This window comes from Oryctolagus cuniculus, chromosome 15 (assembly GCF_964237555.1).
Source record: "Oryctolagus cuniculus chromosome 15, mOryCun1.1, whole genome shotgun sequence".
NCBI lineage: Eukaryota > Metazoa > Chordata > Mammalia > Lagomorpha > Leporidae > Oryctolagus > Oryctolagus cuniculus.
Window position 1 is genome coordinate 15896229 of NC_091446.1, and position 283470 is coordinate 16179698.

The 283470-nt window shown below is 49.5% G+C and overlaps 4 protein-coding genes, 2 long non-coding RNA genes and 1 pseudogene across 28 annotated transcripts; 3 read left to right on the top strand and 4 right to left on the bottom strand.

Moving 5' to 3' along the window:
• Positions 1-681: 681 nt before the first annotated feature.
• AFAP1L2 (actin filament associated protein 1 like 2) lies at positions 682-114325 on the top strand. Of its 9 annotated transcripts, XM_008270545.4 has the most exons (21): positions 698-839; positions 8100-8153; positions 70174-70302; positions 76385-76459; positions 77692-77786; positions 85848-85938; positions 88099-88182; positions 91002-91207; positions 92410-92589; positions 95865-95954; positions 97401-97488; positions 98268-98372; positions 99686-99897; positions 101614-101759; positions 108805-108916; positions 109511-109759; positions 109838-110009; positions 110216-110371; positions 111940-112133; positions 112245-112367; positions 113140-114325. In XM_008270545.4, the coding sequence occupies exons 1-21, from the start codon at positions 824-826 to the stop codon at positions 113164-113166; spliced, it is 2604 nt and encodes an 867-aa protein (XP_008268767.3). In that variant the 5' UTR covers positions 698-823; the 3' UTR covers positions 113167-114325. The 9 variants fall into 9 exon arrangements, 8 of the variants coding, with proteins under 8 accessions (XP_051679616.2, XP_069913285.1, XP_069913284.1 ...); XM_051823656.2 differs by lacking the exon at positions 8100-8153 and having other exon boundaries at positions 682-839; XR_011382248.1 differs by lacking the exon at positions 88099-88182 and having other exon boundaries at positions 693-839; positions 110094-110371.
• LOC103351430 (uncharacterized) lies at positions 10515-13856 on the bottom strand. 2 transcript variants are annotated; one of them, XR_001795169.3, is made up of 3 exons: positions 13581-13856; positions 12094-12171; positions 10515-10870 (listed from the first exon to the last, which is right to left on the bottom strand). It is a non-coding gene; the product is annotated as an uncharacterized lncRNA (long non-coding RNA). The 2 variants fall into 2 exon arrangements; XR_011382249.1 differs by having other exon boundaries at positions 10515-10767; positions 13581-13805.
• LOC138845297 (transformer-2 protein homolog beta pseudogene) lies at positions 59654-60447 on the top strand (annotated as a pseudogene).
• Positions 114326-115248: 923 nt separating the features above from the next.
• VWA2 (von Willebrand factor A domain containing 2) lies at positions 115249-168884 on the bottom strand. 6 transcript variants are annotated; one of them, XM_051823659.2, is made up of 14 exons: positions 168842-168884; positions 158371-158432; positions 152963-153037; positions 151299-151432; positions 143225-143334; positions 133343-133537; positions 129733-129866; positions 129007-129139; positions 126728-126783; positions 124853-124960; positions 122180-122752; positions 119837-120388; positions 119129-119254; positions 115249-118041 (listed from the first exon to the last, which is right to left on the bottom strand). In XM_051823659.2, exons 2-14 carry the CDS (start codon positions 158420-158422, stop codon positions 117956-117958), a joined length of 2334 nt encoding a protein of 777 aa, XP_051679619.2. In that variant the 5' UTR covers positions 158423-158432; positions 168842-168884; the 3' UTR covers positions 115249-117955. The 6 variants fall into 6 exon arrangements, with proteins under 6 accessions (XP_051679619.2, XP_051679620.2, XP_008268765.3 ...); XM_051823660.2 differs by lacking the exon at positions 168842-168884 and adding an exon at positions 168586-168725 and having other exon boundaries at positions 151299-151390; XM_008270543.4 differs by lacking the exon at positions 168842-168884 and adding an exon at positions 168586-168725.
• A 5651-nt stretch (positions 168885-174535) lies between these two features.
• On the bottom strand, positions 174536-223072 carry TDRD1 (tudor domain containing 1). Of its 7 annotated transcripts, none has more exons than XM_051823647.2 (26): positions 222916-223072; positions 214728-215040; positions 212030-212079; positions 207292-207436; positions 203297-203402; positions 202223-202286; positions 201337-201441; positions 200941-201123; positions 200453-200596; positions 199815-199986; positions 198505-198591; positions 194163-194330; positions 193934-194041; positions 192953-193123; positions 191571-191813; positions 191073-191210; positions 187618-187728; positions 186354-186524; positions 184513-184788; positions 183887-184006; positions 183001-183117; positions 179393-179560; positions 178384-178611; positions 177759-177805; positions 177589-177676; positions 174536-175574 (listed from the first exon to the last, which is right to left on the bottom strand). In XM_051823647.2, exons 2-26 carry the CDS (start codon positions 214984-214986, stop codon positions 175528-175530), a joined length of 3516 nt encoding a protein of 1171 aa, XP_051679607.2. In that variant the 5' UTR covers positions 214987-215040; positions 222916-223072; the 3' UTR covers positions 174536-175527. The 7 variants fall into 7 exon arrangements, with proteins under 7 accessions (XP_051679607.2, XP_051679609.2, XP_051679608.2 ...); XM_051823649.2 differs by having other exon boundaries at positions 177584-177676; XM_051823648.2 differs by lacking the exon at positions 222916-223072 and adding an exon at positions 222724-222786.
• A 3652-nt stretch (positions 223073-226724) lies between these two features.
• Positions 226725-227170, bottom strand: LOC138845299 (uncharacterized). The gene is made up of 2 exons (XR_011382252.1): positions 227033-227170; positions 226725-226947 (listed from the first exon to the last, which is right to left on the bottom strand). It is a non-coding gene; the product is annotated as an uncharacterized lncRNA (long non-coding RNA).
• An 8-nt stretch (positions 227171-227178) lies between these two features.
• Positions 227179-276842, top strand: CCDC186 (coiled-coil domain containing 186). Of its 3 annotated transcripts, none has more exons than XM_008270533.4 (16): positions 227179-227385; positions 238027-238722; positions 243652-243778; positions 249867-249995; positions 255464-255676; positions 256552-256671; positions 259235-259339; positions 259996-260094; positions 260237-260323; positions 261402-261544; positions 264829-265084; positions 266306-266495; positions 267675-267755; positions 269515-269725; positions 271050-271269; positions 273052-276842. In XM_008270533.4, the coding sequence occupies exons 1-16, from the start codon at positions 227264-227266 to the stop codon at positions 273133-273135; spliced, it is 2883 nt and encodes a 960-aa protein (XP_008268755.2). In that variant the 5' UTR covers positions 227179-227263; the 3' UTR covers positions 273136-276842. The 3 variants fall into 3 exon arrangements, with proteins under 3 accessions (XP_008268755.2, XP_008268756.2, XP_069913289.1); XM_008270534.4 differs by lacking the exon at positions 227179-227385 and adding an exon at positions 227482-227785; XM_070057188.1 differs by lacking the exon at positions 227179-227385 and adding an exon at positions 237267-237412.
• The last annotated feature ends 6628 nt before the right edge of the window (positions 276843-283470 follow it).

Consider the following 283470-nt stretch of genomic DNA (forward strand, 5'->3'; position numbering starts at 1 on the left):
GTGGACTCAAGAGCCTGAGGCAGGCTCCGCTTGCCCACAGCTGCCGCGGCTCACAGGTGGCCAGGTGCTGGGAGCCCGTGCTCTGTCCTTGTGGAGGTGGTCCAGTCCTGCTCAGCCAGAGCCTGGAGCCCCCCACCCCCCACCCCGAGGAACCCTGGAGAGGCTGAAGGCAGCAAGCAGATGTTCTCACGCACCCGAATGTGTGTGCGAAGCTGCAGGAGTGATCCAGAACCCAAATGGCCGCAGGGTGAGTGAGGTCCGGTTGCTCCCACCTCTCCCCTCCTGGAGCCGCTGACGAAGGCCAAAGGCAAATGCGCCCGCCCTGGCTCAAGCAGGAGGCGCTCTAAGCCTGCCTGTCCCCATCTCCCAGCCCACAGCTCAGTCTCCTCCTCCGGGCAATGGGTTTGCAACTCCTGCAGTCCGCACAACAGATCTCGGATGCCGACCAGAGCTCGCTCCTTCCGGAGCCTCCCGCGGGGTTGGGGAGGTCCCGGTCTCGTTCTCTCCCGCCGCCCCCGAAGCCCGGACTTGAAGGAAGTGCGGGCAGCCGCGGGGCGGGGAGCCAGGCCCCGGGGGCTGACGGATGCGAGCGCCCACGGTCCGCCCCCGCCGGCTGCGGAGTTCCCCGGCGCGGGCGGGAGCGGGGGCGGCGCGCGCGCGCTGGCCAGGGCCCGGCCAAAGGCCCGGGGCGCGACGGCCGCTCCAGGAGGTCCGGCCGTGAGCGTGACCTCACGGGGAGGGGCCAGCGCGGCGGCCGGGCGGGGAGCCGAGTGCTGAGAGCGCAGCGCCGGAGCCGAGCCGCGAGAGCGCACCCGTGGCCCCCATGGAGCGGTACAAAGGTGAGGGCGCGGGGTTCCCGCGGCGCGCACCCACTCCCCTCCCGTTCAGCGCTGCGCGGGGAAGGAGGGCTGGGGCTGGTCCCGCGGGGAGTCAGGTGAGCAGAGCCGGCTTCCCCCGCTCGGAACCTGGGCCGAAGAGGGGGCGGCAGCGGCGGCGCCGCGGGCTGGGCGGGTGGGCTCTGGCTAGGGGCGCCCGCAGCTCCAGCCCTGTGGTCTTCCTGGGTTTAGAGGGCGGGGGTCTCAGAAAGGGGCGCGGCGGTGCGTCTCACCTGTAGGAGGAGAGAAGGGTGCGCGCGCCTCTCACCCCGGTGTCCCGCAGTCCCGGCGCCCCGAAAAGGCCCCCAAGTAAAGATTGGAACCACGCCACGGCGCCGGGGGCAGAAGGAGCGAGCTGTTGGGGGCTTTAGCCCACGCGTCCGTCGAGGTAGGGGCCCTACCTGCAGACCCCATGAAAGAGCCGGTTCGGGGCGAAGCGCCGGGGCAGCGGGGTGAGCGCGCAGCCCCGCTCCCAATCAGATCGGCCTCCCCCGCCTGGATCCTGCAGGTCGGGTAGCCACTTCTCTCCGAGCCGGTCTCTGCTCCCCGACCCGCTCGCACAGTGGGTTGGGGGGACTGACGGCCGGACGGGGCGTCCGGCAGGTGGAGCGCCCGGAGGCGGCCGGGCCCCGGGGCTTAGCCCAGTGCGCAGCTGGGCGAGCTTTGGGTTTGGCCCGGGGAAGGTGGGCGGGCCGGCCCTGGTGCGCAGCTATAGCGCCCGTGCTCGGAGCCCGCGGCCGGAGCTTGGAGGGCTTGGGCTGCAGTTCTGTTGAACGAGGCGCCCGGGGGGAGCAGCCCCTCGGGCGGGACGCGGCGGGCGCCCCCCGCCCCTCGTTCCTTTTGGAGAAGCCTCCTGCGCTCTCTGGTGCTGGGCGGGTCTCGCCAAACCTGCGAGAGGAAACGCTGCTTCTATATTTGTTTTCCCTGGGGAGGGAGTAATCAGGGAGCCGGCTCCGATTCCCAGGGAATCTCACTCCTGATAGTTTATTTCTGAAACCGACAGAGAGGGGCCTTAGGGGAGCGGCCTTAGCTCCCGGTAGCGGTCGTGTCTTCGGACTGTGCCATTGCTTTTTCTCATCTGGGTTAGCGGGTCCCGGCGAGGGCGAAGGACCTAAATCCCACCCCGCGCCGCCCATCCCCAGGAGGGGCTTTTGCGCAGGGCACGGCAGCTGGGGGTCGCGTGGTGGGCACCCTCCTCGAGCCTCTCGCGTTTCTAACAGGGTAGGTTTTCGGCTTTGGTCTCAGATTCTGCGGGGGTCGTGTGACTTCTGTGCCTCAGTGGCCGGATTCGCCCCAACGCAGCCTCCAACACTGGAGGAGGCCACACCCTGTCCTTGCCCAGCGGCAGCGCGACGTGGCTCCCCCCTCCACCCGGGACTCGTCCTTAGGGAGGGTCCCTGGGGGGCAGTGCAGGCCTCGGGTTGCCGCCCGGCTGGAAGTATTGGCCCCTAAGGGCGCCGGTGAGCTCCCTGGTTCGCGAAGCTGCGACTTTCTCGGACCAGCCCGTTGGTCTTTTTGCATTAGCGCGCGCGGTAACGTTTGGGGTCTTTTGCAGTGCCCAGTTGCTGTGGTTTCTGTGACTGGCCTTGACCTGATAAAATCTTCCTAGTTTATCTAACTCTTTTGGGGAGCTTAAAATCCTCCCACCCTGGGAGTTGAACATTGGTCAGGGGCTTTTTGCAGCTGAGGGAGATTTGGTGGCCAGTTCCAGGTGTGTGTTTTTGGTAGTGCAGGGATCTGCCCGGTCATTTTGCAGTAATTCCGACCCGGGGAGTGATCAGTGGATAAACCTGAGAGCCGCCTGCTTTGCAGAAGCTACCCCAGCGCCTCTTCGAGTGTTTGAGGCAGAAAGTCTTTATTTCCAGTCTCACTGCCGTCTCGCAAGTAATATTTTTTATTGCGCCTTTCACTAAGGCATGCAGGGATTTTCCCCTGTAAGGGGTGGAGAATTCTCCTTTCTCTTGAGAAGCCAGTGAGATGAGTTGTGCTTTGATCACCCATTGAATGGAAAAGTTGATCTGTGCAAGATGGAGCTTGCCGGGCCTAATCTCTGATTACTCAGGCGGCTTGACTGGGAGCAGGGACCTCTCCTTCCCGAACCGGCGCAGCCGGGCCAGTATCGGTGGTCTCTGCTCGCTTGTCAGAGAATGGGGGTTGTTTTTGTGTTTTTTTCTTTTTGATGGAAGTTATAGAATGACTAAGTCCAGTGGTTGAAACAGAGGTGAATGGAAAAGCGAGGTTTGCCTGAGCTCTCGGAACAGAGGGAGATGGTAAGGAAAAGTTCTTACATGTGTGTTACTCTTAATGTTCGGACAATAAATTCCCCATTCTGTGTTTCTAAATTTCCAATTTCGAGTGGTCCCTCCCCCAGACAGGTATGTACCTCATCGCTGGGCACATGCACAGTGAACCAGATCTCGGGGTGTTTTCTCCAGTTTATAAATTGTAGAAGGCACTTGATGTAGGAGAAATTGTTCCTCCATTCCCATTCCCCAGCCTGCTTGTTGCTTACTGTACATCCTCCAAACAGCATCAGCTTTATGCTCTGGGCCGGTTTTCCTTTGTCTTTTTTTTTTTTTTTTAAAGCTTTATTGGGGGCTGGCGCTGTGGCATAGTGAGCAAAGCTGCCGCCTGCAATGCCGACATCCCGTACGCATGCCGGTTCGAGTCCCGGCTGCTCCACTTCCAATCCAGCTCTCTGCTATGGCCTGGGAAAGCAGTAGAGGATGGCCCAAGTCATGGGAGACCTGAAAGAAGCTCCTGGCTCCTGGCTTCAGATCGGCCCAGCTCTGGCCATTGCAGCCATTGGAGAGTGAACCAGAATATGGAAGACCTCTCTCTCCCTCTGTCTCTGCCTGTCTGTAACTCTACCTTTCAAATAAATAAATATCACATAAATAAAAATTTATTTAAAATTTATTTAAAATATTTATTTATTTATTTGAAAGGCAGAGTTAAAGAGACAGATATCTTCCATCTGCCAGTTCACTCCCCAAGTGGCCCCAACAACCAGGGCTGGGTCAGGCTGAAGCCAGGAGCAAGGAGCTTCCTCTGGATCTCCCATGTGGCTGCAGAGGCCCAAGCACTTGGGCCATCCTCCTCTGCTTTCCCAGGTACATTAAAAAGGAGCTGGATCAGAAGTAGAGCAGCCAGGTCTCAAACCAGGGCCCATATGGGATGCTGGCACTGCAGGTGGCTGCTTAACCTGCTATGCCATAGTGCTGGCCCCTTCTCTGCCTTGTAGTAAAGGGAGTTATGGAGCTAAAGGGTGATAGATTAGTACTCTGTCTAATGCAGACAAACGTCCAGACCTCCCTCCCAGTCCCTTCCAGCCACTCTCTAGGTAGCCATGGCTTTCCCAAGTCAAAGCAAGGGGTGTGGGAGAATGCGGCCCTCCTTCCCAGAGCAAAGGAGCGTTTGTGAAAGTAGAAAACAGGGGAAGTTGCTGTGTGTTGTGTGTGCCTATCTGTGTTCTGTAAGCAGTAAGACCCTTCTGAATGTCCCGGATGTGGTGCCAAGTCCTCCAGAGAGCCTTTCAAAGATTCCCATCCTTGGGTGTTTACATGTTTCTGACTCTTCTGAGAGCACCCTTGGTTCACTGTGTCTGTGCCCATTGGCTGAACTCTCCCCATGGGGTTAAGAATCCTGGTTTCTGCTGCTGCTCTCCCAGCTGTTAAGTGGGTCCAGGGCCAGATGTGACTGACCTACTCTCTGTGGATCACACTTGGAACACCCATGCCAGAGCTTCCTGAAGTTGCGTCACGCTTGGTTCCAGGCAGGCCTGGTTGAGTTACAGAGACTTGGCTTTGGGTCCAGGCATTAGTTGCGAGTAGACTCCTTCTTCTATGTCTTCTTGTTCTGACCACCTGATTCCACCCCTCAGGAGATGGAGGCGAGGTGCGAAATGCCAAGCCGGTCAAAGCTTTGCCAGTTTGCCTGGGAATCCCGAGATCTGTGATCAGGGAAGGTCCAAAAACGAAGAACAAACGGGAAGAGACAAGCAGATTGGGATCAGGCTCCAGCTGCACCCGCTGTCTTCCCATGTCTAGGAGCTCAGCTTTTTGCTCTGGGCAAGCTCTGCCTGAGACGGTGGAGCTTAACCATAGGTGCACGTGGGAGCGCCTAGCGAGCTTTAACAACTACAGACGGAAAGGCCCCAGTCAGGATGTTCCGATTGGTTGTTGCGGGTGCAGCTCGGACAACGCATTTTTTAAAGGTCTCTCAGTGATTCAGGTGCAGCCTGAGACCCATCTTCCCTTTGAACAATGCAATGCGAATATGGAAAACAAGTACAGTAGCCTCCTGGTATCCACAGGGGATTGGTTCCAGGATGCCCTAAGGATACCAAACTCTACCACTGGAGCTAGATTCCCTTATGTAAAATGACATGATATTTGCATAAAACCTACATACTCAACATTTAAAAAAAAAAATTTTAGGCGGGCTCAATAGGCTAATCCTCCGCCTGTGGCGCCGGCACACCGGGTTCTAGTCCTGGTCGGGGCACCGGATTCTGTCCCGGTTGCCCCTCTTCAGGCCAGCTCTCTGCTGTGGCCAGGGAGTGCAGTGGAGGATGGCCCAAGTGCTTGGGCCCTGCACCCCATGGGAGACCAGGATAAGCACCTGGCTCCTGCCATCGGATCAGCGTGGTATGCCGGCCGCGGCGCGCCAGCCGCGGCGGCCATTGGAGGGTGAACCAACGGCAAAGGAAGACCTTTCTCTCTGTCTCTCTCACTGTCCACTCTGCCTGTCAAAAAAAAAATTTTTTTTTATTTACTTGAGAGGTAGAATTAGAGAGACAGAGAGAGGTCTTCCATCCACTGGTTCACTCCCCAAATGGTTGCAATGGCTGGGAGCTGAGCTGATCCGGAGCCAGGAGCTTCCTCCAGGTCTCCTACATGGGTGCAGGGGCCCAAGGACTTGGGCCATCTTCCACTGCTTTCCCAGGCCAGAGCAGAGAGCTGATCTAGAAGAGGAGCAGCCAGCAGTCGAACCAGTATCCATATGGGATGCCAGTGCCTCAGGTGGAGGCTAAGCCCACTACGCCAAAGTGCCATTCTCTCCACCTGTTTACATTAAATCATCTCTGGATTAACTTGTAATACCTAATATGATGTCAGTGTTATACAAATAGTTGTTATACTGTATTGCTTAGGGCATAATGACGAGAAAAAAAGTCTATACATGTCCAGTACCAATTCACCTGCAGCAGGGTAGCCCTCGCTATGCAGGACACACCAGCACTCATGTCACCTGTATTTCCCCAGATGTTTTTGCCATGGGTTGGGGTTATTTGCATGTGAAGATTTAGACCCTGGTGGCAGGAAGGGTCCACTGTAATTGCATCCACACCTTCCCCACAAGCGTGGTGTGAAACAGGCACCCCTCCACGCTCACCTGGAGCCCCGGCACTGCATCCGCCATGCCCGCAGAAACCCAAGGTCACTCCGTGGCGGCCGCTGCAGCCTTTCACAGGCTGTGGGAACGCGGCTTTGACACATCTCTGAGGTTTGCTCACTGCGCGTGACCCGGAGGCCTCCTGACTTTGAAGCTCTTTGCGTGGGAGCCCCTGGGCTGAGGCAGAAGGATGGAGAGGTCACTGGGGTGCTGAGGGCGTGGGGAGTTCTGCCCAGGGCTTTCCCCTGTTCTGAAGGAGGGGTGCTCTGGGACCTAGGCGGGTGCCGGCACAATTAAAGGGCCAGGAAGCTTCAAAGCTTAGCAAGCGGTGCCAGTGTTCTTCCACATCCCTTTCATGACGGGAAACGTTTCTTTAAAGACTGTCTTTTGGAGAAGGGTGACTCCCCAGGCTGGGGCAGGATGGCCAAGGGGAGCAGCCGTGGTGCGGGGAGGAACGTGGCCGTGCGGGACCCTGGAGCCCCCTGTGTTCCGCATCCTCGGGCAAGTTGCCGTGGCTCCCAGGCCTCAGTTTCCCCACCTAGCGTACAACGACCCATGTTCGGCCTCTGCTTTCCCAAGGCGTCTCCAGTGCTGGTTGCTGTGTGGTCACTGAGGAATCTCGGGAGGGCGGACGTGTCCTGGGAAGGAGAATGCAGTGCGCGAGGGGGTGGGGTGGGTCAGCCAGCAAAGGTCACTTTAGGATCGTGCTTCTTATAAATAAAACCGATTTCCTGTTGAGAGCTGGAGACGCACAGACTGACTGGGAAGGCCATGGGCTGTGTGACGGATTCCTGTCTCCAGGGCTCTTGTGTGTCTGGGCCTCCAGAGATCATTGAACCCCAAGTCGCTCTCCAGAGCGCAGAGGCTTGTTCGTTCCCCTTTGACAGACAGGTCCACTGAGGCCTGCAGAGGGTAAGCACCAGTTCAGACACTCAGTGAGGAAGGTGGAATGCCTGTCCTGATAACATCAAGGATTTATTTTGCAAGAAGTGATGGACTGATTCCTTATCAGTGTAAACAGGCCTGGGAAGAGGTTAGCTGCTCACTAAACTCCCCACACTCCTCAGGACGTAGCCCAAGTGTCACTTCTTCCAGGAGGTCTTCCCTGACTCCACCTGAGTACAGCCTCCTGAATGCCTGGCATGTTGTAGGAACTCAACGAATGTTTGCTGAATTCATATCATGTTGTCTATAGTTATCCCTTGGTAAGGGGGAGCGTGTCCCAGCAACTCCCCCAGAGATGCCAAGATCTGTGGGTGCTCAAGTACCCTCTCTACAGTGTCCTAGTATTTGCTTATAACCTAAACACAAGCTCCCGTGTGCTTTAAATCATCCCTAGATTCCTTATCGCATCTAACACAACACAAATGCTGTGTCAACAGTTGTTGGTGGAAAAATAGCAGCCAAGTCTGCACATGCTCATTACAGATGTTACTTTGGATTTGGCATCTGTAGTTGGTTGGCTTAAGGATGTGGGACCCGCAGCCACAGAGGCCCCTGAACTGACATATGTGCACTTCTGTTTCATCGTGAGGCTGAACTCCTTCAGGACAGGGGCTTAGTCTCCCCTCCGTGTGTCCACCCCGCAGCCGCCAGCACACTGGCAGGCACCTAGTAGGCGTCTGGGGTGGGCCTGGGGGAATGAGTGAAGGAGTGAATTCCCAGCACCGAGGGCACACATTTTCCCACGCTCTGACTTCAAGAGCAGATCCGGTTCAGCAGGGCAACGGAGTGAAATCTCAAAGCCACATTCCAGACGTGGAGATGCAAGCCTGCTGTGGCCGCCCTTGGCTGCGCCAACTTGAGCCTTCTCTCTGTCTGTTCCAGCCCAGGGGTGCTGCTGTCTGGTGGTGCAGAGAAGGATCCTGCAGGTCTCTGCCTGTGAGTATGAGCCTGCCTGCGCCGTCTGCAGCAGCCCACCTGGCGCCAGGCTCCCGAGGGCACAGACCTGGCTCTGCCCATGCTGGGATGGCATGGAGCTGGGCGCCAGCCTGGGCACTCAGGGGCTCAGGCTTCTAATCTGGCTTTTGCCACTAACGTGCTGTGTGCCCTTGGGCAAGTTGCTGAACCTTTCTGGGCCGTGCTTCCTCCTCTGTACAAGTGAGGATAACGTTCACTAATCTACCTCGCAGGCTGCTTGGCGGAGTAGCTTGTGAGAGCTGCTGGGACTTATTTGAGAAGGGCAGTGTTGAATGAACTTGGGGGAGCAGAAACGCCAGAACTTCTGTGCTGTGATTGCCCTACTGGTGGTGGGGGTCTTCACCATGGTGCCCAGGAAGCGCTCCGAGTTGAGGCTGCCCTGCCAGTTCCAGGCTTCCTTGCTTCACAGAGCACCCACGTAGCCTCTCTCTGGCAGCCAAAGAGACAAGCCAGGGACTGCCCGGTCTTCAGCCTGGGGTGGAGCCACATCCCGGTCCTGCCTGACTTCTCTGGGGTGGCTCAGTTAGATGCCGTGGCAGAGACCCTGACATTCTAACGTTAGCTTCCAGCTCTTGACTAATTTTCTGTCATTTGGCTCTCACCTTCTCCCTAGTTCATGTAGAAACAAACTAACCAAAAACTGCATGGGGGATGGTGGGTGAAGAAAACGCATAGAAACACAGGGGGAGCCAGCAGTGCCCCCCCCCCCCCATGCACCTGTACCTGACTGCAGCAAACTCAGAATGAGGCCAGGCACGTGGGTGGACCCCTCTCTCTGTAGGAGGAGAGGGGAGGGGCGCCCATGCTAACAGAAGCCTTGCTCTGCTGTTTGCTAAACAGGCCCCGACTTCTCTGCCCACTTCCGTGAGCCCCTCCCAAGGGCTTGCGAGGCAGCTGCAGGCCTGGTGAGCTCAGCCCCAGCAGACTGCAAATCAGCTCTCTGGTCCTGATTAGCAGAGAAAGGAGAGTTGGTGGCAGGCTCAGGGGGAGCCACCTGCTGGGCACCAGGAAGGAATCTGTGCAGGGGAGTGTGCAGTCTGACCCTCGGAGGCAGCTTTCCCAGGCCGCGTGACCAGCCCTCCTGGCTTGCTTGGGACTCTCCTGGTTTTAGTACTGACAGCCCTGGTTCCCAGGAAATCCTCTAATCCTGGATAAACGGAGACAGTGGGTCACCCTGTTCCAAGCTTTCTGAAATACCTCTAAATCAAGAATTTGTTTTTCCCATAGCAAGGATGAGCTAGAGCCAACCATTTCATCTCTTTGACAAGAAAGAGAAAAATCCAACTCTTGAAAACTAGCAGATCGTAACTAACCACCAGTGATACTCACCAGCATGCCAAGTGAGAGAAGCCAGACTCTGAAGCCTACACACTGTATGGTTCCATTTATAGGACTTTCTGGAAAAGGCAGAATTATGTGTAGGGAAAGGAAATAGTTCAGCACTTGCCAGGGCCAGAGGAAAAGACAGGGTCACAGAGGGGCAGGAGGGAGACACGTGGAATGGTAGAAATGTTTGCTATCTTTATTGCTGTGCTGGTTGTACATCTACAGCTATTTGTCAAAATCCAGAACTGTGTAGTTCACAGGGAGGCGTTTTCCCGTGTGTGATGTAGCCCTCGATAAAGCTGACTTTTGAAAACACCCTAGCAGATTGTGGTGCTGTAGGCTAAGGCAGAGGACCAGTCAAACGCAGGGTTGGGCATCGCAGCTGTCAGTAGAAACAGTCCTGGTGTGGGCGTGCCCACGAGGTGCTGGAGGTACAGGAGCGGGTGGAGGATAATGGTACAAGACAGAAAGATCGAGGCCTCCTGCCTGATGAGGCTTTTCTCCAAAGACAAAATCGGTGCCATGGCGGAAGCCCTTGCGCCATGAGAGCAGAGGAAAAACCAACAGCAGATCAGGCCTGGAGGGCCATGGAATGTCGGCGCATTCGTTCTGCGTTTCCACCCTGGGAAACTGCTGCTATCCACACATGGATCTAATGTTTTGACCCTGGCAGCCTATCTGCAAGGCTTTTTAACTTTTTTTTAATTGCCAATAAAGTTATTGCCTTGGAATAGAGGACCCAAGTCTGCACTGTAATTGTCTCTTGGTTGACTTTTTAGGTTTGGCAGCCCTGCCTGTCTCTGCTCGCTGGGATTGATTTTGAAGGAGAAAAACTGTGATTTCGGAAAATCACGCACCTAGTGCTGTGTGATGTAAGGGGTCAGTCCTCCTGTTTCCAGGCTGGGGGGAGCACCAGCCCTCACTGCTCCTGGCCAGGAGACAGGAGGTAGAATCCTCCACGAATAAAGTAGTCACTCTTCTCATCGTTATGGAGGCTTTTTTTCTTTTAAAGATTTATTTTTATTTGAAAGACAGTTACACACAGAAGGAGAGGCAGAGAGAGAGGGAGAAAGAGAGAGAGAGAGAGAGGTCCTCCATCCGCTGGTTCACTTCCCAATCAGCCGCAACAGCCAGAGCTGTACCGAACTGAAGCCAGGAGCCAAGAGCCCCCTCTGGGTCTTCTCACACAGGTGCAGGGACCCGAGGACTTGGGCCATCCGCCACTGCTTTCCCAGGCCACAGCAGAGAGCTGGATCAGAAGTGGAACAGCCGGGACTTGAACTGGTGCCCATATGGGAAGCCGGCGCCGCAGGCTGGGGCTTTAACCTGCTGCACCACAGCACTGGCCCCAACTTTTTTTTTTTTTTTTTTTAAGATTTATTTTATTTATTTGAAGGGCAGAGTTAGGGAGAGGGAGAGAGAGAGAAAAAGAGAGAGAAATTGATCTTCCATCCACTGGTTTACTCCTGAAGTGGCCACAGTAGCTGGGGCTGGGCCAGGCTGAAGCCAGGAGCCTTGGCCCCCATCTGGGTCTCCCACATGGGTGGCAGGGGCCCAGGCACTTGAGCCATTCTCAGTGCATCCCCAAGTGCATCAGTAGGGAGCTGAATCAGAAGTGGCGCAGCTGAGACTTGAAGCAATGCTCACGTGGATGCTGGTGTCTTAGCCCACTATCCACAATGCCAGCCCCCTGATGGAGTCTTAAGAGCTTAGAGGTCTCCCCCCACTTTTTTTTTCAGTAAAAAGGAAGAGAGAAATAGACAATCAGAGCTGACATCCATTGATTGGTTTGCTCTCCAAATGACCCCGATGGTCCAGAGTTGGAACCAGGGACTCAGTGTAGGTCTCCCACATGGGTGGCAGGAAACAAATTACTTTAGCCGTCCCTGTTGCTTCCCAAGGTCCGCACTAGCAGGGAGCTAGAATTGGGAGGTGGAACTGGGGATTGAACCCAGGGACTCTGGGATGGGCCCAGGGCATTCTAATAAGCATCATAAATGCTAGGCCAAATGCTGGCTCTGGTTTCCACTTAAAAAACACTCAAAGTCCACGTTGACTCAGCCAGTTCTTCAGGTCTGGTGCGGGGCCCTGGGAAACTGGGTCTGTGTCTTTGTACCTTCACCGAGTACAGGGGAGTAGAAGGCTGTGAACTTCTGTACAGGAAGTCCAATGGCCCCGGTCAGGCTCATAGGAGAGCCTCACACCTGCGGCTCCTCTTGGTCACAAGCGTGTCCAAGCCACAGGAGCAGTTCTCCTCGACTTTTTCTGGGTGTCCAGGAAGAATTACAGAGTAATACGTGGTACAGGCCTTACTATGATTGCCTTGACTTTGTTGGGTAGGTGGGGGTGGGGACAGAAGAGAATTTCTGTGTGTGTTGGAAGTGAGCGACACTTCTTAGGGCAGGGTCAGGCCTGGCTTGTGGCTCGTCCTCCCAAGAAGGGCCAAGTTTGGGCCAGCCCCAGGGTGCATTTCTACATTTCTAGTTTGAATGCAAGTACAGGAGAGCCGCTTCATGTGAAGGAGAAGCTAGCAGTTTGTGGGCAAGGGGATCCCAGACACTTCCTCCTTCCTTACCTGTGCTGCACACTGCTGCCACCACTTCCCAGGGCTCCGCTGGCATCCTTGTGGGTTTGGGGCACCATCTCAGCCTTCCTGTTAGACCAACAAGCGGGAATTCTGCCATTTCCTTCCACCCTCTCTCCCCTCTCCTCCTCTCCCCCCAGTTTTTACACAACAGCATTTATTCATGTTAACTGTGTTCAGGTCCCCAGATGGGAGGAGAAAAAAGATTGTGTTGAATGAGCTTATTGTTTGGAGGTTTCACTGCCTTCTTTGATTTCATACCCACAGTCCTAGAACATATTGAGCTGATTTACTAAAATTCAGATGTGGTCCTGCTGGATGGAGCCCTGTAGGGCGCTCGCTGTCCCTGGAGTGGACAGTGGAGGCTGGGACCTATTTGGGTGGCAGGTTTGCTTAGGGCAGCTCATCTGCACGCTTCCCCGGGACAAATGCTTTCAGTTACAATCCCAGGCTCGTGAGCTTGAGGTGGTCATCACCCTATTGCCTTTTGCATTGTCAGGCCTTTTGTGGTGTCCGCATCTAGCACATTGTTTGCAGAAATAAAGATGGACACCCCCTTAAAGTACTGGAGTTGACAGGAGCCCCCTGTGGCTTCTTCTTGGCCATTTCTTGCCCTCACAGGAGGCAATTAAGGATGGAGAAGCAGCTGTAGGGCAGAAGTAGGAAGTACCCAACCACCTCACATCAACAACTGAGATGCTGAACGCAGTGTGGCTGGACTGCGACAGCCATGGCGGAGTTGGGTTGGAGATGGGGTCTGCACTGTGGGTATTCCTGGAGTTGTGGCTCAGGATCACGGCGTGTTTGGTAGTCGAGTGCCGCGGTCTCTATGGCTGTGACCTGGTTGCCATGACAGCTGCAGGTGTCTGGGGTCTTTGGGGACTCTCACGATAGAGCCATGGCAGGTGGTTGAGCTGGGCGAAGGTCTGTCTCATTGGCGTCACTGGAAGCTTGTGTCAGGTTCGAGTCCTTAACACCAAGATGCCTAAAAGTTGGCCTTGGGCCCCAGCAGGTAGGGGTGACAAAGGATTGCCTGTGCAGGTGTGAGTGGAGTGATTCAGGACACCTCCGGGAATGCACGGGCAGCACTCTCCTTCTCGTCTCCCCCGTCTTCTCCCGGCTCTTCCTCCCCTCCTCCCTCCCTCCTGTTCTTTAGTTCCCTCATTCTCCCCTCTTGACTTTCTCCCCTCTTTCTTTCCTGCCAGTTCCACTGGCTCAGGAGTGGGTCCAGTGGAGCCCAGAACGGAGATTCCCATCGAGAACCCGAGGCCAGAAAGACCCAGAGAAGCAAAAGCCCCGCCCCTTTCGCCAGCTCTCTGGTGGTCTCAGGGCCTCGTTTCCAGGAGCGATGGCTGGAAAGCCAGGCTTCCCTTGGCGGGGGGAGGGGGCTGGGGACCTCCGAGTCACCACGGAACCAGGACTCGTTCTGAGCATCTCGCCGTCTCCTAGAAGAGGGGCCCCAGTGCAGCATTGCTCACGTGACATCTGCAGCTTCAGTCGGACCTGTGCTGTGTCATCGCTGCGCACGACTTCCTGTAGTGAGCGCCTCCGTCCCCACACTTCAGGGCCGGAGCCACTTGGTCACCCTGGGAGCTTGGCAGCCGCCACCTGGCGCAGTGCCCATCAGTGTCACAGTGACGTGGGTGCCCGCGCAAGGGAGCTCTTACCCTCTCTCCCTGGGTCCTTAAATAGCGTTGTGCCCTGCTGACCATGGCGGGCTAGAAGCTCCTCCCAGTGCCATCCCAAGGGTGTCCAGGGTGGGTCCGTGCCGTGCAGGGCAGCATGAGAACAGTGCCAGTGTTTGGTTAAAAGATCCAAATACGAAGATTCAATGTTGACTCAATTTTTCCCATTGACCTCTCAGCAGGCAAGCGCCTGTCTCCCAGCGTGTGTTGCCAGTTTGGGCTGCACAGCTGTAAATACTTCTGGCTGGGCATTATGGGACCCAGGTGTCACCCCTGGCCGCCACGCACTGCCTGCCTCTAGAGTGGAGAGGCCGTTTTGTTGTCAGGCTGCTGCTTTTGAGATCAGTTCCTTCTGAAGTGTGACTCCTTCCCTGTCCCCAGCCACCAGGTCTTGCCCTCCTGGGAACTCTGCTAGATAGATCTCCCAGCTCCTGTTTTTTTTTTGTTTTTTTTTTTGTTTGTTTTTTTTTTCTTTCCCTGACCCGGAGGTGAGGGTGGGGATCCTCAAGTGCTCTCCAGGGTGCAGGGAGATGCTGGAATGTCCTCTTGTGGTTGATAAGGATGGACCATAAGCCACACCCTCTGTGGGATACCCTGGGGCTCACTACTCAGGGTGAGGAGGTGGGCCTGGGTCACTTGCAGCCTCGTGTCCGCCACAGCTGGGCTGCTGCCACCAGCCATGGCAGCATGCAAGTGGGAGTCTGAAGTAGGAACTTTCAAGAGAGTGTGGGTGGCTGGGGACACTTAATGGCCTCTCTGTCCCTAGAGATAGAGTTGGGAGTCAGAGCAGAAGTGGCCCAAGGGATTGGGTTGGAAAACGCCTTTGGCTAGATTGCAGCCCTAAGCATTTAGAGAAGTGTCAGATAAGACTTGTCCTACAACAGGATTTGTTTTCCTGCCTAGGGAAGGTTGAGGCAGCTCTAAGGAGAGGAGGTGGGAGCGCTCCGAGACGGAGTTGTGTTGCAGGGAGTCCTCCATAGCCTTCCTCCATGCCTTCCTTCTTGGCTGCCATGAGTCATGGCACGTGGACTTCTTCTGTGGTTGGGGAAAAAAAAAAAAAAAGAGAGAAATAAGAGTGGTCCCATAGCATGGAGCAAAATGTTCTCTACAAAAGGCTTTTTAAAAACTTACCACTTTTGGCCGGCGCCGTGGCTCAATAGGCTAATCCTCTGCATTGCGGCGCCAGCACAGCGGGTTCTAGTCCTGGTTGGAGTGCTGGATTCTGTCCCGGTTGCCCCTCTTCCAGGCCAGCTCTCTGCTGTGGCCAGGGAGTGCAGTGGAGGATGGCCCAAGTGCTTGGGCCGCGGGAGCACCTGGCTCCTGGCTTCAGATCAGCGCAGTGCGCCAGCCGCAGCGCACCAGCCGTGGTGGCCATTGGAGGGTGAACTAACGGCAAAAAGGAAGACCTTTCTCTCTGTCTCTCTCTCTCTGTCTACTCTGCCTGTCAAAAAACAAAAAAAACAAAAAAAAAACAAAAAAACCTTACCATTTTTGGGGCCGGCACTGTGGCACAGCAGGTTAATGCCCTGGCCTGAAGTATCGGCATCCCATATGGGCACTGGTTTGTGTCCCGGCTGCTCCTCTTCTGATCCAGCTCTCTGCTATGGCCTGGGAAAGCAGTAGAAGTTGGCCCAAGTCCTTGGGCCCCTGCACCCTCGTGGGAGACTTGGAAGAAGCTCCTGGCTCCTAGCTTTGGATCGGCGCAGCTCCGGCCATTGCAGCCATCTGGGGAGTGAACCAGCAGATGGAAGACCTCTCTCTCTGTCTCTACCTGTCTCTGTAACTCTGTCTTTCAAATAAATAAATATTTAAAAAAACTTACCAAAATTGAGGATGAAGATGGTTTAGACTCAGGAGGAAAGAGCTGGCTGGCAGAGATCTTGGTGGGCTCTTGGGTAAGATTCTGCCACGTCACTGATGACTTCATTCATGCATTTCCAACACAAGCATACTTGGCAATTGGGTAATCTTGGGATTGAGAAGCAAGGCCAAGAAGGGGAAGTCTTCATTTCATTCAGGACAACCCAGACTTGTCAGTGGATGGCTCTTACCCACCTGGATAGTTTAACTTGATTGCACATAAACTCTTTTTGTTCTAGGATTTTCTGAGTTTCTCTGAGATTTTAACACATTGTTACTGTAGCTAAAATGAGCCCAACTTTGCAAAGTCTCTGAACCAGGCCCCTTCCTCGAGTGCAGGTGGTGTCCAGGGCAATTTGCCAGTGGCTGTGGGGAGGAGGAGGTGTGCTGTCCACTTGTACTGCCCGGGAGAAAAATCCAATCTTCTTTGGTACCTGGCCCCCTGATATTTGTCCAGCCTCTTTGGCCATACCTTGGTTCACTCTATGCCCAGGCCATTCTGGACTCCTTAGAGTTCTCTAGCTTGGGCTTTTGCATATGCTAGTCCAATGGCCCAGCCAACTTAATTGTCACCCAGTATTTTTTTTTTTTTTTTTTTTTTTTTTTTTGACAGGCAGAGTGGACAGTGAGAGAGAGAGAGACAGAGAGAAAGGTCTTCCTTTGCCGTTGGTTCACCCTCCAATGGCCGCCGCGGCCAGCGCGATGCGACCGGCGCACCGCGCTGATCCGATGGCAGGAGCCAGGAGCCAGGTGCTTTTCCTGGTCTCCCATGGGGTGCAGGGCCCAAGCACCTGGGCCATCCTCCACTGCACTCCCGGGCCACAGCAGAGGGCTGGCCTGGAAGAGGGGCAACCGGGACAGAATCCGGCGCCCCGACCGGGACTAGAACCCGGTGTGCCGGCGCCGCAGGCGGAGGATTAGCCTAGTGAGCCGCGGCGCCGGCCTGTCACCCAGTCTTAAAACCTTGACCTTGACTACCTTGAGGGTCTTAACCTTCATTGTACAACTCATAAGCCTTGTTGGCCATGGTCATTGTGTTGATGTTATAGCTGATGGAAGGCCTGGATTTCCAGTGGGAGACAAACCCATGAAAGGTTAAAGACATTTTTCCTGTGTCCACAATGCCTCACCCCATGTGTGATATATCATGAGTACTCAAGGAACAGGAATTGAATAATTGAGAAGTGGATGCTGCCTTCAGGTTTTCTTTGGGTTGGATTATTTCAATTGAGGCTCTGCTCACCCTGGACAGTTAATACAGCAGAAAGGAGGGAGGGATTTACAACATTTTAAAACATTCAAGATGTAAACATTTAGATATACCAAGAACTCCTGCAAATCAACCAGGAAAAGACAGAAATCTCAATCGAAAAGATCTTGCATGAAGGGCGTGAGCACCATGTTACAGGTGAGAAACTAACAAGCTTCCAAAAACAGGCCTGGACCCCTTCCCTGGAGACCAGCAAGAACCCCAGTAGACTGGCAAGAACCAGAAGCCTGCACGATGCCAAGTCTTTGCAGGGATGTTGGGGTCAGCAGCCCTCGTGCATTGCTGTGGGGTGCAGGCAGTCTGCAGAGCAGTCAGGATTTTCTCAGTTGTGTTGAATATGCACGTACCCCGTCGTCTAGCAGTTCCCAAAGAAATGTCTGCAAAGGCCCATGGGGCAAGGTCAAGAATGACCTCTGCAACATTGTGTGTCATGGAGAGTGGAAGCAGTCTAGGTATCGCGGGGAGAGGGGACAGGTGAGTAGCCAGCTGCATACCGCAGAGCCTTCGGCAGCAGTAGAAGCAATGGGTTGGGTGTCCGTCCCTCAGCGGAGATGGACCCAAGACATAGTGCTGGCTGAAAGGTCAGAAGCAGGTAGGCCGTTTGGCAACAGCATTTATATCCATCAGAAATTCATAAAATGGTATACATGAAGCAGAATACCTGTAATGGAAGAAGTCTGTGTTAGAGATGTCATTGCTGTTGGGGGAGGAGAGGGGGTGTGGGGAGGAAGGGAAATTGTGAGAGTTAGCTTATAGTCTATGGTTGATGGTTGAGCTCCCAAGTAGTTCTGGCTTGAAGTAGAACTTGCAACTGCAGGAGCTGACTCCGTGTGCTTGGAAAGATGGAGAGGGGGGCCGGTGCTGCGGCTCACTAGGCTAATCCTCCGCCTGTGGCGCCAGCACCCTGGGTTCTAGTCCCAGTCGGGGCGCCAGATTCTGTCCCGGTTGCTCCTCTTCCAGGCCAGCTCTCTGCTGTGGCCCAGGAGGGCAGTGGAGGATGGCCCAAGTGCTTGGGCCCTGCACCCGCATGGGAGACCAGGAGAAGCACCTGGGTCCTGGCTTCGGATCTGCAGGGTGCGCCGGCCTCAACACACTGGCCACAGTGGCCATTGTGGGGTGAACCAATGGAAAAGGAAGACCTCTCTCTATGTCTCTCTCTCACTGTCTACTCTGCCTGTCAAAAAAAGAAAAAAAAAAAAAAAGGAGAGGAAACTACTTATCCCTCCCCCATGAAGGAGTCAGCGAGGAGGTCCCTTTCCTTCTTGTTAATTGCTGGGTTGTCTGCAGCCCTTACTCCATGACTGTGTGATAATGGACTCCCGGACATTAGACCCCACTGTTTACAGTCGACTGTCAGAGCTGCAGAGCAGTTAGCAGTCAGCTGTCACTGTGGGCAGTGAGGGGGCATGTTGTCCCCCCTCAGTGAGCCTGGGCTGCTCAGCCTGGCTTTTCACAGTTGTGTATTTTTCAGCTGCCTCCAGCCACTCTGAATGCCTGGGCTCTTAGTCATTTTGGGTCCACATTGCTAAGTATAGGTCATGGCCAAGGGCCAAACTCCCACTGTTTGTCAGATTGAGCAGAATGCCATGGGGTTGGATTTTTCCAGTACCTGACTGGACACAAGATTGCTAGACTGTAACTCGGGGCCCACTGTGAACTAGGGGTCCATTTTTGCTCCTCTCCATGAGGGAGATTGGGATAGTCAAAATCACACATTCAGGGACAAGCATTGTGGCACAGCAGGTTGGCCCTGTGCCTCAGGCACCAGCATCCCATGGAGGGATCAGTGCAGGACCTGGCTGCTTCACTTCTGATCCAGCTCCCTGCTGGTGCACCTGGGAAAGCAGTGGAGGATGGCCCAGGTGCTTGGGTCCCTGTGCCCATATGGGAGTCCTAGAAGGGGCTCCTGGCTCCTGGCTTTGACCTGACCCAGCTCCAGACATGGTGGCCATTTGAGGGAGTGGGCCAGCAGATGGAATCTCTCTCTCTCTAGGGGTATGTGTCTGTCTGTCTCTCTATCCCTGTCTCTCTAACTCTGCCTGTCAGGCAAGCAAAAAATCTTTAAAAAAAATTCATGCATCCAAACAAGATAAGCACCCTTCTCCTCCCCACCCCCCATCCTCACCTAGGTCCAAATGATTTGGACAGAATTGGGCCCTGATCTTGGTTCTGTCATCTCTGTTTTGACTTAATATCTGTTTTCCTCTATTTTTAAAGACTTCTAAAGATGTTAAAGTACATGTGAACTAGGATGACCAGTGCCTCCTTTTGCTTTGCCCAACGTGGCGGTGGGGGTGGGGGTGGCAGTGGGGGTGGGGTCTCTGCCTGCTGCAGGAGGCAGGACCTGATACTGCCTGGGTCTTGGAGATGGACAGAAGACCTAAGCCAGCTGGGGTGGGGGTGGGGGGCAGCAAATCCAGCTTATTTAAAGCTAAGAACTAGAGCCAGGGTTTTCAGAAGATGGAAACAATGCTGAGCTTGGCTCTGCGGGTCTGTTTTTCCCGTTGGTCTTCCCCGGGCACTGGATGTCTGCTGGTGTCTCTGCCTTTGAGCTGTCCTCACTGGCCTGTCCAGTTGCTGACAGTGCGCACTTTCTGCCCCACGTCTCTGGGCCCACATTGCCGCCTCCCAAGCCCCTGGGGGTGTTGATGTCTCAAGTGATGAGACACCAACGAGCTCCACTTCTATTTTCTCAAGTTCCAGTGTTGGCCCCAGGATCGTTTCCAGTTCAAAGAATTTGTGATTTTGTAATAAACTCACTGATGTCCTTAAATAGCCGCTCTTGTGGGAGGATTTCCAAGTCTTCACATAATACACATTTTTAAATTTTCACTCTGGGCCAAGCATGGTCTGGCTGCTGAGGTACAGCTGGGCACAGTGTTCATGGGGTCCCTGCCCTAATGGCATTTGTATTTTAGGAGAGGAAAGCAGACCCTAAATAAGCAAGCAGTCCTAAAATAGGATAATTTCAGGTGGTAACAAGAAACATGAAGAAAGGAAGACAGGAAGTGTGATGGTGGTGGTGGTGGTGGTGGGGTGTATGTGTGTGTGTGTGTGTGTGTTGGGGGGTTGTTGAGTAACAGTCACAGGTGGCCTGTGGAGTCACGGCTGAGTTGAGACCTAGATGAAGAGGACGAGCCTGCCACGTGGGAACCGGGGTTGTGAGTTCCAGGCAGAGGGAGCAGCAAGCACAAAGGCTGTGAGGCCATCATGAGTTAGCTGGTGTGGTTTGTGTTGGTGGGGGCAGGGAAGGGCTAGCCCAAGAGAGGCCTGTGGGGGGAGAGGGCCCATGCTGGGGGACCTGGGTCCTATCCTGAGAGCACTTCACATGCGCTGAGAGTTGGTTTCCAAGCCACCAGCCAGGTGGGCCCTGCCTATTCCAAACACGTCACTGTCCACCATGCAGGGACTACCTTGGATTCAAAAGAGTATCTACCTGCAGACTTCCCCGTAGAGGTCAAGGTGCCATACACCTGTGGTTTTGCCCTTACTTTACTGAAGGGGCAGGAGGGCATGAGAAGCCCTATAGGAAGGCCCCAAGCCATCAGTGGCAGTGATGGGGGTTGCCTGAGATACCCAATGGCAGTCCTACACCCTCCCCACAGGCGGAGCTGAGGAAGGAGAGCAGGTGTGTGGCTTTGAAGTGCCCAGTGACCCCCATTTAAGAGGCACTGAGGGGCAGGAGTTTACTCGAGCAGTGCAGATGCTGGTTCCTACAGCAGCGTCCCACAGTCGTGCCTGGATTTGATGGTCTGTTTTGGCTCCTGACTCCAGCCTCCTGGTCATGGGGACCTTGGGAGGCAGCATCGATGGCTCAGTTCCTGCCACCCGGGTGGGGCTGGGGCTGTTGCAGGCACTGGGGGAGCGAAACCGTGTGTCTGTCTCTGTCCCTCTGTCACCTCTCTGATACGTAAAAACATTAAAAGGAAAAGAGGCGTTGCCTGCTTCTCTGCTTCCTCCCTGCCCCCTCCCCTCCACACGCTGTTCAGACGGTCTGAGGTCCGAGCGCTCGGGTGGGGAGTTGACAGGGTTCAGAAGTCGCGGGGTTTGGCTTCACGCGGTCCTGGCTCAGTCGAGTGTGGATGTTTGCCACCTCAGGCATCAGCTTATTCTTTCCAGGCCTCGGTTTCTTCCTCTGAAGGTGTCTGATCCCTTCTTCCTTGGCGATTTGTCAGGATCGGGTAAAATCTTACACTTGAGAGCCTGGCCACGGTTCAGCACACAGCGCTAGCTGCTCCTGGTGGGTGGAGTGAAACATGACATGTGGCTGAATTTGCTGTGGATCGGCCATGTTTGTTCCTGACGCCTACAACCTTTGCTCTCAGCAGTGTGGCCGCTGGGCTGCCTGCCAGCAGCGGGGAGCTGTTTGATTAAGGAAAGGTGCTTCTGGTTTGGGCACCCAGATGTTAGTCCTCATTATCACCTGGGCATCCCCTGCCGCCCCCCTCGTCCCCCCCCTCCCTCCGGTCTATAGTAATCACCAGCCCCTGTTGCACTGATCTTGTTGCAGATCAGAATCAAACCAGGCATAAGAGTGTGTTGAACACCATAAAGCACTGAGGACATCTGAAGGTGACTATCGGACTAGAAATTGCAGTTCCCAGCTAAGGGGATTCCGCGGTGCCGCCATCGCCATTGCCAGGTTGCTCCTCACTACTTCTCAGCCCTGCAGTGTGTACGGCTTCCGGTCATGGAGATGCAGACGTGGGTGGAATTGTGTTTGGGCCTGGCTGATGAGATGAACAGTTAGATACAGGGTCACAGGAGACCAGAAGGGATCCCATGAGGCCCGTGCAGTACACTTAGCTCCCTGAACAACAGAGCCTTCCCGGCCCGGGTGCCCGTCTGCAGTGCGAGTGTACCCTCATTTTGCAGGGCATGGAGGAGGGGAGCCCTGGCGGTCTCAGGACGGTGCTCCTGTGGCCTGGGCACCGTTTGCAACTTAGAAGGACCAAGCACTGTCTCTTGGTCACTCCCTGGCTGCGGCTTCATTGGTGGCCATGGAGTCCCAATGGGCCTGACGAACCCCTGGGCCTCCTGGCTACTGGGGTAGGGCAGGTGCCGTGCTGGCCGCTGCCCGGAGCACAGACTTCTCACTCCTCCCCACTTCGAGCACCATTTCTGCCAAGGAAGACCTGCCCTGTCATCCCAGACCCTTCATCATTCCTGCTCTGCTGCTGCGCTAACATCAAGATCAGTGATTAAAAGTAGTAAATGCTAGTACCTTTTAGCTTTTATTTACACGTGTGTTCCATTACGTCCCTTCACAGGTATCCCAGCCGGCTAGTCAGAAGTGCTAGGATGGCCATTTCCTCTGGCTGATGGAGGGCCTGAGGCTTTAACCTCCCTGCCAGGACCACAAGTTGGGATGTGAGGCTCCATGTCAGCTCCTGTCTGACAGTGACCGTGAACATCAGTGTCCTTTGCTGGGCCTTTTGGTCCCCAGGGGCTGCTACTCCTCAACTACCGAACTCCCACTCTCCACCAGGAACCTGCCTGGGGTGGTTGGATCCCTGGGCGGACCCAATAGAAAGGCGTTTTAGACTCTCTCTGCGTTCTTGGCCTGGCTTCACTCAGGGAGAAGTCTCCTGGAATGCAGGGACTTGTTCCCCTGAGCTCGGCTGAGCTAAGAATGTTAATAAAAGGCTTCCCAAGGCTTTCCTATCAGACACTTTCATCTTATTCCAGGCTGGCAGGATCACAGCTGGGCGCGGGGCGGGAGGCAGGGCTCCAGGCTTGACTGTGATCATCTGTACTCCAAGGACAGAGGAAATGGAGGCCATCCATGACGACCAGCAGCCGTGCAGGCACAAGCTCAGCCCAGCAGGACCGACCCCAGCTCCGGCTGATGCAAGAGCAGATTTGCCGCCTGGTCCAGCTTGGTAGAGCGGGGCCTGAGCTCCACTTCCACAGGGCTTCAAACCTGGCCTGCAGACCCCTTTGGATCGGAACTTAAATGGGGTGTCAAGTGCACCAGCTGCTGTCCAGGCACGTAAGTGTACCCCGTGCACACGGGGAGGGAGAATCCCTCAGCCCGGCCCACAGCAGAGAGCCCCGGCCTGATGCAGTGGATTTGCCTCTAATCTCATCACCCAGCCGCCACACGATTCCACCTGCATCTGGGTCTCTGTGCCCAGAAGCTGCACACGCCGCAGGGGTAAGCAGAGGTGAGGAGCAACTTGGCAACAACTAGGGCGGCTCATCTACTTCCCTTAGCCGGGAATTCATATTTTCAGTCCAGTAGTCACCCTGAGGTTTGCTCAGGGCTCTATGGTCTTCCTCGCCTCGCCTCGCCTCGCCTCGCCTCGCCTCGCCTCGCCTCGCCTCGCCTCGCCTCCCCTCCCCTCCCCTCCCCTCCCCTCCCCTCCCCTCTTTCCTTCTTTCTTTCTTTTCTTTTTTTTCTTTGATTTATTTTCTTATTTACTTAATTATTTATTTAAAAGCCAGAGAGTTACAGAGGCAGAGAGAGAGAGAGAGGTCTTCCATTTGCTGGTTCACTCCCCAAATGGCTGCAATGGCTGGAGCTAGGCCAATCTGAAGCCAGGAGCCTGGAGCTTCTTCCAGGCCTCCCACACAGGTACAGGAGTCCAAGGACTTGGGCCTTCTTCTAGTGCTTTCCCAGGCCATAGCAGAGAGCTGGATCGGAAGAGGAGCAGCTGGGACTCAAACTGGTGCCCATATGGGATGCCGGCACTGCACGTGGTGACTTTACCCCCTGCGCCACAGGCTGGCCCCGGCTTCATGGTATTCAAATGCTTTTATGCGTAGTTTCACTCTTGGGGGTCTCTGGCTTATGGGCATCCTCCTTCCCTTCTGTCCCCAGCTGGTCCAGCCAGGCTTTGCTCATGCTGTTCCTTAGGAACACCTTCAGGTACCCCCTCCTCCTGGAAGCCTTCCTTGACCACATCTGTTCCCAAGCCCTCGCACTCCACATGGGACCTTGCCATCACTTCGCCGTGCAGGCTGATGTGGGTCTGTGGTCCTGGTGTCCCTGTCTTGTCCCCATGGCTAGTTGTGTTCAGCACATAGAGGGTCATTCAGTTTGATCTTGATACTTCCCAGGAGTTTCTGTTGTGTTTTCCATCTGCCCCCTTTCAACCAGGCCTGGAGCCTTGAGAGTCCCTACCGAGCATGTGGGCCCAGCATGAGTCATGGCTCCTGGCCATATGGGCACAGCTTGCAGCTGCTGGTGGAGTAGGCCATGACCCAGGTACCTGTGTCCCCGTGGGCCTGGACATCGGGGGTTAAGGGGTGCTGGCTTGCCCCCAGAGTGCCTTACGTGCTATAAGATTGGTGGGATAATCACAGGGGAAGGTGAGCGTTTTCCTGTTCCTTGTCCTCTGAAAGAAAAGATAAGTGAGGGTGCTGTCGCTTGAGAACTCCGTCTCACCGTGGGCTCCATTCAGCCACACGCCATTGGAGCCCAACAGCTGTGTCTCCCTTGCTGGCAACTGTTCCGGGTGATGAATGTCCTCCAGCCCTGCTCACAGCCAGCCCTCTCAATGGAGGCCTTGGACAAGTGTGGGGGAACAATGGCCCCTCTCAGAGAGCCCTCAGCACACGCTCCCAATGAAGTTGGTTCATCACTGGGAGCGGGGTCGGCCCCCAAGACAAGATGCCATTGATTGGGCAGGGAAGGCCTGAGCAGCCGTGGAGAGCGTGGCTGAAGACAGGCGCAGAAGAAAGGGTGGGATTCATGGCACTGAGGGGGGCGCGGAAGGATCTGCATGAGGGAGCTGCCTCCCAGATACGCTCTGCAGGAAGAGGCCCTGGAGTGCGATGCCTCATCCTCCACACAGATCTGCCAGACCCTCTGCAGTCATGGTCGGGTCACAGGGTATTGGAGCATGTAGCATTCTAGGGCAGAGCTTGTGGCCACGCCCACTGACCTTGAATAAACCGGAGCACTGGGGCCGAGAGAGACGCAGGCATAGGCCAGCACGGGAACACAGGGCCCCTTCTCCCGGCCTCAGTCAGTCTCCTTCTTTCTCCCCATAAGCAGACGGGAGGTGGGGGTGACCGCTGCAAAGAGGAGAGGGTGCGCTGGGGATTATTTGGTGGCGCCCGTGAGGGCTTTGACCTTGGAGCTTGGCTGCAGCCTCCAGCCTGGGTGTCCAGAGACCCACCCCCACCCAGGTCCCGCCCCCTCCTAGGTTGTGTCTCCTCCATCTTTCCAGAGTAAAGATAAAAGGCCAGATTTCCAAGGTGGTTGAGCCAAACGGGGCACGCTTTGTTTTTCTTTTTGGTCTTTTTCTCCAGATGGAGTTATTTTAAATAATTACAGGTGCACATTTCAGATGGCTATTTCGGTCGGTAAGGAGTTCAGTGGAGAAATTTCATATCTGCATATTTATGGCAAAATCATACATGTTTATGAGATACACGTATGGAGCGGAAACTTGTAACCTGGAATGTGCGAAGCCCTCATTCCACCCTCAGAGGTCCTCTGCTGGGGACGTGTTCTGTAAGTTTCCCTCCTCCCTTTGACAATCCCGGCCACTCCTCCCTCCCTGTCTTCCTTCTCATCTTCCTCTCCTCCCTTCTCCTTTCTCCCCCCTCCTCCCCTTCCTCTCCCCCTTCTCTTCCCCTCCTGTCCCCTTCTGCTTCTTTCCAACCCTCAGGATACGAAGTTTTGAAAAGCAAAAGACTACAATAAAAAGCCAGCCCAGGCCCGGCTCATTCCCCTGCCCTCTCTGAGGGCATCACTGCCTGCCAGCAGCCGCGTCTGGGTGCTTCTTCCCCTCTGGGACAGAATGGCAGGTGTCACTGCTGACCTTACCAGGGCCACAGTGCATCCTGGAGCTCGTGCCTGGAGACGACACAGTGTGAATCGTCACTGGGCATTTCAGTTTTCCCCAACCCTTTGCTGTAGCAAATAATACCTCCATGAATTTTCTTGCATCTAAGTCATTGCAGACACATGAAGGGTCTCGGTAGCATCAAATCTCAGAGCGGCATTGCTGGGTCAGGGAGGTGCGGGCCTACTGCCTGCACAGGTATTGCCAGCTTGCTCTCCTGAGAAGTTGTGTCCTTTTCAAATCTCATCAGCAACAGGCCGGAGGGTCTGTCTCATTAAACCTCCATCCACACAAGTTACTTCCAGACTTTCTTGTCTGCCCCTCAGAATGGACAGAGGTATCTCTTTCTGATTGAATGTGCATTGATTTATTCTGAGTGAGGCTGAACATCTTGTAATATGTTTAGGAGTCTCTCTCTCTCTCTCTCTCTCTCTCTCTCTGGATACTCTGGATACTCTGTTTGTAGGCATTATTCATTGTTCTATAGGATTGTTGGTATTCTTTAAAAATTCATTTTGAAAGGCAGAGCAACAGAGAGGTTGAGAGAGAGATTTGTCTTTCATCTGCTGGTTCATTCTCCAAATGCCTGTAACAGCCAAGCCTGGGGCAGGCCGTATCTCCATCAGCGTTTCTCATGTGGGCGGCAGGAACCCAAGTACGTGAGCCGTCACATGCTGCCTCCGGATGCACATTAACAGGAAGCTGGATGGGAAGCAGAGGTGGGACTTGACCCGGGCATCCAGTGTGGGATGTAGGCTTCCCAGTCAGCGGCTTAGCCTGCTGCGCCGTAGTGCCCACCCTGGATTGTTGGTCTTTTGAAATTAATTTTATAGAAATTTTTATGTGTTAAGGAAAGAAGCCATTTGGATCTGAGACGCAAGGATTTCCCCCAGTTTCTTGTCCTTTGACTTGCCTTTTTGTTTACTTTTCTAAAGTAGAAACTTTTTTTCTGCTTTTTTTCCCGTAGTCAGATTTATCTCCTTTTATCATCTCAATATTTGCTTATATCTAGAAAGTTTTTCCCTAAACTTACCTTAAAAATCTTCTCTGTTTAGTTTTTCAAAATACCTTTATTGAGATATCATTGATATATCATAAGATGCAGCTATAAAGTGTACAGGTCAGTGGTTCATGGTGTGTTCACAGATAAGTAGAACCATTACCACAGCCAATTTAGAACATTTTGCTCATCTCTGAGACAAAACCAGAATTCCACACTTTACCGCAATCACCTCTCCTCCCCTCTCTCCTTGCCCCCAGCCCTAAGCAACCCCCAACCCTAAACAATCTACTTTCTGTTTCTGTAGCCTTCCCTGGTCTGGGCGGTCCTATGAATGGAAGTCATGTGACTGAGTTGTGAAAGTTGGCATAATGTTTTCAAGGTTCAGTCCAAGTCAAAATGTGTTTCAGTGCTTCCTTCACTTTTTAAAGAAGATTGATTTATTTGAAAGAGAGAGGTCTTCCATCCACTGGTTCACTCCCCACATGACTACAATGGCTAGGGCTGGGCCAGGCCGAAACCAGGACATAGGAGCTTCTTCCAGGTCTCCCACTTGCATAGCAGGGGCCCAAACACTTGGGCCATCCTCCACTGCTTCCCCCCAGCAATCAACAGGGAGCTGGGTCGGAAGTGGAGCAGCTGGGACGGGAACCGGCGCTCATATGGGATGCTGGTGTCGCGGGTGACAGCTTTACCTGCTATGCCACAGCGCTGGCCCTGGTACTTCATTAATTTTTATGGCTAAATAATATTCCTTTGGCTGGATATGCATCGATATTGTTTATCTGTTCATCCACTGGTAGAAATTAGGATTCTCTCTACTTTTTGGCTGTTATTAATGATGCTGCTCTAACCATTCTTGAGTAATTACTTGTGTGGACCTGAGTTTTTATTTCTCTTGAGTATATCTTTATCTGTACCCTCGCATACATTTGAGTGGAACTGCTGGGTCATGTGGTAGCTATGTTTAATCATGTGAAGAACTGTTAGACCATTTCCCCAAAATGACTGTACCATTTTATCTTCCTTTAGCTGTTCTTTTATAAATTTCATGTTTTATATTTTAAATTTTCGAGCCACCTGAAATTGCTAATAAGGTATGACATAAGGGCCTAGATTCGTATTTTTTCCCGATGGCTGCCCCGTTGTACCAATGCTTTGATTATCTGTCTCCTGAATACCTTTACCATACACTAAATCAGTGTTTATAATACTGGAGTCTATTCTGTAGTCTTCTCCATTGATCCTCCTGTCCATCTGTGTGCCACTGAAGATCTGCTTAATTCCTGTAGCTTTGTGACACGCTCAGACACTCTTACATTCAAGCACTTACTAGCTCTTTATATATCACGCCAGGTTAGGGATTGGGCAAATCAAACACAGCCTTGTTCCAGCCACCTGCAAGCGTGAAGTACGTAAGAACTACTGCTGTTTGCACGCCTGTAACAACTGCACCACATGAATTCAAGTCCTCGCGAGTCTCCGTGGATGGAGGGGATTTCTCATTCCTGGTGTGCACATGAGGGAATCTAGAGACAGAAAGCACTCGAGTGCCCCAGAAGTCACCTGTTAGCTGCTCTTGGTGCTTTGTCAATGGAAGGGATGTCCGGGGCCGCGTGGTGGGAAACTGCATTCTGTTTCCTCGCTGGAGCTGGAGTCAGCCCCTCGGGGTAGAGTGGCTGGGGTGAGTGAGTCTTGGGAGGAAGGCCCGCACCTTGCGCTGAAGCCTCTTTGACATAAATGCGGTCAACACTCAGCCCTAGATTGCTGCAGAGAATCTTGGCTAATGGGGCAGTGGAGATTAACTCTGGCTGCATTCTCTCCCCAGACCGTATGACTCACGAGCCCTGGCAGCCATGCAGTTTTGTTTTCCTTTTTTCCCCCCTTGCAAAGGGATAGCAGAAGTATTTGCCACATAAAATATACAAAGCCCCATAAAGTCCCAACCAGTGAAATCATCATCCCTTCCCAGGCAGATCCAGTCTTTGACCTTGGCTGGGTTCCACTCCCCGGGGAGCTGTGAGACAAGCGAACTGGTCTCTTCAAAGCAGAGGCCTACTGAACGTTCGCTTCTCCAGTCTTCCTCAGACACTTGGGGAGAGGGGGCTGTGGGATTAGGGGAGCACCCTGTCACTGTCCCGGAAGCATTTGCTTCTTGCAGTGTGTAGGGTAAACTCATGCAGAACAGGAAATGTTAAAAGGATTTTGCCTGGAAATAGCAATAAAAATGCATCCCAATATTTCTGAACCTCCTCTAAAGAAGAAAAATATCTGTCTGTGCCTCCCTCTCTGTAGCATTCCCCAATACCGTTTCTTTTGTGTTACAAATTTTCTAGGTTTGACTCTTCCACTCTATGGTGAATGACTTGGTCTTTGTTATTATTTTCGATCATAGGAAAGTAGGATGTTTAGGCCAGGTCTGTGTGAGCTGGTTCGGAAGATCTCAGTTTTGCGGACTGTGTCGCAGGTGTCACCTTTGCAGAGGAGTTGGTATGGAGTAACTCTCCATCTGGTGTGCGGCCAGGGACAGGTGCTTCCTCGTGATTGGCAGGTCTGGGACTCACTGGCCCTGACTCCCTTCAGTGATGAACACTGATGCTAGGGCTCCTGCAGGCCTGGACCCAAGCTTCTCCCTCATGGGTCTTCTCTGGGGACCTCTTAGACCGTGCTGGGAAGTTGGACATGGGCACCATTGCTTCTCCCCCTCCCGGGCCTTAGCTTTGGTCTTTTAGGGAGCAATTTATTTAAATTTTTAGGCACCTTCTTCATTGTAGAGGTCTCTGACAATAGAGAAGATGGTACCTTTGCAGGAGATAGAAACCAACATTGGTTCATGCAGAGGGATCATTTCTCATGTAGAAATTGTAGTCCATTGTATAAGAAGGTATTCATTGACATTCTCAATCTCCAGTCTCTCGCCTCTGGGGATATAATGAAGACAGTGGCAACATTTTAAAACATTTGTTAACAGAAAGCTTGTCCTGGAAAGGACTCTAATTTTTTTATGTGATCACCTTTTGGGATTCCATCCTGCCGCTAGGATGTTGACTGGAAAAGGTTACTAGAATAATCGGTATAAGCTGCATAGTATCGAAAGTCTCGATCAATCTCCCGTGTCAATACAAAGCTAATGCTCATTTTAGAAACCTGCTTAGCACTGCAGCAGAAGAGAGTTGTAAGCATCTCAGGTACAGAAGAGTGCATCAGGCTGGTTGCGAGCAGAGCCTCCCACGCGCTCATGTACCTTGCAGAGCGCCTGGTGGTCTGTCCCTTCCTTCCAGAGGCCCTTTGCCTCAACTCTGGTTTGGACTCAGGCAGTCTCCTCTGCTTTAGCAGCTTCCTGGCAAATAGAGACACAGCCCATGATGGGTGTGGCGCTTGCGAAGATCAGGAAAACCATGATTCAGCTTCTTGGGAAGCGCAGAGAAATGTTGCAGACAACACATTTGAAATCCCTACAAAATCCCTCGGATGTCCTGAGGACTCCGTGGCCCTTTGAAACGGGGCCACCGGTGTGCTGCTGTCTCCGTAAGCCTCCCCTTTCTCTCTTCTTCACCAGCACTTGGTTCGTAGTTGTCTTGCTGACTTGAAGTTAAAACCTTGGAGGATAGAAATGCCTCTTGCTCATTTTTATTTTTATTTTTTGAAGATTATGAGAGCTCAATAAAGAATTGTTGTAGGACAAGTGTTTGGCTTGGTCATGGGAGTGTCCATGTCCCATATGGAGTGTCTTGGTTTGATGCCTGCTTTTGGCTCCTACCTTGGGAGGTAGCAGGTGATGGCTGAAGTAGTTGGGGCCCTACCATGATGTGAGAGACTTGGATTGGGTTCCAGGCTCCTGGCTTTGGTTACTTGACCACTGTGGGCATTTGCAGAGTGAATCAGTAGATAGGACCTCTGTGTCTCATAAATAGATATCTATTTTTACAAGTAATTGAATAAAATTTTCATCACAGAATGGATAGCCAGGAAACAGCCTATAGCATTAACAGCTACTTTGCCAATAGCTTGGTCCTGTAAGCAGTGCTGACCCCTGATAGATTAGTTCCGCTCCCTTGCTTAAATATATAAGGCACGTGGCACAGTGTCTCTGGTACAGCACATGGTCAGTCACCCCACTGCGCCATGGTGGACACAATGATGACTTCATTCCAGGAAGCAGACCGCTGTTCTGGTTGGACTTCACCCGGAGTGATGTGGGTTACGTGCCTCGTGTCACGTTTGCTCCTTACCTTGGGACTGAAGAGTTCTAAGGGAGGAATGTCTGCTGGGCTTTTCCGATAACCTGGTACAATACTCCTTGTGCTAATCTTGGGCAGTAACGCTGTGTGCTGGGTGCGATGATGTTTGTAGCCTCTCACGTTTGGCCCATCAGAGAGGCATGCTTTCACTTGGGGAATCTGGGAGTAGGAAGAAGAAGAAGGTGAGGGAGGGGAGAAGTGTGAATTAGCAAACTGTGGACAAAAGGCAATGTTTTCTGTGTGTGTTACAGCCTTGACTTGTGATGTTTGCAAGCACCATGTTGAGTGCCCCTCACCTTCCTTGCGCTGGCTTAGGCAGGTGAGGGGTGTGTCCAGCCCAGTCCCATGGGAGCTCCCGGGCCGTTTCACTCCCATCCCTGCTAGCTCATGGCTCTGTGGGTGGTGTCTTCTAGGGAGGCCCGGGAGCTCCCATGGTTTCTCCGTCTCTCGCTGCTCCTGCTTGGGTGGTCTGTCATTCTTCCCATGCCTCTCTGTTCTGAAGTTTTCAGTATTTCTATCCCTTGCACGGTGTCAAAGTTGCTGTGTGTGTGTTTAATTGAGTGTCGACAGTTCTGGATATAACAAATTCAGCAGTAGGGCTTTTGGGGGTTGAATCTGCAGTGTCGTCTCAGCCCCTGAGATCATTTTCAAAATACTGCCCTTTGTGGTTTTGAGTTAGGTAACTGCTGCGATCCTTTTCCAAGGGGACCAATGATAGGAGAGCTTCCTCAGTTATAAGAGGAGGGACTCATTACTCTGCTCGGGTTTTAAAAAATGTACACCACTAGAATCTTCTAAACAGAAACTAACTTACTGCAGGTCAATTTTATTTTCTGATTATTTATTTGAAAGAGTTAGAGGGAGAGGCAGAAGGAGAGGGGGAGAGACAGAAAGGGGGGGGGGTCTTCCTTCCACTGCTTTATTCCATAACGGCCAGGGCTGGGCCAGGCTGAAACCTGGAGCCAGGCGCTTCATCCGGGTCTCCCATGTGGCTGCAGGGGCCCAAGGACTCGGGCCATCTTCTGCTGCTCTCCCAGGCGCATTAGCAGGGAGCTGGATCAGAAGTGGAGCAACCAAGACTTGAACCAGCACCCGTGTAGGATGCCAGTACTGCAGGTGGTGGCTTTAACCCACTAGGCTATAGTGCTAGTCCCACAGTTAAATTTTCATGCTTCCTTGTACTGTACCTGGCACTCCTACCCCCATCAGATTCAGACACAGGTCTGGTTCATTGTGGATGCCCCGTAGACCTTGGTTTATTTCAGCAAAGACAGTGAAGAACAAACATGATCCTCCCCCGGGAAGGTCTCATGGTCTCTCCAAAGTGTTCAGTACTGTGTGGTTCCCTTAAGGGGGTGACTTTTTGTGGGGGTGAGGGAAACTCTACAACAGCCACGTGGTACTTTGTTGTTCCAAATCCAATTTAAAGTTTTTGTATTCACTCCTAGTGAGACTCTTGGGGTCTGAAATCTGAAATTTGAAAATCAAAGTCACCTTCCTTTTTGTCTTAGGGCAGGAGTTAGCAGACTCCCACCCCTAGGCCAGTGGCCTTCGGACCGAGGATGGTGTGTGCGAATAAACATCTGTAACCAATTTGATGACAGGAAACCCTAAATTTGAACACCAATTAGATAAAATGTTATTCCCTGCTCAAAAATAAAAGAGCTCCGTCCTCATTAGTGGACCTGGATTACAAAGCATTGTATTCCGTTAGTTAAGATTATGTTTTGAATTTTCTCAAACTTTGTGGACGTTGCCTTCTCTCTTGTTGGAGTGATCCCTACACAGTACCCTTCATTTTGTCTGTTAGCCCACTCTCAAATAGGGGCTGGCAAACTTCTCTGGGAAAAGTGGGTAGAAAATATTTTAAGATTTGCAGCCACGCGGGCTGTGGAGCAGTGACCCTGACTCTGGCGCTGCAGTGTGCAAGCAGCCATAGATGTTATGCAAACAAATGTGTGTGGCTGTGTTCCAGTAAAACTTTATTTAGGGACAGACATTTGAATGTCATAGCATTTTCATGGAACAGGGAAGATTCTTGATTTTCTTTTGACCATCTAAAAATGCAGAAGCCATTCATATGCCTCAAAGACTATACAAATAGTGGGCTCAGGATGGCCAGTGGGCTCGAGTTGGATGACTGCTGTTTTAGATCGCGACTCTCAGAGGCTCTGAGCCTGGAGTACCCTGCAGGCACTGGGCTGGGGACGGACTCTCTTCTTGCCGACAGCCGTGTTTCCATTCCTTGGCTCTGAGGGACTGAAATCCACCTCTCCCCACCCCATTACCCCTTCTCATCCCACAAGCTTCACTCTGTAAAATCTGTCTAGGAAAGCATTTCTTCAGGATGCAACATCCGCCCTGGGCCCCTTCCAGCTCCTGCTTGGAAGCGCTTTCCAAGGATGGAGGAGCTGAAACAGCTGCATTATTTTTTTTTTCTAGAATGATCCAGCTGTGGGGTGATTTCAGGACTCTGGCAGCTCCCGTGTAAATGCTGAGCAGCTAAAGACGGGGAACAGATCTGGAGGGCGTGTGGCTCCCGCTAGCCAGCGAGACTGGCCTGCACAGAGCCGCGGCTTGCAGCATCTGCAGCTGGGAGGAGGGAGCCTCACAGAGGGGCGTTGGAGACCCCCGAGGTCTCTGTCATCCTCAGCCGGGTGTCCGTCCGTGCGGAGCCTCCAGGGAAGGAGGCCCATCTGCAGCTCCCTAGCCGAGGCCCCTGTCCTGCTCACCCAGGCCTGTCGCCCCTGGCATCATGGGTCTCTGCCAGAGGGTGAGCCTGCTGTGCTGTTTGTCTCATGCAGAAAGTTTCCAGAAACACTTTTTTCCCTCTCGGCTTGAATGACCGAGTTTCAGAAAAATCCAGTGACAATGGGCAGGCATTTCAAATCAGTAACGTTAGCTGGGATGTTTGGGCTCGCGTTGCCTGGGAGATGTGAGGGGTGAGCATCTTAAGCTCTATGAAGCAAACCATAAAACATCCTCCCTGGCCTCGAATGTGGAGAGGGAGTGAGAGAGGATGGGGTGGGGAGAGCTCCAATCAGACTCTTCCATCTCCTGTGCCCTGGACCTTATTGATTTGACTGTCACGGAAGGGGAAGAGTATCTTGCTGCCTAGAGGTGGGAGGTGGTGATGTGGGCGGGTGAGCCTGGTACAGAAGCCTGCAGACTTCCGGGGTAGGAGTGGGGGGGGGGCATGTTTGTAAGGGAGTAGAGCAGAGCTCGGGGGGGGGGGGGTTTGGACTTCATCTTTTCTGTGCCAGTGTCATCATCTAAGGACAGCCAGGGGTCAAGGGAATTTGAAATGCTAGGATTGAACCTTTTAAAAAGGGGCTAGCATTGTGGCACAGTGGGCTAAGCCCTCATCCGCTGTGCTTGTGTCCCATATGGGTGCTGGTTGGTAGTCAAGTCCCGGTCAAGTCCCGGCCGCTGTACCTCCAATCCAGCTCCCTGCTAACGTGCCTAGGAAAGCAGCAGAAGATGGTCCAAATCCTCGGGCCCCTGTCCCGTGTGGCAGACCCAGATGGAATTCCAGGATCCTGGTTGCTGTCTGGTCCAGCCCCAGCCATTGCTGCCACTTGGGGAGTGAACCAGCGGATGGAAGATCTCTCTATCTCTCCTTCTTTCTGTAACTCTGCCTTTCAAATAAATAAATAAGTCTTTTAAAAAAAAGTTTTAAAAAGGGGGGAAGGAAGGGATTTTATTTCTTCAGAAATGTATTTTCTGTAATATGATCTTTGCAAAATAGCTTTGTAGTATTTTATAAACAAAAAGATATAGATTAAAACATGCATTGCATCCATACAATGAGATACCACGTAGCTATAAGGGACAGTGCAAGTGAAAAGGCCAAGATACAGAGAGCTGTAGATAGTGTGAGCTTGCTTGTATAAAAGAACTTTATTTTTCTACAAATGTTTTATAACAAGAATAGTATGCATAGGAAGTTCCAGGAGGAACACGTACTCCATTGATTGTCGTTGCCAGGAGGGGGGCTGATGCTAGGGTCTTCTAACATGGGTGGAAACGTTTCATTGCCTACATTTGTGCCGTGGCTGTTGCATACAGTTTTCACCATGTGCGTACATTGCATTTCTCCAGTTAAAGCTTCAATGAATAAAAACAGACGAAAATACACAGAAGTCACTGAGAAGGTATTTGGCATCATGAAAGCTTCCGGAGCTGGCCACCCTTGGCCTGTTCTGGACATTGAGATATGGAAAATAAAGCAAAAGAAAATACTGAGTTATTTCACTTGTGGCAACCCCTGCCCCTCCCACCCCACCCATCTCTGGGCAGCTTCCCTTATCTGAGCCATAAATTCTGGAACAAACAATGGCGAGTCAGCTGCAGGCTGGGCTTGGTGTTGACAGAGGGAAAATCTGGGAACCCATTGCAATTAATGGCATTCGAAGCTCCTGGGTTAGGAGGGAGAGCTCCCAAGACGGTGCCAGGACCTGCTCAAGTGACTGGTCAGGGACTAAGGGGCAGGACTTCTGGTCATTCAAGGGTTAAACTCTGCACCCGTCCACGAACAGTTCTTACAGCATTGGTCTTCAAGCTCAGGGAAAACTTCAATTTGGGACAAATTAGTCAGGAACTGCGCTGTTTCATCCAAGTTCAGGGAAAGAAATCTTGGTTGTTGCCGTCTCTCCAGGACATGACTGCGGAGTGGTTAGTGGAGTGGTTCTGTGGGCAGAGCCATTCCATCTTATCTTATCTTTTTTTTTTTTAAACAGACATTTCTTTTATTTATTTATTTTTATTTTAAAGTCAGAGTTACACAGAGAGAGGAGAGGCAGAGAGAGAGAGAGAGAGAGAGGTCTTCCATCTGATGGGTCACTTCCCAATTGGCCACAACGGCTCGAGCTGTGCCAATCCAAAGCCAGAGCCAGGAGCTTCTTCTGGGTCTCCCACGTGGGTGCAGGGGCCCAAGGACTTGGGCCATCTTCTACTGCTTTCCCAGGCCATAGCAGAGAGCTGGATGGGAAGTGGAGCAGCCGGGTCTTGAACCAGCGCCCTTATGGGATGCCGGCACTTCAGGCCAGGGCATTAACCTGCTGTGCCACAGCACCGGCCCCCTTATCTTTCTTTTCTTGATGAAACAGTAGGTCTCACCCATGTTCCCATACACTTGTAGTCCTAACAAATTCCCTAGGCTTGTGAGCTGTAAAAGGGCCCTCAAACTTCCCTCTGCTCTTGTACTGTTGGAAAGAAAAAAAAAAAATTAGGTGAGCATAGTGAATTTCGTGTGGCCCAAGTCCTGACCTTGATAAATCACCTTTTTACGGCTTTGCCTTTCCAAACTTCTTTCTTCCCCAATCAGCTTTTACCACGCTCCATACCGGAAGTCCTTTTTCTCCCTGGCTCACCTGTTTCCAGGTGAACTCAGTTTCTCTGTCCAGGATGGCAGCCAAATCCCTGCCCATGTTTGTCTCATTCCCTTGTCAGCGTAAGTCCTCCTGGCCAGGTGGACACCCAGGCTGAGACAACTTTTCAGCATTATGCTGGCTGCTCTCTCTAGTAGTCAATGGGAGAGATGAAGAGGACACGGTTTTGGCTTGATCCCCCCCACCAGTGGCTGTGCAGTGATGGGACGTCCTGTCCGTGGGTCCTGCAGGAGGCACAGCGGACTTGCCCGTCCCAGTGAGGCACCCTGGCGTTCCTGCAGTGCCTCAATGTGTTTCACGGTTGTGGGGAACATTGACATAGCGCAGTATCACCTTGCAGCTGCCCAAGGTCCTAATAATCGGAGGAGGCTTTGCGGAGGAAGCAGGACTTGCACTGAGCTTGGAGAGATGGTCGGGTTTACGCGGAAGGCAGAGTGGGTTCCCAATGGGGAGAAACAGTGGGAGCGAAATTTAGACGTTGGGAGAGAACCGTGCCATGGGTGCTTTCAGCAAACACAGGTCACCTTGGTGGTAAGGTTCACAAGAAAACCGCATGTCTCCTCCCTCGATGTCACTCCTAGTAGATGTTAAAATAAAAGCAAGTCTCAGGCCAATATCTGTTGGCAAGCTGGCCCCAGAAGGCTTAGGATTGGCGGGGCCTGGTGTTCTGCCCCACAGACGCCTCTGTTCAGGCAGGTGCAAGGAAACCCCCGTGGCGTCTTGGCTGCCCTGGGGCAACAGAATCTTCCACTACAGTGCCCACTGACTGCTCCTCGTCCAGGGCTCTGGGTGTGACTGTGAATGGGCAGGTTCTCAGCCCCGTTTGTGGGAGGGTTGAGCCTCCAGGGCAGGATTTCTAGCCAGCCTGCCTGCCCTAAACACCGCTCATTTCAGCAAGGGAATGTTTTTAGCATCCACAAAAACAGCCAGAGCCTTGTAGTAGCTGCTTCTGGTGGGAACTTCTGATTGGAGTTTTCCAGCTGATTGGCAGCGTCCATAGTGTGTGTGATCTGATTAGGATACTGTAATTATGAACACCCTGCCCGCAGGGTGTGGATTTAAACGGACATACATGCGCATTCTGAGTGCGCTGTTCACGGTGGAGTCGGAAAGTGACTTATAGGTGGTATTTGCAGGTTTTGGAGCGTAGAGGAGATTTCAGAGGAGAACCTCGCTGATTTTCCGCTAGTGGTGACGAGAGGAAGGGTCAGGGAGGGGTGATCGGCCGGCCCTGCTGGGAGGTGGCAAGGAGGACAGGGGACCTCCACTCTCGGGGTGGCTCTCTGCCCACTCCCACCCTCTGCACCCTACGTCTGGGCAGGAGGAGCCGCAGACCACAAGAATTCTGTTCAGGCATGTGCGTTTTCTTGTGTATGAGCCCCGGTTTCATATGAATAGAAACAGGGGGTGACACTGTGGTGCCGTGGGCCAAGCTGCTGCTTACGTTGCTGGTATCCATCCCAACGTGCCGTTCTGAATCCTGGATGCTCCACTTAGAATCCAGCTCCCTGCTAACGCTCCTGGGGAGGCAGCAGGTGATGGCTCAAGTACTTGGGCCCCTGCCACCCATTTGGGAAACCAGGATGGTGTTCCTGGCCCAGCCCTGGCATTTGTGGCCATTTGCAGAGTGAACAGATGGAAGAGCGCTCACTCTCTGTCTCTTCCTCTCTCTGCTCTTGCTTTTTTTTTTTTCCCAGATAAATAAATGTATCTTTTTAAAAAGGCACAAATTAATGTAAATAGGTTTTGCTTGCTAGAGATATGTTGAAGTATTTGTGTATGTATTATAGTACTAATACATGGAATATTTACATGGACTTGTTACAGAAAGGATGTGAGAAGTCACAGAGATGAAATCTAAGGGCAGAATGTCCAGAACTCAGGGAGCCTGGTAATGAGTTTCCTTTATATTTCCTATGTGGCGTGTGTGAAAACTTTCATAATAAAATTTTAAAATCAGAAATGATTTTTTCACAGCCAGCCATGAAGACCACCCCGTGGTCTCATAGTTCGGTTTCCCTGAAAGATGGGCTTTTTATTTATTTATTTTAAATTCCTGCTCTACTGGGTCATTTCACAGTTTCTGGAGGGGCCAGCCATTTCATAGGTTCCTTCAGCGTGGCTGCAGTCCCGCCCACCCCCCAAGCTTGATTGAGTAATAATTGATAAATAAAAACTATACGTTTAAGGCACTCGGCGTGATTTGATCCATGTATGTAGTAGGTAGTGATTGTCACAGTTCAGCTAATGAACACAGCCGTCCCTCGCACAGTTGCCATTTGTGCGTACTGTGAACACTTAGGATCCCTGTCTCTGCGCATGTCAGGTCTGCTACAGTAACCACAGTCGCCGTGCCGGATATCGGCTCGCTGGAACTTGCCCATCCTATAACAGAGTTTGGTTGACCATCTCCCCCATTCTGAGGCGTTGGCAACACCATCCTACTCTTTGCTTCCGTGAGTTCAGCTTCCCGAGATCACGCATACAAATGAGGTCCTCCAGTACTGATCTTTCTGTGCCTGGCGTGTTTGCCTGAGCGTACCGTCCTGCAGGAGTTCACCTATGCTGTTGGAAGCAGCGGGATTTCCTGCTTCCAGGCTGAATAGTATTCCATTATGTGTGTGTGCCGCGGTGTCTTCTTCTCGTCATCCACCTTATGTGGTCCTCTTATCTCCCCCGCCAAGCAGGACAGTGTCTCACCGACCCACTCCCGACGGCGTTTGTGGAATCCTGTGGGCCGTGACTCCTGCTCCTTATCTCTGCTCCATGTCTGCGCAGGCTGGATGTGACCATGTCAGTGCAGTTCGTGGTTCCAGAATGCCTTGCTGCAGCCTGGCCCGCGGGGGTGGGAGAATAAGTAAACTTTCTGTCTGTGTTAAATCTGTGTGCCTTCCCCTAGCCATCAGCTGCTGCTGTCGATGCTGCCAAAACATTATCCCACAGTGAGAAAAGGGTGGGGAGCAGCCCGTCTCCCACCCCCTCTGCCCGGCTCTGCCTCCTGGCCTGGGAGCCTGGGAAGCATTTAGAATAATCTGAAATAAACTTGTAAGCTCGGCAGAACCTGCATTCCTCTCTCACTGGCAGTTAACGGTGATTTACTGGGGGGCTGCTTCCCAGCCTGGCCTCTGTCCCCCTGTTATCAGCTGCTTCGCAGCCCAGGCTCCTTATTGGTCAGTTTCTTGTTGCTCTGCAAATAACCCTGTTGACATTGAGCTCTTGCCCACAGCCACATCCTGTCTGTTTAGCAGTGTATAGTGTTGGGCAGCCCATGTTGCGGGAGGGGAGCCTATGCAGTGACGGCAGCCCCCAGAGATGGATGGACCAAACCACTGTGTAATTTCCACCCCTGGCATTTTGGGGATATGATGTGCCCCCAGACTTGCTCTCTGTAGCGGGTTTGCAGAGGGCGTGAGGTTGGACTGCAGCAAGTCCAAGTCCCCGTGTGTCCATTGCTGTAGCTGCTGGCGCTGTGCTGCCCTGGCACAGACAGGCCATGTCCAGGAGGTGACTGGTCTGCTCGCCTCTGGTCAAGAAAGCTCCTGCTACACAGAGGAGGTGGGAAGTCACCCAAAGAACTGTTTTTCCTTCTGGCTCAGCCAGTCAGTGATGTGTGGGCTGTTGCCTCCCTCACATGTGGGGCCTTGTGCATGGGCGTGGTGGGGCCCAGACCTCTTAGCTGACCAGCTCGGCCCTGATGCTTGGTGTTCAAAGGAGAAAACAGTGCAGGAGCGGTGATCTGTCAGATGTGGGGGGTTTCTCTTAGGGCCTCGTGTCAGGGAAAAGCTGGCCACTCCTGCAGAACGGGTTGGCTGCTTTTTATCAGGCATGTGTAATTGCTTCTCTCCTCTCCTGTCCCTTCCTCCTTGGACTGCCTTGAAAGGTGGAACTCAAGTTCCTATTGATGGCACCTTTAGCTGAGATGCGGGCTGTATGCTCTTTCCCCTGTTAGCTTGGGTTTTGATTTTCAGGGCTCTTTTCGGAAGTGAACAGGGCACAATGCAATGGCCTGCCCAAAGCCTTTCCCTTGCACGGGCCGTGTTTGTCCTAGGGTCTTGAGGACGCCTGCACGGCCCTCGCTGCTGAGGTCAGCTGTGAGTGGCATCCTGACACGTTCCCTAGCAGGCCTGCTTCACCTGTGTATTTCCCAAGTGTCCAAGTCTCTTTCCCTCTTTTTTTTTTTTTTTTTTTTTGACAGAGTGGACAGTGAGAGAGAGAGACAGAGAGAAAGGTCTTCCTTTGCCGTTGGTTCACCCTCCAATGGCCGCCGCGGCCGGCGCGCTGCGGCCGGCGCACCGCGCTGATCCGATGGCAGGAGCCAGGAGCCAGGTGCTTTTCCTGGTCTCCCATGGGGTGCAGGGCCCAAGCACCTGGGCCATCCTCCACTGCACTCCCTGGCCACAGCAGAGGGCTGGCCTGGAAGAGGGGCAACCGGGACAGAATCCGGCGCCCCGACCGGGACTAGAACCCGGTGTGCCGGCGCCGCTAGGCGGAGGATTAGCCTAGTGAGCCGCGGCGCCGGCCGTCTTTCCCTCTTGTTAGGAGGCACCATCTCGTTGCTGGGAATGAACGCATGTGGGCGGCCCTTCCCTGTCTGTGCACTTAGCGTCCCTCCTAGGAACACACGCGCTCTGTCATCGACCTCAGCTACAAAGACAGAATTAGTGACACAGGACGGGCATCTGGAACATCAAGGATGGTCCGAGAAAGGCTGCTCCTTAGTCCAGCTGTGGCAACTGGCTTTGGATGGACTTGGGCTGGCCTTGGTGAAGATACTGAGCCGAGGAGGGGCGCCGGTTCACTGGAGCTGGTTTTCCGGATAGGGTGACGATTATGTTTCTCAGATGGAACCACAGATGTTATCTGTTTCTGTATGAGTTCTCTATGAGGATCTAAAAGTTCATATCAAAAGTGTAGTAATGCTTTTTAAAATGACTTGGCACACCCTCTGGCACGTCTGGACAGCTGCTTGTCCGTCAGACAGCTGAGTTTGGTGTCTCACTTGCACGTACTATCAGGTCAGTGCTCAGGGGTCGCCAAGATAACAATACTGGCTGCACGCCCCGGAGGGGCCACAAGGGCACTCCTGGGCTTTCCAGGTTGGATGTCGGCTTGGGATGGTGGAAGACAATCCTAGGCGCTTGTGCACAGTTATTTGTCTAACACTGTTTTGTTTCAGAGAGGCAAGCAGAGCTTGGAGAACTTAGCAGCTTTCTTTGCCAAAGCGTTGATGATGACTTAATAAGTACGTACACTGAGAAAGGGGGAGGGGTTCCTCCCTACTGAAAGCCCTCCGCGTTGAAGTCCTGGTGTTGGCCGTAGTGGTGAAATCCCCCTCGCTAGGGTTTCTGGACCGTCTTTAGGCTAACTAGACAAACGCAAGGCACGGCTTCTGTCAGAGTTGTGAACTTGAATTTGTGGCTGGGCTGGAGCAGAGATGGGCATCAGAATGCTGGTCTCCCTCCATGTCCTCACCACAGCACAGCCAAGTGTGACACAGTTCTGCTTTCTCAGCACTCCTCTGCTCACAGCCATCCTGCCTTCCCATCACCAGCTCGCCGGCTCCTCCTGGGGAGCAAGGTGCGCACTCCTCCACCTGCCTGGCCGCCATCGTTAGGGTCCTGCTGGCTGCTGGCCGCCTGTGCTGCAGCCACTCTGCCCTGCTGGCAGCCCCCGGAGCTTTCCTCTGGCCATTTCACCACCTCCGTGGGCACTGTCTTGGCCCCATCTCCACTTGCCCAAATCCTCCAAATCCCATGAACTGTTTTGCCTTCTCTGCTTACCCCAGGCCTCTGTCGCTTTCCTTTCGCTCCCCCACAGGATAGTAGCCATGTAGGTGAACTTGAGTTGTGTGACAGTGAGCTGGACGAGTTTTGTTCTGCCTTCCGGGTTATGAACTCTTGGATGGCAGGATGCAACTTAGCCTCTGGATAATGCCTGCGTCCGTGTAGTCACTCATTCATTCAACAAACTTGTGTTGAGCAGCTGCTGGGTGCCATCTACCAAACCCAGCCCTGTGAATAAGTGGTGCTCAGGACAGCAGCTGGTGGGCTGGGGGCTCAGGGGCTGGGAGAGGAGAGGCAGACTTTTAGCAAGCCCTGAGTGCTCAGATGTGGTGGTGGTGGAGTCAGGGGGGTCCTGGAAACACAGCAGAGTGGTGCAGCCCCTGGGTGCCTGTGACTTCCCACCTGTCTTGGGCCAAGGGCTCCGTAAGCATGTCTCCGGTCTCTGGTTCTCAGTGTTGTCTGAATCAATTGAGGAGTCTCCTAGAGGCTTGGATTTCCCTCCCCGCACCTCTTCCCGGAGAGATTCGGACTTATTTGATCGGGGGCATGGATATTAAAGCAAAATGCATGGCCTAAGGAGGAGCAAGTGGAATCCGAGGGGTTCCCCTGCCTGCTCCTGTGCAGCCAGCCTGGGAAGCAGCTCAGCCCCTTGTAGCTCAGCTGCAGGGCCATGCTCAGTGCTGGGGCCGCAGTGAGCGGGCTCAGGAAGGGGGCTGCCTTGTCTGGACTCCATGTGCCCTGACATGGGTTGAATTGCATCCCCTCAAAAGGTACTCGAGGCTTAACCCCAGGAATGTGACTTCTTTGGAAAGAGGGTCTCTGTGGATGTGACCACATTAAGATGAGGTCATATGGGGTTAGGCCCTTCCACAATGACTGCTGTCCTTACAGGAGGAGGGAGATCTGGACACAGAAATGCCCAGAGCGAACACCACGCAGCGACGGAGGCAGAGGCTACAGGGACGCACCTGGGAATCCAGGTGTGTGCAGGTTTACCGGCAACCCCAGGAGCTGGAGGAGGCCAGGCAGGATTCTTCCCCAAGTCTTCAGAGGGCCGTGGTTGGTGGCGTTTTAGATTTCAGTCTCTGTTGTTCGAAGCCACGCAACCTGTGGTCCTTTGTGACGGCAACCCCAGGGGCCTCCCCTGACCTGACAGCAGCAGGAGCCCCAGGGCAAGCCCTCGGCAGCTGTCACAGCTGTGGCGCTGACGGAGCAGTAGCGCTGGAGAATGTCAGCCTGGGACAGGGGACTCAAAGAACCACATGGAAGCGACAGCTTGGCTCTCATCCCTTATCCTTTAGCTAGGCCACGGCTTCAGCTGCTGCTCAAAGATTCCTCCGTTACCAAGTCAGCGGCACAGCCAGAGGGTCTGTGTGGGACTCTGGCTCAAGTCCTGTTCCTGCACCACATGAGCTGTGGGCTGTGGGCAAGGCCGTTTCTCTTCCAGAGACCTCAGTCGCCCCATCTGTGAAATGGGAACAGTGCAGCATTTCATGAAGGGTTGTTGTCAGGAGTAAATTAAACAACATGATTAGGATGCCTGGGTATAGCAGACTGCTACCCGGCAGCACTGTCCCTTTCATGGTATGAGCAGAACAGGCCGACGGCTGGGGACAAAAGCCAAGCAGAGCCATCAGGGAAGGCCTCTGGGATGTGTGGTGAGCACTGGGTACCAGGAAAAGGACTGGACTTTGAGTTTAGCTCTGCCACTTCCTACCTCTGTAACCTTAGGGAAATCGCTTCCTTCAGTGCCTTCAGCTTTAAGTTGGATCAGAAAATTTGTCTTATGAGACGCTGTAGGAGTAATTAAAATTGAACCAAATCGCACAAGGGCCTAGCCTAGACCCCGTGCCCCCAGTGAATGTTGGTTGGAGCCATGATAGGAGTCAGAACTGGGGAGAAGGCTGGGGCTGGCGGAGACCTGGTGGGCTGAGCCCGTAGGTGGTGCAGTGGCCTGCTGATCCGACTGCAGGCCGTCCAGGGGCTGCCTGTGGAACGTGGGGCGAGCGCTGCAGGCTGCAGGCGGGCTGGGAGGCTGCTGAGTCCAAGCACCTTCCGCGAGACCCACTTGGAATTCCTGAGTCTGCATCCGGTCCAAGAGCTGCCGCTCCCTGGTGCCCCGATTCCCCAGTTTGCTGCATATGTGTCCAGAACGTGTTCCTGCGAGACAGCTCGCAGTGTGCGAGAGCTCAAGTGAGGGGCGGAGCCTGCCCGAGGGTGCCCGGTCCTCCCTGCTGGACTCTACACAGCTGTGCCGTGCACCTGTCGGGCTCCCACAAGGCAGCCCTGAGCCTATCCCACGGTCAGCTTTTCATGAAACTGGTTCACGGTTATCTGTCAGAAAAACGGAGGGCCTTGTTTCACCAGCATGATGGCTTCCCATTCAGAAATGTTTGTTCGGCTGATTTAAAACGAATCTGCTTTTTATAATCCAGTGGAAAGTCAGGCTTTTTCCAAGCAGGTTGAACTTTTGAGCTGGTGCCGTGCAGGGCCTTGGTTCTCTTCCTAAAGCTCTGTCGAGTGTTCTGCTCTGGCTTCCTGCGTTGAGGGGGCTGTGCCTTGGCTGGGGCCGCCATAAGGAATCACAACAGCGGGCTGGGGATGTGAAACAACAGCCGTTCATTCTCACAGTTCTGGAGGCCAGAAGTTCAAAGTCAAGGTGTCAGTAGGGCCATGCTCCCTCCGAGGACCCTAGGGGAGGGGTCTGCCTGTCCCTTCCAGCTGTGGAGGGCACCCAGTTTTCCTTCACTGTGGCAACCTCACTCCAGTCTCTGCCTGTGTCTTCACATGACCCCATGCTCTTGGTCTCAATGCTCTCTCCCCTTTCTCTTAAAAAAGACTCCAACTCACTGGGTTTAGAGCCCTCCCTATTTCCATGATACCCTCTGTCTCTATTCCCTCCACCCCCCCCCCCCCAGATTTATTTCTTTATTTGAAATGGAGAGGGAGAGAGAAGGAGAGAGAGAATCTTCTGTCCTTTGGTTCACTCCCCAAATTGCCACAATAGCCAGGCCTGGGTTAGGCTGGGAGCAAGAACCAGGAGCCAAGAACTCCACCCAGGTCTCCCATGTGAGTGGCAGGAGTCCAAGCACTTAGGCCATCTCCTGCTGCCTTCCCAGTATATTAGCAGGAAGCTGGATCAGGAGCAGAGCAGCCGGAACTGGAACCAGCACCCTGCATTGGGATGCCGGCATTGCAAGCTGTGGCTTAGCCTGCTGGGCCACAACGTTGGCCCCTATTTCTAGGATAACCTGACTTTGAGATTCTCACTCTAATTATATCTGTAAGACTTAGCCCCCAGGAAGCTCATATTGACAGCCACCAGGGATCAGAACTTGGATATATCATTTTGGGGGATACCAGTCAACCCACTAAGTGGCTTGGAAAAAAATACCACTTATCAAATAGGTTGCGTTTCTGTGTTAGCTCAGTGAACCCTCCCACTGGCCCTGTGAAGATTCGATTTCTCCCCACTTTGTTGGGCAGGGGGAACACTGGGCTCCAAGAAGTTATAAAACTTGCTTAAGTTCCCCTCGCTGGTTTGTGCAGCCACTGAATTTGTTCCAGCACTTTCTGCTACACAGGGCTATCCCTTCATTGTAAGAAAGTAACAATTTAATAGCTTTCATAGTAAAATACCTGTGAAAAGTGAAATATACCAGTCTAGGTTTTTCTGCCCCCTTACACATACAGGTTCATAGAAAAATACTGGTTGTGGGTCGGCGCCACGGCTCACTTGGCTAATCCTCCGCCTTGCGGCGCCGGCACACCAGGTTCTAGTCCTGGTCGGGGCGCCGGGTTCTGTCCTGGTTGCCCCTCTTCCAGTCCAGCTCTCTGCTGTGGCCCGGGAGTGCAGTGGAGGATGGCCCAAGCCCTTGTGCCCTGCACCCCGTGGGAGACCAGGATAAGCACCTGGCTCCTGCCATCGGATCAGCGCGGTGCGCTGGCTGTGGCGCCGCGGCAGCCATTGGAGGGTGAACCAACGGCAAAAGGAAGACCTTTCTCTCTGTCTCTCTCTCTCACTGTCCACTCTGCCTGTCAAAAAAAAAAAAAAAAAAAAAAAAGAAAAGAAAAAAGAAAAAGAAAAAAACTGGTTGTGAAGAATACCAGGAATTTTGTGTTGTTGATCCACATGGCACAGAAAAGCTAGCAGAGAACTTCTAGCGAGACATGTTGATGTAGACATACTGCACCTGCTTTATTTGATGACTGGATCTCGGGCTAATGCACGCCAGTCGCTCCAGGATACATGGTGACACCATGAATGCCCGAAGAACTGAAGCCGTGAGAAACACCGAGACGTGATTGGCTTGTGACGGCCTGCCATCATAGGCTGTGACCCCTCTCGCTCTCCACAACGGGCAGCCAAGCTTTGCAGCCTCGCTGTCTCAGACGGGTGTGTGGCCCTTGAGTGAATACTGACCCTAGAGCTTCTGGTTGAGATTGGCAGAGTTCCTCCAGGGTAGGAGCCTATAGCAAAAGCCAGGTGCCTGGAGTTTGGGGACAATCTAGAGATATTCTGGACTAATCCCAGCGATGGGACCCAGTTGCCGCCTTCCCAGAAAGAAGCCTGCCACGCCGTATTCTGTTCCTGTTCATTTCTTGATGTTTGGTCCTGTGATTTCAGTACAGTGGAAGAGATTTGTACAAGTGGGGGCAATCATTGACTCATGCAGGCATTGCCTTGGAAAAAGGAATGCAGTGTCCAAAGTTCTGAAGCCATCTGATCCTCAACACCCAATAGACTTTTCAGATTATTCCAGAAAGCAATGTTTGTTGAATACATTGGGCAGAGGAAGGCACCCAGGACATTTTAGGTTTAAGGAGAACAGTGGTAAATGTTTAAATTTCCAAAGACTTCAGTTTTTTCTTGCCTTTTTCTATTGAGTTTTAACTTGGGCAGGACAGCTGCCTGGTTTGCAAAAGCTCTCTGTGTTAGAGTTCTCCAGTGAAACAGAACCAATGAGATTGTCTGTTTGTCCATGGAAAGATTTATCGTAAGGAACTGGCTCGTGCAACCAGGTATGCTGAGAATCTCAGATCTGTAGTGAGCAAGGAGAGGGGGCAGTGCAGTTCCAGTGTGAGTCCCAAAGCCCGAGAACTGGCAGAGCTGATGGTTTCTGCTTTGGTGCCAAAGCCTGCAAGTTCAAGACCCAGGAAGAGCTGGTTTCCCAGTTCAAGTCTGCAGGCAGGAAAGACCTCTGTCCCAGCGCAGGCAGTCAGGCAGGACGGGTTCCCTCTTGCTCGGTCTCTGTGTTCTGTTCAGGTCTCTGCTGATTGGATGAGGCCCCATCACGTTAGGGAGGGCCATGTGCTTTGCTCAGGCTGCTGAGTCCGGTGCTGACGTCACCCAGAATCATCCCCACAGACACACCCAGAATGTCGTCCGACCAAAATCCAGGGTGCCCCATGGCTCAGCCACGTTGATGCACAAAATTAACCCTCACTCTCTGGCAAGTGTTCCTTTTTTACTGTGCTTACGTGAGATGGCAGTGAAGGTCTACTTGGTGGACGCAAGATCGGAGAGGCCAAGGCAGAAATCCCAAAAAGGAGCTCATGCAATGGGGTGTTTGCTGCATCCTCTGGGTTTCCAGCGGCCTCCTGCCCTCCTGTCCTGACCACGTCCGTCAGTGAAAGCAAAGGAGGGGAGCTCTGTCAGCAGGGTACAGGGGCTGCCAGTAGATGGCTTGTCTGAGAACTCTTCCTGGGAGCCAGAGGAAGGTTCTGATCCAAAGCTCCCTTGTCAGTCAGCCTGTACCTTCCCGTTAACAGATGCGGCTCCCCGGGCACCCAACTCTGCTGAGCCTCCTGGCTGTGCCTGCTGCACGGTGCACGTAACGTTGATTCATTTCCAGATGGTTGGAGCGCACAGCACCCGGGGTATTGGTCTGTGAGTGCTCGGGGGCCCCTTTCCTGTCACTTTTCATTTCCCAGTTGCTGTGTTGAGGGGTCCAAGCCATGTTTACACATGGGGCTCACAAGCTATATTTGAATGGTGATTTTTTTTTATTAGTTAACTTTATTGGAAGTCATTTAGTCTTTTTTTCCTTTTTTTGACACGCAGAGTGGACAGTGAGAGAGACAGAGAAAGGTCTTCCTTTGCCGTTGGTTCACCCTCCAATGGCCGCTGCAGCCGGCGCGCTGCAGCCGGCGCACCATGCTGATCCGAAGCCAGGAGCCAGGTGCTTCTCCTGGTCTCCCATGGGGTGCAGGGCCCAAGCACTTGGGCCATCCTCCACTGCCTTCCCAGGCCACAGTAGAGAGCTGGCCTGGAAGAGGGGCAACCGGGACAGAATCCGGCGCCCCGACCGGGACTAGAAGCCAGTGTGCTGGCGCCGCAGGTGGAGGATTAGCCTATTGAGCTGCGGCGCCGGCTGTCTTTTAGTTTTTTTAAAACCAGAATTAATCTTAAACCCCTTAATGACTTGATATGTGTTAGAATCAGGCCACCCGTGCTTAACAAATATTATACTAGCAAAATAATTGCTGTGCAGGATTTGCTAGAAAATCTATCCAGTGTTTGATGCAGCGTCACACACCAGGAGCCTTCGTAACAGTGGTCCCAGGCCTGTTGTAATGTATTTCCTGAGTCTTTGACCATTTTCTTTTACTGTTCTCAGAGGATATGATTTGGTCACTGGGAACTGGTAGTAACAAGTACCGTTGAAATGGACCAGTAAGATTCTCTTGTATTTATATGCAAATCTCAGCAAACACTCTTCCCTTAGATCTGCCTTCTCTCCTGGCTCTATTTTCAAATGACTACATGTATTTTTTAAGTTTTACTACTCTTACATGAAAGGAGAAATTATATGGGTGGCAGCTGGGGTGGTGGGGGAAGCTTGACAGAGGTATTTGAATTCAGATCTGGATTTACTGGCTCTGTGACTTAAACGAGTTAGTTAACCTCTCTGAGTCAGTTTCATCATCTCAGGGGTGATTACACAAACTGTAGGTTTGCTGGAAGAGCTTGGTGGATAACCTTTGTCAGTGGCTTGGCTGGCTTTATTATTAATAAAAGCAACTTCCCTTTTTGGGTTGTATTCTTTCTCTCTGGTTTACTGTTAATAGCATTTCGTATTATTTGACTATAATAATATTTCTATAGAAAAATCATCCATCATACACTTTATTGATCCTTGTTGCTGAATTTAGATTGTGGCCTTTTTGCTTTCGCTTTTGCCAAATTGCATTCAGAAAATGGAAGGCCAAAAAGGCTCCCCCGTTACCCTAGGTTTTTTGAAACTTAGCTTCCTTTCTAAATGGGCAGCTCCTCAACAGAGTTTGAGGTTCAGAGCTAGGACTGTTCTGGGGCTGCTGAGCCCTCAGTCCTGATGCTTGTCCTGTAGAAATCTGGGTTGAGGTTTGAGACAGACACAATTTTAGCATTTAAGGACTTGAAAGCACTTAGAAAGTAGCTATTGTTGAGAGAAACTTAACACTGTGCAAATAGCCCACATGAGAGAATGGAAACTAACTGAGGGTGACCGAGGAGCTGATTGAAGACTGATTCTGAGATATCCCTGGCTGTGAGAGGGTCCCCAGGTGAGTAGCACCTTATTCAAGGGTAAGAAATAAAGGAAATGCTGCCGCCGTATAGGCACACAGAATCACAACATTCATTCTTAGGGTGTCAAGGAACACGTACATGCACATTAGAAGTAGGCAAATAGGGAATCGCCTGTTTGCACTGCTTAGCCCGTCCCCCGGCAGAGAATAGGTGCTCTGTGCATCTTTCTATAAACTACTGGGTGTGCAGTTGCCACCTGAGATACACCTGCTGAAACCATGTGGAGCACTTACTATGGGCTGTGATGAGACTGGGGCAGGGACTTCAGGCACATCTTGGGGTGCTGCTGAGGCCTGGTTTCAAGGTCAAGGGGACACTAGTTTAGGGAGGGTGTAGGGGTGTGGGGTGTTATCGTGGAGGACGTGCTTAGGCCAGACACAAAGCGACTAAAGACAACTTCAGGGCGCTCGAAGTTGGAGGCCACAAAGTTGGAGAAATTGGAGCAGGGGAAGGAGTGAGACGGGGAGATAAGGAGCTGAGGAGTCGCCTTGAGATTGGCCAGAGAGGGAAAGGGAGATCTGAATGAGGAGCCAAATGCAAGCTTGAAATGTTCCCGAGGAATGAAACCCACTGGAGGAGGCCGAAGTCAGGCATCAGCAGTTGCTTTTGACAAATTTTGGCTGCAACATTAAACAAAAACAGCGACCTAGCTGAAAACTCAGTGATACCTTTATGTTGTTTATAGAACAGGGCTTCGAGGCTGAACTTGGGCTATTTCTGTGATGAATAGCTGGCTCTTGTCCATGTCCACAGAGCGACTGCACGAGTAACCCAATCTTTTTCATGTGGGTCGCGCAGTTTCCCTGGGGAGGGAGCTGTCCCTTTCCAGCGCCTTCTCACCTTGGCAAATGATGGCGGTGCTTTTGAGAGGCCTACGTATTGTTGTCCTCGGAGGGATGATGTTTGTCATGCTTTCAGAGTGCTCCACGGCTGTGATAGGGGTTTTAGACGAAGGCTGTCCAGTAGAAATAGAATGGAGAACACATAGGAATTTTAAGTCACATTTAAAGTTTTTTAAACTTTGCGAAACAGGTGAGAGTAATTTTTAAAGGATGTCTTTGCTTAACTCAGTACATCCGAGATACCATCGCTTCAACATGTAACCAGATTAACAAATGGTTTATTTTACCTTCCTTTTAATCTTTTTGGCAATGAGGCTTCAAAATCCCATCTTTACCCTGCCCCACAGTACTTTGTAGTTCATTATAGCCACGTCGCCCATCTCCAGGCTCCCCGTGTGGTGAGTGTACAAAGTATCGGACAGTTCCATCATAGACAGTGGTTGGTCACCAGCTAGCACCACTGAGGCCAGGTTCACTGGAGGAGGGCCCTGTGGGGCTCCCCTGCTCACAGCCTGTGAATTTCTTGGGCCTTGTGGCTTTGCATTAACCCATTAAAAGCCGCGGTGGATTCACTGTCTTCCACAGAACTTTTTAAAAAGTGGGGAAATTAAAAGTCAAGTTTGAGGGGCCAGCGCTGTGGCGCAGTGGGTTAAAGCCCCAGTCTGCAGTGCCAGCATCCCAAATGGGCTCTGGTTTGAGTCTAGGATGCTCCTCTTCTGATCCAGCTCTCTGCTATGGCCTGGGATAGCAGTAGAAGATGGTCCATCACCTTGGGCCCTTGCACCCACATGGAGGCCTGGAGGAAGCTCCTGGCTCCTGGCTTTGGATCAGCTCAGCTCTGGCCATTGCAGTCATTTGGGGAGCGAACCAGCGGAATGGAAGACTTCTCTCTTTCTTTCTCTGTCACTCTTTCAAATAAATAAAATAGTTCTTTAAAAAAAAAAGTCAAGTTTGACCCAGAAGAAGGAAAAAGATCCCAGGACTCCCCCATAGGTCCACAGTCCCATCTCAATTCCCATATCCCCAAACTTGGAGAGCCGGAAGTTTCCTTATGACGTTGGCACAAACTGCTTTGGAAACAAAACCTGCCCTGAAATGATGTAAGGTGATTTCTAATCTGTTTGTCCTGCTTAGTGTAAATATTTGTGTATTTTCCTGTAGAAATATCAGTGCATTGTATTCCTGGATGTTTGCCAAGACACTTGCTGGGGCAATGTGCACCATGTTATTTTCTTTTTTTTAAAATATATTTATTTATTTGAAAGTCAGAGTTACAGAGAGGCAGAGGCAGAGAGAGAGAGGGAGAGAGGGAGGTCTTCCATCTGCTGGTTCACTCCCCAGATGACTGCAATGACCGGAGCTGCACCGATCCAAAGCCAGGAGCCAGGTGCTTTTTCTGGATCTCTTATGTGGGTGCAGGTGCCCAAGCACTCGGACCATCTTCTACTGCTTTCCCAAGCCGTAGCAGAGAGCTGGATCGGAAGTGGAGCAGCCAGGACTCGAACTGGTGCCCATGTGGGATGCCAGCACTGCAGGCGGCAGTTTCACCCACTACACCACAGTGTTGGCCTCGACCACGTTGCTTTTCTAAACCTGAACTATGCTGAATTTCAAACACTGATGGTCTTTGGGTTTCTAAAAAGGATCATGAACCTATAGTTCTATTTTTCAAACTTTAATTGTGACTGTGGTAAGAAATATATTTTACATTGTAGAGCAGGACACACACACACACACACACACACACGTGAAAGAGCTAATTCCCTTACTAGATGCTATGTATTCTGGTACTGTGTACTACATTTTTTTTTTTTGACAGGCAGAGTTAGACAGAGAGAGACAGATAGAAAGGTCTTCCTTTTTCCATTGGTTCACCCACCAAATAGCTGCCACAGCCGGCGCGCTGCACCGATCCGAAGCCAGGAGCCAGGTGCTTCCTCCTGGTCTCCCATGTGGGTGCGGGGCCCAAGCACTTGGGACATCCTCCACTGCCTTTCCCAGGCCACAGCAGAGAGCTGGACTGGAAGAGGAGCAACTGGGACAGAATCTGGTGCCCTGACTGGGACTAGAACCCAGGGTGCCAGCGCCGCAGGTGGAGGATTAGCCTAGTGAGCCGCAGCACCGGCCTGTGTACTACATTTTTAAAACAGACATTATTTTTTAGAGAAGTTTTAGGTTCATGGCAAAATTGAGAAGAGATTATATTTTGGACATGTCCCACTGAAGTGTCGTGCCCAGAGTTTGCACAGCACTGCTGAGGGTCCTGTGCTGGGACCAGGGAGTGTCGCAGGCACATGAGTAGTGATCAGAGGAAAGAGGCAGTAGCCTTCTGGTTTGGAGCACCCACCGCTGGGCCTGTGTCTCTGCTCTCCTGTGACAGCTGCGGCCTTGGAAACCATGCAGCGCATCAGAGATAGTTACCTGGCCCTGTAGACCTGTGTCTGTGCTTTTTAAAGGGAGCGGGAAATGGCAATTATTAGGCCATTTTGAAAACTTGGGGTTTGCCCTCTGAAGGGGGTGGTTTTCATGGCGCCGCCGTTTGGTCAGCTTGCACTTGTATATTGACAAGCGACAAGGACATTTCAGTGATTAGTAGCTAGCAGCCAGCCTGTATGAGAAGTGGAACTTACTGGTTCATGTAGTTGTCAAGTTCAAAGTGAACCTCAGGCGTGCTGGGTCTGGGAACCCTCACTGTGTGGTCAGATCTCTCCCTGCGGCTGTCAGCTTTGCTGTCTTCTCAGAGCGGAGGGGGGCTCTCCTGTAGCGCCCAGTGCACACCCTATGGCTTGCAATCTAGTGGGAAGGAAGAGCTGTTTTTCCCCAAGGACCAACTGGCAAATCGCAGAGAGCATCCTCAGGCCTGAAGGATGGCCAGGCCTCAGTTACGTCCATTTCCCATGGCTAACGTGAGGTCAGGCGATGGAACCATAGGGAGTAGCTCCTCTTATCACCCAAAGAGGGGAACAAATGCTAAGTAGACTAATTCTGACTCCTTCAAGCCTGCTGGGGAGACTGTTGCAAGTTGTTGGGGTTCCTATCAAGGGACTCGATGCAGGCTGTCTGCCTGGTTACCCGTGCTTGTGGGGCAGTGTCTACACCAGACTGCCTGCATCATTAAAAACTGCTTCTTCATGTGGGCTCTGCTGCTCCTCCACACTTCCCAGGGGCAAGGAACATTTTATGCAAACCTTGTCCGGTGCGCTCCTGTGACCCGACAGTCACACTCTGTCTGTTCCATCAGCTGGTTCACCCTCTGAGTGCTGGCCCATGGCACTGTGGGGGCTCAAGTGTGGAGGTTTTGGGATGTGATCTTGCCACAGCTGTTGTACTCCAGGAGCCAAGAGTTGGACTTGCCACTTCCACTGTTTCTTTGTCCCAGCCCCATGCATAGTGACAGTGAACCTGACTGTCTCACCCTCCCTGGAGGAGAGAAGAGCATCTGTCAGTCTCCCCTTTCCTGGGATGCTGTCCTCCGCTTCTCCCTTTGGGCCTTCCCCTTCTCTGTCTGTGCCTTATTCCCAAAGCTGGCGGGAGCTTGAGTTTTGTCCTCACTCTCGTCTGCCCACCTGTGCTCTGCCCCCTATTCCAGGCCTTGATGACATCATATCCCAGGCTCCTGATGGTCTTTCTTCCTGGATCTTTCCCCACAGTTTGCTTTCTTTGGAGTATTTTTGAATTCTACTCTCTGTACAGTCTACTTAGTAAGCAAATCTTTACCAATGTCAAGCAGATTCAGATTAATGGGAAAGAAAACCTGTAGGCATGGGACCAGAAAGACTTGTTGGTTTTCAGCTCTGATGTTCGCTGTGTGACCCTGGTGGAACCGTGGGACTTCCTTTGCTTTCAAATCTGGGGAGGATCGTGCCTGGCTCACTTGATGAACTAGAATTGTATATGCAGACTGCCTGGCCCAGACTCCAAGGATAGAACAGTGGCCATGGTAATTCATTCTCAGTTTGCAAACAAGGAAACCTGCTGAATGTTGCTTACAGAAAACGCTGTGGCCATGCTGACTGTGTAGTGTAGGAGAATAGCTCGTTTAGGCATGCCTGAACCCCAGTGCTGAAATGATGCCATCGGGAATCTGCAGGCTCTGCTCCTGGGACAGTCTAACAGCTCGGGAGCCATGCAGAAGGAGATCCCAGTTCCAGAGAGAGTCCTAAGGCTGGTGCTTGTTGGCTTGGCCCTGGTCAGGGGGTCCGTCCCCAAGCCAGTCACTATGACTGGGGAAATGACATGCTCTAATTGGCTAAGTCCAAGGTCATGTGACTGCCCAAGGAATCTGGGAAAGTGGTGTCCTGGTTGCATCTAAGTTACCAATATTGATAGTGGAGAAAGGAGTTGTCCCAAAGGAAATCGGCTGCAAATAAGGGTGACTGGGTGCTGGGACACGGGAGACACAAGTGCCCACTGCACATGCTCAAGGGTGGTGCTTCTGTAGCAACATTGTTAATAGTGCAGTGCTCTTTTTCTTTTTTAAATATTTATTTATTTGAAAGGCAGAATGAAAGAGAAAGAGATCTTCCATCCTGGTTCACTCCCCAAATGTCTACAACAGCTAGATCTGGGCCCGGCTGAAACTAGGAGCCTGGAACTCCATCTGGGTCCCCCATGTGGCTGCCAGGGACCCAAGTGCTTGAGCCATCATTTGCTTCTGCTACTTTCCAGGGTGCATTAGCAGGTAGTTGGATCAGAAGTGGAGTAACCAGGACTCGAACTGGGCACTCTGATATGGGAAGGGGGCGTCTCAAGTGACTGCTCTACCCACTGCACCACAGTGCCCACCACAGTGTTATGCTCCTTGTCCAAAGGACCACTGCCAGTGGTGGCTGTCGAGGTGGTCAAGGCAAGCAGGTGGACAGAAGGATGGAGAAGCAGAAGGACCTGCTAGCTACTTGCAGAGAGAGAAGGAGAGGTGGAGTAGGGGGAGATCTTCTGTCCACTGAATCACTCCCCAGATAGGGTTGGGCCAGGCCAAAATCAGGAGCCAGGAACTTCTTCCAGGTTTCCCACATGAGTGTAGGGGCCCAAGCACTCGGGCCCCACCCTCTGCTACTTTGCCAGGTGCATTAGCAGGGAGCTGGATTGGAAGTGGAGCAGTTGGGTCTTGAACCAGCACCCACATGGGATGCTGCTGTCACAGGTGGAGCCTTCTGCTATGCCACAGTGCTGGCCCCTCTGGTGTTGATTTTAACTGCTGACCCTGGCTGAGTAGGAAGTTGTAAAGACCTTTGTGTGTTCGTGCTCAGCAGTGTGTGTCCTTAGCAGGTGGATCCCCAGATCCCCACTCCCACTGTCCTCATGCCCTCTGCCGGGACAGTTTAGTAGTCCTGCAAAATCACAGGAATGTCTACAACTGCCTTTTAAAAACTGTCCTACTGAAATTATAGTGTGTGTGTGTATTTAAGGCATTGGGAGTTTTTCATATCCATCTTACAGAAGGAATCGGCTTTGTTTAGCAGCTAACATTTAACTTAGCATAAGCACTTCATGGGGCTCATTTGTGATATTCACATCAATTCCATGAAGTAGGGACTAGAAACTGAGGTTAATTAAGCTCCACAGGGCCACACAGCATTCATTATATGGTGAAGTCAACAGTCAACCCAGACTTGGCACTAAGATTTATATGAATGAATCCAGAACCTCACACTGGTGGGAGGGGGAAGACAGGCAGGAGCTGCTCCAGGTCGCAGCGGCCCCCAGGGTCCTGGCCGAAGAGGAGGTCTTTGTCTGCAGCTCAGCTTCCTTGAAGCTCCTGCAGACACCATGGCAGGCTGGGGGCGGGGCAGGCTGCTGGCCGGATGCAAGGTCAGGGTGGTGGTTGGTTGAGATTTTGCAGCTGATTTTGACCTCCTTGGAGGCAGTCTGGAGGCGCTTCATCACTTTGCTCAACACTGGAAAGGAGCCGTGAGCCTGCGTGTGGTGCTGCGCCTTCCAGTGCGTCACCTTCTCCTCTGACGCAAGGAACAAGCGAACAGGGACAAACCCAGACGCACAGCCCCAGCTCAAAGCACAGTAGCCGCTGGCGCTTCTTTCTGTCCGGGTAATGAACCCAGCGCTGTGGTGTGGAGGAATGGGGGAGCGTGTAGAGAAAGAGTGAGGGTGAAGACCCACTTGGGACTTCTGGGGTTCCAGTCCTGGATAATTTGCCTTTTTTTTATTTTTTTGGACAGGCAGAGTGGACAGTGAGAGAGAGACAGAGAGAAAGGTCTTCCTTTTTCCGTTGGTTCACCCTCCAGTGGCTGCCGCGGCCAGCACGCTGCGGCCGGCGCATCGCGCTGATCCAAAGCCAGAAGCCAGGTGCTTCTCCTGGTCTCCCATGGGGTGCAGGGCTCAAGGACTTGGGCCATCCTCCACTGCACTCCCTGGCCACAGCAGAGAGCTGGCCTGGAAGAGGGGCAACCGGGACAGAATCCGGCTCCCCGACCGGGACTAGAACCTGGTGTGCCGGTGCCGCAGGTGGAGGATTAGCCTAGTGAGCCACGGCACCAGCTGATAATTTGCTTTTGATCCAGATTCCTGCTAGTGGAAGGGGAGAAGTGAGTGATGGCTCAGGTGCGGGGATCCCTGCCACTTACGGGTTCATCTGGCCTGAGTTTCTGGCCCAGCCTAGGCTGTTGCAAGCATTTGGAAATGTTCTCTCTCTGTCTCCTGCCTCTCAAATAAAATAAATTAATACAGTTTTGAAAAGAAGGCATGCACAATGTCCCATACCCCTTCCACCAAGAGATCACCCCTATCATCATTTCCAATCTGTGTTTTCCATCCAACACAGTGTTTCCTAAACTTGCACAGTGAACTTGAGTGACCCCCCAACAGCGACGGAAGCAGCTAGTGCCATTTGTGTGACTCCCCGACTTCTGTGCCTCCCACCCGCAGAACCGGCCCCCGCTGCTTCTGAACCAGGCCACTCTGCTGGCAGATTGCATCAAAGGGATGTCCCGGCTGGGCTGGGGCACAAAGGCCGCCAGGGCCCCGAAGCCTCTCTGGCTGCTGGAACCTGGAGTGTTTGGGGCCTGTTCTCGTGTGGCCCCTGACCCGCTGCTGTGCCCTGGGAGCCGGGCTCCTCTAGCTCTGGGTTCCCTCAGTCTCTGATCGCTGGGGGAGCAGCATTCTCCATGCTGTTACTGCTTGTGCTTATGAGAAAGGTCTCTGCTGGAGTGCCATCCAGGGTGAGCGTGCTCTCTCGCTCTCTTCTCACTCACACACACACACACACACACACACTCACACACACATACACCCCCATCAGCAGCCAGGGGCTGCCTGCAGGTGCTGTCCCAGGGGTGTTAACTGACCCAGACTGGGACTGGAATTGTGGCCAGGAACTAGCAAGCTGCTTACCCAGCTGGTTGGACTGGCCAGTCTGGACCCTCTTAGTAGGAGACACATTCATGAGGTCACACATCTTGTGTGTATACACATTTCTGTCTGTATCTGGAAGCATTATATTCAGCAGGTGTTTTCTAAGTACTGCCTTTTTTTTTTTAAGGTTTTATTTATTTATCTGAGAGAGAGAGTTACAGACACAGAGAGGGAGAGCCGGAGAGAGAGGTCTTCAATCCACTGGTTCACTCCCCAAATGGCGTCAACGGCCAAAGCTGGGCCAATCTGAAGCCAGGAGCTTCTTCTGGGTCTCCCACACAGGTGCAGGGGCCCAAGCACTTGGGCCATTTTCCATAGCTTTCCTAGTCCATGAGCAGAGAGCTGGATCAGAAGAGGAACAGCTGGGACACAAACTGGCACCCATATGGGATGCCGGCGCCTCAAGCAGAGGCTTAGCCTACTATGCAACAGTGCCAGCCCCTGAGAACTGCCTTTGAACAAAGCGAGGCAAACCAAACCAGAAGACGTGGTCCATCACCACCCAGAGCTTTCGGTTTTATTGAGGAGCAGTGGAGACAGGTGAACTGCCTGGTCAGTGGCTTCTGGGCAGCCCCAGGCAGAGCAGAGGTGGCCCAGGAGGGCCGGGGGCCTTTCCTGCCTCCTCAGGCTTCATTTGCAGCCTTCAGTAGTTACTGGGTGCATTTCCAAAAGGCGGGATCTGAAGGGCTCTGCTTCCAGCTGGCTCCTTAGCCGGGCTTGGAATGCTGCTCTTGGGGAGGGTTCTTCCATTGCCGAAGTCAGCAGTGAGCAGCTCGAGTTGTTTTTCCAGGAGTACAGGCTGCAGCAAGGCCTCTGCCTCCTACCCTCGCTCGCACAGCGTAGGGCAGCGTGCATGGGGAGAGTGTTTGAAGTGATGAGACCCAAAGATAGGTGAGAAAAAGCAGATCTTGCAAAAAATGATGGCGAGATGACCCCAAAATGGCAGATTCAGCAGGGAGCTCACGGTGTTAGGAAATAAAGCCCAAGCCTTCTCCGCCTGCTCGGAGATGGAGAGGGAGAAAACCTGGAGTGTTTATGCCGGAGACACTTATTTACATTCCTGGCTCAGTCTCCGGGGGTCAAGGCAGGCAGCAACCGAGTGGTCTGTGGGTCTTTTCGTTGTTGGTTGTCAGCGGTGAGGGCTTCTACTTGTTTCAGGGGGACAAAGAACTGAGTTTGGTGATATGGAAATACACAGGGGTGCTTCACAACATTCGTGAAAAATGGAATCGAGCAAGTTTATATGGTTGCAAAAAAATGAAATCCACACTACAAGAGATCTTTTCAAAGTTTATGGAAGGTTGAAACACAGCAAGGAGTGACAGCAGCCAGGAATCATGAGTGTCGAAGAAGGAGAATGTGGAAGTCATCATTTGACAAGTTTTATAAATGAGTATTGGAAGCTCAGGAACAGGTGAAGCTGAAATTTGAAAAAAAAAAAGAATGCATGCTAATTATCAGACCAGAATCCCACTTGTAGAATACTGAGCGATTCGTGTGCAGTGGGGAAGATGAAAGAAGTCAGAATTTGAAATGGAAGCATGAAGAAAAGAAATAAAAATAAAGTTAAGCTGAGAAGTCATCTGGAATCAAAGAAAGCACTACGCTAAGAATCCCATTCTGCTTCCAGAAGTGGAAGTGCTCACGGACTGGGGAAACCTGCAAGGCATGGCACAGCCCTGCAAGGTCTCGCTCCAAGGAAGATTCCAGGAGTTCCAGATCAGAGTCCAGGCCCAGATCTGCATCTAGGTCTAGATTCAGAAGAAGCTCTTGAGGACATTGTACAAGGTCACGGTCTCAGTCCCGTTCCCATAGCCGATCCCGCAGCAGGTGTCAGAGTCGAGATTATCGCGGACGGCATAGCCACAGTCCTTCTCCCATGTCTACTCGCAGGTGCCATGTTGGGAATTGGGCAAATCCTGACCCCAGCTGTTGCCTGGGAGTATTTGATTGAGGTTGTGCACCACAGGAAGAGATCTAAGACGTTTTCTCTAAGTATGGTCCCATTGCTGATGTGTCTGTGACCAGTAGTCCAGGCATTCACGAGGATTTGCCTTTGTTTCTTTTGAAAGTGTAGATGATGCTAAGGAAGCTAAAGAGTGTGCCGATGGAATGAAGCTTGACGGGCGTAGAATCAGAGTGGATTTCTCTATAACAAAAAGGTCATGTACTGCAGCACCAGGGATTTACAACATAGGCAACATAGGGCAGTTCACGCCATCGGGATTACTGCGACAGAGGGTATGACTGCTGTAGCAGGTCGCATAGAGAAGGTGGCGGAGGCGGCGGCGGATGGAGAGCTGCCTGAGACAGAGATCAGACTTACAGACAGTGGGTACCTTCTCCTTACCATAGTCGTGGAGGGTACAGATCACGTCCCAGATCACAATCCTACTCACCTCATTGCTATTAAAGCGTGAAGTTGAACACTCTGAAACCAGCCCTGGAGCTGGGATGGTGTCTGGGGACAATATTTTTTATTGTCCCCTGTTTAAAAAATGAACAGTGCCTGGTGATGTTAGGTGACTTTTACGCCTTTTATGATTACTTTTGGTGGAGTTGAAATGCTGTTTTCATTCTGCATTTGTGTGGTTTGGTGCTTTGTTCAAAGTTAAGTGTTTTCAGAGAAGTATATTTTACATATGTTTTTTTACAGTCTAAATTTTGACTGCTGAGAAGTTTCTATTGTATAAAACTTCATTTAAAAGGTTTTTCTGCTGAACCCAAGGTATTCTGAAGATCAAAGCCTATGTGTAAAATGCTACCAAATGGCAAAAAGCAACAATAAACAATTTGTTTTTTTTTTTTTTTAAAAAGTTTATGGAAATTGGGGCCGGTGCTGTGGTGTAGTGGGTAAAGCCGCTGCCTGCCATTGCTGGCATCCCAGATGGGCACCTGTTGGAGTTCTGGCTGCTCCACTTCCAATCTAGCTCTCTGCTATGGCCTGGGAAAGCAGTGGAAGATGGCCCAAGTCGTTGGGCCCCTGCATCCATGTGGGAGGACCCAGAGGAAGCTCCTGGCTTCGGACTGGCACAGCTCTCGCTGTTACGGCCAATTGGGGATTGAACCAGCAGGTGGAAGACCTCTCTTTCTTTCTCTCTCTCTTCTCTCTCTCTCTCTCCCTCCCTCCCTCCCTCCCTCCCTCCCTCCCTCCCTCCCTCCCTCCTTCTCTCTCCTTCTCTCTCTCTTTCCTTCTCTGTCTGTGTAACTCTGACTTTCAAATTAATAAATAAACCTTTTTAAAAAGTTTATGGAGAATGCTGAGCCGGCGCCGTGGCTCAATAGGCTAATCCTCCACCTTGCGGCGCCGGCACACCGGGTTCTAGTCCTGGTCGGGGCGCCGGATTCTGTCCCGGTTGCCCCTCTTCCAGGCCAGCTCTCTGCTATGGCCAGGGAGTGCAGTGGAGGATGGCCCAGGTGCTTGGGCCCTGCACCCCATGGGAGACCAGGAAAAGCACCTGGATCCTGGCTCCTGCCATCGGATCAGCGCGGTGCGCCGGCTGCAGCGGCGGCCATTGGAGGGTGAACCAACGGCAAAGGAAGACCTTTCTCTCTCTGTCTCTCTCTCTCACTGTCCACTCTGCCTATCAAAAAAAAAAAAAGTTTATGGAGAATGCATATTATATTAAAATTATCATTCATGGATTTCAAGTTTTTGCACTGAAATAATGTCATCTTTTTAAAATATTTATTTGAAAGGCAGAGTAAGAGAGAGAGGGGTAAAGAGAGAGGTCTACCACCTGCTGATTCACTCCCCATGCGGCTACATCGGCCAGAGCTTCATCTGGATCCCCTGCATTGGGCCCTCCTCCACTGCTTTCCCAAGAGCATTAGCAGGGAGCTGGATCAGAAGTGGAGCAGCTGGAATCCAAACCTGTGTACATATGAGGGACCAGCACCGTAGGCTGTAGCTTTACCTGACCCCAGCATAATCTCATTTTTTAATTCCATTCTTGAACTTCTTGAAGTATCCACATGTGGACATCTTGATCCTTCTATAACCTTCTATACTGTCCAGAAGGGAAGCGACATAAGGGGGAGGAAATAGTTTCAAGTGCATCCGACTTCATGGAGCAGGCACGAGTCTAGAAAGTTCTATATGAAAATCAGAATTGAGTCATAGAGCAATGCTATGGAAGTTTGCATGTTTTAAGAAACTGAATATTTTTATAAAGTAAAATGGACTTTTCATAAAGCAGATTGTCACTTCTTTGTTTAAATCAGCAGTTCTTGCCCTTTGCCATACCTTAAAATCGCCTGGGATGCTTTTAAACTCCCTGATGCCTAGAGCAGACTCCTCAGCTGATTGCAGTGGGCAGCAGGGCCGAGAATCACTGATTTACCCTCGTGTGCGGTTCCCCAGTGGCCGTACATGTCCTTCAAAGGGAGCGTCAGGTGCCTTCCAGGGCAGGATAGGCTGGCGCTGGGACAAAGATCCAGCTGTGTCCACACGGCGGTGCCCAGTGGAGAGCTATGCGAACATAGCCCGCATCTCTGGGGTGGAATGCTACCCAGAGGAACACACTTCTCATCTATGCAGCCCGTGTGCGTCTCACGTGCCTTATGCTAAGCGAAAGGTGCCAGGTGCTGGGAACTATGTGCTTTGCTGTGCTCGGGGCATGGAGAAGGAGTGGCCTGGTAAAGGCCACAGAGAGACTTTTTCTAGGTGAAGGAAATGTTCTATTTCTTTCTTTTTTTTTATTTAAAGATTTATTTATTTATTTATTTGAAAGAGTTACACAGAGAAGGACAGGCAGAGAGAGAGGTCTTCCATCCTCCGGTTCACTCCCCAAATGGCTGCAATGGCCGGAGATGCGCCATTCCTAAGTCAGGAGCTTCCTTCAGGTTTCCCATGCAGGTGCAGGGGCCCAAGGACTTGGGGCATCTTCTACCACTTTCCCAGGCCATAGCAGAGAGCTGGATCGGAAGTGGAGCAGCCAGGACTCGAACCAGAGCCCATATGGGATGCCAGTACTGTAGGTAGCAGCTTACCCACTACGCCACAGCGCCTACCTCTGAAATGTTCTATTTCTTGGTGATGGTAGTGGATACCACAGCTGAGTGTCAAAACCTATAGAACTATAGGGTCCAAATAGAGCATTTTACTGTCTGTAAATTGTAAGATCCCAATTGAAAAAAAAAAAAACAAAAACCTCTCACCAGCAGTGAATGGCTAATTAGAACGTGGCATAGTCTTATATTGGACTTTTATTTGGTGATAGGAAGGAACAAAATACCGATGGACACAACAACGTGGCTGTGCCTTGAGAACATTATGCTGAGTGAAAGGAGCCAGACACAGGTCACCTACTCCATGCCTGCAGCTGTCGGAAATGCAAGGCCATGGAGATGGGCAGCAGATGGGGGGTTGCCTGGGGCTGGAAGAGGAGGGACTGGGGAGGACTGCCTACTAACTTTGCATTTGAGGGCATACAAAGCATTCTGGAATGGATAGTGGTGATGAGTGTACACCCCTGCGAATGTCCTTTGCACCCCTGAATTGCAAACTTTAAAATAATAAATGTTCTGTGTGTATTTTATCACCGTAGGAGGAAAAACCCCGCTTCTTCTCAACTTGCTGGGTACACAGTAGGTCCCTGGTAGAGGCTGACTCGGTGTTTGGCACGTCTGCGGAAAGAGGCGTTTGGTCTGTGTGTCCCTTCTTGGTGGAGTGGAGGGTGTGTGTTCCAGAGCCCCACTGTGCACTTGAGGCGTCTCTCTAACTGGGAGGTGTCTGTGGGCATTTCTGCCCCTGCGTTGCATCTGAGTGATGCTTCTGCTGGTCACAGAGGCTCTTGCAAGCTTCCTGCCTTTGGTTGGTCCTGCCGTTGGGTTCATGAGGATAGCAGGCTCAGTGGCTCCGTCTTGGGCGCTGTTGGGGGCTGGGGGAGGCTGCATGTCTTTCTACATAAAGAACAGGTCTGGTCAGTTTGATGTTAGGAAAAAGAATCACGCTCAATCATGGGTCTTCAGCAAAGGCAGCTGAATAAATAAAGATGCGCACATGAACCAGCGGGGGGGGGGGGGCATGAAGAGCGGCTTTTTCGGCGACTTGGGAAGACATTTATGGTTGGGAACCCAGTGACCAAAAGGCAGGACGGCCGCAAGATGAGAAAAGCCGAGGGGCGGGGTGGGGGGGTAGGGGTCATCTGGAGACAGAGCTTCGCCACGGCCCAGGGCGATGAATCGGGCAGTTGACCCGTCCAGCTCTGCGTGGGCCTTGGAAGTCCGGAACAAGACTCTTATTGATAATTTGTCAGACCCTGAGCAGACAACTCTGAACTTCAACAGAGTCGGGATGCAAAGCCTGCACAAGGGCCTACAGTTTCCAGGCTGAACAACACGCTTATTTTCCCCTCCCTCCACTGGAAGATGAGGAAGAGACCAAAATGAAAAGTGTGGGGGCCAGAGGGAGAGAGGGAACTGGGATAAGTGCATTCCAGAGCCCCAGTGGAATAGCCACATCCACCCCTCCAGGCCCTCAGGGTTGAAAAATGTCACTGGGGTTGGCGCAAATGGGGACCTTGCCTTTGTCAATTGTTGTTTCCAAGAGCCTGCAGCTGGACCCTGAAAGAGTGTAGGAGAATCACTGGTGGCCCCCAGTCTGCATAGCGCCTCATCGAGCACCCAGACCTGCCAAGCCTGACCCTTACAGGGGTCTCCAGACGTGACCTTGACACTGAGACCCGGGAACACTTGGCTTTGACTGTGGAATCCGGGGAGGGAGAAGCTGGCAAGGGAGCCGAGTGCCGCTGGTCATGAGTGGCTATGCAGAGATGGAACCTGGCGGGCCCTGTAGAATGATGCAGAGCCCGAGAGGGAGGGGTGTGACGTCCTGAGCTTTCGACGTGCTCTGGTCCTGCATTTGTTCAAGCCTGGGACTTACCTCCTCCTAAAGCAGCAGCTCAAGAGGAGCTGGAATTATTCCTTGTCCTCAGCAAGGGTACCCACATACCGCTCTCCCCCACTGTCTGCCTGGCCCGTCAGTTCCCTGATGGCAGGGACCACCGCTGCCTGGTTCACCACGGTGTCCCCAGACCTGCACGATGGCACTCTGCATCTCACAGTCACCAATGTCTTCTCTCACCGTCCGTATTTCCAATTGAGAGATCAGCAGGTCCTCTTGGCTCTGCTGTCCGAGTCTTGAGCGCCATCCTCGTCCATATCTCTCCCTGCAGACCAGGACCCAGAGAGACCGTGACTCAGATAAACCTCCCTGGCTCCCAGGACTGCAGCCAGCAATGGCAGGAGGCAAGTCCTTCGAACTTGGACATGCTTGGGTTTAATCTCCACTGTCCCTGCACACTGGGGACGGAGCTGCGTTTGGTTGTAATTCGGCATCAGGCACCTGTTCCCACAGCTGTGTGCTCACGTGCAGGGTGGTTATGAGAGCTGGAGATGTGGGGGCCTTGCTAGCTGATGGGATGACCCCCAGGCACTGCGATTAGGTCACACCCTCAGCATTCTCATCTGTGCTAATGCGGGCATCCATCAGGCTCCTGCCACCTCCCCTTCTCTCCCTGTAGCTTGTTCAAAGGGCAGCCTTGCATGGCTGTGGCCACTGCAACACCTGGAGGCCTTGCAGGATGTGACAGTAGCTCCTGAGCAAAGCCAAGAAACCCCTCGAGACCTGCTTCACCCAATTCTGCAGTTCCAGCATCAGAGCCACCCCACCCCATGCACCAGGTCCCCTGATCCACAGCCACCCATGGTCTCTCATGTGTGCCACCTGTGCCTTCTGAACATCTCCCTCCCTCCCTCCCTCCTAAAATGCCACCCCCCCATTTCCTGGTGAGCTCCTGTGCATCCTCAATGACCAACTCACCAGTTCCCCTCCCTGATGACTGCCAAGTGTGCCCCCCCCCCCTTGCTTGGTGCCCTGGGGTCTTGGAGACCTCCTGGAGCTCCTTCTGTTCTCAGCCTGTGTGGTCACTGGACCCCAGGGACAGCAGAGGACACCTCTTGGGTCACCTTTGTCTCCCCAGAACCAGGCACATGCCTTCTACCCTTTGGCCTGGTACAGTTTTGCTCACGTGAAACAAAACCAAGGCTGTTTTCCAGGAATCGGGCAGCTTTTGGGAATCGCTAAGGATGTGAGAGGCACTTTCAGTTTTCCTGCTCTTCTTGTTGCTGCTGTTGGTTCCCTGGGTCAGCAGGAGGTCAGGGAGGATGCAGCAGAGACCCCCGCTGCCCTGCCTATGAGGCCCTTCTTCCCTTGCCCACCTAGGCCCGGTTCAAGGCCCTGTGTGGTTTTTCTCCTGTTTCTCCTGTGTTCTCCTGGTTCACCACTTTAAACTCACTGCCTTTTAGCCTCTTTCCTGCAGCCGACAGGAAACTCATGAGTCACTGTTAAGACCAAACAAAATTCAGCCCAAGGCCTCTCAGCCTGGGGACCACGTCTGCCTCTTTCTTTTACATCCTCCTCTGGGCGGGCATCCGTGGACTACGGCCACTTGCTTGCTGCCTCAGGAGCAGGAATTGTTTGCCTGCAGACTGGCAGGGCTGGAGTCCTGGCCCTCCTGGCCTTTCTTTTTTTTCTCTCGCTCTCTTTTTTTTAACTTTTATTTAATAAATATAAATTCAAAAGTACAACTTTTGGATTATAGCAGCTTTTCCCCCCATAACCTCCCTCCCACCTGCAACCATCCCATCTTCTATTCCCTCTCCCATCCCATTCTTCATCAAGATTCATTTTCAATGATCTTTCTATACAGAACATCAACTTGGTATATACTAAGTAAAGATCTCAACAGTTTGCACCCACACAGATACACAAAGTATAAAGTACTTAATTCTCAGTACAACACATTAAGGACAGAGGTCCTACATGGGGAGTAAGAGCACAGTGACTCCAGTTGTTGATTTAACAATTCACACTCTTATTTATGACGTCAGTAATCACCCAAGGCTCTTGTCATGAGCTGCCAAGGCTATGGAAGTCTCTTGAATTCACAAACTCTGACCTTATCTAAACAAGGCCATAATCAAAGTGGAAGTTCTCTTCTCCCTTCAGAGAAAGTTACCTCCTTCTTTGATGGCCCCTTCTTTCCGCTGGGATCTCACAGAGATCTTTCATTTAGGTCATTTTTTTTGCCACAGTGTCTTGGCTTTCCATGCCTGAGAAACTCTCATGGACTTTTTAGCCAGATCCTAATGCCTTACAGGCTGATTCTGAGGCCAGAGTGCTGTTTAGGACATCTGCCATTCTATGAGTCTGCTGTGTATCCCACTTCCCATGTTGGATGGTTCTCTCCTTTTTAATTCTATCAGTTATTATTAGCAGACACTAGTCTTGTTTATGACTTTGATACTTAATCCTATCTTTATGATCAATTATTAACTTAAAGTGATCACTTTGACTAGTGAGATGGCATTGGTACATGCCACCTTAATGGGATTGATTTGGAATCCCCTGGCACATTTCTGGCTCTACCATTACCTCCTGACCTTCTTTCTCTCTGCTGTCATCTCTCTTAATCAGGTTCCCCCGTCTCTGTCCTGTCTCCAGTTCTGCTTTGGTGCCGCTCTGCCATCCAGGCCTAACAGCACACGATGAGTGTTGGCACTTATGCAGAAAGAGGCGTTTGGTCTGTGTCTCCCTTCTTGGTAGAGTGGCCTTGGCCCCAGGGAGCCTGTCTGGTCTTAGCGGGGCACTGGGCTCAGGCTGAGGTCCCAGCTGCAGAGCTCTGCTGGGTCAGGTGGCCATGTGGTCCCTGTGGCCCCTCTTGGGGCAAGCATTACACCACTGGGAAGACTTCTGCTCTGCCCTGTGCACCGGCATGCCCAGTGCCCTCTGCTTCCCTCCGCTCTGGTCACTCATGAATTTGCCCCATGAGATGGAGTGGCCGGCCATGTCAGGGGCACAAGGGAGGGCACTGAGCAAAGGGGTACAGGTGTCCATCAAAGTGTCTGTCTCCCTGGCCATTGATATGACTGTGGTAATGGTGGCCCGTGCAAACTGACACAAAGAAGTCACAAGAAACATAGGAGCCATCAGGACTCCAGAGGGTGGGCAAGCCACTGGGGTCCAAGTTTGAGGACAGCAGAGCCTATCTACATTGTAAACTTTTTTTTTTTGACAGGCAGAGTGGACAGTGAGAGAGAGAGACAGAGAGAAAGGTCTTCCTTTGCCGTTGGTTCACCCTCCAATGGCCGCCGCGGCTGGCGCACCGCGCTGATCTGAAGGCAGGAGCCAGGTACTTATCCTGGTCTCCCATGGGGTGCAGGGCCCAAGAACTTTGGCCATCCTCCACTGCACTCCCGGGCCACAGCAGAGAGCTGGCCTGGAAGAGGGGCAACAGGGACAGAATCCAGCACCCCGACTGGGACTAGAACCCGGTGTGCCGGCGCCACTAGGCAGAGGATTAGCCTATTGAGCCGTGGCACCGGCCTACATTGTAAACTTTTAAGAGCTGGCTTCATCTGGGGAAGAATGGTTTGCATCCTCAGTGTTGTTTCCAGAACGTGTAAACTTGAAAAGTGGGGAGAGGTCCTTTTCTGTTTCAATATTTCTTTTTTATTTGTAGGAAGGCAGAGTGACAAAGAGGAAGAGACTGAGATTTCCATCCACTGGTTCACTCTCCAAATGGCTGCAGTGGCCGGAACTGGGCTAGGCTGGAGCCAGGAGCCCAGAACTCTATCTGGGTCTCCCATGTGGGTGCAGGGGCCTAAGCATTTGAGCCATTATCTGCTGCTTTCCCAGGTGCATTAGCAGGGGGCTGGATCGGAAGTGGAGCAGCCCTGGTGCCACAGTGCCACCTTGGGAGAGCCTTTCCAAAGGGCCCATCTGTTCTATGTTCTGGCGAGACAGCACCCGCCAGATACCTGGATTTCCTCTTCAGCCCTGACCCAGGCCAGTTACTGATTTTCTTTCTCATGGGCTGGCCATCAAGTGCTTTGTGCACAACGTAAGTGGGTGTATTTGGTTTGCTTTCATTCATTCTGTTAGCCAGTAACTATTTATTGGACATTTGCTGGCCCTGGAAGTGTGAGTAGACGCAGAGCCTATCCTTGGAACTGTGGCTAAATAGTGGCACAGGCAGCTTCAGTGGGGCACCGTCAGAGCTGGGGGAGGGGCTGTCAATTTCTTATTGCTGTCACAAATTATCAAACGCGATGACGTCAGACAGCATAGGCTCCCTCATTTACAGTTCTGGAGATCAGACTCTAACGGGGGGCCCACCTGGAGGCTCCGAGGGCGAATCTCACCCTTGCCTCTTCCAGCTCCTAGGGGTCGCCTGTGGATGCCCTGGCTACCGATTCCCTCCTCCGTGCACAGAGACCTCATGGCAGCTTCTCTCCTGTCTGTGACTCTCAGCCTTTGGTCTCCCTCTAGGAGGGCTCTTTGCGCTGGGCTCAGGGACTCATCCAGGATAATCCTTTTTAATTTAATCCCACCTGTGAAGCCCCCTTTTGCCATGGAAAGTGCACTGTTACAAGTTTGGGGAATTAGAACATGGACATGTCTCGGGGGGCCACTGTTTAGTCTACCGCAGGGGCCAGTGCTGGCCACAAGGGAATATCTGATAGAGGAGGCCTGGCTATGCCAGAGGTGCAGGCTGGGGCCTGAGGGATGCGTGGATTCGGCACGGAGAAGGCGCAGGTGTGTGAAGGCTGGAGGAGAGGTTTGTGGGGCTGGTGCAGAGAATGACCTGTGTGGCTGCTGCAGGGGACAAAGTTTTTTTTTTCAAGGGCTTTGGCAGCCAGGAGGGGTGTGTCTGGGGAGCCAGGGGCGGTGTTTAACCCTGGGCGTCCCATGAACACATTCATGCTTTAGAAGCCATAGGAACAAACCATGACTGGGCTTGGAATCACAGACTCACGATGGAAGCAGCTTTGCAAAGTGTGTGGCCCAAAGAACCCAAGAAGGTTAAGTGCGTCCCAGAGTCTCCCAGAGAGAAACCAGGTGGGACTCGGCTGATCCTAACCACAGCCCAGGAGCAGGGCTCAGCAGCCCGCAAGGCACTTTGGAGCCAAGAGCCCAGTGAGGACAGATATCAGCAATGGGAGAGAGACCGCTGGAGGTGCGGCTGCCCTGGCCAAACTCTCCCCTCCGGCAAAGGCAGGCCTGCAGCTGTAGCTGAGGTTGTGCATTTCGGGGCTCGGGGCCTGTTCCTCTCTCCCTGTGCCGCTGGCACTCGGGAGGCCGTCGTGTGGCCTTAGACAGGACCTTGCCCTTGGGAGGCTGCAGGTCCGGAGGTGGAGGTGGCCTGGGCCTCTGCGGAGAAGGCAGCCACTGTAAAGGTTTCTGTCTCCTGCCTGTAGCCCTGGAGCAACTGCTGACGGAGCTGGACGACTTCCTGAAGATTCTGGACCAGGAGAACCTGAGCAGCACAGCCCTGGTGAGGAAGAGCTGCCTGGCCGAGCTCCTCCGGCTCTACACGAAGAGCAGCAGTGAGTGCGGGCCCCGGGGCCGAGGGAGGGAGGCTGTGCGTGTCACCTGCGGCTGAGTCGCTGAGAGCCACTCACTGGTGGCTCAGGCGACAGACACTGGTTGTCCCGCACTTGTGCAAGTGGGACGTTCTGGATCCAGGAGTCGGCAGGGCTGGTCCCTCTGGGCTTGCTGGTGGCCGTCTTTTCTGGCGCCCTCACAGTGGTTGAAAGTAGGGAAGGGATAAGTCACGGTCGTCACGTTGGCTGGCGCTTCCTGGGTACACATGTGCTGACTTGTCTCACTTCGAGACACGCCCACTAGCTTGGTGCTGTTGTTCCAGAGGAAGACACTGAGGCCTGGAGACTTTAAATAACTTGCCCAGTATTGTCCAACCCAAGGGAAGGCAGGAGAGCATAATTATAGGACTTGAGAAATCACAGGACCCTGAGTTCACACTTTTTCTCTTCTTTATTGTGGCAGAGTCAACATATAATAAAGTGCGTGGATGCTAAAGACTCAATTCAGTGAGTTTTGATGATGGTATACACGCACGTGTTTACCTTCCAGAACATACAATTTCTAGCTTCCAGAAAGTTCTATCCCCTTCCCAGTGAATTCTCTTCTCACCCCTGTCCCAAGGCAACTGTTCCAATTTCGGCCACTGTCCTGGAGCACCGTAGATGTGGAGTCAGGCCTGTGTGTGTGCTCCGAGTCTGGCTGCTTTTGCCTGGGAGCTTGGTGCGTGGTTCTGACGGCTGAGGCTCCTGTCTATCCGTTCACTTGCTGGTGCACGTAGGGTGTTCACATATTTGGGCCCTAATGAATAAGACCGCTGTGCACATTTTCATCGTAAGTCTTCTTGTGGACATAGGGTTTCTAGCAAATTCAGATAAAAAAAAAAGGCCAGCGTCGCGGCTCAATAGGCTAATCCTCCACCTGCGGCGCTGGCACACTGGGTTCTAGTCCCGGTTGGGGCACCGGATTCTGTCCCAGTTGCTCCTCTTCCAGTCCAGCTCTCTGCTGTGGCCCGGGAATGCAGTGGAGGATGACCCAGGTCCTTGGGCCCTGCACCCCATGGGAGACCAGGAGAAGCACCTGGCTCCTGGCTTCAGATAAGCGTGGTGCGCTGGCCGTAGCGCGCCAGCCGCAGCGGCCATTGAGGGGTGAACCAACGGCAAAGGAAGACCTTTCTCTCTGTCTCTCTCTCTCTCTCACTGTCCACTCTGCCTGTCAAAACAACAAAAAAAACCTAGGAAAACCTTCTTGTGAGGGTCTAACAGATGAGTTGGTTTTTATGTCTAATCTTTGGGAACTGGAAGTGCTGTTTGGGAACAGAAAAGCACCCTAGGAGGGCATCTAATCCTCCTGCCCGTCCGCGGGAGCAGCCAGGTCCCTGCCAGGGAAAAGAAGTGTCCACCTGCTGTAGCCGTCCAGTCCAGGATTCTCCTTGCTCCTGCACTTGGGGTGAACCAACCAGAGGCTGCCAGACCTCGTTGTTCCAAGGCCTGTCCCCTGCTCTGCTCCAGGGGAACAGGATTCTGTTCTCTGGAGATCAGAGAGGTTGCAAAGCTGGAGTGAGTTCTGGAAGAATCAGTCCAGCTCCCATCAGAGCCCCTCCTGCCTGGCTGCTGGCTCTCTAGGCCACGCCCGCCCGGAGTTCCCAGGCTCCTGGCTTTGCAGGGAGCGTCTGCCAGCCGCACATCAAAGAAGCCCTTGGTGGGAACGGGGCAGAGGGGAAATCCACATTACAGAGGGGAGGGGGGTTAGGAGAGAGGTGACTCACTCCACCAAAGGCGTCATCAGCGGAATCCTTTGAAAAACACGCCTCAGACCGTGGAGATGTGCTTCGACTTGAGAGCCTTCAATTATAAAGAACGCTTCTGTTGAGGATTGGCAAACACCTCTTAGAGATGGGTCTGGCCCGTGGCTTGTGCTGCTCACCGCGCAGGCAGTGCCTCCGTACCGAGTCCCCCTTCTTGGTTGAGTGTGCTCAGTAGTTTCCGGTTGGTGACCTTTGTCCTGCCCTCCATCTGTGCTTATAAAAACCAGCCCTCCTCGCCCTTGGTCTCTGCAGCTTGCTAGTGGGGAGAGGATACTGAGAAGTGAACAGGGTTGCCCAAGAAACACCACCAGACTGGCCCCTAGTCCCGTACAAACACATCTGGCACGCTGTGGCCTGCAGCCACCAGTGGCCCGCTCAGAGATGATGGCCACCGTGAACCCCATGACAGCCACTCCCTGGTCCTCACTGCCCCGGAGAGGCAGAGTGGGCAACACAGCAGCCCATTGATTTTTGCTGCTCACTGTGTCCCAGCACCAAGCCTGATGTTCCCAGGGGCGTAGGTTTCGGAATTTCATCCTCTTCCTGTCTTCGAGGGAGTTGGTATCATCCCTGCCTCCCAGTCTTGCTGACCAAGGAACTGGGGCTTAGAGGGTCATGTGCCCACGGGCACACGGCTGTGAGCCAGGGCCCGGGCCTGAGCAGGTGGCCCTGGTTCCTGTCCCCTCCCCCAATGCTGTACTCTACCTGATGATTTGTTGTGCCTGCACAACCTGCACCCCTGAAATGAAAGCGTGCATCTGCCTCCCTGGCCTGCCCCGCTGTGTGTATCAACCACAAACAGCTCGGCCTGATGGGACTTGCAGGGGAAGGCAGGCTTCTCATTTGCAAACTGCCTGTGGCCCACATGGGCTGAGCTGTGGCTCACAGGTTTGGGCAGTGCGTGGGCGAGTGAGTGGGCTGGGGGTTGGGGGTCAGGTGTGCATTGATATTTTCTCAGTGGAGTTCACCATTTGGCTTTTTTGATCTTTTGTTTTCTTGGCCGCACGTGACTTTTCTACTCTTTTGCTTTGTGCCTGGATGGTGAGGTCAAGTGAGGCCTCTCCGTTGGTCTTCCACCAGCAAGGACCCTGTCGCCTGCTCTCCCTCCTGCCCTGAGAGTCTGGGGACATTTCAGGGGCTGCCTCTCTGTCAGGAAATGCTTCAGATCTCTCTTCTCTCCAGCCACAGCAAGAATACCCATGTGCTTCCTCCCCACTCCCACCTGAGTCCTCTGGGAATGACTTCTCCCTGCTGCAAGGGCCGTTTCTCTCTGAGCACCGTGAGCTCTGCTCTCCAGCAAGGCTCGGCCCTCATTGTCTCCCACTCACTTGTGTAACCGTCTGGTTCCAGTCTGCCTCCCCCACAAGGCCGCTGGACCCAGTGCTGATGCTCGGTGTGCTCTCTGGCAGGGGCTGGCTCAGCAGCCTCCCTCTCTAGGGTCAAGTTCACTGTGCTTTGGCCACAATTGCAGAAGGTATTGGGAGCCGCTGATAACCAGACGGGGTAATCGTGGGTTAGCAACCCGCTGTGAATCAAAACCAAGTCAACTGCACCTTGCAGAGGCGAAGCAGGTAGATGAGGTCCCGAGAGGTGGCCAGCGTGAGTTTTCTCTGTAATTTTCAAACCCCGTCTTGGGGAGAAAGCGCCTACTCGGACTCCCTGCCTTTGATTGTTCAGTACAGGAGCGCGAGCCGATAGGAATAGGAGTGAAGAAGATGAACGCTGGCCACCGTGTTCCTCTGTCCCTTAGCAGTGTCGTCCTGACGTGTTTGTGTAGCGATGGTTTGCCTCTGCACGTGTGTTTACGTTATTTTTACACGTAGAATGCTGCGGACGAGGGTGAGTGGTCGGCACGGTGTGTGAGTCATCACTTGGGATGCCCACATCCCTGCAGCAGGGTGCTTGGTTTGAGTCCTCACTCCTCGGCTTCGGATCCAGCTTCCAGCTAATGCGCAGCCCAGCAGGAAGCGGGTGATAAAGTACTGAGTCCCTGCCCCTGAGTCCAGTACTGAGATGGAGTCCAGGCTGTTGGCTTTGGCCTGGCTCACGCCTGGAGGATACAGGCATTTGGAGAGTGGACCAGCGAATGGAGGATTTCTCATTCTCCTTCTACCTTTCAAGTAAAATGAAAATAAAAAAAAAAAAAGAATGGCTGCATGCACACATTTCCACCTGTTGACAGTTGACATACTTTTCTGTTCTTCATTATCCTTTTTTTGCTGTTCTGAAACTTGATCTTTTAATTCGGCTCCAGGTCCAAGCTATCTTTATGAACAGCTGCCTTATTATTTTTCGCAGTTGAGTGATATCCACTGATGGATGGGTGAACCCCGCTGTTCAGTCACCTCCCTGTTAATGGACGTTCAAGTTGTATTCTTTAAAAAAAAAAAAAAAAAGCTCATACTCTATTGCAAGGAACATCCTCAAAGATTTCCTTTCTGTGCTGGGATGTGTCTGTGGGGTACAGTTCTGGCAGTGGAAGTACTGTGACAAAGAACATGAACGTGTATCCTGTCCCCCAAAATCATCTCCCACATGGCTCTGCCGGTTCACACACTCACTGGTAACCTGCTTATTTCTTTAAATTTTACTTATTTATTTCAGAGGCAGAGAGACAGGAAGACAGAGAGCCCCCATCCACTGGCCCTCTCCCCAGATGCTTTTAACGGCTGGTCTTCCATATGGGTGGCAGGGACCCAAGTACTCGAGCCACGGCCTGCTGCCTCCCAAGGTAGACTAGAATTGGAAGCACAGCCAGGACTCAAACCCAGGCACTCCAGTCTGGGATGAAGGCGTCCCAAGTGGTGTCTTAACCACTAGGCCATCTGCCCACCCCAAATCTATTTCTCATAAGGTGGCATCCAGCCGTGTACGTGCACGGGCCATGGTTGGTTTGACCAGTTTCCTACTGTGAAGGCTTTGGGCAGCTTCCCGTATTGCTGGCTGTCATTTGCCATCTTTGTTTGCGGCAAGAGTATCTCACTTTTTCAACTCTGCTCATATTTGAGTTCCCTGTTCTTGACACCTTACGAGTCAGGTCGTTTCAGCGTGCTTCTTCGCTCTACCACGTGGTCAAGAACACCGAGTGCAAGGGTTCCGTGTTCTGCCTGCAGTTACGTCGTTGATGGCAGAGCCTTGTCTTCAGCCTGCCCCTGCTGAGCACTTTCCTCTGAGCCACATGTGGGAGAAGGGACTGCCCAGCTCCCTCTGCGGCTGAGTGTGCAGGTTGTAGGTAAATCCATCCGTCCCTCCTTGTTCTCTCCCTAAACTCTGGCGGCCCTGGTTCCAGGGGTAACGTTACTGAGGTGGCAGTCCCGTGGCCAGGGAATGGGGACCCAACCAGCCACCCCGTCCCTCCCGGTTCCCAGTCTGCTGGCCTGCTGGCCAGAGTCTGGCGGCCTTTGGCTCTGGAACAGGCTGACACTGAGCCGCTTCCTTCGCCAGGACTTGAATCAGGTCCCTTGGCTCAGTGACTCGGTCTCCGACCACTGGAATTTATCAGCCACAAGTTTCTAGGAAATGTAAATTAAGGGCTACAAAAGAAACACAGGCGGGATTTGCAGAGGAGGAACTGGGTGAGCCTCCTCCCAAGGCTTCCACAGAAGGCTCCTTGGGGGATTGGAAACCATGCAAGGGTTGGGAGGCCGGCTTGCCTCTGGCCCCCAGCTCTGCAGGGTGACCTCACTTGCACAGGAGTGGGTGGTGCCACTGCAGGGTGCAATCCCCAGGGCACAGCAGGTGGCTGCGGGCTTCCCCGTTCTGATTCCCAGCATGCTCACCTGTTTATACTCAAAGCTCTTATGGTTTGGCTCTTTTGCCTCCTACTTCCCCAGTGACACCCCACCTGGGGGCCTGGGAGCTGAGCTTCCAGATCCTCGGAATGACTGTCTTACCTGAACATCAACTCTGATTAGCCTGTGCAAGTAATTCAGACTAGAGTGAGAATGACAAATAGGAAAGATTTGACCGTCTAAATGAAATGCTAGGATGCCAGGGTGCTAGGATCCACGGGGTGAATCCCTGAGGAATGGGTGCCTTTCAACTTACCCCAGAAGCTCCCCTTCTGCACCTCACCTTTCTCCCCACTCCCCCTGTCTACCCAAGGCTGGGAAACCAGGAGTCATCCGCTTATTTCTGTTTTGGAAATCTGTCGAGTGTACGACAGACTCCGTGAGCGCGCTCAGCAGAACCCGAGCTCAGGACAGCGTCGCCAGGCAGATGCTGGCTCTCCGCCAGCCCCTCCCCTTCCCTGGTCACTGAGTGCCATCCTCCTCCCACAGGTTCTGATGAGGAGTACATTTACATGAACAAAGTGACAGTGCACAAGCCGCAGGACGCCGAGTCTCAAGACCAAGGTAGGGGCTGCGCCAGTTCCCGGGACGGGGCAGGATCGGGGCTCACTTCCTCCGCCCGCCCAGCCAACACGTGGCAGGCCCCCGGGAGTTATTTTTGGGAGCCACATTTTAGTCGGAGGGTATTTTGGGCTGAGGTATTTTGGGATGTTTCAGCAAGCCACCACCCCCTGGCCCACTGGAGAAGAAATCTGTCCCTAAAATCTTAGCTTTTCCCAGCATCATGCCAGGAACAGGAAGTCCTAATTCACATGTTCTAGGAAGGCGGAGGCTGTGTGTGCTGCAGATCCCGGGGGTCCGGCTTTCTGCCCTGGACAGAGCCTGGGCAGGGAGGGGAGGGGATAGGGTGGCCGCGGGGACTGCCGTGATATCTGAAGGTGATGGCAAGGGTGCCTGCCGGGCATGGCGTCCTCTCTCCCGTGGCAGGGACGGGTGGTGCCTTCAGTGGTACCGGCGCTTCTTTCTCACACCTCCGGGATGGGTCTGGCAGGACCCGGCAGGACCCGGCAGGCCCAGAGGCTTTCAGAACCGCCTCATTGCAGAGGAGGGGGCAGGAGCAACTCCATCTCCTGACTCCCAGGCCGGAGGCTGGAGAAAGATCGCAGCCCCACAAGCGCTCGCTTCTGTTAAGGGCTTCCCTTGGAGACATCAGCTGCCACAGCCTGGCCTCCCTGGGGCCAGCAAGGCCGGCTAAAACATCTCCTAAGGGCCCTCGTGCCCGTCCGCAAGTGTGCAGAGGTTTGGCGGCCTCACTTCCTCGGTGTGGCCTTGCCACCTCCTGTCCCACCACCAAGCCCAAGGCACAACAGAGCCCCAGACCAGAGTGTCCCCCTGCCCCGGGCCGCTGGCCTTCTGAGGGAAGGAACTGTTGGAAGAAAAAGCTATAATTGCAGGGTCAGTGCCGAGAGTGGCTCAATATAGTGACCACGGCAGCTCCTCTGCGGGCTGGAGCTCTGCGGCCAGACTTGTTTTTCACGTGGTGGGGGGTAGGGGGTGGAGCCTGCCAGAAATCCAGAGCCAGTCCCTTCCAAGGAATCTGTCTGTGGCTGCAATGCTACTGCGTCCTATTCTTGGAGGAAAACAACTTTGGCTCCAGGAACCGCCTGCCCGGGTAATTGACACCTGCTCACATAGAACTCTCTGGAACGTGTGACCAGACATTCCTAGGTAATGACCCTACCCTGCCATGGGGCTGGCCGTCCCTCACGGAGGCTTTCTCCTCTTGCTGCCCACAGCGCCCACGGAGCAGGGTCCACTCACCAACGGGGAGCCCAGCCAGCACGCCTCGGCCCCTCAGAAGAGCCTTCCGGACCTCCCGCCACCTAAGATCGTGAGTGTCAGTCCGGGACCCTGACTTCCCTGATGGGGCTCTGGAACTTCCAGTCACTCTCCCAGGTGTCAGCCTATCAGGCATGTGGCATGGGCACCTGCTGTGATTGGCACCTGGGGCAGGGCCCTGGGAGAGACAGAGCCAAGGAACCCTGCCCGCAGGTGATTTGTTTGCCCAGGGCTGCCATGGTCCGGGTGCTGAGGGTGCCACCTGCGCAGGGGCCATAGATAGCTGTGGTCACTGGCTTGGGCCACTGTGACCTTTCAAGAATGTAACCCAACACTGCACTTCCTGTCTGAAACCCACCAGCAGCTCTCTGTGAACCTAGAAGAAAACATCCCCAATGCCTTAACAGCTCCAGGGCCTGCCTGCACAGTCTGGCCCAGCTGCACGTCCAGCCTCATCACCCTGGCTCTTCGCTGGCCGGCCATCTGCTCCTGGATTGTACCACTGTGGTTGCTCCTCCCTTGGCACTTTTTGAGCCCCTGGCTCTTTGGTGACTGGCGTGTCCTCATTTCTCAGAAGTTTCTAGATAGACTTTCACTGACCTGGTTAAGTGAGGCATGCCATTCTGGTCCCCCCCCCACCAGTGCTATCTGTCCCCACCCAGTTACTCCTCCATGGCACCTGCCACCATGGAAACCATCTGGTCTGTTGTTTGTCTCCTCTACCAGAGGTAAGCTCCCCGGGACAGGGGCGGTGTCTCTTGTTTACTTTGTGTCCAGTGTCTGCACACAGAAGGCCATTTGCAAACATTGTTCATTTAGATGAGTGGGTGGATGCATGGGTAGATTGATGGGTAGATTCGTGGATGGAATTATAGAATCACACAGACTTGGGTTCTAGTCCCAGCCCCGGCAGGTACTAACTCTTTGACTTGAGGGCATTATTTAAGGTCTCTGGCCCTTCTTTCCTAGCATTTAAGTGGAGGGATTGTTCGCACTTGTCTTGTCTGGTGGTCTGTGCTCTGGGCTAGCGCTGTGCAGCACACTGGGCTAGGATTTCACAAAGAAGGGAGTAGTATGCCTGCACTGTGGACGAGGAAGCCTGATCCTGTGTAGCCTCTGGGTGGTGGGGTCGGAGTTTGCTCTCAGGTTCTTTTCTCCCCCAGGGCATGTTGGGGGATTCCTAGAGAAGTTCCAGGGCTACAACTGGGAAGGGTTTCTGTAAGCAGCAGGGCCCAGCCCAGTGACCTCTCCCCTGCTCTGTGGGCTCAAGTCTCCACGGAGGGGTTCTTGACCCCAGAATGGCTCTGGACTGATCCCGCCCTTTTGTGGAGGGGCAGCAGGCTTCCTCAAGCCACTCCCTCCTGCAGCCACAGCATGCAGCGATTGGCAGTCCTGAAGTCCCTGGGACAAAGTCCCGATGCATGAGACCCCGTGAGCTGGGTGACAGCTGTCAGGACACGCCTCATCTCAGGCTGGGGGAGACAATGGGTGGACTGATCCTGAATCCCTGGGTGTTTCCTGTGATGCTGGACAGTGCCAGTGTCCACCCCAGCCCACAACCTTCCAGTCCACTCCATGCTTGCAAACACCGTCCTCCCCACCATCCTTCGGGGGATGGGTGTTTTGTCATTGCTTCTTTAAGCAGCTTCCTGGATTTAGCACTGCGGTCCAGGTCCTGTAGTTGGGAGGTGCAAGGCCAGGACCGGAATGCAGGTTCCAGGCCCCCTGCCACCTCCTTGATACATCTGTGTCCCTGTAGCACAGTAAGGGTTCATGTCGTGTTTCTTCCTGCTGCAGGCTCCCCTCGCTTGCACGGCAGTGTGTGGTTCTCCTGTCCCACTGCTGGGAGACCTAACGTCATGAGAGACGCAGTGATGTTGTGACTGAAGGGTTTCCAGTGTATTCCAGGGTTTTTCTCTCTGGGTGCTAGGCCTGGAAAGGTGGCTGTTGTGAGCCAGGCCTGGATCTTTGCTGTACTGAATCCAGCGTCTGCTCCTGACCCAGGCACCTTGGCTTTGCCAAGTGGTGAAGTGGCAGTTGCTCATGGTCAACACCTGGTGCGTAGGGGCATCCCCAGGCAGTTCTCAGTAGCGCTAAGCACCAAGGGTTCTGCAAACCCAGGTTTTACAGTGGACTGAGAGGCCCAGGGCCTGGTGCTGGCTTAACACTTCTCACCTCCTGGGGTCATGGTGAGCCCCTGGGCTTCTGGCTTTTACTACGTCACTGCCAAGCTCTGTGACATTAGCACCGAGGGTCTCGAGCAAAGGAAGGGAGGGCCTGTGAACCCCCCACTAGACCACACTTCCTGTACCATCTGTGACAGGGGGCCTCTTGCTTCTCACGACAGGAGAGGCTTGTGTCTTGGGGCTGGAGTTGGGGAAAATTTCACCTCTTAGGAGTAGCACGAGCCCAGAGTAGCTTGGCAGAGGTGTGGTCGCTGTTCCTGTGGACAGTCTCCAGGAAGCTCCCAGCAGAGCCGGCAAATTTCACCTGTAGCCAGCTCCCTCCTTCCTCGTGCACCTGCGCGGCTGAGAAGGACACGGGGTGTGGGCTGCACCTCCTACTTCTGTCCTAGGCGCCTCTATCCCAGGGGGTTCTGGATGTGGTGTGAAGCAGGGCTGGAATTACCCCAGGATTCTCTTCTCACTGCCACACACCTGTACATGTGTCCTCGCTCCCACAGGCCCCATCTGGTCAGGTCTGGACTGAAGCAGCCGTAACTCCCAGTGCAAGCCGCCCAGAGGATTGCGATCAGGGCGGAGCTGTGTCTTTGGGTCCGAAGGGGGAGGAGAACTCCAGAGTCAGCAGTGTCGCAGGGCAGAGGCACGGCAGCTCCAATCCCAGGAATGAGCCGGGAGGGACCCTGTAGCTTCTTGTCCTCACACACAGAAAACCTTCCCTTCTCTGGTGACCCCAGAGCTCTGAGTTCCAGGGAGGTCCATGCACCTGAGTGCTGTCCCCCAGCTCCCTGATGGCCCTGGACTCCCTGGTGGCCACGGAAGAAGTAGATGCTGGCCTGGGGTCGTCTGTGCCTCTGGCTGGCCAGGTTTATGGCCTCTCTCCCAGGCCCAGGGTGCTTGCTGGCCACAAACATTGGTTCTTTGTAGGGTAGCTTGGAGCCTCACTGTGCCCCTAGAGATTCAGCGGAGAGCAGCCCTGTGCAGCCACAGAAGGGGCAGCCAGAGGTCTGGAGCAAGTCTGTGGGTGTGGACAGTGACTCAGGCAGCTGTGGCCTTTCCAGGCTGCTGTGTGCACAGCCAGGTGCTGTGGTCACTGCAGGAGAAACAGATGCGGGCTGGCCGCTGTTGCTGCTGCTGGCCAGCTCAGCCTGCTCCGCCCATCTGCCCAGTGAGGCCTGAACACGCCTTGGTGCTGGTCTTAAGTGACCTGCTCTGTGGACGAAGCAGCGTCCTCCCTGGAAGGACATTGCCATGGTCAGCGGGGAGGCTGGGCGGGGCCTCTCCACTACCCCCATCTGGGATCCTTCCACAGTGCCCTCCGGGATGGGTTGCTTAGGGCTGCAGGGGTGCCTCAGGTCACCTGGGCCGCTCCTTATCTAAGCTCTTGTGAACAGTCTGAATCAGAGCTTGATGGCCAAATCCATCCCACCACCTGCTGCTGCCAGTAAAGTTTCATTGGAACGCAGCCAGCTGTTGAGTAAGCATTGTCTGGGGAAGGCTTTGGTGGGGCTACAGCTGTAGAGCTGGGAGCAGGGAGAAGAGACCCGAAATGGCTTACAGATCCCTAAAACATTGGTTCTTTCCAGAAAAAATTGCTGACCTAAAAAAAAATAAGAAAAAAAGCCACCAGGGGCCTTTCCTTTGTTGTCTCTTCTCTGCACAGTCAGAAAGTTGCTTCAGGTTTGCCCATCAAGGCTCTTCTGCATCTTCGTGTCATAGTCACCATCATAACGATGGTAATTAAAACAGCCAGGCGGACCAGCATTGTAGCCTAGCCCATAAAGCTGCTGCCTACAACAGCCGCTCCTGTGTGGGCACCAGTTCATGTCCCCACTGCTCCTCTTGTATTTTATTAAGATTTATTTATTTAAAGCATTACACAGAGAGAGGAGAAGCAGAGAGAGAGAGAGAGAGAGAGAGAGAGAGAGAGAGAGAGAGAGAGGTCTTCCATCCAATGGTTCACTCCCCAATCGCCCGCAACGGCCGGAGCTGCGGCAATCTGAAGCCAAGAGCCAGGAGCTTCCTCCAGGTCTCCCACGCAGGTGCAGGGCCCCAAGGACTTGGGCCATCTTCTGCTTTCCCAGGCCACAGCAGAGAGCTGGATCGGAAGTAGAGCAGCCAGGTCTCAAACCGGCGTTCATAAGGGATGCCGGCGCTTCAGGCCAGGGCGTTAACCCGCTGCACCACAGAGCTGGCCCCTCCACTGATCCTCTTTCAATCCCGCTCCCTGCTAGTGGTCTGAAAAGCAGCGGAAGATGGCCCAAGTGCTTGGGCCCCTGCACCCACATGGGAGACCTGGAAGAAGCTCCTGGGCCCAGGCTTGCCCAGCCCTGGCCATTGTGACATTTGGGGAGTGAAGCAGCAGGTGGAAGATCTCTAACCTGGCCTGGGAGGTTAGACTCCTCCCCACTGCACCATGCAGCCCCCTGCACTGAGCCACTTGCAGTAGACTAGGCAGGGAGGGACGTGGGGGGACTCCTGGAAAGCACTGCTCAGTGCTGTACTTGGGACAGGGCCTCAGACCCTAGTGGCAGGCCCTGGAATGAGGGTGACCACAGTGGCAGGCCCTGGACCGAGTGAGGGTGACCACAGGCAGCTGCTGCAGAAAGCTTCCTTGCCCCTGTCCTGTTCTGTCTGCAGGCCGGGACCCAGAGCCGGATCTCGGGTGTCTCAGGCTGTCCAGCTGGGACTCACCTCCTCGCAGAAAGAGGGTCTGGCACTCCCTGGTGGGAATGGGGCTCCTTGGAGGCGTGCACCCTGAATGTGTGCACCCTGACCCCAAACTCCAGGACACTGGCTCTCGGAGGACCACTGCTAGGCCCCAGAGCCCTTTTGCAAGCTGCAGGCTGGCCAGGGGTCTGGGAATGGACGAGGGAGTGGGGCCATCTGCCAGGCTAGTGGTGGCACCTGTGGCTTGTGGACCACTTTGTGCAAGGGCCTGACCCTCAGGAAGTGCACATCACGCCTGTCTCCTTTCAGCAGCTGCTCCTGCCAGCCTGGCACAGTGCCCCATCTGCGTAGGAAGCGGCTGAATGGTGGCGTGCCTGTTTACGAGGGGTGCTGCTCTCTCGGGAGGGCTGAAAGCTGGTCAGAGCCTGCCTCTGTGACTTGTTCCTGTACTGGTGCTAGGAGGCCAGGGCAGGCAGGAAGGTCTGTGCTTGGACCCAGGTTGAGGCCTGACCCCTGCCAGCCCTCTTCAGGGAGACCTGTCCCAGCCTGCACGCTGCAGCCCAGGGACTCAGCTCCTGCCACCACGGGCACCCTCACCGCCCCACCTGTCGGCCCCTGTGCTGTGGTGGCTTCCCTACAGTGACCGCGGCAGCCTCTGGTTTAGCATGGGCCGGGCCCTGGGGAAGCATGGTTGTGTCTCGTCTGACTGTGAGTCCTCCAGACAGCCCTAGTGTGACTCCTGTTGTAGGGGGAAGAGAAACAAGGCTCAGAGAGGCTGCCACATACCCAGGGTTGCATCTCCGAGACCCTGAAGCCTGGATTTAACTCAAGTCGCAGTAACTCTAGGGCCTGTAGAAATAGACTTCGACTCCAGGCCACGCAGGACTCGGCTCTTGGCTTATTCCGAGCTCTTCCTGCACACGTGGAAGAATCCAAGGTGGAGGCGTAGAGATGTGCAGGAAAGCAGGTTTGTGTGGAGCAAAGGAGGAGTGCCCACTCGAGGAGTAGGTGCAGGCGAGAGCGCGAGAGAGGGAGAAATGGACAAAAAGCCCTCCAGTGACCCGCCAGGTCTGGCCTAGGGGGTGGTGTCCGGGGTGGGGCTTCACTGAATATTCAAAGAAGGGACAGGGTGTAAGCAGGCCTTCGGTGCCACCCATTTCCATGTCCTTTTTCAGAAATCTCAGGAGTATCATGGCTTTAGGTACGTGATGGGAGTGGGACTGCCAACCATGCTAATTTTATTTATTTATTTTTATTCTTATTTTTTTAAGATTTATTTTATTTATTTGAAAGACAGAGCTACAGAGAGAGGTAGAGACAGAGAGAGAGGTCTTCCATCCGCTGGTTCACTCCCCAGATGGCCACAACGACCGGAGCTGCGCCGATCCGAAGCCAGGAGCCAGGAGCTTCCTCCGGGTCTCCCATGTGGGTGCAGGGGCCCAAGGACTTGGGCCATCTTCCACTGCTATCCCAGGCCACAACAGAGAGCTGGATCGGAAGAGGAGCAGCCGGGACTAGAACTGGTGCCCATATGGGATGCTGGCACTTCAGGCCAGGGTGTCAACCCTCTGTGCCAGGGCGCCAGCCCCCTATTTATTTTTTAAAGATTTATTTATTTTACTTGAAAGAGTTACACAGAGGAGGAGAGGCAGAGAAAGAGAGAAAGCGGTCTTCCATCCACTGGTTCACTCCCCAATCGCCCGCAACGGCCAGAGCTACACTGATCTGAAGCCAGGAGCCAGAAGCTTCCTCTGGGTCTCCCACACGAGTGCAGGGGCCCAAGGGCTTGGGCCATCTTCCACTGCTTTCCCAAAGCATAGCAGAGAGCTGGATCAGAAGAGGAGCAGCTGGGACTCGAACCGGCACCCATATGGAATGCCGGCACTGCAGGCGGCAGCTTCACCCGCTACACCACAGCGCCAGGCCCATGCTAATTCTATTATAATGACCTAAAGCCTGCAGCCATTTCGGATGTTTCCAGCTGGTGCTGGTTATAAGTTTGCAGCATTGTGGAACTTGTGGTTTCTACTACACAGAAGGGGGACTTGGTGATCCTTGGAAGGCGCACAGAAAGGGAGGTTTGGGTGATGCAGACCAGGCTGTCGTAGGGGTCGGGGGGCCTGGCCCTGGCTGCACGGGTCAACCCTCCTGTGGCAGGTCAGCTGCGGCCGCAGCAGGGTGGTGCTGCCAGACCTCAGCTCCTGTCCACTAACTGCCTCCCTACCCAAACCGCTTCCACGCCATTGCCTGTGTTCTTTGCTCACATACCGCGCTCCCACCCCCTGCCACTGCCAAGGTCAGGGTCGTCTGAGACTCAGCACACAAAGAGCCCATCCTCCCAGCTCCCTGCCCTGGTCCCCAGCATTCCTCACACCCCCTCTGGCTCCCATGGGACTTTGATTTTGTCTCTGTGGCACTGCTCGCAATGCACTGGGTCAGGAGCTCTTAAACGTTTGCCACTCGGTTAAGCCTTCCCTGGGGCTGACTCCTGAAGTCTGATTGTGCATGAGAGCCATTGATATTTATCGAACAAAGAGTGGACATTTGGCCTAGCAGTTAAGATACCTGTGTCCCACATCAGTTCAGTACCTGCCCCTGGCTCCTGATCCAGCTTCCTGCAGGCCCTGGGAGGCAGTGATGATGGCTCAAGAAGTTGGATTCCTGCCACCCACGGGGGAGCCCTGGGTCGCATTCCTAGTTCTTGGCTTTGTGTGGCCCAGCTCCGGCCACTGGAGGCATATGGGGAGTAAACCAGCAGGTAGTTTTCTCTGTCTCTGCCTCTCAAATGGCTGTTTAAAAATGTTTCTTAATTTACTGAACAAAGGATTGAATTGCATTGTGGGAAGAATTTGGGATTTAGAAACCTGGTCGTCTTCCTCCACGTGCCATCGGTTAGTCGCTGTATTTTTAGAAAGTATTTTCTGTTGAAATGCCACGCAGCTACCACACCAGCCTGACGCCGCTGGACCCTTAAGCACATTATCCATCCATGCATCATCACATCGTGTGTGTGCTGTAGGCGCTGAGGCTCGTTTTGATAGGAGAAAGCCAAGGCCGGGTTAGACAAGACACCACGGCCCTGCAGCTGGCCGCACTGCAGCCTGTGGCCTGGGTGACAGATGGAGTCGTGATTTGCCACATTCTCCCTCGAAGTTAGATGCTTTCCCTCTGGGCTTCTGCCTCGTCCCACCCAAAGGGTTAACTGCAGGTTGCTTCCAGCGCATCGTAAGTGAAGTTGCCTGTTTTATCTGTTCACGCCACAGATTCCAGAACGGAAGCAGCTCACTGTCCCGAAGATCGAGTCCCCGGAGGGCTACTATGAGGAGGCGGAGCCGTATGACGTGTCCCTCAATGGTGCGTCTCAGCTTCTGGGGCGGGGGTAGGATTGGGGGGAGGGGACACGGACTGCTTCCTGATGGATGACAGAGGACAGCCCGGACCCCGACTCATCTGCTCGGGCCCAGCGTGCTCACCCTGGGCTGGGCTGCTGTTGGCAGAGACCATGGCCCAAGTGGAGCACCGGCCACAGGACATTTGGCCTTGAGTCTGCGCAGGAGCTGAGACTGACAGCAGAGCCTGTCCCCCTGCCGAGAGGCAGGGATGGCACCCGAGGGCAGCTTTCCTGTGTCTGACGTTTTCTGTGTTTCTGTCTGGACGTTGCTGGATTGAGCACAGGAGGGTGGCGGAGGAGAGGCGTGGGCCACAGGGTGTTGCCGCCCTGGTAAGCGGTGGAAGTGGAGGTCAGGCTGAGGCTGATTCAGGGTGCACGTTGTCTCAATGGGCTCTTGGTGATGCGGCTCCCACCACGAGGCAGGGACACGCACCCAGCCATCCCACCACTCAGGTTCAGGGATGGCAGACAGACAGCAAGTAAAGCTAGAATGCTGTGGGTAGAGGTGAGTGTCAGGATGAACAGGAAACAGGGGCTGGGCTGCAGCAGCAGGAGTGGGTGGTGACTTTAGGCAGGTAAGGAAGGCCTCCATGATGGTCAGACTTTGGTTAGATCCCTGAATGAGGTGGGACTGGGTCTGCAGAGCCCTGCAGGAAGAACCTTCCAGAAAGCACAGGATACCCAAAGGCCCTGAGGCAGGAGAGCTCTTGGCATATTTGAGGACCGACCAGGAGGCCAGCGTGGCAGGAGCAGGTGAGTAAGGAGGAGTGGCAGGAGAGGGGCTGCACTGAGGGCTTTGGCTTCTCTCCGAATGAGGCTGCAGGCCCTGGGAAGGCTGCTCGGCGACTGAGCCCGGGCACTGGGTGACCGGCCTCTGTGGTTGGGGCTCACGCTGCAACTCTGTGTCCTTGGCCAGTGGTTCGCAGCCTGGGGAAGGTGGATTTCCACGTGGGGGCTGTGACATCAGACCAAAACCCAGGGCGCGGCACTGTGTCCAGGCGCGTCTTGAAGCTGGAAACGGTGACTCACGCGGTGAGCACCTCCGTGTGTCCCGGGTCTGTCTCTCGGGCGTGGCCTGCACCTGCCGGGGCCTGCCTCCTGGACACACCTGCGAGCCTGTGTGTGGTACAGACACCGCATCTCGATAAAAACAAGTGGTCAGAGAGACTGGGCTTCTTGGGATTTGTCTCTTGACTGTGGCTCACCTTGGCTGTAGCCAGGGCTAGGTAGGTAGGGGCCGCTGCCCGGACAGCCAGGAAGCTCTATGAACGAGGAAATCCAGAGTGTGCTAAAGGCAGGGGTGCATTGCCTCCAACAGAATCGGGGTGACTTGGGGAGAAGTGGTCACACTTGGCACACAGGGAGGGCTGCACTTGGGTGACCAGCTGGCTGCAACCCCACACCTGGTTGGGCAGCAGGCATGATGCTATGGTAGGAGGAAGGAGGGCCAGGGTCCAGCCCCGGGCGTCGATGGTTGACACAGCCAGCTAGCTTACTTCCTGCCAAAGGCCAGCTGTGTGGGCTTCTGTCCTGCGGTCCCAGTAGTATCCCCTGCCCCATACAGCTGCCCTGGGCTTGGGTCCCCATCCGAGTAGTTGCTGAGTGATCGCCCTGGTGGCCTGTGCATGCCCGAGATGTCACACGTGCCACTTATAATGTCTCATGCTGGGGTGATGCCAGCGCTGTGATAAGTGACCCCAGTTTCAGTTTCTGATCACTCGGCAGAGACCTGTTTCTCCCTCACGTAGCAGTCAGCGTGGGTATTGCTGTGTCTCAGGTAGGAGCCCAGGGACCCCCAGGACTCAGCAGAGAGACAGCAGAGTTCCCATCAGCTTCCTGGAAGTGCCAGCCAGGAGGGGCGCCATTACTTCTGCCCGTGTCCTGTGGGTGACTGGTGGTCACGTGGTCACCTCTGGGCAGAAAGAGGGCTGAGAAATGACATCCTTGGCCAGGCTGTGGCCTCTCCTGCTGAGCACACCCCACCCCCCAGGTCCAGCACTAGCTGCGGGGACCCTGTGGCCGTGCCTGGGTCTCTCTGTCTCTCTGTGTCTCTGCTCTTGGGCAGGTCCCTGTCCTCATCTTATCTTTCTCCTCTTGCCTCTGTGCCTCTGGACATCGTGAAGGTCATGCTGGCCGAGTTCTCCCTACTGAGGTTCCCAGATGGGTGCAGGTGCCCGAAGGAGTCATTTACGCCACAATCACCTTGGGTACTGCTTAGCCGGAGTTGCCTGCTGCCTGCTTGCTCTCAGAGATGGGTGCCTGCCCTGGGGACATGCATGTGTCCTGCATGTGCACGGCCGTGTGTCATTCTTCCAGATGAGTGACTTACGCTGCCTTCCACAGACCCCCTGCCTGTGGCTTTGGGACACATGATTGGAAGTCCCCGCGTGTGCATGGCTCTCTCCCCTGGGCTCCCAGGACATCCTGCAGGACATGGGGATGGGGGTGCACCCTGGCCCTCGGCCTTGGAAGCCGGGGATCTGAATTCAGAACACCCGCCACGCGTGGTGTGCCGGGACCCTTTCAGGGTCAGGAAGATTTTTAGGATGTCTGCCCTGCGTTTCTCCAGCGACTCCAGCTCCTGAGATGTGCTGTCTCAGCTCAGTGAGCAGGTGCCCCATGGAGGAGGATGGGCAGGTGTTGGGATTCTCCATGGGACACGGGGCAGCCGCAGATGCACAGAGCAGCGGGGACTCAGCCAGTTTCTTCCTGCTGTACCATGTCGCTTCCTTCCGATCTTTTGTGTCCCTGAAGGAAGAAGCCCAGTGATACTATGTCATTTTTATTTCATTTACTTTTTTTTTTTTTTTTGAAGACTTACTTGAAAGACAAACTTAGAGCGAGAGAGAGAGAGGAGATTTTCCATCTGCCGGTTCACTCCCCAAATGGCCACAATAGCCAGGATTGGGCCAGGCTGCTGCCAGAAGTCTAGAGCTCCATCCAGGTCTCCCATGTAGGTGGCAGGGGCCCAAGCACTTGGGCTGTCTTCCACTGCCTCCCCAGGTGCATTAGCAAGAAACTGATCAGAAGCAGAGTAGCTGGGCCTTGAACCAGCGTTCACATGGGATGCCAGCATCACAGGCAGCAGCTTAACCCACTGTCCCACAGTGCCGGCCCCTTCACTTGCTGTACAGTAATGCAATACGGACAAAATCACCAGTCCTAGAACCCTATCAGATCAACTGTTTCAAGTTCCCTCTGTTGCCCTCTAGAGCTGCCCTGTCCGCGTGGGCTGTTCTAGTTATGCTTTCTCGTGCGGCGTCATGTCTGAGGATCTGGCTTTGCAGACCAGCTCGCAGAGTTGTCATTGACCATGGCTGCATGGTGTGCTCCTCCATGAAGGAAGTCACTCATTGCTGAGCCGGAACCTTCTGCTGTTGATCAGCACTTGCGTGAATGTCCTCTCTCGCGTGGAACATTCCTCTCGCCTGTTGCTTTAAACACTAGTTTCTTTCCTTTTTTTTTTTTTTTTTTTTTTTTACAGGCAGAGTTAGACAGTGAGAGAGAGAGAGACAGAGAGAAAGGTCTTCCTTCTGTTGGTTCACCCACCAAATGGCTGCTACGGCCGGCGCACTGCGCCAATCCGAAGCCAGGAGCCAGGCGCTTCCTCCTGGTCTCCCATGCGGGTGCAGGGCCCAAGCACTTGGGCCATCCTCCATTGCCTTCCCAGGCCACAGCAGAGAGCTGGACTGGAAGAGGGGCAACCAGGACAGAATCCGGCACCGCCACTGGGACTAGAACCCGGTGCGCCGGCACTGCAGGTGGAGGATTAGCCTAGTGAGCCGCGGCGCTGGCCAAAACACTAGTTTCTTAGGAGAATCTCCCAGAACTAGGAGTGTTGGACCAGAGGGTGGGTGTTTTATGGCCCATTAAGCAGGCTGCCACGTTGCTCCCTAACAGGCCTGCCCTGCGAGAGACCAGGGCCCCACTGGGTGGCATGCGCTGTTTGATCTGTTTGTTCAATAAGCAGAAAATTATAAACTGGGCAGCTGTTTGTCTTAAGCCACAAAGAGGGGAATCAACACACTGCTTTTGAAGAAAATTACTATGACATGTTCAAAGTGTTATTTCTGGAAGTATCGTAACAAAATAAAATGCATTTTCGCTGGCGCTGGCGCTACAGTAACTAGCAGTGACCTTGTTCTGGTTTACTGCAGTCAGATCCAAGGGTGGTCCCGCTTCCATGGCACACAGGAACCATATAGATAGAAGGGGGCTTCTGGAATCTTCTGGGGAGACAGAGGGCCCATGAGTTGGCCATCTGTGGGGCTGCTGTGTGTGATTGTAGGTGATGGGCCCCTCTCTTAACTGTTGGGGCTGCCCAGGGAGGGAATGGAGGTAGTGAGTTCCCCGTCCGTGGGAAATCCAGACGGAGCGTCAGGGTTGTGGCAGACAGGGTTCCCATGCAGAGCCTCAGATGAGCCCAGGAATCCTGCGCTGGTTCCCTTTCCTCCATGCCCTGCTTTTTCAGGGATTGCTTGACTGATTGATCAATTGACTGGCCGATTGACTGATTGATTGATTATGCTCACATGGTTTTGATTGGCCTTGCAGAGAGCAGCGCGCCCTGCAGAAGGGAGCAGAGCTCTTGCAGGGCAGTGGGGGCAGAGGCGGGAAACTGAGGCAGGTGGTGCCCAGCGGGTGCCTGCTGAGTGTGGGGACTCCGGAAGCAGCAGGAACGAGAGGTTGGTTGGTTGCCAGGGGCAGAGGAAGGCAAAGGGGACAGGGGACAGACTCTGAAGGATGACAGCGGGTTTTTAAAAAGTGTGCCATGACCAAGAGGGGTCCTTAGGGATGGGAAGGCGGCCACCGTCTCCAGAAACTCATTTCCTGCAGCTGGCTGTTCGGAGTGAACGCGCCCTCCTCTGACCCTGGCAAAAACCAGACGGGGTGGCAGGCGGGTGGCCTGCTGACGGCACAGCCAGGCCCTGGGAAGACGTCCTGCTGGTCCCTACCCCCAAACTCGACCCTGACCACCACCAGGCATGCTTTCTTGGGCCCCTGACTGAGCCCGTTCTCCTTGCAGAGGACGGGGAGGCTGTGAGCAGCTCCTATGAGTCCTACGACGAAGAGGAAAGCAGCAAGGGCAAGGCGGCCCCCTACCAGTGGCCCTCACCCGAGGCCAGCATCGAGCTGATGCGTGATGCCCGCATCTGCGCCTTCCTGTGGCGCAAGAAGTGGCTGGGCCAGTGGGCCAAGCAGCTGTGCGTCATCAGAGACACCCGGCTCCTGGTCAGTGTGTTCTCCATGGGGGGATGGGGCTGAGGGCCTTTCCATGGTGGGAGACTTGAACTTCTCCCTGACCGGGAATTCTGGGTGGGGACGAGTGGGTTTTTCCTGAACTGGAGAGGCCTGGTCATTTTCATCAGGCTCTCAAAGCAGGGTGGTGACCACCGCTGCCCCCCACCCCCCCCCGTCCATACACCCTTTGTTGAGCCAGACCCGTTCTGCACCCCCTCCCATCCCTTCTCTGTGTCCCGAGCACCAGAGCCGAGTCAGGCTCCCCCCACCCCCACTTCTGTCATCAGCACCTCCCCAGACCTGCGCTATTTCAAGTCACTGATTCCAAGTCCAGTCTCATGGAGGAATCAGAAGCCCTGACTCTGACCAGAGTCCTGCTTCCTGTTGTTTTAAATTAAAATTCAGTTCATGTGCTGCCTTGAGTTCCCACGGAATTCTCATAAATACCTTTGCATCGCTGCTCTGTGAAGATGTTGTTTCAGGTGGTCCCATTCTGCACCCCTTACGATGGTAAGGACCCCGTTTTCCAAACGAGCAGCTGGGGGGCCCAGTGCTCTCAGAAAGCCCCTCCTCTCTGCTAACTCGGCATCCTCCCCACCAGGCAGGCAGTAGGCTTGGTTCTTGTAACCCGGGGGTGGTCTGCTGCGGAAGCCGGGGTGCAGAGAGGTGGGGAACAGGAAGTGATTGCTCCACTTTGCGTCTGTGGGAGACACAGATGCGCTCCCACGAACGACAGGGATGTGCCCTGTGACTGCGTCACCAGGTGATTTTGCTGTCCCATGAGCTCCATGGCGTGCACGCAGATGGCTGCGACGTCCCCAGGCTATATCCTCTCGCAGGATTCCCCCTCATCCATGAGGCTCATGTTGGCTGGGATGTCATCAGCCAGCACATGCGTGTCTCCGGGAGCACCCCTCCCCTCAGGGCTGGAGAAAGCACCTGCCATTTGGATTATCCCAGGGCCCTGCAGCAGTGAGAAGGAGGCTGGAAGGGAACGGAGAGAATCCAATGTTGAGGGCAAGGGCTGTTGATTAAGGTCAAGGTCAAGGCTCTGGGCCTCCTTTCGGTGTCCAGCCTTCTGGTTTGGGGGTAAAGTCGTGCTCCAGGGGGTCCTGCAGTGTCCTGCGACCCCGGCTTTGCAGAGCCTGACTCGGCCCCCCTGGCCAAGCATTCTCTCGTCTCTTCCCTCCCAGTGCTACAAATCCTCCAAGGACCACAGCCCTCAGCTGGACGTGAACCTGCTGGGCAGCAGCGTGGTGCACAAGGAGAAGCAAGTGCGCAAGAAGGAGCACAAGCTGAAGATCACGCCCATGAACGCCGACGTGATCGTGCTGGGCCTGCAGAGCAGGGACCAAGCCGAGCAGTGGCTCAGGGTGAGGGCCCCAGGAGCAGGGGCGCGGCCCGGGGCTGCCGGAGTTCTAGCTCCCACGCTGCGGTCGATGGTGCAGGGTCCCCGGGGCTTGCTGTGGTCTAAGCAGTGGCATCGGTGTCATGGAGGTGAGGGTGGTGCTATCCCGTAGTCTGAATCTTCAGCGGCCTGGACGTGGCTGTGGCTGGATTCTGTTGGCCTTTTTGCTTCTAGTGAGGCACCCCTATCTCTTTAGTGGAAAACAACAGACGCCACTGCCATTTGTTTCGTATTTATCAGATTACCAGCTAACCACCCTGGGGGTAGTGGGCAATGTGAATGTACCCATTTTATAGGAGTGGAGATTAAGGCTCCGAGGGCAGAGGCAACCAAGCAAGGCCACCTGTCAAGTGAGTGGCATCATTGGATTCCTGTCCTAGGCCTGGCTGACCATAGTGCTGGCTTTCCTGCCACTACAGACACACATGGTCACGTCTGCCCGCACTCAGCCAAGGTGTGGTGATGGAGAAGCTCCTGGGCACGTGCCCAGCTGCCCCAGGTTCAAGATGAGCTTGATGATTCCAGCAGGTGTAAGGTTTGCACCAGGAAAGGGACCCACAGTTCCAGAAGTGTCTTCAAACTCAGCAGGCCCCTCGTGAGGTCTATGAGAGGCCTTTCCCCTCCTAGTTGCTGGCCCCTCCACACTGTGACCATGCAAATGCATTGCCATTGTAGGAGCACTGGACTTGCCCCCATCCCGCCCTGCCTGCCACCCTGGCTAGCATAAGCACTGGGGTGGGCCCATCAGAAACAGACCTGGCCTTTTTTTTTTAAGGACTTATTTATTTGAAACTCAGAGTTAGAGAGAGAGAGAGAGACATACACACACACACACACACACACAAACACACACACGTTCCATCTGCTTGTCTTCTCCCCAGATGGCCGCAATGGCCAGCACTGGGCCAGGCTGAAGCCAGGAGCTTCTTCCAGGTCTCCCACGTGGGTGTCAGGGCCCAAGCACTTGGGCCATGTTCTGTTGCTGTCCCCAGGCCACTCAGGAAGCAGGATTGAAAGTGGAGCAGCTGGGGCACAAACCGGCACCCATTTGGGATGTGCTGGCGTTAACAGGTGGAGGCTTTACCTGCTATGCCATAGCACTGGCTCCCTGGCCTACTTTATTAAAGCATGACTGAAAACAGTACCTGCCCAGGGCTCTGGCCACCTTGAACACTGAGCACCCCTGATTTGGAGCAGGTGGGCTGTTTTTGTGAACCCACTAAATGTCTTGAGAATCACTGGCCTGGCGGAACCAAGCTTCTGGGAGGAGGTGGCAGGTGCATCAGTCCCTACTGCACGTTTTTCAGGTGGTTAAAGAGAATGACATAGAACAGGAAAGGCCCCTGCACTGCTTGTGGGTTCTTCATAGGGGGCTCTGGGGGCATGTTAGCTCCAGAAGGCCAAGCCTGGGCATTTAAGAGCCAGGGTTCCAGGTTCAAACCCTGACTTGACCCTTTTTTAGCTGAATGATCTTGGATGGGTACCTTCTTGCACACACAGTGCCTTCCAGTGCTGTCCCTGGAGTCTACTGAGTGCTCTGTGAACTTGGCTGGTGTAGGTGAGAGCGCTGAGGGCTCCGAGAGGGAAGAGTCGGTCCTGGGTTGCAGAGCAGACTCAGACCCAGAGCTCTGGTTGGGCTTTGGCCTCTCTTGCCCAGGTCTCCAGTCCTTATGCCAACCCCCCCCCCCCAGCCTCCCTCACTGTGCATTCCCGTACACATTTGCATACACGTACATGCAGACACACATGCACACACACACACACACACACACACTGCTCTTGCTCCTGGTTCCCAGCGCTGTTTGTCCAAGTGCTCAGACTCATGGTTACTTCCCCCAACCCCCAGCCCTCCCTGCCTCAAACTCTCACGCCCTCCTCCCGAGAGCCCCAGACAAGAAGGCTTTCAGGAGGCTTGGCCCACCTGTCCAGCCTCTGCAGGGAATCGTCCTCCCGGGTCATGTAGGTGGCACTGGCTGTCCGTGCCCAGCTCGGAGAAGCTGCCACTCTTGCAGGAGCTGGGCAGCTGGGGCCGAGGGCTCTCTTCCTGGAGCTTGGTCAAGCCTGTCTTCCTTCCTTGGGCCTCTGCGTCCCAATCCCACGTAATCACACCTGTGCCAGCATAAGGTAGGGGGATGGTAGTGACTGCGAGGTGCTGAGTCTGGGTGAGAGTCCCGGAAAAGGAGGACACCAGGCAGGGCTTCTCCAGAGAGGCAGACCCCGTCACCACCCACCCACCCACCCAGTGCGTGCCCTAAAGCCCTGGAGCCTGAACTCCTGGCCTGGTGGCGCTTCCCTTGGGCAGGGGCCTGCATGTATTCAGCCAGACTAATGAGGACAGTGGTGCACGGCCTGCCCCATCTGAGACCTCACTGTGCATGAGTGCCCGTCTTACAGAGGTGGTGACTGACGCTTAGACCTGAGGTCGCTTGGCTTGTCTGCAGATCCCAGCCACCCGCCCCTTCCCGTGGTGCTGGGTTGCATATCCAGTGTGCACCGAAGTCCCGAGCTAGAGTGGGCCCCAAAGTGAGAGATGCTAGAACTTTCCACGACTCCCTGGCTGCCCTTCCTTTTGTTCTTTGTTCTCATTTCAAACACATGGCCACAAACTGCACGAGGCACACTGAAAAGGGAGCTCTTTGAAGTTGCGTCTGCTAATCTGTGGCTCCGGAGCACCTGTGCATGTCCAGGGAGACACCCCCCCCCCCCGAGATCCCTGAGGTGGCCCCTGGCTCAGAAGTGGGAAGGACCTTGCCGTCCTCGCCATGCAGTGACATCAGAGCTGCCTCTGACCTTCCCTCTGCCTGCAGCCCAAGCCCTGAGTGCCGGTGGGGGGCGGGGGGGGGGGGTCGTGGCCCTGGGGACAGCTGGTGTGACAGCAGATGAGTCTGGGGAGCAGGCAGTGAGAATCCCACGGCCCCTCCCCCCCAAAGCCAGAGGACCACCCAGCAGAAGCAGGCATTCCCCACGCACCCCTGCCTGGAATGGTGGCAGGGAGGGGGCTCGTGGAGTCGAGGGGTGGCTTTGCCCCAGGACGCTGCAGGGCCTGCAGGAAAGGCCTGCCCGGCTGCATCCCAGGCCACAAGGGGTCCTGGCGGGCATGGATGTGGCTCTCTGTTCCTTAGAAGTGGCACATCTCCCCCCTCCCCAGCTGCCAGATCTCCCGCATCACTCTGGCTGTGCGTGGTGGCCAGAGGGCCTCGGGGACCTTGGCCTGTGCTGATCGCTCTCCTCTGGCCTCAGGTCATCCAGGAGGTGAGCGGCCTGCCTTCCGAGGGGGCGTCCGAGGGAAACCAGTACACCCCGGATGCCCAGCGCCCGCCTGGCCAGAAGGTAAGTCTTTGCCCTGCCTGGGGGGACAGGGAAGCATGCAGTTCCTTCCCCGTGACAGCCAAAAGTGAGGAGTTGGGAGCCGCATTTCTGAATTTCAGCCCACAGAGTAAGAAGATACACTGGCTGGATGAGGGAAGCAGTTTTGGCTTGGCAGGAAAATGGATGAAGCTGGTGTGGTCCTCAGGTGCTTTCTTGCTTGAGGGGGAAGTGTTAGGGAGCCAGAGTGACTGCCCAGCAGGGAGGGTTCCCTATGTGGCTCTGCTGCCCCACTAATTCCCAGGGGAGCCATCGCAAGGCTGCTCCCCCCACCCAACCACCACCACCACCAAAACAGCCTGGCTGCTCCTCTGCACGGGACCTGGCGGGACCTTAAGAGTCAAGATCGCTGAAGCTGGGTTGAATGCCAGCTGCGGGAGGAGCCTCGTGTGCATGCAAGGCCATGGCTCATGTCCCTGAGTCTCTGCAGGGGCGTCCCTGAACTCCAGGCATGCCCACAACAGCTACAGGGTCACTGGGTCTCCTCCTGGGGTACTCGTCCTGGGCAGGGAGGAAAGCAAGAGGTACAGAGGGCTTGGCAGGGAGGAGGCCCTAGTTCCCTGCACGCACTGGCCGTGCCCTGGGGAGAGGCCACAACCCGGGAGAGTGACTTGGAGTGGAGGCGTTTACTGTTTTCGTTCACGCCTTGGGCACTGATGGGAAAACACAGGTTGGGGTTGAAGTTGAGTGCTCCTAACGGGGATGAGAACCAAGGGCTTGTGAGCCTCTTGTCAGGGAGGCCCTAGCCGGCTCTCCAGAGGCCCTGTAGAGGAGGCTTGGGCAGAACATTCTGGATGCTTTGGGTGTTAGCAGCGGTGGCAGCTACAGTTTTCTAGGAACTGTTTCTAGTCCCCAGCAGCCCTGCAGATGCACACTGGGCATCGTCCCTGTCCGGCATGCATGGGAGTGAGGCTCAGAGCACCGGCCAAGGCTGCAGGGTGTGGGAGTCAGGACGGGACTCGTGGTCCACCCACGTGTACGAGGCATACTCCCCTCCGGAGGCCGGTGGGTTGCTGTACGGTCGCCTCGCGCTCCCGATTTGGGTGGCTCCCAGCTTGGAGGCAACTTCCCTGGGGCTGCCTAGCTGCCCTCCCACCGGCATCAGAGCCACCGTTGAGGAGGAGGAGCAGCCCTTAGGAGGACTTGTAGATGAGATGTTGGCCTAGGGATGGGAAGGTGCTCTGAGCTGGGGCAGGGCACCCCATGAAGGGAGGGTGAAGGTGGGTGCTCTCGAGAGCCCCAGGGAGCTGCTAAGCCAGTGCCCTGCCACTGACCTGGACTTTGCAGTTTGGGTGCCAGTGGGGGCTTGGTCTGGTGCCCCCCGGACTCTACCCGAGAGCCATTGATTATTTCTCCAAGGGAACCGTTCCCAGCCAGTGGCTCCTGCTCATCTCTCTCTCTCACCCACAGCCAGATATAGCAGAGAAGTACCTGTCGGCTTCCGAGTGTGGAGGCCCCATGGACGGCTACCAGCCTGAGATCCCGGAGACCAAAGATGGTAATGATGCCGTGGCTCCTGTCCGTGAGCGGGGGAGGGGGTGGTTCCCAGCAGGTGCGACTGGCCTCCTGGGTCAACCCTGGTTGATCCAGGTTACTCATTGTAACATGGTTTCCAGTGTGTAAGCTGCTTGGAAATACTGCCCTGGAGAGATCCAGGAACAAGGGAGAGGTGGCCAAATTGAAGTTAGGTTTCCTGAAGAGGCTGGAAATAGAATCTCTCTCAGCCCTTCTTGTTTGTCACCCCTATTTCCAGTCTCCTGGGGCCAGTGCAGTGTGTTAAGATCCTGAGGTGCTTACCTATCCCAGAGGAAGCTGCTGTTCCCTCTAGAGCCTGGGCATCCCAGTTTGGGGAGCAGATGCATACGTGTGTGTGTGTGTGTGTGTGTGTGTGCATGTGTTGGGATGAGTGGATGTTGAAATGGTTAAGGCATGTGTGTGTGCGCGTGTGTGTATCACAGGGATGAGTGGATGTGGGAATGGTTAAGGCATGTGTGTGTGCACGTGTGTTGGGGTGAGTGGATGTGATGGGAATGGCTAAAGCAGGTATGTGTGCAGGTGTATGTGCCAGGATGAGTGGATGTGGGAATGGCTAAGGCACGTGTGTAGGTGTGCACACACATGTGTATCACAGGGATGTGTGGATGTGGGAATGGACAAGGCATGTGTGTGCACATGTATGTGTGCACATGTAACGGGGTGAGTGGATGTGGTAGGAGTGGCTAAGGGTGCTCGAGGAGCCCAGTGCGATGCTGACCACCCTCTCTGTCATCTCCACAGTCAAGAAGAAGTGCTCTGCTGGCCTCAGGTTGAGCAACCTCATGAACCTGGGCAGGAAGAAGTCCACCTCCCTGGAGCCGCCGGAGAGATCCCTGGAGACAGCGAGTAAGAATCGTAGCTGCCCCCAGGACCTGAGGGCTCCCACACTGGGCAGCTGCAGCTGGCCCCAGAAAGCGAGGCAGGGGCTGTCAGGGCTCGCTGAGAGCTCAGAGCATGGTTTGGGAGCCCGGATCCTGCCGGAGGTCTACACAGCAGCCACACATGCCCCTGGGGCCCTGCGACCCCCGGCAGGGCCGGAGAGAACACAGCTGCTCTTCTTCCCCCAACCTGGGGAACTTCTGAGTGCACCCAGAGTACCCTTAGGTCCAGAGGGCTGCGATGGGTGTGTGCAGCATCTGCATGGTAGCCCTGGGCTCTCCTTCTGCCCCTTGCTACCGTGGTGTGAGGATAACGGGATGCAGAGATAGCCATGACACGCCCATGTGTCCCACGCTGGGCTGGGCTGGGCTGGGCTGGGAGGCGGCTGTCACTTTCACCTGTTGCTATAGTTCATCCTGACTGACGTCTGGAGTGGCCACCAGCCACTTAGCATGCACCAGGTGTCTACTCTGCAAGCCAGTGTGCCTGGAGAGGCAAGCCAGAGGGATGTCAGCCCACCACATGAGCACGTGGGGCTGCGGGGTGGAGTGGGGTCGAGGTATGTGTGTTGGAGTATGCAGTATACCGGCACGGCCTGGTCACTGCCCTCTGGAGGGCGCCTTTGCCCAAGGCCAGGAGAGCTGTGCTGCCCGCCTGCAGCTGCTATGCAAAGGAAGAAAGAAAATGCGCTTCGAGATTCCCAGTCTCCGTGAGATAGAAGAAGCACCATAAGTTCTGGAATTAAGATTCTAGAGGGCCTGCGCCGCGGCTCACTAGGCTAATCCTCCGCCTTGCAGTGCCAGCACACCGGGTTCTAGTCCCGGTTGGGGTGCCGGATTCTGTCCCGGTTGCCTCTCTTCCAGGCCAGCTCTCTGCTGTGGCCAGGGAAGGCAGTGGAGGATGGCCCAAGTGCTTGGGCCCTGCACCCCATGGGAGACCAGGAGAAGCACCTGGCTCCTGCCATCGGATCAGCGCGGTGCGCCGGCTGCAGCGCACCAACCGCGGCGGCCATTGGAGGGTGAACCAACGGCAAAGGAAGACCTTTCTCTCTGTCTCTCTCTCTCACTGTCCACTCTGCCTGTCAAAAAAAAAAAAAAAAAAAAAAAGACTCTAGAGAAAACTCAGGAGGCCCAGAGGTGCTACTAGCCCTGGACAGCTGTGGCTTTAGGTCCTCGCGGACCCTCCCACAGGTGCCTGCAGTCTTGGAGCCCCGCCCCCGCAGGTGCACCTCCACCGGAAGCCTCACCCCGCCTGCCCTGTCTCCGCCTCTCCCCCTGCAGGTTATCTGAACGTGCTGGTGAACAGCCAGTGGAAGTCACGCTGGTGCTCCGTCAGGGGCAGTCACCTGCACTTCTACCAGGACCGGAACCGGAGCAAGGCAGCCCAGCAACCCCTCAGCCTGGTGGGCTGTGAGGTGGTCCCAGACCCGAGCCCCGACCACCTCTACTCCTTCCGCATCCTGCACAACGGCGAGGAGCTGGCCAAGCTCGAGGTGCGGCTGGCCCGGGGGACAGGCAGTAGGGAAACTACGGGGTGGCCATCGTTGCAACGGGCTGCCCGCCTCCAGCTGTAGTCCCAGCAAGGCAGGACCGATGGAGCCGTGTGCTGTGACTCCCTTTGTCCGGGATTGTGTGTGTTTTAAACTTTCCATTCCTTTTCTGACCTCAGGGTGGTTGTGCCATAGGAGTGGGACAATGAGCCGCTTCCTGCTCTTGGGGCAGGAGTATTTATAACTCCCTGAGTGGCTGGAAAGGCTTCTGGAGACGGAAAGTGGGTGTGCTGCTGTGTATGTGTGACCGACAGGGAGAGCCGCTGGGCCTGGTGAGCCCAGGGCGGATCTGGCTGGCAGAATGAGCTTTGGAATACAATGACGTTTCTCCACTCCCCACCCTGTGTGATGGGATGGTGCATGTACAAAAATAAGAGGTGACATAATGCCTTGCAATGAGCCGGGGCAGGCGGAGCCCAAGGTCTTGCCCCATTCACTCCCCTGCACTGGGTCCTGTCTCTGGGGTCTTCATCCCAAGTTTGATCTAACACTGCCCTCTGGTGGTGAAAAGGCCCACAAAGCAGTTGCTTCCCAGGGACAAGCTCATTCATCTATATTCATTGACAGATACTGGTGTCAACTCAGTGCAACACGGTGAACCAGAGAGCAAGAGACGAGATGCTGCCTGTGCTCCTGGAACTGTAGCTTCTCGTTTGAGGGTGTGATGTTATTCAGCTGATCACCCCACTCGTTGCCTACAGTTACTGGCAGAGTGAGAGGGAATGCGTGTGTGGGGTGTGTGTGTGGGGGGGGTGGATCCTAGGCACAGTGGAGCCCCTGGTGGATGTCAAGGGAGGGTGCATGCTCAGACCGGGGTTTGAGACACATCTTCCAGCTACTGGCTGGTGGAAGGGGGACCAGGAGGGACACACAGAGCCGGCCCTGCCGCAGCTGCCTGGAGCAGAGATGGTGAGAGGCTACAGTGTGAAAGGCCACGTTGGGAAACCCAGATGGAAAGGAATGGGAGAGGGAACCAACTGGAAGGCAGAGTGTGGCATTCGGGGCGGTAGAGCCGTGTGGGGTGACATGAGGTATCAGCCACTTTTCTCATGAAAAGAAACTTGTAGCTTTTATAGGATTCTCAGGGGTGTTTTTTGTTGTGGTGGTTCCTTGTCGTAAAGGCAAGAAACAACACTGGCACTGTTAGGGACGTCCCCGCTGTGGGTTTTATGTAGCACGCGTTGTCTCCTGAGAAAGAACCGACCCCCAGACTCTGCGGCACTTAGCTGGTGAGGCAGCAGAGCTTGTCCGCCTGGTGAAAGGTGTTAGGGCACCCCGACCTTCTGGACTTCAGAAAGAAATGGGGCCTTAATTCTCAGCAGAGGCCCAGGCAGTCTGGTATGTGTGGGTTTAGGCATGTGATCACTTGCAAATGGAAGTATGGACCCAAATTACTGGTGGCACTATTGTTTTAGGAGTTAGTAACTCTGAACAGATAACGATGTTAGTAGTCATTGCCTGGTGATCGAGCCCTCCTCGAACCCTGTCTGGAAGCCACGTAATGCTTGTGGCATGTCCGCAGCATCGTTAAGGGGGGACCAAGATGTCGGTGACTGGACAGGTTACTGGGGAGGGAGCCTGGCCCCCCGACTGCCTCTGAGGCTTGCTGGGGGCAAGGGCAGGTGTGACAGGCTGCTCTGGTCTCTCCCACTCCTTCAGGCCAAGTCCTCGGAGGAGATGGGCCACTGGCTGGGCCTCCTGCTCTCCGAGTCCGGCTCCAAGACAGACCCGGAAGAGTTCACCTACGACTATGTGGACGCCGACAGGGTTTCCTGTATCGTGAGTGCAGCCAAGAACTCCCTCCTGTGAGTATGAAGGACCTTCCTCCCCGCACCCTCCCGTGCCCAGCCGGGCTTCCAGACCTGCTGCCGGGCAGCCAGAGTGGCTGGCCACTGAGCGCACAGGCTCCAGGCCTGCTCTGCCCCACGGCAGGAAGAGGCGAGGCCTGAGGACGCGGAGCTACCTCCGGAGGCCCGGCTGAGAGCTGGGAGCCGTGCCTGGCCATGAGCTTCTGGGCTCTGGCTGGGTGCTCTGCAGTCCCCAGGGCAGGACTAGTTCCTTTCCTGACCTTGCACTGCCCCTCCTGTCAATTCAGCACTTCCCACAGGCCCACCCTGGAGCCCCCTGAGACCCGGATAAGCAGGGCTTCTGCCTCCAGTGAGCGAGTCAGGGTCCTAGGGCAGGTGGCAGAGTCGGTACCCGTGGGAGCGGGCCGGGCCACTGAAGTGCAACGTGTTCTTTCTTTTTTTTTTTTTAAAAAAGCTAGCTTTATAAAATTCTCTTGTGGGGTGCAGTGCCGTAGCACACACATCCACAGCCTGGTCTCTCCCAGGTTTTCTGTTCTCTTTCCTCCGTGTCTGGAGCCTCCCAGCTCCGCTCTCCCGGTTCCTTACACAGCATCGAATTCCCCACTGCGAGCTGAGTGCCCCAGCTGTGCTGCAGAACAGGTGGGACACCCACCCGTCCACCCAGGAGCCCCCTCCTCCCCATCCTGCCTTCTCGCACCCCTCCCAGCCTCTAGTAATGGCTGAGGACCGACTTGTTTTCAGCTCCACATTCGAGGTGCAGCGTTGGTCCTGACTTATTTCACGTAACGTGATCTGTGGTTCCACCCATGCTGCTGCAACAGCAGGACTGCGTTCCTGTTTATGGCTGAATCACATCCCACTGTGTGTGAGCTCACATTGCCTGCATCCATCCCTCCCCGAGGGACCCCCGGGCAGATTCCCTAGCTTGGCTGTCGTCCATGGTGCTGCATCGAGCACAGGCGTACAGGGATTGCTCTCTTGTGATTTCATTTCCTTCAGGAATATACCGAGGATGGGATGGTTGGCTCATGTGGTAGATCAGGTTTTGTTAAGGAAGCCCTATAGTGTTTTCCATAATGTCCATTCTAATGTGCATTCCTCTAATAGTATATAAGGGTTCCCTTTTATCCACATGCTCACCAGCATTTGTCTTTTTTAATAAATAAATAGTTTATTAGAAAGAGTTATATATATATATATATATATATATATAGAGAGAGAGAGAGAGAGAGAGAGAGAGAGAGAGAGATCTTCCGTCCACTGGTTTGCGTCCCATGTGGCCGCAATGGCCAAGGCTGGGCCATGCTGAAGGCAAGAGCCAGGAGCTTCTTCCAGTTCTCCCTGCATGTAGCAGGAGCCCAAACCCTTGGGCCATCTTCTGCTGCTTTTCCCAGGCCATCAGCAGGGAGCTGGATCAGAGGCAGAGCAGCTGGAACAAAAACTGGTGCCCATATGGAATGATGCTGCAAGCAGTGGCTTTACCTGCTATGCTACAATGCTGGCCCCATTTGTCTTTTTAATAAAAAAAAAATTATTTTATTTGAAAGGCATAGTGACAGAGAAAGAGAATCATGTCACCTGCAAACTGGGACAGTTTGACTTCCTCCTTTCCAATTTGTATGCCTTTATTTTTTTTTTCTTGCCTAATCGTTTGAGCTAAAACTTCTAATACTGTATTGAATAGGAGTAGTAAGAGTTGACTCCCTTGTCGGGTTCCAGATCTTAGTAGAAATGCTTTCAGCCATTCCCCATTCCGTGTGATGTTGGCTGTGGGTTTGTCATATATGGCCTTTATCATGTTGCATGTTGCTACGTGTTTTTTTTTATCATGAATGCATGTTGAATGCTACTGTTCCCTCTACATCTGTTGAGACGGTATGAGTTTTATGCTTCATTCTGTTGCTGTGATGTGTCCTGTTTATTGATTTTTGCATATCGTGAACCATCCCTGTATTCCTGGGGTAAATCCCGCTTGATCGTTGCGAATGAGCGTCTGGATATGATGCTGAATGTGAATTGCCAATACTTTCCTTGAGAACTTTTGCATCTGTGTTCGCCAGGGGTACTGGGCTGTAGCTTTTTTGTCACATCTGTGTCTAATTTTGGAATCAAGGTGACGCTGGTGTTGTAGAAAAAGTCTGGAAGGGTTCCCTCCTTTTTGGTTCTTTTGGAGTAGATGGAGAATTAGTGTTTATTATTTCTTACAAGTTTGGTAGAATTCAGCAGTGAAGCCATCTGACTGTAAGCTTTTCTCTGTTGAGAGACTTTTTTTCCTGATGGTTTTAGTACTCGTTTGTGGTCTGCACAGGTTTTCTGTGTCTTCATGGTCTAATTTTATAAATGTTAGATGCTGAGAAATGTATCTGTTTCCTATAGGTTTTCCAGTTTGTGGTGTACAGCTATTTATAACAGCTCAGTGCTCTTTTGTATCTTTGTGGTGTTAGTTGTAACAGTTCCTCTTTCATCTCTGATTTTGTGCTGTTTTCCCAGTCCAAAGGTTTATCAATTTTGTTTCTTCCAAAAAAATCGACATTTCATTGTTTTTTTTTTAAAGTTTCTGTTTCATTTATTTCTGCTCTAAGATGCATTGTTAGGTTGCTAATTGATAGTTGTGTTTTTTATGTAGGTTCTTATTTCTGTAAACTTCCCTCTTAGCACTTGTTTTTGCTGTATGCATCAGCTCTAGGCTTCCATTTTCATTAGTTTTAAGGAATTTTTATATCTCCTATTATTTTCAGTGCCCCTTTGTACACTAGGGAGCATGCTGTTGAGTCTCGGTGTATTTGTATGATTTGTTTCTTTTGTCACTGATTTTTTAACAATTTATTTTATTTTAAAAGCAGAGTTATGAGGGTGGGGGAGAAATCTGTCTTCCACCCGCTAGTTCACTCCCCAAATAACTCAACGGCCAGGACTGGGCCAGGCTGGAGCCAGGAGCCTGAAACTCCATCTGGGTCTCCTACGTGGCTGACAGGGACCCATGTACTTGGACCGTTATCTGCTGCTTTCTCAGGTGCACTAGCCAGGAGCTGGATCAGAAGTAGAGCTACCAGGACTCGAGTTGGTGCTCATATGGGATGCTGGTGTTAAAGGTAGGAGCTTAGCCTGCTGCAACACCATGCCAGCCCCATTGTTGCTGATTTCTATTTAATGCTATTACGTTGTGTTCAGAAACTTGAGCTCAGTTTTTAAAAAATCTGTTGTCCCAGGGGCTGGCACTGTGGCCTAGCAGGTAAGGCGCCATCTGCAATGCTGGCATCCCATATGGGCGCTGGTTCCATTCCCGGCTGCTCCACTTCCAATCCAGCTCTCTGCTGTGGCCTGGGAAAGCAGTAGAAGATGGCCCAAGTCCTTGGACCCCTGCACCCACATGGGAGACCAGAAGAAGCTCCTGGCTCCTGGCTTCAGATTGGCAAAGCTCTGGCCATTGCGGCCATCTGGGGAGTGAACCAGCAGATGGAAGACCTCTCTCTCTCTCTGCCTCTCCTTCTCTCTCTGTATAACTCTGACTTTCAAATAAATATTTTTTAAAAATCTGTTGTGCCTTATTTTGTGGCCTGATATGTGCCCTATGTTAAAGAATACCCCATGTGCTGATGGAAAGGATGTGTGTTCTCCAGTTGCTAAATGGAATGTTCTATAAATGTCTGCTAGGTCCACTTGGTCTATAGTGTAGTTTATTTGTTTTGGGGTGGAGGGTTGGGTGACGCATCTGTTGATGAAAGCGGGGTGTTGAAGTTCCCTACTGTTACTGTAGTGAAGCTTCTCTCTCCCTTTAGATCCAAATGTTTGTTTTATAAAATTGGGTGCTCCTTTGCTTAGGTGCGTATACATGTAGTCATCAGATCTTGTTGACTTAAACCTTTAACCATTGTGTAGTGGCCATCTTTGTCTTTTACAATTTTTGTCTTAAACTATATTTTGTCTGATTTAAGGATAGCTACTCCTGCTCACTTCCGGTTTCCATTTGGATTTTCTATCCATTGGCTTTGCCTCTGTGTGTGTTTCTTGTGCTCAGCCTATCACTGAGTCTTGTGTAACCCTTCCAGCCAGTCTGCATCCTTTAACTGGGGCATTAATCTACATTCAGGGTTATCACTGATAGTGACTTAGTCCTGTCATTTTTTCTTTAAAATTTATTTTGAATATTCTTTGTTCTTTTGCTAGTGGATTTTATATTCTCAGCTTTCTTTCTGTGTGGAAGACTCTCTTAAGCGCTTTTGTAAGGCATTCTGGTGGTGATGAATTCCTTCAGTTTTTGATTGTTTTGGAAAGTATATTTCTCCTTCATTTTGAAAGATTTACTGAGTAATCTTGTCTGGTAATTGTGTTTTCTTTCAGAATTTGGGATGTGTTATTCCATTCCCTCCTGGACTGCAAGATTTCTGTTGAAAAATCTGTTGACCTAATGGGGGTTCCCTTAAAAGTGACCTGGTGCTACTCTTGCAGATTTTAGAATTCTTTTTATGTTGTATTCTTCCCCCCAAAGATTGATTATTTATTATTTATTTATAAAGCATAGTTATGGAGGGAGAAGGGAGAGAGGTATCTTCCATCTGCTGATTCATTCTCCAGATGGCCACAATGGCTAGAGCTGGACTGTGCCAAAGCCAGAAGCCTCTTCCAGGTCTCCCACATGGGTACAGGGGTCCAAGCACTTAAGCCATCCTTATGCTGCTTTCCCAGGCACATTAGCAGGGAGCTGGAACCAGCACCCACGTGGGATGCTGGCATTGCAGGCAGTGGCTTAACCCACTGCACCACAATGCCAGCCCCATGTTGGACTTTTGAGAGTTTAAGTACATACGTCACAGTGAGGATCTTCTCTTGTTGTATCTATTTGGGGGTCCTGGGAGTCACCTGTATTTGGATGTCAAAATCTCCAGATTAGAGAAGTCTTTAGTTGTTATTCCATCAAATAGGTTTATGCCTCTGTCCCTAATCTCCACTGGGGGAGGTCTCCCAAAATTTGAATATGTGTTCATTTGATGGCACCCCAAAGGCGTCAGAGGGCATGCTCATTTTTTTTTTATCTGAGATCTTTCAAAATATGTGCCTTCCAGTTCAGATATTCTTTCTTCTCATGACCTAGTCTGCTCTTGAGGTTTTCGTTGCCATTTTTATTTGGCTGAATTCATTTCTAAGGCTTCTGTGTGGTTCAAGATCTCTGATAAGTAGTGCATTCATATGCACTGATTTCCTAATTCCGTGTAATTCTCTATATTCTCTTCTGAGTAGCCCCGTAATCGTTCTGCTGCATTCTTGATCAGGTGTTTCATCAGTTTCCCTTTCTTTGGAGTCTGGTACTCAAGCGTTATTGGATGCTGTTTGGAGCATCATGTTGTCTTGCCTTTGGTAGCTGTTGTGTCCCTAGGTTGATGTTTGCCATGTCTGGAATATCAGTGGTTTCTATTAAAGGATGGCTTTAGGCGCTGTCATTATGATGTAGCAGGTTAAGCTGCTGCTCGAATTGCTGGCATCCCATACGGATGCTGGTTTGAGTCCTGGCTGCTCCACTTCCAATCCAGCTCCCTGCTAATGCACCTGGGAAAGTAGAGGAAGATGGCCCAAGTCCTTGGGCCCCTGGACCCACTTGGGAGACCTGGAAGAAGCTCCTGGCTTCAGCCTGGCTATTGTGGCATTTGGGGAGTGAAGCAGCAGATGGAAGGCTTTTTCCTGAACGTGTCTTCAGGTGTGAGTTCAGTAGGCTAATTGGGTTTAGTTCCAGTTGGACACCAGCGTGTGGTCGCCCTTTCCATGCTTTTCATAGTAGTCAGTGGTAGCATTAGTAGGGTTCTAGCCCCCCACTGAGAGGGAGGCGAGAGCCATGGAAGAGGGACGGTGCTGGGAGCACACTGGGCTGGCGCTGGGAGTGGGCTGTGAGCTCCTGCTGGAGGGAGGGACCAGAGCCCCGAGAGTGGCGTGCACACCCTCCTCTGCTGTTCTCGAGAAGGGGCTGGAGCAGCAGGAGTGGTACTGGCAGCAGGCCAGGCACATGCAGTCCCAAGGAGCGGTGGGCGCACTGGGCCAGGCTCATAGAAACCCTGGGTGGGAATCCCAGTGTGTGGGGGCCTTGGTGGCAGTGAGTGATGCCCTGGTGGAGGCAGGGGGACAGTGTCCCTACTTTGCCCTTTTGTATCACCTTTTATAGTGCTGCATGGGCTAGGGTGCTAGGGTTACCATTGTCCTGCAGGTCTGTTGGATTTTTGAGGTGACTGTTTTGCTAATGTGGTCGAGTGTCTGTGGGACCCCAGACGTGTGGGCACTTCACGATGGCCAAGATGGAGCCACACTGCTTCAGCTTGTGCTGTGGCCGATATGAGGGAGTGCGTCTCTGCATCAAAGCAACCCCGGGTTCTCCAGGCAGCTCTCCTTCCTGGGCTCCTGGAAGTGCTGTCTGGACCACTCCAGCAGGGAAGGCATTCGTGCAGATGGGCCCTGCTGTGATTCTCCCATCTACTCCTTCCCCCTGCAGCGTGGGCACCCCCTGCTGTGGGGCCCGGTCTAAGCTGCTGGTTGGCTTTGCTCCCTGTGTGCGCTGCCATCCCAGATCACCAGGTCCTTCCAAGTCCCCATTATTCCATCTTCCTCCACGTACGGAGTATTTGCTGCCAGGGCTGTCCAGGAGGAAGACACCGGGCTCCCCATTTTGGCCATCTTGCAAATCCCGGGCCTGTTTTCCTGTGTATGGAATGGATGTAATCGCTCGACAGTCACCTGGGCTAACTGCCCGCCTGTGCATTGCTGGGTGTATCACGAAGACAAGACGATGAGAGGGGATGAGGTTACTGTCGCTGGGAGGAGATTCTGAAAGCAGGGAACCAGGGAAGATGACAAAGGGATCCTAAGCAGAGGGGGATGGGGCCCTGGAAGCTTGTGTTTCTGGGAGGGGAGTCTGGATCCCAGAGTTCTAGGAGGAAGATGCTGGGCGAGGAGGGAGGACCCCAGGCACGCGGCAGTGGCTCTTGGGGCGCCTGTCGCCGCTAGGAGGCCTTTGAGGCTGGTGCTCACCGGCCCTGTCCTGTGTCGGGCTGTGTTGCAGACTGATGCAGAGGAAGTTCTCGGAGCCCAACGCTTACATTGACGGCCTGCCCAGCCACGAGCGCCAGGAGGAGCTGTATGATGACGTGGAGACGTCAGAGCTCACAGCAGCGGTAAGGGGCCAGCCAGTCCTCTTCCTGCCAGGGCTCAGGGCTTGCATGCCAGAGTTCATGGACTTGTCTTGGAGTGGGTTGAGTCACCTACAAGGTCAGCAGCGTGGACGCTAAGGTGCCACGAGTTGTGCTGCTCACTGGTGGGGGCTTCACTCGGTGAAATGGCTGGCTGCGCTTGGGTGGGCCATGTGGTGTGGGGTCTGAGATCCAGGACTCCTTCAGCCTTTGAGGTCCAGGTTGATGGTTGAGGGGTACAGGTGGTGTAGGTGGCAACTCCCACGTCCTGGGCATTGAACTCTGCTGTGCTACGGGCTTCACGTAGATAGATACGCGGTCAGTCCCAGTCACCATGGAGGAAGGTACTACTGTTTGCACGGTCATGGGTGGGGAAGGCTCAGGGATGTAGGGTGTCTTGGGTCTCACCCACCCCGCTGCTTGGGTGACACATCCAAGATTCCAGTGGAGTTCCCCCGGAGGAAGAGAGCTTCCCCGCTAACTCCAGAATGGAGTGGGCACAGAGCCTAGAGGCCAGGTCGGTGCCTCTGCCACAGCTGAGGGCGTGGAGGCAACGGTGACTGCACCTGTTTTCTGCAGGTGGAACCCGCCGAGGAAGCCGCTCCTGCCACAGATGCCCCGAGTGAGAGTGAGCTGGACCGAGTGTACCTAGACCTCACGCCAATCAAGTCCTTCCTGCACAGTCCCGGGGGGGTGCAGGCCCGGGCCGCCTCCCCCACGTCTCCACACCTGGATGGTCAGGGCGAGGACCCCCCTGCTGCCCCGAGTCCAGGCTCTGCCTCAGAGGAGCCCTGCTGTGTGATATCCCCAGAGAGCCTGGAGGAGCAGGTACAGCCCATCCCCCAGCAGGCGAGCCGGGCCCCCTCCCTGCACCAAGCTGAGTCGGGTTTGCTTCTTCCAAAACAGAGGCAGCTGCAGAGCGTGGAGCCTGAGGACGCTTCCCTGAGAATCACTCCTGTCAAAATCCAGACTGAGCAGCAGAGAATCTCCTTCCCCCCGAGCTGCCCCGATGCTGTGGCTGCCACCCCGGCCGGTAGCAGCCCCCCTGCGAAGGACAGACTGCGGGTGACCAGTGCAGGTGCTTGTCTGATGGGGAAGCAGGTTCAGACGGTGTCGACGCTGGCCCGAGCTCCCCCAGCAGTCTCCTTCCCTTCCCTGCTAGGCTCGCCTGGCCGTCGGAGCTGCTCTTCTGCCCCAGCCACGGGTTCTCGGTGGTCCCCGGGAGTGGGCTGGGTGCAGCCCTCATGCTCCAGCCCCGCTGAGGCTTCCTCTCTCGGGCTGCAGAGATCAAGCTTGGCAAGAACCGGACGGAGGCCGAGGTGAAGAGGTACACGGAGGAGAAGGAGAGGCTGGAGAGGAAGAAGGAGGAAATCCGGGGCCACCTGGCTCAGCTCCGGAAGGAGAAGCGGGAACTGAAGGAGACCCTGCTGAAATGTACAGGTGAGGCCGTTGCTCCCCGACCTGGTGGCCACAGGACCGGCAGGTGGTCTGTGAAATCTCTAGAAGTCGCTTAAAGCCAACTCTCATTCCTGGGCCCATTGTCAGATGGGATGCCAAGACCTGGCACCAGATTCTGAGATCTGGGTCAGTGCCTGGAGTCACCTGGCATCTCCTCTCTGCACGAGCCCCCCTGGGCTTCTCAAAGCTTTCTTTAAAGCGAACAGAAACTGAAGACCCCTGTAGCATCTGTGTCCTTGTATTTTCTAAATCCCCCTTGTATCATTTGACAGCTGTTTTGTGGCGACTGAAACGTCTCTGATCCTTGGAGGTGCAGGAACTGTGGGCTCCTGGAGTATTTCAGTTGCAGAGTTGCACCAACAAGCATAACTGGCAGAGCAGGTCTGGGGACAAATGCAGCTGCACTCCGAGCAGCTCATCAGATGACTGGGGAAGGAAGGTCTTGGGGGTGCGGCAGAGCCAAAGCTGATGCACTCTGGATGGCATAGAGTTGGCCCATTTAAAGTGTACAGATCAGCTTTTAGAACATTCAGAGCTATACACCCAGCCCCACAGCCGACCTCAGAGCAAGCGTGTGTCTGAGCAGCCACTCCCCCTAGTCCCCAGCCCTCCTGGCCCCGGACACCCATCTGCTTTCTGCCTCTCTGAATGGGCACCTTCTGTCTCTGAGGGCTCCGCAGGCTGGCTCTGGTTAGCTCACAGCAAGACAAGTAGCCACTGGACTTCCCGTCCACCCCACCAAGACCCGCTAGCATGTGAGCTGATGAACTGGAGCAGAGGCTCAGCGGTGACTGTCCGTAAACCACGCCGGGGCCATGGCCAAGGTGCCAGGCACTTCTAGCCCTTTCTCTCCTCTCCTGGATAGTCCAGGTGGGTGAGGGCAGTTGTCACTCTAGTTCATTCTCGCTGCAGCTGTACCCTGTAGATTCTGGGTTACTGTCACAGCTCACAAGAAAGTCATTCTAACTCCAATCCACAAAAGTATCAGCAAATTTTCTGCACTTTTTCCTCTACAAGTTTCCCTTACACGGTGGCCCCTGCTCCTGCTTGTCCTCTGAAAAGGGTTGACATCAAACTCAGAACTCGTCTGTACTTGGAGACTGTTGACTCACGCTGTGTATCGAATGCAGTGGTGCCTGCCTTTCCCGATAGCATCCCAGGACCTCCATGTCACCGAATCTTGGTACAGGTGCACCAGGTTGAGGACGTGTGTTCCATTAGAGCTATGTGGGCACTTTGAGGGCCAGACAGTCCAGCCCCTCTCCAGTGTCCAAGCCTTCTGAGTCGTCGTAACAGCAGCAGCTGTCAGAACACCGAGATGCCCAGGGAGGAGCTACCAGGAGGGACTTGGGCCTCAGACCCATGCCTTCTTGGGAAAGTCTGGAATTTTCCCAGGCTCTGCAGGAAGCCGACTCACGACTTGGGCTTCAAGGCTGCCCGCCATACACACACACACAGCCACTCCAGCCCTGACTGCTCAGGCCAGCCCTGTGGTTCACCAGGGCCCTGAGCTCCCTGGCCTTGGCTGGAGAGTTCAATTTTCTCTGCAGACAAGGGCGTCCTGGCCAGTCTGGAGCAGAAGCTGAGGGAAATAGACGAGGAGTGCCGGACCGAGGAGAGCCGGCGCGTGGACCTGGAGCTCAACATCATGGAGGTCAAGGACAACCTGAAGAAGGCCGAGGCGGGGCCCGTGACACTGGGCACCACCGTGGACACCACCCACCTGGAGAGCGTGAGTCCCCGGGTGAGTGCCAGGCGCTGCAGCTGCCTGTGGGGCCCCGGGACACAGGTGGAGGGAAAGAGGTCCTGTCTCCATCCACTTGACCCAGCCCTCACCGTCTTTTTCTGACCACAGCCCAAAGCTGCCGCCCCGACCCCTGTACCCGACTGCACACCAGTCAACTCGGCCACAGCCCTCAAGAACAGGCCTCTTTCTGTCATGGTCACAGGCAAAGGCACCGTCCTCCAGAAAGCCAAGGTAAGGGGTCTCTCCCGGGACCAGCCAAGCCGTGGTTGACCCCCGTGGCCCCACAAGCTCCCAGTAGCAGCCCCGGGGCCCCTGCGCTCAGCAGGAAGTGGCAGCAGCTCTGGTTTTCTGGGCCTTTGCACTGCGAGGCTCAGGCGTTCATGTTCATTGGCGCCAGGCCACGGACATCCTTGACCTCCCCAGCACTCAGGAACCAGATTCCAGGGATAGCTGCGGCCTAGGGCCCAGCGAGGAGTAGACAAGGAGTGGGTGTTGGGACTGGGTTTCTCCGGGAGGGCTAGACCCGAAGCGTGATCAATCCTTAACTCATTTGTACACTGAAGAGCACATCTACAGCTGCCTCTGTTCCTATCCCACTTTCTGGCTGGAGATGGCTAGAGCTTGCAGGCATCACTAATCACTCACGGCACTCCCTGGTGTGCCACAGCCGCAATCTCTTCATAGGCGCTCCAAGCAGTGATGAGCACACGGGTTGAAACACTTGCAGTCCCTATTCCTAATTGCTTCTATGCATAAAGGGACTTCAGGAAGTTCATGGAAAATGACATTAAAAGACACATTTTGGTGCAAAAAATTTTTGAAATCCATGCATGTAAGAGGTCTTCAAAACATTCATGGAATTGTGTTTTTTGGCACCAAAATACATGTTTTAGTTCCATTTTGCTATGAACTTTGCTGAAGTACCCTGGTACAGAAGGTTGCTACAGAGGATAACTGATTTTCTCTTGGGGGGGCGGGTGGGTGCTGGTGAATGGTACTCTAGGAATGGGAGAAGAAAGGAGCAAGTTAGGAACGGAGCGCCGTCTAAAGACTCTCGCATCCACGTGGACCTTGGTGACAATCCTACTTCCTGACGGTCTTGTGAAAGCAGCAACTCCGAAAGGGTGTCCGTCTGGAAGAAACCGGATAGACCACGGAGAGTTTCAGACAAGGGGAGGCTGGGAGGAAGGAATACAGAGCCGGAGGAAGGAATTCCCCAGGGAAAGGCTGCGGCTTTGAAGACTGAGTCTGATGGATGTAGACAAGCGTTGTTGTATTTAGAGATATCCTGTGTTTCTTCTTTCAAAATTGTCATCAATTGCTTTATCCAGATTTTTAAGGAGGGAAAAGAAGTCAAGGTAGCAGGGCCCTGTCACACTGGTCACGTGGCTTTGGAGGCTGAGAAAGTCTAAACTCCTGGCATCTCCTAGCCAGTGCTTAGCAGCACCAGGGGTTAAACCATCCCTGCCTTCAAGTTTGTTCTCTCTAGTTTAGCAGGCCCAAGTCGGTCATCACTGATTTTAAACAGCCTTGATACAGCCTGTGACATAATTCTTGAGAAACTAACAGGGAAATAGCTGGGGCCAAGCTGAGCACTGACCCTGCTACATTAAGGATTTGTTTCTTGCCCAAGGCAGACCTAAAGCAACTTCTTTTAAGTAAGTTTAAATGACACCATGTTTATAGAAAAAAAAACAAAGTTTAAAATCTTATCATTTAGAATAGTGAAAAGTATTTTTTGCGATTTAACTGACTTTTTACATTACCATAAGGGGAAAAAAAAATCACTCCTGTTTACAGATTCAATCCTGTGGCCAGGCCGTTTTTAAGGGAAGAGTTATTTAATATAATGCCCTCCGCATCCCTGTTTTGGTGAGGTGAGCACCCTCTCCTCCCGGAATTGGCAATGCTGTTCTTCGTGCTGCTCCTGTCTTTTCCTCGGATTACACTGTTGTTTAACACAGGTTGGAACATTTCATCTATCATCTCTGCCTCATTTCTGGGGGTTCTGAATCCAAGTTCTCTAACACTGGTTTCCTGAGAACAAAGGTCTTTTTTTATTTGTGTCTAATTCCAGGGCATTTATTTCCTTTGTCACAAATACTTGGTGGCCTTTTACCAAGTGGAGAGTTAGGTTTTTTTTTTTTTTTTTTTTTTTTTTTTTTTTTTTTAATAAAATTTTCATTATATTTTGGGTTTTCTGTCTTTCATGTAATGACTTGGGGCAGGGCCTGGGGAAATGTTTTGGTTATTTGCACACTGAACTTCATCCATGTAGTAAACTCTGGTAGAATTACAAAGTGGCATCCCAAGGCTTAAATCAAGGAAGGAATTAAAGCTGAAAGAAGATTCTAACATCATCAACAATGTGCCAAATACACGAGACAACTACAGAAGCTGATCATATAGAGGCAACAAGAGGTTACACACACTCCTGCTAAGCAGAAACTAGGGAGGTTCGCAGTGTAAAGAGGCAAAATGTGGCTCAATGAAAAGACGACGTGAGTATTTAGTGTGAAACAGGAGAACTGAAGAGGCGGCCCAGTGTTCTCCATTTTCAAGTTACCATAGCTCAGGTCGGAGGATGGGTATGGGGGAAAGAACCACTATATTCCTAAAGTTGTACCTATGAAAAATGCATTAATTAAATAAAAGCTTTAAAGAATAAAGTTACGATAGTTCTGGTAAAAAAAATTCACATAACAAAAGAAAAATAGATGAAAAATTCTTAAATAAACTACTAGCAGGGCTGGCACTGTGGCTCAGTAGGTTAATCCTCTGCCTGCAGCACTGGCATGTCATATGGGTGCCAGTTCTAGGCCTGGCTGTCCCTCTTCCCATCCAGCTCTCTGCTGTGGCCTAGGAGAGCAGTAGAAGATGGCTCACATGCTTGGCTCCCTGCACCCGTGTGGGAGACCCAGAAGAATCTCATGGCTTCAGATTGGTGCAGCTCCAGCCGTTGAGGCCGTTTGGGGAGTGAACCAGTGGAAGGCAGACCTTTCTCTCTGTCTTTATCTGTAGCTCTACCTCTCAAATAAAATCTTGAAAAAATAAAATACTGGCAAAATTAAATTTGGCAATGTTTAAAGAATAATGTTTCATGACCAAAGAGTTCTCCAAAGAATCAAAGGTGGTTTATTATTGAGAATATACAAATGTGTCATTTATCACATTTAACAGAGTTAATAATTTGAGACTGAAAAACAGTCTCAAAGGAAAAGGAGAAAGCACACCAGAAATCTCAGCACTCACAATAAACACCTGGTCATCTAACAGAAGGGGGCCTTAACCTGATAAAGCAACCTGCAGAAAACAACTATCATAGTGAGAAAGTGGCTTTAGCCAAGAACCAGATGTGGATATGTACTGTTACCACTACTTTAAAAACCGTTACTCCGGAGGTCCTAAATAATGCAAAATGCCAAGAAAAAATGGCATACAACTTCCAAAAGAAGAGACAGAACTATTTGGAAGGGACACTTGTCCAGAAAAAAAAAAAAATTAACTCTTAGAACGAGAGCACTCAGCAGGGTGCCTAAAATCAGGGTCATTCAGAGAAAACCAAAGGCAACGTATGACCTATTTGCAAGGTCTTCACTGTATAATTAAAGTCAGAAGAGAAAGCTTTCGTTTCTTCTAAGTGAAAAAAAAAAAGCACGACTGGTCAGGCACTGAAACGGGGAATTCCCTCCGCTGCTACTGGGACACAGAAAAACTCAAACTCATCAGTACCATCGTCACTAGCAAAGGCTGAAGAAAGGTTGCAAGAGCTGGGACGCTGGCTGCTAAAAACAAACAGCGAAGGCCTTCAGCGCAGGCGTCCAGAGTTTGTTGTTTGGGTCCAAGGAACTGGGATGGGTCTCCTGATGTTATCCCTGAACAAGACGCTGACATCACGCACTGATGACTGCTCTTAAAGTCATGTAATTTCTGACATCTGCTGGGTGGCCACGGGCTCCTGCCCTGATGGGGCCCCCTGTGACGGACAGAAGATTATCAATCAAGATTCCCTGGCACAAGGCCGGCGCCGCGGCTCACTAGGCTAATCCTCCGCCTAGCGGCGCCGGCACCCCGGGTTCTAGTCCCGGTTGGGGCGCCGGATTCTGTCCCGGTTGCCCCTCTTCCAGGCCAGCTCTCTGCTGTGGCCAGGGAGTGCAGTGGAGGATGGCCCAGGTGCTTGGGCCCTGCACCCCATGGGAGACCAGGAAAAGCACCTGGCTCCTGGCTCCTGCCATCGGATCAGCGCGGTGCACCGGCCGCAGCGCGCCGGCCACAGTGGCCATTGGAGGGTGAACCAACGGCAAAGGAAGACCTTTCTCTCTGTCTCTCTCACTGTCCACTCTGCCTGTCAAAAAAAAAAAAAAAAAAAAAAAAAAAGATTCCCTGGCACAGACACGATTGTCATGATTCAGTGCCTGGGACAGCAGACACTTAAAGTCTAACGATAATGGTACCATGGGGCATTAACGCTTCAGGCCCTCTTCTGACACCAGAAATCCTGAAGTTCTGAAAGCTGAGTGGCATTTAACTCAAAGCAGCCCTACTTCTGTACGTAGAACACGACACTAGAAGACAGCTGTGCCAATGACGGGGATGTGCTGGGAGAACCACGCTGATGGGCGACCCTGCCCCGTGGGAGCACCCTCGTGGACACCTGCACAGACTTAAGTTAGGGCTGATGCCACTTGGGGGGACTTCCATCCTATGTGCAGTCCAGAGTGGACCAAAAACACCATTGCGTGGTGCGTGAGTCTGTACTGACATTTAATAGAAAAACCATGATCAAGTCTCAGGATTTCCGTCAGATCCTTACAAAGGTTTCTACTGCAAACCCAACCTAGACAACATGATGAGGGCTAAGAGTCGTTTACCAGATGCTGCAGGGGTGAGGAAGGACCTCGTTTGCCAGAAAATATTCCAGGTGCATCTCACTGCTGCATAACTACAACCATTCCCATTAAATAAGTAACCAACAGCATTTCGTGGGGGTAGTTCTTTAAATCCTTTTAAAAGCAGGCATTTAAAAAAAAAAGCAAAAGAAAACACAAAATGTAGGCAACACCAGATCTATGCTTTACAAAGCAAGAAACCCCTTAAACTTTCTTTATCCTCTGTTGACCGTAAGAATTCCCCTCCTCTTTGCCCATGAAAAGGAGTAAGGAGTGCCCAGTGAACACCTCCACAGCGACCCGTCCTAAGTGAACTCTCCAAAGTAAGCTGCCCATGCCCAGACCGACTGCACACGGCCTCTACAGACCGGGGCCGTTTGTATGCTCAGCTCTCCCCCAGTAGACAAACAAGGCAGTTCACTGGCCAGGTACTTTCCTGGTCTCCTACACACATAGATCCAATCCAGTCACTGGGGAAGGTCACAGGTGCCACTCAAAGCATCCAGGAGACCTGGGGCAGTGAAAAAGCCCCTGCTTTTTCCACCTGGAAATGTCATTGCTCCCGTGGTCTGAACGATGCTCTAAGCAAACACCCTGTGTGGGGCAGGGCCGTCTCCGCAGTGCTCTGCCTTGCACTAGTTATACAGAGTGAGCCTCAGACACATCCTGGTGTCTCCAGGATCCTCAGGGGAAAGCAAGCTGGCAGGTGACATACCTCAACAAGCCACCACCAGGCACAGAAAATATTTACTGATGATGCATCCAGAGTTTCCAGCATTGCCATCAGTGGGTGACACCGGCTGCTGCCACTGTCCGTGAGCACTGTCGGCAGCTGGGAAGTTCTCCCGGGCGAGGCTGGTGGGCAGTGGGCAGAAGGGTTCGGGACGGAGCAGGAAGCAGATGCCCCACGGGCTCCCAGAAGCCAGACTTTCAGCGTCCAGGATGCCCCAGCCACTGTCTTCCCGCAGGCTCTTGGTGGGGGCCTAGTGCCTGGGGTGCGTCGCCTCTCAAGACCCCTGGAAAAGGAAGTGAACTCTGAGAACATGAATGTCCAAGTCCTCTCCTTAACCCACTTGCATCCCTGGGAGCCCCTTCACATCTCGCTCTTACTCCACAACCCAGCCCCCCAGGCAGAAGATGCCACGCCAGACTCCACCTGCCTGCCTCTCCCATCCACCCCGGCCTCAGGAAGCCAAGTCTTGCAGGTGGCCGAGTTCCTTAGACTGCAGCTGGAACTGTCTTCTGACTTCTGGCTGCTCTAACTTCATCGATTATTTTTAAAAAATACTTACTTGAAAGAGTTACAGAGAGAGATCTTCTATCTGCTAGTTCACTCCCTAGATGGCCACAACAGCCAGGGCTGGTCCAGGCTGAAGCCAGGTGCTTCATTCTGGAGGTCCCCCATGTGGGTGGCGGGGTCCCAAACATTTGGGCCACCTGCTGCTGCTATTTCCAGGCCATTAGCAGGGAGCTGGATCGGAAGTGGAGCAGCCAGGACTTGAACTGGCACCCATGTAGGATGCCGGTGTCACAGGCAGCAGCTTTACCTGCTGTGCCACAGCGCCAGCCCCTGGCTGTTCTAATGTTGGACTTGTGTGTATCATGGAGGCTGCAGTGCTGCTCCATGCTCATTCTCTGTGCCCTGTCTGTCCCTTTCCCTCCAGTTCCTTCTCTCCACTTGCAGACCTCTGGTACCTACAACCCGTCCCAACTCAGCTGGCAGCTGCTCTGCTCAGTTCACTGAGCAAACCCCCAGCTCCCTCCCACCTACCTGCCTCTGAGCCCGCCTCTCCCGGCTTCAGCCCAGTCTGCTGTGCTCCTGGCTCCGGCTGCCCAGCGAGCCGCGATTTTCCTCTACGGTGCCGAGCACCATGGAGCAAACCCTTCATACCTACCTTGTTCACTGTGGCCCCGCCAGAATGGAACCTCCGGGAGCAGAGGTTTTCAGTGTTGTACACACTGCTGGATTCTTGCACCAGACTGAATGATTCCTACTAGTGAATGGGTGCCATTGGACCACCTTCCACTGAGTTGTTTGAGGCTTGGCAGGTCTCGGAATCCCACCCCACCCCACCTCCCGCGCGGACAGCAGTGCCCACTTACGGTTCTCACAGTGGGGGCCCTCCCAGCCGCCCCGGCACTCGCAGCGGTAGCTCCCATTCTGCAGGACGCAGGTGCCCTCGTTCATGCACGGGCTGGGTTTGCAGAGGTTGACGGGTCGCCTGGCCTCTGCAATGGAGAATGTGCACCCCCCCACGCGCGGTCTGGGTCAGCCCCAGATGCAAGGCCACTATAGTGGCAACTCCCAAGCCTCAAGTGTCCCTGAGGCCCCAAAACAACGGGCCACGTGTGGCCAGGTTAGTAAGACCCAACTCGCACCCAACATTTCCATGTACATCACGTGGCATTGTGTCATTTCTGCCCTGTGCCATTTGAAAGCTGGACAAGCAATCACGGGCAAAAGGAAGCCTTGGAGGCACACTCCATCATTCACTACCTAGGTCAGTGTCAGTGAGGGCTCTTTAAAGTCTCAGGGGGCCTGGGGGATGTTCTCGAAATGGCCTCCATTGAAACAGAATGCAGAAGTTCTCCAGTTTGGGCAGGAAGTATGTGTGTTCAGTTCTCTGCACCTTCCGTGGGAAATGGGGATGGTTATGCCCACTGTAGACTTCCCATGAGCCTGAGACCGTGTGCAGAGCCCGGCCCGCAGGAAGCGAGCGGTCAGCAGTTGGCAAGAGCTGCTGCCCTCGTCACGATGCACACGAGGGCTGGGCCCCAGGGGCCCTGAGAGGTGCGGACCCTCCCACTCACCTCCACAAATCCATTCGATGACAGCGTCCTGGTGGTACTGCAGGTCGGCGTAAGCTGCCACATGGATCAGGGAGTCCCGGGGACCTGCCAGTCTCCGCAGCGCATCTCTCAGCACGGGCCCCATGCCCACGACCAAGACAGAGACACCATTGTCCCTCAGTTTCTGGGCAGGGACGGTGGCGTCCTCCACCCCTCTCCCACCTGTGAGCATCACCAGGGCCTTGGGGACGCCAGGCCGGGCGCCCCTCTGGACTGTCATCACCTGGTCGTGGACGTGCAGCAAGGCCGTGCCGGCCGAGCCCACCCCACCCAGGTAAGGAGCCTGGCTCATGGCCCGCAGCACTGCCGCTCGGGTCGGGTGGGCGTCCAGCCCAAAGGCAACCTGCACCCGGCTGCCGTACACCACCAAGCCGACCTGCGTCACGTCAGGGTTCACATCAAACCGGAGGGCACAGCTTCTCAGGAAACTCTGCATGTGGGCAAAGTTCTCGGGGCCCACGGAGGACGAGGCGTCCAAAAGGAAGACCAGGTCCAGGGATTGGGCCTGGCAGCCTGCGGGAGCAAGCAGGGGGACCTTTGTGGGGGACTCAGCTGGCACAGCGGGTCAGCCAATCCTCTCTGCCTGCTGCAGGACCCACCCCCTCAGCCTCTTCTTCATCACAGAACACCTGACTCCTAGAATATGGGCTGGCATCATTGGCACAGCCAAGTATTAAGCCACCACCTGCAGTGTCGGCATCCTTTATGGACACTGGTTCAAGTCCTGGCTGTTTCACTTCCAATCGAGCTCTCTGCTAATGCGTCTGGGAAAGCAGTGGAGAATGATCCAAGTATGTGGGCCCAGGACACCCATGTGGGAGACCCAGAAGAGGCTCCTGGCTCCTGGCTTTGGCCTGGCCCAGCCCTGGCCATTCCTGCCATCTAGGGAGTGAACCAGAGGATGAAAGATCTCTTTCTCTCTTTCAAATACATAAATAAATCTAAAAAAGAAAAAAAAACCAACTCTAGCAATAAGGAGAACCTGTCACAACCATGAGGAGCCCAGGGATACAGGGTGATGAAATGCTCTGTGGAACCCAGATGGGATTCTGGGATGCTAAATGGACGTTAGGTAAAAATGCAGGACCTCTGGACAAGGGTTAGGCATTAGTAAATCAAGTACCAGTGTTGGTCAATTCATGGTCAACCTGCACCCTCCAAGGCCAAAGGGTGACAGTGGGTATGGGAAAGATGGGGAGCCTCGCCTCTTACACCGTTTCTGATAATCCACAGTTCTGCTAAAAATAACAAAGCGAGAGCAGGCATTTAGCCTAGCATTGAAAACGCTAGCTAAGCTGCCCATGTTGCACACATCAGAGTGCCTAGCTTGGTACCTGGCTCCAGCTTCCTGTTATTGGGAACCCTGGGAGGCAACAGGGGTGGCACAAGTACCTGGGCCTGTGCCACCCACGTGGGAGACCTGGACTGAGCACTGGGCTCCCAGCTTCGGCTCAGTCCGGTCGCAGCTCACGCAGGCATTTGGGGAACAAACCAGCAGATGGAACACACACCCTCTCTCCAGTAAAATAGAAAAATAATAGACAACATACACAAAAGCACTCTGGTTGTGGGAAGACAGGAGAGGCTGGGTGGGAGTGGGCAGGCCAGCCTGTCCCTCCTCCCTGTGGGCAGAGAGACACTGGGGCAGAGGCTGAACCCCGTATGCAGCTTCCCACCACCCACCTCCCAGGGCAAACCCGTCAAGCAGGTGCAGCTACCACATCTGCAGCCAGGGGGAGGCCCTGCCCACTGCGTGGCCAGGTCTGCTCCCAGGTGGGAGGCCCGTTCTCCAGAGCACCCTGCGACAGCAGGCCGAAGTCGGCCTCACGCGTTGTGAAATAGAATAGAAAAACGTCGCATGCATCCCAGGGAGACAGTGTCGATTCCTTCATGAGACGTCTGTTCCAGCTGTGCGTGTGCACACTACTGTGTGCACCTGTGTGCACTGGGAATGCATTCTTACTACAAGCTGCCGTCAGAAAGGTGGTAAAGCTGCTGTCCTAGAGGAGGCTGAGATTCAGGGCTCCTTGTCAGTGACGCCAATAAATAGCTATCAAGAATGATAAACAGCAGAGCGCTCACTCTGTACTAAGGGTGTCTGTGGCTCGTCTTAACCCTTACCCAAAGAACCCCCTGGGAGGTGCTATTAGTCCCGTTTTCTTGATGAGTAAACAGAAGTGTCTGAACACATGGCCAGTCCTTGAGAGAGGGGCCAAAGTCAGCACAGGCGCTGGGAGCCGCTGACAGTTAACTGGTGACCAGGAGAGGAGCTGCCCAGGGACCAGCCAGCCCAGGGGACCTCACCTGGCCGCGGCCGGCTGCACAGCTTCCCCTGCAGCTCGGGGATTTGGTTGAACAGGTCCTGTGAGTCTGTGTAGACCATCGTGTGCTTCGGGCTGCCCGTGATCTCCTCCAGCTCTGCCCGCACAGCCTCGCTGCCCACGCCCAGCACCAGCAGCTCTCGGGCCCTGGCACGACGCGCCGGGCCGGCCACCTCGTCCTGGGAGCGCGACTCGGTGAGCAGGACCAGCACTCTGCGTGGCCGGTCCTGGCCTGCCCTGATGGCGCTCCCAAAGCCACGCTCCGTGGCCTGCTGCAAGGCGCTGCCCGTCAGGGTGGGGCCGGCGCTGAAGGGAATGTGGTCAAGGCTCCTGACCAGGTCGGGCACGTCCTGGTACTCCCCGACGGGCACCGCCACCACCAGCTCCCTGCTGTACCAGGCCACGCCCACGCGGGCCGGGGAGTCCTCGCTCAGCAGGGCCTGTGCAAACCGCTTCACGAAGGCCTTGGCGCGCAGGAAGCCCTCCAGGGTGGTGCCCGCAGAGCTGTCGAGCAGGAAGAGGACATCGATGCGGCATTCCAGGCGCAGCTTTGGGGCTGCGGGAGTCACAGCGACACGGACGTCAGGCTCTGGCCATGGGAGTGTGCAGGTCAGGCCTGCCAAAATGTCCCTACTCCGCACAGGGCAGGAGAGCATCCCCCCTCCCCCCACCAAGAGGGAGATGGGGCAGAGGAATGGAGGCTCCGCTGTGGGCCGGCTTCACTGGTGCTTGCCAGGGTTTCAGACAGAGGCAGAGCTCTCCCTGAGGGTCTCCATCGTTCACTTTTTAAAACAGAAAAACGTGGGATGGGCATTAGGTGCAGTGGCTAAGATGCAGCCTGGGATGCTGGCAGCAGGTGACGGCCCCAGTACTTGGGTTCCTGCCACCCAGGTAGGAGCCCAGGACTGAGTTCCCAGCTCTTGAGCATTTGGGACTAAGTCAGGGGATGGGCTCTCTAATAAAAATTAAAAATTATTAAAAAACAATTAGGTGTTATTACTTTTTCCCATTACGGTCTGTGCTTTCCTGAGTCCTGAGAAATCTGTCTTCCACATTACAAGGTATGCTCCTCTGTTCTCTTCCAGAAGCCCCCCTGCCTTGCCTCTACATGGAGATCAATAATCCACCTGGAACTGTTAGGGTGGGGTGTGAGATACAGGGTCAGGGCTGGTTGGTTGTTTTTTCCAAGCAGACCTCCAATGACCCAACACCATGCTAAAATCATTACTTAACCAACCCTTAACAAGAAGCCAAGCACTGTGCTAACTAAGCACTTCCTGTGTGTATCTTACTTTTAAAACCCTCTAGGAGGTAAGGCCTGCCACCTGTTCTGAAATGCTTGGAGCCAGGAATGTTTCAGATCTTAGGTTTTTGGAATATTTTCATAGACTTTACTAGTTGAACATCCAATCTGAAAGCCCCAAATCCAAAATTCTGGAGCACCAACATGGATCAAGAAGTTTTGGAATTTGGAGCATTTTGCGTTTCAGATATTCAGCTGAGGGATGTTCAGCCAAAACAATCTCCATTTCACACCTTTAAAAACGAAAGGTGTCGGGGCCAGCGCTATGGCTCAGGTTAATCCTCTGCTTGCAGTACCAGCACCCCATATGGGTGCCGGTTAGAGTTCCAGCTGTTCCTCTCCGGATCCAGCTCTCTGCTGATGGCCTGGGAAAGCAGTAGAAGATGGCCCAGGTCCTTGGGCCCCTGCACCCTCATGGTAGACCTAAAAGAAGCTCCTGGCTCCTGGCTCCGGATCCGCCCAGCTCCGGCTGTTGCAGCCATCTGGGGAGTGAACCAGCAGGTGGAAGACCTTTCTGTCTCTTCGTCTCACTGTCTTTAACTCTGCCTTTCTTTCTTTTTTTTTTTTTTAAAGATTTATTTATTTATTTGAAAGAGTTACACAGAGAGAGGAGAAGCAGAGAGAGGGAGGAGGGAGGGAGGGAGGGAGGGAGGGAGATAGAGAGGGAGGGAGGTCAGTTTTCCATCCAATGGTTCATTCCCCAGATGGCTGCAACGGCCAGAACTGTGCTGATCTGAAGCCAGGAGCTTCTTCTGGGTCTCCCACGTGGGTGCAGGGGCCCAAGAACTTGGAACATCTTCTACTACTTTCCCAGGCCACAGCAGAGAGCTGAATCAGAAGTGGAGCAGCCAGGTCTTGAACCGGTGCCCATGTGGGATGCCAGTGCTTTAGGCCAGGGCGTTAACCCACTGTGCCACAGCGTTGGCCCTTAACTCTGCCTTTCTAATAAATAAGTAAAATATTAAAAAATAAATAAATATAAAGTGTTGGAGCCCTTGCCCCTCCTTCACAGGAGAGAGAAGAAAAGATTCTTCCCAGAGCCAGGACCGAGTCAGGCCGTCTTCAGCCTCCAGCTGGGCTCAGCAGCGCTCCAGCACCAGGCTGTGGTCATGCCAGAGCTGTCCTCAGTCTCCAGCTCCTGTCCTGCCTGGAGCTCCGAAACGGAATTCATTTATTCATGGAGCACTTGGAGGCTGTGCCACGTGAGATGTCAGGTCAGTGTCAGTGGAGTATTGGGAAAGTACTAGGAAGGTAGACGGCTCTCCAAGTCAAGGGCGGGTTCGCACCCAGTAGCTGCGATGGGGACAGCCGTGCCCCTCAGTGGTCGGTCTTGGCGGCCCCGTGCATACGTACCACAGTTGGCTTCCCCTCCAAAGGCCAGCGGGCAGAGGCAGTGGTATCTGTCCAGCCCCTCTGGAACACATGTTCCCCCGTTCTGGCAGGGACGGGCATCACACGGGCCTACGGGGAGATGCCAGTCAACAGCCCAGCCCAGCCCAGCCCAGCCTGGTCCACCAGCACCAGAGGGAAAAGCCCAGCTCCTTCCCTCCCCCATGGTCCATCAGAAAACCAGACACAACCCCTGCAGCAGAGGGGAAAAAACCAACAAGCACACGAGGAAGGGGCTGGGTGTGGTCGGTAAAGGACACTCAGCGGTGGGTCCACTTGGGAACGTGCCAGTGGGTCCCAGCCCATGGCTCTGACGCTGGGAACGACAGGCCTTCATTACCCATGTCTGCTGGGAAGGCCCAGAGGAGCTTGAGGCAGCCATGATGACTGACTGGTGCTGGACCTGAGCCTGCCAACATTGCAGATCTCAGTAGCATCAAGGCGACAGCACAGGTGTCTCAGGGAATGCAGGCGTGCTGATGGGGCCCTGTGTGCTCTAAGTTTTGCCCATGGTTGTTCCTCATGGCCACTGGCCGGGCACAACAAAACAGTCCTGCAGTCAGGCGGCTTGGTCAGCAATGAACGTGGCCAGCTTCATGTCCTCGATACCTTGATTAACCTCTGTAAGCTTCAGCGTCCCCATCTAAGAAGATGTGCTGATACCGGAGCCTGTTCCCCAGTGCTGCTGTGTGGATGAGATGAACTGACACCTGCGGGGTCTTGGCACAAAGCACTGTGTGCTTCTGGATGCCGAGTGCAAATGATACGTGATGCCTCTGGCTGAGAGTGTACATAGGACTCCACATCCGGGGTGCATCCGGAGGTGTGTGATCCGAGATACTCTGTGGTCCACATCTGAGCTCCTTACGGATTTCCTTATTGGTTGTTACAAAAATGCCAATGAGACCACACGGCCTCCCTCCCAGGGTCAGAACAGGACCTCCAGGTGTGCATGTCTTCCAAGGGCTTGGTAAGTGTGGTTACCAGCAGGGCTGGTGATTCCTCTCCTTTACTTCAATATAATGATGGTCACATCATGGTCATTGAAGTGTAGACTTTTCGAAAGGAGAAAATACTGAGGCTGACCCCTGGGCTCCTGGCTCCAAAACCAGTCCTCAACGTGAACTTCTGAGAAGCAACAGCCCCAGGGTCAGCTTCTTTTATGCTTCAGAGGCCAGGGATGTTGGAATCTGAACACTCGGAAAGGACATGCCCAGGGCCCCCTGCCCCGGCGGGGGGGGGGGGGGAGTGACCCTGCTCCTCACCTTGCTAGGAGCAGCAAACCCACCCAAAGGCTGCACCTGCCCACCCTGGGGCCACCTCCAGCTCCCAGGTCAGAGGATGCGCTAGACCGCTGGGGTCCATCACAGCCCGTGAATGATGCATAACACCTCGCGCTCATCTGGGGTCTGGGAGCAGATGAAGCCCTTCTGAGGGGGCTGCCTCGCGGTCTTCACTCAGACCTCGTGCCTGACACCCCTCATCGCATAGAGGAGGAGCACGGGCATTTCAGACACCGAGCAGACATTGCAGGGAGGAGGAGACACTGAAAGGTCTGCCCGGAGCTTGGCCGTGTTTGAGGCCATCTACAAGACTTCTGCTCTCATCAGTGCAATGGACGCTGATTAAGGGGAGTAAAATTCCAAAGCTGTCACCCATCCTTAGCGAAAGGGCACTACGGAGCAAGCGTGGGATGAATGCAGCATGAACGCACTACTCTGCCTCCCAGATGACCCATCCATGCGCCCAGGAGCCGGTCCCATCCCTGACCCTAAGTGCCCCCTTTACACACCAGCCTGGGCCCAGGAAGAGTTGGTGAATCCAAGAAGCAGATCATACCTGGGCAGGTGGTCCTGTAGCAGGTGGCGGGATGGGAGAGGAGCACTTTCTTCCAGCTGCAAAAACCCAAGGAAACAGAGCGGTCGGGAGATCCATCGTTTCAAGGGAGGGCAGAAACCCCCACGACTATTTACAGCACCAAAAGCCGACCTAATGTCCCCTTGCAGAGGAGGGTCAAGAGAGACGCTGATGTCTTCCTGATTTTACTCTTCCATCTGCACGTAGACCAGGGGATGTGCCAAACTCCTCAGACACAACTGGAGAAGATAATGCCGGCAGGCCATCTCCAGCTTTTTAGTACTGTTAGGCAATGTTACTTATTAAGCTACTTTCTGAGCCCCACAATGCAGGGAGTGGCAGGAATACTGGGAATGGGGCAACTGGTCTCAGGCTGTGTGACCCCAGGCATGGGGCTTTCCTTCTCTGGTCTTCAGTTCCTGCGTTTTCCACTGCACTCCTTAGAGCCTTGATGACAACAGAAGGAGCCCGAATGGCCTCCCCCAGGCCCCAGCCTCCCTTTCTCCCAACATGTGCTGCTTCTCTCCAGTCAGCCCGAGTGTTGACCCAAGGCTCCCTGCTCAAGGGGGTCTACAAACCATCACACTCAATGACCGCTCAGTGTGTGTGAGCACTGACACCCTGTGATAACCAAACAGCCACCATTCCCGAGGGGCCTCCATGTACAAGGCAGCCCCGCCGTGACCTCAAGTCCACAGCTACCTGAAGAGGGGGTGATCTCCACCAGGTGGGCCGAATTAGGCTGCCCACAGTCACGTGGTTACTGGACCGCAGCACAGCTGGGGTCCGATCCTGACTACCGGATTCCAAGGCCCCCCAGGCCTCGCCTCCTGCCCTCCCTGATCTCTGTGGCGCCTCCCCAGGAGGGCAGAAGGTCATTCCCTTTGTTGCCATGGGGTCCTGCTATGGACTCCCCTAAGGAAACTCTTTGGTCTTGGCAAACATGTTTGCTAACATTCTCAAGCTAGGGGTTTTTTTTCCCAACAAGATCCCACCCTGGGCTGCCTAACCCAGGAGCAGGCTGATTGGCTCACCCCCAGGACAGGGTCTTCCTGGGGTAAAATGGGATAAAAAAAAGGCAACTCAATCAAGATCTCACGGCATTGGGGTGGGAGTCCAGCCTAGCGGTCAAGATGCCACTTGAGACACCCGCGTCTTACGTGGGAATGCCTGGGGACCATTCCCGGCTCTGGGCAACTGCAGATTCCTGCTAGTGCAGACCCTGGGAGGCAGCAGGGAGGCTCAAATGACTGTTCCTGCCCCCTCCCCCACGGGAGACCTGGAGGGGTTCCCACCTCCCCAACATTACAGGTATTGCAGAGTGAAGCAGTGGATAAGGGCACACGCTCCCTTCGCCATGACCTGGAGAGAACAGGGCCCGGCTCAGCACCTAGATGGCTCGGGCGGCCCCTGAGCTCCCTGTCCAACACTCCCCTAGACCAGGGGCTTCTTAGGGGCAGGGCCTGTGCTGGGCTCACAGCAGTCACTCAGACACCCTCACTGGGGAAGGAACAACTCCTCCCTTCACTTGTGAGTTCACGCTCTGACTGCCAGCCTCTGGCAGCCCGGCTGTGGCCCAAGTCCCCGTTTCCTCTGCCCCGGGTGCAGGGCACGGCCATTTCCAGTTGAGACGCTCTGGATTCTCTGCCATTGTCTTGCCGCATGGTACGCTCTGTGGGATCCCAAGTGGGACAGTGGGACCACTAGGGTGGGACCCTAAGACAGACACAGCTGGTGCACCCTGTGCCTCCAGAGAGGATGCAAGGCGAGATCCCCAGTCCTACACAGGAGTGCCACGTGGCAGACGGCCTGAAGCACTCAGCGGTGGATCAGGGAGTGCAAGGGAAGGGCCAGCGCCGGGCAGGTGCATTTGAATACCCAAGCTCCAGTCCCCAGGAGCCCTGCTCGCCCCCAAGCCCCCATCGCTGAAATTCAGCCAAGGCTCTGGACCCTCCTGCCTCACTCAGCCCTGTAAGTAGCAGCTGGTGCTCAAAGGAACCATTTTAGCAGATCAGTGCCCCACGGCCAGACCACTGCCCTGGAAGCCAGCTTCTGGCTGCTCAGCAGCCTCCCAGAGCCACTGTGGGGGTCTCATTCCTCCCCGTGCCCCAGAGCTCTGTCCCCGGCTCCCTCCCACGTCCCCTCTGATCCAATCCCTCCCTCATAAGCTGGATGGCTCCAAGTGCTGCTCGCCCTGCAGCTCTGCGCACCCCCTCCCCACCAGGCTGCAAGGAGCTCTGACCCAGACCATGTAGACGCACCTGTAGAAGGGACAGCGCGCAGCCAGCACAGCGTCGGTCTGCCGCGAACCCCTCCAGCAGGGGGCGCTGCCGGCGAGTTCCCTGACCGTCTCCAGCGTCCGGCGCTCACAGGGGTGAGCCTCCACCCGGCAGTCTGGAGTCCCCAGCAGCGCAAAGGATGGGGGGGAGGGGAAGATGGGCTCACGCTCCTTCCTCTACCCCCGCTTTTCAGAGTAGCAGCTTCTAGGAGTTCCAGCCCTGGCCACCGTCTGCCTCTCTCAGCAACACCGGGATCACCATTTCTGAGCTGGCCCTGCCTATGTGGCTCTGACCAGTGTGCACACGTGCACGGGCGACACAAGGGGCTTCACCGGAGCTCTGGGGTGGCCCTGAGTAAGGATCCACCCTTATGCAGGTGGATGCAGGGAGCTCCGTCCTTGCCCAAAGCCTCCCTGTGCTCCTCCACGCTGACCAAGGCAGGGGTGTGGCCTCGGCCCCTCCTCTCAAGCTGGGGGTGGGGAGGCCTATAGATTTGTCCCCTCCTGCCCCCCCCCCCCATCCTCCACGGAAGCTCAGAGCGGGATGCAGGGAGACAGAACACAGGGCCCAGGGCAGAGGCCACCAGACCCCACTCGCCCTGCCCTCCCTCCCTCCCTCCCTTAGAGGCTGTTGCCTTGGGGAACCTTGCCCCACCCCCACCCCATTCCTGCAGGGCAAGGCACTCCCTCCCAGGCTAGAAGGCCTTACCTGGAGCATGGATGGTACAGAGGGCAGAGCTGGCCAGGGTGCTGAGAAGGCCGTTGGTGGCGTCCTCCACCTGTTCTGCCAACAGCACGTGTTGCTCCCACGGCTCGCTGGCCAGGGCGTGCAGCTCCTCCCACCTGCCGAGAACCTTCATGGGCTCATGCCCCCCACCCCGGCACTCCTCCAACCCGCCCTCTCCCGGATCCCGAGGCCCAGGGGGCAGGCAGTAACCTCATCCTTCTAGAATGCAGGTAGGACTAAGGGGCCCAGGGAAAGCCCTCAAGGCAGCCCAGGCCTGGCTCACGGTGCACATGGGGGGGTCTCCACAAACTCCCACCAGGCAGACCCCCACTCAGAGACATCGGCCGGCACTGAGATCAGGCCCCGGAGAGTCTGCTGTCCGGTTTCTGCAAAACCCATGGCTGATGCGAAAGACAGTTCACCAGGAAGGAAAGGAATAAAGTGGCTCCGGATGTTAGCAAGGGCAGAGCAGGCAAGGTCAGCTTGTCATAGCACAACTACTGAAGCTTTATAAACGGTGGTCCAAAGCCCAATGCCCAGAAAAGTGGTGCACGGGGCGACGGCACTGGACTCGAGACAGGGTTAAGTGATGTGAAGAAGCTTCCTGTGAGAAGACAGCGCAGGGTGCTGGGTGCAGTGGCTGAGACACCACTTGGGACCCCTCATGCCACATCCAAATGCCTGGGTTTGAGTCACGGCTTTGCCTCCGATTCCAGCTTCCTGCTAATGTGCACCCAGGGAGGCAGCAGGTGATGGCTCCACTACGTGGGTCCCTGTCATCCCTCTTTCAAATATAATGAAAGCAAATAAAAATTTTAAAAAGGCGACAGGGCAGTCAGTCATGCATACAGGAGAAAGCTGCCAGAGAAAAATTCGGCGAGTAGACCTGAGTTTGGCAACAGGACAACCTCATTTCTCTCTAAAACCACTTATGTAAAGTTCCCCCTTCCCCTCGGAAGCCACATAACCCGGACATTTCTCTCAGGATGCCAGACATGCCTGGCACACAGGAGGAGCATCCCAGCTCCGGCCTCACCTCGTCCCTCTGGGGTCACGCTGGGCATCACTGCCCAGCCTACCTGTGGCTTCCTGGCCCTGCAAGACTTTCTTAAAAGCTGCTATGGTAGGGGCCAGCACCATGGCGTAGCTGGTAAAGCCCCACCTGCAATACTGACATCCCATAGGGGCACCGGTACGTGTCCCGCCTGCTCCACTTCTGATCCAGCTCCCTCCTCATGGCCTGGGAAAAGCAGCAGCAGGTGACCCAAGTGCTTGAGCCACTGCTTCCCACGTGGGATTCCTGGAAGAAGCTCCTGGCTCCCAGCTTTGGCCTGGCCCAGTCACGGGAGTGAACCAGTGGATGGAAGATCTCTGTGTTATTCTTTCAAATAGACAAATCTTAAAAAAAAAAAAAAAAAAAAAAAAAGCTGCTGAGGTCACTTAGCTGCTCAGCAGAACCTGAGAAGGGGCTCAGTGAATACCACGGGCAGGGGGAGAATGAGGCAGCAACAGTTTTACATCTCACACAGTTTCGTGCTGTCCCCAGCAATGGTTCTCAAACACCAGAACTGTTGAGAGCCTGATCTAACTATTGAGGACCTGCTCCAGCATCTGGATTCAGTGTGGTGGGCCCAAACATGGCTTTGTAGTATTATTATTATTATTATTAAAGATTTACTTACTTATTTGAAAGTCAGAGTGAGAGGAAGAGAGACAGAGAGAGAGAAGCAGGCAGATGATGGCCCAAACTTGTGGAAGCCCAGCCTGACTGTTGCAGCCGTCTGGGGAGTGAACAAGCAGATGGAAGCTCTCTCCTTGTCTCTCCCTCTCAAATGCATGAATGAGTCTTTTAAAAAGAAAAATCCCATATTTCCTCCTCCGAGCCTGAACTCTTCTCTGCTGCAGATTCTTATGGCCAATCATCTGTAACTCAGACGGACTCTTTCTGGAGCGCAACTCCACAGCCCCTACTCCTCCCCATCCTTGTCTTTGCTACATCAGCAAGTGGCACCACAGTGCTCCTGGGGCCGTCCTGGGTTCTCCTTCACACAGCCACCCCGCTACTCTGCCCCCAAAGCGCACCCTAAGTCCAGTCGTTCCTGAGTGGGACCACAGTCGCTGCCCTACGAGTCACCTTTATGTCTTGCATAAACTGCACCAAAGTCCGCCTCACCAGTTTCTTCCCTGCCTCCGTTATGGCCTCCCCCCTCCACCCAGTCTGTGTGGTCTTCTGAAAACATCATTTCCCTGCTCCAAAGACTTCCCATCAAACCCATAACGAACTCCAAAGCGAAGTCTCGATGCCCCGACTGTGCCCACCTCCTGTTTTCTTCTCCCCCTCACTTGCCGGGCACCAGCTACTTCCCCGCTGCCCTGCTGCCCCGGTAACCCACACCAGGCTCGTGACTGCGCACGGCCTTGGCACCTGCCATCCACCTGACAACTCTTGCTCTTTTCCCTACAATTTCAAAGGCTTGCTCCTGACTTCACTCAAGTCCCTGCTTAAAGGTCAACTTGTCAAAGAAGCCTTGACACAATCCCATAGCTAAAGAGCTACCCTCCCAGTCCTCATCAGTTTCTCAACCTTTTACCCTTTGTATTTGATTTTCACCTGAAAATAGATTATGGGGGGGAAGAGGTTTTCAAAAATCTAGTGAAAAATGGATATTATGAACAAACTATGCATGGATTTGGACTTTGGGGGCATGCACATAAACTTCTCTTTTAATTCCATTTCCCCACAAGCTTTCTGAAGTACATTTGTATTTATTTACTCATCACTTGATAGCCAATTCCTTTCCTAAATGGAAGGTTCAAGAGTGCGGGCCCTCTGGCTTGTTCTGTATCCCAGGAACCGAGAACGGTGCCTGGCAGGAGGAAAACGAGACAACAGTGAACTAAAATGGAGACACCAGTTGCAGACAGAGTGCCACTCAGTGTGCACAGTGATTAGAGGCCTGTGTGCTGGGTCTCGAGTCCAGTGTTGGGGTCAAAAGCCCAGAGGAACTGTGTCCCCCTCTATTCCAGGTCTTCACAGGCCACCATCTGGACATACGTGGCTGGAGAGGCAGCAAGGGGGCAGTCACAATCCCCAAGGCTCTGGCCCGAGTGGGCTGTGATGCAGGCCAGTCAGAATCCTTTCTGGGATTGTTCTGCTTGAGCCCAAGGAAATGGGTCTGTTGCCTCTAGGGTGGAGCTGGGCGCCACCTATGGCCTCTGTTCCCATGTCCTAGGAGAGCCAGGCTCAGAGACGAGGCCACCAGCAAGACAGAGCAGCAGAGGGGCAGGGCAGACAGAGAAGCTCAGGGCACGAAACCCCCCACCCACCCAGGAAGTGAGAGCACTGCAGGAGTTTCCATGTCTGCCCAGACACACTGGAGTCATTTCTCACCCTTGCAGCCAAGGGTTCAGACTAAGCCAGGGGACACTGCAGACCGCCAAGGACTGGGGCGCCCTGGGCATCAGGGCCAAAACGGCCTAGTGAGGCAAGGATGAGTCCATGGAGGGAGCAGGACGGTTTCTCCCGCTGCCTTCGCCCGACACGGCCCCCAGGGCCACTGCGTGAGGGCTACCCCAGACAGACAGGTCTTACCTGGGAAACCGAACCCCCACGGCAAACACAGTGACGCCCCTTTCCTTCAGCTGCTTGGCCGGCGACGCCACGTGCCCCTGGGACTTCCCGTCGGTGACGATGACCAGCAGCTGAGGCACGGAGCCGTTTCTGCCCCCGGGGAAGCCTCCGTGCAGAAGGCGTTTCAGGGCGAGGCCCGTCTCTGTACGCCCTCCTCTGAGCGCACCCGCAAGGGAAAAAGAAAGGAGAGAAGTCGGTGAGGCTGCGAGGAGAGGTTGGGGTGAGAGCCGGACGTCGCTGGGCAAGTCCCTGACTGGTCAGAGGCCACCGTCTTCTGGTCACTGAGATCCCGCCACCTGACCAGGGAGTCACCTCGCCCAGCTCAGTGTGCAAGTGGCTGTTATATCCTCCCTTCCGCCAAGCCCCGTGACAGCTGTGGGCTGACAACACTCATCCTCTGACACCCACCTGTCGTATCCCCAGCCCTGTATTATCCTCCCCTTCTTGTTAGAGAGATAGTATCCCCATCTCCATCACCTGGGGTTTGTAAAGCTGGTTCCTGAGCCCGGAAATTGTGTGAGAATCTGTTAAAAAGAGTGGAAGATGGGGCCTGATGCATGCGTCCCGTGGGAATCTCCTCCATGGTTCAGATCGTCCCAGGACACACCCACACTCAGGGCTGGGGGCCGCAGGCTGAGCTGTGTGAGCGCCCCAGATCAGGGCAGGCTACAGCGGTTGCAAGCCAGCAGGATGCTGATGGTCTTCTATCTGCTGAGGCTTGGGATGCTCTACTTCTCTAGTCAGCCTGGCTCTAGGGCTGTTGCCTGACCTTGGAATCCCAGAGCAATGTCTCCGCCAAATCCTGAAACGAGGGGCCCAGCGACAAAGCTGCCAGCTGAGCAGAACACAACCACACACGACAATGGATCTGGGGCCGCTGAGCTCTGCATCATCCACATTGCAGCCAAACCCTTCAGCAGGTGGCAGGGCAGCGCCTCCTGATATGAGCAGCAGCGTGGAGGGAAAGGAATCACCACAGATACCGACCGGCTGTATGCATGGGGAAAAGCTGGTGGGCGTTGGCCGGCGTCGCAGCTCACTAGGCTAATCCTCCACCTAGCGGCGCCGGCACACCGGGTTCTAGTCCCGGTCAGGGCGCCGGATTCTGTCCCGGTTGCCCTCTTCCAGGCCAGCTCTCTGCTGTGGCCAGGGAGTGCAGTGGAGGATGGTCCAAGTGCTTGGGCCCTGCACCCCATGGGAGACCAGGAGAAGCACCTGGCTCCTGGCTTCAGATCAGCGCGGTGTACCGGCCGCAGTACGCCGGCCACGGCAGCCATTGGAGGGTGAACCAACGGCAAAGGAAGACCTTTCTCTCTGTCTCTCTCTCACTGTCCACTCTGTGAAAAAAAAAAAAAAAAAGCTGGTGGGCGCACCAGCTGAGACAGCCGACCCACAGGCTCTGACGAGGGGGCGCACATTCAGATTACCTATGCTCTGACTATGAATTCAGATGATATGTGTCTCTAATTAAGAGGAGCCCATGGTCATCCTTCCAATGTAGCAACACGCAACAGGCAAGAGGCACTGGGCAATGCGTTCTGTGCTATGTGCATGTGGCAATTGTTTTAACTCAACACCAAGGTGTGTATCTGCCACGTAAGTCACACACAGGCATTCCTGCCTGGGCACCTCTCCCGGCAGGCTCTGCCCTGAGCAGCTGCCCAGGAATCCAGGCTCCTGTGGTCCCACTTCTTCTGCTTTCAGCAGAGACACGGACAGAGCATGAGGACTATGCTGGGGAAGGATTTATGGACCAGACCTCTAACATTCTTCACTTTCATTACCTTCTACCTTACGTGAGCTCTTAAAGGACAAGACCCTTTGTGGAGCTCCATTAAGTTAATATTAAGACGAGAGAAATAGCAAGGAGTTGACAACTCCTAGAATTAAGACTCAGCCTATGATACACATCAGCACCTGCATCAATGGAAAACCCACCACCACCGACTTTTTTCAATCCACTACTACTTGCTGGGGACACCCCTGGATGGGAAACAGAGAGCAGGAGGTCTAGAATGACCGCAGACCAGGGGAAGACACAGGACCCACAAGGCAGGAAATCACAAAGCTCCACGGCAGGATGAAGAGAAGAGATTCTGAGGAGGGAATCCACTGCACACTGAGCTGTCAGGGAACAGGCTTCAGGGGGTAGGGGGTCTGCATGGGGTCTCAGTACAGAGCTGACTGGGAAAGGAGATGGGGCGGGGCGTAAGCAAAGACTCAGGCCGGCAGCAACACACCACAAGCTGTGTGTACGGCAGGCTCATCGACATCAAGGAATCTCCAGGGTTCCAACAGCACACATTAGACACCAAGAGGATTCCAAGTCACACGAGTGCCATGACCTTTGGCAGGGCACTGGGTCAGTAGTCTTCCTCCAGGACTCGGGTCACGGCAGGCTGGCTCCCGGGTCTAAAGGACAATGCCAGTTCTGGGCTCGTGCCTGGCGCTACACACTTCACATCCTTGGGACTGGACTGGTATAATCCTCACCGCTATGGTAAAAGATGTAAAAAGATGCTCAGCTTTTCCTTACTGAACAGATAAGGAAACTCCTGCTCAGACAGCGCCAACGTAACTGCTAACACCTGCGGAACCTGTGCTGTGCTCGTTATTTACAGGCACACCGGTAGGGTACACAGGCATACACGTGCACCCCCCACCACCATACACACACACCAGCTTAGCATGTTCTCCGCACAGCTCTCTGAGGTGGGCGTTGGGAGAAGGGTCTTATCTAAGGACTTACAGCTCATGAGCGCCACAGGCAAGACTTGAATGCAATGCTGGGCCTTCTGTTTCCAGAGCCCTAGTTGTCCTTTGCCTTTTTTTTCCCCTCCTCCAAGGCCAGGGTGCTAGCCATAAGGCTCCATGGTTAGTCAAGCCACCTGCCTCTGACGGGCCAGCGAGCTCAGAATGTGAGTGTACAGTCAGCTGATTCTGAGGCCAAGAAGGCTCTTTCCTCACCAGGGCCAGAAAAATCTCAGGGGGCCAGTACCCAGCTGCAGCCCATTTCAGTAAAGTTTTTTTTTTTTTAGAAACCAGCCACTTTCCGGCCGGCAAGTGCTTAGAAGTGCTAAATGATCCCTTATTGAGAATGTGTGCCGCTTCTTCCATGATGCTCTGCCTGAGTGCCTACAAAACTCTCGCCAGGAGCCAGGTGCCCCCACGGCCAAGAAGCACCGCGCAGCTCCACCTGCACGGGAAGCCTTGGGTTCAGTCCAGGTTCTGAGGTGGTCCAGGCCTCCCTCTTCACAGCCTCTAGCCTGTGGTTAGACAGAAGCTGAATTTCAAGGACACGAGGGTCCAGGCTGCACACCGACTGGCCTGACAGTGTCCACCTCTCACGTGGCTCCACTCACTCCCTCTGCACAGCACGGGGCCTCCCCCAGGAGAGCATGGTCCGCTGGCGTCTAACGGAGGGCGCGGGAGATTCCTGACGGCTCTGACCTCTGGGTGACCTCTGTGTGATGAGCATTTCTAGCTCACAGTCTGCTCTGCGTCAGGGTCTGACTCCAGATGGTCAGGAGGTCTCAGGCCACGGTCTCACCCGGATTCTTCTAATGTCTCTCCAATGGGAATGACCTAGGTCGAAAGCGGAAGAGGTGCAGCGTGGCTACTGCCCTGGGGGTGATGGCGACCAGGTGTGCATGGATCTGGGAGGTGGTGACTAGAACATGAACATTCGCTAGCCAAGCCATTAAGAGCATAGAGTCCTGGGTCTGTGGGGGCTCAAATATTAGGTCTGTGACATCTTTGCCAGGTGAACTTGGGAAAGTTACTTAACCTGAGCCTGCTTCCTTCTACACTGAAGTACACAAATGGTTGGTGGAGCATCCCTAATCCAAAACATCTGAAATCCTCAAATGCTCCAGAATCTGAAATTTTTGAGCATCAGCATGATGCTGAAAGAAATTTCACACCTGGCCTCGTGTGACGGGTTGCAGTCACAATGCAGGTGGCACAATTCACTCAGCATCCCCGTGGGGGACAAAGACCTCAGCTCCTTCAGCTGACATACATGAACCTTGTTTCATGCACAAAATAATTCAAAATATTATATAAAATTGCCATCAGGCTATGCATAAGTTGTATATGAAATGAATAAATGTCATGTTTAGATACAGATCTCATCACCCCAGATGTCTCATTATGTATACGCAGACAGTCCCAAATTCAAAGACATCCAAACTCTAGTGCCTCTGGTCCCGTGCATTTCAGATATGGGAACCTGCTACAGCATTGTCTGAGGACTAAATGCTGCGTCCAGGACCTCCCAGGACCTGACAAGCGCTGTCAGGGGCACCAGCCGCCCACTACAAGGTTACCACGTGAAGCAGTCGCACACTAAGGTGTGCACAGAAGTCCCTCAGCATGGTGCCGGCATGTGGTGCAGTGGGTTACGGTGCCAGCTGCTCTGCTTCCGATCCGGCTCTGCCCATGTGCCTAGGAAAGCAGCAGAAGATGGCCCAAGTTCTAGGGCCCCTGCCGTGCGTGTGGGAAACCCAGAAGGAACTCTGGATTCCCGGCCATTGCAGCCATTGGGGAGTAAGCCAGCAGAAAGAAGGTCTCTCTCTCTCTGCCACTCAAACTTTCAAATATAATACAATAAATATTTTAAAGAAATCCCTCAGGAGACTTAATAGTGTAAATTTTCAGACCCTAACTCCCAGAGACCAAATCGGTAGCCATGTAATGGGCACGGGCATGAGAATCTTCAGTTTAAAACAGTTCGTGCACACACACACACTCTATCCCCTCCAACTGATCCAGATGCAGGCAAACCACAGGACAGATTTTGAAAAATACTTCACCAGAAAACCCACTGAGGTATAGAAATCTGATTATAGCTTTTGCTTGTTTTTGCTTTTGAAGCAATAGACCAAAGTCCTAGAATCAACCTAAATGTTCCATGGGGAATAATTAAATACATGGTGATAGAGCAATCTATTCAAATTATGGTATCAGAACTAAATCAAACCAACATGGAAAATAGTTTTATGCAAAGTATACATCAAATAATGTTTTAAAAAACAAAATTCATTGTAATTCTAACTGTTGTAAAACCTATTTTTTTTAAAGATTTTATTTATTGTGACTGGCGCTGTGGCTTAGTGGGTGAAGCCACCACCTACAGTGCCAGCATCCAATATGGAAGCCGGTTCAAGTCCTGGCTGCTCCATTTCTGATCCAGCTCTTTGCTGTGGCCTGGGAAAGCAGTAGAAGATGGCTCAAATCCTTGGGGCCCTGCACCCATGTAGGAGACCCTAGAAGACACTCTTGGCTCCTGGCTTCAGATCAGCCCAGCTCTGGCCACTGCAGCCATCTGGGGAGTGAACCAGTGGATGGAAGATCGATCGATTGATCTCTCTCTCTCTCTCTCTCTTTCTCTCTCTCTCACTCTGCCTCTACCTCTCTATAACTCTGCCTTTCAAATAAAATAAATAAATATTTTGGAAAAAAAAGTTTATTTGGGGCTGGCACCACTGCACAGGTTAATCCTCCGCCTGTGGTGCCAGCAACCCATATGGGCTCCAGTTCTAGTGCCGGCTGCTCCTCTTCCAACCCAGTTCTCTGGTGTGGCCTAGGAAAGCAGTGGAAGATGGCCCAAATCCTTGGGCTCCTGCACCCATGTGGGAGACCAGGAAGAAGCGCCTGGCTCCTGGCTTCAGATCGGCTTAGCTCCAGCCGTTGCAGTCATTTGGGGGGTGAACCAACAGAAGGAAGACCTTTCTCTATCTCTCCCTCTCACTGTCTGTAACTCTACCTCTCAAATAAATAAAATCTTAAAAAAAAAAAAAAAAGTTTGACAGGCAGAGTTAGTTAGTGAGAAGGAGGCACAGAGAGTGAGGTCTTCCATCCACTGGTTCACTCCCCAATTGGCTACAACGGCTGGAGCTGGGCTGATCCAAGGCCAGGAGCCAGGAGCTTCTTTTAGGTCTCCACATGGGTGCAGGGGCCCAAGGACTTGGGCCATCTTCCACTGCTTTCCCAGGCCATAGCAGAGAGCCAGATCAGCAAAGGAGCATCTGGGACTTCAACCAAGACCCATATGGGATGCCGGCACTGCAGGTGGAGGATTAACCTACTGCACATCAGCGCCAGCCCCTGTAAAAGCTTTGTTTAAAAGCAACTGTGGTGACTACGTACTCAGTCCTCTGCCTCTCTGCTGAGCTGCCCGCCTGGCCTGCCCAGGTGTACTCTCTCCATTCAACCACGTAATCTCGCTCTCCCCCAGTCCGAGTGACTAGGCACTCTCTATCTGTCCCTACTGTTCTGACATATGTCCTAGCCCCAGTAAAGCCTTATCACTTCGCAAAAAAAAAAAAAAAAAAAAAAAAAAAAAAAAAGTGACCGTGGTTTGAAAGAGGCCAACAAAGGCTTCAAAAGGTTTTTTGTTTTTGTTTTTTGTTTTTTGTTTTTTTGTTTTGACAGGCAGAGTGGACAGTGAGAGAGTGAGACAGAAAGGTCTTCCTTTTGCCGTTGGTTCACCCTCTCAAAAGCTCTTCCTTTTGCCGTTGGTTCACCCTCCAATGGCTGCCGTGGCCGGCACACTGCGGCTGGCGCACCGCACTGATCCGAAGCCAGGAGCCAGGTGCTTCTCCTGGTCTCCCATGGGGTGCAGGGCCCAAGCACTTGGGCCATCCTCCACTGCACTCCCGGGCCGCAGCAGAGAGCTGGACGGGAAGAGGGGCAACCGGGACAGAATCCAGAGCCCCGACCGGGACTAGAACCCCGTGTGCCAGTGCTGCAAGGCGGAGGATTAGCTTATTGAGCCACGGTGCCGGCCTTGAAAAGGTTTTAAGTTAAAGCAGTGCCGGAGCTCACCAGACAGCTGGAGCTGCGCCCTGAAACTTCAGCCACAGGCAGCTAGGGCCAAGTCACTGGGAGATGGGAGTGGGGGCGCCTGGGCAGCCGCCAGCCAGCAGATGCGGGCTTTCAGGGATCAGTCGCCAGCTGTGTCTCACCTGCTCTTATGCTCTCGTGGGATGCAACAACGGGAGGTTTCACTGTAATATTTTTCTATACTTCTTGCATTGTTTCAATATGGTCATTGGCAGGGTAGCTTCTTGATCATGTCAAAACACACTCTGGGGGGAATGGCCTTGGTCTGAAAAGGCAAACACCCTGGGTGCAGGCAGAGCTGTCCCAACCAGCCCAGCACTTAAGACTACTTCATTGCAAAAAATAAAATAAAATTAAATAAATAAATAAGTAAAAGCAGAGAGCCTGGGGGTGGAGCAGGGGTCATCACTCCCATTCAGCCCGCATTCTTCTGCTCTGATTCATGTTGGCCTGTCTTCACTCCAGTGTCCTGAGTGACCCCACACCATGGCCAGCACTTTGTTTCTGCCTCCTTGCCTTATCCGTTTTTTTTTGTTTTTGTTTTTGTTTTGTTTTTTTAGATTTTTTTTTTGACAGGCAGAGTGGACAGTGAGAGAGAGAGACAGAGAGAAAGGTCTTCCTTTGCCGTTGGTTCACCCTCCAATGGCCACCGCGGCCACCGCGCTGTGGCCGGTGCACCACGCTGATCCGATGGCAGGAGCCAGGTGCTTCTCCTGGTCTCCCATGGGGTGCAGGGCCCAAGCACTTGGGCCATCCTCCACTGCACTCCCGGGCCACAGCAGAGAGCTGGCCTGGAAGAGGGGCAACCGGGACAGAATCCGGCGCCCCGACCGGGACTAGAACCCGGTGTGCCGGTGCCGCTAGGCGGAGGATTAGCCTAGTGAGCCGTGGCACCGGCCTTCCTTATCCGTTCTTACAGCTGTGCGAGGACACACAAGGCTGGTAGAGCTGAGGTTTTTCAGACACATAAAGAGGCGTCTTTCTCCATCCCCAGTGTCTCCGGTGGCCTCTTCTTGGTACATCTCTGAATTTCACGCCGTGAACAATGTTCTCAAGCCCTTGGTTATGACTCAGCACAGCTGCAAAGAGGCTCAATGATTACTGCAGGAGAGGGAGGGCTGGGTGGAGCCCTGGGATCCGGGCCAGGGCACATGTTCCTCCTCTACAGGGCAGTGCTAGGCAGACACACTGGATCATCTGCAGCATCCCTTTCTGTGTCCACCCTGTGCAGTTTGTTTAGTTTTTCAGATGGAAGCAATCAATTGAATCTGTCACACAAATCATCTCTGACTTTCAGGACTAATCTTCAACCAAAAAGCTAACTGTCCTCTGTAAACATTTTCTTCTGCAGATACACCTTATATGCAGGTGCATACAATGGGCGCAAAGCTTCCTTAAGATTACTTTACTGGGGGCTGGCGCTGTGGCATAGCGGGTAAAGCTGACACCTGCAGTGCTGACATCCCATATGGGCACCCGTTCAAGTCCCGGCTGCTCCACTTCTGATCCAGCTCTCTGCTATGGCCTGGGAAAGCAGTAGAAGATGGCCCAAGTCCTTGGGCCCCTGCACCCACATGGGAAGACCTGGAGGAAGCTCCTGGCTTCATATCGGTGCAGCTCCAGCCATTGCAGCCAATTGGGGAGTGAACCAGCGGATGGGAGACCTCTCTCTCTGCCTCTCCTTCTCTATGTAACTCTTTCAAATAAACAAATAAATCTTTAAAAAATTATCTTACTGATATAATTCACATACCATAAAATTCACTTTACAGATACAATTTGATAGGTTTTAGTATATTCACAGAATTGTGCAACCATGTCTGTTATCTAAATACAAACCATTTTCATCACCCGGTACAAAGCCCTGTACCCAGTACAGTCATTTCTCCCCGGCAGTGACTAATCCACTTATTACTCCCATGCATTCACCTATTCTAGATATTTCATTGAAAAAACAGAATCACAGGGGTGTGCTTGGCGCAGTGGTTAAGATTAAGCTTGGCAGGGCCAGCACTGGGGTGCAGTGGGTTACAGCTGCAGCCTGCAGTGCTGGCATCCCACATGGGTGCCAATTCAGGTCCTGGCTGATCCACTTCCAATCCAGCTCCCTGCTGATGTGCCTGGGAAAGCAGTGGAGGATGGTCCAGGTGTTTGGGCCACTGCACCCACATGGGAGACCCGCAGGAAGCTCCTGGCTCCCGGTTTTGGATCAGCTCAGCTCCAGCCATTGTAGCATTTAGGAAGTAAATCAGTGGATGGAAGATCTGTTTCTATCTCTACCTCTCTCTATAGCTCGTTAAAATAAATAAAATAAATCATTTATAAAAAAAAAAAGCTTAAGCTTGGAATGCCCACATTCCCTATCCATGTGCTGGGCTGGAGTCCCAGCTGTCCTCCCATGTGCAGCCTCTTACTAATGCATACCCTGGAAGGCAGCAACTCAGTGGAGTCCCTAGGGAGACCTAGACTGACTCCCCAGCTCCTGGCTTAAATCCAGCCCAGCCCTGGCTGTTGTGGGCATTTGGGGAAATGAACCAGAAGTTGGAAGATACCTTTTGTCTCTATCTCTGTCTGCATCTCAAATAAATAATAAAACATTTTTAATGTGGCCTTTTGTGTCTGGCTTCTTTCACCTTAGCTAACAGTGTTTTCCAGTTCTCTCCATGCTGTAGCATACAGCAGTATATCATTCATTTTTCATGGCTGAGTAATACTCCATCACATAAATACACCACATTCGGTTTATGTATTCAGTTAGATGGCTGTATTGTTTCCATTCTGGAGCTATCACCAATCGTGCAGCTATTAACATCAGAAATTATGCTCAGAAATTCCCACCTGGGACACAATGGAGAAGGGAATTGTCCCTCCCCACCGCGCACAGCTGGGGTGCGGGAAACTGCCCCAGGGGGAGACCAAGAGCAGGGCAGAACCTGCAAGGCAGGGTTGAGAGCAGGTGGCCTCCTCCTTACCACAGAGGCGTCTGGTGATACATACTTGAAAATCATCCTCTTGACTTGTGCCTTCACTTCCTGTCGTGTGGGAAATGCATCCAAGGGGAATTCCAGATGAGGGGCAGAACCAAACTGCATTGCTCCCACTCGGACCTGCAGCAGGAGACGGGGCCCAGCGGCCCAAGACCAGGTCAAGCCAAAGACATTCCCAAGAGGAAAGGAAGGAGGAGAAAGTTCCGGACCCTTCCGCCCTCTCGCGCAACAAAACCGTGCCAGGCTTCCTCCGATCGAGCACAGACCCGTGGAAGACTCTGGGAGGCATCGGTCCCGCTGCTGTGTTCTACTCCAACAACCCCAGTCCGATCTTTTTGGCCCATTGCTCCAAGGCAGCTCAGGCAGGTTCCTCAGCTGGCCTGTGACATCTTCAGGGCAAGGGGCTCTGCTCACACCCACCCACTGCCTCCCTGGAGCTCTCGAGGGCAGTCCCATGCAAGAGCTCCATTAGCCTGCGCATCAACTGCTGCAGAATCTAAATATGCAAGGGATATGGCCCGGCAGAAGGCTGGGCTGGCGGAAACGGAAGCAGGCTGTAGGACACCTTGCCTGTGAGCTTCTCTAGGCTGTACATTCTCTGCTCAGTACAGGCCTGCAGCACACACTCACTCACCCTGCCGGGGGGACTGGTGCTACTCACACACTGACCACAGGCGACTGGCTCACCACTCACTCACTATAGCTGCCACCACCGTGACTCACCCTGACCACAGCCCCCACCACTGTACTCACCCTGACCACAGCCCCCCCCCACTGTACTCACCCTGACCACAGCTCCCACCACTGTACTCACCCTGACCACAGCCCCCACCACTGTACTCACCCTGACCACAGCCCCCCCACTGTACTCACCCTGACCACAGCCCCCACCACCGTGACTCACCCTGACCACAGCCCCCACCACCGTGACTCACTCCTGACCACAGCGCCCACCACCATGACTCACCCTGACCACAGCCCCCACCACTGTACTCACCCTGACCACAGCCCCCCCCACTGTACTCACCCTGACCACAGCCCCCCCCCACTGTACTCACCCTGACCACAGCCCCCACCACCGTGACTCACCCTGACCACAGCCCCCACCACCGTGACTTACTCCTGACCACAGCGCCCACCACCATGACTCACCCTGACCACAGCCCCCCCCACTGTACTCACCCTGACCACAGCCCCCACCACCATGACTCACCCTGACCACAGCCCCCACCACCGTGACTCACCCCTGACCACAGCCCCCACCACTGTGATTCTCCCCTGACCACAGCCCCCACCACCATGATTCATCCTGACCACAGCCCCCACCACCGTGACTCACCCCTAACCACAGCCACAATACTGATGACTAATGCCTTACCACAGCCACAATAACTGCTGACTCACCCCTGACCACAGCCACAATAACTGCTGACTCACCCCTGACCACAGCCACAATAACTGACGACTCACCCCTGACCACAGCCACAATAACTGACGACTCACCTCGACCACAGCCACAATAACTGACGACTCACCTCGACCACGCCGCCATCACGGTGACTCAGCTGTTGAGTGGTCACCCCTTTTGGGCTGCTCTTGCCCTGCTGGGGAAAGGCCAGGTTCCCAGACTAGAGTCAGAGTGGGGACATCAGCACCCAAAACTGAGAAGCGATCCTGGAGCTGGTTTTTCTCTGTAGCAGGGAGGGACAGCACTGCTGACTCCAAACTGATTTTTTTAATGCATCGAGGAGGTCAGAGGAGAAAATCCAACGCCTTATAAAACTGGAGACGGGACGGGAAAATGAGTGAAGTGATTGCATGGGCTCTTAAGCTACTATTGGCTTGAGCAGACACAGCCATAAGCATTGCAGTTTCCTCCGGGGATCCAAGCCCTGCACCTGATCCTCGATTCTCCACAATCCCTGGAGAAACCATCTCAGTTACCATCCTCATTGCCAACCCCAGTTCCTGCCAAGCGTTCAGATTTCCGTGGTGACGCTGCCTTGTGCTGCCTGCCCTGAAATCCTGCACTGCAGTCTCTTAAGAGGCCTGAAGCTGGGGAGACAATGAAAGCGCCGGCCACACCTGCTCCGGAGGGGCTCAGCTCGTGGGCCTGGTCTCCTCCAGGCAGGAAGATCTCACAACGGGAAGATCTGCTGGGCGCGGGAAGTAGGAAGATTTTTAAGTCTTGGATAGGCACGTGCAGGAGCTGGATACCAGTAGACAAACTCAAGGAAGTTTCTGGGAAGGAAGTCTTCTGAGATCTCCCCTGAACTTACATGAAGAGAGAATATCCCAAACCAGTGAGGGAAAGATGGCCCAGTCAGCAAATGATGTTGGGACAACTGGACAGCCATCTACAAAAAACAAAGGCTATGGGGCTGGCGCTGTGGTGTAGAAGGTTAAGCCTCCGCCTGCAGGGCTGGCATCCCATATGGGCACCAGTTCAAATCCCAGCTGCTCCACTTCCAATCCAGCTCCCTGCTAATGAGCCTGGGAAAGCAACAGCAGATGGCCCAAGTGCTTGGGCCCTTGTACCCATGTGGGAAACCTGGCAGTTCCTGGCTCCTGGCCTTAGCCTGGTCCAGCCCTGGCAAATGTAGCCATTTGGGGAATGAACTAGTGGGAAGATCTCTCTCCCTCTCACTTCTCTCTGTATCCCTGCCTTTCAAATAGTCTTCCAAAATAAAAAATGGAGTGGGCGCTTGGTACTAGGATTGAGGCACAGCTCAGGATGCCAGAATCTCGTATCAGAGTGCCTGGGATTAAGTCCCAGGTCCTCTTGATTCCAAGCTTCCTGTTCATGTGCACCATAGGAGGCAGCTGATGGATCAACCACTGGAGTGCCTGCCACCCAAGTAGGAGACCTGGACTGAGTTCCCGGCTCCTGGCTTTAGCCTGGCCCAGCCCAAGCTGTTACAGGCATTTCAGGAGTTAAACCACAAATGAGAGATCTGTCTCTCTGCCTTTCAAATAAAGAAAATAAATTATAAAATTTTTTAAAAATAAACTGAAAAGTGTACCCAAGATTTAAATGTAAAAAAAACCTAATCATGAAAATTCTAAGCCAACTCTTGAGAAATTGTTTTACCTTCAGAGTGGAAAAAAAAAGTTCAAAAGATTTAAAATCCAGAAGCCATAAAGGAAAGATGGATAAATCTGACCACATGGGGGGGGGGGGGGACAACTTTTGCAGGACCAAGCACGCCTTAACACAATCAAAAATGAAGTCAAACTGGACAAAGTATTTACAGCTCATGTTTCCTAGGTATCAATATGCAGAAGACTGAGGATCCAACAGGAAGTAGGCAAAGGCCATGAGCAGGATCACAATAGGACTTGCAGATGGATGGAGATACTGGTTCCTGGCTTCGGCCGGATCCTGCCCTGACTGTTGTGGGCATTTGGGGAGTGAACCAGAAGACAGATCTCTTTCTCTCTTTCCCTCTCTGTTGCTCTGCCTTTCAAATAAATAAATAATAAGTAAATCTTAAAATGCATAGAGCCACTGAGAATTTATCCCACAGATATACTCCCAGAAACATAAAATGACCTATTTACCAGGTCAGAGTCCATTTGCAATAGCAGTTAATTAGAACGTGGTAAATCCTTATGCTGGAAAATTAATTAGCTATAAAAATAGATACTTATATACAGAGATGGAAAGAGTTCTAAGATAACATGAAGAGGCAAAGGCAAGAGATGAATGACACATACAGTAGGGCCCCTTTGCATGGTGGTGGGGGGAGGAGATGACACATTTATCCCACGTATATGTGCATGAAGTGATTCTGGGAGGGTACTGAAGCAAACAGGCAGGGCTTTGGGAAAGGGGGAGAATGCGTGGGTGGGAAGAACACTTTCCACTGTGTATCTCTATTGAGCCATCTGAATGAATTACTAGGTTGCGCACCAACACCAACAGCTCCCTAGAGAGGATCAGCTGGGTCTGTGGACTGGGGTTAAACAGGAAGGAAGCAACTTCAAAACAAAACACCAAGGAAACAGCTTAAATCAGTAGTTAAGGCATTTCATTTAATTGGTGGTTTGCCAGCGACATAGTTGCCTTTTATCTTCCCTCTACCCTGGGCTCAGAAGCCAGCCAGCCGGTTTCTCCCTGCACTGTAATCACTCCTGTGTGCATTGGAGTCAGGAAGCCAAGTCTGCAGCTTGTAAGAGTCCAAAGGAAGACTTCAAACACCTTAAATCCAACTCTGCAGCAGGGCATCCACACAGAGCCTTCATTTACAGCCACGTGACAATTTCTCCCTGAAAACTAAAGGCATCAGGGTGCCATCAAATCCCTTGGACACAACACAAAGCAGACGCAGAAACACAGATGCAAAAACACGCACTCTGAAGCACCGATTGGCTGAATCCTCTGAAACGGCCCCAGTGCCCACGGTCTAGGCACCTGGGACAAAGGTCGCAACGCTCGCTTGCTCACCCACATAGCCACCCAATTCCTTTGCTCCCCAAATCTAGCTGTGAGAAAGTTTCTTCCTGAGGTTAAGCCCAGATCTAACTGCCTGAATGCCAAGAAGTAATTCTGCCCTCTTAAAGAAACAGCCATTCTGGGGGCTGGCGTTGTGGCAAAGCGGGTTAAGTCGGCATTGCAGGTGTCCCAGGTGAGTACCTGTTCAGTCCCAGCTGCTCCACTTCCAATCCAGCTCCTTGCTAACGTGCCTCGGAAAGCAGTAAGCCATGGCCCAAGTGCATGGGCCCCTGCATCCACATGAGAGACCAGGATGCAGTTCCAGGGTCCTAGTTCAGCCTGACCTAGCCCCAGCCATTGTGGCCATCAGGGGAGTCAACCAGTAGACAGAAGATCTCTTTGCCATTCAGATAAATTCAAAACAAAACAAAACAAAACAACAGAGCAGCAATTCTGTACCCCCTTTCACATGAAAATGTAATCAGGTTCCCTCACAGGTGGAAGTCTCCACGCCTCTCACTGTCCTTGTCCTAAGCAGTGTCTGCTTGGCCAGTCCCTGAAAATCAGCACAGGCACTCAATGCCACAGCCCAGACGTGATCCGCCAATGCTGCGGCTAAACTCCATGACTTCTGAGGGTCTTTCCCCACAGCCCCAGCCGTGAAGTTTCTTGGCGTGGTTTTCCTACCCTTCCCTCACCACACACACTGCCACACTGCCGGCTGTCCATTTGCTATGTTGAAGAACCTTAAAAATCAAACCAAGATGGAGTGACTTAAGCTAACACTATTAAAAACAAGAAGTCACCTTTGCCCCAAATGAAATTAAAGTTTAAAAATTATAGCCCTAAACTTTTTCCCCCAAAGCTAAAATTAGGTGCAGCTATAAAAATAAGGGACCCTATGCTTAGCTAGCTGTGACACTTGTGCCTGGCTGTGCTAAGACCTAACCCAGTTTGTATGCCTCCTAATACTCAAATAACGGTGTGGGAAGCGGGACGCTGCTCTCCCTCCAGGGGAATGAAGGGAGCAAGATGTCGTCCCCCTCAGGGTGAACAAGATGATGCTGACAGGGGAAGGAACTGCTAAAGAAGTAAACAACAAAATGGCGACGAGGTGCATGCCTCCCATGTGATCCCGTAGCTGACTGGATAGAAGACGCATGCCTTTCACATGATCAGCTCACGGATTGGACTGCTGCGTGCATGGACACTATAGTGCTTTTGATTGGTCGCTGCGGGTATATAAACCGTGTGGCTCTGTGCTGGGGGCACTCTCTAGACTCCCGAGTTCAGGAGGCCCATCTGCGCAGATGCTGAATAAATCCTCTTGCTTTTGCATCAGCTGGTCTGGACTCTGAGTCTTTGGGGTGTGCCTCTCGGCATGTTAGCTTCCTCACTCAGAGGGTCTAACAGTGTGATAGCCCAGTCTCATCACCTCATCCTAGTCCAGAGGCCACCTGCTGGGAGACAAAAGGTCCAATGGAGCCAGTCTTGGGCTGAGAGTCAAAGGCCTCAGTCCTTGTACCCGTAGCCTTCTCCCGAGATTGCTCAGTGACCCTGGGCAGTCACTTTAGCCCCTGTGGGTCCATTTCCTCATCCCCAAGACAGGCACTAACCATCCACACAGCTCTTCTCTGCCAGCTTGCCACCCTCAGGGGACTCCCAGCCACTCCAGGACATGCTACATCAATGCCAAAGCCAGCGGTGTCTGATCTTCACACCACTTCCTTCTGTGTAGGACTAGGGAAACTCCACGGGGACAGGAGGGGTCTGTGCGGAGGGGGCAGAGACTTGGCATCACAAGCACAACTGATGGGCAGCTTGGGCCCAGACTGAATGGTATCAGCCACGGTGACTGCAGGTGACCACACAAAGCTGCTCGAGGCCCGGGACAAGGTGCTTCTGCTCCTCCAAATGACACGCCCTTCCTGAGAACACCTGGCTCTCGTTAAAAGCCACATTTGCTCCTAAACCCTAGGTTTACCAGCCTTCCCCCAGGAATGTCATCTCGGAAAACCACTTCCTGCCTCGGCCTGTAGGTGCCTAGCCTCTAATTCAAGTAACTACTGCTTCCCAGACCGAAGTGCTCTTCTTAATTCTTAATTTGGTTTTTGAGGAGGTTCACAAGGTTGGAAACCTATAGTATGAAAACGTCTCTATCAAAGAGTCTCCCCTTGGACTTGGGCCTTGTCTGCTCAGTTCCCAGCCTCCTTGTCAGTGGGAAGCCACTGACAAATCCCTCTGTTTGCATAAAGAGACGAGCACAAGTAGACTTCTGTCCATGTTCCTTTACATAAAAGCTGCATCTCCTGCATGCCACGTACACCTGCCGCTTTGCACTTCACGTGTTCTGGCGTCTTTGCATGCGAGTTTCCTCACTCAGTGTTCACCTTGGGAATACCCGTCATGGACTGACCTCTCACCCGTCAACGGGCACTTGGGCAGCTTGAAATCTTGCACAACTACAAATAATGCTGCAGTTGGTAACTCTGTACAGACGGGTGTATCTGCAGAGTAAGTTCCCAGCAGTGGAGCAGCCAGGTCTAGGGACCCGAGCCTCTGTAATTCTCACAGATGCTGGTGGACTGCTCCCACAGGTCTGCGATGGTTTGCACCCCCACCCCACCGGCAGTGCATGAGAACACCAGTCTCCTGCAGATGTGCCCAGGCAGTGTGCCACCCAGCTCTGAACGTTGGCTGAGCCAGCAGGTGAGACGGTACGGTCAGGTGGAGATCTGCTACCACCTCGAGTGGCACTGGGCACCATCACGTGCCTGAGGGACATCTGCCTTCTCTGCCTGCTTTTCTACGGGGTTGTTTCAACATGTCCCTTTTAGAAACACACACCTCGGCTACTGCACTGCTGGTGTTCAAAACGCGCTCCGAGGGTACTTCAAGAAGTGTGTGAAAAAACCGAAGTCGAAGTTTGCTTTGATGCAAAAAAAAACTGAAATCCCCGTGTAGCTCTCTCCTAGTACACGTTTCGCACCACCTTTCTGAGGTCCTTTCAGATCTGAAGCCAGGAAGACGCTGGCTGGACACACGGAGGCAGTAGTTCCTCTCACGTGCACTGAGCAGCTGGGAGCTGAGCTCCCTGCTAAGGCTCCAGGCTGCTGCGGGCCTTCCACGTGGGGTCTGTGCAGTGGGCTCACCCTGTCCCCTGGTTCTGCACAGACCACTTCTCATCCTGGTGGGAAACCAAACCCATGTGTTCACTCCCAGCCCTACAACGTGGATGAGCAGTGACTCAGGCCAGCCATACTCTCTTCCCTCTGACTGCTGGGATTGGGCAATGCATTATCATGTGACCCAAGCCTGCCAATCAGAGCCTTCCCTGGGACTTTTGTTAGCTCTACAAGGAAAGAAGCCTACTCTCTCTTTTTCTGGAGTCAGCGGCTTGAAGGACAACGCAAAGCAACTTTGCTTTGTGAGGAAAACCTACGTGGGAAGGAAGGAAAGCAAAACAGAAAAAGAGAAGCGAGGAATGCCTGGCAGCCTTGACTGGGCCCTGGACCCCACCACGCCTGGAACCAGGATTCACACTCTTGGTCTTCCCAGTCCCACAGGCCAGTGAGTGCTGGCTGCTGCTTAAGACCGACTTTCTGTCACCTGCAACCAAACAAGCCCAAGTACAAAGACCCCCACTCACCCTCTCTTGGCTGATGTCCAGGGCGTCACAGACTGTGATGGCAAAGCGCTTGGACCTCTCAAAGCTTGCCTTCCCGACGCTGTGAGAGCCATCTAACAGAAACAGGATGTCCATTGCAGCCGAGCAGCGCATCACTGGGGAGAGCAGGACAGACGGTGACAACCAGCTTCTGCCAGTGAGTGGGGAAGTGCCCTTGCTGCGGGCTGGGCTGCTGCTGCTCTCAGCACGACAGGGGAAAGGCAACACCACGGGAGGCTGGGGCCACGGGCGGGGGCGGCCGTCCTCTGCAGTAGGAAGCACACACCCAGTGGTATGATGCTCGCAAACAGGCCCTCACACCAAAGTCTTTCTAATTGTGGAAGAACCGAGTTCCACCACACGAACAGAGATCCGTGGGGATACCCCAGGGAGGGACACTAAGAGCCTTGGTGCCAGCCCTCAAGGGGCCACACTCTAGCCCGGCACCCTGCTATGAGACCACATTACCCAGAAGCCCAAGTAGCAATAGCAACAGCCCAGCATTGCCTGTGCCTTCCCTGTAGGCCAGCAGGTGCTGACAACACAGATGCACAAACTGATTCCATTCTCACAACCACCCTGAGACACATCGCTGTTTCTTTAGTGTCTGAAAGTTTTATTGAGCGATCGCTCACATAGCACACAACTCACCCACTTAAAGTACAGGTTCAGTGATCTTTAATACGGGTTGAGCATCCCTTTTCCAAAATGCTTGGGACCACAAATGTTCTGGATTTCAGATTTTTCAGTCTGGAATAGCTGCATAGCCATAAGGAGATATCTTGCGGGTGGCTCTCATGTCTCAACATGAGATTCATTTCTCTTTGACATACGCATAGTCGGAAGGTAATTGTATACAGTAGGTTCAGCCCATGCATTCTGACCCATTACATCAGGTCATGTGTGCAACTGCCTCTGTGCATCCTGTTAGCACTCAAACATTTCCCATCTTGAAGATTTCGGATTTCAGATAGGAGATGCTGAACCGCATAAGCACAGATACAGCCCTTCACTGTAGTTTGTCTTAGAACATTCTCTATCATCTCTGAAGAAATTTGGTATCTTTTAGCACTTAGCCACCAACTGCCCACCACCACACCAAGCAGAGTCACTGCTTCTACTCCCTTTGCAGAGATGAGGAAGGCAGAGCAACAGGAAACTCATTAACTTTCCCAAGGCCAAGGTCCCCGTAAATGGTGTAGCCGGGAACCAAGCCCAGGTGTCTGGCTCCCCCCACACACACAGGGGGTGCTAGGGAGAGGAGTCAGAGAAGCACCACCCAGAAGGCAACCTTGGAGCCGGAAAGGGGAGGGAGGGGAGGACGGGCCGGGGGAAGGTGCTGGAGTGGCTGGGCCACGTGCAGGAGACACTTATTGGGGTGGGAGAAGAAGAAATGAGGCCGGCTACAAGGGCGGCTGGATGGACAGCAGTCAGGTGACAGAAGACTGGGTGGGGCAGGCCAGGAGATACAGCAATGATGACCTGCTCAATTTCCTTTTAGATCAAGGGGAATGACTTCCACCCAGGGCATGACATGAGGGCTGGAACGGGGCAGAGACCCTGGGAGGGACGAGGCCTCTCTTGGGTCCGTCACACAGACGCTGTGTGGACAGGTGCTGGGATTGCCGAGTAAGACCTGGGCTTACGTTTGCTGGCTGCTGAAATCTTCCCGATGGTCTCCCTGCTCACGTGCATTTCCTGAAGAGGGTGGGCGGGGGGCACTAGGAGAGAACACACAAGAGGTGGTCATTCCAAGGCTGACGGGGGAGGAGACCAGAATGAACAGGTAACAGGACCGGAAACAGGTAAGGAGTCCAGTGACATCTGTACCTCAAAAATGACCCTGTGGAAGCACAAAGAAACACCCCAAGTGCCCCATTTCCAGGGGGTATCTCTCTATTTAAACTTGGGTATCTTGTAGAGAAAGATTTAAAAAAAATAGAGGGGCCAGTACTGTGGTACAGTGGGTTAAGTGTACCCAGTTAAGCCACCCATATGGGAGCACTGGTTCAAGTCCCAGCTGCTCCACTTCCCAACTCCCTGCCAATAAGCCTGGGAAGGCAGCAGAGGATGGCCCAAGTACAGAGTTCTTGGCTCCCAGGTTCAGCCTTGCCCAGCCCTGGCTGTTGCAGCCATCGGGAGAGTGAACCAGAGATGGAAGCTCACTCACTCACTCTTGCTCCCAGTTGCTCTTTCAAATAATCTTTTTGTAAAAGTACACACAGAGGAGCTAGAGAGAGAGAGACTTTCATCCCAGGTTGGGTATGTATGTCCCCCTCTAGGGGTGGCACCCTCTACTATCTCTGGGTTTATCCTTGGAAGTCCCTGAACCATGCCAGACCCCTCAGGCAATGCATTCTTGCTGCAAGAATTAACCTTGGACGTGAACAGCCAGCCACTTGGTAGAAGAACAGATCCAAAGAGAAGCATGGGGACAATGCTCTAATGGGTAACAAAGTGCTTTTTATTATTTTTTTGACAGGCAGAGTGGACAGTGAGAGAGAGAGAGAGACAGAGAGAAAGGTCCTCCTTTTCCGTTGGTTCACCTCCAATGGCCGCCGCAGCCAGCGCACCGCGCTGATCCGAAGCAGGAGCCAGGTGCTTCTCCTGGTCTCCCATGGGGTGCAGGGCCCAAGCACTTCAGCCATCCTCCACTGTACTCCTGGGCCACAGCAGAGAGCTGGCCTGGAAGAGGGGCAACCGGGACAGAATCTGGTGCCCGACCGGGACTAGAACCCGGGATGCCGGCGCCGCAGGACGATTAGCCTATTGAGCCGTGGCGCCGGCCTACAAAGTGCTTTAACAATGAGACACCATCTTCAATATGAAAATTAAGTGATTAAATTCTAACTGAAATGTAACTGGGGCAAAGTTAAATTGGGAAAATGTTTTTCCAGTGGTGGCACTGTAAATTATAATCCTCCTCAAAACAAAACTCAGCTGAATTAATTAAGAGTCATAAAAATACCTATACCCTTTGACCCTGTAGTACCAGACCTAGCGATTACAAGAAACTTTAGAGAACATGTGCGTTAAGGCCCTCCTCTTCAATGTTCTTTGTGCTAGAGAAATACTAGAGTTCAAGTATGCAAAGAAAATTACATGTAAATGGCTGGTGCTGCGGCTCACTTGGCTAATCCTCCGCCTGCGGCACCGGTACCCCGGGTTCTAGTCCCAGTTGGGGCGCTGGATTCTGTCTTGGTTGCTCCTCTTCCAGTCCAGCTCTCTGCTGTGGCCCAGGAGTGCAGTGGAGGATGGCCCAAGTGCTTGGGCCCTGCACCTGCATGGGAGACCAGGAGGAAACACCTGGCTCCTGGCTTCAGATCAGTGCAGCGCGCCGGCCGTAGCGCCCATTTCGGGGGTGAACCAATGGAAGGAAGACCTTTCTCTCTAACTCTGCATGTCAAAAAAAAATTACATGTAAGTAAATACTGACATGGTCGTTCAATGTGATTAATGTGTACAGGGCTAAAAAGTTTTCAAATAGGAAGTTTGTGGATAGACTTTTCACTCTTTTATTTTAAAAGTTATTTTAATTAATGTACTTATTTGAAAAGCAGACAGACAGGGATCTCTCATCTATTGGTTCATTTGCTAAATACCCATCACAGCCAGGGCTGGGCCAGGATGAAGCCAGGAGCCTGGAACTCAATCCAGGCCTCCCACATGGGTACCATGGGCCTGAATACTTGAGCCATCACCTGCTGCCCCCTAGGGTGCACATTAGCAGGAAGCTGGAATCAGAGCCAAGACCTGAACCCAGGCCCTCTGATACGGGATATGCGCATCCCAAGTGGTGTCTTGGGCACTATGCCCAACGGCTGCCCTGGGAGGGATATTCTGAGGAGCCAGCACCCTCTGCGACTGCACACGGGAGATGACGAGTGGCAGGCACAGCTGACGTCCAGTGATGAGGCACAGGGGAAATGAAGCCAGAGTGGCCAAGGCCCAGGAGCAGATTGGGGCAGGGGCAGACAAAGGTCATGGGCATGAGTGGCTGCTGGAGGAAAGGGGAGGGGGTGAAGGAGTGGGAGCTGGCAGGAAATGGAGGACATGCACAGCACCGGGGAGCCGGCTCATGGGTGCTGCATTCTGGGGGCCAATGCCAAGATCAACCTGATCTCCCAGCACCCCAGGACGGCCCTCCACTCACAAGGTCCCAGTGCAAACAAAAGGAGCTTCTAGTCCCCCTGCATGAACAGCAGCAGAGACTGGGGCAGAGGCATGACAGCGGTTCACAACAGGGGCTTCCTGCCTCGCTGCACTCTGACGGCACGGAGATCCTGCAAATACGTGTGCCTGTTGCAGCCCACCTCCGGGCACAGGCTGCTCCCATGGGTCCTTCAGCCCCGTCCCACCCAGAAGCTCCCAGAGGGCACAAACCCTTCCACTCTGTCCTCTGCAAAGCACAGCCCAGCTCTCTGCATGAGACACGCAGCACCGAGGCTTCCTGGGGTGAGTCCACAAACTACTGGCAGAGGGCTCAGGAGCTGAGGAGCCCCCACGAACAGGACGAGACTGTTTCATTGTCAGTGTCTTTCCAGCTGGTCCTCCAGCTGGAGACAGGCGGCCAGGGGAGCTCCGTGACCAGGGGCCACTCACTAACGATGGCCCTTGCTCACTGGGCTGAGCTGTTTCCGCAGGTGTCGGGCTTCAAGGATCCAGTCCTGAAGCTCCAGGACCCTGCAGGGGTGTCCCTGGGACAGGGCCCAGGTACCACATCATTGCTGCTGCTTCATCTCCCCAAGTCAGCAGCCTCCCATAAGCCCTACCGCCCACCTGCTGGAGCTGCAAACCTTAATCCCCGAGGGGCCACAGGTACATGGGTGGGAAGGCAGAGCTGAGGATCAAGCATCAAGGCCAACGTTTTCACTTTAGAGGTGGTGGCAGAGCTAGGGCATCCAGAGAGAGAATCTCCACGTTTGTCTCTCCTGAAAAACCCAGAGCGGCAGGGCCAGCCCGACAGCCCGGGGACCTGGGTATTCATTTCAGCTCTGCTCCCAGTACCTGGGTGACTTCAGACAAATCACAGAGCCTCACTGATCCAACCCAGGGGTAGACAGGTCAAGTGCATGTCATACCCTGGGGGACGGATTAGGGCCACAGAAGGCAAAGTTCCATGAGATGCTGGTGTAGAAACTTGACTGTGGCTGGGCCCCTGCTCCCTCCCCATTAACACACCTCACCATGCCCCTGTCCCTCGGCCACTGCATGACACTGCCCATCTGGAGGGGCTGAGAGATGGGGCAAACAGGTGGGTTCAGGAGCCAGGCTGCACCAGCAAGTCTCTACTTGCAGCTTGTCTGATCATTAAGCTCCGGGGCTCTGGGGGACAGAAAGCTGGTGACAGCAGCCAAATCAGCAAACAGTGGCCTCCCTGCTCCGAAAACACAGATCAGGGAAGAATTGCAAGAAAGAAACCAGCGAGGCCAGAGTGCAACCCCTTGGTCGCAGAGAAGGGATTCCGAGCTAGGCTGGGCAGCTCAGTGACCCGGTGTTCTTGTTCTTACTCATGGAACCGCCACTTGCAGACATACAGATGCCTTACTACCGACTCGTATTTCAAAGAGGCCAGAACTCAGGGGGGACAAGGTGGGAAGTAGGAAGCAGTGGGTTTGTGCCACGATTCACTCATGAACCTATTATTAAGCACTGATGGCGTGCCCAGCCCCTGCGCCGGGCACAGAGATTATACAATGGTGAACTCTTGCCATGCAGAGGCTCTTCGCTCAGGGAGCTCACGTAGAGGGGAAAATGTGTAAATTCTTTATTTTTTTTGTCTTTTTTACAGGTAGAGTTATAGACAGTGAGAGAGACAGACAGACAGAAAGGTCTTCCTTCCGGCTGGCGCCGCGGCTTACTAGGCTAATCCTCCGCCTTGCGGCGCCAGCCACTGGGTTCTAGTTCCGGTTGGGGCGCCGGATTCTGTCCCGGTCGCCCCTCTTCCAGGCCAGCTCTCTGCTGTGGCCAGGGAGTGCAGTGGAGGATGGCCCAAGTGCTTGGGCCCTGCACCCCATGGGAGACCAAAAGAAGCACCTGGCTCCTGCCATCGGATCAGCGCGGTGCGCTGGCCGCGGCAGTCATTGGAGGGTGAACCAACGGCAAAGGAAGACCTTTCTCTCTGTCTCTGTCTACTCTGCCTGTCAAAAAAAAAAAAAAAAAAAAAGAAAGGTCTTCCTTCCGTTGGTTCACCCCCGCCCCCCAAAAGGCCACTATGGCCAGAGTTACACTGATCCGAAGCCAGGAGCCAGGTGCTTCTTCCTGGTATCCCATGCAGGTGCAGGGGCCCAAGCACTTGGGCCATCCTCCACTGCACTCCTGGGCCACAGCAGAGAGCTGGACTGGAAGAGGAGCAGCCGGGACTAGAACCCGGTGCCCATATGGGATGCCAGCGCCACAGGTGGAGGATTAACCAAGTGAGTCACAGTGCTGGCCCCAGGTGTAAATTTTCAACAGTTGGTACCAAAGTGACCTCCCAGCATCTGTTTTAAACTCACATCTGCTCTGCTACATAGAGCAGAAGCAGAGGCCCTGGGAACCTGACCTGAATTGATCTGGGCATCCCAGAGGAACTGTGCTGGGTACTCTAGGATGGGTAGGGGTTTACCAGGAAGCCAGTGCTGGGGCGAGGGAGTGACCCAGGCAGAGGGGCCACAGCCCTTCAGAACTCGGTCGGCAGGAGGGAGCAAGGGTACAGGCAGGACCTGAAGGGGCGTGAGGCTGCCAGACAAAAGATGGAGGGGAGGGGACGGAGGGCCACAGGCTGGGGTCAGACAGGGTCTCGTCAGAGCAACAGAAAGTTCTGGGTGGAGGTGGAGAGGAGTCCAGCCATGAGATAGATGTACGTTTGGAAATGGCTGCTGTGAGGGGGACCAGGTGACCCCAGGAGGCCACTGCAATGGTCCAAGCACAAGAACACGTGGCTTAGATTAGGGAGGTGGCCATGGAGAGGGGTGAGGCAGATGGACCAAGACCTCCAAAAGTTAAAACAATCCAGTGGGATCGGAAGGAAACCAACCCCCAGCGTTTACCACCTCCTTCCCCACAATCTTACCTCTGGCAAACAGGAAAACGCACGCGGCTCCCAGCAGCAGGACACGGGGCATGTTGGTACAGCTACGGGACCAGGAGAGAATTACAACATCAGCGGTTAGCTCTGTGGATGTCCCGGTCGCACTGCCAAACAGCAGGACTAGGATTCAGCCTTTTCCAGACCACAAATAGCTCCGGGGCGGGGGGGGGGGGCGCTCCTACCCATAACAACTACAGTAGCCTGGAGAAGTCAAGGTTTTCCAAAACACCACGAAGTCTCCACTGCAACAACTTGGAGTTGTAAACAACAACCTAACGCCTTCCCCAGAATTCCACCCCTGCCCCCAAATGCACCCCTGCTCTTCCACAGGCTGGGCGGGGTGCTCTGCCCAGAGCCGAGGCCTGGGTCTCACCCTGCCTGGGCCCCATGGAGTCGCAGAACCCTAGGCAGAGTGACTCCCCATCTGGGCTGTCACTTCTTCAGGAGGACTTTGAAACTGACAGCTCGATGATCTGACTTTCAGTGTCCTTGTTTTCTGGAAGCTTCTAGCAAATCTGCCCAGCTAAGAAGCCAGCGTCCAAAGAGAGCCTGCACTTCTTATTTACAATCAGTAATCAGGCTGAAAAAGTTTTTTTTTTTTTTTTTTAAGGTTTTTAAATAATGCTTCTAGCAAGAGTAAAATTCAGTTTCATGGGGCCCAATTATCAGTATGAGTTTTTTTTTTTTTTTAATTTTATTTATTTGAAAGAAAGGGTTACAGAGAGAGGTAGAGACAGAGAGAGAGGTCTTCCATCCGCTGGTTCACTACCCAGATGGCCACAACGGCCAGAGCTGCGCCGATCTGAAGCCAGGATCTTCTTCCAGGTCTCCCATGCAGGTGCAGAGGCCCAAGGACTTGGCTATCTTCTACTGCTTTCCCAGGCCACAGCAGAAAGCTGGATCAGAAGAAGAGCAGCCGGGACTAGAACCGGCGCCCATATGGGATTCTAGGGCTTCAGGCCAGGGTTTTAACCCACTGTGCCACAGCACTGGCCCCATCAGTATGAGTTTTTGAAAATTATGAAAGAGAGACAGAGAGAGAGATATAGTCATGGGACAGAGATCTCCTACCCCCTGGTTTACTCCCCAAATGCCTGCAACAGCCAGGACACAGCCGGCTGAAATGAGGAGAGTCTCCCAAGTGGTAGGGTCCCAAACACTTGAACCATCCACTGCCACCTCCCAGAATCAGGAGCTGAGCTGGGACTTGACCCCAAGCACTGTGTCCAGGCACACAGGTGTCCCAATCAGTGTTTCAATGATTGCGCAAACACCCACCCCCAGCTGACTAGGTTTGAGAGGATATTAAGGGCAGAAGTGAGGCTTTTAATGAGAAATGACAGCCTGTAACTTGTATTCCATAAGGGCACATACCTGAGATCTACCTCTAGTTTTAGCTGTGACACTCAAGAAATGCACCGTTATCATTTCAGTTACAGACAGGATGCCCAATTCAGAGAGTCTTAGGCTAAGCAGGTGACCATGCAGTCCAAGAACAGAAAAGGGTCATACAGAATGAAACCAACACCTTTTCTCCCAGCATCATTTAGCAGGTAAAAACCTGCAAGTATTATTAAAAGAGGTTTCAAAAATTCTGCTTTGCCCTGGGGGGATCCACTATCTCCAGGATCACCCCATACAGCTGTCCCTAGATATTTTCTGGGGGATTGGTTCCAGGACCCCCGGTCGATGACAAAATCTGAAGATGCTCAATCCCTTATATATAAAATGGCATAGCATTCACATGTAACTTACAGACTTTCCTGGATTTATTTTAAAACTTTTTATTTATTTGACAAGCAGAGGGAGAGAGAGAGACAGAGAATGCTCTCATCCACTAATTCATGGCCCCAATGCGCAAAATGACTGGTCAAGAGCCAGGAACTCCATGGATGCCTGCCATGGGTGTGGCAGGATCTCAGTTACTTGAGATAATTCCTGGTGCCTCCCAAGGATCTGCGCTAGCAGGAAGCTGGAGTCAGGAGCTGGAGCTGGAAAGTGAACCAAGATACTCAGGAGGGAGGTGGGCATCTTAACCAGCACCTTAAGAGTTGGACCAAACACCCGCCGCTTCCCGTATACCTTACATCTTCTCTAGATTATTGACAATACCTAATACAGTGTAAGCACTAGGTAAATAGCTGTTATACTGTGCTGCTCAGGGAATAATGACAAGAAATGCATTTTTTTCCCCCGAATACTTTTGAACCAAGGTTGGTTGAATCCACGGATGGGAAACCACAGATACCAAGGCTGACTGCAATCGCTCTGCAGCACACTCATGGAGGAAAGCCGTGGGAGATGGGCATCTGGCCCAGCAGTTGGGGTGCCCGCATTCCATACTGCAGTGCCTGGGTTCGGTATCTGCCTCTGCCTCCTGGCTCCAGCTTCCTGCTAACGCAGACCCTGGGAGGCAGCAGGTGAGGACTCGAGTAATTGGGTTCCTGCCTCCTACATGGGAGACCTGGATTGACTTTCCGGCTCTCAGCTTTGACCTCAGCTTTACTCCACCCATCACAGGCATTTGGGGGAGTGAGCCAGCTGATTGGAGCTCTCTGCCAGTCTGCATTCCCTTCCTCCCTCCCTCATAAATAAAATGACTTGGCAATAACAAGGTGATGCTATGAGAGTTTTCCTAAATTTTCCATCACATAAGTAAGATGGACACCCATTCAAAGAGCAAACCCAGGGCAGAGCTATGGACAGGGCACCACTATGGGTCTCCAGGAGCTCCCCAGGTTCTAGAGACCGGGGTGGGGGTTCTGAGTCAGCACCTGAGATACCACCAGGGCACAGCCTCCTGTGGGAACTCACTCTGGCCTGACACATCCCCGTCTGAAGACCTCCTGACCTCTTAGACAAATGCCACCCTCCTCCATTCCAGACATGGGTAACAAGGCAGGTTCACACAGACTGATCGCAGGCCCAGGGGCCTCACATGCCCTGGTAGGCGGCAGGGCCCTCCCCACCGCCAAGCACATGGCAGCAGCTTCCTGCTCCCCTTCCACAGCCCACAGGACGCCCTCTAATGGAACCTGTGCTAAAATGAGCTCTCCCCCTCACAGACACAGCCCTTGGGGACACGGGAGCCATTTGGAACTAAGCAATGGGCTGAACAAGTGACAGAGCAAGTGGCCATGCTCAGGCTGGGAAGCAGCTGTCGCCAGGCTTCACGGGGAACTAGGAAGCCACAGCAGGGCAAGACTGCCTCCAGGGGACTGTGCTCACCCCCACCCTCCTGGGAACAGGTAATGAGAGGGTCTCAGGACCACAGGAAAGCAAAGAGGAGACCAGGAGCGGACGGAAGACGTCGCTGAGGCTCAGAGGGAAGGGAGCCAGGGTGGTCCTGCATGGTGCTAATTCCAAACACTTTAACCACAGAGCCACCCCTCAGAAGCCTGCCCCCTCACACTGACATGTGCCCACTGTAAATGCGGTGGTGAAAGAGCACCCACAATAATCTAAGAACCCCATGTTCTCGGCCTGATGCCCTCTGACCCTCTGACAGGAGCCTGGGTTCGCTGATGACAAAATGATGCTGCTAGGGTGAGATCTGGTTTTAAAAATCCCACCATGGCACAGCAGACAAACCACTGCCAAGGATGCGGGCAGCCCATATGATTGCTGGTTCGAGACCTGGCTGCTCCACTTCCAGTCCAACTCCCTGCTAATGTGCCTGGGAAGGCAGAGGATGGCCCAAATGCTTGAGCCCCTGCTGTCCACACAGGAGACCCGGATGGCTTTCATCTGATCCAGCTTTGACCATTGTAGCCATTTGGGGAGTCAACCAGAGGATGGAAGGTCTCTCTCTCCCCCCATCTCTAACTCCACCTTTCAAGTAAAACAGACCTTACTCTACTGTGTACTCAGCCCCTTGGATTTCAAAACGCTTTGGAAAAAAACCAACTCAATGTCCCACCCAGCTCGGTCTTTGCACAGGGATTTCACGCTCCAAGAAACTACAAGGTCCAAGCCCCCACCTACCTAAGTAGACAGCAGGCATCCAGTAGGGCGACAGCAAGGCAGTCACAGCTGCCCACATGTGACCGGGTGGCAGGAAAGAACACGGACCTGCTGAGGGACTCCTGCGCCTCCCCTCAGCTGTCAGCCCTGGAGCCTGCCGGCTAAACAGACTTGAGACTTTCTTCTCTCCCAAGGACAAGTTTCCTTGCCTCTTAGTCACACACATGTGCAGGACAAGCTCCCACCTGCCACCTGGCAGCCAGGCAGGGGCGAGGCCGTGGGACGAGGAGCAGAGCGGGGCAGAGGAACGGGCTGCTCAGGGCCGTGGAGTCCCCGGGTCCAGGGCAGTTTTCTGGGGTCACGGCTCCCAACCTTGGACACATGCAGGAGACTGAGGCTCGTCACTCGCACGACGAGGCTCTGGCAGCCTCCTCCCCAGGCTGCTGCGGGGGTAGAGTGGGCGGACGGAAGCCTCCTGCCCCACAGCCAGGTATCCAGCACACTCAGCTCCTCCCGCCCAGCTCTTCGCACTTTGTTATATGCCTCTGCTTGCCCAGGTGGGTGTTTTTCCAGAATCTAAGTTTCTGCTCATTAAAACAAAATACATGCCGGCAACCTGCAAATGGAGGCAAACATCAAATACCTTCTTTACCAGTGCTGGGATCAGATGGTCCAGTGTGGCAACCTCAGCCACAGCGTACTCTTTTGTCCCCCAACACACCCCTATTGTCACATAGCTCACAGTGGCAAATGCCTACCAGGAGGGGCCGTGTCTAACAGAGCTTCAGGGACCTGCATGTACCTGGGACATCCTAGGTGAGGCACGTGCTTGCCCAACAAAGCACTGTAAAGCCGACAGCCAATGGGCTACAGGGGGCCTTGCAGGTGCACCTTCCGGCTCGCTGCATTATCTGCGTTCTTCTTCACAGCAGGAGAAAAGAAACAGGAGCAGGCGCTCAGCCTGGCAGTTAGGATGCCTGTGTCTCACAGGGAAGTGCCGGGCTCCACTCCTGACTCCAGCTCCCTGGTGATGCAGACCCTGAGAGGCAGCGGTGTTAGTTCAAGTGGGAGACCTGGACTGAGTTCCCAGCACTCAGCTCTGGCCCTGGCCTGGCCCCGCCTGGCCCCAGCCACTGCAGGCATCTGGGCAGTGAACCAGAGCATGGGAGCACTGGCACGCTTTCTCTGCCCCTCTCCAACAAAACAATTGTGAAAGGTAAAAATATTATTTCAATCCTCTGAAACATTGTTGGCACTCTTAAACTCCTCCAAACCAATCATCTCTGATTCTCAATTTATTCCCTTCTCTTCCCCTCTCAAAACTTCATACTCCTAATGCAACCTTCAAAATACCACCTTGGAAAACACTGTTTTCATAAGGAGACATTCACAGTACAAGTCAACAGTGACCACCATCTAGTGAGCGTGTATTGCACGGATGCCACTGTACTCATGTCCCTTCCCTCCTAACCCTCGGAGCCAGCCAGAAAGGGTCTATTATCCCCACTTTACAGATGAGAAAACTGAGGCATAGAGGCTACATAACTAATACGTGGACCAGATTCCATTCCAGGAATCTGTTCAATCCACCCCTTCCAGATTCTGGGGAAAAACTCTAGGAGCCACCAGAGTGTCTGAGGGAGTGATGATGGGACAGGGCGGGGGCCCCTCCAGAAACAAAGGTACGAGCTGTGGGCACGAAGACAGGCACAGGAGCATAATTAAGCATCTACGATCCTGACTCCTGCTCTTTGGCCAGGAGTTGGCAAGGGTGTTCAGCCAGCAACTCCCACGCTCCAGCACACGAGAACACTGCCAGGGCCCTGGGCATTCTTGTACAAAGCAGTCAGGGGGAACGTGCAAGCCAGGGGCAGGACCCATTCCCAGGTACACCTGGTCTAGCTTTTCCCATTACAAAACGCCTTGCTCACCACCTTCCTTCCTTCCTTTCTGCTCCATTACTCATGCCAACGCCAGGGCTGATTCCTGGTCTCTGGGGTGCTCACACATGGGCTCAGAAGCCCCCCCAGGTGCTGGTCCTACACAGCACCAGCAGCATGTGGGACAGCGGGCTGCACAATGTCACAGAACCATGCTTCTGTGCACTGCCCAGGGATTCCATTTCCGGGCAGGGGGTGGAGGGGAGTTAGAAACAGAGGCCAGAACAAGGCTGCCTTTGAAATGGGAGGGCTGGACAGGTAGGCGAGGGCTGCTGGCAGCTTTGCAAGACAATGCCCACCTTCTCCTCTACGACAGGAAATGAAATGAGTGTAGGGTGAAAAAGGAAATCATTCCCACCCCAATACTAGATTAGCCCTGGGCTGGCAGCCACCTGTGAATCGGGGTGATGAAAACCTGAGCCCCTTAGAAGCACAACTCACACCTCAACAGGAAGACTGAAGTCAGAGCCCAAAGTCGCCAGCCAGGAAGGCCTCCCCCCACTGCCCACTCCGAAAGCCACCTTCCGTATCCATGTGGCAAAATAGCTGGCTCCAGTCCAGAGAGTCAAGGGAAGTAGCCGGCACACTTCTAGCTTGCTGTGGCAGAGCAACCATTTTAAAAGCTGCTTGGGGGCAGTCACGCTGCTCCTAGAATAATCAGAGCTGTCTGTCTCACATGAAGCAAAGTTTTAAAACAATTTTTTCTTTAATGCGGGGCAGGGGTGGGGGGAACATTTGGCACAGAAATCGAGGCTCCTGCATCCCTTATCTGGGGGCCTGGGTTCAAGCCCCAGCTCTGCTCCCGATTCCAGCTTTCTGCTGACGTGCACCCTGGGAGGCGGCAGGTGATGGCTCAAGTACTTGAGTCCCTGCCACCCACATGAGACCCAGATGGAGTTCCAGGCTCTTGGTTTCAGCTTGGCCCAGTTTTTCGGCTGTTGTGGACATTTAAAGAGTGAACCAGCCGATAGAAGACTTCTATCTGTATCTCTTTCAACTGAACGAAACAATAATCAGGTTTTCAGAACCCAACAGTCTGATAACTGGAAGTCGCCATCAAGGCATGACCATTTTTGAAGTCCCTGGAAAGCTGGGCATGAATTACAGGGTCTCCCGTGCTCTCCATACCTGCAAAGGAACACTGCAAGCAGGAGATTTTCATGTGCATTTTGTTGAAAATGCTTTAAGCTGTACAGGACTCAAGTTCAAGGAAGCACAGAGGAATAGGAGCACATGCACAGAGCCCCAAAGGCAGGACTCCAGCCAGCTCTGCTTCCAGCAGCTGCTTAACTCTGAGCCGCAAACTCCACTGACTCAGCTCGTGCATCTGTCCAAAGAGGAGATCTTTTTCACACACTTACAGTGCTGTCAATACCCGGAGACACTGCAGAGAAGTCCCTGCCAAATGGTAAAACACTACACGAATGATGCTGAAAGATTACATCTTGTATATTAATTTAACAATGCTCATAACCCCATAGCTAAGGTAGATGTTTATCATTTCCTCTTTATGCATGAGAGAGCAGTCAAGGAGGAAGGTAGGGGGGTCAATGCCATAGAGCTAGCAAGCCACGGGTCATCTCAGCTGTGACAGTGCAAGTGGAGAGCACACCATTCACACATCAGGAGCCTTCCCACCAAATTCCTTCCAGTCTCAATTTCCTGCTCTCTTAAATGGGGAGTGGCAGCACCCCTACTTACCTGGAAAGGTTGCCAGGACCCCATGAGACAGCGTAAAAACCCCTGGGCCAGGACAAAGCTTCCCGATTGGAAGCCAGGGAAAGGTAGGATCAGGAAAGGAAGTGAGAGGTCTGAGGGCAGTGATCGTACCGGGAACACCCACGGGTAATTCCGTGGGTGGAAGAGGAGGCAGCCTAGAGTGGTTTAGAAGATGAAAGGGGCAAACCTCAGGGAGAGACTTCAAATGCCTTCCGCCGTCCCAGAGGGCTGGGTTGGGGAGTGGCAGGGAGTCTTCCAACAGCTTTGTGGGTGATGGGAGGTATGCAATTTCAAAACAATCTTTTAGCTCAGACAGAAAATTAACAGTTCTAAGTTCTACCACAGCCCCCTCCAATGGTTTTATTTCCTGAAGGTCAAGTGCACAAGCCTGAATGCTACTGTTTTTTTTTTTTGTTTGTTTGTTTTTTTTTTTTTTTTGGACAGGCAGAGTGGACAGTGAGAGAGAGAGAGACAGAGAGAAAGGTCTTCCTTTTGCCGTTGGTTCACCCTCCAATGGCCGCCGTGGCCGGCGTGCTGCGGCCGGCGCACCATGCTGATCCGAAGCCAGGAGCCAGGTGCTTCTCCTGGTCTCCCACGGGCTGCAGGGCCCAAGCACTTGGGCCATCCTCCACTGCACTCCCGGGCCACAGCAGAGAGCTGGACCAGAAGAGGGGCAACAGGGACAGAATCTAGCGCCCCGACCGGGACTAGAACCCTGTGTGCCGGCACCGCAAGGTGAAGGATTAGCCTAGTGAGCCGGGGCACTGGCCTACTGTGTTCTAAACACTTCATCGTGGAGGTGAGTCTTCCACTGGCGGGATGACATTTCACTTATCCAATGAAAATGAGGCACCTGCCGGACACCTGGCACCCTTCCAGGCATTGAGGATGCAGCTCAGATGCTTCCTAGTTGTGAGAGGTGCACAGGGTGGGTGGAGCGCACCTGCAGCCACGGAGGCCAGTCGACAGTTATGCTGTTTACCAAGTTCAAACAGTCAGGAGTCAGAACTTGGAGGCGGGTTACTAAGTAAAAGTCGATAGGAAGGGCTCCTTCCCCAACCAGGACATTCGGGAAGAGGCACAAGGAGAAGACGGACGGGAACTGCCAGGGGAGGGCTTCCAGGGCAGGCAGGGAAAGGACCACACCGCTACAAAGGCTGTGGGTGCCTGTCATTAACTTTGCCCACACCCACAGAACGGACAGCAAGAGTGAACCCTAAATTCAGCCATGCACTTTGGGCCACAGTCAGTGTTAGCACAGGTCCAACAGTTGTTACCAACGTGCCACTCTAAGGGCAGCTATGCAGGGGTGGGCTGGAGATATGCGGGAAAACTCTTGTTTCCTAATCTGTAAAAACTTAAATCTCTGTCTAGGATTTGTTGCAGAGGACCCGAGCCTACAGAAGGGACTCTCAGGAGACACGAAGGAATTCCCCTGTTCCCCTGCATAAGGTTCTTGTCTGGGGAATTCTGACCCCTCTCCAGGAGACGGGGAGGGGAAGGGGAAGGCCTGTGGATCTTCCTTTGTGCCCCATCAGCGGCAGGAAGACAGGCCTCAGACCCCTGCAGTCAGCAGCTTTGACAAACTCACCTCTGGTTCCCTCTTTGCTCAGTCAACAGAATTTGATGTTTCAGGCCTGGATCTGTCAAACAGTTTCTAGGGGTTCTGTTTGCTTTTTATTTTTAATTAAACCTTATTTGAAAATCACACAGGTTACCTAGTTACTAGGACAGCAAGTGTGGGCGCTGAAGTGCCCTCTCAGCGGGAGACCCGATTCCACAATCAGAGGCCGCCAGGTGCCCCTGATGTCTTTTTTTTTTTTTTTTTTTTGGACAGGCAGAGTGGAGAGTGAGAGTGAGAGAGAGACAGAGAGAAAGGTCTTCCTTTTGCCGTTGGTTCACCCTCCAATGGCTGCCGCGGCCGGCGCATCGCACTGATCCGAAGGCAGGAGCCAGGTGCTTCTCCAGGTCTCCCACGGGCTGCAGGACCCAAGCACTTGGGCCATCCTCCACTGCACTCCCGGGCCACAGCAGAGAGCTGGCCTGGAAGAGGGGCAACCGGGACAGAATCCAGTGCCCCGACCGGGACTAGAACCCGGTGTGCCGGCGCCGCAAGGTGGAGGATTATCAGCCTAGTGAGCCGCGGCGCAGGCCCCTGATGTCCTTAAAAGACGTTTTTAACTCGGTGCCCCCGGAAAGCCTGCGTGCCATTAGTGCTGGGGCCCTTCCAGCAGGCGGCCAAGGACCTGGCCGTAAGTAGCCGGAATCGGGGCTGGGTGAGGGCTGAGCAAGAGGAGGGTGTTCCAGCTCGCGAGGTCCCCAAGGAGGGCAAATCCCCGGGCTTCCCGTCACCCAGGGTCGTCTGGGCTCGCTGTGGGCTCCCGGCTGCTTGGAAAAGTTCCGCGGAGTCTCCCAGCACCTGTGTGTGTACGGTTGCTGGGGGCGAACGATGTCGCCGCAACGCCTTATGCACCTTCGGCGCCGGCCGGGTAAGGGGGCCCCGCGCCAGTGCCCGGCAGCGCGGGCCTCCCAGAACATGCCCCCCTCCGCTCAGTCGGCGCCCCTAACCCCTTACCTGTGTACGGCACCTCCCGGGAGCCACGCTCACTCCCCGGGGGCCGGCCGGGCGCGCCAGGTGCGCCCTTCCCGGAAAGGCCGCGCTCAGGTGGGCGCAGACAATGCCGAACAAAGCCCGCAACGTCCACGCGCCGCGCGCAGTCCCGGCGCCGGGGGCAGAGCGGGCTCCCGGCCCAGGAGTGCGATCGCCAAGCAGCCGCCTCTGCTGAGGCCGCCGAGCGAGCGGGGACCGGGCGCGCGGGGCTGAGACTCACCGCGAGGAGCGCGCGGGCGGGCGCGGGCTCGGCTCGGGCAGGGGGCGCTGCGGCCACGTGCGACACCTGTTGTCTCTGCCCAGAGAGGCGGGGAGGGGGGAGGCGCTCCTGGGACCCGCGCCCGCCTCGCCCCTAGCGCTTCTCAACAAGGTCGCAAACGAGGCAAGTGCTCACTTCTGCGCGGGCCTCGCAGCCTCCGAGCCGCTCCGCAGGCTTCATGGCTCCGACCCAGGAGAAAGCGTTGATTTGGGCAACGTTTCTGTGTGTCACAGCAACTGCCTTTTGTCTACCTGTGCATCCTATTACTGCGACTGAGTGATGATAAGCGGAGCTTTTGGCCAGCATCCTGTTTAAGGCTAGAAAGTGCCTCAGTTTTCTACAAATCAAACTCCACGAAGCAACACAGCACAATGCCCGCCATACGTTATGCAACCAACAAGGCTTTACTGTGCACAGCCCGTTGTTCCCACACTTCATCAAAAGTGTAATTGAAACCGACAGACAAGAAAAAAAAATTGTATATTGTGTTTTCATTAAAGGAAGCAAGAAATGCCAGTAAGAAGTTGCAAGACATTCTATATTCTACCCAAATGAGACACATCACTGTCGCTCCCCCACTCGCGGATGAACGACCCTGCGCTGTTCTCTTTCCCCGGCCCTTCCTGGGTTTGCTGCCGCTCCCCCGCCTCCGCGGAGGAGCGGCACCGGCGAGCTCTCCGACTCTCTCAGGGGGGCGCGGCTGCGCGCATGTTGTCTCTCTCCCCCTTTTAAGGGGTTGGGTCAGGAATCAGCTAATTAACAAAGCAGCTGTGTAAGATTTGTTTACTCTCTCTCAGCGCCATATGATGGGAGATTAGGTGCATAGAGTTAGTCTTAATCTCAGTGGTCTAGTCTAGTCTCGGTAGTCTCAGTACTTATTTCACCATGTTGCGGGAGACAGGCCCTGCTCCCCACACATCACTGTTACCACCACGGTGGGATGGCCGCCCATCATCCTTATTGGAGTGTTGGTTCTGGTCCTGGCCACTCCACTTTCCACCAGGCTTCCTGCTGATGTGCCTGGAAAGGCAGATGATGGCCCAGATACTAGGGGGAGGCGGGGGGGATGGAGGGACTGCCAGCTCCGTGCAAGACCTGGTCTCCCACACAGGTGCAGGGCCCAAGCACTTGGGCCATCCTCCACTGCCCTCCCTGGCCACAGCAGAGAGTTGGACTGGAAGAGGAGCAACCAGGACTAGAACCCGGTGCCCATATGAGATGCCGGCGCCACAGGTGGAGGATTAACCAAGTGAGCCACGGCGCCGGTCCCTGTTTTGGCCATTTGGAGAGTGAACTAGTGGATGCTTCTGATTCTCATTCATTCTCATTCCTTCCATCTTACCAAAACCAAAACCAAAAGAGAACACTTTGATGGAGATTCTTGCAACAGCATTCTACATTTACATATTTGAGTTCATTACATACCTTAGATTTCCCACTTTCCGGAACCTGTGTCTAGCTACCATCTAAGGTTCTAATGTGTTTAACCCATCTGATACTGTGGAACATTAAACTTTCAATTTTAATAATGCAATTAGGGGGCCTGCACCTAAACCACTGTGATGCCAGCATCCCTTACGAGTGCCGGCTGCAGACTTGGCTGCTCCACACTTGCAATCCAGCTCCCCGCTAATGCACCTGGGAAAGCAGTGGAGGATGGTCCAAGCACCTCGCTCTTGCAGCAACTGTCCTGAGGTCCCAATGCCAGGGAGGGGGGTGGTCTCTTCTCTGGAACAATGACAATCTTCAGGGAAAGTAATATAAGGCCCGTGTCCTTTTCAGTGTTCTATTGGCCATGTTAAAAAAGCGAGACCCAGGTGAACTAAACTTTAACACTTTTAACCCCACGATCCGAAACACCTTAACAGGTTATCGATGTACGAGAGGCATGTGATATGGGCTTTTGAAATCCTGCTGTATTATTTACTCACAGCACTTCTCAGTTGCCACAGTGGCGAATGGTTGTACGGCTCCATATAGGGAGGCCCGGCGAGGGCAAATCCTAGGTCCTGGTCAAAGCAGAAATTCCACCCCTTCTGCTGCTCGCTCAGCATTTATCAGCGCACCTCTGCCTAACCAGGCTTACATCAGAGAAGTTTCGATCCCGGATTCAATCCAGTTCTTACCTGGGGGTAATTTCACATTTTCATCGCGTGATTAAGAAGGGCTAAGAGTGTAGGTACTAGCAGAGACATCAGTTGCTGCAAACTTCCTCACATCCAAGTGCAGCCAGTCTGCCTGGAGGCGGACAGAGGGACGGCCAAGGCACTGGAGAGTGGGCAGCAGGTGACTGGCAGCAGGGAAGGCTTTGTAGCTGCTTCCGTCATCTGCAATGATCCTTCCTTTGTAAAGCTTTAGGGGAATTTAAATAATTATTATAAACGACCATCATCCCGAAGGGCTTGTGAGCTCCCTGCTCAACAGGACTTTGCCTATTCATCTTTGGGACCTGTACACAGTAAGTTTCCTTTTTTTTTTTTTTAAACTTTTATTTAGTGAATATAAATTTCCAAAGTACAGCTTATGGATTATAATGGCTCCCCCCCATAACGTCCCTCCCACCCGCAACCCTCCCCTTTCCCACTCCCTCTCCCCTTCCATTCACATCAAGATTCATTTTCAATTCTCTTTATATACAGAAGATCAGTTTAGCATACAGTAAGTAAAGATTTCAACAGTTTGCTCCCACACAGAAACATAAAGTGAAAAATACTGTTTGAGTACTAGTTATAGCATTAAATCTCAATGTACAGCACACTAAGGACAAAGATCCTACATGAGGAGTAAGTGCACAGTGACTCCTGTTGACTTAAATTGACACTCTTGTTTACGGCCTCAGTAATCACGCTAGGCTCTTGTCATGAGCTGCCAAGGCTATGGAAGCCCCCTGAGTTCACTGACTCTGATCATATTTAGACAAGGCCATGGTCAAAGTGGAAGTTCTCTCCTCCCTTCAGAGAAAGGTACCTCCTTCTTTGATGACCCGTTCTTTCCACTGGGATCCCTGTTAGGAATTTGGAAAACATTATGCTGAGTGAAATAAGCCAATCCCAAAGGGACAAATACCACTTGTTCTCCTTGATAGGTGACAACTGAGCACCAAAAAGGAAACCTGTTAAAGTGAAATGAACACTAGGAGAAACGGTGACTTGATCAGCCCTCACCCTGACTGTTGATGAGCAACTTGATATGTTATCCCTCTTAGTATTTTTTTTGTTTGTTCTAATTAATATTTTTGGTTGAATACTGTAATCAATACACAATTCTTCTTAAGTGCTGAAACTTAACTGAAAAGTGATCGCTGGTAAATATAAGAGTGGGAATAAGGGAGGGAAGAGATGTGCAGTTTGGGACATGCTCAAGCTGACTTACCTCAAACGGTAGAGTTAGAAACATACCAGGGGATTCCAATTCAATCCCATCAAGGTGGCATGTACCAGTGCCATCTCACTAGTCCCAGTGATCAATTTCTGTTCACAACTGATCATAATGATAGGACTAAGAGCCAAAGGGATCACATAAACAAGACTAGTGTCTGCAAATACTAGCTGATAGAAAGTTTCCTTCTTAAAGAAAAAAAGTGTGAATTCACAAGTGGCTCTGTAGTGTCAAAGTTGTAAACTCACACGCCATGGAGAGGGCTGAATGCTGTGCAGAGCTAAGTGGAGACTTCAGCACTCAGCAACACGGACTGCAAGGCACCCACAGCAGTGCAACGATCAGAGCTTCGGAGACGCGGCAGCCTGTTTCCCATCTAGTTCTCCCAACAGCTTGGGAACAGAAAAGCAGCTTAATTCCGATTGCTCAGAGTCCTGTCAAGGGTGAAGAGTACAACGGTTCCTACCCCCATGGAACCTTCCTCAAATTCTTTGCAGCCAGCCCCTCCAATGATGAAGTAGGGTAAGGCATGCCTGAAAGGAGCAGATGCAGACGAGGATGCCTAAGAGAGCTGCCCAAGTTAGGTACGTCCCGGAACCCAGAGGGCAGCTGCTAGCCAGAGCCTTCTCGAGGAAAAACATGGCAAAGACATCATCCCAGAGCCAACAAGGGGCTTGATTCTGAAGTGCCCCACAGATAGCAAATTGAGCCAGAGTAAATGTGCCAGTAGGGCTAATAACAGAACTTTGGGGCAGGGGACATGAAGAGCAGCAACAGTGATACCTCAAAGCTAAAGCCTGTAAGAATTAAAGTCTACAGCCCCACTCCTTTAAGATTTATTTGTAAGGCAGAGAATCTCCCATCCACTGATTCACTCCCCAGATGGCAACACAACAGCCAGGGTGCAAGCCTGGCCACAGAACCACTTACCTTGACGAGTGGTCAGGTGGCCTCTTTGGCTAATCCCAGAGGAGTGCCACTTGCCAAATGCAGGCAGTTGCGTGGGCCAAGAACCTGCCAGCAATGCCGATCCCCCCTGCAGGGAGCCTCATGGCAACTGGATTCCTCTCCTGGAAGTTGGCAGTTTAGAGTCCTGCGGGGAAGGATGCTCCTGAGCTGGTTTCTGGAGATTTATGGTAGAGAAAGAGCACTCAGCTTCAGAATATTAAACACATTCTCACGTTTCTGAGCTTTTGACTTCTAGCTGGTGCAGCACAAAGAAATCTAGCAAAACAAGAGGCACCTTGTTTATGCCTCCCTCACTGACCCCCCACCAACTCCTGAGAGTTCACTGATTATTGTACCCATGATAGAAATTCCTTACCTGGTAAACCACGTATGATTTATTTTCAGTGTGACAAGACCTCTGACCATCGACTGTTTGGAAACAGTCTCCACTTTAGCGTACTTGTCTGTGACCAAAGCAGACATTTTGAGAGAGGACCTCAAGACTGAAATCAGGCATGGTCCTACCAAACAAGAAATCAAGCACCCACCACACAGTATCAGGCACATAGTTGGAACTCGATATTCACTGCATGAATGAAATTTGGGATTGACTCATTAACTAAAATAGGAAGCCTCTAAGGGCAGGCGTTTCACAGCAGTTAAGATGCCACTGGGGAAGCCCTCGTTCCATATTGGGTACCTGGGGCTCAAGTCCCAGCTCCACTTCCGATTCCAGCTTCCCACCAATGAGCACCCTGGGAGGCAGTAGCTGGGGCTTTGCCGTCCATGTGAGAGCGGGATGGAGTTCTGGGATCCTGGCTTTGGCCTAGCCCAGTCCTGATTATTGTGGGCATTTGGGGAGTGAACCAAATTGGGAAATTTGCTCTTCAAATAAATAAATTTTAGAAAACAGGAAACTTTAACCTACTCAGAAATAAGACCTATACTAGTCTGGTATTTTGAATTAATACAGGATATATTTAACCCATATTTGCAATATATCCAATATAGACCTTAGTGTAATTTTTGGGAACAAGGAAAATAGCTGTATCAGCAAATATTAAACTTATAATCAAAACCGTTTGTTAAAATTTTCAGTACCATTTGATCAAACATTAGAATTTGAAGAAATAAATTTTCATGTACTATTTGTGTTGATGTGTTTCCTGATCTTCCTTGATAAAAGACTAATTTTGTGATTCCAGAGTTGTTGCTTTTATGTCCATTGTGGTTGGAATGGAAGACAGCGTGAGCAAACCAAGTATCTAGTGCTCCCAGCAGGGAGAAGCAAAGTTGGTAATACGCGGGCAATGAGAACACAGGGTGAGCTGGTTGACAAGTGAGAAGGATTTTATTGAGCAAAGCCGCCTAAACTTTCATCTATGTAGAAGCACATCCATGTTTGAACAACTTTTACATAAAGAAAAAACCATTTAACCTCACAAATTAACTTAAACACATTACCAGTTAAAGGGGGGGGGCTTTTAAGTGACTGCTCTGAGTTGGTGGAGGACATCTTAGGCTGTTATCAAGTGTTACTCAAATCACGGAGAAGCTGCCAAACAAACTTTGGGGCCAGCTGCAAAGTCAGCTGGCCCATAATCTGCATGTGTTTGGGTTGAGGAGAACTTAAAAATTACCGTATGTGCTTCAAGAAAACATTCTCTATCTAACTTAGCATTTTAGACTTAAGTAACTGTATTTGTTCTCAGAGAACAGTAACTTCTGTCGAGAGTGAAAATCTCTCCAGCTGCACACTTGACAGGATATGGACGGCAGGGGCAGAAAGGGAAAGTCCTTTCCCAGTTGAGTTGCAGGAAGCTCAAGGGTCAGAAAAGCATCCAGCAAACACGGGAGGGAAGTAGGCTGATGACTTCAGAGCAGACAAGAGAAGAGCAAACAGCAAAGGAGCAAGAAACCAAAGAACCTTTATTAAGTGCAAGAAGCAGATGATGGGGCGTGCAGGGAGCATTTTACTAGGAAATAGTTCAAACGTACAGAAAATAATAAATCTCCTGTAGTCACCAGGTAGAATTATGAATTATCCAGAACATGAAGCTGTATGTTCTTCAGTTCCTGAAGTAATAAAATGATACAGGATCAAGGCCCCGTGGATCTCTTCCCAGTATTCCCATGAATTTTTTAACGCGATGCTTATTTAGGAAGCACTCAGAGGAAAAAAAAATCCTAACCAATCTAATACAAGAATGGTAGGCAAACAAAAATAGACACATAAAAGATCATTAAAGAAAAATAGTCAAAGAAAAAGTTCCCATAAACAAAACCACAAGATGCTACACTTTCTCTCCCGAGTCTAGCCTTCACGGTTTATTCCTCATTAAGTGTTTATCTCCAAGAGAGACCGTTTCTGAAAGAGAAAGAAAAACTCATCACCATGGTTAATTTCTACTTTACATGTAAGCCAACCAAATACTTACTTTTAATGGATATTAAGTCAGATCTTTCAATTAAAAAAGTAACTACAAGAGTATTCTATGTTAATTCTAGCTTCTAATAACCCCCTTCAGAAGTGAAATACAGCCCTTTGCATCTCCTTCAAATACAGCAAAAATGTCCGTCAGAACAATCTATTACCAATTTTGAGCAACAGAGCACACAGAATTTTATGTTGTCAATCCCACAGCATTCTTGCTACAGCAATGTACAGTTAAGAAGATTTCTCCAGAGATAATGAAATCCTTCCGGTTTTAGACACATTTTAGGAAGGATCATTGAAAGGCCAGAGTATTCAGCATTTTTCTCACCACAATCGAAGGAATACGCGTGAGCAACCACATATGTAATTTTTATCTAATAATACAATTCCCTGGTTTCATACCCTATAGAACTGATATAATCTGCAAACACCCTGTAGCCTAACATGCAGGTAGCAGCACAGGGCAGGAGAGAGAACCTGGCTTGAAATCCGAAGACCTGGTTCCAGGCTGCCTGTGTGGTCCCCGGCACACATGTGAACTCCCTGAGATTCAGTTTCCTGGAATGCAAACTGGGGTCTACTTCCTCATCAAGGGCACTGTGAAGGTTAACTATGTGACTAGATGTAAAAGTACTTTGTCAATAAAGCACTTCTCAGATAAAAGGTATGATTCTATATTCAAATGTAGATAAACTATATATTCAATCCCATAGTAGGAGAAAAGCCAGTTCAACTGGAAACACTATTAAGCCCTATTTTTAACCTATCTAGGAATACAAAACATAGGTTTCATTTTCAATTGTGTAAGTACTCTTAGTGGCCTTATGAAAAAAAAAAAAAGACTAGTACATAAATAAAAAGAACAAAGCACATACAAGTTAACCAACTTAATAAAATATGATTTGGTGTTAGCACTAAATTCTAGAAGTCCATGTCATTGCATGGTCCTTAATACATGAAATTTAAATTACCATTAACTAAGATTCTGAACACTAGCATGTGGAACACAGGACTAAAACTTAATGCATTAGAAGGAAATGAAAGCTGTAATTGCAGCAGACATCAGCATTTATTAAAATGACCCCAAATTTGTAAAGAAAATAAATCATGAGAACCAAAACTGTCGATCTTGCATTAATGTTAGCTTAGAATTTAACTGCGATGTCTCAAAAACAAAACACCCCAGTACATTTTCCCGTGGAAATGGTCTGAACACAGCTGGTTCCTACTTGAGGGTCAGCACATTCACAGGAGACTCACAAAGAGCAAGGCAGGCTCCTGAGCAACCTCCAGGTGTTTAACGCAAACTACAGCGCCCACAAACGTGCGCAAGTGAAGCCAATCGGAACTCCTCTGCCACCGGCTGCCACTGGGTGGACTCGGTGCTAAGGGCCGCTTCACTTTGATCAGAAGTTCTAATGAGCTAAGGGTCACAGAATAATTTGAGGGCCACCTTAGAACAAAGGATCCTAGGCAGTAAAAATAGGAGAACTATTGGTTCAGGATCCTCCAGTATTCTTTAAACACTGGAATCATCACAGCCAAAAAACTATGGTTTCGAAATCCTGTGTGTCCTCTTTACAGCAAGTGACAACACATATTCATAGTGATGTACACAACAGATTTCAGTAAATTTCAAATCCAGATCCAAAGAAGTTGAACCTGACCACACTTTATCCAAAAGTGTCTCCACGTTATCAGTAACATGAACGTTCTCACAACAAGGGAATGCTATTCACAGCTTTGGAACTTAGCAGTGTCAAAGAAAAACCATCAGACCCAAAGCTGGGAAGACAGCCACACAGCTCACCACCAAACCTCAGGCCATCCTCTCACAAGATAAGGCTTTACAATGGGTTCCTCTCCATTAGCTCTATCCCGACAACACTAGAGACATCCTATTGACCTATATGAAAGCACCAAAAACAAATTTAACTTACTTAACTCTTTAACAGCTTTTTCATTTCAAAAATCTTGTTTTGGTTGGTAGGACTGTTTAAGAGGAAGAGAAGAATCTGTTCATGTTTTTCAACCTACGGGTGAATAAGAAATGGTACAATATAGTCTCTAAAAATGTTAAGAGGATAACCTCACTTAAAGGAAAATTTTACTCACTTGTTTCTGTAATTCTGTGCAGCAGCAATTCATCTTGTGTGTCTTTTCTAAAAGCAAACATGACAAAAGCCATTTGAGAACATTCAACACACACAACATGGAAAACCTAAGAGTGAACATACACAGATCTGCCTCTCATGCATGGGCTCTAACTACAAAGAACTTGATTAACTTTGGGCTTTGATGTTTTGTCTATTGCTGTGGCTTGGGTTGTACCACATCTTCACGGCTGCCTGTCATATACAGGAACTTTCTTTTTGGTTGAGGGTAGTTCTTAGGAACTACCAGGAAGAGTCAGTCTCAAATTTTCATGAAGTCTTCTCATTTTCATCAGGATCAAAACTGAACTGGAAGTAAGGTACGTGTGGGACACTTGACATTTCTAAATCTCCCAACAGCAGGAATTCTCAGTGCTGCTGGCCTGATCTAAGGGTATCTGGTCTGCAATGACTGCCGCCTCCAAGGAGGTTCCTCTGAGGTAGCAACAGGGACCCGATCCCAGCCCCTGGGTTTGTTAAGGGAGAGGAAGGGAGGGGAGCTCACAGGGAAAGATCAGGCCGACTACACTGATTCTCTACTTATTCATGACACTTACACCTGCCATTAATTTCACTTGAAACAATACCTTTATTGAAAGCACTTGGCTTTTTAGATGTGACATTTTTTGCCAGACCATACATCACCAGCTTATTAGCTACACTGACAGTACCATTCTCCGAACATTTCTCAACCGACACTGTATGGACATTCTTAGTAATTCCTTTCACAAAAAGCATTACATTCTGATTCAAGATGAAATTTTTTAACAGCTCTATCACTAATTGAGAACAGCTTCCATTAAATTCCATTAGACCTAGAAAAAAAGAAGAATGAGAGTCTTCAAGTCCCTTTAAAAAACAGAGTAACTGGATAAATTACCAAATGATAACAAGCAAAAGGCATACTGACTTTAGCTGCATTTGGGTTTGTTCTGATGTCCTACTGCTGCAAATGTAAAAGAACTTATTTAATGCTTATCTATTGGCCACCTATAAGGTGTCATGCACTAATGCAGGTCTATAGGGCACAACAGCAAGCAATTAAAGACAATTTTCCAACTCTGAGTCCAAGAAAAAACAGACCATGAGGCCATTCGTGTAATAGCTGCCAGGGCCTCTGAGAAACTGGAAGTAACATTAAAGGGCTACTTTATGTATTTTAGTTAACTTTATGCAAATTCCAATTAAGACTTGAATATATGCAGATCTGGCATGCATAGTAAGGCAGCCAAAAATTTGTCATTTGGATGCCTGTAATCCCTCAAGAGAGATGCAATAAAGCATAGGAAGACCTAAGGAGATGTCAAAGACCACAATTCCTATCCTGGCTCTGCCATTCAATACTAGCATTGTAACCCGGGACAAAACAGAGTCCCTGAAGCCTGTCACTCTGAAACCAACCTGTGAAACAGACTGACTGGAACACAGTTTCCATGAGAACTAAAGAATGAAGGACATGGAATTTCTTTGGAAATGTTACTTGATATTTAGAAATCTGGGCAGTTACTTGAAATATCTATTTAATTCAAACTTTGGGCTATGAAAGAGAAAAAAATTCCAAGGACACCCAAACTGGAAAGTGACTTAATAGTCTACCTTCAAGTGAACATTTAATAATCTGGAAAGGAAGCTCCAGGTGGCTGGCGGTGATTGGCTGCACTCTGGAAAGAGGCAGGGTTTCGATATTTCCATAGTCTGCATATAGCACTCTCACGTCCGTGTCTGACGTCCCCAGAACTACTGCACGGTACCAGAAATCATCACCTGAAAACAGAATGGAATCTCAGGTAAGAAGTCACAGTCAACAGCCCCTTAGTAAGAGTTATTCATGCAAAGATTGGTGGCTCAAGTCCAGGTGCAGTCCAAGCAGTCATCTCTACTTCTTCCAAATCCTACCAAAAAGCAGTGACAGGTTTTTTTTTTTTAAGGCATAAAACCACAAGAATGGAGAACAAGAGAAAAAGACAAAACAGCACCGGAAGCTGGAAAGCAGATACTCAAATGGAAATGATTTGCAGTCAAGGTGGCACCAACAAAGCTGGCAGTGAGTAAGCCAAAGCTAAGTTTGCATTTCAAACTCCAATCCCCAAGCCTCAATAACTGGTGCTCTCAAAGTAGGAGTAAAGAGAGCTGGAAATGAGGACTAGGTAAAGGAAGCAGAGTTACCTCCCAAAACACCTGAATACACCTGAGTTCACAAACACACATATTTTCAAAGTTGCCAGGGAAAATGGTGAACTTCATGTTCACATGTTTAATAAAACTAAAACTATGCCTTTCCTCTTTCCAGATAACTACTCCCAACCAAGGACAAAAGACTAGAGGTCCTCTCTCCAGAGAGAATGGGCTGGAGGCCGTGGACTGAGGAATGCAAGGCTGAGCGCAGGAGGATGTATTCGCCAAAGCTTTGTCAGCCAGGCTCCATCCACACCCACTCCCCGGGAGGGGCCAAGCATCGAGGTTGTCCCTGGGAGTTCCCAGTGGAATGGCAGGGCCAGATCACCATGCACTGAAGGCCACCAGTGGACAAGCCCCGCCCCGATTACCCCGAGTGCCTCACCTTGAATGTGACCAGCGATGCGTCACCAAGGAGCATAAGAAAGCCCCTACCATGACAGAGCACACCAAGCAGCAAAGCAGGACCAGGAAACAGAGACGAGAACTCAGAACAAAGGTGATTCTTCATCCCTCACAGAAGCACACACACACACACAACCAAAAAAAGGGGGGGGGGCTATCGGAACTGCAAATACATCAGATATAAAAACTTCAGGAAGCTGAAAGATGAAACTGAGGAAATCTCTTAAAAACTGCAATAAAAAGGTGAAAGGGAGAACCGGCCATTGAGCCCAAGAGTTCAACCACAACATGAGAAGCCCTGGAACTCCTACAAGAGAACAGGAAACACAGGAGGATAAAGCATTGGTTCAGGAAAATTTCTGCCAAGTTAGCATGAGTTCCTAGACTTCAGGGTCCACAGGGTGGAAAGAAAACCCCCAGACTAAGTCACATCACGAACTTCCAATCACTGGACAAAGATTAACAGTTCCAGAAACGGGAGGAAAAACCGAAGTGTATGTACAGATTTGGGAGGTGACATCTATCTCTTGACCAGAAATACCCACAGCTGAAACACAACAAAAACAATGCCTTCTAAACTGTAAAAGGAACCTATTAATTATTAGGAGAAAAACCTTTTCAAATGTGGTAGACAAGAGAAAATTTGTCTTCTGTGCACCATTTTTCAGCTTCTGGTGGGTAGGATCTACCCAAATACTGGAGTCCACCAAAAAGTAAGCAAGGGTTCCAGAAAGCAGAGGGAGGGTGGAATCTTGCTAGATGAAGCAGGAGAGAAATTCAGGAACCAATGGGGGTGCAAGTGTGGACCAAATCCTGAGGCTGATCAGGCCAAGCAGCTGGACAGGACCAGGTCAGAAGACTGAAGATGCTTCCAACAGAGACCCAGTTCACAAAGAAAATTTACATGTGTGCAGAACATCAGATTAGTGAAAGCACCCAGAACCCTACCAACAATGCAGGTGGCAAAGAGAAATAGCACAGTGGATCACGGGGCTTGTGGTGAACGCTGCTTGTGTAATCCTGATAAAGCAATGCAGTACTGCTCTAACCAAAAAGTAGGACTTCTAACTGGGAAGACAGGGTGGACGCAGTTGTCAAAGAAAAACAAAGCTAGGCAGTGACACCAGCCAGATGGTGGAGGACAAGTCCCCAGCTTGTATCCCCCAGAAAGGACATGGTGGCAGCCATCCACCAACTGAAGAGCTTCAGGATCCACATAAGTGGCTCAGAAACCACCAGGGAGCTCAGGACTGAGGAGGGCTGCTTTGAGAGGGCAGGCCCAAGTCCCTTGGGGCAGATTCTACCACGACTTTGGTCCCGGCTACTGACCAAAAGCAGCCCTGCTGGCCACCACCTGCCAGCAGCCTCACCTAACCAGGGACTAGCAGGAGAGCAGGAGCCATGCCCATCCACAACCCCAGTCTCAGCCTGCCAACCAGACCCTTGGTAGATCCTGAAGCAGCCGTATGACGTGGATCCAGTCCCTCTGCACCTCAGTTCTGGAGGCAAACCAGAATATTCATGGCACGTATTACTTACATTAGCAAAGGAAACTTGCCAACATGAAATATTAAAGGGGAGAATAAAGTACACTTGAATGAACAAGTCTGACTCCCTGAGGCACTTACTTCTCTTGTTAATACACTCACATATAGAGCACTATAAATTATTCACTCTCTCCACATATAAATGCAATGTTATTGACCCACCATAAAAAGTATGGTTATCCAGAGATGGTTATCTGTAAGTACCGAGAGATTTGTGTAAATCTACCTAAATCTTTGCCTAAAATTAACCTATGGAGCCAGCACTATGGTGCAGCAGGTCAAGCCACTAGTTGCAACGCTGGCATCCCCTTTCAGAGTGCCAGGTTCAAATCTGAGCTGCCTTTGATTCAGGTTTCTGCTAATGCACCTGGGAAGGTTGAAGATGGTTCAGGTACTTGGGCCCTTGCCATCACATGACAAACGAGGATGAAATTTTTGGTGCCTGGCTCTGGCCTGACCCAGACCTGGCTGTTATGGCCATTTGAGGAACGAACCAGAAGATAGAAGATTCTCTCGCCTCTCGCTCTCATCACTCTACCTTACAAATAACTAAGTAAATCTTTTTTTTAAAAAAATTTTTTATTTAATTATTTGAGAGGTAGAGTTACAGCGAGAGGGAGAGTCAAAGAGAAAGGTCTTCCTTCCGTCGGTTCACTCTCCAAATGGCCACAACGGCTAGAGCTGCACCGATCTGAAGCTAGGAGCTTCTTCTGGGTCTCCCACATGGGTGCAGGGGCCCAAGGACTTGGGCCATCTTCTGCTGCTTTCCCAGGCCACAACAGAGAGCTGGATTGGAAGAAGAGCAACTGGGACTAGAACTAGCGCCCATATGGGATGCCAGTGCCACAGGTGGAGGATTAACCTATTGCAACACGGCACTGGCCCCACTAAGTATATCTTAAAAAAAAAAATCTAAAAAAGCTGACTGACCCCAACATATAAATTAGAGCCACAACACTGCCTTCTTTAATCTCTATCAAATGAAATATACATGTAGTAACAAAATCTATAAAATCTCACGTAAAATGCAGCAGACTCAATCATTTCCTCTTAACATTTTGCCTGAAAGAACCTTACTTGTGTATCTGGCACAGCAAGCATCTCCGACTCTTGGTGTGTAGGATGGCAGACTCTTCTGGGCATTGCAATATTCTAACAATTCAGCTGTCAGGTTGCACAGCTTCCCCTGGTTTTCTGAAAGACAGAAGCACTCCTCTCTGAAACATTCCCAGTACCACCATCAACAACACATAAGTTCAGACTTACCCATCAAAAAGCCCTCTAAGCATTGTACATTCTACTTTTAAATACAGAGAAGTGCACCTGCTCCTGGTTACCCTTAGCCATGCTGGGAGGGGCATGAAGGAAGCCTCTCAGGGCCACTTTCTTCATCAGCATCATTGTACTACGCTCAATCCAGGAAAACCCGCCGAGGTCAGTTTTACAATTATTTAAAAAAAATACTGAAAAGTACACCAAATATTTGTTTATGTGTTTAAAAGTCAGAGTTACAGAGAGACAGAGGTCTTCCATCTGCTGGTTCACTCCTCAAATGGCCGCAATGACCAGGGCTGGGCCAGGCCAAAGCTAGGAACTTCATCTGGGACTCCATGTGGGAGCAGGGGCCAATGCACTTGGGCCATCTTCCTCTGCTTTCCCAGGCCATTAGCAGAGAGCTGGGTCAGAAGTGGGGCAGTCAGGATTCGAACCAGCACCCACAGGGGTTGCAAGTGTCACAGGCAGTAGCTTTACAATGCTAGCCACAGCGCCAGACCCACAGCTGTGTTTTTGTAACTACATTTGCCTCAGTCGTTATGAGCCATTCTTCCTCAAAATAGCGAGTGACAAAAAAACCACTAGTCTCCTCCACTTCCCCTCACTTTTTAAGAAGTTCAAAGCAAGCACTTTTATCAACACAGAATAAAAGAACAACATAAACATGTCTCCAGCTTTGGTTTCTTACCTGGCATCTCATTTGGAATAGCATAAAACAAATTAGGGCTTATGATTTCTAATACATTCGCTTGTATGGTTTTATTAATTGGCAATTCTATCGTCTTCCACTGCTCACCTGTAGAGACAGCTGAAAACAAACACAGGTGAAACAGACAAGGTGTGTACTCTTCTCCCAGGATTCTATCTACCTAATTTGGTCATCAGCTCCTGATTCTCAGAGTGCCTATCTTTCCAAAATGGAGACAGGAATTCACGAAAGAATCAATTCCACTTGAGGAGTTTTGTGTTCCAAAAAAAGTCTGGTCTATAATGAGAGTACTTGAATGATTTCATTCTCATAGTACATGTCCATTTCAGTAGTGTATTTAGTATAAATCTTAAAATTAAATTTTAAGCAATACCCATTTGTATGATGAGCATTTACCTGATAATTAAAAACAAGTATAACGTTTGTTCAATAAGGTAATGATTACATTATAATAACTTTAATAATTTTAATAACTTATTATTAACCTATGTCCACAAAGCATATGTCTACAGCAAAGTTGTTGTTTAGGATGGGTAAATTTTCAAAGCCTATAAAAGCAAAAAGATAATAAATTTAAATATCAAATAAATGGTTAAAAACATTACCTTGAAGCCCCTGGGTGTCATCGTCAGCGCTATCTTCATGAACAGGTTGGTTATTTGGCAGGTCTTTATGAGGTGAGCCAGCTTTTAAAACCAGATGTTCACCAATAAGAACATCACTAACTATTCTGGGATAAGAAGTGGAAAGATCAGTGAGTTCAATTCCCACCCCATTTTCAGTGATTTCAACCACTCTGGCTTGGAGTTTTATCCCTGCTACACACATCTGAAATCTTGTTGTGGCTTCTTTAGTCCAATGTTCATTTCTAGGCTGTACATCTGGAAAATAAGAATAGCATCAGGAAGAATTCTAAACGCAAGCTGCTTTTTTGCTCCAATAATATTCAGGACTGAGTCCTTTGCCAAGTTTACCACTCGAGTCGGCAATTTTGAGAAACCTTTTCTCCTTCCTCAATTACACATCAACATCCTCCATGCCCACAGTACAGACTGTGCATTAGCTAGTGACTCCAGGGTTTTGGGGTGGCGAATCTTTCCTTAACCTCCCCCCAGCTCTCATCGGTACCCAGCATTTTTTCAATAGCCAAAAATAAAGGAGTATTTCTTTTACACTGTGCCATCATATTCTGTTACACACACAATGATGAATTACCAATTATGCTAGTGAAAGATGCCAACCGATACACTTTCATTTTTGTGAACAATTTCAAAACGTCATTTTAAATTACTTCAAGAATGTCTTTCCCTGGGTCATGTTGGCTGACACCTTTATTTTCTTGGCAGTGATTCTCAAGCTTGAAGCGTGCACCCAGATCACCTAGAGGTTTGTTGGAACACAGATCTCAGGGCCCACCTCAGAGTTTCTAATTTGTTGGGGGGGGGTGGGGCCTGAGAAAATGCATGTTTTAAAAATTCCCATGCTTATACTCTAAGTTTGGGGGTCAGATGTTGAGAAACACTGACATAAACACAGTAACGAAGAACAATAATCTCACACTGACTGCAAAGTAAGTAGGAGGACAATAGATGAGCAAAGCAACGCTGTTTCCTGATATGACTACTGTTAAGATTCTGGAATCCAACCTTCCATAATCTCCATGTGCAAGCAGAAGTAATGCACACCCATACATGTGCTCTCAATACTTGAGGACAGCACTAGTATTCTCCTGATGAGGAAAATTGAGACAATTCACCTCAACATTTCTCAGCAGGTGGGTAGCAGAGTTGGCTCTGCAGTCTGTTCTCTTAAGTCACAATGGTCCTCCTGCATCTCTTTTGTAACTTGTTTTCACCACTGAAATAATGACCGAGTATTTCTCTCAATAGCACTCATTTGACATCATTTTGATGACTGTGAAGTAACAGCCAACAAACAGAACTCTGGGTGCCAGACTCTGTCCTAAACATACATGCAGTCCTCACAGCACCCCTGTGAAATGGGGATTGCCATCACCCACCAACGATGCAGCTCATCACCAAACCAATCCTACAGGACAGCAGCTCAGGTGCCGCAGCTACTGACAGCAGGGTGTCATGAATTTCCTCGCAGCTAAGCTTGGCACAGTTCCCAGGTCTTTTTGGAATAAATTACTGGAAGTAACACTGTTTAGTTAGGAGGAATGAGTAATTCATGTCCTTAAGGAAGCCTGTGAAATGCCTTCAAGAGTACTGTCAGTCTGTCTTCCCAGCATTACAGAAAAGCAGCCACTCCAATACCAACTACTGGGGGCATTCTGACCAACATCCTAAAGAGAATGCATCTCTAAGTTTCACAAGATGAAGGAGGATCTTTTAACTCACACAAAATGTTTACATCCACAGACACTGATGCGTAATAGATTATATACCTTAAGAATCAGAAAACATCACACTCTGTCTCATACCTACTAGCCAGCACTTTATCCCCTGGAACGGAAGTTGTAAAAATGTTGATGATATCATTTGCAATTCATCTGCAGTAACTTCTTCGGTGTTTCCGTAATCCACAAAATGTACTTTAACGTTTCCATTAGGTAAGATTTCCTTGACTAAAGCACGGTACCAATTACCATCACCTAGATTTAACAGAAAATTGGGGACTTGGGACATGTGAAATCCTTATCTTGAAAAACATATTCTCTATCTAAAGCAGCTAATAAACCTGCTCTCGAGTGTGACAGCAAACCATGGTGACACCATCTAACATCTCGCTCCCTGTTAGTCTCACTGGCCCACTGTCCAGCCAGAGTCTAAATGCAGCCACCCATCTCCTATAAAGTGGGCCAGCCCAGAAAGATGCCTAGAAGACTACTCCCAAAGTGCAGGGTTCCAATCCCCGGCTCCCTTATGCTGTAGGAAAGTGTACAACTTTGCCTCTCCTGCCGTTCTGGGCAGGACAAAGGAAGTAAGCCTTGCTCAGCAAGATCTAGCCTGCCTGCCCCCGGGTTTTACGCGGAGCCAGCTCCTTTATTTCTCAGATTCCTTCTCAGTTTGGGCAGGGGCATTCCATACTCCACACCACTGACCCTACACTCAAACAACCAGGTTAGTTTTTTCATTCAAAAATTCCTAGGTTAAGACTTCTCAAACCCCATTTTTTACAGTGTATCCAAAATTTTTACTGTACCACTTATTTCTAATATAAATTAATGATTTCATTCATAATGTATCCAACAAACAGAATGTGAAGGTTAAGGTAAAACTTAATGAAGCTGAACATACTTGTTAACCTTCAAGACTTAGCATACTCCAACTTAGAGTGTCATGGCTTAAATTGGCTTAGACTGTGTTACTTGTTATTTGATGATATAAAACACAGTAAAAAAAAAAAAAACCTATTTGCAATAAAGTGAAGATGTCTCATCACTTTCAAATTAAACATGCACAAGGGGTCCAGAATAAACAATGAACCTGAAGTGAACTCTTCCACTAGCTAACATTTTAATATTACTGGAATTTCTAGGAAGTAAAGCATTAAAATAATGCTTAACCATGCAAAAAACCTAAGTCACCTGGAGGCTCCTTGTTACATCTTAAGCATCCACTTAATTCTGGCTGTGAAAAATACATGTTTGAGTATGGAGAAGAAAAATACAAGCTCAAAATAAGGGTTGAATGTCAAGAAACCAAAGGTTCTAACAGTCACAATTACACCCAACTACAACTTACCTCCAAAAAAAGCACAACAAGGTTGCCCTATTTCTGCCTTAAAACCATTAGGCAACTTCTGCTGGCAATATTCTGCAAGTGATTTGTTCAGATCACTGAGTTTCTGTAAGGCTGAAAATAAATACATAAGCAACATTTAACTTAAAAATACAGAATGTAGACTTTCCTATAAAGACAGAAAATGTTTCGATCATAAAAATCTCAAGTATATCACCAAACTGTTTAGTAAACTACATGCTTTTCCTTACAAAAAAAAAAAAAAAATGGGAAGAGGGAGACACCGTGTCCCACATCAGAGTGCCCAGGTTTGTCTCCCAGCACCCGACTCCAGCTTCCCATCCACGCGGACTGAGAGGCAACTGAAATGGCCCACGTCACTGGGTTCCTGCCCCCTCCACGGAGCAGCTGGACTGTGTTCCCAGTTCCCAGCTTGGGCCTCAGCCATCGAAGGTATTTCAGGAATAAATCAGTGGATGAGAGCTCTGATTCTCTCAAAATAAATTTTTTAAAAAGTTACTGGACAAATAAGTCATTCGTGATTAATACTCTCAATAATTCTAAAGCCAGCAGTTTACTGGCACAGAGACAAGCTACGCATTATCGCCAATATACCAGAGCGCGAGCTCTGCAAGTGGACAAGGCGGCGGTGGCACGCGAGCATGTTCAGAAAGTCAGATAAAGGATATCCTGGAAGAGTAAATAAATTACTAAACAGAGGACACAGGTAACATATGCTGAAGAGATTCAGGGAGCTTTCGAGCTCTGTGTGCTGGAGGTTTCATAGAGAAACCCAAAGTGCAACACATTTGAGAGAAAGGAGAGGGTATTCCAGGAGGAAGAAACAGCTCCAAGATAAAAGGCAGAATTGCAGAATTAGGCAGCCAAACACCACTTGGTGGGCAGCAGTGTGGCAAAGCAGAGCAGTGAAACGGCACTCCAGGAAGTGGAGCAACTGCAAGTCCCAAAGCGACAACTGTCATAACCACTTTGGGAACTGGCATTCATTAACTGATGCTAAAATACACACACAACTCCTCCTGACCCAGTAATCGTATTCCTGGATAAAGACACATGGAAATGCACGTATACATGCACCTTCTCCTTAGCTTCAAACTGGAAAGAAGCCAAATGTCCAGTGGTACACAGGAGTAATAAATCACAGAGCATGCCTACCATATGCAGCAACAGGAACAAGCTGCATCGACACTCACAGGTCGGGGGAGCTCAGGAAAGGGAAGGCAGGGAGCTGCCATTGTGGGATTCCAGATTTAGCCCCAACCTGGGATGCCCAAATCCTGTAAACTGCTCCACTTTCAATCCAGCTCCCTGCTGATGTGCCTGGGAAGCAACACAGGATGGCCCAACTACTTGGGCCCCTGCACCTACATGGGCGACCCAGACGGAGTTTCTGGCTCCTGGCTTCAAGCTGACCAAGCTCCAGCTGTTGCAGCCAATTGGGGAGTGAACCAGCAGATGGAAGATTAATCTGTCACTCTTTCTTTAAAAATTTATTTAAAATATTGATTTATTTATTTACTTGAAAGTCAGAGTTATACAAAGAGAGAAGGAGAACAGAGAGAGAGAGGTCTTCCATATGCTGGTTCACTCCCCAATTGGCTGCGACAGCCAGAGCTGCGCCGATCCGAAGCCAGGAGCCAGGAGCCAGGAGCCTCCTCTCTGTCTCCCATGTGGGTGCAGGGGCCCAAGGTCCTGAGCCATCTTCTACTGCCTTCCCAGGCCATAGCAGAGAGCTGGATAGGAAGTGGAGCAGCCAGGATGTGAACCGGCACCCATATGGGATGCCGGCACCGCAGGTGGTGGCCTGACCTGCTATGCCACAGCACCAGCCCCTTAAATGATTTAAAAAAAAAAAAAAAAAAAAAAAAAAAACCTGAAGCACAAAGGACGACATTTTGAGGGATCCTGTTTGTTCAAAACCAAGGAAAAGTAATTGATGCCTTCAGAAGGTAGGGTTGGGGTTATTTTCACCAACTATAGGAGGAGACATGAGGGAAACTTTGGGATACTAGTAATGTTTTCTTTTTTTTAATATTTATTTTATTTGAAAGGCAGAGTTTACATAGAGAGGCAGAGGCAGAGGCAGAGAGATCAATCAAGCGAGCTTCCATCTGATGGTTCACTGCCCAAATGGCCACCCAGGAGCTTCTTCCAGGTCCCCACATGGCTGCAGGGGCCCAAGGACTTGGGCCATCTTCTACTGCTTTCCCAGGCCATAGCAGAGAGCTGGATCAGAAGTGGAGCAGCCGGGACTTGAACTGGCATCCATATGGGATGTTGGCATCTGCAGGCGGCGGCTTTACCGGCTACACCACAGCACCGGCCCCAGTTTTATTCCTTGACCCAGAGGTTGGATAGACGATGCTGACCGTGGTAACTGATTATGCTGCCTTCCTAATGAAGTATTCCTCTGTATATATGTACGTATGCATGTTATACTTCAATAAGACAATTAAATTTCATTCTCAAAAATGAATTCAGGAGGCATTCTATGAAATCTAGGCTGGCTTATTTGGAGCAAAATGGATCCAACTGGAGGACATCATGTTGTGTAAAACAAGCCAGACCCAGAAAGACAATTACCTTTATTTTATTTTATTTTATTTTTTTGACAGGCAGAGTGGACAGTGAGAGAGAGAGCAAGACAGAGAGAAAGGTCTTCCTTTGCCGTTGGTTCACCCTCCAGTGGCCGCCGCGGCCGGCGTGCTGCGGCCAGCGCACCGCGCTGATCCGAAGCCAGGAGCCAGGTACTTCTCCTGGTCTCCCATGGGGTGCAGGGCCCAAGCACTTAGGCCATCCTCCACTGCACTCCCTGGCCACAGCAGAGAGCTGGCCTGGAAGAGGGGCAACCGGGACAGAATCCGGCGCCCCGACTGGGACTAGAACCTGGTGTGCCAGCGCCGTAAGGTGGAGGATTAGCCTAGTGAGCCACGGCACCAGGACAAGTACCTTCTATGCAGGAACTAAAATGTAAAAAAACAAAAAAGAAAAAAATAAAGAAATGTCTGTCTCAGTATTGCTCCAAATATAGTTTTGTAAAACTCTTATACCTTTGTCCAACAAATGATTAAGAACACTATACTACTACAGTTTAATGCTCTGCAATTTCTTTAAAATTTACTGTATATGGGTGAAAGTCATTTTTCCCTTCAATTACCATTTATAGCCATTGTCTATTTCCACTAAATGAGGGTCTTTTTGCTTTTCATTAATTAAATTTCTTACTCAGTAAAAAAAAAAAAATCTAAGCTGGCTTAAACAAAGAGATTGCATAAGAGACAAAAATCAACTAAGTATAATCCAATCTTCCTTGGAAACACAAATACCACCTGGTGCTTCTTGGGAGGAGAGTACTTTGATCAGGATAAGGAACAGACTCATCCAGAGGTCTTATCTATGCCAGTGTAGTTGTAAACAGAAACAAAGAGGTAACTTACCATCATCTTTAAACACATGGCAATAGAATTCTCCAGGGCTGTATATCATACAGACCATAACATCTATGGTTTGGTCAGCAGCAAGTTCGACCCATGTCCATGATAGCGTACTTACTTTTCCTTCTACACCCAGGGGAACTGTGGAAAGAAACAAGTACGTCCAAAAAAAAAAAATGCACAGAGCAGGGTGGGGGACGGGGAGCACGTGGCAGGCACTGGTGGGCTGCTGAGGAATTTTCCACTGACATTCTGAGTGACTTTACAGAAAAGTTAATCTTAACAATTAGTCATTATTACCACACCGAATTTCAATTTTACAATTCTGGTTCAACAGCTAGTGATGCGTAAGACTCTGAAGGTTTCCGTTTTCAAACTCTTAGCATGTATTTAGCTGAACGCTTGGATGAAAAGACGGAGAGCACTCGGCAGCGGTTCTGAAAGTGGGAGAAGCCGCACAGCACGGGCCCCTCAGGACCCCAACGCGGACATTTCACTCACCGCCAGCTTCTTTCCCGTCACCAGGTTTGTCCGTCAGGACTCCGCACTCCTCGGTGGCAAGGCCTGCGTGCACGAGTACTTTGCCGATGCTGACGTTGGATGTCCCGGATTTATCTATCAGCTCCACCAGGGAACTGGTTTCTAGCTTGCCCACCACTCTCACCGTGATCATTTTGTTCTGCACCATTTTCTTCATGAGACAAACAGCTTCTGGAGTCCAAATTCCTAATAATGGCTTTACCCCTGACAAGTAAAATAGCATGAAGAGGATTCTTAAAGCAAGCACTTAGAAATGTAGCTCCTAACTTCCACAAAGTGAAACTTGAGAAAGCTACGGTAAATACCTGAGGAGGATTTCTTCAACATGAAAACAAATGTAAAATTAACCAAGAGAAAGCCTACAAAGCCTCCATTCCTCTGCATGAGACAAATCCTAATTCCACTGATTTGAGGTGTCCAGAAAGGCAGGTCTATTGTGTCAGTAAATAGACTAGCCACTGCCTGGGGAGCAGGGATGAACAGCGAACAGGCACACTGTACCTCACCAGGGGGATGGAAACGTTGTAATATACTTAAAGAGTCATCACTGTACTCCTAAGTGCATTTATGATAAAAATCGCTGAATTGTATACCCAAATTGTAAATTAAAGCTCAGTGAAGAAAATCATGAGCAAAAATATGAAACAATCCAGGATGAAATACTGGTCCCCTGCATTAACACATGATATATTTGTAGCACTTACTTAACAATACTGAAAAAAGAATGTACAATGTACTTGTGCTTAAGTCAGTTCAAAAAATACAAGAGCCAACTAACTTCTATCAGCATGTGCAGCCTCGCTGGGAATGAAGCAAGCTGAAATGTCTTCAGCTGATCAGAACGGACCAAGATGAAACAGTACAGGAAAACCTTTCTGGCACATGAATGCCTGGAGGAACTCAGGCCCTCCCACTCCTGTGGTGGGTGTACAGATTAGTTAATCCCTTCTTTGGAGGTCAGTGTACAATATGCATCAGAAATGTGAAAAGATGACTGGCATTCCCATTCCACCAGGGAGCACAACCTGAGGAAATATATCGTCAGTTTAACTACATTTTGCAATGACTGAAAGAGCTCTGCTAACGGCCGAGGCCTGGAAATACACCTGATACTGGACACTCAGTTACACTGCAGCGCAAGTGAATGAGGCGGCTGAAGCCCATTAAATGACATGGAAAGACCCCGATCCTGGTGGGACAGGCTGCACACACACTAATTCCTAAGTACAAGATCATAATGTTTTTATGGTTCTGACAAGCAAGTTTCCCCTTCTTCCTGTCTCGTATTTTTCATCTTTAGGTTTTAGTATTTTAAGACTATAGGGATCACTCAAGCGTCATACCTGCCAGTACACACTTTATAGCTTGCATTGGCAATTCCAGCAACTTTGGGACGATGGGACAGAGTCTCGTCAAACTAAGGATTTCAAAGTTTCCATAATCCACATAGCCTACCAGTACAGAATCTTCAGAAGCGTAAGCCAGGACGGTGGCACGGTACCACTGGTCATCCTCTGAAAATGGAGACACAACTGCAAATGATTTTCCAACCAGAACACGAACTTCTCCTGCCCTAGTGAGAGGTTTACTCCCACAGAGAACGTCAAGCTTTACCCAGCAGTGTCTTTACTAAGCACTGCTACTTTTCCTTATCAGAAGACTCCAACTCCCGAAACCTAAGCTTCGTTAAAGGCTTACTACGGTAATTATGTCACAGGCTGTCATTATTAATTTATATGCCTTGTCTCTCCAGCAGACAGCTCATTAGCACAGAGAATACATCCTGATCACGTGACTCCCCAAGGTTTTGATCAATACATGAACCAGCTGCAAGCAAGCAGGGCCAATTTTAGAACACCGGGCAATACGTGCCAACCAGATTCCACCAGTCAAGTAATCTGTTGACTGGAAACTTACTCTTGAACCTCTCTTTAGCCAACAGTAAAGGAACCTGGTTATCACAAGGTAAGATTTGTGCAGCTACAAAAGGCCAAGATACGATAGCTCTGTGCTGCCAGGCCCTCCTGCTATTAAAAACAATAAAAACCCAAAAACCTAATAAAGGCATGAACCAGGAGGTTCCACATTCGCACACAGCATTTACAGAAGCAGAATTATTCATACCAGTGTCCAAATCCTAAAGTTCTCCTTTGCCACCCCCATACCTTATACCCTTATGTTTAGTATGACTGGTCTTTTGACACAAAAGTAATAGGTACACTGTAACACTCGAGTCAGATGGAGTCATTCCCTGCACACCAGGTTTCACTTCAGTTATTTTTACTTAGCCCTAAGTGGAAAATCCAGCGACACTCTTTCCTTACCTGAGAACTGAGCACAACATATATCACCAATGGTTGGATAAAAATCAGAGCGTCGAGACACTTGGCCACAGTACTCACTAAGGGACGCTTGAAGTCCAGCAAGCTTATCTGTAGATACAGACCACATCTTAAACAAAACGAATACATATCTGTCTTCATTTCTGTTTCTGCATGTTCAGTCTCTTCAAGTATGGTATCTTCATAGGACAAGTCAGGAAAATTTACTTACGACCACTTTGTAGTTGCTGACAAAAGAAGTCTTCTGGCGTTTGAATGTGGGCAACCACACCACAAAATTCATCACCTACATTCAAGGTTAGCACTTTTGGAATCAGGTCACTTCTGTCGACAACAATTTTGTTTTCAGCTGTCATTTTTCCAACATCTTCAGGATCACCTTATCAGAACATGGAAAAATAAGCACTTTTAAAGATACCAAAGTAAATTTTTAAAGTTATGCATACTCTATTTTGTAAGAGTATGGGGGCAAGTGTTGTGGTATAGCAGGTTAAGCTGCTGCCTACGACGCTGGCATTCCATATGGGTTCTGTTTTGAGGCCTGGCTGCTCTACTGCCAATCCAGCTCCCTGCTAATACACCTGGGAAAACAGAAGATGGCCCAAGTGCTTGGGCCCCTGCTCCCACATGGGAGACCCTGAAGAAGCTCTGGGATCCTGGCTTCAGCATGGCACAGTCCCAGCTGTTGTGGCCACTTTGGGGAGTGAACCAGCAGATGGAAGACCTCTCTCTCTGTATATCTCCAACTCTGTCTTTCAAAAAAAAAAAAAAAAAAAATATATATATATATATATGACTACGACTGAGCAAGTCCTTTGGAACATAGCAATCAGAGCCCATGGGGTTTCTTCTTCTAAGTAAAAGATGTTTACAATACAGTTTTCTGTACTACCAAAAAGCTAGATTGGACCCAAGAAAGAAAATCAGCAGCATAAAAAAATTCATATGTAATGAAAAAGTCCTATAACAGAATCTTAATCTCTAAAAGAGTTCAAGAAAACATACTTGGGATAACTACCTTCTCCTGATACTTACACAAAAGCACATCAGATTAGAAGCCATTCTACAGTAAAATGATAAACCCTGTAGGAAGTAATTCACTATGATAAAGTTATAAGCTTAATTATAAATTCAATAAAAATTCACTAGACAGTTAAAAAAGGAACAAGCAATACAAGTTACAAGGAAAGCAGAAAAAAAAAATCAGGGCTCATGTACAGACTAAAGAGGAGGGGTCAAGCACAATGGGAAACAGCTCAGAAAATAAGAAAACTTACAGAAGTTCATGGCTGACAAAAACCCAAGTTCCCAGGGATACAGCATTTTTTTTTTTTTTGTATTGTAGGATTTATTTTTTGAAAGGCGGGTGTGTGTGTGTGTGTCTTCCATCTTCTGGTTCACACCCCAAATCACAATGGCCAGAGCTGCTTCCATCCAAAGCAAGGAGCCAGGAGCTTCTTCCAGGTCTCTGACGTGGGAGCAGGGGCCCAAAGACTTGGCTCATCTTCCACCGCTTTCCCAGGCAACAGCAGAGGGCTTCATCAGAAGTGGAGCAGCGGGGACTCAAACCGGCACCCATATGAGATGCCGGCACCGCAGGCGCCAGCTTTACCCACTATGCCACAGCACCAGCCCCACAGCACGTTTTTAAGGTCAAGATTAGAGAGACATACCATGGCACTAACTTATTAGAATCCAGAAAGACAAAGAAAACCTACTGCTTTAAGGAATGAAGGATAAGATACTATTCAGATAGAACTGGGGTCAAGTAAAAGCCAACACCTAAGTAAGGGAGAAGGCGAAAGGAAACAAGACCGACGAGCCACCACCGCCCTTTCCCCAGGAAGGAGCGCTGCACTGGAGTCGGGCGACTTAGATCCTGGTTCTACGTCCCCCGGGGTCTCAGGGCAGCCCCCTGTTCCCGTCAGCATCTGTTCCTCCAGGACAAAGTGGGCAGTCTCAATGGTCTCTCTCAGCCATATGAGTCCACCCTCCAAAGAAGATCCTCCAAAGACTTTTGCTGCTTTTTACATTCTAGACTGAGCACCTACCTACGTCAGATGCCATGCTAAGCAGTGGTAACAGACCATGGTCTTTGCTCCTAGACCAGATCTTGTAAGGGACAGGAGACACTCAGGTCAGAAGTTACAGTGTGGTAAATGTTACAGGAGGAGGGAGGCCTGTAGAGAGGGGTGCACAGTCAAGAGGCAGACACAGCTGGGCCTCAGGGCCCCGCAGGAGGAGGGGGCACAGGTGCAGCACTATCATGTGGTACCACCCAGTCACTAGAGGCTTGCTCTGCTGCCAGGATCACAGAGGCACAGAAGAGAAGCCACCGACCTGACTGTGAGATAGTCACAGCTAGGCTTAGCAATGTTCCACTGCTTCCTCCAATTTTTCCTAACTTCCAGTCTTTATTTGTTCTGACCTCAGCAGAGTGACCTTCCCGGAGGTACCCCCACAGCACCTAGTGAAACATGGCCGTCGCTGGATGTCCTTGCTCCTTCCCCTGGGTCCTCTGCAACATCTGATACACTGAAGACTTCCTCTCCTGGAGGCACTTCCTCTCCTGCCGCTCGCATGTTTTTCTGTCTTGTTTTCTCACCTTTCCCATCAAGGCTTCTTGTTCTTTGTCTTGGTCCCCTGGTTTATCTTTCTATCTCTCCTTATTCTGAAAACTTGGGGTTCCAACCATAACCAGTGCTACTAGGCCATTCACTGTTTGCTTTTCTCCTGTGGGGAAAAGCTTTCCAGCAGAGCCATCACACAGTAAGCACTCACAGGAGAGAAAAGGTAACATCAGAAGGTGTTTCAGTTGTCCCTCAATGATGAGGACTCATGAACCAAGGAAACTGTGCTAGAGGGAAAAATACATACACAAGAGATATTTGGGAAAAAATAAATAAGGAGCTGTAAACCAGTAAGACAGGGCAAGGAATGGGATGTGAGGGAGAAAGTAGATCTGAGGGCGAGTCAAGTCTGCTACTGCAATAGGATGTGTCCAACCAATCAATCTAGCATCACCTGGGATAAGCGAGCAAAGAGAACATGAATTAGGCCTACAGCTAAAGTTATTGGTTAAAGAGCACAGTAAAACAGAATGATTATAAAAACAATATACTTGACTGGGGCTGGCTCTGTGACAGAACAGGTAAAGCCACCGCCTGTGACACTGGCATCCCATATGAGCGCAAGGTCCGAGACCCAGCTACTCCATTCCCTGCCTGTGTGCCTGGGAAAGCAATTGAGGGTGGCCCAGGTCCTTGGGCCCCTGCACCCATATGGGAGACTAGGAGGAAGCTCTTGGCTCCTGGCTTCAGACTGGCCCAGCTCCAGCCATTGTGGCCATCTGGGGAGTGAACCAGCAGATGGAGGATCTCTCTCCATGTCTCCCCCTCTCTGTAGAAACTCTGCCTTTCATATAAATAAGTCCTAAAAAACAAAAAACATACTGGACAAGGTGATGAGAAAATAAAATGCTGATAACAAGGGCTAGGGTTGTGGTACATCAGGTTAAACTGTCACTTGTGATGTTGACATCCCGTATCAGAGCACCAGTTCTAGTCCCAGCTGCTCTGCTTCCAATCCAGCTCCCTGCTAGTGAGCCTGGGAAAGCAGCAGATGGCCCAAATGTTTGGGCCCCCACACTCAAGTGGGAGATCCAGAGGAAGCTCTTGGCTTTGGCCTGGCTCAGCCAGAATCATTGCGGCCATCTGGGGAGTAAATCAGCAGATGGAAGATATTTCACTAACTCTGCCTTTCAAATAAATCTTTAAAAACAAAATGCTTATGGCAAAATTTGTTGGTTGTCTTCTGAAGCTAGAAGCAAAAAAAAAAAAAAAAAATTCACACACAAAAGTGGACAAGAAACCTCACCCTTACCAGAACAGAGCTTTAGAGACATATTGCTTACTGGAAAGACTCTCAAGTAAGGAAGAAAGATAAACTACACAATGTGAGCAAACAAGCCCTCAGCTTAAAGCGTTACGAAATTCAATACTTCCTGGGGTCGCACTGTGGCGTAGCGGCTAGTCGCCACCTGCAGTGCCGGCATTCCATATGGGGGCCAGTTCGAGTCCTGGTTGTTCCTCTTCTGATCCAGCTCTCTGCTATGGCCTGGGAAAGCAGTGGAAAATGGCCCAAGTCCTTGGGCCCCTGCACCCGCGTGGGAGACCTGGAAGAAGCTCCTGGCCCCAGATCGGCACAGCTCCCGCCACTGTGGCCATCTGGGGAGTGAACCAGCAGATGGGAGACCTCTCTCTCTCTCTGCCTCTGCCTTTCAAATAAAGTAAAATAAATCTTAAAAAAAAATTAAGTACTTCATAACTACCTTGTCAATGAGTAGTCTGGAAAACAAATAAGTAGAAAAGGTAGGCAAGACAGAGAGAAAGAAAAATTAGTGAATGAAAAGTGCCATTTCTGACAAAGTATACAGACCAGTCATCGTTACCATCAAGTCTTCACAGAGCGGTGGCTGTGCTCTCGGCTCCTAGGGAAGATACTCTTCAATAACTGAAGTCACTATATTGTTCAATATTAATTTGTATACTCACTTTGATCTGCACTTGGCTTCTTAGAATTTTGTCCTTGGGGTTTCAGGCCATATCCCATTTCTACTAGCACCTGGTCTAAGAGTTTTCCTAAGAAGTGTTGAAGAAAACATACCTCCATTGAGATGGGATACAAAGCATTATAGGAAAAGCATAAGAAATCAATCACACAAATAAGGTCACAGCTATATGTTTCAGTAGCTCAGTTTCTATGGGAATAATAGTTTGGAATGCCTACATGTAAAAATTGGGATGGGGACCAGCATTGTATTACAGTGGGTTAAGCTACCACTTGTGATGCCAGCACCCCATATAGTAATTTGAGTCCTGGCTGCTCTACTCCCAATCCTGCTTCCTGCTAATGTGCCTGGGAAGGCAGAAAATCATGGCCCAACTCCTTTGGGAGTGGTCTTTGCCACCCATGTTGGAAGATCTCTCTCTCGTTTTGCTTCTTCCTCTCTCTCTGATGCTTCTTCAAATATATTTTTAAAAAACAGACAAAATTCCTTACTCATTGCACAGGAAACGTACAAGATTTCATTTTAAAATTCTGAGTAACAGAAACTTCACAACTACACTTAGAGTACCGCTACTTAAGGAATAAATTTCAGACACAGACTACTTTTTCAGACTAAGTGTGGTTGAAGCAAGGGCTAGTCAGCAGTGACATGAACTTCAAATTCCCTGAAATAATATCCAAAAGCTGAAATCACATTGTGAAACAAAGATAAAACACATAATTCTATACTAAATTTCACAGCAGCTTACCTGCATTTTCTACCAAGTTATCTGCAATGCTCGTCTCTTAAAAGTAGATGGCTAGTACCTTGGAAACTAAGGAATTACACACATATACTCCAAGAAGTCATTTAGCAACCGATGCGAAGCCAGAATTCAACAAGATTCCAAAATGTTTAGATCTCCTCAACTTCAATACTGTACACTAACAAAACACAGCTCCTCCAGGGCTGCTTAAAGAAAGGCACGGACGACAGGACAAATGAATGAGAAACCCAAGGGTTCATCTCCATGAAGGAGTGGAATCAGCAGGCATTTTAATGGTCGTACTAAAAGGATACTCTATCTTCACACTAAGTCCAGCCCTGTAAGCTACCTGATTCTACGAATTCATGCCCTGTCTTTGTTAGCTGCCAGATGCAGGGAGGGGCCCAGGCCTCAGCCTCTCTCCCAGTGTGAATGACTGGGAGTTCCCATGGCCTTGCCTCGCGTTTGTTTCTTCCCCCAGGAACGTGCAGAGACAGAGACATCGTATTAAGCGCTCAATTTAAAAAGCAGACCGACTCGAATCTTACCTGAACTTGGCAGTGTAACATCAACGGCAAAGGTAACCACGTCCTCTTGCAAGACTTCGACAATCTTTATAGAGCAGTATTGCTCCATTAACAGTGACTTCATGGTTTGGATGCAATCACTGCTCCAGCTCCCCTCTGCTGGGAAAACACTGGCCACTCTGCACCTTATGGCCTGAAAGATTGTGTGCAAGTTGTTTACAAAAGTTAGTGTTTAACACATTCCTTCTAATTATTTTACAAAGACAATCTACTCACGCAGGCTACCAACCATCAGTTTCCAGCACAACTATCACCTGTCTTCCCCCGTGATCTATTCTATAATGCTTACTTTTGGCTCTGGAGATACAGAAATTCATGAGAGGACAATAATTATCCTCCAACTACACATGAATTTAAGCCATTTCTAAATAATGTAATAAATATTTAAATGATTGTCTTTAAAGAATGGATTAGAAAGATGTGCCTGAAAATGTTACCTCCTCGCGTCAGGCAGCACTTAGCCAGTAAGATCTAACAGAAACGCAGCCAAGATAGCCACTGAGTGTTCATTCACACAGCAGCCGAGACACTGCACCCAACACCACGGTATCAACTCTCCTGAGAAACGGTTAGGAACTTGGGAAGTAAAAGAGACTCACGCAAGGAGGAAATAAATCAATGCTTCTGTTTAACTGGCGAATTCTGTTTACTGGAATCGTTTCTTCATTTCCGAAATCAATATATAAGACGTGTGCCTCCTTCTGCAGCACATCCACATCCTGCACCACGACCCTGTTCCAGGTCTGCAAGTGAACACAGCGGGGCTCTGCTTCACAGCCTTTCCCAGAGTTCCTTCCACGCCCTCAGCCCACGCAGACAGGCCAACGGAAGGCTCCCGTCAAGTCAGCTCCATTCTCTCAGAAGCTTCTGTCTATAGCCAGCCACGCAGAAACCCAACGGAGCTCAGAGGGCTAGGGCCAGGGGAGTAAAGGGAACAAGCACGGGAGACCAAGGCAGGGAGAGCGGGGTGAGCAGAGCCCGGCTTCGAGCCCTCTCATGCGTTACTGAGTGCTCTGGCGTCCATGAGAGGGTGCGAGCGGCGAGGGCTGAGCCGGCTCACTGAGCAGCTTGCCTGGTGAGACGTTACCTGATCAGCCGTGTACTTGGCGACACAGACCTCCCCCTTCGCCGGGACATACTCCTCCTCAGTCCCCAAACCTGCGTATGCTTCTTTTAAGCTCACAGAAAGCTGGCTCATGTATTCTAAAACTTCTGAAGAATACAACTGCACGTGGAAGTCACCTGGGTGTTTGAATTCGGTAACTGTACCCTTTCAAAGACAGAAAAGAATAATTCACCAGGAATACAAACAAACTTGCATTTCTTCAAAGCTTTGTAACTAAGATACAAAAGAGCTTTTTTGGGCAATCTTTGTTAAGTTAATCAGATATATTTTGTAGCTACCTTATAAACTCAAAAATAGGAAATGAGGAGACAAAAACCTATACTTCTTGCATTTCTGTCCGTGGAAACTAAAGAATACCTTTACTTCCATGGTCTTCTGGAGCTGTAGACTTCTCAGGTCAGAAAACATGGTTTTCTCAGCAGAAACAGTTATCTCTTTAGTAACTCCCAGTGGATACCCATTCTGGTTTGGGAAACACAACAGTGAGTTACCAACAGCACATTTGAACACAGCGACCACTGATGCCAGAATCGGGGCCACAGATGCCCGACTTGTGGGCTCGCGCAGGCACGCACAGAACAGTGAAGGCCTCCAGTGTCATGGAAGCCACAGCACTGGGAACCATCCAGGAATGAGGCCACGACAATGAAGATCACATATATTTTGTTAAAAAATAAAGTAAAATAAAAAGTGTGTAGGGGGGGGAATGTGGTCCACTTTTTAAAAGAATGAATATTTGAGAAAAATCAAAACTTTACTTTTATTAAACCAGGAGCTAAGAGAAGCTAGGCAAACTAAAAGCTGTAAATACGCGCTGGACATCACAGGTGTTTTTCGGATTAGGGATGATTTGAACAAATGCACCTGGATGGAGGAGCGCTATCTCCACAGACAAGGCTCCTTGGTAAGGGGGTGCTGCCAGAGGGCAGGCGATCGACAAAGCTCGAGAACCCATGCAGCTGGGGCTGCAGCACCGCCTCCCCAAGCAGCCGAACGACAGTGTGCTGACGCAGCCAGCGCAGGCCTTTTTTGGAAAAAGACAGGAAATGAATGATTCTCAAAATTCCCAACAGTCACCAAATCCCATCACTAATGTGTTTACACATTTACCACAAAATTTTGGTTTTTAAACACTGGTAAAATGTAGAAAAATATCCAAAAATATTTGTTGGCTTAAATTTTCTTAACAAAGAGGGAACATTTAAAATTTACCCTACAGACAAAATGTAAATATACACCATACCTCATCCTTCACTTCCACGTTTTTTGTTTCAAAGGATGATTTATTATCTTCAAGCTTGTGGGCACTGAAATAAAGTTCATGATTTTATAACAGTACAGAGACAATTAGGAGGAGGAGCTGTAAGTCACAATTGTGTCAACTCCCCAGTGAACAACATCCAGAAAGAGCAAATGAAGCACCTTCTTCCGGGGAGAACCAGAGTCGTCACAAGATATAATCCCAGGTATGGAACTCCCACCCTGGGCGAGCACAGGCCTGCTGCTTCCAGGAGACAGAGTCAGTCTGCAAGCCTCAACTGTCTGCGGAGCACAGAATCCCTCTCCTACCTACACAGGGTTCTGAGGACCAAACGAGGTCACACGTGAAAGAGTTTGTCAACTGGCAACTGTCACCTGCATAAGATTGATTTGAAAATCACAATTCGGGATGCACTGTCACAATTCCAGCTTATTAAATTTCACAGAAGTATAATGATAAGTAAGACCTGGGGCTGGCGCCATGGTGCAGCAGGTTAAAACCCTGGCCTGAAGCACTGGCACCCCATATGGGCGCCAGTTCTAGTCCCAGCTGCTCGTCTTCAGTCTCGCTCTCTGCTATGGCTTGGGATAGCAGTGGAAGATGGCCCAAGTCCTTGGGCCTCTGCACCCACATGGGTGACCGGGAGGAAGCTCCTGGGGCTCCTGGCTTCGGATCAGCTCAGCTCCCGCCATTGCGGCCATCTGGGGAGTGAACCAGCGGATGGAAGACCTCGCTCTCGGTCTCTACCTAACTCTGTCTTTCAAATAAATAAAATAAATCTTAAAAAAAAAAAAAAAGTAACACCTTCTAAAACTCTAGTTACTGGAGAAGAAAAACTCACTTAAGATTCTAAGTCTTAATATGTATTACCTAGTCAAACTAAATCCACAAAAACTAAGTTGGCAGAGCCACTAACTTCGGAACTGTACATCTGGTCTATCTCAATAAATAAGGGGAACAACTTCTACAGAGCTGTGCCCTGCCTCACTGATTGGGACCCTTATTCAGTCAGGAAAAAAAAATATCCCCTAAGGTTCAAAGTACTGGAGCACTCACTTCTGCTGCACAGGCTTGCACACGATGCTGTGAGCCGACCAGTCCCTCCTCTGGCACGCCGTGGAGCAGTAGTACGTTTGCTTGCACTGAGAACACCTCAGTGACCCTGAGGAGCACAACCCATATCACCACCAATGCTGTCTCTCAAATACTTGTCAAGATCAAAACATTCTCAAAGACTACATACGTCAAACATAATCACCTTAACCACACCAAAAAACCAACTGAACACAATCATGCTGTTTAGGACTAGGTGTTAAGATTATACTTTAGGCTGGCGCTGCGGCTCACTAGGCTAATCCTCCGCCTGCGGCGCCCGTACCCCGGGTTCTAGTCCCGGTGTTCCTCTTCCAGTCCAGCTCTCTGCTGTGGCCCGGGAGTGCAGTGGAGGATGGCCCAAGTGCTTGGGCCCTGCACCCGCATGGGAGACCAGGAGGAAGCACCTGGCTCCTGGCTTCAGCGCAGCATGCCAGCCGTAGTGGCCATTTGGGGGTGAACCAATGGAAGGAAGACCTTTCTCTAACTCTGCCTGTCAAAAAAAAAAAATATATATATATATATATACTTTAAAAAAAAGAGGAGGACAGACATACTTGTTCACTCCCCAAATGCCTACGACTACCAGGACTGGGCCAAGACCAAAACAGAGTGCCAGGAACTCAATCCAGGCCTCCCACATGGGTCGCAGCATCCCAGGCACTTGAGCCATCAACATGGCCTCTCAGGCTCTCCATCAGCAAGGTGGTTGTATCAAACCCAGGCATCCCAATGTGTGATGCAGGTATCTGACCTGCTATGCCCAAAGTCCATGCTGGCTATACCTTAGAGGGTCTCTCAAAACGCAGAGAAAAAGGACTACAATGATGAAACTGGACACACACCTCACTTTGCTAAAATACAGCCCATCACACACGTTACAAAAGGAGTGATCAAAGGAAACAAAACTGTAGTATGGTGAAAATGGACCCGTGCAAGCAGACAAATGGCTTACAAATGGTGAGGAAAATCATACTTAGAGATATCCAGGAAGATTTTTAAATAAATATTTTAAAAATTCAATCAGTATCCAAGTAGGAAAAAAAGGTTATCTAAAAATAAATAAATAAAATAACATCATCATAACCAGGAGAGCCTCAAATGCTTCCATCCTAAAAGGAACTGACCAACAAGAACAAAGATGCTGGGACAGGCTTGTGGTGAAGTGGTTAAGTTGCCAGTTAGGATGCCCACATCACATATTGGAGTGCCAGGTTCGAGTCCCAGCTACTCTGCTCTCAATCCAGTTTCCCACTAATGTACACCTAGAAGGCAGCAGGTGATGGCTCAAGTACTTGGGTCCCTGCCACCACATGGGAGACCCAGATGGAGTTCTAGACTGCAGACTTCAGTCTGGGGCAGGCTTGGCTGTTACAGGTATTTGGGAAGTGAGCCAGCAATCAAAGATCTCTCTCCCTGTCTCTGCCTTTCACATAAAGTTTCAAAACAAAAAAAAAATTTTAAAGAAACATTAAGGGGTCAGTGCTGTAGTTTAAGCACGCATCTGCAGTTCCAGCATCCCATGTAAGTGCCAGTTCAAGACCCAGCTGCTCCACTTTTTTTTTTTTTTTTTTTTGACAGGCAGAGTGGACAGTGAGAGAGAGAGACACAGAGAGAAAGGTCTTCCTTTGCCGTTGGTTCACCCTCCAATGGCCACCACGGCCGGCGCGCTGCAGCCAGCGCACTGCGCTGATCCAAAGCCAGAAGCCAGGTGCTTCTCCTGGTCTCCCATGGGGTACAGGGCCCAAGCACTTGGGCCATCCTCCACTGCACTCCCGGGCCACCCAGCTGCTCCACTTCTGATCCAGCTCACTAAAGATGGCCTGGGGAAGCAGAAGATGGCCCAAGTGCTTGGGCCTCTGCATCCACATGGGAGATCTGGAAGAGATCTGACTCTTAGCTTCGGATTGGCCCAGCTCCAATCACTGTGGCCATTTGAGGAGTGAACCAGTGGGTGGAAAACCTGTCTCTCCATCTCTCCACCTCTCAAGTAAGTAAATAAATCTTAAAAAAAAAAAAATGGGTGTTCATTTCTTTAAAAGAATAAGCTAAATATTTAAATAACCATGAATAACTGCTCAAGCACACTGATCCTGAGTGAACCTCAAATTAAAATCACTAGAGGTGCCATTTCACGGTCATCAGAAGGGCTATAACTAAAAAACACTAACACCATACGCTGACCACAAAGGGAACGAAGCAGAACTGAACTCCAGTGGGAATGTCAAATAGCTACACCACTTTGGAAGACAGATACCAGCCCGTAGGCAGCAATTCTACGCAAGGAATGTACCCAAGAAAAATAAAAAGATACAGCCACACAAGGACTTGTATATAAATGTTGAGAGAGCTCTATTTGTAACAGCCCAAACCTGGACTTAACCAAAATGTTCATCAATAGAACAGATTAACCAACTGTATCAAAACACTGTACTAAATAAATGTAATTGTATCCATCAACCAAAAAAATACCCAAGTTGTGATAAATAATCTTACAATGGAATGCTACTCAGCAATTAACAAAAATAACTGATACATGCAAAATGAATCAATCTGAAAAATATTTTTTTAAAAAGATTTTATTTAGCCAGCGCCATGGCTCACTAGGCTAATCCTCCGCCTAGAGGCGCCGGCACACCGGGTTCTAGTCCCCGTCGGGGCGCCGGATTCTGTCTCGGTTGCCCCTCCTCCAGGCCAGCTCTCTGCTGTGGCCAGGGAGTGCAGTGGAGGATGGCCCAGGTGCTTGGGCCCTGCACCCCATGGGAGACCAGGATAAGTACCTGGCTCCTGCATTCAGATCAGTGCGGTACGCTGGCCGCGGTGGCCATTGGAGGGTGAACCAATGGCAAAGGAAGACCTTTCTGTCTGTCTCTCTGTCCACTCTGCCTGAAAAAATAAAAATAAAAAAAAATATTTTACTTATTTGAGAGACAGAGTTACAGAGAGAGGTTGAGAGAGAGAGAGAGAGAGAGAGAGGTCTTCTATCCGCTGGTTCACTCCCCAGACGGCTGCAATGGCCAGACCTGAGCCAATCTGAAGCCAGGAGCTTCTTCTGGGTCTCCCACGTGGGTGCAGAGGCCCAAGGTCTTGGGCCATCTTCTACTGCTATTCCAAGCCATAGCAGAGAGCTGGATCGGAAGAGGAACAGCTGGGACTCAAACCAGAGCCCATATGGGATGCTGGTGCTTCAGGTCAGGGCTTTAACCTGCTGCACCACAGCGCCGACCCCAAAAATATTATTCTAAATAAAATAAGCTTCACACAAAAAGAATCCATATGTATGATTTCATTTATATAAAACCATGACAGGGGTGCAGCGCTGTGGCATAGTGGGTAAAGCCCTGACCTGAAGCACCAGCATCCCATATGGGCACCGGTTCGAGTCCCGGCTGTTCCTCTTCCGATTCAGCTCTCTGCTATGGCCTGGGAAAGCAGTGGAAGATGGTCCAAGTCCTTGGGCCCCTGCAACCACGTGGGAGACCAGGAGGAAACTCCTGGCTCCCAGCTTCAGATCAGCACAGCCCTGGCTGTTACAGCCAATTGGGGAGTGAACCAGCGGATGGAAGACCTCTCTCTGCCTCTCCTTCTCTGACGTTCAAGTAAACAAATCTTAAAAAAAAAAAAAAAACACACACACACACACTATGACAGACAAAATAACTTATGGTGAAGAAAGCAGCAGTTGCCCCCAGGGGTCTGGTGACTGGGAAGGACATGAGAAATATCCCCGTGTCTTGACAGGGCTATGAATTCGTTTGTTTCAAACTCTGCCAACCTTCGCCTCAACAGGTCATTAAAACAGCACACATGGGAGGAGCCTGACAGCTGTTGATGCCGAGCAGCGAGTAGACAACGTGCACGCACACACCTGTTTACACTTTAGATGTTTAACATTCACCACAATGTTTCTCAAATGTGTAGAAGAATAAGCCGACAGGCATCTAGGACAAGACACTCACCAAACAGGCCGCAGCGATGGCAAGTTGTGGACCGAAGAGGCGGTGCCAAGGAGGTGAAGAGTGCCGGGTTACTGATGGACAGAGAGTTCTCAGTCACCTTGTGCAGTTTTTTCGACTTTGTAGGAGGCACATTGTTGCTGGGCTTCTATCAGGAACAGAGAACAGTATACGAACTTGGTAATGACTTCCTCTTTTAACCACTAGATTCGGGATTCCCTCTTCTGGTCAGACAGAGTACATGTACTTTTCTCTATTCCTGCTATTGAGTACTAAATGCTCTGAACTTGTATACAAAGCATGAGAGGACAAGGAAAACGGGGGAAGAGACTGACAGGCTGGCAAGGGAACTCCTGACCCAAAAAAGGACATGGTGGCAAATTCTCTGGGTTTCCATTTTGTCTCTTATACCCCAGACTGGGTGCTGCAGAAGCCAGCAACTCAAGCACCAAATGGCACTCACAATGAAACGCCAATGAGAAACCAGCTCCTTCCAGCCAAAGCACCAGGAAAGGGCTAGGCCAGCAAGACAGGGCACTCACCAGCTACCTGCTGCCTCCAGACAACCACCACAGAAGACACCGTGGCCCCGCTCCCAGCAGCAAAGTAGAGCGGGAAGCCTGAACTTCCACTCACGAGGCTATGATCAGTGCCCCAAGCCTCTCACTGGGGTGGAATCACAGAAGGCCCACAGAGGAGGGACACACTTCACCCCAGAGGCGAGGAGGTGGTGGACACAGCACTCCATGGCACGGGGAACCTGCTCTTCCATGTGGCAGTAACCAAGTGCCCCAGCCCCCACTGCATGGTATCCCAGGAGGCCTCAGGAAAGGCAGGGTATTTCATCATTCACTATTCCCAAAACCTAAAACCCCCTCCCTCTAATCCACCCTCTTCCCACCCTTGTTGTCAGTAGAGACCACTCAGGGATCAGGAATAACGCACCAACCACTCACAGCCAGGAAGGTATCGGGCCTAGAGGAAACAAACTCCCACCCTCACCCAACAGAAAAGCTCTCCAGTTGGTGTCAACAGAGGAAGGGGGAGAACTTGGACATCTGCCCCACTTGTTAACAAGATAGCCTCCCCTCACCCCCACGGAGTGGTATCAGAGGAAGCTCATTAAAGCCAAGTTGAAATAGATGTAGAGGTGCAGGCACTTGGCACAGCTGTTAAGGAGCCACTTGGACACCTGCACACCTATCAGAGGGCCTGGGTTCAAGTGTGAGCTCTGCTTCTGATTCCCCCTCCCTGCTGAATGCACCCTCTAGGAGGCAATGGGTGACGGCTCCAGTAGCCGAGTCCTTGCCCTCCACATGGGAGATCTAAACTGGCTTCAGCCTGGCTCAGGCCCAATTATGGCAAGAATCTGGGGAGTGAACCAGTGAATGAGAGAACTTTCTCTGTCTCTTCCTCTCTCTTTGACTTAAAATTAAATTTAAAAAATAACAAGGGGCAGGCATTGTGGTACAGCAGGTTAAGCTGCAGTTTGGACCACCCATCCCATGTCACAGTACCTAGTTCAAGTCCCTGGTACTCCACTTCCAATCCAGCTTCCTCCTAATGAGCCAGGGAGGCAGCATACAATGGCCCAAGTACTTGTGGGAGATCAGGATGGAGTTCTTGGTTCCTGGCTTTGGCCTGGCCCAGCCACAGCTATTGCAGCCATTTGGGGAATGAACCAGTGGAAGGAAGATACATTTCACCCACACCCACACCCACACACATATACTCTCTCACTCTCACTCTCTGTTACTCCACCTTTCAAATAAATAAGCCTTAAAAACATTTTCAAAAAGCCTCATGGGGCCAGCGCTGTGGCGCAGTGGGTTAACACTCTGCCTTGAAGCGGGGGCATCCCATATGGGTGCCGGTTCATGCCCCGACTGCTCCACTTCCGATCCAGCTCTCTGCTATGGCTTGGAATAGCAGTAGAAGATGGCCCAAGTCCTTGGACCCCTGCAACCGCCTGGGAGACCCAGAAGAAGCTCTTAGCTCCTGACTGGCACAGCTCTAGCCGTTGCAGCCAATTGGGGAGTGAACCAGCAGATGGAAGACCTCTCTCTCTGCCTCTCCTCTGTGTAACTCTTTCAAATAAATAATTAAAAAAAAAAAGCCTCATAAAAATTTTATAAAGTAAAATCCAACAATATGTAAAAGAATTATACATCACGACCAAATGAGGTTTATCCCCAGGATGCAAAACTGGTTAAATATTCAAAATATCAATATAACACACCAAAGTAACAGGCTAAAGGGGAAAAAAATCACTACCAATCAGTGCAGAAAAAGCATTTTAAATAATTTAACAACTATTCATGATAAAAACCATCAGAAAAGTAGTACAGAAAACTTCAATCTAATAGCACCTACAACAAACCTACAGCTAACACTATACTTAACAGTGAAAGACTGAATGCTTTCTAAGAGTGGAATCCAGGCAAGATATAACCACTGTTACCACTCTCATTCAACATAGTGCCAAAATTTCTTGCCAGTGCAGTTGCATGAGAAAAAAAGGAAACAAAAGGCATATATTGAAAGTAAAGAAGTAAAACTATTCCTACTTCAAGATATGATTGTCTATGCCAAACACTGCAAAGAAACTAAAAAAGATTTCTAGAATACGTGACTTTAGCAAGGTCACAAAATACAAGATAAATAAAACCCAGTCCTATTGGTATATATTAGAAATAAATATGGAGGCCAGCACTGTGGTGTAATGAGTGAATGCCGCTGCCTCCAGTGACGGCATACCACATGGGCACCGGTTCGAGTCTTGGCTGCTCTACTTCCAATCCAGCTCTCTGCTATAGTCTGGGAAAGCAGTATGAGACGGCCCAAGTGCTTGGGCTCCTGCACCCGTGTGGGAGACCTGGAGAAAGCTCGTGGCTTCAGATCAGCTCAGCTCTGGCCATTGCGACCATCTAGGGGAGTGAACCAGCGGATGGAAGACCTTTCTCTCTGTCTCTGCCTTTCAAATAAATAAACAAATCTTAAAAAAAATATGGGGACACAAAAATAAAAACTAGTACACACAATCGCTCAAAAAATGGAATGTTTATGTGTAAATCTAACAAACCATATACAGACGGGACTTATAAGCTACAAACTACAAAGTGAAAGAAAACAATGTTTTACATAATTGGAGACTTACATTAATGGATTGGAAGATTCAACACAAAGATGTAATTCCCAAACTGATATACAGGTTTAAAGCAATCCCTATCAAAATCCCAGCAAAATTTATTCTAAGTGATCTGTCTGAAAAATACTGGGGCTGGCATTGTGGCATAGGTTAGGCTGCTGTCTGCAATGCCGGCATCTCATATGGGCACCAGTTTGAATCCTGGCTGCTCCACTTCGGGTCCAGCTCCTTGCTAATGCACCTAGGAAAGCAGCAGCAGGTGTCCCAGGTTCTTGGGCCCCTGTACCCAGTGTGGGAGACCTGGAGGAAGTTCCAGGCTTCTGACTTCAGTCTGGCGCAGCCCTGGCCATTGTGGCCACTTGGGGAGTGAACCGTGGATGAAAGATCAACCACTCTCTAACTCAGCCTTTAAAATAAAAAAAATAAACTAACAACATCAAATGCATCTCACATATACTCTTGGTGAAAGCATAAAATAGTATAGTTACTCTGGAAAACAATTTGGTGATTTACTGAAAACAAAACATGCATCTAACTCTATGACCCAGCAACTGCACCCCTGGGCATTTATCCTTACCACATGAAACCCTGTACATGAATATACTGAGCACTATTTTTTAACAGCCCAAAGTGGAAACAAGCCAGATACACTTTACCGAGTGCACGCCTCAACAAGCTCTCCGTATCACAGAAGGCTACTCAGCAATAGAAAAGACCAAAGTATTGATACATATACCAACCTGGATCAATCTCCAGAAAATCACATGAAGAACAACAGTCAATCTCAAGTTTAAATACTGTCTGATTTCATTTATACAACATTCTCAAAATGGCCAAATTGTAGAAATACAGATTATGAAATGAGTAGCTGCCTGGAATTGAGGAGGAGGGTAAGAGCAGGAGGCAGGAAGGTGTGGCTCTAAAAAGACACAACGGGGACCCTCGTAGTGAAGGAACGTTCTGTATCCTGAGTATATCAAGGTCAGTGTTCTGCGCTTGTCACCACTGGGCAAAGCTGGCCAAAGGCTACCCAGGATCACCACTACTACTTTCAACTTCACGTGACTCTACTTACCTAAAAGGAAATGCTCTATTGTTTTTTAAAGTTAGTAGGTTAAAGAAAAGGAAATCTGGGGCCGGCACTGTGGCACACCAGGTTCATCCTCCACCTGTGGTGCTGGCATCCCATATGGGCGCCAGGTTCTAGTCCTGGTTGCTCCTCTTCCAGTCCTGCTCTCTGCTGTGGCCCAGGAGGGCAGTGGAGGATGACCCAGGTGCTTGGGCCCCTGCACCTGCATGGGAGACCAGGAAGAGGCACCTGGCTCTTGGCTTCCGATCAGCGCAGCAATGGCCGTTGCGGCCATTTTGGGGATGAACCATTGGATGGAAGACCTTTCTATCTTTCTCTCACTGTCTAACTCTACCTGTCAAATCAATCAATAAATAAATCTTAAAAAAAAAAAAAAAGAAAAAGAAGTCTGACCTTGAGTGACACCTACAAATTGAGTACTTCCTCATTAACACAAGGCAAAAATGTGTTCAGACTCTTAAACTAATATGAGAAAGATTAAAAAGTAACTTTTGAGTACTTACTTCTTTGGGTGGTGAATTATTTCCAACATTTAATGGTGATAGTGAGTTTCCTGGGAAGCAAAAACACAATTCCTAATAAAAGCCAAATATTACTTTTTATTCCTGATCATGCAAAGCAGCATAATTAAATAGTATTAAAGAAAAAACAGGGTTAGACCATCATTACTTCATAGCTGTATCAGAAATAGGCTACATCCTTCTTCTAATGGAAAACAGGGACTCATCCGAGGGTTCCTTGACTATTGCTCCTTGCTTCTCTCAGCGTTAACTTTTCTCCATTTGGAAGACAGTAATTCTCCAACTTTAACTCAAACTACTTTACACTCTTAAAAATTTACCAGGGCCAGCACTGTGGCACAGTTAATCTTCTGCCTATAGCACCAACATCCCATATGGGCACCAGTTCTAGTTCTGGCTGCTCCTCCTCCAATCCAGCTCTCTGTTATGGCCTGGGAAAGCAGAAGATGGCCCCAAGTGCTTGGGGCCCTGCACACACATCGGAGACCTGTGGAAGCTCCTGGCTCCTGGCTTCAGATCGGCGCTGTGGGGAGTAAACCAGCAGAAGGAAGACCTTTCTCTCGGTCTATCCCTCTCACTGTCTCTAACTCTACCTCTCAAATAAATATTTAAAAAAAAAGGGGCCAGCGCCGCGGCTCACTAGGCTAATCCTCCGCCTAGCGGCGCCGGCACACCGGGTTCTAGTCCCGGTCGGGGCGCCGGATTCTGTCCCGGTTGCCCCTCTTCCAGGCCAGCCCTCTGCTGTGGCCAGGGAGTGCAGTGGAGGATGGCCCAGGTGCTTGGGCCCTGCACCCCATGGGAGACCAGGAAAAGCACCTGGCTCCTGGCTCCTGCCATCGGATCAGCGCGGTGCGCCGGCCGCAGCGCGCCGGCCGCGGCGGCCATTGGAGGGTGAACCAACGGCAAAAGGAAGACCTTTCTCTCTGTCTCTCTCTCTCACTGTCCACTCTGCCTGTCAAAAAAAATAAAAAAATAAAAAAATAAAATGCTTTACTTGTTGACATAGTTTTTTTAAATTTTCAAAAAAATTATAGTGAAAAGAGCTTTCCATTTTTGCCCATTTACTGTTTGGCTTAACAGAAGACTGTTGAAAATTGGGCCTTACACAGGCAGTTGCAGAAGTATTTCATGGTCTTCTCAGATAACTGTGGATATTTTAATATAATACTGAAATACAAGTGGTAGTATAAAAGGTTAGTCACGGTGTGGACTCTAAGGCCACACCAATGAGCGGTTTCATGCGGTTACACTAGAATCCACTGACTGGGAGCCAGCGTTGTGGCGCAGCAGGTCAAGCTAACAACTGCCACCCGTGTGTACGCTGGAGTCCATGCTACTCCGCTCCCCATCCAGCTCCCAGCTAATACATCTGGGAAAGCAGAAGCTGGCCCAAGTGCTTGGGCCCCTGCACCCATGTGAGAGGCCTGGATGAAGCTCCTAACTTCGGCCCAGCCCAGGTCTGGCTGTTGTGGCCGTCTGGGAGAGTCAACCAGTAAACTTTTAATTCTCTTTCAAATAAGTAAGTCTTTAAAAACAAAATTCATGTGTTAATATCAGCATGCATCTCACCAGGAAAGTCTAAGTATTGGGAAACTCTGGCGCTCACAGTGGCAGACACAAGTTTCCCAAAACTCCAATCTGCTCTGAAGCAAACTGATTTTATCACCAGTAGCAAAACACTCAGTGGTCTTCCTTGAAGTGACAGGCTCACTTTGTTGATTTTTTTTTTTCCAGGAAATGTTGGCTAGATTTCTAGGTCTGAATAACTACTCTGTCATTCAAGTACAAAGGATATTGCAAGAAAAAGGTTCCCCTCAGGTCACACTTCAAATAACCACCTTGCTTTTTCCTACTTCAAGTATGCAGAAGTTAAGAGTTAATTCACATTCATTACAGAAAACACTAAGAAGACCTGTACAGAGGGGCAAGATTTAATAAAGCCAATCATTTTTACTGTTCCATCAAGGACATTTTAAAGTGAAATTGGCACTTCTGTTTAACTCCCAGTGCACGGCAATGAAAAGCTCACTGATCACTGGCCCCGGCTGGCGCCCAGCCCTAAGTCGAGCTTCAAGGCACTAGCAGTTCAACCACCTTGCGTCTGTACCACCAATGTATAGACAGCACAAAAAAAAAAAAAAAAAAAATCATGTTTGAACACTATTAGGAAAACAGCCACATTCTGAGAATTACAACACAACCAGGTTAATAAATTGTTTCATAAACATTCAAAAGAGACTCAATTCCACTAGATTCTAGTTTCTTTAAAAAACCAAGTTTTCAAAAATCAGACCCAAGGAATGAGGTATCATAGGAAACATGCCTGTATCTTAGATATAGGAGTACACATCATTGTGAGCTATTAGATGCAAATATTTTGCACTGTGTTTTAAAAAATACGGCCAATCTTTAGGACACCTTTTAAAAAAAGAAAGCAAAGTCAATGCCAGTGCTTAGCACATTTCTACACATCTGCCCGGTCCAATTCTCTGACTGTGGGGAGGGAAAAAAAGCTCATCCGTAGACATTTTCTCCCCAGGATTCCATTATTAAGCCAAAGGTAGTTACTCAGAATCTGGTTTCCCCTTCTAAATTAAAGGCAAATACCATCAGGCAGTCGTTTGCGAGAAGTGCCAGAAACCTAGACTCAGAAGGCAGCAAGCGCACAGTCCGCACTCACCTGCAGGCAATGTCTTCCCGTCTCCTCTGGGGCCTACTTCTCCATTGATGCCATTAGGGTGTGCCGATGCCAAACTGTCTTCTTGACTCGCCAGATATTGTTTGGTTTGCTCACAAAGCAAAAACTTGTTCTTTTTAATTATATTATCTGGGCTTTTCAACCTGAAATTAGGATGGTTATGATGGGCTCCAGGACTTCTCAAAGAATCACGTGGTGGAAGCTTGCTTTCACCTTTCTCAAAATTAAATGCCTCTGTCATTTTGCAAGTAGACGTTTCCAAATTATTTCTCGACTGCCAATTTCACACAGAAGTCTGAGGAAAGAAATATATTAAAGAGGCAACTTGCAATTACAGAAGTAGAACAGCAGGCGCAAGTGAGTGACTTTGTTCATCAAGTAGACAGAACCAAGCCAGCAAATCTGGCCTAGAGGCAGAAGCACAGGACCAGCCTCTAAGGATAACCGCAGACTCCACACTTAACGGAATGCAACCACAGACCAACAAAACACCAGTGCAAGCCACATCCAAAGACTGGCCTCAGAGTTCAACACGGCTCCTTACTTTTAAAGCAACATGAATGGAAGAGGATTTTTTAACACTTTAAAAGAAATATTTCGGGGCCGGCGCTGTGACACAGCGGGTTAATGCCCTGGCCTGAAGCGCCAGCATCCCATATGGGCGCCAGTTCTAGTCCCGGCTGCTCCTCTTCCAATCCAGCTCTCTGCTATGGCCTGGGATAGTAGAAGATGACCCAAGTCCTTGGGCCCCTGTACCCGCGTGGGAGACCTGGAAGAAGCTCCTGGCTCCTGGTTTCAGATCGGCGCAGCTCCGGCCATTGCGGCCAATTGGGGAGTGAACCAGCAGATGGAAGACCTCTATCTCTACCTCTCCTCTCTCTGTGTAACTCTTTCAAATAAATAAATACATCTTTAAAAAAAAATATTTCCACCTACACCTTAATGACAAACCACAGTGGACAGTGCTGTTTCAACCTGTTCATCACCTACCGTTCTGCCTTCTCAGAGCCCCTCTGCTCTCTCCTACTTTATGCTCCACCGAGTCCCTGAATTTGCTGAACCCAACACCCAGAATGCCCCTGTTCCCTCGTGCACTAATACCAGTACTGCTCACAATTCACCTCAGCTGAGCCCCGTGTTCAGCTTAGATAGCTCACAGCTGAACTTCCACAAATGGGAGTTTTTACTTTCTGCTTTTAATGCCCCAGCTGTGTGCACTTTTCTCTGAAAATAACTTAGACACAGCGCAGGCCTTCCCTGTTTTACTTGTCACAAGGGGCAGGAGAGAAACCTCTATCCGGGAAATGTGACGGCCCACTGTTTTCCTATTACTCCTGAAGAATACTAAGTGTCCTATCCGGAGGAAGCAAACAACTCTCTACATTGGCCTGTAGCCAGTGTAGCCATCTCTGCAAGCTCACACAGTTCTGCCTATTTTCCCAAAACTGCTCACAGGAAAAAAAAATAAAAGTCATGGAGGTGAAACTGCAATAAGTAATAACCAAATGTTGCTGAACGTGGGATTGTATAGAAAATGCAGAAGGAACAAGATAATCCTCCCTTTTAACGCCCTAAAACTTCCAACTCATTTCTTATTTTTAGGTTAGGTTCCACTTAATGCAATGACAGCAGAGAAAAGACAATGAAATTTTAAAAATACACAGACATCCTCAAAAGTGGGGCGCTCACTGCGGGCCAGATCCAAGGAAGCCTCGTAACAGAACTCTGGGAGTAGCCACTTAGGGAGACCCAGCAGCTGCCAGGAAGCCTAACACCTGTCCCAAGAGGCCTAAATTGAAAGCACTGATACAGAACATGGCCATTAAAAAAAAAATCAAAGTAGCAGAATCAAACCCAAGTAACGGGTATCAGTGATTTAGTCTTAAAAAAAAAATGTGGGCACAAAAACATCCAGCTAGATGTTATGCACAAAAAGCACACAGGAAACAAAAATTATATGGCATGGTTGAAAATAAGAGGACAAAAAGGTGCTCTGCAAATTACTAAAATAAAGGTGGAATGTTAACAAAATGCAAATTAAGGAAGAACATACTGAGGCAAAGATATTTTACAATGATAAAAGAAACACTCCAAAGAGAGAGTAGGCAGGAGTGTTTGAGTCACAATAAAATTGCTTTGAGATAGAGAAAGCAAAAACTGAAGGAGGAAAAATTCAATCCACAAGAATAAGGTTCTTACTACCCTAGACACCTACCAGTCAGACAGAAAAGCAGCAGAGGTAAGAAACAGGTTAGTGACACTGAATTGATCTAGCAGGGACCAACACAATTAAGAGTATTTCCTTTTCCAACACTGTGCATTACGTATTCTGTGCTACAAAGATTGAATCAACTCACCGCCCCCCCCCCAAAAAAAACCCAGTATCAGTCAGACCACATCCAGCCATCACCAGACACACACAAATCTACCAGATCATGCTTCTCAATCCGCCTACAACAACCACACTCCAAAGCTAACAGGTGTGTCTTGGTTTTTAGTTTAAAATCGGTAAAACATCACAAAGGGACTGACAGCAAACACAACGACAGGAACAATTAAACACTTACAAAAAAAACCCTAACAGCACAAAGGAGCAAACATGCAACCTCAACTACAAGCTTCTGAAAAATTCAAACTGAGATAACTTACTTTCTGCCTAGTTCCGGTGCAATTAAAAAGTACACCCATTACTGAAGATGAGCATGAATTAGCATACTCTCCAGAATGGAAATTTGAGTGTGTGTGTGTGTGGGGGGGGGGGGTCCTAAAAAGTCCCAAATCACTGTTACTCTTATAGGAATCATCACATTAAAAAAATTCTCAATGCCAAAAAAAATCCTGTATGCATTCACGTTCATTTAAAATGGCAAAAAGGGGCGGCGGCGGGGGGGGGGGCACTGTACCACAGCCGGTTAAGCCACTGCTTGTGACACTCGCATCCCATATGGCAGTGCCTGGTTCAAGTCCCAGCTACTGGGCACTTCCTACGCAGCTTCCTGTTAATGACTCCGGGCGGCAGCAGATTAAAAACCAGGTACTTGGATTCCTGCCACCCACATGGGAGACGAGATGGAGTTCGGGTCTCCTGGCTTTGCAGTGCTCCTTGCCTTGGTTTTTGCAGGCATTTTTGGAGTGAACCAGAGGATGGAAGATTTCTGTCACTCTTCCTTTCAAACAAATAAATCTTTTTTCTTTTTTAAAAGAGGCAGAGAGGGCCAGCCCTGTGGTGTAGCAGTGCCGACATCCCATATGGGTGTCGGTTAGAGTCCCAGCTGCTTCACTTCCGATCCAGCTCTGCTATGGCCTGGGAAAGCAGAACATGGCCTGAGTCCTTGGGCCCCCTGTACCCACGTGAGAGACCCGGAAGAAGCTACTGTCTCCTGGCTTTGGCCTGGCTCAGCCCTGACTGTTGTGGCCACTGGGGAGTGAACCAGCAGATGGAAGACCTCTCTCTCTGTGTAACTCTTTCAAATAAAGAAATCTTTAAAAGGGGGGGGGGCAGGAAATGGTGGTAACTGCAATGCATGCTTCTACAGGATAATTATACTGTTATTTAGAATCCTAGTTTCCAAACAAATTGTGTAATTTAGTTTTTCATGCAAATGAAGAACCGAAAGAAAAAAAATGTATACAGGTTGAGTTTCCCAATTTGAAAACCCAAAATGGTTCAAAATCCAAAACTTTTGGAGTACCAACATGACCCTATATGTGGAAAATGACACACCTTAATTCATGCGGTAGTTCACAGTCCAAATACAGATACACCAGAGAAGACCTATAGTGAGTCTGGCTCTGGCTTCAGCCGAGCTGGATTTCAGCTATTACAGGCATCTGAGGAATGAACCAGCAGATGGAAGTTCTCTCTCTCCAACCCTACCCCTCTGCTGTGCAACAGACGAAAAAGGTTATTTCTAACACATCTAGGTGCACTAAAATACCGTGTAAAATTACCTCCTATGTATCTGCAGTGGATATGAAATATAAACGATTCCATATTTAGACCTGGATCCCTTTCCCAAGATATCTCATGCATATGCAAATGTTTCAAAAATCCAAAAACACTTCTGGTCCCAAGTAATTTGGGTAAAGGATATTCAACCTGTGTTTAAGTATTCAACATAACTGACAAAGAAAAAAAGAGAATTCCATGTTAAAAATATGAATGAAATTCAATAAATTTTAAATAGCAATGAGTTTTCTAGGATGAGTGGGTTGATGAGGAAATCTTTCACTATTTTTTTTTCTAGTTTTCAAAATACACCAAAGGATGCACTACTTTTTTTGTTTTGTTTTGTTTTTTGACAGGCAGAGTGGACAGTGAGAGAGAGAGACTGAGAGAAAGGTGTTCCTTTGCCATTGGTTCACCCTCCAATGGCCGCCGCGGCCGGCGCACCGCGCTGATCCGAAGGCAGAAGCCAGGTACTCATCCTGGTCTCCCATGGGGTGCAGGGCCCAAGCACTTGGGCCATCCTCCACTGCACTCCCTGGCCACAGCAGAGAGCTGGCCTGGAAGAGGGGCAACCGGGACAGAATTGGGCGCCCCGACCGGGACTAGAACCCCGTGTGCCGGCGCCGCAAGGCGGAGGATTAGCCAAGTGAGCCACGGCGCTGGCCAAGTCTTCAGTTTTTAAAATATCTTTTTTTCTATTAAAGTAGTGCATCCCGGCCGGCGCCGCGGCTCACTAGGCTAATCCTCTGCCTTGCAGCGCCGGCACACCGGGTTCTAGTCCCAGTCGGGGCACCCAATTCTGTCCCGGTTGCCCCTCTTCCAGGCCAGCTCTCTGCTGTGGCCAGGGAGTGCAGTGGAGGATGGCCCAAGTGCTTGGGCCCTGCACCCCATGGGAGACCAGGATGAGTACCTGGCTCCTGCCATCGGATCAGTGCGGTGCGCCGGCCGCGGCGGCCATTGGAGGGTGAACCAATGGCAAAGGAACACCTTTCTCTCTGTCTCTCTCTCTCACTGTCCACTCTGCCTGTCAAAAAAAATAAATAAATAAAACTGAAGACTCATTTAATTTAATCAAAGGACAAAAATCACAACAATTTAGCAATATTTATTTTTGATTCCAGAGGTAGACACACTTTTTCCCTAAAGTAGAATAAGTGTCCCAGAGGGCTGGCGCTGTAGCGCGGCAGGTTAATGCCCTGGCCTGAAGCGCCAGCATCCCTTATGGGGGCCAGTTCTAGTGCTGGCTGCTCCTCTTCCGATCCAGCTCTCTGCTGTGGCCTGGAAAAGCAGAAGATGGCCCAAGTCCTTGGGCCCCTGCACCTGCATAGGAGACCTGGAAGAAGCTCCTGGCTTTGGATCAGTGCAGCTCCTGCCGTTGCAGCCATCTGGGGAGTGACCTCTATCTCTACCCCTCTCTGTAATGCTTTCAAATAAATAAAATAAACCTTAAAAAAAAAAAAGATTAAGTGTCCAGTGAGCTGTGGCTCTCCTAACTGAACACAATACCAGATAGGGGAGTGGCAACCAGTCAATAGGAGAGTCCTGATCTCCCTGGCATGCAACACTTCCATTGATGCCTTAGGTTTATTTATCAACTTGAAAGGCAGAGTGGCAGAGGGAGGGAGATCCCCTATCCACTGGCTCACTCCCCCAGCTTCCTGTAATAGCCAGGGCTGGAGGAAGCTAACTCCAGGAACCCTGTCCCAGTCTCCCACATGGGTGACAAAAACCCAAGCACCCTGGGCTGACAACTGCTACCTCCCAGGTGCATCAACCAGAAGCTGGACTGGAAGCAGAGTAGCCAGGACTCAAACCAGACACCCTAGTAGGGAACATGGGCAACCCAAACGGCAGCTCAACCCACTGTGCCACTGCCCCGCCCCCATTACCCCTACGCCTCGGCTATCAGAATAGGCCAATTTAGTCCAAACAACTTCCAGTCACATAAAACCTTTTGGAACTTCACTGCTTTAAATGTGTAACTTTCGGCCGGCGCCGTGGCTCACTAGGCTAATCCTCCGCTTTGCGGCGCCGGCACACCGGGTTCTAGTCCCAGTCGGGGCACCCAATTCTGTCCCGGTTGCCCCTCTTCCAGGCCAGCTCTCTGCTGTGGCCAGGGAGTGCAGTGGAGGATGGCCCAAGTGCTTGGGCCCTGCACCCCATGGGAGACCAGGAGAGGTACCTGGCTCCTGCCATCGGATCAGCGCGGTGTGCTGGCCGCGGCGGCCATTGGAGGGTGAACCAACGGCAAAGAAAGACCTTTCTCTCTGTCTCTCTCTCACTGTCCACTCTGTCAAAAAAAAAAAAAAAAAATGTGTAACTTTCATATCATTAAATTGACTTCTCCCTTTTGATTGTGAATTTTCACACACATATAGATTTATGTGTGACCACTACCAAAATCCGGGACACAGCACAGGATTTTAAGGCTGAATTTTAACACTAAAAAGCACTCCTAAGACTTTGCATGCACACCTACTTGGTTTAATTCTGTGCCAACCACTATGCAAATCTCAATCTTGAGTGGGCAGAACCTATAGCATAATACGTTAATTCCCAACCTCAGGCTGCAGACTTCTCAAAGGTAAAGAGGTGGGCCAGATATCATGCATTCAGTCTTAAAACAAGCACTTTCCCCCACGGGCAACCCATTAGGCTTTCCACAAGCTTGGTGATGAATACAAATGCATTTAGTCATCTGGAATCCACAGCCATCACTATGCTTCCCAGCTAACACAGGAAGCTAATCTGAAGAGCCCCGAACTTTCTTTACGTTAAAGGGATCCTTACATTCTCAGGACCGGGGACTTAACAAAGGGGCAGTGGCCTGGGAGTGGCGAGCGAACTCGTACAGTTATACCGCAGAACTGAGGCCTGGGCTTGGTATGCCACTGTGTTCAGGGCTCCAGGATTAGACTTCGGTAACACGGGAGGGTCCCTAAGAGCAGACCCTCTTTTTCACTCCCTTGGAGTCTTACTCCTGCTATCCTCACCACCCTAGGACCCACAGCACATGGTAAAGTACACTCTCTCTTCTCCGTCAGGAGGACACACCTAGAGGCTAGTGTCACCCCATAGGGGAGTCACTCTTTGAACAAAAGAGCGGCAGAGGCACTTGGCTGTGATTGTTTTCCTTCTCTGAAGTCCGTCTTCCCGGTGAACCCCGTGCACGCAGCAAGAGCCATTCCACCCAAAGGAAACAGCCCCTTGAAAGCTACACAACTCCGCGGTTCAGCCGAGCCTTGGGCTTTGAAGTCAGAGCCAAGTGCCACCTTCCTCACTCAGCCATGCTATTTTGGGCGAACCACTTCGTCTCTCTGGAATTCAGTGATTAAACTGTGGACGGCAGTAACTTCCTCATCGTGAGGATTAAGATTGCACACCGGCTACTGACACAGTGGACGCAGCTTGCCAAGGACTTACGGGACGGCCACTATCTCCACTTCACTCTTAACACGCACAGACAAAAAACCTTCTGCCCTCTGCGAGAACGGGTCTGCACGTGGGACACCGGAAATCGTTGGGGAGTGAAGTATTCCTGGAGAAGCGTGCAGGAGACCCGGCTGGCCGACTACCTTACTTACCCCAACCCCCAGGGCCAGCCCCTTCACTGCCGCGAGGAGAGCACCCAGGTCGGATTTCCGGCTGTGCAGGGTTGCACACAAGCCCTCGGTGTCCGAGGGACCCAGCAGGCCCTGCCCTGACTGCAGAGGCCCCACAGGGAGGACGAGGGGCGCTGGCGGCACACACACCCGCGCCAGCTTACCCCTGCGGGGAGCGACTGTTCCGCGCGCCTTCCCTTCCCACGGGAGGAGTGAGGTGGTGGGCAAGCAGCCTCCCAAGCACCCACACGTATTGCATTGCAGCTCCCGAGTTACATGAAGGCCGGGCAGTCACCAACAAGCTCCTTGTAAAAGACGTCCGCATTTCCACCTTTGGGGAAGCCGGGCCTGGAGAGCTCACTGCTCCCAAACCCTCCGCAGGAGCCCGGCCTGCCCGCACCTCCAGCTCCTATTCCTAGGCCCAAACCTGCAGGCCTTGACCTCCTCTTCCCAGCCAGGACTCCACCCTCTCTCCGCTTGCAGGCCCCTCGTACCCGCTCAACGCCCGATTTCAACGCCCGACCTCAACGTCCAGCGTCCAACGTCCAGCGCCCAACGACCAAAGCCCCAGACCCTCACACACACCCTCTCCTTCCCCCAGGTGCCCGGGAACCCTGACCTGGAAAGTGGCCTAAAGGCTGCTGCCCCCGACCTGTCTCCAAACCCTGGCGGCAAAGCCAGGTGCCCGGAAACCTCGCTGCCCCAGCCTCCTCAGGCGCTCTCCCCGCCTCCGAAGCCCAGCCCCCTCGCCCGCTCAGCACACCGCGCCTGCGCAGTGCGTGCCCGCGCACCTGCACCACGTGTGCACCGCGGCGCCCACGTGCGCTCGCCGGTGCCTCCCGGGCTGCCGCCTCCCCGGGGCTGGTGCTCCAGCGACGAGGCTGCCGGCTCTGCAAGTGGCTGTTGGCAGTACCGTGTGGCTAACTTGTAGCTTCTTTTAGAAGGCTGTCCCGAGGAGCGCCGTGGGCTGATTTTGGGCACAAAGAGGCAGACCTTGGCTCTGCCCAGATCATTTGGGTCTCCTCGGCAACTTAAAGGTCTTTCAGGGTTTTCCAAATTAGTTCACTGTTTCCGCCCAGCCTTGGAAACTAAACACACCTGACCCTTCTTCCTCACCTAGATTGAGAGCACATCATTCTATCTGTTGGCGTGTCTCACGCTCTCCCTCCCTCTACATGTACATATATATATAATACAATACACACACACTATGGAAGTTTTCTAACAAACTCAGAAAAATGCTGCTCCAGTGTACCCATCACCCAGTTTCAACATTATAAATTCATAATCTCAGCTTTGGTACCCGTCATTCTTCCTGCGATGTTTTGAAGCAATCCGAAATTTACACTTTTTTTCCCCTCTCAAACAGGTAATTTTTTGAAAAAGATTTATTTATTTGAAAGGCAGAAGAAGAGAGAGCAAGAGCTTCCCTCCGCTGGTTCACTCCCCAAATGACCGAAACACCACAGGCTGAGCCAGGCGGAAGACAGGATCCAGGAGCTTCTTCCCAGTCTCCTATGTGGGCTGTCTTCTCTGCTTTCCCAGGTACATTAGCAGGGAGCTGGATCTGAAGTGGAGCAGCTGGGTCTTGGACCAGCACCCATATGAGTTGCCACACTGCAGGCAGAGGCTTAATCTTCTATGCCACAGCACCGGCCCCTCAAATAAGTTTTTTTTTTAGAATAGTTTTAGATTTACAGAATAAACTTACAGATTAAATTATAAAGAAAATATGAATTCTCACTGCAACCACATGGAGTTTCTTGTATTATTAACATGCCTTGTAAGTATGCTACATTTGTTACAATTAAAGAACCTATATTGATATGTTGACTGAAGTCCCTGGTTTATTTAGATTTGCTTTGTTTTCACCTGTAGCTCCTTTTCTGAGCTAGGCACTCACCCAGGACACGTGGAGTCCTGTCTTCCTAAGCTCTTCTTGCCTGGCAGTTTCTCAGATTTTCCTTGACAACTTCCTACAGTATTGTAGGTCAGGCTTTTGTGGGCAGGGGAGCTGTACTATTGGAATTTGGTTTTCTCATAGTGGGAATGGAGTTACGGGTTATCGGAAGGAGGACCGCAGAGATAAAGTCCCGTTTTCATTGCATCCCATTAAGTGTAGATTTTATGAACATGATTCATGACAACTGATGTCAGTTTTGATTATCTGGCGGAGACAGTATTTGTTAGGTTTCTCTACAGTGTGGTTGCTTTTTTCTCCCTCCTCCCTTTCCATATCAGATTTCCTGGAAGGAAGCCATTAAGCAAAGCCCCTATTTAATAATGTCCACTCTAAAGAGACTGCAGACATTATTAGGAATTCTTCTACATGGGAGAGTTGTCTCTTCTCCCCATTTATTTTTATATCTATTTACGTCAGAATGGACTCATGGATATTTATTTAACATTTTAGGTTATAATCCAAGAGAGTATTACATTTATCTCCTTGCTCAACTTGTTCAAACTTTGCCTACTAGGAACTTTGAGTTGACTTCTGTTCTTTGACACACTTGCACCAATATAGGGCTTGTTTCTGAATAGTTTCTTTTGCAGAATCAATGTTCTTCATCCGTAAATGTTAATGTATATGTCTTTAAGAAATAGTGACTTGGGGTCACAGAGCTCAAAGCTCCAAAAGGTGGGCAAGGACTGGCCGTAATTTGGACTCGGGGCCGGGTTGGAGAGGAGCAGGGGTCCCTGCGACTCCCGTCTCCTCCAGCTCCCCAAGATGCCCCACACAAGTTCAGGGTCAGCCCGTGGAGGCGCCCCCGGCTGCTGGAGGGCATCTATGACTGCCTGTCCCGGCACTACCTGCGCCCCTGGAGGAAGCACAGAAGCCTGCACCTGTCTACTGCAGGCCCTGTGGGGCCAGGTTCAAGCTCAACCCCAAGAATGGCCCTGGGAGTGCGTGGAGGACGTCCCCTTCCCCATTCGCTACTCTCCAGCATCCCAGTGGGGGCTGTGGGGAGACCAGGGCGGCATCCTGGGCTACAGTCACGTTTGGCCAGAATCCTTCCCAGGTGGTGCTGTTTCTCTGTTGCCGCAGATGGCAAGTACAGGTTCTATAGCTGTTTCCCTGCAGTGCATACTAAGATTGACTTAGTAGCTTCAAGTGTTGTCAGCCTCATCCACCTTGAAGTTTCCCTTGAAGTTTCATCTAGGGTTCCAGACTCACAGATGACCATTATCTGTATCTATTATTTCATTACAGTTTGCAAAACGGTAATAGTCTCTCTTTATTTGTGTGTTTATTACACAAAATTCTACGAGAACTTTCCCATCCACATTGTGATTGACATTCAGCCTGGCCAAATGCTTCATTTTTTAAAAAGTATTATCAGTTTTCAATGTGTGATATTTCTTGATATCTTCCCAAGATGTTCAATAACATGAAAAAAAAATCAATGCATGCAGTTTTTTTTATGTAGTTGATGTGTCTCAATCAATTGCTGTTGTTATTTTTGAACATTAAAATTATCCTGCTTCCGTCCAGTTGGAGCACACTTGAATTCCTTTCTAAGTCTTTTGGGCACGACTGCTATCATCTTCACTTTGCTTTTTCCTTGCTTCTGGTACAGTCAACACGTCCAAGGCTCTCTCTACCTTTCTTGGCCTAGAATTGGAGTCACTTTTGATCATCACACAAAGTCCACGTAACTTTAACAGGAAATGGCGTTTAGAGATCACAGTTTGGAGAATATAAATATGTAGGTAGGCTGATTATTCTAGATCTTTTCGGTAGACAGTTTTTTTTAATTAAAAATGCCCTGAGTTCATACTTTTTTTTTTTTTGGACAGGTAGAGTTATAGACAGTGAGCGAGAGAGACAGAGAGAAAGGTCTTCCCTCCGCTGGTTCACTCTCCAAATGGCCGCAACGGCCAGAGCTGCGCTGATCTGAAGCCAGGTACTTCCTCCTGGTCTCCCATACAGGTGCAGGCACCCAAGCACTTGGGCCATCCTCCACTGCCCTCCTAGGCCACCGCAGAGAGCTGGACTGAAAGAAGAGCAACTGGGACTAGAACCCGAACCCGGCGCCCATATGGGATGTGGCCGCTGCAGGCGGAAGATTAACCTAGTGCGCCACCGCACCAGCCCCTGAGTTCATGCTTAATATATTCCTAAATTCAAATTTAGGATTGCAGAATTTTTATTTAATTTCTATGATTTTCTATTTCTACTTTTTTCTTACAGTGAAAAACTTGGTTCCCAGAGACATTTATATGCTTTATTCTAGTGCTAGAATTCAGAAATTTCAGAAATAAATAGTAATACCAGTGTTATTGCTGACAATATGAATACTGAAACAGCTCAAGGTTTCTTTGACTCCCCCTCTCCCCCAGAATAATAGACCTCGCTAGGAAAGTTGGGTAGATTTGTTTTTCAAAGTCCAATCATTTCTTTGTTATCATAGACACTTTGCAACAATGTATCTTAATGCAGTCTCTTTATTTGAGGAAGGAGGTGCCATTTCCTGTTGCAAAGGAAAGAGGAACAAATCACATATTTATAGTCAGGGTTTCTTTCTTTTTTTTTTCTCCAGCAGTCTCAAAGCAGCTCAATGGAGCGGCAGAAACTTCTACTTTCCAAAGTCTTGCATTCAAGACTCGCCTGAATTAAGTATTTCCTCTGAGGACTTATGAATGAGAAGTCCTAAAGCAAAGAACGTCGTTTCAGTGGCGTCCAAGTGCACAGCTTCCCGCGCCGGACCCTGCTGGGCAACTGTCTCCATACCCACCCTGGGCATAGTGGACACCCTGCCGGGAGAGGCGAACGCCCCCACAGCCCATTGTTAAGCAAGGGCCGTGGGGGCCACCCTGGAGATCCGAACGCGGAGGTATGGAAACCCCAGAAGCCTCTCCAGGGAAGAAAAGGGCAGGTACGCTGCTCCTGAGACTCCGCCCACGTCAGGTGCAAGGTCTGCGCATCAGCGCCGAGAAGCCACGGTCGGGAATTCTTTTATTGCTTGATGTCCCTGACTCGAACGAGGACCGGCCAAAGGGCGAGACGCGCCTCCACGGAAGGAAACAACCTGCCTGGATGCTGGAAGGGCGTGAGAGGCGCGACAGGACTAAGGCCAGGCGAGCGCAGGTCGGCAGCGCGTGGGTGCCCCTGCGAGACCGCCCAGGGCGGGGCCTCCCGGGGCCGGGAGGCCGGGGGCGGTGCTGCACCGGCTCCGCCCACTGCAGGCAGGTTACCCTGGACCTCAAGGTGCGCCGCGTCACGCCGCCCGCGAGGCGCTGATTGGCTCCTTCGGGGAGCCCCGCCCCCTCAGCTGTACCCCGGCCGGCTCCGGCGTCGCCGCCATCTTTGTTGATGTGTCAGCTCCGCGGGGGCTTGGGGAAGCTGTGGCGCCGAGAGAGAGAGGTGTCCCGCCCTGTTCCTCGCCGCTCTGTCTCCCTCCCACTCTGCCCCGTGATGGAGAAGTTGGTCTCTGAGCTGGAGCTCCAGCGGCCTCGCTAGGGTGCGGCCTGAGGCTTGGAGAGGAGGGGTGAGTGCCTGAGGGGCGCCCGGAGCGGACGGGACAGTGCTGGTGGCAGCGCCGCGGGGCTGCGAGCCTCGGCGCGTCCTGCAGTCCCGGGGCGGGGGCGAGCCGGCTGCTGGCTGCTCTCGCGGGCGGGAGGAGGCGAGCGCCGGGGGACAGGGCTCGCAGCCCCCTCGCTGAGTCCCGGGCGCCGGGGCAGGGGGCGACCGAGGCGGGTCGGTGGGGACCCCGGGGGCTGTGCCTCGCGAGCCGCCGGGTTCGAGCCGATCACCCGGGCTGCAAGTGCGAGCCCAGCCCTGCTGCTCCGGGATCCTTCGGAGAGACTCAGTCGCCTGCTTGGCCTTTCGTGTCCACGCTGACTCTTTGTGTCCGTGTGTGTTTACTGTTTCGGTGACTTTTTAGCCCTTTTCTCAACACTTGGTGTTACTGTGATTTTCAAGTTACTGGAAATGATTGTTGGGGTTGTGGATGAGAGAGAATACTGTTCTTTGTTTTTATGCTGCCTTTCTTCCAAGGACATCAAGGCATTCCATAAAGCTTGGCTGGGGAGGAAGGAATTCCAAATATGCCTCCATCGAACGTGTGAAATGGTAAAACCCCCTTGCACACGTGCCCAGGTAGCCAGCCTGGGGAACAGTGCAGGTGTAATTATCGCTCAGCGGTTAGCAATTTAACAGCTTCGGCTAATATTCACATTTTGATTTTGCTTGGGGCCGGAAGGCCTGGATTTTCAGTCGCAACATCTGGATTCGAATCCTGGGTAGTCTTGTTACCTGGGGACCCGCAGCGGAGTACACACACGCAGTCCAGTCGCAGGCGCTTGGCAGTTCTGTTTGCATGTGTATCGTGTTCCTTTGACACCTAGTTTTTCTCTTCCTTGCTAAGAGGTAGACTGAGTGTTTTCCTAAGGAATTGTTCAGTAAGTCAGTGGAACAATGTTTCAGGAGGTGTGCTGGTATCCATTTAAGAAAAAAAATCAATCCGTGAAGTGTGTAGGTATGCTGGTTGTGGGTGTGGCCTTTGCAGCTACTAACAACACCTTCCTATTTGTAGAGTGTTTATCTTGTGGGGAAGATTAAGATTCGAGAAACACTGATGCGAATCTGTACTGTCTTTGTGGATAAAGTACACGGGCCCTTGTGCAGCTGTGTTTTTTTTTTTTTTAATCCACCATTACACAAAATGCAGCGATGATTGGCCCAATTCTTTTTCTTTTCTTGTTAGTCTTAATTGTATTATTTTAAATTCATAGAAAATACTGGGTAGCTTACAAATCTTGCAGTATTGAGAATTAAAACTCCCTTTTAAAGTCGAATTGCTGGATCACCTAGGAGATGCGAGTGTGTTTATGTTAGTTTTGTTTGAAGGCCTCCTCTGGTTCAGAATGAGTGCATGTAAACTTAATTATTCTTTCAACAGTGGAGATTCCATGGAATGTGACTGATGTTTCAGTCTTTGTGTATGGCCTAACCCAAAGGAGTGGCCAGTGTGTAGCACTCTGTGAGCACCCTAACCTTCCTGTTCCTTCCCCTATTAACTAAAGAGTTGCCCTTTGATGCTGTGCAGTGACAGCATGGCTGCTGGTTGTTTAGTGTGTTCCGTTTATAAGTCTGTTTACAGCCAGATGCTGACGTCATGGAGTAAAGGTAAAGCAGTCCAGTACTTCACTCTCGATGGAAGAGGGAAGAGAGGATAGGTTGAAGAAGCAGCTCTATTTGGAGATTTAGAAAGCCAACCTTCCCTTTGAAGAATGAATAGAAATCTGTACTGGTTTCAAATTCGTCTAGCTGTTTTGTGTTGAAAGACCCTTAACCTGAAGTTCTAAGATTATTTCTTTCATCTCTTTCTTCTTTAAATACCTAGGAGTAGGTTCTTGAACATCACTGGGCTTGATATAGCTCGATGTTACATTGCATTTTCCTTTTAGGGATAGAGGAGATGACAGACATTTCCATCTACAAATGACCCTTTAATCTTACATTCTTTTAGACTTCTTTGAACTTTCTCAGCTACTGAGACTTACAATTTGTATTTGGGCTAAAAAGTATAAGCAAAGTAAGGAGCAGGCATTGTGGTGCTTGGCCACCACTTGTAATGACAGCATCCCGTGTTGGAGCCCCCTTTCCTTCTCAGTTTCTGATCCAGCTTCCTGCTAATGTGAGTGGGAAGGGAGCCGAGAGTGGCCCAGGCACTTGGGTCCCTGCCACCATGTGGAAGACCAGGATGGAGTTCCAGGCTCCTGGCTTTGGCCTGGCCCAACCTTGACTTGTGGGCATTTGGGGAGTGACTCAGTGCTTAGAAGATTGATCTATCTATTCATTTCTCTCTCTCCCTTCTAACTTACCCCTTTCTCCGTCACGCTGCCTTTCAAATAAATAAATCTTAAAAAAAAAAGATACTGAGGTGAAGGGGAAGTAGATTCAATGGAAATCAACCCCAGCGTAGTATTGACTGTATTGGGGGTATATTTCTTAGTAACATTTGTTAAGATACATGAATTGAAGCCGGCGCCGTGGCTCACTAGGCTAATCCTCCGCCTAGCGGCGCCGGCACACCGGGTTCCAGTCCCGGTCAGGGCGCCGGATTCTGTCCCGGTTGCCCCTCTTCCAGGCCAGCTCTCTGCTGTGGCCAGGGAGTGCAGTGGAGGATGGCCCAAGTGCTTGGGCCCTGCACCCCATGGGAGACCAGGAAAAGCACCTGGCTCCTGGCTCCTGCCATCGGATCAGCGCGGTGCGCCGGCCGCAGCGCGCCGGCCGCGGCGGCCATTGGAGGGTGAACCAACGGCAAAGGAAGACCTTTCTCTCTGTCTCTCTCTCTCTCACTGTCCACTCTGCCTGTCCAAAAAAAAAAAAAAAAAGATACATGAATTGATAGTCTGTAGTAAGTACTAATAAATAATTTAACTTTTTCTTACTACATCTTACCAAATTAAATAAACCCAGGCCAAATGTGACTTCAGAATTAAACATCAAAACTAATATAAAGCAGAGTCACAACCTATATATTTAATCTTAAGTTATTCACCTTCCTTTTTGAAAAGCAAACTACTGGTCAAGATTTTTTTTCCTTCTTTCACTTGTTAGATTTGGAAGGAAAATTAATTGAAAATACTTTCTGTGTTTTCTTGGACTCATTAAAGTGCAAATGGTAACATCTGTACAAGCTTCAAATTAAGATTTCTGTATTAATAACTGCTTTAATATTTTAAAAAGTATTAGAGATATATAAAATTGCATTCATGTAAGATAACAAACTGGTAGAATGATACATAGGATATTGATAATGTGATGTGTAGCCACTGACCCTCTTTTTCCTGGAATATTTTTATTTTTTAAAATATTTATTTATTTATTTGAAAATCAGAGTTACAGAGGAGGAGAGGCTCAGAGAGAGATTTTCCATCTGCTGCTGGTTCACTCCCTAAATGGCTACAGCAGCCCCATCTGGGCCAGGCTGAAGCCAGGAGCCACGAGCTTCATCCAGGTCTCCCGTGTGGTGCAGGGTCCCGAGGACTTGGCCATCTTCTGCTGCTTTCTCAGGCACATTAGCAGGGAGCCGGGTTAGAAGTGGAGCAGCCAGGACTCAAACTGGCACCCATATAGGATGCCAGCACTGCAGGTGGCAGCCTTACCTGCTGCCCCTTTCCTGGAATCTTGATGGACCATAGTTTCTCTTTCTTTTTTTTTTTTTTTTTTTTTTTTGACAGGCAGAGTGGACAGTGAGAGAGAGACAGAGAGAGAAAGGTCTTCCTTTTGCCACTGGTTCACCCTCCAATGGCTGCCGCTGCAGCCGGCGCACCGCGCTGATCCTGGCAGGAGCCAGGAGCCAGGTGCTTTTCCTGGTCTCCCATGGGGTGCAGGGCCCAAGCACCTGGGCCATCCTCCACTGCACTCCCTGGCCATAGCAGAGAGCTGGCCTGGAAGAGGGGCAACCGGGACAGAATCCGGCGCCCCAACCGGGACTAGAACCCGGTGTGCCGGCGCCGCAAGGTGGAGGATTAGCCTATTGAGCCACGGCGCCGGCCCTCTCTTTCTTCTATTATCCTACCACAGGATTTGGTACTGTTTTGGTGTGGGTTTGGTGTCCTGCTACATTTATTGCCCGAGTCTTTTTTTTTTTATTATTCAGTTAGCATCTTTGTGCATTATATAATGCACAAACCATAAAATCCACCCTGTCTGAAATCATAGGTGCAAAGCTAAAGAAATCCCCGCAGGGATAATTGACCTTGACTCATAGAAGGAACTTCTCAAACTAGTAAACTAGAGGCAGCTTTTTTATTATAGTGCTGTGTTTCCCTTAAAGAAAACTCAACATGTGACTATTAAATTTTACCCAGAATGTGATTCAGTTAAAAAAGTAGATTTTGATCTACATAAATGTACTTTATATGAAATTTCAATGTCAAGCATTTTCATTATGTGAAAAAAGATATTCATGCTTCTTAAACAGGTTCTTTTTCATTCTATTTCATTTTTAAAAAGCTTTTACCCAGGAAAGTGTCTTTTGAAGTTGATATAATTTATGAAAAAAAAACAGTTATTTGGAGTTGTGAACAGATGGTAATGGACGATGTAGATGCTTTTTTTATTTTGCTTTTTGTTTCTCATTTATTAGAACTGTCCAGAAAGACTAGGTTTTTATTTTTGTTTGTTTATGCTCCTTTCAAAGTTTATTTGGGGAATAAGTAGAAAATTTTTTGATGTAGTTACGTTTCTTCTTTTTCTTTTCTAAAAGATTTATTTATTTATTTGAAAGGCAGAGTTACAGAGAGGGAGAGACAGAGAGATCTTCCGTCTGCTGGCTTTCTGCTTGAATGGCCTCACTGGTTGGGGCTGGGCCAGACTAAAGCTCAGGAGCCTAGAACTCCATTCGAGTCTCCCACATGAGTGCCAGGGACTCAAGCACCACTGGCCATCACCTGTTGCTTTCTCAGGCACATTAGCAGGGAGCTGGATCTGAAGTGCAGCAGACTCGTGATGTACTTCATTTCTACAGTGGATAGTAGACCATTGTGCTGAAGAACAGGAGTGAGCTCCCAGTCTCAGCTTGCCTACCATGATGCATGTTTGAGAATTATACAACTGGTATTATTTGGGACTTAAATGGTACAGTTTATAATTTTTAAACTTGTAGCTAGTTACAGATAGTATTTATACTGAACTAAGGTGTTTTTTTTTTTATTTTTTAAAAACATTTAATTTCATTTTATTTGAAAGAGAGAGAGCTCTTCCATCTGCTGGTTCATTTCCCAAATGCCCATAGAAGTCAGGGCTGAGCCAGGCTGAAGACCAACACTCAGAACTCAGTCTGGGTCTCCCAAATGGGTGTCAGAGACGGAAGAACTTAAACCATCACCTGCTGCCCCCTAGGGCGTGCATCAGTAGGAGGTGCAGCTATCCTAAGTTGCAGCCTAACTGCAGTGCCAAAACACTTGTTTCCCAGGTGTTTCTGTTGAACACTGGCAAACCTAAAAATTAAGATACCGTAATATTAAAATAAATATCATATAATTTCTAGTGCTGTAATGTTTATGGGCAACATATTTTTTTTTAATTTTTTAATTAATTAATTTATTTTTTGACAGGCAGAGTAGACAGTGAGAGAGAGAGACAGAGAGAAAGGTCTTCCTTTACCATTGGTTCACCCTCCAATTGCCGCCATGGTCGGCGTGCTGCGGCCAGTGCATCACGCTGATCCGAAGCCAGGTCCCGGTCTCCCATGCGGGTGCAGGGCCCAAGAACCTGGGCCATCCTCCATTGCACTCCCTGGCCACAGCAGAGAGCTGGCCTGGAAGAAGGGCAACTGGGACAGAATCCGGCGCCCTGACTGGGACTAGAACCCGGTGTGCCGGCGCCGGCCTATGGGCAACATATATTGATCTGCCTACCTCAGGTCTCACCGTGAGGGTTGTCTGTTTTTATTCATGACTGCTCTCCACACCAAGAACAGTGTCTGCATAATAGATGCTAAAACCTACTTGGTGAGCAAATGAATGAATGAATGCCTACTTTGGAAATGTATTTTTTTTTTAAGATTTACTTTATTTGAAAGAGTTACAGAGAGGCAGAGAGAGAGAGCACGAGAGCACGAGTGAGCACGCACGGTGGGGGGTGGGGGGGTGGTGGTGGGAGGATTTGAAAGGCAGAGCTAGAGAGAGGCAGAGACAGAGAGAGGTCTTCCATCAGCTGGTTTACTCCCCAGATGGGCATAATGGCCAGAGCTGAGCAGATCAGGAGCCAGGAGCTTCTTCCAGGTTTCCCATGCAGGTGTAGGGGTCCAAGGACTTGGGCCATCTTCTACTGCTTTCCCAGGCCATAGTGGAGAGCTGGATAGGAAGTGAAGCAGCTGGGACTTGAACTGGCATCCATAGGGGATGCCGGCATTGCAGGCAGTGACTTTACCCAGTACGCCACAGCACTGGCCCTAGAAATGTATTTTTGACTTGTTACTTTTGTATGGTACTTGTTTATATAATAACCTGTTACCAAATATCTGTGGATTGGATCCATTTGTATTTGCAGCCTAAGTTTTTTTGTTTGTTTATAATGTCAGTTAGTGGAAAAACAAGAGCAAGAACAAAAAGCTGTTTAAAATTGTTTTCATCTATATGATTCCTACATGGAAATAATTTTGTAGAAATGTGAAGTCATGCATTAAGAAAAGAAATCCAAGATGGATAGTAGCTGGCATCCAGGCAAGTCAAAGTGTTTCTTGACCAGTTGCCTACAGCTGATGAGCTCCAGTAAGAACGAAACCAGTTCTCATTCATGGAGTCCACTCTGAAGTATGAATTGGTCCTGAGGTACTGTGTGAGAAACAGCTCTGAAAAATAGAAGTCGTTGAATTCAAAAGAATTTTCTGACTGTACTGTTTCAAATAGATATTTCTCCTAATTAGTAAAGGTTGCTAAAAAGTTCAAATAACCTGCTTTTTTTTTTAATTTTAAAAATTTTTGTTAATTTGAGAGAGAGTTCCCATGTACTGATTCTCTCCCCAAATGCCAGAAACAGCGGGGACTGGGCAAGGTCATAGCCAGAGCCAGAATGGGTGGCAGGAGCCCATTGAAAGTCAGAATTACAGAAACAGGTAGAGACAGAGAGGTTTTCATCCCCTGGTTCATCCCCTAAATGGCTACAGTAGCCAGAGCTGAGCTGACCCGGAGCTGAGCTGACCCAAAGCAAGGAGCCAGGAGCTTCCTCCAGGTCTCCCAAGTGGGAGCAAGGACCCAAGGACTTGGGTCATCTTCCACTGCTTTCTCAGGCCATAACAGAGCTGGATCGGAAGTGGAGCATCCAGAACTTGAACCAGTACCCATATGGGATGGCAGTCCTGCAGGTGGTGGCTTTACCTGCTATGCCACAGCGCTGGACCCTGTATCATTTTTTTAAAGCAACATTTATTTCTGTATTTGGATATGCACTTGGTTTGTACAAGCGCTTTTTTAAACAAATGCCTAGTTTTACATCCTCCCCCATTAGTCTGCTATGAGGCTCGTCCTTTCTCAGTAGCTTTGATGATTGCCCCGTCCCTTCCCACCACCAAAAGAAAAAACTCTGGACAGCATCCAGATTGGTCTGCATCGCGCTGCCAGCTGGAGGCCTATGGCAGGACTCAGCTGACTGTTTTTTCTCTTAGTTAATCATGGGCAAAATGAAGCTCATCTTGTTCTTCTCCCCCACCTCCGCTGCTGTGTAGTTGTTTAATCTTTGGTGATGGGTTTGTTGCATATATACATATAGACCTTTGCTAACTCGTCTGTTTTTGCTTGGCCTCCAGTCAGTGTTCATTTGAGCATGAGAAAACTCAGTTCGCAAGCTAAGTGGTTACAGGATGGCAGGTTACATGGTGGTCACCACCTCCATTATAGTCTGATGTTAACGTATTTTTCTTTGTTATTAAAAACTTTGAGTTTCACGTTTCAGCTTCCATAAGTATACCTCTCATCTGGATTGTTTCTCTATTAGCTTCTGTCAAACTATCACTTGCCCACTTTTTAATCTGATCTCATATGGCTTTGGTAACTCCTCTATCCTGCTCGTGTTTGTAGAAGTTGATGATTGCTGAAACTGTGGATGTGGAACCCAGGCTCTCTGATGTGATACACCATTACCCTAACCAGTAGGCTGTCTGTGCCTATATAAGGGTAATTTGTGAATTTCAGTAATTTTCATAAAATAGCTTAGACTAACTTTCATAAGCATCGTAAAAAAGTAACTTGATGGAATTAATTCTTTATTTTTCATTTAATTAAATTATTTATTTGAAAGAGTTAGAGAGAGAGGTCTTCCATCCGTTGGTTCACTCCCCAGTTGGCTGCAACGACTGGAGCAGCACTGATCCGAAACTCAGGAGCTTCTTCCAGGTCTCCCACGTGGATGCAGGGGCCCAAGGATCTGGGCCATCTTCCACTGCCTTCCCAGGCCATAGTAGAGAGCTGGCTCAGAAGTGGAGCAACCAGAACTCAAACCAGCGCCTAAATGGGATGCCGGCACTGCAGGTGGCGGCTTTACCCATTACGCCACAGCACTGGCCCCAATTTTTAATTTTTTTTAAAGATTTATTTATGGGGCCGGCGCTGTGGCGTAATGGGTAAAGCCGCCGCCTGCAGTGCTGGCATCCCATTTGGGCGCTGGTTTGAGTTCTGGTTGCTCCACTTCTGAGCCAGCTCTCTACTATGGCCTGGGAAGGCAGTAGAAGATGGCCCAAGTCCTTGGGCCCCTGCACCCGTTTGGGAGACCTGGAGGAATCTCCTAGCTCCTGGCTTCAGATTGATACAGCTCCAGCCAATGTGGCCATCTGGGGAGTGAACCAGCACTTGGAAGACCTCTCTTTCTCTCTCTTTCTCCCCCTCTCTCTCTGCCTCTGCCTCTCTATAACTTTGCCTTCCAAACGAATAAATATTTAAAAAAAAAGATTTATTTATTTAAAGGCAGAATTACAGAGAAGGAGAGACAGAGACTGAGATATCCTCCTTCCACTGGTTTATTCCCCAAATGGTTGCAGCGGCCCGAGCTGGGCTGACCCAGAGCCTGGAGCTTCTTCTTCTGGGTCTCACACATGGGTACAAGGGCCCATGCACTTGGGCCGTCCTCCACTGCTTTCTCAGGACATTAGCAGGGAACTGGATCAGAAGTCGAGCAGCCAGGACATGAACTGGCACCCATATGGGATGCTGGCACCACAGGCAGAGGCTTAACCTACTATGCCACAGTGCCAGACCCTTTTATTGTTGTTTTTATTGGCATAGTGCCTGGTGGGCTCCATCTGATTTGCCCTGAACACTTATTCGTAATGAGAATGTTTGAAAATCACCATGGTACTGCCTGGAGGAAAAAAATAACTCCTAGCAGGGATCCATCACACTGTGACTTCTTTTCAGCTCAAGTCTAGGTCTCTGGGTTATAAGTAGCCATGTCGTGTTATTGTTTAGTTTTCCTTCCCAGCAAATTTTTAATTATCATTAATGTGCATTTCTTTCAAAAAGATTTATTTATTTGAAAGGCAGAGTAACAGAGAGAGCATGAGAGCGATCAGTCGATCTGTCTACTGGTTCATTCCCCAAATGGCTGCAATAGCCAGATCTAAGCCAGGCTGAAGACAGGAGGCGAGAACTACACCCTGATCTCCCATGTAAGTGTCAGGGGCCCAAGTAGTTGGGCTGTCTTGTGCTGCCTTCTTAGGCACATTAGTAGGAAGCTCTATTGGAAGCACAGCCGCTAGACTCATCCCAGTGCTCTAAGAATGGGATGCTGGTGGGAGTGTTGCAAGCAGCTGCTTATCAGATTATGCTGCCACATTGGCCCCATTGTGTATTTATTTTTTTCTTGCTCTGCAATTTCTCTTCTAGTGCTTTCATTGTTGTCTTATTTCTCTACTGTTTCCTTACAAATTTCTTGGGGGTAGTTTTTTTCCACTCAGAAAGTTAAAGGAATTCTGATCATTCTTCGGCACTAATCTTGCAATCAATAATATTGATCTTTAGCTAACATCTCATGGGATGATTGACTGTGCTAGAAAATAATTAGTGGAGTTATGTGAAGTGAAGAAGGAAAGACAGACTTAGTAGCTCTCCCAGTTGCAACCGACATGGGTAGACTGGCCTTTTCGCTCTTTTTTTCTGCAAGGAAAGGGTATGGAGTAATTATTAGGAGTTTTAGTTCCACATCACAGATTGTGTGCAAATACTTGAGTGTATGATGTCTTCACTTAGAAATTGTTTTGATTTTAATGTTTTACTTTCTCAGATGTAAAACGAAGATCAGGAGCAGATTTGAAGAAATGCAGAGTGAGTTACCCATCAGCATGGCAGAGACAGAGCACGTAGCCTCCATTTCCTCTGATACAAATCCTGGGACAGCATCTGAATTAAAGGAAGACTCATGCATCTCATTTTCTGGTGATGAAAGCTGTAAGTTAGAAAATGAGTCCAAAGTATTGTCATTAAAGTGTGATGAAACATTATGTCAGTCCAACGAACTAAATAGTCAAATTGAAGCACAGGAAAATGATATTCTGGATCATGGTGGAGGTGAGGATTCTTGTGCTAAAAGAAACATATGTCCTGAAAATTCAGAACAAACAGTTAATTTTCCTAGTGGAGATTCTGCAGAACAACTTTCAAAAACAAGTGAAACAGAACAGACAGTTACGCAAATCCTGGCTGAATTAAGATCATCTACATTTACAGAAGTTGCTAAAGAAAAGACTTATTCAGAAAGTCCTTATGATACAGACTGCACCAAGAAGCTTATTTCAGAAATAAAGAATGTTTCAACCTCAGAGGATTTGTTGGAAGAAATAGAGTCTGAACTCTTATCTACAGACTTGGCAGAGGAACGCCACCGAGTGCCAAATGGAATGAATAAGGGAGAACATGCGTTGGTTCTGTTTGAAAAGTGTGTGCAAGATAAGTATTTGCAGCAAGAACATACCATTAAAAAGTAAGTTTTTTATTCCTTTAGATTCTTGTTTCCCCCATCGGGGTTAAAGATTGAATTCTTTAAAGGAAAGTATCATCTTGGCCACTTCTAATTCCACAGCAGAGGTGGACATATAATAGCATTACTGAATAATTTAGCAAATATCAAGTTTTTCTAATTAAGACTGTTTATAAATCTAAATCTAAAGAAATAAATATTATAGTAAATAGTTTAAATTCATTAACGAGCTAGAAATTTTTACAAATGTCAGATTTCTCATTTTTTTGAAGAATTTTTGAGTACAGTATTGTCAAAAATAGAAAAGTTCACAAGAAAATGAGAATAATGTTTAAAATTTTTTTCTTAAAGTCCCCACTGTGAATTCATTGTTTCAAAAAATTAAAATTTAGAGGATGAAGAATTGGTTGATTATCACTCAGTAAATGAGAACATAGTTATTTTAACCTTCTTTCATATAACACAAGAACATAGTTGTTTTAGACTTCTCTTGGATTTGTAGAATTCTGTTTTAATAATAGTTTGCTTTCATTCAGTCTTTTCCTAATACCATATTGTCCTGCCTTTTTATTCTAGATTTATATAGTTATATGATGATTGATTAAGGTACTGTTTTTTAACATTAAGAAAGGAAAATAAAGTATACTAGCCTCCACTGAAATACAGGCTGATTCTCTTTTTAAAACATCATACTTTTAAAAGTGTTTGAATTAGAGGCATGTGTTTGTAGAGGAAAGAGGGAGGAAGTTCACATAGTGGAGGAGGATGACCGAAGAAAATGTACCAAATACTGCTGAATATGAAACTGACTTTTCCTTGCTTCTAGTCTTAACTGTTCCAGATTGTCCTGCTCAGTGAATCTGTATTTGCTGGACCAGTTCACTCTTCATTGGTTTACTGTCCAGCCTCCCCTTTTTTAAATTGTGATACAGTACATATGGCATAAAACTTACTGCCTTAACCCCTTTTAAGTGTACAGTTAATAAAGTTCAGCTCATTCACAGTATTGTGCAAGCAGTCTGTAGGACATTTTGACTTTGCACATCTGAAATTCTCTGTCCGTTAAGCAACGGCTCTATTCTTCCTGTCTCCAGTTGCTGGCATCTACGTACTGCTCTGTTCTGCTTGACACTTTCGGTAACTCATCTAATGAAGCCAAATAGTACTTAATCTCTTGTGATTGGCTTATTTCACTTAACATGGTGGCCTCCAGGTTTACCCATATATTGAAACTTGTCTGAACTTCTTTCAGGTGGAAATATAGTCCATTGTATATGTAAGTATATACCACATATTATTTGCTCTTTCATCTGTTAGTGGATACTTGGGCTCCTTCTACCTTTAGGCTGTTGTGGATAATGCTCTTATGAACATGTGTGTACAGATATCTCTTCAGGACACCAACACCCTGTTATTAAACGACCACAAAACTAGTGCCTACTCCTCTTCATATCTTTCCTGGAATATTGCTGTGGTGTGAATAAACCATACGCTTTTTTTTTTCATTTTTTTTTATTTTTATTTTTATTTTTTTATTTTTTGACAGGCAGAGTGGACAGTGAGAGAGAGAGAGAGACAGAGAGAAAGGTCTTCCTTTGCCGTTGGTTCACCCTCCAATGGCCGCCGCGGCCGGCGCGCTGCGGCCGGCGCACCGCGGCCGGCGCACTGCGCTGATCCGATGGCAGGAGCCAGGAGCCAGGTGCTTTTCCTGGTCTCCCATGGGGTGCAGGGCCCAAGAACCTGGGCCATCCTCCACTGCACTCCCTGGCCACAGCAGAGAGCTGGCCTGGAAGAGGGGCAACCGGGACAGAATCCGGCGCCCCAACCGGGACTAGAACCCGGTGTGCCGGCGCCGCTAGGCGGAGGATTAGCCTAGTGAGCCGCGGCGCCGGCCCAACCATACGCTTTTGTATAATTGAACCATTGCTGCTCTGCTGCTGTTGCTTTTTAGGGTGTCAATTCCCTGATGCCTGTGTGCCTTTTCTGATAGACCTTGCCCTTGAAAGGATCTCTGATGCCTCTTCCTGCTTTTGTTAGATCTTGTAAATTATGTTATTTAATACTAGTAATAGCAGTTAGTTATGTGACTGCCATATTATGTAAGTTAACTCATGGGCTCTTCACAACACCTCTATGAAGTGTGTGCTGTTATTATCCTAGTTTGGTAGATGAGGTCCCTGAACCACAGAGAGATTAGGTTAAGTGATTGTTCAAGGTCAGATGCTAGTGATGCATAGTTATAATCTTTGGTTTGGCTTCAGAGATTTCTCAGTCACAGTTACTAGAAATGGACTAGTCACAACTTGTTAAATTTATTTAAAAACGTAACCAAAACAGTAAAAGATTGATCTTTTTTTGCCCCATTCTGTCAGAATGAGATTAGCATGGTAGAGTCGATAAGCACAGTTCTGGAATCTGGATTTGGAAGATTGTTACTGCTATGTCCTCGGAAGCTATACTACACTGGCCGCCATCAACTTAGCTGAGTCAGAGATTTTTTTCCATCCATATTAAGAAGATGATACTTACCTAATGGACTGTTTTGGACATTAAGGCATTACAGAGATGTCAGATATTCTTATTTTAAATCTGTTAATCTTTTGTTATACACATATTATTTTTTTAAAGATTTATTTATTTATTTTGAAAGAGTTACATGGAGAGAGTAGAGACAGAGGGAGGGAGGGAAGGAAGGAAGTCTCTCATCTGCTGGTTCACTCACCAGATGGCTGCAATAGCCAGAGCTACACCGATCTAATGCCAGGAGCTTCCTCCCGGCCTCCCATGCGGGTGCAGGGGCCCAAGGACTTGGGCCATGTTCTGCTTTCCCAAGCCATAGCAGAGCGCCGGATCAGAAGTGGAGTAGCTGGGTCTCAACCTGGTGCCCATAAGGGATGCCAACATTGCAGGCTGCGGCTTAACTCGCTATGCCACAGTGCCGGGCCCCACGTATTTTTAATTTCTAATAAAATGCTTTATTGATTCAGATCAGCTCTAAAACTTTTTTTTTGTTTTCCCTTTATTTAATTTTCTGTGAAGAAAACTTTCACTTCCTTTGAAATTTTCATGAATCCATCTGCTTCCAAATGTTTTTGTGTTTACACAGCTATTTCCCTATTTTTTCCTCAGGTTTACTGAGATCAAATTGATAAAATTGTATGTATTTGTTTTTAAGGTGCGCAGTGTGATGATTGATATAAATTATGAAACGATTACCACAGTTAGGTTAACACCTTCATCATCTCCCATAGTTTTGTAGGGTTAGTGTGTGTGTGTAGTATATGAACATGTGAGGGCTGTTCTCAGCAGATTTCAAGTATACAAGATGACATCAGTCACTGTCATCACCATGATGTACTTTGATCCCCAGAACTTGCTCATACTACAGTCTGTGCTCTCTGAGTGCTGTTTCCCCGTTCACCCTGAGCCCTGGCAACCATCATTCTACTCTGCTTCTTTTCTTCTGTTTTCTAACACAGCTCCATATTGTCCAAGTTCCCAGCCAGCCCTCTGAAAACAGTTGGCAGAGCATAGGATGTGCATTTGACATATAAATAATAAATAAATGCTCTTCACTTCCCCTTCCTATAGCCAGAATTCTTGTATTTCAAGTAATTTTCTATAACAAATTGAATGTACACTCTAATCATATAAATGGTCTAAGTGAGAGTGCTGTGCTATAAAATGCTCGAATAAACTTGGTTTTATGTTTGCCTCTTTGGCAGACGTGTGTGATGCTGCCTCCCTGCATTCCTGTGCTCAGCTCTCACCTCCGCAGAGAGGCCTAACTATCATATCTAAGATTTCAGCTTCAGTCATTCTGTCTGCTTGCACTGATCTGTTTTTCTTAATAGGACTAATTCTATACATGCATATTTTTTAAATGTCTGTTTTCTCCCTTGAAACGTAAGCCCTGGGAGAGCAGGGGCTGTTGGCTAACATGTGCCCCATATGTAGAATAGGAAGTACGTAGTAGCTACCAGTAAGCATCTGTTGTGAATGAGTGGCCTTCCAAGTGGAAAGGTCTGGGCTTTGGAATTAGGCTTGGACCCGAAACTCATTTCAGCCGCTTACTAGCTGTGTGACCTGGAACACATTCTAGGCATTAATTATGCTTGGTTTCTAAAAATTAGTAAATAGAAGTAATGATAATTTCATAGACTTATTTTGAATATTAGGTGAAATAATGCATTTCAGCCCAAGTTAGCAAATAGTGTGTAATAACTATTAGGTAAAAGATGTTGCTATTAATAATCCTAAATTACTAGCTGTTAACTTTCATAGGCATCTTACAGTTCTGAGTACTTTTCAGGTCATCTCATTTCACTTCTTCTAGGAGACTAAAAATGAAATTGCTGCTTAAACTTTTTGTTGTACATTGACTACACTTCTATAATGATTCGAACATCATTAAAATAGTCTCAGACTCTAGAATGAGATTTCTCAGCTTTAGCGCTGTTGCTGTTTTGAGCCAGATGATTCTTTGTGGCTGTTGGGACTGTCTCAGTGGCAGGATGCTCGGTGGCAACCCTGGCCTTCACCACTAGGTGCCAGCAGCAACCCCTACCCCTCTTAACAACCAAAACAGCCCTTGGTCGAGAACCACTTATCCGAAGGGTTCCAATGCTGAAACGATGTAGTGCATAATTGAGATTACAAACCCCTAAGACTTAAAGGGATGTGGTTTTCTTTACTTGATTATGTATTTCTTGATTTGAAATACACAAATTTCTAGGAAAAAAATCAATAGCCTGATTGACTAGAGAATGTTTTGCAAAATATCATGTATCACAATAAAACAATTACCTAGGAATTTTAATTTTTTATAATCCCAAGTATCTACACCCTAATCTGTGAAAAGATTAAATTCCACATCTCATTTTATCTCCATTATTAATTATGTTTTGCTTATACTGCCCTCTTTATATTTAGGTTAATAAAAGAAAATAAGAAGCACCAGGAGCTCATCTTAGATATTTGTTCGGAAAAAGATAATCTCAGAGAAGAATTAAAAAAAAGGACAGAAACAGAGAAGCAACATATGAGCACAATTAAACAGGTAAAAGCCAGAAATCTTCAAAATATTTTTAGTCTTTCTAGACTTTAAGATCAACTGAAAACTTTTTCTGAAGCCTATGGTAAATTCACCAAATAGTGGATCCCCTGCTGTTCTAAAGTTAGCTGTAGTTTTCTTAAAACTGTCCTATATGCCCTTCAAAAAAATTTGCAAATGACTTTTAAAAAATCACCTCTGGGCCGGTGCCACGGCTCAATAGGCTAATCCTCCGCCTAGAGGCGCCGGCACACCGGGTTCTAGTCCCGGTCGGGGCACCGGATTCTGTCCTGGTTGCCCCTCTTCCAGGCCAGCTTTCTGCTGTGGCCAGGGGGTACAGTGGAGGATGGCCGAAGTACTTGGGCCCTGCACCCCATGGGAGACCAGGATAAGTACCTGGCTCCTGCCATCGGATCAGCGCAGTGCGCGGGCTGCAGCGTGCCAGCCGCGGCGGCCATTGGAGGGTGAACCAACAGCAAAGGAAGACCTTTCTCTCTGTCTCTCTCTCTCACTGTCCACTCTGCCTGTAAAAAAAAAAAAAAAAATGAAGACCTTTCTCTCTCTCTCTCTCTCTCTCTCTCACTGTCCACTCTGCCTGTAAAAAAAAAAAAAAAAAAAAAATCACCTATCAACAATGTTGAGGCAAGACACACCATCCTGGCCACCTGCAGCATAAAGAAAGCCTCTAAGTACTGCCACACCAACACTTAGCCTGCAGGTGCTCGTAGGGGCCACATCACTGCTCCACTGGTTTGTTCTGGGGTCATACCCTTCAACACAGTTGAGATAAGAGGCTCCATCAGACCTCCTACTGCATATAACAGGTCATCAAGGACACTGGCCCCCGGCTTTCCCTCATTTTGCTTTTGAAGCTACCATGCAGTATTCATGCATCTGTGGATCGTATCTATGATCATTGGAAATGGCATCTCTTCTGTACCAACCTCCAGCACATGACCTAGCAATTGTGCTGCTTGGTATTTTCCCAGAGGAGTTGAAAATATCTCTACACATAGAAAAGATAATTAAAAAAAATAAGAAAGTAAGAAAGAAAAAATAAAAAAAGAGAATATCTACACAAAACCTGCACATGGGTGTTTATAGCAATTTTATTCATCACTGTCAAAACTTGGAAACTACAGAGATTTCCTTCTGTAGGTGAATGGATAAATACACTATGCTACATCTATGCAATGGGTAATGCTATAATAAAAAGTGAAGTATCACACCATGAAAAGACATGAGAAATCAAAAAGATTTCCTGACCTACAACTACTCAAAAACCAGAAAACTTTAAAGACCATGCTTTGATTTATGAAAATTGGTATACACTGAAATTCTATAAGGTAATCATATTTAAATGCAGAGAATTGCCTAGTATTTCTCTTTTACCAAGTGAGAATCATAGCCTGAGTTATTATCATTTTGTAAATTTATGTTTTTATGATCTGTGGGACTTCTAGTATGTTATAATAGAACATAACCTATTATGTTCAAAATACCAAAAAGACTGATTCCACAGTCAGCTAAACTGTTTCTGCCAATGAAGAAAAGAAGTAATAGATGCCTTAAAGTCTGGCATTAGAATATCTTTAACTTTACTGTTCAGTGTGGTTCTAAGTATTTTTGTAACAAATTTAGAGCAGGTTTTTTTTTTTTTTTTAAGATTTATTTGTTTGAGAGGTAGAGTTACAGAGAGGTACAGGGGAGGGGTGCCTTCCATCCGCTGGTTCACTCCCCAAATGGCCGCAATGGCTGGAGCTGTGCTGATCTGAAGCCAAGAGCCAGGAGCTTCTTCTGGGTCTCCCACATGGGTGTAGGGGCCCATAGACTTGGGCCATCTTCCACTGCTTTCCCAGGCCATAGCAGAGAGCTGGATGGGAAGTTGAGCAGCTGGGGCTCAAACCGGCGCCCCTATGGGATGCTGGCACTGCAGACTGGGGCTTTAACCCTCTGCACCATAGCACCCGCCCCAGAGCAGTTTTTAAGATCAATTTGCCATGAAGGTGACTTTCATACATGAGATGTGTTGGCTACCTGGCTTCCCTACCCCATCCTTGACTTTTCTCTTGTTTTTAATGATGCGAGGAGCAGCACACTGAACATTGAGACAGGCGGCTGAGCAGCTCTTCATCTTTCTGTGCTTTCATTCTTTTGTGGACTGTGAATTAAACGGATTCTCATCTTTCACAGAAGTTAACATAATAAAGATAACACTCAATAATTGGCAATAATAAAAAAGTAAACCAAGTTTTCACTTACTTATGCCTCCATGTATTTAATATACCTTTCCATAATTGGAAGGTGACTGTACTTGTCGGATTTTATGTACAGTATTTAATCCTGCTTTTCATGTGCTCCAGTGCCATCCCGTGTAAGTCAGTCTTAGGTTGGAGTGTGAAGGAGCCTTAATGAAATACTGAATTTGTGTTTTGATGGGCTGGTCACGCTAATGACCAGGCGTTTCATGAACAGGAGAGATGGAAGCAGACCTCTTCCCTTCCTGAGATGATTAAAGAGAAGATGGATTCACCTTTTTTTATTTTTAAACATTTATTTGAAATTTAGAGTTACACAGAGAGAGGAAGAGAGACAAAGAGAGAGAACTTTAGACTTCTAAACAGAACACTAGGATAGCAGAATTTTCTCTTAATTTTCTCTCTAGATATACACTGTCCAGTGTAGGAACCACTAGCCTCATGTAACTATTGAACACTTGAAAGGTAGCAAGACTAAATTGACAGGTGCTGCAAATGGAAGATACATACCTAATTCTAGAAGACTTAGTACTACAATACAACAGTTCTTTATGTTGATTACATATTAAAAATATTTTGATATATTGGATTTAATAAACTATTTCACCTTTTTAAATTGTGACTACCACAAAATATAAACATGGTTTGTATTTCTATTGGGTGATTTTGCTCTAGATAATTTTGTTTGAATGCGCATTTAGTACATATGTACTATAAGGTAATGTTTAGGTAACTTTGCACCCATTTGTAGTCACTCTTCATTCCCTTCAAATGTTACTTGTCCTCCTAACCCCTGAGAAGTGACAGACCCTCTGTCTCTTTATATTTGCCTATTTTTGGCATTTCACGCAAATGAAACACATGTGTACACTTAACATAATGTTTTAGTTTATTCAAGTTATAGTATGCGTCAGTATCTCTTTTTAACAAATAATATTCTGCCATATAGATAGCAACTCTGTTTATCTTTTCACCAAATGATGGACATTTGGGTTGTTTCCACTGTTTTACCTTTGTGAGTAATGTTTCTGTGAACATTCACGTGCAAATTTGTGTGTGGACATTTCTCTCTTTGGTATATACTGAGGAGTGAATAGAATGAATTTGGAAGCATTCCTTCTTTTCATGGAGACAGGATGTTTGTGAATAATTGGAATTAATTCTTTAAATATTTGGTAGCATTTACCTATATAGCCCCCCGACCTGAATTTTTCTTTGTGACTAGATTTTTGTTAACAGATTTTGTTTTAATTACTAATTCAATCTCCTTGCTTTTCATAAGTCTATTCAGATCTTTGTTTCTTCTTGAGCCTGTTTTGCCATTTTGTGTCTGTCTAGAAATTGTCCATTTCATCCATCTCAGTTAAATCGTTCATAGTGTTCATTATCATTTTGCTTTCTCTGAGTTCACTAGTCATGTGTCTCTCTCATTTTGATTCTAGTTATTTAAGTCTTCTTTCTCAATGTAGGTAAAGATTTGTTAGTTTTGTTATTTTCAGAGAATCAGCTCTTTATTTTTGTCAAGTGTCTCTTGTTTTTCTATTCTGTTTCTTTAATTTCTTCATTCTGTTGGCTTTAGGTTTAGTTTGCTCATTTTCCAAGATCCTCAGATTAAAATGCAGTTATTGTTGTGAGCTCTTTCTTCTTTTAGTCTGTAGTTGTAATTCTCTCTCTAAACATTGCTTTAGGTGCCAGGTTGCTAGATGTTAGGCATATTCGAGCTTTTTCATTCATTACTTGTTAGTTTCCAGTTTCTCTTGTGATTTTTCCCATTGGTTATTTAGGACTGTGCTTTTTAATTCTCACAGATTTGTAGATTTCCCAAATTTCTTTATGTTCCTGAACTCTAATTTCATTCTAGCGTAGTTGGAGAACTTCCTTTCTAGGAGTCCCATCTTTAATTTTTTAGGTTTGTTTATAACCTAGCATATGTCCTGTCTCGGAAAATACCGTGTGTACACTTCATGAGAATATATGCTGATGGGTGGAGTGTTATACAAGATATATTAGATACAGTTGCCTTATGGTGCTGTTCGAGTATTTCCTTGTTAATCTCTTGAATAGTTCTATCCATTATTGAAAGTAGGGTATAAAAATCTTCTGGTTTGTCTATTTCCCCCTTCATTTCTATCAGTTTTGTTGCATGTATTTTGGTGCTATGTTGTTAGGTATCTGTGTATTTATACTTGGTAGCTATTTCTGCTGAATTGATCCTTTTGTAATGATGAAATGACCATCTTCCATAACATTTTTTGAAAGATTTATTTATTTATTTGAAAAAGTGACAGAAAGAGAAAGGGAGGGACAGAGAGAGTGGTATTTTCCATCTGTTTCCCAAATGGTTGCAACAGTTGGGGCTGGGCCAAGCCAAAAGCCAGGAGGCCAGAACACCTTTCAGGTCTCTCACATGGGTAGCATGGACCCAGGTATTTGGGCAGTGATCTGATGCATTGCAAGGCTTATTAGCAGGGAGCTGGATTTGAAGCAGAGCAGCCAGAACTTGAATAGACACTCTGATGTGGGATGTCAGTGTTCTAAGTGGTGGCTTCACGCACTGTACCACAATGCTGGCCCCTCTAGTAACATTTTGTTGTAAACTTTATTTATTTATTTGAAAGGCTGAGTGACAGAGAGATGGAGAAAGAAATTTTTCCATCTGCTGGTTCACTCCCCAAATTGTCGCAACAGCCAGGTCCAGGCCAGGCTCTAGTCAAGAGTCAGAAAGTCCATCCTGTTCTCCCACATGAATGAAAAGGGCCCAGGGACTATGGCCATCCTCTGCTGCCTTCCCAGGCCTCTTAGCAGGAGGCTGAATGGTAAGTGGATTGAGCAGCTGGGACTCGAACAGATAGGAGATGCTGGTGTTGCAAGCAGTAGCTTAACCCACCATTACACAAAGTCAGTCCTGTCCCAGGAACGTTCTTCATCTCAACCTATTTTGTCTGATACTAGTATAGGCACTCTCATTTTCTTATGATTGCTGCTCTATGCTGTATCTTTTTTTATCCTGTTTGTCTCTTTGAACCTGAAGTGATTCCTATAAATAGGATATAGTTGGATTCTGTTTATTCTGTCATTTTCTACCTTTTGATATTATTATTTACTCTTTTCATATAATGACATTGACGGTTGGATTTATGTCTCTCATTTTACTTTTTATTTTTTGTGTATCTCGTATCTCTGTTTCTTTGCTGCTTACTTTTGTAATAAGTGAATATTTTCTAATGTTACATTTAAGCTTTTCATTCTATTTTACTTTATTTCTTTAAATTATTCCTTAATGAATGGATGCACTAAGGGCTTATCATATACACCTTAACTTATCAGAATGTCTTCAGATGTATACTGACTGAATTCCAGTGAGTTACAGAAATGGTTATCCAGGGGCCGGTGCCATGGTGTAGTAGATTAAGCCTTTCCCTGTGGTGCTGGCATTCCATATAGGCACCAGTTCAAGTTGGCTATTCCACTTCTGATCCAGCTCCATGGGAAAGCAGTGAAGGATGGCCCAAGTGCTTGGGCCTCTGCATGCATATGGGAAACCTAGAAGAAGCTCCTGGCTTTGGATCGGCCCAGCTCCGGCCATTGTGATTATTTGAAGAATGAACCAGCAGATGGAAGATCTCTCTGCCTGTAACTGTGTCCCTCAAATAAATAAGTAAATCTTAAAAAAGAAACAGTTACCGAGTGAGAGAGAATGGTAGTTAGTTTTGATTTCAGTGGTTGAAGTATATTCACTAGGTTCCTTAGGCTTATTTACGTTGTGTTTATTTACATAGGTATTGTTGATCTGTTTGGTATGGCTATAAATAACCATGAATTAATTTTCTTTACAGTTAGAATCAAGAATAGAGGAACTAAATAAAGAAGTTAAAGCTTCCAAAGATAAACTAATAGCTCAAGATACTGCAGCTAAAAATGCAATTCAACAGTTACACAAAGAGATGGCCCAACGGATGGAACAGGTATTTTTCATGTCATTGTCATTAACTTGACACTGTGGTGGCTCTTTCTCATATATTAGAATGAAAGTACTTTTAGACTATTTTGAACTCCAGAGATATATTAAGAATAGTAATTCTATTTATTATGAAAATTAGCCTTGAAAAATGCTAAAGTAAGATATGCCAATCATTTTAAAATTAACAGATTTAGGAAGTATATTGGCAGGGGAGAAGTCCCTCTTTGCTGCCTCTTCCCTGCCTCCAGTCTCTTTATATTCAGTTTTTTTGTTCCATAGCTTGTTACTGATATTTTGGTGATGTGTGCTGGCATCTGCTACATCACAGCATGGTGGAAGGCGTCATGGTGGGAACATAAGCAAGAGAGTGGCCAGTGGTGCATGGGTGGAAGAGGAATTCAGAAGAAGTGCCAGGCTCACTTCTAACAACTCATTCTCCTGGAAACTCCTGTAGTCGCATGGCACCTGCTTTATTCCCTTCTGAGAGTGCCAGCCCTGCACTGGAAACTAATTACCTTGCACTAGCCTCAGTACTGCCTCACTGGAGCCCACACTTCCAGCACTTGAACTTCTGGGGAAACACACTTACACCATATCCGAGCTACAGCAATATGTGTAGATGTTCTCCCTGCTCAATTGCAACTTACTGTGTGTGCATCTTTTTTTGTAACCTTGTTTTTCCAACATACTACACCTTGGGAATCTTTTTGAGTTGGTACATATGATCTCAGAAGAAGCTATTTTAAGTAATACTTCTATATTATTACTTGCTTGAACTCCTTAAGAATGACACTTTTGTTGAATTCATTTCTGTATCCACAAAACCTAGCCAATGCTTAACCAACAGTTGGTCCTCAGCATGAGTAGAAGCAGAAGGGATTAACTGCTTACACTGGGAGGCGGATCCCATCCTCTCTACTCTGAATCTCCTACCACACCAGGTGTGGTGTGCTAGAAGAACTTTAAGAAACAGATTATTTTAAGCCTTCATTTCTGTGAGCCTTTATAAATTGTTGATCTTTTCATGAGAAACATCATATTTAAAACTCATGCGATCAGTTCTCAACCATTTTTACTAATTGAAGGGAAGTATAGAGGCTATGAACTTAAGAAATTACTGGCTTTCATGGACCCAACCATGGCTGATAATTAGAATAACCTACTGAGCTAATTTTTTTAGTTCTCTGGAGTTTATTATATATTTAAAACAAAAGCAAAATTGTAGTTATTTGTGCATAATTCAAACAGTAACAAAGTCACCTTCAAACATTTCCCTCTTTCTCAGAGGTAAACCTCTGGTGCCAGTTACTTATATATCTTTTCTGCAGTGTTTGTTTCATATAAAAGCATGTGTATATTCCCTTTTTCTCTCCAGCCATTTTTTAAAAAATAGAAATTGCCACCTGCTATTATCTGTACTGTGTGTATTTCCTCCGTAATGATGAAGGGTGTAGATGATATGATAGTGGCTGATGTATTCAGCTTCAGCTATGTGTCAGGCCACATTCAGACTACTATACAGATTTTGACTTCTTTAATCTTCACAACAACCCTAAGAGGTAAATATTATTGAAGTAGATTTTGGAGACTATTCCATTTAATTATTTGTAGATCTTCATTTCTCCTCCCCTCCCCCAACTTCTCATTCTAACTTCTTGAAAATTTTAAATCTGTAGAGAAGATGAAAGAAGAGTAAAACCAACACCTTTTACCTAAAGTCAGCAAACCTAGCAAGTTTTATTTCAAAAGAGATTCCCAGTATGTTTGTATGTATGTTCATGCACACACACTGATAACACCCACAATTTCATTTGCTGGCTTGAGACTTCCCTGTTTCATGTACTGAATAATTGGAATGAGTGGGAGCCTCAAACACGAGAATAAACCTGTTTTATAAATTCTTGGGGACTTTATGACAAGTCCTCCCACTTGTACCCTTTCATGGTCTAGAATTGAAAAATGTCTACAGGGTGATGAGAGTTTCATCTTTGGCATACCATTCTGGATTTCTTTGTCTTAGATTTTTTAATCCTGGGGAATTTCTCATACTTGTAAGACAAACCGTATATTAAAAAACATTTACTGCGGCCGGCGCCGTGGCTCAATAGGCTAATCCTCCACCTTGCAGCGCCGGCACACCGGGTTCTAGTCCCGGTTGGGGCGCCGGATTCTGTCCCGGTTGCCCCTCTTCCAGGCCAGCTCTCTGCTGTGGCCAGGGAGTGCAGTGGAGGATGGCCCAAGTGCTTGGGCCCTGCACCCGCGTGGGAGACCAGGAGAAGCACTTGGCTCCTGGCTTCGGATCAGCGTGATGCACTGGCCACAGTGCGCCGGCCGCGCCGGCCATTGGAGGGTGAACCAACGGCAAAAAAAGGAAGACCTTTCTCTCTGTCTCTCTCTCTCTCACTGTCCACTCTGCCTGTCAAAAAATAAATAAATAAATAAATAAAATAAAATAAAATAAAAACAATTACTGCATTTCATCTAAAGTTTTGGTGTACTGAATGAGTGAATGAGGAGGTTTTAACTGCCATAATTCAAGAAGTGGAACTACCTATCTTTTATCTTAGCTTTACCAAGTTATTGAATCTGTTGATTATCTCATTCATGCTTTCTTGATCTTTAACTCAATGATAAACATCTTAAAATAAGTCTAGACCATAAGTGACTCATCTTCTTTTTCTATGCTACAAATGGACTGTGTACAACAGCTTGAATAACAGTTACTGGATTATTTGTTGAATACTCCCAATGACCCTTCTAGATAGGTGTGGCCATTAGCTAGGGGAGGACCCAAGGATGTGAGCTTTTAACAAACACCCTAGGTGATTCTTTGTAACTGCTCCATGAACGTCTCTTTGAATGACAGGGCTGTTACCTGGTGTAAATGTTCTCGGCTTTAGTCCAGACCTTCACAGTATTTCATCTTGTCTGTTCTAATTGTCATTCTTCTAATTGTTCTGCTTTCTGTCTCAACTTCAGTGACGCTTTCATGTTGCCACTGGTTATCTTACTAAAATATGCAGTGAGAGGTTCTGATTTATGAATCCATCTTTGACTTTCCATTGTCTGTAGAGTGAAATCTAAACTGATCAGTATGACATGAGGATTTTTTTCCTTTAGGGATCAATCTCCACCTCTTTTTGTTTTTGTGACTGTTTCCTGCCCAATCCAACTAAACACCAAAATTAAACCCTGTAAAATGACCTGATATCCATAAAATATGTCATGCTGCTTCATGATTTTAGGTATTTGCACATTGTATTCACTCTACCTTGAGTTCCTTTCTTTGACTCACTCCTTGAATTCTCATGAATCATTTTTTAAGATTTTATTTTTTTATTATTTGAAAGAGTTACAGAGAGAGGTAGAGACAGAGAGAGAGGTCTTCCATCTGCTGGTTCACTCCTCAGATGGCCTCAACGGCCAGAGCTGTGCCGATCCGAAGCCAGGAGCTTCCTCCGGGTCTCCCACATGGGTACAGGGGCCCAAGGATGGTCCAAGCCATCCTCTACTGCCTTCCCAGGCCATACCAGTGAGCTGGATTGGAAGAGTAGCAGGTGGGACTAGAACGGGCGCCCATGTGGGATGCTGGCATTTCAGGCCAGGGCTTTAACCCACTGCGCCACAGCTCTGGCCCCCATGAATCCTTTTTAACTTTTAACATCTGGCTCAAGTTTAGCACCATTTATCCTTCCTGTCAGTTCCTTCCAGGGAATGTATTTTTGTGTTTTCAAAGGACTTTTCAAAGTGTATAGATCCACTAGAATTTATCATATTATATTACAGTGTCTGTTTATGTCTTTCTCACCAGGTGGTAAGCTCTTCCAGAAGCTGTGATTTGTTCTTTGTGTTCTCAAACCTAATATGTAACCTGAACATCAAATTACCATGAAACCATGTTTCTTTTGAAATTGATACTGAACTATTAATTGACTTTTTCTCAGTCCAGTTTTTTATCTGTCTAAAATCTAACTAGTTTTATTAGCCAGTTTGAGTATAATTTTCTCATTCCTTGTCCACAAGCACATTTTCAAGTCCTCAGGAGTTTTTGCTATATCCTCTGTATTTTTTTAAATACTTTCTTTTCTTATTTAAAGTCAGAGAGCGGGAGAGAGAGAGAGAGGTGGAAAGACATCTTTCAACCACTGGTACATTCCCCAAATACTCACATTAGCCTGGCCTGGGACAATCCAAACTCATTCTGGGTCTCCTACATGGGTGGCAGGGACCCAAGTACTTGAGCCATAATCTGCTGCCTCCCAGTGTGCTCATTAGCTGGAAGCTGTGTCTGAAGTAGCATAGCAGAACTCAAACCAGGCACTCGAGTATGGAACAGAGGTGTCCAAAGTGGCAGCTATCCGATGTGCCGCATGCCCGCCCCATAACTCTATTCTAATAGTTACTCTCTTCAATTCTGTTGGATTTTCAGTTGATATTTTATCACTAGATACTTGAAAATCCCTGAAGTCTGGGGTTCCCTCTTTTATAAAGTGTATTTCGTGTTCTGTTACACTTGGCAAATTATGAATTTATTTAACCATTTGAATATGGCTTTTGAGCACATCCCCCAAAGGTTAAAGCTTGGTTCTTGGTGGGATGTTGAGAGGTGGTGAAACTAAGAGGCAGGGTCTTGTGGAAGGGAAATAGGTCAAATGGAGCCCTCTTTGGAAGGGATGAGTGCTTGTGACAGGGCTTTGTTATGAAGGGAGGCCACTCCACCTGCCTGGTCCTGTTGGTGGCCATTTCCCTTTCCACTGTGTTTTGAGAGAGACAGGGACCTTTGCCACACTGCCAGTACCCGGCTGTTTGGACCCTCCAGCCACTAGAATTGTGAACCAAGTAAATTTCTTTCTTTTCTTTCTTTTTTTTTTTTTTAAAGATTTATTTATTTATTTGAAAGGCAGAGTTACAGAGAGGCAGAGGCAGAGAGAGAGAGAGGTCTTCCATCCACTGGTTCACTCCCCAGATGACCTCAACAACCAGAGCTGTGCTGAAGCCAGGAGCCAGGAACTTCTTCAGAGTCTCCCACGTGGATACAGGGCCCAAGCACTTGGGACATCTTCCGCTGCTTTCCCAGGCCATAGCAGAGAGCTGGATTGGAAGTGGAGCAGGTGGCAGCTTTACCTGCTACGCCACAGGGCCAACCCCAAATTTCTTTACTTTATAAGTAAATATTAGATATTTCATTACAACAGACTACTAACACAGGCTGTCTGTAGAAATTTTTTCATTGTGTGAAATTTCATAATATGGAATACCAGCTTATACTAACAGAAAATTTTGAATAATCATGTGAACTTCACAAAACTATAATTTTGAGTATTTTCTTTCACTTAAAAATTTCATGGCACAAATCCTGGGAGTGCTGTGCAACAATCAAAAAATGCATTCATAATATTTTAGAAAAAATTTTTTTTGTATTTTCATTTGAAAAATAGTTTGTATAAATGCTGGGTAATATTTTTTTCAAAGGCCAACAAGAAATGTGAAGAGGCACGCCAAGAAAAAGAAGCAATGGTAATGAAGTATGTAAGAGGTGAGAAGGAATCTTTAGACCTTCGAAAGGAAAAAGAGATACTTGAAAGAAAACTTAGAGATGCAAATAAGGAATTTGAGAAGAACACTAACAAAATTAAACAGCTTTCTCAGGAGAAAGGCCGGTTGCACCAGCTGTATGAAACAAAGGTATAACTCATGCCATTGTACCTTGTTTGATATTTGTTCTCTTTGCTTTTCCTGTATAATTAAATACTCATAATGTAGCACTGTTAAAACACTCGAGCATGAAGTTGTTAGTTTTGTCTTCTAAGAGCATTAGTGTTTACCTGCCTGATTAAAGGTTTGCTGGGGAAAAGATGAGTAAAGGGCCCATGTTTATTGGATAATTTTTTCTTAATATATCTCTTTAAAAACTCTGTATAATAGAATAACCAGAGTCTCAAATGAAGATTGTATTTTGGTGAAGTATGCACATAGTAGTTTCAGTTGTGATTAGCTTTCGAGCCAGACTATTATTTGATCAAAATCTTAATGTAGAACTTACCAAAGAACAGTGTGTATTTCTTGCAGAAAAACATGTCCTCTTTTGATTTTGGCTATGGAGATTGAATTGCTGAGCTACCTGTTCAGAACTGTTGCTCTGTACCTGGCAGCTGCATGACAAGATTGTATTTCCAGTTATCATTTCTTGGTGATGAATGCTATTTTTTCAGTTATTATTTCAGCAGGATTATCTTTGTTCTCAGAACTTTGGGTAAAACTAATTTAGTTCATCTTAATGCCACACAGTTAAAGAATCATAAAAGCATTCTTATTTGCACAGCACATTCAGGTGGTTAAAATATGAATGTTAGTCATCCTTCCTGTCTGCTCATTGGATTTAGGTTTTACTGCTCTCTTATCATTTGAACTTTAAATCAGTTTTATGGCCTATGGGCCTTAGTGTACCAGCCTTTGAATTACAATATTATTGTGGTGATTACTTTGAAGGAGTATAAAATATACAAAAATAATTAGTTGATTGGTTAAGCGAAAAATCTGACCTGGTGATATCATTTTAGGAAGGGGAAATGACTAGACTCATCAGAGAAGTAGACAAATTAAAGGAAGAAATCAACTCTCACATCATTAAAGTGAAGTGGGCACAAAACAAATTAAAAGCTGAAATGGATTCTCACAAGGTAAGGACTGCAGCGCTTTGGATCAATGATTAGACGTATTTAAGAGCAAATGCATTAATGAGGAATGGAGCTTACTTTAGCAACATTTGCAGAATAGCTTGGACTTGAATATTTAGTAACTCCTCAAAAGAAATTTCCTTGTATGATTTCTATATAAAAGATAGCATTGAATTTTTTCATTCATTGTTTACAACACCTGAGTTTGCTGCTGCCTTTAGGCATTTTTTGGAATATAGAATTAAACATCATCAGTGGAAGGAGGAGAATATATAGGTTATAAAAATTGAAATAGACCCTGGGAATATTAAAAAGTATCCGTGGTGCTAGGAATATTATTATCGAGTATTTATCTCTATCACTAGAACATCAGCTTTATGAGGGTAAAGATTTTGTCTGCTTTCTTACAAGGCTATTTCCTGAGGGCAAAGGAGAATGCCTGGTACATGGTAGGTGCTCAGTGAACACTGAGTGTAGGAATAAATGAAGCCAGTTGGCACCTTAACATTCAGTGTGATTCTCAGTTTTCCTTTATTCAGACATTCCTTTTATTTAATAAATATTTCTTTGGGATATAGGAGTCCCTCAGTTGCTATTTTTGAGTGAATGAAGTAAGTACCTACTATGTGCCAAGCTGTTTTAGTTATTGATAATATGATAGTTGAGGGGGAAAAAAAACAGGTAAATTTCCTCTTTTTCTCTTCTCACCGAGTCGTATAGTTTAAAAAAATCAGTATTTGAAAAAGTATCTAACTTATTGCTTCTATTTTGAAAGAGATACTGGTTTCAGTGCAAGTCAGTTACTATTAAAGATTAGCAACTGAAAGTATATAACTAATAATGGTAGATTCATTTTTTAAAGATTTATTTCTATTTATTTGATAGACAGAGTTACAGAGAGCAGAGGCAGAGAGAGAGAGGTCTTCTATCCGTTGGTTCACTCCCTAGATGGCCGCAATGGCTGCAGCTGCGCCTATCCAAAGCCAGGAGCCCAGAGCTTCTTCTGGGCCTCCCACGTGGGTGCAGGGGACCAAGGACTTGGGCCATCTTCCACTGCTTTCCCAGGCCATAGCAAAGAGCTGGATTGGAAGTGGAGCAACCAGGATTTGAACCAGTGCCCACATGGGATGCGGCACTGTATGGCTTTACCTGCTATGCCACAGCGCCGGCCCCGATAGATTCATTTTTAAAAAGTGTAAGAAAGTGTGCAAAGCATGGATAAAATGGTTCAAGAGATCAGAGGAAGGCAGTCCATGTGAGGAACAGCAAGAAGGAAGGGTGGGAGATGAGTAGTGTTCGAGGAGACCAACCTATCTAGAGCAGAAGGCTTGTATTAGTTATTCCTCCATTAATTCGACAAGTCTTTTTTTTTTTTTTTTTTTTTAAAGGTTTGTTTATTTGAGAGGCAGAGTTACAGACGGAGGGAGGGAGAGACAGAGAAGGGAGGTCTCCCATTCCATCTGCTGGTTTACTCCCCAAATGGCTACCACTGAACCAATCCAGAGCCAGGAGCCAAGAGCTTCCGCCAGGTCTCCCATGCAGGTGCAGGGGCCCAAGCACTTGAGCCATCTTTACTGCTTTCCCAGGCCCTTAGCCGAGAGCTGGATCTGAAGAAGAGCAGCTGGGACTTAAACCAGCAACTGTTTGGAATGCTGGCACTGCAGGCAGAGGCTTAATCTACTACGTCACAGCACTGGACCCAATTCACCAAGTCTTAATCAAATGATTAATACATGACAAGTGTAGAGCTAGTTGTTGCTGAGAAACTATGTGTTTAACTGGGGAGTCAGATAACTTACAGAATAGCATGTAAGTGTGGTATAGCAGTTCTTAGAACTTGGGGTGTCTCTAGGTTAAATCTGCAAAGTTAAGGAGGCAGCATCTGTTCCCTTCTGAAGGGAAGTTACTAGGAGGAGGTGCTCCCTAAACTCTGCTCTGAAATCCACATGCTAGCCCAAACCAGAGCACTGCACTGGTTCTCTGAAGAAGAATTATGGAAAAAGAATCGAAGGACAAGGGTTCTGTCTTGGAAAATCACCCAGTGGTAGAAAGACAGTCAAAGAACAATAAAGAAGGATGGATGGATGAGGAGAAAACTGGCTCAGAGGAAGGATATTCAGGGAGTTGAGGGTGGTTGGGACTGAAGCAGTAGCTGCAGAGTAGAACAAGCAGAAGTAATTGGGTTTGATGAGAGTAGTGCCTCCAAGTCTTCAGAATTTCCCAATTAGGAGAGAAGGTAAGAACAGAAACTGCAGCATCAGTCTATGAAAAGTTAGTTTTTATTATACACCACAGCCGTAAACCAAAGGATTGTCTTTTATGTGGGTGCTCAAAGAACTGTTTTATGCTTTTTGTCAGGTTTGTAACTTCTAGAATTTATTGAAAGCTCTTATAAATTTAACTTTATTTAGTGATTAGTTAAGTATGTAGACCATTTTCATTTTTTTGTAGACATATAATAATGTTGCTAGAATATAGGACTCCTCAGTGGCAGTCCTAGGGCAAAAACTTAACATTCTTCACATCGCTGTGGCCAACTTTATGTCTTGTCTTTTTCTCCATACAGGAAACCAAAGATAAACTCAAAGAAACAACAACAAAGTTAACACAAGCAAAGGAGGAAGCAGATCAGATACGACAGAACTGTCAGGATATGATAAAAACATATCAGGTATTAAATTTTCAAACAATACCATTGTTTCATTAAATTTGTATATCTGCAATATTTGAAATAGAGAATGAAGGCTATTTCCTATATTAAAATAGCTACAACCTAAATGGCTCTAACTAGAAAAATTTGCAAAAAAAAAAAACACAAACCTAGAAAAATACCAGACAGTTGCAGGGAAATGTATAATTTTAAAAACTATTCTGTAGGTATTACATTATATATCTTAAGTGTACTATTCTTATTCATAGAGAATTGATAAAATACCATCTTAAATTTTATTTTTGCATTTGTATATTTACTTATTTATGTTTATTTGAAAGTCAGTGACAGAGAGACAGAGATTCCATCTACAGATTTTTTCCCCCGAATGCTTGCAACAGCTGAGCTCTAGCTATCACCTGCTGTCTCCCAGGATGCCATAGAAGGAAGCTGGAAGTGGAAGCAGAGCCAGGACTCAAGCGCAGGCACTTCAGTGTAGGATGCAGGCATTCCAGGCAGCATCTTAACTACTGTGCCAAACACCCATCCCCCAGTCTTTTTAATTTTCATACGTAAGCTCTGTATTTCACTTTAGTGAATTTAATTGCAAAGCTTTCTTTACCTTTCTAAGTATAAAACTTTAGAAATTTTCGTGTTTTTCGTTTCTTTTTCATTAGGAATCAGAAGAAATCAAATCAAATGAGCTTGATGCAAAACTTAGAGTCACAAAAGGAGAACTTGAAAAACAAATGCAAGAAAAATCTGACCAGCTAGAGGTAAGTAGTTTTGCTCTTTGTATTTATTACACTATCTAGGATATTTGTGTAATAAAGAGAAATAATGAGTATTTATTACCATCCAATTTTAAGGCAAGTTTAGTGGATTGTGACATGTGGTTTCTTTTAAACTTTTTAAAAGATGCATCATGCCAAAATAAAGGAACTAGAAGATTTGAAGAGGACATTTAAGGAGGGTATGGATGAGCTACGAACACTGAGAACAAAGGTAATTAAATCTTTAGTTGTGACTCCAGAGGAGGGGTAAATGCCTTTAATTTTGTATTCTGATGTTTAAAGTAATGGGGAAGGATATTTATGTACAAAAATTTCCAAAATACAAGAACTCAGAGGAGTAGAGTAGCAGTTCTCTAGAAGCATAATCAGTTGTTTTTGTTGAAGTGAAAATGTCTTCCTTGCTGGGCCCTGGGCCAGAAGTTCCTATTTCGTAGCACATTTGCTATCTATAATTCATCCTTGGGCCTCTTACCTGAAGACAGTCTTTACAGCAAATCAGTTGGAAGAATAATTGGACCTTAGCGCTATAATTGTCAGAAAATAATAGGAAGACTTTCTTTGTATTTCTTCTGGGTTTATGTAATAGTCTTATCAAGTAAGGAACATCTGGCCCCTGGGCTGTATAAGGCTTAAAAAATTGTTTGGTCTGGCCCTGCCAAAGTGACCACAGGTGGCACTTGAAATTCAACAAATCTGTAGCAGGCTAATTTTTAAGCTGATAATTTTGAATGGCTCATGAATGATGTTATAAATATCCAGATGGCCTTTGGCAGAAAAAAGTTTCCCCACCCCTGTCTTGGATGGATAGTTTTAATTTCTAACAAGCTAGTAAATTCTTTTCTGTTCTTATAGTCTTTATTGTAAGAATAGCATCCCTTTTAATATGAATATGATATATTATCACTGTGTGTCACTCATTTATTTAGAAATAGGTTTTAAAATTAGTACCTTGAATTTAGGGTCCCTTAATAATTTTCAGTCTTTCATAGACTTTCCTATTCTCCATGTCATTTCCTTAGGGTAGGCTGGCAAGATAGCAGCTTTCTTTTTTAAATGAGGAACTAGAGATTGAATAAAAATATGTGACATGCTAAAACTTGCAAAACTAAATCATAAGAAATCCAAGACTAAACTCCAGTGATGTTAACTTCACCTTATTTTTCTTCATATTAACTAATAATGCCATATAATTCAGCTTAGGTTATTAATGTATAGCCACTATATGACAAAGTTTGTAAGGAGTAAGAAAATACTGTTTATGATTTAACTCTGTTATGATCATTTGTTAGGTAAAATGTCTAGAAGATGAACGATTTAGAACAGAAGATGAATTATCAAAATACAAGGAAATTATCAATCGACAAAAAGCAGAAATTCAAAATTTATTGGACAAAGTGAAAATTGCAGATCAGATACAGGAACAACTTCAAAGGTATAAAATGAACAACCTCTGTTAATGAACCAGATTCTTACTCTGTCTCAAGATTCTATTTTTAAATGAAATTATTGCATTCAGTAACTGTTTTTATAATTTTACTACTTAAAAAGTTTTAAATTTCTCTTCATTTGAATTCCCATCGTAACTTCTAGAAATCAAGGTTTATATTTCCTAAACATTGACAGTAAGAACTTACAAGACATAATGATTTAGTTTCTTTGTCCATTCTGTTCTTTCAGATTCTGTGCTTTTCAGATTTCTTATGCACAGGACTTAATTTTTTTTCAAAAGGGTAATTCTAAGACCTTTGCATGAATGTAGCTTGGAGGTCAAGAGTTGATGATATCCTTTGGCTTCTCATGAAACCATTTTACTGAATATTCGGCAGAGCCTGAATTTGGGTTGAATTCAAATACAGTGTCTTCTTTCCTACACCCCACCAATAGCTAAGTTTCTGAGTGTAGCTAAGAAATCCTCACCATCATCCAGCTTGATGCTGCTATAAATGGCTAGTCACTAACCTCTGCCAGCAATATCAGTGCACCTGTAATGTTGCCACATGTGCCTAGAGCCACTGCCTCCATCTTCTTTGCATCTGTCTCAAACCTTTCAGCCTCTTCACACCCCCAACCTTCCCCTTCTATCATTGTTTGCTGTTGGCACGTGATGACTTCTTTACGGAAAAAACGGAAGCTGTCAATCCTTTAAACTGCCTACATCTGGAGCCATTCTTTCCTTTGCTTCTATTATGGGAGGAATGTCCCTACTCCTCTCTCAATTCATCAGTCTTTACACTGCTGCTGTGTTTCCCCAGCTCTTCAGCCTTCTCAGGGCCTTTATTTATTTATTTTTTTTTTTAAGATTTATTTTTATTTATTTGAAAGACAGAGTTACAGAGAGAGGTGGAAACAGAGAGAGAGAGAGAGGTCTTCTATCAGCTGGTTCACTCCCCAGATGGCCGCAATGGCCGGAGCTCTGCCGATCTGAAGCCAGGAGCTTCTTCTGGGTTTCCCACGTGGGAACAGGGGCCCAAGGCCTTGGGCCATCTTCTGCTGCTGTCCCAGGCCATAGCAGAGAGCCGGATCAGAAGTGGAGCAGCCAGGATTAGAACCAGTGCCCATACGGGATGCCAGCACTTCAGGCCAGGGCTTTAACCCACTATGCCACAGTGCTGGCCCTTCAGGGCCTTTCTTGATACTCCTTTTTCATCCTTTGACCTCTCTTTTACTTTTTCTTTTTATCTTTAAATACAGTTACTTTTTAAAAGATTTTTATTTATTTATTTGAAAGTTAGAGTTAAAGAGAGAGGGAGAGAAAGAGATCTTCCATCCATTGGTTCACACTCTTGATGGCTGCAGTGTCTGGTGCTGTGCCAGGCCAAAGCCAGGAGCTTCTCCTGAGTCCCACATGGAAGGCAGGGACCCAAATACTTGGGCCATCTTCTGTCTCTTTTCCCAGGCCATTAGCAGGGAAGCTAATGGGAAATGGAGCAGCCCAGACACAAACTGGCACCTATATGGGATGCCAGCATCTCAGACAACGCCTTTACCCACCACGTCATAACATCAGCCCCTAACTATAGTTGTAGTTTTAAAAACTCAAAACTCCTATGACCTTCCCTAAGCAGATTATTTTTCTCCTTCCCTTTCTAGCCAGACTTTTGACAGATTCGTCTGTATCATTCTCCTTTTTCCATTTCCTTTGTTCTGTTCCTCTGTACTTCATTCTAGCTGCTAACCCACATTCCACTGAAAACTGCCAATGCTTCCTGAAACGTAGTAGACACATCTCGGGCAAGAGCCAGCCTTCCTTGACCTTTTGGTGTCCTTGAGCACCACTGGTCTTTCTTGATGTGACCTGTTGCTTTGACATGGCTTTCGGGTGTTCCTCCCACCTTGCTTTCCACTCATTCTCTGTCTGTCTCCTTAGTGGGCTGCTCCTGTCAGAAAGCTGCCTTCTGTTCTAGTTACATTACAGCCCTCAGTGAGCCCAGTGCTTCCTGGAGCATGCTGCAGGACCTTTGAGTCATCATCCTCAGCTGTTTTTTACTGAGCTGTAAACACACAAGTATATCAAAGACACCTCAGACCTCAGCTTGTCCAGAGTGGGTTCCTCTCTTACAAATATTTCTCAGGTTTGTAAGTGGTGAGTGTAATATCCATATATGACTGTCTAAAGCAAGAACTTGAGGACCATGCTGGGCTCTGCCCTCCTTTCCATTATGCATTGAACCAGTCACAAAGTATTAGTGATGCTATTTATTATCTAAATAGATGTCAAAGTCTATTTACTTTTTACATCCTGACTTCTACTGCCACAGTCCAGCCATTATCAGCTCTCATCTGGAAGACTGCCACAGCTTATAAACTGGTTTTTCTTCTTGGTTTCTCCCTGATCCATTTGCCTCACTACAGTTGGCTTACTCTTTTTTGAAAAGGAAATATCAGAACTTTTCAGTGATTTCCCATTGCCTCAAAGATTGCCTGGTGATTTCAAATTGCTTGAGCACTAAGATTAACAACCTGTCCCTTGCTTTTTAAATGCCTTCCTCTTCGTCACTCTTGCATTTCACCTGTAGCTGATTAATTAATGATATACAGGGTATCTCCTGTATATCATACCCTGTGCCAGGTGCTCAGAATGGCAGATACGGAGCAGTCCATATCTGTATCCATACTGAACATCTGTGGCCACCTCTCAGCCCCTTCCCGGCTTTACCGCATGCCAGTTTCTCTCTTGGGAACATCCTTTATCTTCTGCTTTTCCTGTGGGTCAGGCAGGGATCAACAAATGATGGCCATGAGCCAGATCCAGCCTGTTAGCTCTTTTGTAAATGAAGTTTTTTTTTCTAAGCAGCCACACTCATTCTTTTCTGTTTCACATACTGAAACTGCTTTACAGCGGCAGGGAGGAACTGTCATGGTAGAAACCCGGTGGCCTAGAAACCTGAGTTGTTTACTATCCTACTTTCAGGGCTGGTTTGAGCCTCACTTAGACTAGTTTAAGCAACCTGCTCTGTGTTTTCATCATAAATGTTTTATCACATTCGTGAAGTTTCCGTCCTTGTTGATCTTGCTCTCTTTTATTCCTGGCTGTTAGTTCCTGGTGTATGTTGGGCATTCATAACTATTTGGATGAATGAATAAAATAAATATTTGGATGAATGAATAAATAAAATAAAATGAATGAATACCTTAATAAAGGATTTCCTTAGATGAAAATTCCCAAGCCATTAATACATTGTAATTTTTTTCTTAAATATAAACTTCGTTTTTTAGAGGTAACCAAGAAATTGAAAATTTGAAGGAAGAAGTGGAAAGTCTTAATTCTTTGGTTAATGACCTGCAAAAAGACATTGAAGGCAGTAGGAAGAGAGAATCTGAGCTACTGCTTTTTACAGAAAGGCTCACCAGTAAGAATGCACAGCTTCAGTCTGAGTCCAGCGCCTTGCAGTCACAATTTGATAAACTTTCCTGTAGTGAGAATCAGTTACAGAGCCAATGTGAACAAATGAAACAGACCAACAGTACTCTGGTGAGTATCAGCGTGCACTTTACTCGTAACACAGCATACTAAAAGTGCAAGTTAAACTTTCCTTGCAACATAAAAAGGTAGTGACGTTTGGTTTAAACTCTTTTCCTATTGGCACTTACTTTTTGGTAATTGCAGATGCTGTAAGACATGACAGTTTTTCCTTTTAAATGATGTTATTTTTAATAAAATTTCTCCTTGAAGTAATTATTTTGCTTTTAAAAACAAGAAAACCAGGACCAGCATTGTAGTATAGCAAGGTTAAGCTGCTGCCTGCTGATGCACCTGGGAAAGCAGCAGAGGATGACCCAAGTGCTTGGGCCCCTGCTACCTACTTGGAGACGCAGATGGAGTTTCAGGCTCCCTGGTTTACTTGGAGACGCAGATGGAGTTTCAGGCTCCCTGGTTTATCCTGACCCAGTCCTGGCCATTGTGGCCATTTGGGGAGTGAACCAGCAGATGAAGCTCTTTGTCTGTCTGTCTCTGTAACTCTGCCTTTCAGAAAAGCAAATGAGTCTTTTTAAAAAAGAAGAAAACTGTGTTTTGTAACTACAATCATTATGTTTTTAAAAGATACTTTAAGTTTTTATTTAGTTTAAAAATGGTTTAGTAGTTTAAAGTTAGAGAAGTCTTACAGTTCCTCACAAAAACAATTTGAGGGGCCGGTGCTGTGGAGTAGTAAGCCTCAGCCTGGGGTGCCAGCATCCCACATGGGCATCAGTTCATGTCCTGGCTGCTCCACTTCCAGTCAGCTCTCTGCTGTGGCCTGGGAAAGCAGTGGAAGATGGCCCAGGTGCTTGGGCCCCTGCACCCACGTGGGAGACCCAGAAGGAGCTTTTGGCTTCTGGCTTTGGAGCAGCCCAGCTCTGGTTGTTGTGGCCATTTGGGGAGTGAAGTAGTGCATGGAAGACCTTTCTCTCTGTCTCTTCTTTCTGTCTGTAACTCTGCCTCTCAAATAAATAAATAAAATCTTAAACAAAAAATAACAATTTGAGTCTTCAGCCCAAAGTTCAAAGAGCTGTGTCACGTATTTTGTGTGGACCGAGTGCCATAGTCGATCCTATATCCCCTCGCCTTGCCATGAAAGGATTTGGAGGAGCTCAGTTAATACCACCCAATAAAGAGTGAAGACAGTAGAACCTTTAGTCTCAAAGCCCGTATAGTCTGAAGGTTTAAACTAAGAATAATATTAAGTTTGGTGCTTTTTATTTTATTACTGTTCAGGAAAGTCGATTGTTAAAGGAGGAAGAACTGCATAAAGAAGAGGTGCAGACTCTGCGAGCTGAACTCACTTGTAGGCAGGCAGAAGTTACAGCCTTGAGTACCCAGGTGGAAGAGCTGAAAGATGACTTAGTAACTCAGAGACGTAAACATGCCTCCAGTGTCAAGGACCTAACCAAACAACTTCAGCAAGGTAAAAGGTGCTTCCACACTTAGACCTGGAATCTGTTTGCTCTCTGAATCATTAAAAATTTTTATGGAGAAAATATATTTCATTTTGGGTTCTAACACATTGATAAGAGCTGTATGTTTCTTTTTAATGTATTAATGTTCATAGACCACATTGCTAAACTTAACAGTTCCATGAATAGTCTGTCTTCTATACTAAATGGTATTTATTCACAAAACACAAAATGTGAGAATTGAGAAAGTTCCTTAGGACAGCAGGTTGTAAACTTCTTTACACTTGATCTTAGCCAAAAGGCCGAGAGCAAGGTGTAAACTTTGATTACATGCTACTGTCAGTAAAAGCTATTTAACAGTTCATTCTCCAATTTATATATGTTTATTTATAATTAATCTTATGTAAAAAAGCATGAAAAATAGAAATATAAAATATATATTTTAATTAAACATATAAATAAATGTTCTCTTATTTTCACCATACACATGCTTGTAAATCGATTTTTATAGCATCTAGGGTACTTGGATCCTACCTTACTGACATTTAACTTCAAATTCCCTGAGACCTGATCCCATATCTGGGGTCATAGACCCAAAAGAATTATAAATTACCTGGGTACAACAATTGACAAGTAGAACTGGAACCCAGATTTCTTTCATGAAAAAATTCATACAATTATAGGGGATCTATACTGTGTGCTCGGGATACAAGGATGAGTAAGACATATTTCAACCTCCTAGTCTCTGCTATCCCCTACTCCTTCGTGTGAAAATAGGGTAAAATATAATACAAGACTTAAGCATTTACTTAATATGAATATAACCGAGTGTTTGCTATAAAAATTCACTTTGTTTTTATAGATGTAATTGAAGGGAAATTTCTGGTCCTGGAAGCATATTTTAAATCTTTTAAGACTCCAAAAGTTTAGTTCAGTAGTTCAGTGTAACATAGTGATGCCAGTATTAATTATCATAATGTTGTTTTTATGTTTTGCATTTGACCTGAACATTTCTAAATGTCATTTTACATGAATGATGCTTGTAGCCTTCTGTCTATAAAGTATGTATTGAAGCACTTCTGATATCCCTGTCATTTTTGTCTAAATGACTTTATCAATTAAAATCAGAGATGAAATGGAGGAAATGGTATTGGTAATTGTCCAAGTAATACATTTCTTTTTTCCTATAGCACGAAGAAAATTAGAACAGATTGAGACTGGAAACTATGATAAAGAAGTCAGCAGCATGGGGAGTCGTTCTAGTTCATCAGGTAAAAAACCCAATAGCGGGCGGCGCCGTGGCTCACTTGGTTGATCCTCCGCCTGTGGCACCAGCATCCCATATGGGCTGCGGGTTCTAGTCCTGGTTGCTCCTCTTCCAGTCCAGCTCTCTTGCTATGGCCCAAGTGCTTGGGCCCCTGCACCTGCATGGGAGACCAGGAGGAAGCTCCTGGCTCCTGGCTTCGGATCAGCGTAGCTCCGGCCGTAGCAGCCATTTGGGGGGTGAACCAACAGAAGAAAGATCTTTCTCTGTCTCTCTCTCTCACTGACTAACTCTAGATATCAAGTAAAAATTAAAAAACAAAAACAAAAAACCTGATGGCTTCAGTTGTTATTTAGTCATTAATTACAAAGTTAACACTTTTTTGTTTTAAAAAGTGTTGATGTGTTTTGTTTCATTTTGAAGTATTAAAACATATGCCAGTTAAGAAGCCTGCCTCCCCTGTATCAGAGTGCCTGGGTGCCTGGGTTTCATGCCTCGCGCAGTTCCTGACTGCAGCCTTCTGCTACTGCAGACCCTGGGGGCAGAGGTGATGGCTTAAGTAATTGAGTCCTAGCCACTCCTGTGGGAGACCTGAATTGAGTACCTGATACCCAGCTTCAGCCTACTCAAGTCCCAGACATCGTGGGCATTCAGGAAGTAAACCAGTAGATGGGAGCTCTCTTACTCTGTCTCTTCTCCTCTCAAAATTTAAACACGTTTTTAAAGAACACTGTCATTTTAAAAAATATAATAGAACATGGATTGGAAATTATGCATGTGTTTAGATTTCAGGTTTGCCATTTATTATACAGTCTTAGATACATTACTGTCTTAATAAATGAGTTTAAAAATATTTATCTTCGTAGGGTAAAGATGATCAGAAATTGTCACTGATGCTGGTTAAAAAAAATAAGCTAGCATGTGATCACTCGTTTAAATGAGGGTAGCAGTCCTGTGAGACAAATAACATTTTTATTCTCATTAAGATGTATAACCTGGCCGGCGCCATGGCTCACTAGGCTAATCCTCCGCCTGCGGCGCCGGCACCCCGGGTTCTAGTCCCGATTGGGGCACCGGATTCTGTCCCGGTTGCCCCTCTTCCAGTCCAGCTCTCTGCTGTGGCCCGGGAGTGCAGTGGAGGATGGCCCAAGTGCTTGGGCCCCTGCACCCGCATGGGAGACCAGGAGGAAGCACCTGGCTCCTGGCTTCGGATCAGCGTAGCTCGCCGGCCGCAGCGGCCATTGAAGGGTGAACCAACAGCAAAGGAAGACCTTTCTCTCTGTCTCTCTCACTGTCTACTCTGCCTGTCCAAAAATAAATAATAATAATAATAATAAAAAGATGTATAACCAAGGCACAGAGAGGTAAATAACATGGGAGAGAAGGATTTCAACCTAGACAGGTTGGCTCTGGAGCACAGCACATACGCACAAACCTTATTTCTGTCTCTTTCTCTTCTCTTTTTCCCTCTTTTTTTTTCCCCCCTTTTCTCTTATTGTGTAATTTGGGTCTCATCTTGGACTTTTTTTCTTGAGATCTTTGTTTCTCCACTCCTACTTCTTCATCGTGTTCCCAAGAGATACAGTAGACGCTTTTGGTACTCCCATCATCAGTGTATTCAGAAACGGAAACTCAGACATGTGATCTGTGACGCGCCTGTGTCCGTCTCTCTTAGAGTGAATATTTGAACACCATATTGGAATAAGTAGATGAGCAGTGACTAGACTAAGTGCAGTATCTACATTTGTTTTTTGCTTTGTCTCCAGGGTCCCTTAATGCTCGAAGCAGTGCAGAAGATCGATCTCCAGAAAACACTGGGTCATCGGTCGCTGTGGATAACTTCCCAGAAGTCGACAAGGCCATGCTGATCGAGAGGATAGTTAGGCTGCAGAAAGCACATGCCCGGAAAAATGAGAAGATAGAATTCATGGAGGACCACATCAAACAGCTGGTGGAAGAAATCAGGAAAAAGACAAAGTATGTATTATTATGCTAATATAAACTGTCCAAAATACCATCATGATAAAATTACTGTTTTCAAAATAAATCCTATCAGGAACCTGTCTTTCAAGACAAGAATTCATAATTATAGCCATTCAATGCCCCGTCTTTTATGCTTCCTAGTTATGTTTCGAGTTTGGGGAATAAAGATGAAAGAAGACACAGGTCTTTCCTTAAGGTATTACAGAGTTCAATCGATGGTAAATCGTTTAAGAAACTAAAAATAACTGAATTTTAAAGCTAGTGTTTTGCTTACTTCGTTTTAGCTTCATGACTCTGGTGCTGAGAAATTCATGGGATTGTGGATTTTTTCTTATTGGGTAGGACATAGTGGTCTAAGTTATTGGAGACCTGGTAGTGCAAGGCATGGTACCTGTGGCTTAGAAACATCTCGCTGATTGTTAACTTACTGCTCAGGGAGGGATTTCTCTGACTCTGCAGGTCGGTTAACTGGGACTCAGATCACATCACTCCTCATCCAGGGCTACTCCTCACCCTGTAGCTCTGACTGACTCGAGACCCTGTGCTGTGCCCAAATTCTTCTCACAAATACCTTTATTCATTTAAGTAAGATCACCCCATGACTTCAAAATTTTTGTTTTGAAATAATTTAGATGTACTGTAAAGTTTATTCCTTTCAAGAGAGTAAAATACAGAGGGTTTTAAATTTAAAAGGAAAATATCAAGTCAGAACTATAAAATAATTATTCAGATATGAACATTTTGATTAGAGTAATAAGGAACAAAATAGAAAAGCAGTTTTTATATATCTTTAAGTACCATAACAGAACAAAAATGGAATAGTTTCAATTTTTACTTACTTTCATTTTATTTGAAAGGGTGGGGGTGGGGGAGGTGGGGAGAGAGTGAGCTTCCATTCACTGATTCACTCCCCAAATGACAGCAACAACCAGGGCTAGGCCAGGCTGAATCCAGGAGCCAGGGTCTCCACTCAGGTCTCCCACAAAGCCAACAGGCAGGAAGCCAAGCGCTTCAGCATCTGCTGCTCCAGAACACGATTGGCAGGATTGGAAGGGGAAGAGCTGGGGCTCTGATAATGGGATGAGGCTGTCCCAGGCAGCAGCTAAGCTCCTGAGTCAAATGCCCAAAAACGGGGATAGCTTAAGAAATAAACTTAATAAGCACAATTCCTTTCTTTTCTTATATAGGTAATTACTAACCTAATAGTTATATTTATTTTATACTAATCATCTTTATGCTTATAGTTAGTTTGATCTTAAAATTCTAAATGTTTTTAATTGTGCATGTACACAACTAGTAGTGTTGTTTTGTTTTGCAGAATAATTCAGAGTTACATTTTACGGGAAGAATCGGGAACACTTTCTTCAGAGGCATCTGATTTTAACAAAGTCCATTTAAGTAGACGGGGTGGCATCATGGCATCTTTATATACATCCCATCCAGCTGATACTGGATTAACACTGGAACTTTCTTTGGAGATCAACCGAAAATTACAGGCTGTTTTGGAGGATACATTACTAAAAAATATTACTTTAAAGGTATATTTGTATTTCTCATTCCCTAACCAACCAGTAAACAGTCTGCTCTGGCACTTAAATGATTATTTCTTTTTTAAATTAATTTTTATTTGTTTGAAAGCCAGGGAGACAAACTGAGACAGAGCTAGCCTGAACACAGGAGCTCAGAACTCCAATCTGAGTCTCCCATGTGGATTGCAGGGACCCTAGTATTTGAGCTATATTATCTGTTACCTCCCATGGTCTGCATTAGCAGGAAGCCAGAATTGAGAGCAAAGCTGGGACTTGAACCCAGGCACTCAGATACGGGATGTTGGCTGCTACTTTATCAGTCACCCACCCCAAAAGTGAAGAAAGATGAAGATATAGCAAAAGCATATCAGTCTAGATATTGGACAGACACCTAGATGGATTGTTTACTTTGCAGTGGATGGCTTTTGACATGTAATTATACTTAATTGCAAAAGAAAAATTTTTAAAAATTTTATTAGTATTTTTTTATTAGGCAGAGTTAGAGAGAGACACAGAGAGAAAGGTATTCCTTCCATTGGTTCACCCCACAAATGGCCGCTATGGCCAGCGTGCTGCACCAATCCGAAGCCAGGAGCCAGGTGCTTCTCCTGGTCTCCCACGCGGATGCAGGGGCCCAAGCACTTGGGCCATCCTCCACTGCATTCCTGGGCCACAGCAGAGAGCTGGACTGGAAGAGGAGCAACTGGGACAGAATCTGGCGCCCCGACCTGGACTAGAACCCAGGGTGCCGGCGCTGCAGGCGGAGGATTAACGAAGTGAGCCATGGCACTGGCCCCTATTATTTTCTTTCATTTTAATTTGAAAGAAAGAAACAGAGTTCTTCCATCTGCTGGTTAACTCACCAAATGTCTGCAGCAACCAGGACTAGACCAGGCCAAAGCTAGGAACTCAGTTTCAGTCTCCCATGTGGGTAGTAGGGACCCAATTACCTGAGCCATCACTTGCCTTCCTCCCAGGATTCTCATTAGCAAGAAACTAGATCAGAAGTGGAGGAGCTGGACATCGAACCCAGGCACTTCAGTGTGAGGCGTGGGTGTTCCAAATGGCATCATAACTGCTATGCCAAATGCCTGCCCCGAAACATAATTTTTTTTAAGATTGTGGCATTTCTAACTTTTTTGCTGCTTTATTTTTTGCAGCTTTTGTCTGATGCAGCAATTCTATTTTTGTTGTGCTTGAACCCTGATAGTACTGGATTTTTTTTGAAATGTGTTTTTATTTATTTGAAAAAGAGAGAAAGGTCTGTCTACTGTCTGTAACAGTCGGGCTGGACCAGGGACTTGACTCTGACCTCCCACATGGGTGGCACAGACCCAAGAACTTGGGGCCATCATCTGTTGCCCTCCTAAGTGCACTAACAGGAAGCTCGATCAGACGTGGAGCAGCTGGGACTGCAACCAGCTGTGTGATACGAGATGCTGGTGTGGAAATGGTGGCTGTTAACTCACTGTGCTGCAGTGCCAGCTCTAGCAATGGATTTTTTAAAAATTATTTAAATTATTTAAATTAAAAATTATTTAAATTATTGTTAACAATCATTTTGGGTACTCAAAATTGCTGTAGCTTCTGTAGAACAGTATCACTTTGAAGTAGACAGGAGTACTTTACAGAATATACCTGTGTGCCTGGCTTGCTTCACGTAGCATTTAGAACTAATCACTGTTTCAGTTTCAAAATATTTTTGGCAAGAATAATTTAAACTGAATCTTCTTTTTCATTATACTTAGTAGTTTCTATTTTCTCTTCCCTTTTCCCCCTCAATTATTAAAGGAAAACCTCCAGACACTTGGAACTGAAATAGAACGTCTTATTAAGCACCAGCATGAACTAGAACAGAAGACAAAGAAAATTTAACACAAAACTCTTGCTCAATAAGCAGACAGAAGCCACACAGGAGCAGGTGCCATTGACCAGTATTGTTGGAAACTTCTTCCTGCTTTATGTGTCAGCCTGTGACAAATCTGTTTTGCTTCATCTGTATAAAAAGTGTCCCTTTACAGTCTGGATGCATTGCTCTGTGTCCTGTGCAAGTGCAGGCTTTCTGGAAATCTGGGTGGTGCAGAACAGCGGCCTGTCCTTGAATCCCACACAGCTTAATCTGCTGATTGTCAGACAAAGTGCTGAACATTACCTCAAGGGCTTTGAAAAACCCCTTCTCCATGTTTCTTCCCTTTAAAATCCATAATGTCAAAAGTGATTCAACTTACAAAAGCAAGCCTGAAAAGATAGATAGCAGTCATCGACAGTGGACTGTTTGACCAGCACCGAGAACCCTGACGACGAGGCTGAGTTTCATGTTCTGACCCTCCATGGTAGCGCTGGGTTGTGTTTGAAGGATGCATATGACTCCTTGGGTCTTCTCATTTTTACTTTGACGAAGACCAAATCAAATAGGAAAGCTAGCCATTGGTAACCAGCAGTGGTCAGGCGTTGTATATCCGTGTCAGGTTTCCTTATCTGCCGTGGCTACATTTTATCAGATTTGAATTGTTTAATAGTTGAATTTTAAAAGTCTTTACTTAAGATTTTAAATAACGTGTTCATTTAGAAAATTCCCATACAGTTCAGTTATATTTTAAATTATGAAATGAATCCAATCATTAGAAAAGAAATTGATTCTTTGAAACTAAAATACTTCTGTTTTACTGACATCATAAAAAGATAAATATAAGGTTTAAAGACATTATGAAGAACCAGTTCCCCAGGACAAACCAGCATATGGCACCATTTCATGTGGACACCATTCTTTACTGTGGATATAATTAATATAGGGGAGTTAGCATACCATTCCTCCAAATACAACGTTTCTGTGTGTTTGTTTAAAACACAGACTCTTTATTTGTCACCAAAGGAATTTTAGAGCCAAATTTTGGTACCTTTTGGATTTTTACAATATTTATTTAGTACATGTACATTTACTTGTACATTTACATGTTGCCGTAGTATCAGTGTCTCTCTGTCATTGAAGTTTTTCTCACCTCCTGTCGTTTCTCACCTATTTTAATTTCTGAGTTTGATTTTTCAGTTTGCGTTATGTTCAGACCCATTCTGTAATAGGATACCTTGGCTTATGTGTAAATGTTACAGGAAGCTTCACTTTTGTTTTGAATTTTTACGTCCTTTTTTTTCCTTGAAGGAAGTACTCTTTGGTGTGATATAATAAAAGCCTTTAAAGAATTGTGTAGGCTACAGAAGTTGGGCTCATGGTGGCAATGTCCTTTTAATGTATTTTAACATTTTTTTTTACCAACTTGACATTGTTTAAAAAGGTTATTTATTAAGGATTAGATGAATCAATGTAGTCTCTTATTTTTTCTGTGTATTGAGTCGTGTCCATAAACAAATGTCTTTCACTTCAAAATGAAAGTATATTCACACATTCAAAGATGTTTTATTTTTAAAATAGCTGTTAAAAGTATTAGTCTCACCATAATGTGTTGATATTTTTAACCAGTAGTAATTTATCAAAATTTAAAAAGTGGGTAAGTGCAATAAAAATCTGAATTATTTTCCCATTTGTCTCTAGACATTGCTGACACTCCACAGGGCTACTCAGAGTAGGCAACATCATTAAAAGTGATACTAATTAATAATTTTTTGTTTCTCCAAGGCACAAAATGAATAATGGAGACCAAATAGGGATCAGATCCCCAGTGTCCTATGCTCATGCACTTTAATGCACACACATGCGCACACACACACATTATTACAGACAGAAATGAAACATTCCAGTGTTAGTATTTGTGCCACCATCTTCTTGGAGAAGTTTAATAATTAAACAGTTTTAGAAGGCAGTTATTAAAAAGCATATTTAACTCATTTGCTGTCCTTTCCCTCCATAAGTATAGAAAGTATGGACAAGTTTTGAAGGAAGTGCTTTCTTTTCTTCTTCAGTATCTGCTGTATCCTTTTTGCTCAGGACTGAGCAAAGTGAGCCTGTGTCCAGCACCCGGATCTGTGCTGATTCACAAACAGCTGCTGCTGTAAGGATTTAGCGGGCCTTTGACTTGTTACTGTGTTGAGCAGAGGAATGGGATGTCTGGAAGGGGACGTGGTCTGGATAAACCTGAAGTCTGGGGGAAATTGCTTCATGTGTTCATTGTTATACACATCAAAGGCTAGTCTGGTTAGTGACCCTTTGCTGTCTTTGAACAAGAAATGACTGTGTGTGTGTGTGTGTGTGTGTGTGGGCGTGCTTCACCAGGTTTTAGTTTGAAATTGAATGCTGGCTGTGAATCCCTTTTCCCCATATCACTTCAGATTTGTAGCCTGTTAAGTTTTAAAGATTGATAAATGGTGAGTTTGGAAGGAAGACTTAAGTTTGAACTGTGATCATGGTTTTTTGGTGATCTTTTTTTTCTTTCTCTACAGTGTTACCTCTATGTTTCATCACCGTGTAAAGCAAGTTAGCTTGAAATGAAATGTTCAGGCTATCCACATGCTGTTTTCCCATTTACTACACACATTAAAATCCTCCCATTGCCAGGCACCACACAGGGTATTGTTACTGCATTGGTGAGTGGACCAGACAGGGCAGTCAGTTCCCTTTCTCGTGGGGTTTTTGGTGTAAAAGTAGGGCTAGGTCTCTGGTTCTGTTTAGCTCACAGCCAGCCCCTTAACACTGGGCTGAGAAGAGGGTGACTTTGTTTGGGCAAGTAGGTGGCCAGAAATCTGACTCTGGCATGAATTTTTGGAAACCAAATCCATGTGGAATTAAGCTGAGAACACACTGCTGTTTTCTTGGTAGTTGTGCGCATTTCCTAACTTGTCACAACTTGATGTTTAATTATGATTTAAGAAAAAAGACAACAATCCAAAGACCATCAGGTGACAGATTTTTACGATTTTGTAAATTACTAAGGCCTCCTCAGTGCTCAGAGGACAAACCTAATCATGCTGCCATGTGTGTTTCTGGACTTTGTTTTGCAGTGTGTTGATTTTTTTTCCTAATGATTTTTACATACACATGTAGACGGAGATTTACCAGTAGAAGGGGAAAAAATCCCATTGGAAACCATGAACGTTGTCAATGTTACATATGCTACCCTGGTAAGGATATTTCACAAATCATGTCATTCATGCCTTACGAACGTTGACTCCAGTAGCCTATTCTACTGTAACTTTTTTTTAAGAAAAAGAAATACAGAATAATTCTTTTTTGACACTAAGATTGTTAGTTTTTAACTAGCACCAGTTGGTGGCACTGGAAACCTGAGAATTTTCAGTGCTGAACAAGAAAATAATAGAAAAACAATCCAAACATGAAGTTTTCAGGAAAATAAATGAAAAATATTAATTGCAGATTTAAAATGTATTTTTCTTCTGGAATGAAATTCTTTTCTAGAATGCAGATGGCTGTCCATTTTGACTGTGATGATGAAGCTTGTTTATCTTCCAGAGTACACATATATATGTGTATCTATATATATGTGCATTGTATAGATAAGCTTTAATTTGATTACACTGTTCATTTTGTAAATATGTTTCTGTATGAAATGAAGCTTTTCAAGAGGACTTATGTATATATTACACTTATTAAATAGATAATGCCTGTTTACCAAGTTGCATTTTTATGTTGTCTTTAATTACTTATTTACATGCACCACTTGCTAAACAGACTGATTCTCCAGACTGTTGGCAAGGCTAATTGAATTTTGTTAAAGATTTGTTTATTTTATTTGAAAGGCAGAGTTAACAGAGAGGGGGAGAGACAAGACAGAAAGAGATCAATCTTCTGTCTGCTGGTTCACTCCCCAAATGGCCGCACTGGCCAGAGCTGGGCCAGACTGAGGCCAGTTGGCAGGAGGTTCTTCAGGGTTTCCCATGTGGATGCAGGAGCTTGAGCACTAGGGCCATCCTCCTTCACTTTCCCCGGCACGTTAGGAGGGAGCTGGATCAGAGGCAGAGCAGCTGGAACTTGAACAGGTGCCATATAGGGCGTGGGCACCACAGGCAGCATCTTTGCCTGCTATGTCACAGCACTGTCCTCTAGGTTAATTGATTTTCTTGAAATAAGATTGAGAATTTTTGCTTTCTGTATTTGTCTTGATTCTACCAGTTTTATTGAAATCATGACTAGAAATCAGTGAACCATAGTAAGCAGATTTAGTTGAATGTCAAGTTATATTTTTAAATTTTTGTTGAAATTATTGATAGCAAAACTTGGCCCTTTGGGAAGGACTCTGGGCCAACAGGCATGTGAAAATCCCTCATTGAACTTGATGAGCCAATGATGTATTACTCAGGTTTTCCACACAACCAGGGAACTAACTGGCTCACATTGTCTGACTTGAATAATAACCAATTACGCAGGAAAATGGTAGGCATTGCCTCAAGTTCATGTGTGTGGCAGATGCTTGACCTAACATGATGTGATTTCTCATTTCCCTTAATAGTTCTGGTATATGGCGGCTGTGTGTCAGTCCTTAATGAGTTCTTTATTGGAAACAATCCCCTGAAATCAGGATCCATGGAATAAACATAAAACAAGAGTTGAGGAAGCTCTTCTGATACCCTTACTAGTCTTGTTGTCAGCTGTGGATATGTTTGGAGTAGGAAAAAATATATGGGGAAAGATTATTTAAAAAAAAAAAAGGTGGGAAGAGGAGTTGGTCATGGTTCTCAATTTAGGTCCATATAGCAGGAGCATAGCAATTGGAACTGGAAGAGACTTTTAGCAGTGTCTCTGTTCTACCTGCATTCAGTTGGTCAGTTTGCCCTGAAGTTGTGAGGTTGCAAAGATCAATCCACCAAACTGACATAGAAACCTGTTGTTCTAAAGTCACCTTGAATTAAAGAATGTACCGGGACCTGCAATGTGGCACAGCGGGTTAACGCCCTGGCCTGAAGCACCAGCATCCCATGTGGGCACTGGTTCTAGTCTATGGGGGTCAGCACTGTGGCGCACGGGTTAAAGCCCCAACCAGCAGCACCAGCACCCTATATGGGCGCCAGTTTGAGTCCTGGCTGCCCCTCTTTTGATCCAGCTCTCTGCTATGGCCTGGGAAAGCAATAGAAGATGGCACAAGTGCTTGGGCCCCTGCACCCACATGGGAGACCTAGAAGAAGCTCCTGGCTCCTGGCTTCGGATCGGCACGGCTCAGGTCGTTGCGGCCATCTGGGGAGTGGACCAGCGGATGGGAGACCTCTGTCTCTCCCTCTCTCTGTAACTCTTTCAAATAAATAAAAAATAAATCTTTAAAAAAAAAAAAAAAAGAATGTACCATTGGAGGGGGCATCAGGAGTGCTGCTCTGTGCAATGGCCAGGCCAAGTTCCAATGACTATTCATCACCTTTTCATCACTACAGTGAAATAGCTGAGGCAACTATGAAGAGGAAAGTTTTACTTCGCTCCCAGTTCTAGAGGTTCAAGTCCAAGGCTGTCGTGGTTTGGCCACCGAGAGGGTAAGCAGAGAGCAGTGGCAGAGCGTGTACAGAGGAAGGCTCCCATGGCGAGCCAGGCCGCGGTTAGTCTGGGCCCTGTACTGGAATTGCCCTCTGGGGACACGCCCCTGAGGACGTCCCACCTCCCCTCCTACACACCACCACTGCATCAAATTTCCACCCTCCTAGGGCCAACAACTCAGGACTTTGGGATATAAATGTCTACAAGCTTGTGAGCCGAATAATAGGGAAACCATAGCAATGATTGAGAACAGTGTGCCCAGACTTGATGCCCTTGCCCCTCCACAAAGATGCTCTGCTAATTGCCAAGGCACATTAGAAAAAAAGTGTAGGGATGCATATATTTTAAGAAATATATCTTTTTTTTTAAAGATTTATTTATTTATTTGAGAGAGTTAGAGAGAGGAGAGGCAGAGAAGTCTTCCATCCAATGGTTCACTCCCCAGATGGCCGCGATGGCCAGAGCTGTGCCGATCCGAAGCCAGGAGCCAGGAGCCTCTTGCTGGTCTCCCACGTGGATGTAGGGGCCCAAGCGCTTGGGCCATCCTCCACTGCTTTCCCAGGCCACAGCAGAGAGCTGGACAGGAAGTGGAGCAGCTGGGTTTCGAACTGGCGCCCATAAGGGATGCTGGCGCTTCTGGCCAGGTGTTAACCCTCTGTACCACAGCACTGGCCCCTAAGAAATATATCTTGAGAATTATTCTTTCATTTCTTAGGAATTTCTAGTCTTTTTAACTGCTTTTTGCCAGGCCACCTGCCTTTAATGCAATAGAGGAGATAGGATTAATTCAAGAGTGGGGTCTCAGGGCTGCCATTGTGCAGAGTACCAGTCTGAGCATACAGTGTGAGTATACAGCTTCCTGCAAGTGTGCCTGGGAAGGCAGTGGAAGATGGCCCAAGTACTTGGATCCCTGCACCCATAGGAGAGACTAGGTTGGAGTTCCTGGCTCCTGGCTTCAGCCTAGCCCAGACCTGACTGTTGCAGCCATTGGGAGATCAAACCAGCAGATGCAAGATTTTGAAACAATAAAAGATTTGTGTTTCTTCCTCTATTGTATCTTTCAAATAAATACAATATTTATTTGAATATATATTTATAAATATATTTTTATTTATTTTTTTGACAGAGTGGACAGTGAGAGAGAGAGAGACAGAGAGAAAAGTCTTCCTTTTGCCGTTGGTTCACCCTCCAATGGCCGCTGCGGCCTCCGCGCTGCGGCCGGCGCACCGCACTGATCCGAAGGCAGGAGCCAGGTGCTTCTCCTGGTCTCCCATGGGGTGCAGGGCCCAAGCACTTGGGCCATCCTTCACTGTACTCCCTGGCCACAGCAGAGAGCTGGCCTGGAAGAGGGGCAACCGGGACAGAATCCGGCGCCCTGACCGGGACTAGAACCTGGTGTGCCAGCACCGCAAGGCGGAGGATTAGCCTAGTGAGCCGCGTCACTGGCTTATAAATATATTTTTAAAAAAAGGAATCTCTGGTCTCTTGATTCAGTGCAAAAAGGATTCTACTGAAAGTTTAGAACATCCACAGGGGGAAAAACCCAGTTGATAGTAGTCCTCTGGTACAGAGCTCAGCAAATACACTCACTAGGTACTGGACCTGCTTTCGCATGGTTCGTTTCACTGTGTAGTGTTTGTTTTTATAACGAAAGGTCAAGGGCAGGAAGTGGAATATGTTTATGCTTTCAGCACCTTCCCACTTGACTTCTTACAAGAAATACCAGTTCAACCTGCCACAATACCTAGTGCTCCTCATCAGGCTCTTGGCTAGGAACCCTGGCCAGGGAAGACACCCCTGGACTCCCAGCTCTGCTGCTCTGGCTACCTCCATGGGAGAAACCCGGTCACAGTCCCACTGGCACCCCTGCAGATCCCATCTCTTGCCCCCAGTGCCCACACGTCCACGCCAAAAGAGTGTGCCTTGGGCTCTGGGCTAGTTTGTTCCTGGATCTTGTGTTTTAAACTAATTTGGGGTGAGGGTAGAGAGGATTTTAGGGAGAGGTTGCTTGGAAGAGTAGGCCGGAAAGGGAATTACTGCTGTCCTGCAGAATTTAGAATTCGGGAATCATTTTTTAAAATTTACTTTACTGGGGCTGGTGCTGTGGTATAGTAGGCTAAGCCTCTGGGGCTGGTATCCTATGTGGGCACTGGTTTGTGTGTGGCAGAGGCCTCTGTCTTAATTACACTTGTTGCTAACTGACATTATTAAAGTTGTGGTAGAGGCGTTCCCAAGGTTAGAAGAAGTAAAAGGGAGGCATCTGTCCTGGGAATGAAATGTAGTTATCTGCTTGCCCGTGAATGCTTCAACTGTGGTTCCTACCTGCGTATATGTCACCATTTCAGGTTCTGCCTGTTAGTACAAGGCAATGATGCCAGACAGCAGAAAGCTCAGTATGTGTGCAAAAAATCCTCAGTAACTGTTCGCATGGGCAATGTTGTGTCCCATGACTGCCATGTAACATTAGAATATCCAATCAAATGTATACAGGTCACAGTATAAGGGAGACAGAGGCTAAAACCATATATAAGGGGCTGGCGCTGTGGCACAGTAGTTAATCCTTCGCCTGCAGTGCCCACATCCCATATGGGCACTGGTTCTAGTCCTAGCTGCTCCTCTTCCGATCTGCTATGGCATGGAAAAGCAGTAGAAGATGGCTCGAGTACTTGGGACCCTGCACCCACGTGGGAGACCCAGAAGAAGCTCCTGGCTCCTGGCTTTGCATCAGCCCAGCTCTGGCTGTTGAGGCCACCTGAGGAGTGAGCCAGAGGATGGAAGACCCTTCTCTCTGTCTCTCCCTCTCTCTGTAACTGCCTCTCAAATAAACAATCAGTAAAAAGACTTTATTTTTTTTACTTATTTTAAAGGCAGACAGAAAAGTTTCCCATCCACTGGTTCATTTCCCAATTGCCTGCCATAGCTGGGTCTGGGCCAGGCTGAAACCAAGAGCCAGGACTTGAAACCAGATGTGTCAGTGTGGGTGATGGACCCAAGTGGCTAAGCCTTCGTCACCTGCCTCCCAGGGTGCATCCTAGCAGGGTGCTGGAGTGGAGAGTGGAGCTGGATGCAGACTGGGCACCTGTGGATGTGGGCATCCCAAGCAGCAGCCCACTGCTGTGCCACACATAGGGCCCTAACGTTGCCTTGCATGACATTTTTTTTTTTAAGTCCGTTTTAGGAAATAATTACTTGGAGTATACAGAAGTGTTTTTACAGATCAACCACTGTTTGCAAGTGCTCATCAACAGATCATTGTGTGGCCTAGAGTATTAAAATCTCCGGAAATAAAAGCAGAGACCTTCCCAGGTTTTTTCCGAGGGGAAGGAAGTAGAATGGGGGTAAAGATCAAGTACAGGTGAGCAGGGTGGGCCTTCGGTTCAGCAGTGAAGTCGCTGTTGCACGTCCCATATCTGGAGTTCTGGATGGAGTCCCAGCTCCTCCATTTCAGATGCTGCTTCCCACTAATGCACAGCTGGTAGCTCAAGTACTTGCATTCCAGCCTTGGCTGTTGTGGGCATTTGAGGGGTGAACTAGTGGATGGAAGATTCTCTCTTCTCTCTCTCTCTCTCTCTCTCTCTCTCTCTCTCCTCTCTCTATATCTCTATCTCTCTCCTCTCTCTATCTCTCTCCTCTCTATCTCTATCTCTCTATCTCTCTCCTCTCTCTGCCTTTCCAATAAAATTAAATAAGAATTTTGAACACAGGTGAAGTCTGGAAGGCTCTGGGTCCCACTTCCTAAACAGCTGCCTGCTGTTGTTGGTCCTGGTGCCTGTTCTCAGTCTAAGTAGGCACATCCATGGCTGTGGTTTTTCCTGCCAGGTGCTGTTATGTGCCACACAAGTTCACCCAAGGTGATGTTTGCTCAGAATACAAACTAGCAGTGAGCTTTTCTGGACAGAAGTACTGTGGACTGCATCCCATATGAATTTTCAGAATGTTTGGTTTTCCTTTGAAATGATAAGGGACACAGACGAGCATTAAAAGGGAGAGAGAACAGACTCCTAGTTAACTGTTCTGAGTGGGACCCAGACCCCCAATGAAGCAGGAAGTGGGGACTCCAATCATTTTCCCGGGATGAGTTGGAATTTGTCAGGGGTGCCCTTTGCTGTCCTCTACTGGGCCCCTGAAGTCACAAGTTCTCATCCTTCAACAGGGGTCAGATTTTGCGTGTGCGTTGATATGGATTTCAAGTTCCAAGAAGAGGCGCACACATGAGTTTGTGTGCTTTAGGAGGCTCTTGGAAGCACGGTGCTCTTCCTCTTCTCATTGTCTTTGGACTTGGCTGTTCTCTAACCTCAATCGGAAGAGAAAGAAAATCAGTCCTTTTATTCCCTCCTAAACTCAGAATAGGTTTGGTGGGGGCACCCAGTGAGGTAACAGGTGACATTGTCATTTCCTCCACGTATGGGCAGCAAGAAGCGTTCCTTGGAACTCCCCGTGGGTGAGCCTTTCTGCCCCCTGCCCCGGTGGAGACCGTCCCCAAGGCTCTGCTTCCCGCCCCTCTCTGTGGAAAGCAACCAGACCACAGGCAGGGCCCTGGACTTGAACCTTAGAAAAGTTGCTTTACCTCTCCCGGCTTCAGTTTTCTCACCCATAGGGTGGAGATGAAAAAGTCTGGCAACAGTGGGGCTCTGAGGAATGGATGCATCATTTAGCGACATGTTCAAAGAGAAGGCGTAATATCTGATTTTAAAAAGTATCTACAGGGCCAGTGCTGTGGCATAGCAGGTAAAAGCTGGCGCCTGCAGTGCCGGCCTCCCATATAGGTGCCAGTTCGAGTTCTG

Excerpts from the sequence above, each read along its gene's own strand:
- TDRD1 (XM_051823647.2), bottom strand. The coding sequence starts at position 214,986 with ATGACAGAGGCATTTAATTTTGAGAAAGGTGAAAGCAAGCTTCCACCA. Across the intron at positions 207,437-212,029 it reads ATAATTCACCACCCAAAGAA|AAGCCCAGCAACAATGTGCC; the intron begins GTAAGTACTCAA and ends TGTTCCTGATAG. Across the intron at positions 177,677-177,758 it reads GCACAGAATTACAGAAACAA|GTTGAAAAACATGAACAGAT; the intron begins GTGAGTAAAATT and ends ATTCACCCGTAG.
- VWA2 (XM_051823659.2), bottom strand. The coding sequence starts at position 158,422 with ATGCCCCGTGTCCTGCTGCTGGGAGCCGCGTGCGTTTTCCTGTTTGCC. Across the intron at positions 133,538-143,224 it reads GTCAAGAGGATGATTTTCAA|AGGAGGGCGTACAGAGACGG; the intron begins GTATGTATCACC and ends GGGTGCGCTCAG. Across the intron at positions 119,255-119,836 it reads CATCGAATGGATTTGTGGAG|AGGCCAGGCGACCCGTCAAC; the intron begins GTGAGTGGGAGG and ends TCTCCATTGCAG.
- AFAP1L2 (XM_008270545.4), top strand. Across the intron at positions 76,460-77,691 it reads CGCCGAGTCTCAAGACCAAG|CGCCCACGGAGCAGGGTCCA; the intron begins GTAGGGGCTGCG and ends TGCTGCCCACAG. Across the intron at positions 91,208-92,409 it reads TCAGAGACACCCGGCTCCTG|TGCTACAAATCCTCCAAGGA; the intron begins GTCAGTGTGTTC and ends CTTCCCTCCCAG.
- CCDC186 (XM_008270533.4), top strand. The coding sequence starts at position 227,264 with ATGTCCCTGACTCGAACGAGGACCGGCCAAAGGGCGAGACGCGCCTCC. Across the intron at positions 238,723-243,651 it reads CAAGAACATACCATTAAAAA|GTTAATAAAAGAAAATAAGA; the intron begins GTAAGTTTTTTA and ends CTTTATATTTAG. Across the intron at positions 256,672-259,234 it reads CTGAAATGGATTCTCACAAG|GAAACCAAAGATAAACTCAA; the intron begins GTAAGGACTGCA and ends TTCTCCATACAG.